The 271,774-nt window shown below is 43.4% G+C and overlaps 9 protein-coding genes, 1 non-coding gene and 1 pseudogene across 25 annotated transcripts; 2 read left to right on the top strand and 9 right to left on the bottom strand.

Moving 5' to 3' along the window:
• Positions 1 to 17,970: 17,970 nt before the first annotated feature.
• LOC123625508 lies at positions 17,971 to 18,073 on the bottom strand. Its single transcript, XR_006730526.1, has one exon. It is a non-coding gene; the product is annotated as a small nucleolar RNA U13 (small nucleolar RNA).
• Positions 18,074 to 20,315: 2,242 nt separating this feature from the next.
• On the bottom strand, positions 20,316 to 100,113 carry CFDP1 (craniofacial development protein 1). Its single transcript, XM_045533922.1, has 7 exons — positions 99,880 to 100,113; positions 97,026 to 97,143; positions 94,376 to 94,601; positions 93,924 to 94,048; positions 88,363 to 88,482; positions 31,607 to 31,765; positions 20,316 to 21,221 (listed from the first exon to the last, which is right to left on the bottom strand). Exons 1-7 carry the CDS (start codon positions 99,941 to 99,943, stop codon positions 21,131 to 21,133), a joined length of 903 nt encoding a protein of 300 aa, XP_045389878.1. The 5' UTR covers positions 99,944 to 100,113; the 3' UTR covers positions 20,316 to 21,130.
• Positions 100,114 to 108,335: 8,222 nt separating this feature from the next.
• Positions 108,336 to 121,364, bottom strand: TMEM170A (transmembrane protein 170A). 3 transcript variants are annotated; one of them, XM_045533920.1, is made up of 3 exons: positions 121,097 to 121,364; positions 111,649 to 111,750; positions 108,336 to 108,999 (listed from the first exon to the last, which is right to left on the bottom strand). In XM_045533920.1, exons 1-3 carry the CDS (start codon positions 121,227 to 121,229, stop codon positions 108,869 to 108,871), a joined length of 366 nt encoding a protein of 121 aa, XP_045389876.1. In that variant the 5' UTR covers positions 121,230 to 121,364; the 3' UTR covers positions 108,336 to 108,868. The 3 variants fall into 3 exon arrangements, with proteins under 3 accessions (XP_045389876.1, XP_045389875.1, XP_045389877.1); XM_045533919.1 differs by having other exon boundaries at positions 111,580 to 111,750; positions 121,097 to 121,343; XM_045533921.1 differs by lacking the exon at positions 121,097 to 121,364 and adding an exon at positions 120,990 to 121,044 and having other exon boundaries at positions 111,580 to 111,750.
• A 9,348-nt stretch (positions 121,365 to 130,712) lies between these two features.
• LOC123625423 (transmembrane protein 231) lies at positions 130,713 to 147,557 on the bottom strand. 2 transcript variants are annotated; one of them, XM_045533917.1, is made up of 7 exons: positions 147,325 to 147,557; positions 147,057 to 147,226; positions 137,328 to 137,456; positions 136,861 to 137,004; positions 134,834 to 134,915; positions 133,287 to 133,392; positions 130,713 to 132,458 (listed from the first exon to the last, which is right to left on the bottom strand). In XM_045533917.1, the coding sequence occupies exons 1-7, from the start codon at positions 147,461 to 147,463 to the stop codon at positions 132,278 to 132,280; spliced, it is 951 nt and encodes a 316-aa protein (XP_045389873.1). In that variant the 5' UTR covers positions 147,464 to 147,557; the 3' UTR covers positions 130,713 to 132,277. The 2 variants fall into 2 exon arrangements, with proteins under 2 accessions (XP_045389873.1, XP_045389874.1); XM_045533918.1 differs by having other exon boundaries at positions 136,861 to 136,980; positions 147,325 to 147,543.
• An 8,311-nt stretch (positions 147,558 to 155,868) lies between these two features.
• On the bottom strand, positions 155,869 to 170,020 carry LOC123625422 (carbohydrate sulfotransferase 6). 3 transcript variants are annotated; one of them, XM_045533915.1, is made up of 4 exons: positions 169,970 to 170,009; positions 169,573 to 169,742; positions 160,364 to 160,439; positions 155,869 to 159,117 (listed from the first exon to the last, which is right to left on the bottom strand). In XM_045533915.1, the coding sequence occupies exon 4, from the start codon at positions 159,098 to 159,100 to the stop codon at positions 157,907 to 157,909; it is 1,194 nt and encodes a 397-aa protein (XP_045389871.1). In that variant the 5' UTR covers positions 159,101 to 159,117; positions 160,364 to 160,439; positions 169,573 to 169,742; positions 169,970 to 170,009; the 3' UTR covers positions 155,869 to 157,906. The 3 variants fall into 3 exon arrangements, with proteins under 3 accessions (XP_045389871.1, XP_045389870.1, XP_045389872.1); XM_045533914.1 differs by having other exon boundaries at positions 169,573 to 170,020; XM_045533916.1 differs by lacking the exons at positions 169,573 to 169,742; positions 169,970 to 170,009 and adding an exon at positions 165,701 to 165,736.
• Positions 170,021 to 171,692: 1,672 nt separating this feature from the next.
• On the bottom strand, positions 171,693 to 190,967 carry TMEM231 (transmembrane protein 231). The gene is made up of 6 exons (XM_045533913.1): positions 190,739 to 190,967; positions 190,464 to 190,640; positions 178,385 to 178,506; positions 177,918 to 178,061; positions 175,543 to 175,624; positions 171,693 to 173,539 (listed from the first exon to the last, which is right to left on the bottom strand). Exons 1-6 carry the CDS (start codon positions 190,875 to 190,877, stop codon positions 173,370 to 173,372), a joined length of 834 nt encoding a protein of 277 aa, XP_045389869.1. The 5' UTR covers positions 190,878 to 190,967; the 3' UTR covers positions 171,693 to 173,369.
• On the bottom strand, positions 179,290 to 182,901 carry LOC123625420 (annotated as a pseudogene).
• Positions 190,968 to 195,736: 4,769 nt separating the features above from the next.
• Positions 195,737 to 205,470, top strand: GABARAPL2 (GABA type A receptor associated protein like 2). The gene is made up of 4 exons (XM_045533912.1): positions 195,737 to 195,897; positions 196,234 to 196,289; positions 197,443 to 197,615; positions 204,865 to 205,470. The coding sequence occupies exons 1-4, from the start codon at positions 195,864 to 195,866 to the stop codon at positions 204,953 to 204,955; spliced, it is 354 nt and encodes a 117-aa protein (XP_045389868.1). The 5' UTR covers positions 195,737 to 195,863; the 3' UTR covers positions 204,956 to 205,470.
• Positions 205,471 to 206,184: 714 nt separating this feature from the next.
• Positions 206,185 to 238,744, bottom strand: ADAT1 (adenosine deaminase tRNA specific 1). Of its 9 annotated transcripts, none has more exons than XR_006730496.1 (11): positions 237,894 to 238,242; positions 236,336 to 236,521; positions 235,972 to 236,040; positions 234,823 to 234,877; positions 234,237 to 234,367; positions 230,390 to 231,008; positions 228,685 to 228,830; positions 227,941 to 228,040; positions 222,380 to 222,466; positions 215,334 to 215,483; positions 212,783 to 214,868 (listed from the first exon to the last, which is right to left on the bottom strand). XR_006730496.1 is itself a non-coding variant. In XM_045533904.1 (11 exons), exons 3-11 carry the CDS (start codon positions 236,502 to 236,504, stop codon positions 218,232 to 218,234), a joined length of 1,509 nt encoding a protein of 502 aa, XP_045389860.1. In that variant the 5' UTR covers positions 236,505 to 236,521; positions 237,062 to 237,204; positions 238,495 to 238,744; the 3' UTR covers positions 218,170 to 218,231. The 9 variants fall into 9 exon arrangements, 8 of the variants coding, with proteins under 8 accessions (XP_045389864.1, XP_045389865.1, XP_045389862.1 ...); XM_045533904.1 differs by lacking the exons at positions 212,783 to 214,868; positions 215,334 to 215,483; positions 237,894 to 238,242 and adding exons at positions 218,170 to 218,364; positions 237,062 to 237,204; positions 238,495 to 238,744; XM_045533908.1 differs by lacking the exons at positions 212,783 to 214,868; positions 215,334 to 215,483 and adding an exon at positions 206,185 to 207,113.
• Positions 238,745 to 241,981: 3,237 nt separating this feature from the next.
• KARS1 (lysyl-tRNA synthetase 1) lies at positions 241,982 to 259,247 on the bottom strand. Of its 3 annotated transcripts, XM_045533898.1 has the most exons (15): positions 259,091 to 259,178; positions 255,935 to 256,114; positions 253,854 to 254,010; positions 252,782 to 252,947; positions 248,645 to 248,738; positions 248,092 to 248,278; positions 247,858 to 247,983; positions 246,620 to 246,739; positions 245,354 to 245,516; positions 245,077 to 245,250; positions 244,834 to 244,919; positions 244,445 to 244,530; positions 243,662 to 243,788; positions 242,829 to 242,972; positions 241,982 to 242,281 (listed from the first exon to the last, which is right to left on the bottom strand). In XM_045533898.1, exons 2-15 carry the CDS (start codon positions 256,078 to 256,080, stop codon positions 242,183 to 242,185), a joined length of 1,875 nt encoding a protein of 624 aa, XP_045389854.1. In that variant the 5' UTR covers positions 256,081 to 256,114; positions 259,091 to 259,178; the 3' UTR covers positions 241,982 to 242,182. The 3 variants fall into 3 exon arrangements, with proteins under 3 accessions (XP_045389854.1, XP_045389855.1, XP_045389856.1); XM_045533899.1 differs by lacking the exon at positions 255,935 to 256,114 and having other exon boundaries at positions 259,091 to 259,247; XM_045533900.1 differs by lacking the exons at positions 255,935 to 256,114; positions 259,091 to 259,178 and adding an exon at positions 254,510 to 254,532.
• On the top strand, positions 259,227 to 267,559 carry LOC123625417 (TERF2 interacting protein). Its single transcript, XM_045533902.1, has 3 exons — positions 259,227 to 260,036; positions 265,051 to 265,175; positions 266,348 to 267,559. Exons 1-3 carry the CDS (start codon positions 259,367 to 259,369, stop codon positions 266,741 to 266,743), a joined length of 1,191 nt encoding a protein of 396 aa, XP_045389858.1. The 5' UTR covers positions 259,227 to 259,366; the 3' UTR covers positions 266,744 to 267,559.
• Positions 267,560 to 271,774: the final 4,215 nt, after the last annotated feature.

Raw genomic sequence — 271,774 nt, 5'->3', positions numbered from 1 at the left:
CCGGCGCGGACGGGGGAGGGGCTCGGTCGGGCCGAAGGCCACGGCCCGCTGGCGGAGCCGGGTTCCGAGAACCGCTCTGCGGGCCCCAGCCGGGGGCGCCTAGAGACCCCCGACAGCCCGCGCGGCGCTGCCAGGGCGCCTCTGCCCCCACCCCCAGGGAAGAGGAGCTCCCGACACACTGGCTCCTCCTCGGGTCACCCGACGGTGGGATCCGGACTGCTTCGAGGGGGGATCCCTGCTCCCTCCCGTCTCCCGGTGACCCCACAAACGGGCTCACCCACAGCCAGGCCGGCTGGGCCGAGGACCACCCCTTCAGATGCTGGCAGACGTGCATTCGCGGACCTGAGCCTTGCTTTCCCCAAGTGAAACACCCTCAATTTCTTCAGCTGTTCTCATGTGACATGGTGCCTAAACATGGTACCTGCAACCACTGGGCACATACATGTTTGTCCTGACCCCACCCCCACCCCCTGCCAGGTAGACCTGGCTGCTGCTTCCAGGTTACATTTAATAGGCTGAGGCTCTGAGACCCCTCAGCTACCAAAAGGAAGAACCAGGGGTCTGACCACTCTGCTCTGCTGCCCAGGGAGGGCGAGTGAGCACCTAGACCAGGCTGGGTGGAGGCCAGGGCAGTGACCCTGGGGAGGAAGGACACAGCTGTTTCCATGAAGCTGGTTGGCAGCAGCCCGGGCTCATAGGGGTACCTGGGGAGCTCCGGCCCCTAGGAAATCTCTGTGTGTGTGCATGTGCCTAGGGGACAGGCTCTTCTGCCTGACGGGTGTGCTGTGCCAGGAGGCCCACGGTGACAGGATGGAGGAAGCTGACACAGGCAGCAGGCTGGCTTCCCTGGAGGCCCACGTCTGGCCCCAGCTCTCCAGACCTCAAAAGCCCCTGTCAGCAGGTCACTTATTGGAGTTTGGAAGGCTTTTGGCCTTCCTCCTCCCAGGGGTGTCCCGAGGAGGGTCCTAACTAGCCACTGGCAATGACAGGAGTGTGAGACATGCGAGAAAGGGGGCAATGGAGGCCTGCCACAAGCCCCAGGTCCCTGTCCTGACACTGATGAGGGGGTCCCCCACCCCAAGCCCAATTGAGAAGGGTTGCCCCCTTCACCCCTCGAGTGGGGTTCCCAGTTGTGCACTTCAGTGTCCCCAGCCCGGTGCTCAGCAAGGCGTTGGAGGGGGCAGGCAGGGCCACAGCCAGCAGGGGAGTCTGGACCGACAGCTGCCATCTCCTGAAAGGGCGCTCTGTGCATGTCTGGCGCACAGCCCTGCCCGTGCCCACCCTCCAGCGTCCAGCTGGCACAGGGGCTCCTGAGCTGGGAGCAGCAGCTCAGCCTGGCGCCCGCGCTCCCGGCCACACGCCCCACTGTCTCTCAGGCCCTGACGCCACCCGGGCACCCTCCGTCCCCTCCCCTGTCCTCCCCTCCACTCCAGGGCCAGGCTCCGCCTCCCCTCTGTCTCTCCCACTTTGGCGGCTCTGTCGTATGGCCCAGGGCTTCTGTCTCCTCTCCCATCTCCCCCATCTCTAGGTCCCTGGGCCAGAACGCAGTGGGCAGTAGAGGGAAAGACCCCTTCCACACCCCTGGGTGCAGGGAAGTGGGAACCCAGGGGAGGGGCGCCCCTGGGGCTGGGTCCTCGCAGCCCTTAAGCAGAAAGGCGTCACTAGCTCATCCCTTAGCACAGAGAGAGGGGCCCTGGCTAGCACCTTCCCTTACTCCAAGGCCAGGATCCTTGGGGTGCGCGCTTGGAGGCAGCCAGAGGTGCCCCACAGGGCACTGAAGGCCCTTTCCTGACTGTACCAGGTGTCTGTAAAGGCAGCTCCTCCCTCACCCGCCCTGGCCAGCAAATGATCCCAGGATGACTCACTGGGTCCTGCAGGGAACGGCCTCTGGGCTCCTCGTGCCTGGCAGTTCAGACCAGAAGCAACAGCTGGGCTGCCTAAGCAGGCGCCAGCACCCCGCCCGAGAAGGTCCTTGAGGGCTGACCAGGGCCCTCACACCCACGGGCGCTGGGTCAGACCCCAGGGAGGCAGGGGTCATTGTTGTTCCTGGCACTTCGAGGGAAAGGAATTTGGACATGGCTACAGGGTAAACCTGTGCAGAGACCAGCTTCAACCCAGCGCTCTCAACACCAAGCACTGTGTCCCCTGGGCCTTGCCATGTCTAGAGGGGCTGAGGGCTGGGAGGTGGCTCCTTCTGTCTCTGCCCACCTTGGGAACTGGGGGCTTCTCTGGCAAAGGAGCCCCTAGCCCAGGAGTGTGCAGCGAATCTTCGAAGGCGCCTTCCAGGCACTGTGTAACAATTTTACATCAGTATGGTACATTTGTCACCATTAATGAACCACTATTGACGCATCCTTATTAACTAACGCCCACACTTCATTCAGATCTCCTCATCCTTCTTCTGTTCTGGGATCCCATCCAAGGTCCCACACTGCATTTAGTTGTCCTGTCTCCTCTGGTTCCTCTGGGCTGTGCCAGTTTCTCAGAGTTTCCTTGTTTATGATGACCTTGACAGTTTTGAGGTGTCAGGTGGCCGGGGACTTTATAGGATGACTCTCCATTGGGATTTGTCTGATGTTTTTGTCAGGATTGGACTGGGGTTGTTGGTTTTGGGGAGGACAGCCGCAGAGGGACAGTGTCGTTCTCACTACATCATGTCAAGGGTACCTACTATGACATGACATCACTGTTGATGTTGACCTTGAGCACCTGGCTGAGGTGTGCCTGTCCGGTCTCTGCACCGTAAAGCTGCTCTTTCCCCTCTGCTTTCCCTGTGGTTCTCCTTGGCAGGCAGTCACTGTGTTTAGCCCATGCTTGCGGGGTGGGGAGTTTAGTCCCACCTCGTTGAGGGCGGGGCAGCTACATAAATTACTTGGAATTTCTTCTGCACTGATTTGCCTTTCACTATCAGCTCATGGGTGTTTATTTTACACTTCGGTTTATAACCCAATACTACTTTATGTATTTTGTAGCTCAAATTGTTCCTGCTTTGGCCATGGGGAGCTCTTTCGATTGGTGAATCAGATTTTTCAAGAGAATCTAGAAATCCAGACTGTGTTTTTAAAAAAATCTTTGGATCTTGAAACGTTGACTGAATGAGCCAAAGGAAATGCTTGCACCGACTCCGGGCGAATCTGGGCTCTGAAGTCAGACCGACTGGTTTTAACCCGGCCGTGCTGCTTGTGGCTAAATGCCCTTGTGTATGCAAGTTAACCTGCTTGGGCTGTTTCCTCATCTGTAAAATGGGAGACTATTCCCTGGTTCCTTGAGAGGTTTTGGTTAAATGACACAGGTAAAGTTTGGGGCACTGGACCTGGCACAGAGGCCTTGCTGATTAAATGGCAGTGACCATGGTTGCCACACACATGAGTCAGGCGTGGTTATGCCTCTTGCTCCCTATGGAAGGCAAGAACTGAGTTTGATCCTGGGAGGCCTGGAGGGTACCTTCAGGAATGTGGGTGGCTGAAGACATCCTGTGAGCTGTAGAGCGGGTGGGAACAGGAACTGCCCACCCCAAGCCTGGTTTTCAAGATGAGAGACGACGTCTACTACTCTGTAGTAACACCACATTACCAGGTACCAGATGCCCTATCTTTCTCTAAAGTGTGAAGGACTATCTCTCCCCAGGAAGGTAAGTCAGACTGGCACAGAAAGAAAGACTCAGCTTTTGTGAAGTGGATGGGGATCCCATCAGGCAGCCAGGCTGGACCCCAGGACTCAGTCCTGGTACCACCTCACACTTCCTTAAACGTGTTCAGTTTCCAACATCCTTGAGGGTGATTTCACAGTCTGATCAAGAGTGGGCCTTGGGGGCTGGGGCAGGCCACCCCCTTGTCTGTCCCCCATGCATAGAACCTTGGGTGCACTCTGCCTGGAGGAGACAGCTGGTGGCAGGGGGGATGTCCAGGACATCAGGCTGTGGGGGGCAGAGGGAGACCACTGTCCCTTAGTCAATGGGGCTTTCAAGACCCGGGGAAAGGGATGTATTAGTTTCCTGTTGCTGCTGTAACAAATCATCAGAAACTTAGAGGCTCAAAACAACACAAATTTATTACTTGACAGCTCTGGAAAACAGAAGTCCAAAATCCATTGTCAGAACTGCATTCCTTTGGGAGGCTCTAGGGGAGAATCCTTTTCCCTGCCATTTCCAGCTTGTAGAGGCCACCCACTCCTCCTGGGCTCGTGGCCCACGCATCACTCCGACCCCTGCTTGCATCCTCCATCTCCTTCTCTGCCTCCTACCCTCTTGCCTTCTGCTCATAGGGACCCTTGTGATGACATGGGGCCCGCCTGGAGAATCCAGCGAATTCTCTCCACCTCAGAGTCCTTCACTGAATCACATCTGCAAAGCACCTTTTGCCTTGTTAGGTAGCACAGTCACAGATTGCAGGGCTCAGGGGGAGGACACCTTTGGGGGCTGTTATTCAGCAGACACTGGGAGGCTCGTGCATGGCCCTCGCCGTTCTCAGGGCTGGGACCTAGTCCTGATTTCTCACGCAGACACTCACTCTTGTCCTCTGGTTGCAGACCACACCCTCTGTGGGTAAGAGAACTGATAACTCCTTGGCAGCTAGGTGGCACAGGGGAGACCCCTGAGCCCCTCCCCCACTGCCCCACTGGGTACCATGGCTGAGATTGGGCAAAATGCAGGAATCCTTTTGTTCAGTTAAGCAACATCTCCCAAGATGCGGGCAGGCCCCTCACATGGACGGACCCTTCTGACCCAGAAAATCCAGGAATTTATCCTAAAAAATGCACCCACAAATAGCCAAAGCTATACGTGCAAGGATGCTACTTGCAGCTTTTCTTATGACCGTGATGCCAACAACTTGGGACCAACTTACGTGTTCTGTAGCGGGCATCCGTTAGCTAACAAGTCGTGGAACACTCACAGCAGAATCTGGGCGGCTACCACAAACGACGGGGCAGGACATGGAACATATGTTTACAGTGTACTGAGAAGTGAGAAAAAAATAGGCTTCAAAGTAATAGGAATAGTGGAACCCTATTTTCATAAAAATTCGCATATTTATATTTATGTCGTATATTTGCACTGGGAGGATAGGCACCAAAATGTCAGCTGTGGCTCTCTTGGAGGAAGGGGTAGGATTTTTTTCTATCACTGTATAATATTTAGTGAGGGCCTTTTGGATGCCTTGTTCTGTGTGGTCCATAAGTGGGACTTTTCTCCTTGGATTAGAATTTCACAGGTTAGTTTGTTTTGGTGAGGGGGTCAGAGAATGGGTTTATTTGCTTAATTCTCTAATTTTTCTTGAATTCATTCATTCCTTGTGTAATTTTTTATAGTAAACACACTTTTTAAGTTGTAGCAAAATATACATAACATAAAACTTACCATTTTAACCCTTTTTTTTTTTTGTAGAGATCAGGGGTCTCATTATGTTGCCCAGGCCGGTCTTGAACTCCTGTGCTCAAGTGATCCTCCCTCCTCAGCCTCCCGAGTAGCTGGGACTATAGGTGCACACCACTGCACCCGGCTTAACCATTTTTAAGTGTACAATTCAGTGGCATTAAGTACATTCACAATGTTGTACAACAATCACTGTCTATTTTCAGAACATTTTCATCATCCTAAACAAAAACTTTCCATTCGTGGTTGGGCATGGTGGCAAAGGCCTGTAACCCCAGCACTTTGGGAGCCTGAGGTGGGAGGATTGCTTGAGGCCAGGAGTTCGAGACCAGCCTGTGCAACATAGCAAGACCCCATCTCTACAAAAAATTAAAAAAATTAGGCAGTCATGGTGGCACACGCCTAAAGTCCTGGCAATTTGGGAGGCTGAGGCGGGAGGATCGCTTGAGCCCAGGAGTTTGAGACTAGCCTGGGCAACTGAGTGAGACTGTGTCTCAAAAAATACACAAAAACCAAACAAAAAACCCCAAACTCATTATTCATTAAACAATAACTGCCCACCCCCTACCCCACCCCCTGGCAACTGCTTTCTGCTTTTGTCTCTATGAACTTGCTTATTCTAGGTACTTTGTATAAATGAAATCAGACATTATCTGTCCTTTTGTGCCTGGCTTATTTCACTTAGCATCATGTTTTCAAGTGTAACTCTTTTTTTAAGAACGATTTTTGAGGGAAAAATGCAGTTACCAAGTGGTAGGAGCTGCAAGCCTCCCTGGAAAGGTTCCCACGGACCCTCTGGGGGCTGGTGCGAGGGTCTTTCCCAGAGGCAGACACTGAGGGAGGCTGGGGTGGGCTGGGGGGAGCAATCAAGCCGTGAGCAGCAATGTGGAGCCACACACCCCAATCTGTGCAGCCCCCGCACCCCCCAACCAGGCAAGGGGTACAAAGGGCGGTGCTGGGGGGACCGCTGAGCTGCGGCAGACCCCCAGGCCCTCACCTCGGCTCCCAGGGCCCCGGCTGTCGGCCTCCTGGTCTTCTAGGATGTTTGCAAACACCCAGAGACCAGAGCCCCTTCCAGGAACAGGCTCCTGTCCTCGGTGACTGTGACAAGTGGAATGTCACTCTCCACTGGAAACCATCCCCAGGGCATTGTGTTTCTGAACCCAGAGATGGAGCTGCCTGCTGAATAGTATACATTCTCTAAATTATTAAAGAGCCGAAAGAGCGGCTGCCACACCGGGGTCACCGGAGCGCGTCCCCAGAGCAGCAGTTTCATGTTCTCAGCGAGGCCTGAATGCCAGGCACCCGGTCAGCTGCTCTGTGATGTCGCCGGAGGCCAAGGGCCTGCCCCGGGTGGGAGTGGGGCGCTGGGAAAATCTCGCCGCTCCCTGGGAGCGAGGCTGAGCCTGTGAAAACAGGAACTCGCTGTGGGGAGCGAGGTCTGCGCTTTGGCGAGAAGCCAGGCTCCCTGTCACCTCTGACTTCCAGTGGCAGGGCGGGGCGGGGGCTGGCCTGGGTTCTAGTCCTACCGTCCTACCGTGTGAACTTCAGCAAGGTATTTATACTCCCTGGGCATGTTTTTTCCCCATTAATAGAGCAGCAAAATATCTCACATCTCACAACTGCGGGGAGCGCCATCCCTGTTCCACCCTATGTGGGTGGCCCTGGAAGGACTCGGGTATAAGGCTGGTGTGGCACCTGGCACGCAGGAGGCGCTCAGTGGGAATCGCTGTTTGACTCGGTCTCTCCATCCTCCACCCACCAGCCCCCCGCTTCTTGCTTCTAGAACTGCCTGCGGCAGCAGATGGCCCTGCCCCTCCAAAAGGACGCCCCTGCGTTTGCCCGGGGGCTGAGCGGAGGCCGGGCTAACACAGTCGCTGGACGCTGGCCCAAGTCCTGGTCTCTTGGCTAATCGTGGGCAGTTTCTTTACATAAGGCCCTTGGGCTCAATGTTTGACAGGGATGTCTGACAGAAGGTTCTAGAAGAAGCTGTACAAACTGGCCAGACTATTTTGCATTCCCGCTAGTAATGTATGAGAATTCTAGTTGCTCTACATCCTCGCTAGTACTTGGTATTGTCCATTTTTTGTTTTCTTTTTTTCCTTTGTTATTCTCCCTCTCTCACCTGAGGAGGATGCCACTTTTGACTTTGAAAGGCTGCCTCTCAGACCATCCCTTCACCCGTCTCCACCCGCCCTGAGGTCTACAGCGGCCTCAGCCCACCCAGCTCGTCTTGGGCATCGCGTGGTCCCGCGTGGCTGAGAGCGGGGGCCAGTCCCCGTCTGCAAGCACAGAAGCCCAGCTGGCACCACCTCCCGCTCTCCGGTGCCGCAGCCTGGCCGGCCGGGAGCTGCATCTCCTCCTCCGAGGCAGTGAAGGGAAGAGCTGCCCCAAGCCCAGTCTCGTTGCTTCATGATTGTCAGGGGGCATTTCCATTCTGCAGACAGCAAAAGCGAGGCTGCGTGAAGCAGCCGAAATTGCAAAAGAGAGTGGTGCCGGGATGGATGCAGGGGGCCCTAACCCGGACTCTGTGTGTCCCAAGTCCAGACAGACCTGGAGACCCAGGGCACATGACACGCAAAGGAGGGCAACTGAGACGAGAGAGGCACGTGGTCGAGAGGAAGAGGAGCCGGAGTCAGGGAAGGTGAAGGCAGAGAGGGTGCGATCAGAGCACGGGCGTCGTGAGGCAGAGAGCAAGGCAAACGTGGACCTGCGCACCAAAGCCAGACCCACCTGGGAGCACGAGGGAAGTGACGCGAACCCCGCCTCTCAATGAGCACAACTCACTTGCCCCGAAGGCGAGAGGATAAAGTGTTCAGAGCAACTCCCAGATGAGTGTGCCGCAAAGCTGGGCTTGGGATGAATCAGGGTCACTTGGGCATGTCCCTGCCCTATCCGAATGCCTCCTCCAGACAGCGCGCTGGGCTGGCACGGCAGACGGTTCTGGAACTCAGTGACAATCCAGTCTGGTCTGTCCTCGGATGGCCATTCTTCTCCTAGTTCAGGGCAGGTCTCTACTCAGAGACAGGCAGACAGGGCTTCCTCCATGAATCTTTTCTTCTCAGGGGGTTCACACAAGCGGAGAGGAGCACACCGGCCCCGTCCGAGTGGGAGAAAACTTTCTGGGAGGTAATCAGGATTCTATTTCACGGCCTTGACAATGTGCGCCTTCCGTGACACGACTCCACTTGTAACTGTAATCTAGGAATAATCGGGGATGCAGCTGAAGACCTAAGGGCAAAGCAGTTGATCCCAGCGTTATTTATGATGATGAGTGGGTGACCAAATAGCCTGTGGGGCGACATCGGTAAACTATGGTGTGACCGCGTCATGGCAAGCTATGCAGCCCTTACTTACAACCACGTTTTCAGAGAACGTTTGAGTAAATGGGGAAATGCTCATATTATAACATTAGGTTAAAAAAAAGAACACAAGACTGCATATTCCAGTGCAGTCTGATATGATTCTGCGATAATGGAAATGTTCTTACCCACAATTTCCCATATTGTAGACACGAGTCACATGTGACTTTTTTTTTTTTTTTTTTTTTGCTAATTTCTTTCTATTTTTAGTAGAGACGGTGTCTCGCTCTTGCTCAGGCTGGTCTTGAACTCCTGAGCTGAAGTGATCCTCCCGCCTCGGCCTCCCAGAGTGTTAGGATTACAGGCGTGAGCCACCGCCCGGCCCACATGTGACTCTTGAACGCTTGAAATCTTGGCTAGCGCAATAACTGAATTTTTGATTCAATTTAATTTTTTTCTTTTTTATTGTACCCATGCAGTACTGTAGAATTTTTAATTTTAATAAATTTCAAATTTCAATAGCCACAATGTGGTGAGTGACTTCTGTATTGAATCGCACAGGTTCACTATAGTCCCAATCACGTTAAGAAAAGTTATGAAAAACATATGAAAAAAGGCTGAAAGTATTCCAAGTGCATACAGTCGTTTTCTCTGTAAGATGAGGAGATTTAAATTTTCTTTGTTTAATTTTACTGCTTTCAAATTTTCAAACAATGAACAGATTTCTTCTCTCATCAGAACAGCAGAGGTGTGTCACAGGGAAAGAGGAGAAAAGAGCTGGCAGAGCTCCGGTTTTGGCAGGAAGGGCCGGTGGGGCTCCCCTGGCTGAGCTGGCTGGGCAGGGAGGATCCGCCCTCGCAGGGCTTGTTTTGACAGGAGCGTTGTGTGTCTCGTGGTTGGGTCTCCTCTGAGCTGCAGGACAACCTCGCTGACACGCCACAGACTCGGCTTAGCCAGTGTGAGTGTGTGTGCGTGTGCACGGGTTTTACCATCTGTTGCCAACCTGGCAGCAAAGTGTTGCCTCTGCAGCTGTGTTTGTTGGGACTGGGGTGGATTTTGTCGTTTGAGTTTCTCCCTTGCTTCTCAGGCCTGACTTCAGCTGCTTCTCCAAGTTACTGACAAGTTTAGGGAGACTTCAGCCAAACCCTTTGCTGGGGCTCCAAAGACTTTGGGAAGCACGAGATAGTTCCCGAGATAGTTCCTGCAGGTGAGTGTCAGCAGAAGTCAGGGAGGGAACCTGGGCTGGCGTGCTCATTATGGCTTTGCTGGTGTGGCAGTTTAGGAATTTGAAGTATTTGAAGTGGCAAGGATAAAGGAAGATGTAATTTTCTTAAATACATAGCTGGAGGCTTTTTAATTTTTTTGCAGGTACGCAGTGGTTCTCAAACTTCGGAGTGCCTAAGAATCACCAGGTTGCTTGTTAGAAATGTAGATTCCTAGTGCTAAACCCCAGGGATTATTTAATCCACCCCCTCATTTTACAGATGCAAGAATGAAGTCCGGGAGGCAGATGGCCACAAGCTAGTCAGCAGAGTAGGGATTAGAATCCGGGTGTCCGGCCGGGCGTGGTGGCTCACGCCTGTAATCCCAGTACTTTGGGAGGCTGAGGCAGGGGGATCACTCGAGGCCAGGAGTTTGAGACTAACCTGGGCAACACAGGGAGACCTCATCTTTACCAAAAAAAAAATGGAATCTGGGTGTCCAATGTGGGTGTCTTTCACAGTATCACGCTGCCTCTCAACTTGTCTGTGGCAGTTGTTTGGCCTTAAGGGAAGAGTTAGATGAAAGTGGAGTGTGTGGTTCTTTCCAACACCAACCAATTCTCCAACGCCAACTGAATGTCCAACAATTTAATTCAACTCCGACACTACTCAGAATTAGCAAATACCCGATAGGTTAAGGGCTTCTGCCCCCATGTCAGACATCAACTGCAAATGGGATGCCCGGACTACACACACTTCTGCCCAGCTGACTACAAATTTGGGAGTTTCTACAACCCCTTCCCCCTATCAGGTTTGAGAATTTGCTAGAATAACTCATAGACTCAGGAAGTTGCTACTGCTACACTTATACGCTACTGCAGTTTATTATATCGGATATGATGAAAAAGTACACAGGGTGAGGGTCCTGAGTACAGGAGCTTCTGTCCCCCTGGACTTGGGGGTAAAACACCCTCCTGGTATGGAGCTGTGTTCACCAACCTCCCTCAACCCTGTTGTTTAAGGGTCTTCATGGAGGTTTCATTCCGTTCATTCCAATCATCACTGTGAGTGATTGGACTCAATCTCTGGCCTCCTCCCCTCCCTGACAGTTCTAACCCTCTGATCACACGGTATGTTGGTTGGTAGGTTTTTAGGTCAACCAGCCCCCATCCTGAAGCTATCTAGGGCTCCCCCTGGATAGGCCAGGATCCCTCATTTGCACACAAAAGACAGTAAATTCTAAGGGTATTAGGAGCTCTGTGCCAGAAACACAAAAGCCAAATATTTACTATTTTATTATACCACATGGAGTATTTGCAGTTTTTTGGAAAACGCCACTTGCATTGCAAAGACAAAACAGGCCTCTACAATGACGCTTATTCTTATCAGTTCTAGCCTAGTTGTCTGCAGCTGGCTCAAGGGCACACATCAGACACCGCTGGTACAGGCAGGGGTGGGGAGAGGCAGTCACTGAAGGATGGGCAGGTTTCCCTCCTCATGTCTTAGGACCCCGAACCTCAAACTCAAAGATCCAATACTGGGGCCAGACGTGCCCCACGTGTCAGTCAGGGTGCCTCTGCCTCAAACTCCAGCAGTCCTGGGCTAGGATGCAAATGTGTCGGAGGACCCAGGACAGGAGGGCTCCACCCAGCAAGACCCCACCACACCCTCAGGAGTTTTGGCTACACCTCCTGTTGAGAGAAGGCACGCACAACTGGCTCAAGGCCCAGCTGGGGCCCAAGGGCCCTGGGACAGCTCAGGATATTGGACAGAGTTTGAGGATAGGCAGCCCTATGACTCCTGCCAGAAAATCACACGGTGAGTGTAATTCAGTTTGGTATCATCAAATTTCAAGCTCATTTATCCAGGTCAGGAACCATTCATTTTGCATCCAACAAGTCGAGGCCTGTGCAGCATCCTTCTAACATATGGCCTGTTCACGTCCTGTCTCTGTGCATCTGTCAAGGCCGTGTTGTGGGGTGGGGGGGTGGAGAGGGTGACTGGGCACCATCGGCTGGGAGGGGCAATCTCACCAGGCAGCTGCACGGGGAGTGGCTCACAGCCTGGTCCAGCCCCCTTGGCTGCCCTGGGCTCCCCACACCTGCTGGCCTCCCCACACCTGCTCTGCAGAGAAAGGCGTGTGGGGGCACCTGGCAGGTCACCTATGTGAGTCACTTATCTCCTGGGAAATGTTCTAGCAGCCACCTGGGGAGACGACTCTGAAATGCCTGCTACCTAGAATGGGATGCAGAGAAAGCTCCCTGATGCCCAGCAAGCTCATCACCACGGCAACCCATCCATCCTGAACTGCTCCTCCTTTGGGCCTCTGGAAGGGAAGCTGACTGAGGCAATGCAAGCTTAAATGCTGGCTTGTCTTTCTTCTGAAAAAAGTTATCTCAGAATATTTCAGATAAATAAGAAGATATAATAGAAGCTGGGTGCAGTGGCTTACACCTATAATCTCCACACTCTGGGAGGCCAAGGCTGGAGGATCGCTTGAGGCTAGAAATTTGAGACCAGCCTAGACAACATATAGAGATCCTCATCTCTAAATAAATAAATAATGTAAGAAATATCTGTGTCCCTACCTCCCAATTTAAGATATAAAACCACACCTGTGAATGAAGCTCCTTTTTAATTCTTTTTCTGGTCATATGGCCTTCCCTATCCCTATGCTGAGCTTAGTGTTAATCACTATATATCACTATATATATGCACGTTCTGAACCAGTATATAGTATCTTTTACATGTTTAAAAATTTTTATTGGCCGGGCGTGGTGGCTCACGCCTATAATCCTAGCACTCTGGGAGGCCGAGGCGGGTGGATTGTTTGAGCTCAGGAGTTCAAGACCAGCCTGAGCAAGAGGGAGACCCCGTCTCTACAAAAAATAGAAAATAAATTATACGGACAGCTAAAAACATATATATATAAAAAATTAGCCGGGCATGGTGGTACATGCCTGTAGTCCCCGCTAATCGGGAGGCTGAGGCAGGAGGATTGCTCGAGCCCAGGAGTTTGAGGTTGCTGTGAGCTAGGCTGACGCCACGGCACTCACTCTAGCCCGGGCAACAGAGTGAGACTGTGTCTCAAAAAAAAAATAAAAAATAAAAATAAAAAAAATAAATAAAAATTTTTATTGAGGTGAGATTCACAGAACACAACACAAACCATTTTAAGGTGTATAATTAATTCAGTAGCATTTAGTGCATTCACACGGTGGGCAACCATCACCTCTGTATTTGCATATTGTTAAATTTGTACAACCGGGATCATGCAGTAAGCCTTTTGCAATTTGCTTTTTGCAAATTGCATCAATGCTGGTTACATGGCTATGTTGATGCACATGGCCCCAGTTGGTTCATTTCGCTGCTGAATCGTATGCTATTGTGTGACTTTTCACAATTGATCCATTCTCTTGGTGGGCACTGGGTCGTGAAGGCGTTTAGAACGTGCCACCCCAAAATACGCCACTCTGGCCTATTGACTATGTTGAGTTAAAGGCACTTGAAAAATAGCAGATGCAAGGACACTCTGACCTTCCTTCTTTTGCTTAAAAGCCGATGAAATTAGCATGTGAACTGTGTCTTCCCTTTTACCAAAAGGAAAGAGATGTTCTTATCACCAAGGACAGGAAGTCAAGGATGAGAGAAATCTGTACAAACAAACTTTGTTAAACTAACTCTTATCTTTTGAGTCTCTTTTCCACCCCAATTTAACTACCAAGCCTCTTTGCCTTGTCACATTTTCGCAATTTATTACTCTTTGCCCAAGTCAGCATATTAAGTGGTCAACTCTGATTCTTTGGGTCCTGGTTCTTGTAAGGACTCCCACATACATGTAAAAAATTAAAGCCTGTATGCTCTTCTCCTGTTCATCTGTCTTACGTGAGTTTAATTCTTAGGCCCAGCTGGAGACCCGAAGTGGGAAGGAGACACATTTTTCCTCCCTCCCCTACAGTGGTTTTCAGGTTTTCATAATTCCCAATACAGGTTGAGCATCCCAAATCTGAAAATCTAAAATCCAAAATGCTCCCAAATATGAAACTTTTTGAATGTTGACATGACGTTCAAAGGAAGTGCTCACTGGAGCATTCTGAATTTCAGATTTTCAGATTTGGGATGCTGAACCAGTATAATGCAAATATTCCCAACCCCCCCAAAATCCAAAATCTGAAACACTTCTGGTCCCAAGCAAGAATCCAATAAGGGATACTTAAGCTGTAATCCTGCCTCCTGTGCACCTGCTGGTGCTTCTCAAGGGTGTGCCTTTGTCACGGACCATGTCCAGCTCCAGATTTATTAGACAATTGCCAAAGTGTTCTCTGAAGTGGTTCTGATTTATACATCCATATGTGTGGCTTTCTTGGGAACAAGGAGCTAGGTGGACAATTTAATTATAGTAACTTAACACTTGGATAGTGTATTTCGTTGAATAAAATGTTGTGGGACGGGCAGAGCAGGATTACTAACTACGCTCAGCAACCTTTCGAAGGAGAGGGATCTGAGACTCAGAGAGGCTGAGCTAGGAAAATCAGAGGCAGGATGCCACCCGGTGTCTGACCCGATGGCACTCTCCTTCTGTTAGTTTCTCACCCTCATCCTCAGCGCAGGCACCTTGTACCTTATATGAGCACAGACTCAGGCAGCCTACCCATCAGCTTTCTGAGGTCACAAACAATGAAAGCTGGCTTCAGACTACGGAGGGAGGCCCTGAGAAGGGGCTTTGTGGCGCAGGCCGCTGCAGGGCCCTGGGGAGGACACTGCTGGACTTCTACATCCATTTCCTTCTAGAAGTCCACTTGCCTGTGCACAAAGATTGCATCAGGCAGTGTTTTTGGATCTAAGTTGCCTACGAGGGCATAAACAAAAGCAGCAGTAAAAGAGACTTAGCAGAAAAGGCCGAGGCGGGAAACCTGGGCACACCTGCGAGCCTGGGGAAGGTGGGGCGGTGGGAACGGCACACACTGTACCCAACTCTGAGCCTCCCACGCACCAAGTGGCTGAGGCCATCTGGGCAGAGTCCCTCCTCCTCTCACTCCCTAACCCCAGGCAGCCTCCCACAGAGGAGAGGGTAACACTCACTACACTGCTCAGCACAGAACGGCGATCACGAGTGGAGCTTACACGTGGGTGACACCTGCCACCAGGCCTGTCTGAACCAAGGCCGAAGGGCGTGTAGGGGAGGGCTTCCCGGCAGCATGCCTCCCCTGCCAGAGCGCGATTCAGACACTGCCCTGGTGTGGGCAGGATCGGGAGCTGAAGCCAGTGTGCCCACATTTTGGTGAACTCTGGTGAAAACCTTTGGCACTGGCGGTCCAGCTGCCATCCCCTTCGACTGCAAGTACCTCCTCAACCTATGATTCTTCCAGCCACTTGCCCTCAAATCTTTCCTTCCCAACATGGCACTGGGACCCAGAAGGCGATGGGAGGCTGTTTTATCTTGCTCCCTCCCACATCCTGGCTCCAGTCATGCCCCATGGATGAGCTGTTTTACTGGATGACCTCAGGCAAGTTTCCTCTTCTGAAAGATGGGCAGAGGCTCTAACTAGATAAATGTGAGGAAGCACCTGGCACATGGGACCATGCGATCATTTGTTGCTGCAGCGGAGAGGTTCTGATCCTTCCCCAGGAGCCCACCATTCTCAGACCAATTGCTGCTGTTCACTTCTAGTTTTGGTAATTAAAAAAGTCATCAGTCTTACCCAACACGCCTGAGCAATTCCAGTTCTGGGTAAGGAATGATACCAAAAAGCGGAAGACCACACTCTTGAGAGCCTGTTCTTGGCCCTTTCGGCGATGACATGCCAGACCACACAAACCACACCATGCCACGCTAACTACATCACATCACATCCTCCATCTTGTTACACCCACTGGACCACCTCTGTTCTGCTGATGCCACGAGGCAGCACAGCACCTGGAGAGCCCGTCACCTGGCCTTCCTGGTCCCTGCCCAGGTGCCAGAAGCACCATCACTCCACTCTCTCCAGTTCTCCTGCCCTTCCGCAGTGCCAGCCTGTTGGCTAATCTGCTGAACGGTTGTCATGAAGACAGGCAGGCACCGGGCTAAGCATCCGCCAGGGCTCTTAGTCCAGTTCCTCCTTACTGGCTCCAGTAAGGCACAGCTCACTCAAAATGTAGTTCTTAATGTGCCCCCTTTTGTCCCTAGAGACCTTATGCAGAGTTCCTAATTAGAGCACTGTGTTCCTCAGGAAATAGGTAAGCAGAGCACATCAAGAGGCTTGTTTTATTCTTTGACCTTATCCTGTTTTAGGGCAGCTTTTTCAGTAATGAGAAGGGACCAGATGCCCTGGAAATCCAACAGCCCATCTGGGACACGGAGAAGACAAACGACTGACAGCAAGAGCGAGGCCAGGAAACTCAACTCCCAGGGAGTCCCTGGGCTCCGCAGGAGCAGCTATGGAGGTGTCCTTGGACCATCCTTGTCAGCCACTCAGGCCCCTGCAAGGGACGAGCACGGTACAGGCAGAGGACTGCCCAACGCCTCTTCGCCTGACTCATTCTTTCCACTTCCCACTTCCCGTAAGCATTTTCCTTGACAATTCCCAACTCCTGGATAAGGGACATCATTTCCTCTGGGAGTTAGACAGATTAGCTTTCACTAAATGTGGATGTGACGAGCTAGATAAAATATTATTCACTTGTTCTTAAAAACTGTGGATGACATGGTGTCTGTATGGTTCAAATAAGACTTCAATGGAAAAGGTGACTCTTGATGGAAGACGAACACATTTTACTCAGCCCCAACAGCCAGGCTGGCCCTGGTGGCTCCCTGAGAAAGGCTAGGCATTTGCTGAGGCGGCTCAGGCTTCTGAGCGAGGTAGGAAGAGATTGGGACCGGCAGCAATGCTGGCTGAGAAGGCAGGTCCCACTGAGGGCACGGGCGGGCTCAGGCAGGAGCACAGATGCCCGAGAGGAAGGCTCAAGGGTGGCCCAGACCTTCCTCAGGTGCCCTCGAAGATGTCCACCTGCTCAGCCCACTGCCTGTTCTGCAGCCACAGCACTTAGCCCATGTGGACGGCCAGGAAGGTCTGAGAAGACTCCTGTCTCCTGGGGCCTGGTTTGCACCTATAAGAAACAGCCACTCATTTTAAGAGACCAGCTGCCAATGCCCACGGGCCCTGTCTTGCTGGCTGGTTCCTCTGTCCCGTGAATTTGATCCACAACAGCAAGGAGTGAGAAGGGGTCAGAGGAGGTAGTTCAAAGTCTGGAAAGATGAGGTGACAGAATCTGCAAAGCTTGGCTTCCAAGTTGTTAAGAGGCACAAGATCATAGAAGGTAGAGAGGACCTCCTTCCTAGACCAGGGTCCCCTCTACCATACTCTTGGCCACTGTCAGACTAGCAGGGTGGAGAAGTGGGGCTTTGGGAGGCTGCCCATCCTCTCCTAAAACAGCTTGGAGCACTTCAAAATCCTTCCTTATACAGAACTCAAATACGCCTCTCTGACAATTTTTCTTTTTTTTGGAGACAGAATCTTGCTCTGTCACCCTGGGTAGAGTGCAGTGGCATCATGATAGCTCACTGCAACCTCAAACTCCTACAGGCTGAGACTATAGGCGTTCACCACCATGCCCGGCTCATTTTTCTATTTTTAGTAGAGATACAGGGTCTTTCTCTTGCTCAGGCTGGTCTCAAACTCCTGAGCTTAAGCAATCTTCCTGCCTCAGCTTCCCAGAGTGCTATCTGTGACAATTTAAAGAACATTTTATTATGAAAAATTTGAATCTACATAAAAGTAAAGAGAATGCCATAATAAATGTAATATATTCCTCTCCCCCACAATAGGCCTATCTTGTTACATCTCTGACCCTACCCACTCCTCTGGGACAATTTTAAAGAACAAATGGAGAAAAGTCTGCTGGTCTATGACAAAGACTGAGTGTACCAGGTACCCTGGTTGGCTGATCTATTACCTACTCCTAATTTCCTCCTTCCCTGTTTTCCATGATAAACGTTGTAAATGTCAAACACTTACTTTTCCAGCCTCCCCTGCAGCTAGGGGTGGCCTGATGACCCAGCTCTGGCCAGTAATGGGATATCAATGAAAGCCTACTCTGAAGCTAGTTTTTTTCACGTCAGATGGGTAATGTGTGACGTCATAACAAGGTTTGAGAGAGGCACATCTCACACACGTGCGTGAACACCTCATCTTCATGCTCATGAACTACAAAAGCATCTGAAGCTACTTTTAAATGTCTCTGTAAGGGCCGGGCGCGGTGGCTCACGCCTGTAATCCTAGCACTCTGGGAGGCCAAGGCGGGTGGATCCCTCGGAAGTCAGGAGTTCGAGACCAGCCTGAGCAAGAGTGAGACCCCGTCTCTACTAAAAAAAATAGAAATTATCTGGCCAACTAAAATATATATAGAAAAAGTCAGCCGGGCATGGTGGCGTGTGCCTGTAGTCCCAGCTACTCGGGAGGCTGAGGCAGTAGGATCGCTTAAGCCCAGGAGTTTGAGGTTGCTGTGAGCTAGGCTGACGCCACGGCACTCACTCTAGCCCAGGCAACAGAGTGAGACTCTCTCTCAAAAAAATAAATAAATAAATAAAATAAATGTCTCTGTAAGATGATACATGTGTGTACATATATACATGTGCACACGTGTCAGCCAGAGGAAGCACTTCATCAGTGAGATGAAGTGAGGTTGATACAGGAGGCTTTTTTTTTTTTTTTGAGACAGAGCTTCACTCTGTTGCCCGGGCTAGAGTGTGTCAGCCTAGCTCACAGCAACCTCAAACTCCTGGGCTCAAGCAATCCTCCTGCCTCAGCCTCCCAAGTAGCTGGGACTACAGGCATGTATCACCACGCCTGGCTAATTTTTTTCTCTCTATATATATTTTAGCTGTCCATATAATTTCTTTCTATCTTTAGTTGAGACGGGGTCTCGCTCTTGGTCAGGCTGGTCTTGAACTCCTGAGCTCAAACAATCCGCCTGCCTCGGCCTCCCAGCGTGCTGGGATTTACAGGCATGAGCCACCTCGCCCAGCCGGTACAGGAGGCTTTTAAAGAGGTTCCATGGAGATCAAGAGGGAGACAGCTCAAGTCAAGGCAGATGGCACAGTTTAAAATGGGAAAGTGTGGGATAGCAAAGTAGGGATCTACAAACTGGGAGAGAGGGCAGCTATAACAGGAACAGTCCAAACAGCTCTGTATTCCCTGACAGGCGGCCATATCTGTCAAAAGGGACTAGACTAGAGGGGCTTTTCACAAACTCAGGGACGGGTGAGGAGGCATTGTGTGGAGGTCAGATGTGTGTAGCAAACCTACTGGGAAAAGACGTACCTTTCAGGAGACAGCAGAAGGGAACTGACCTTTCTACACAATTGTGACATTAATCTAATGCAGGGTGCAGATGGAGAAGCCTGTGTGAGGGCTGGATCCTGAACAAGACAGGCTGGGCCTAGGCACACAGTTATAATTTTTGTTGACACATTTGACTTCTTTCTCCATGCTTTGGAGCAAAGCAAAAATAGCAAACTCACATGTGGGAAGAGCCCAGCATGCTTTTGGCAGCTTTTGTCTTATCTCTTAGTCTTCAAAGGTGTGAACATTTGCTAAAAAGAAAAATCCTAACTTATTATGAACCCGGCATCATTTATTCTATAGGATTCCAGATCATTTTTCAAACAGGGAGAGGAGGCAACTCATATATTATTGAAACACTGGCTGCTGAGATGAAGAACTGTGTGAAATGAAATTCCAGAGGCACTCAGGACTCGAGAGAGAAGGCAGGGAAGCCGTCATAGCAATGGCTGTGAATGACGGGGATGCACCAGGGAGCCCGCATGGGAGACGTGCACCTCAGACCTTGGTCGGCACCTCCTGCAGGTCTGGATGTCTCACCCTAATCACAAAGCTGGCTGGTCTTAGGTTAAAGGACTTTCCTCTGTTATTCCTGTGTCTCAGTGCAGGACCGTAACTGAGACCTCACCAGCCACTTGTTGGCTGGCCTGAAATGCTCTATTACCACTTTTAGAATCCTTTATCACAGTGGATATGAACAGACAATGTCCTCAAATGTAGCTTGTAAACGACCTATCTCAGTGATGAGATCCATAACCTCATAACCGTCTAGTGTTGACAATCAGGTCTTGGGTTGCCATGAACCCTGACCACACATTAGAGGGTAGGATTGGGAGACCTGCCAGGAGCTAGTGCTCATATCCCCCAGCTCTGTCATCAGCTCACTTCACCCCCTGAGGTACTGATGTTTACAGACCATGTATATCATGCCATTTACTGACCAGAAAATGGAGGTGTAGGAAACTCCTGTGGTCAAGGTCACGTAGGCAGTATTGTCTGAGCAGGAAGTAGATCTCAGACTTTGGAACCCTACCCTCACCCAAACCTGTTCATGTACTTGGGCAACACACATACACACATGAATACACATACATGCACACACATCAGAAGCAGGCTGTGGGGTTTAATGCTTTATTGATTTGAATGGTCTCTGCTACTATTTCCCTCTTCATCAAAAATTTTTCTCTCTCCTCTTTGCTGCTCCCCAGAGAATGTCTGACTCTAAGCAGGAAGTTTGGGATTTAAATTTTCTTAGGGACTATAAAAAAGAAAGTCCTTCAGAATATTCTTTGATAAACCAAAACTTGATGAATTATTGAGGTGAGAGCACATCTCAATTTGACTTTTCTTTGGTAATAGGAAAAAGACTGAAGGAAAAAAAAATCTGCTAATTCAGCAGTAACATATCCTTATTTTCAGCCTTACATGATATCAGCAGGAATCCCATTCAGGAGAGACAGACATCAGGAGAGGAGCCTGAGCAGAATGGAGAACAAACTGCCCAGGGCGTGGTGTTCCTTTCTCACTAGAAACCCCCCTTCCCTAGGTCTCCAGGGCAGGGCTGACTGCAGAAAGAGCCTCATGGCCCCAGAAAACTCACACCCTGGCTGGTCAGCTCCCTTCACCATGGCTGGCATGTGCAGGCTGGGACTGGGAAGGGCTGGGCAGCAGAATAAAGGGCAGGTGAGTGAGGTCATCGTCTGCACCAGCCTCTCATAGGACCAGCTTTTATTTATTTATTTATTTCAGGACAAACTTTTAAAAGTAAAATGAATGAAACCATGTGAGATCAAGATACAGGCAGAACTTCAATGTAGAAAAAAAGACCTTGCCGGGAAACAGTCGATAAGAAACACTGGAAAACATTTCACAGATGCACAAGAAGCTCACATTGTAAACAGGATTAAGCTGCTCTCGATTTTGTCCGTGACATCAAGGTTTCATTTTGCTCAGCCTGAGATCTCGCTCAATTTCAAATTGCCTGTGATCCACTCGGTCTAGGAAAGCTTTCCGTTCAATGTACCTAGAAGATGAAAACAGTATTTGTCAGCAGAATCCAGTAGGAGAAACTGCCTCCCCTGCACGGTCCCATCCCACAAACCAGGTTACAGTCAGCGAGAACAGAGGAACACAGTCAGGGCCCAGAATGACCACTCGTGACTCTTTCAGTAACATTCAAACCACTCACATTGGGACTCAATGAGGATGTTTCTGGTTCAGAAGTGAAAGAAAATATATTAATAAAATGAAAAGGAAAAGGCAACAACTTATCCAAGGGGAAGTACATTAGAGGCTGGGTGGCAGGAAAATATAAATTTTTTTTTTTTTGGCCTGCCGGCTCTCTGTCTCTCAAGCGGGGAGAGGGAGAGAGAGAGAGAGAGAGAGAGGGAGGGAGGGAGGGAGGGAGGGAGGAAGGCCAGGGCAAATGTTGCAATTTTATAACAAGACTTTAAGGGAAGAAGAACGAACATGGGTTTAGTCAAGCACAGGTTCAAATCCTAGCTTGGTTACATGTTAGCTGGGCAACGCTGGACAAGGACTAAATAACTCTGAGCCTAGTTCTTCTGCACAGCAACATGGTGATGCTTTTAGCTTTTAGTTCTTTCCTTCACCTAATCTCTCCTCTCCTTGGTATCTTCCACTCAGTCTGGGGCCAGGTTGCTTCTGCTAGGATGAGAGGAGAGCCCTTTCCCTAAATTCCTCTAAGGGAATGAGATTAAGGGCCTCTGTGGCCTACAGTCCACATACAGGATCCCTTAAAAGGTAGACACTGACACTCTGCCCCCTAATCTGGGGCAGGTTCAGCAAACAAGGTGTCCCTCGTCCTCCGAGGCAGGATAGGGAGGAATCACAGGCTGAAGCAGGCGGCTGCGCTTGCCAGGAGGAGACTGGCTGCTTAAAGAGACACAGCTGCGTCTTAATGCACCTCCTTGCCATACAGTGTGCCAGGATCTGCCTGGGGGGAGGAGATCTCTGCTGCTAATTAATCTATTGAGAGAGCAAAATTGCCATTGAAAATGGGAGACATAATTGAATCTCTGCGCTAATTTTTCTTTTGTTGCACTGTGGAAAATGTGCATCTGTCATTACAAGGTCGTTACATTTATAGTGAGAATGTTACCAGGTTCAGGAACCTGTGTTCCTCTGCTGAGTTCAGGGTCTTGTTTTCCCTCCCAACAGCATCCTGGGAAGAAGTCCAGTCCATCCTACCTGTCTTCCAGCCAGGCCTGTGGCCACTAACCCTAGACCTTCCTACAGAGGGCTGGCCAGAAGCATGCAGGCTCTGAGGCCAGAGGGCTTGGAGTCTTAATTTTTGTTTTTTTTGGAGACAGTATCTCCCTATGTTACCCAGGCTAGAGTACAGTGGTATGATCACAGCTCACTGCAACCTCTAACTCTTGGGCTCAAGTGATCCTCCTGCCTCAGTTTCCCAAGTAGCAGGACGAAAGGTGTATACTGGAGTTTGAATCTTGACTTGCTGGCTGTGTGACTCTGGGCAAGGCACATAGCCTTGCCAATTCTATTTCTTTATCTGCAAAAAAATAAAGGCTAATCATACCTATTCTGAAGGGCTGTTGTGTGGATTGAAAGAAATAGTGTATACACAACGTTGGGCACAGAGCAAGTACTCAATAAAATGGTAGCTAATGCTGTCATCATCATTTTAGGAAGCCAGCTTCCACCAGAGTCCTAAGGATGTAGATGGCCCACATCCTGACATACATTATCAGCAACTAGTAACCACCACCTGGTCTGGATCAGGGGTTGAGCAGTTGTATCAAAACTGTCAATGACGCCAGAATGGCTGGAAACACAGAATGGCACAGCCTGCTCTTGGGTTGGATATACATCCTCATAGTCAGAGTTGTCAGATTTAATAAGTAAAGATATAGGATGTCCAGTTAAATTTGAATTTCAGATTTCCTGGCAGACAGGGAAGCTGTAGACACTGCAGACCCCTTTTGATTGAGAAAACAGGGGTACACCAGGATAGGTAAGTATAGACACATGACAGAACAAACTCACTTCCTGTCTACAATTGACCTCTGATTTTCCTGCTAACCAGAATTGCCTGAGGGGCCTCATCCCACCACAGCCGGTCATCCCTCCACCCCAGCCACTGGCCCTGGGTGACTCTGCTACCATGGGGACCAGTATTTTGACAGCACTGGGCTTTAAGTGCTCCTCAGAAGTGCCAGCAGAAAATACGGGTGAACCACGGCATGAGATATTGCTGGGCTGTCATTAGCCCAGGTAAAGAGGAATTTAGGGCATCTTTCAAGAGAGATCTCCCAGTGCTACCTGCCTGGGAGATCAGGTGGAGGAAAGGAGGAGGAAGTATATGGCTTTGAGCATTTGTGTCTTTCTTCCTGACTTTCCTTTAAAGAAGAGGAAGTGATACTTAAATTAGGATGCTCACCGAGCATCAGTAAAATCCTTGTAGGTTCCTAGAAGCTGTGCTGGGTCTAGCTGACCTTGAAACCATCAAGAGGAAAGCCCAGGCTGGGCACTAAATAGGCAGGTGCAGGCGGAGTTCAGGCTGAGGGAAGGCCTCAGACAGCACTGAGGGGCACATGTGCAGGATGCAACTGAATTCTCAAGGGCAACCCAGACAAAGGCCATCAAGGCAGGTCTGGCGACTTTATTCCTCCATGCACAGCCATCTGCAGCTGCTAACAGGATGCCTGTGGCAGCCTTGGTTTACTGCCAAGAGCTGACCACGAACGAAACTATTGGATATGGACTCCCCCACCACTGAGAGACAGAAAAGGTGCTAAGGATGAGAGTGGCTCTGACGTTTACTATTTGTGTGACTTTGGGCAAGGTACTTAATTTCCTGTGTCTTATTTTTTTCTTCTCTGTAAAACAGGAATAAAAATTATAATACCCCTCTGACAATAAATGAAACTCTGTGAGGAGCGCTTTGTAAACAATAAAAACAAAAATGGCTATGAGAGTTGTAATGGGGTATGTGGTTCTTGGTTCCCATTTCTGACTTGACTTCATCACTACAGAGCTCAGAACCCAGGACAACTGGAACAGAGACCAAATGCTCCTGTCACAGGAAGGGCTTGTTAGGAAGGCCATCTCCTCAAAGGTGGCCACCGAGCCTCTGGAAGTTCTGGGCACTTTAAGTGGGTCACAGTCCCAGAACAGAACTGCCCGCTGACAAGTGCACTGGAAGGCTCTTGCTCATTTTCCATCTCGGTGCTTTTCTTGCCTGTGCCCAGCCCTCCTGGGGACCCAAGCACAATTCAGCCTAGTCCACAGGGAAGCCTGGGGGCCAGGGCGGGGTGGGGTGCATCATCCCTTTCTGCTACTATTGCTTTCTGTGGCCCATTTAAGAGGCTCTTTACTTTCTTTAATAAAATATGCTAAGAACCTAAGGGATTTTCTAGTTTTTCCTTTCAGAACCAGGTTAGACACTATAGGCTCTGATAGCTTTTGAATCTTCCAACCCAAATTAGTTTTTTTTTTTTTTTGAGACAGAGACTTGCTCTGTCACTCCACCTAGAGTGCAATAGCATCATCATAGCTCACTGCAACCTCCAACTCCTGACCGCAACTAACCCTCCCACCTCAGCCTCCCAGAGTGCCAGGATTACAGGTGTGAGCCACTGAGTCTGGCTCCACTTTAATGTCACCAATTTTTCTGAGATCCAGGCTAATGAAGAGGGAGGGAGAAATGGAAGAAAAGGACAAGATAAGGGTAGAAAATGCTACAAGGGAATATGTTGGCACAGGTTGAGCATACCATATCTGAAAATATGAAATTTGAAATGCTCCAAAATCCAAAATTTTTTCAGCACTGACATAATGCTACAAGTGGAAAATTCCATGCCTGTCACCTTTGCTTTCTGCTGGTTCAATGTGCAAAAACTTTGTTTCATTATTAAAAATATCATATAGCTGGGCAAAGTGGCTCGTGCCTATAATCCCAGAACTTTGGGAGGCTGAGGCAGGAGGATTCAGAACTCAGGGAGGCTAGGAGTTCAAGACCAGCCTGGGCAACATAGCATGACCCGATCTCTACAAATAGTAAAAAAAATTAACCAGGTGTGGTGGCACACAGCTGTAGTCCCAGCAACTCGGGAGGCTGAGACAGGAGGATCACTTGAGCCCAGGATTTCAAAGTTACAGTTAGCTATGATTGCACCACTGCACTCCAGCCTAGGCAATAGAGTGAGATGCTGTCTCTGAAAAAACAAACAAAAAATTTGTATAAAATTACCTTCAGGCTGTATGTATAAGGTACACATGAAATGTAAATGAATTTTATGTTTACACTTGGGTCCCATCCCTAAGATATCACACAACGTATACAGAAATATTCCAAAATCTTAAGAAGTCCAAAACCCATTTTGGATAAGGGATACACAACTGGTATCTACTAACTGGAAACCCACCCCCCAAAAGGTCAGAGGGCTTTGAGGGTGGGAAGGCCCAGTGGTGTGCTGACCTCTCAAAGCTCAGTCATGGGGTCAGCCTGTGGCTGAACGTCGGAGGGGTCTCCAGCACACTAGTCAGGAAAAGAGTGAGCACAGAGAGGTTCAGGGAAACTAAAGCAGGCACAATAACTGAGGATTTCCCAGGGCTGCATTTTTATCATGCCGGTGCAAGCAGGGCTAGTGTTTGGTTCCCTAAGCGACCATTCAAGGAAGCACAGACATGGGATGTAAGTGGACAAGCTTCAGTTCCCAACACCACAAAGCTACGAGCCATGGAAGCAGTCCACGGCTAGAAAAAAGCTCCGGATCGATGTAAGGAGATAGGGACTTTTCTGCCTCGAGAAATGCAACTGATAGAAGCAATCTGCCCAATAATACACAACCACCCTCCCCCAGAGGATCTAACTTGCAAACATCTCAAGGGCCAGACTGGAAGGGTGGTAATTTTAATTAAGTTTCTTCTCCACTGCTTTCTTCCCATATCACTTGCAGGTTGTGCTGGTTCTGAAGAGTGACTCTTGGGGGCCGTGGAGATAAGATTCTTCAGACAAAGAAAATTATTTTTTCCGATCCCTCCTTCATGCCTCTCCAAATCACAAACATAGCTGGTTACCAATCATCGAGCTCCATGACCTTCAATTTGACTGGATAGACGTGGATTCCTTCCCCTAAGCCTGCTACCTCCACCTTGGCACTGTCAGAAAGCCATGTTGCTGATGATGAACACCACCAAGAATCCCGTGTGATTGTCTGACGGCTACAGGGAAGATGTGCTCAATGCCCGAGTGCCGTTGGCTGCCTCTGACACTGGAATGCTGCACTGGGCCCTGGAGTGTGGGGATCAGAGGAAAAGCAGCAGCTCTCTGTTGGACAGATGACTGCCCCTGGTATAGGCATTTCAGCCAGCTTTGCTGACTGAAAATGACACCTCGATGGAAACATCCTTCTGATATATTATGCCCTTCTTTTCTAGATGGTTAATTCCAATACTACCAGGCCACCAGACAAAAGCTACGACTACCTGCTAGCTAGTGGGATGGCTGTTTAGACAGAGCAATGATGCAGCACCTGCTCTGGGTTGATGACAGAGTAGGGAACAAGACCCTGCCCTTGAGGCTTACCACAGATGAACAAAACACAATATGCATCAGCTGGTAACAAGTGTGACAGAGAAAATCAAATGGGGTAATGTGACTGAGAGCTCCTGGGGTGGGGCTAACGAGAGAGTGCCATCCAAGTTGAGCCCTAGATGGCAAACCAGAGCCTCCTGGGGATGGAGCGCTACAGAGGGGTGGTGAGGCTGGAGGCAGGGCCTGGTGAACACTGATTTGAAGTGCTACTGGAGGGCTTTCAGCAGGGAAGAAATAACAGTGGTTTGCATTGTTCAGTGATCATCTCAACTGCTGGGTGGAGATTGGATGAAAGCGTATTCAGGCAGAAGCAGGGCGCAGAGCAGTCTGCGGCTTGTATTGGTGTGGTAGGAGTGGGGCTGCACACAGAGGGATGAGCTGAAATATTCTGTGACAGAACCACCAAGTGGACTTGTGGGATATGAGTGGAAAGAGAGGAAATCAAGGATGATGCCTAGTTTCTCTTTTAACAGTAGGGTGGACAGTGATGGTGCCACTTCCTGAGAAGTCTGAGGAGGGAGTCTATTTATGGAGAGAAAGCAAGTGTTCAGTTTTGGACGTTAAGTTTGATGTGCGCCTTGGACATCCAATTGGAGACGTCAACTAAAAGCTGATAGGTAAGTCTGTAACTCAGTGGAATGGCCCAGGTAAAGGACAGCTTTTTTTTTTTTTTTTCCCAGTCATCAGCAGAAAATGAGAGCTAAATCTTGAAACTAGGGTGCTTTCCTAGGGAAGAAGAAGAGATGGCTGCCCATGGCCCAGCCCTGGGACTTCCCAAGTTTAATAGCCAAGGGAAGGAAGAGAGGCCAGCCAGGGAAACTGGGAGGAGATGCCCCAAAGCTTTACTTCCCACCATTGTGGAAAATATTCTTGAAGAGTTGGCAGGAATACATCAGGAAGGGATTTAAAAGAATAAAGCATCTAGCTTTGCAGGAAGGCCTGAGACTTGGCTTGGTCAGTAATGGCAGGTGGGAGAAAGAAGAGTGGGGAGAGGACTGCGGGGGGTGGGGTTGGGGGGGAAGGAAGGGGGCTTCTATTTATAAACATGCCGGGCATTTCCCCTAATTTAATTCCCACAATAACCCTGAGAGGTATATTAAAGAGTTTCTACTTTATAGATGAAGAAACTGGGGCTAGTACCCACGGCATGGTGGTAGAGCCAAGATCTGAATGCACTTTCAATTCAGTTTACTGTAAAACATAAACATGTGTACAGAAGAGTGCATGGGATGGGCAAGGCAAATGAGTTATTTTCAAGTAAGCACCCGTATGGCCACCACCAGGTCAGAGGAAGAAGGCTGCCGGCCTCGAGAAGGCCCCCGTGTAGCTCTTCCCCCAGCACGTGCAGCCGCCTCAGGAGAGAGCTCGTTCAGGATCTATGTCCTTATTTCCGTGCTTTCCTTTCAAGTTTTTGTTTCCTTAATATTAAAGTTTAATTGTACCTATTTTTGAATTTGACATAAACAAATGGGATCATATACTCCATTTCCAAATAATTATCCAAATAACTGCAATAACAGTAGCACAAGTGCTACTGTTACTGCAATTTATCCGCATCCATTCCCTCTGTGTGAACATACCACACTTTCTCTGTTACACTGTTGATAGACATTGGGTTGTTTCCAGTTTTTAGATGTTATTTTTATTCTCACATGTGTCTTCTGGAGAACATATAACTGAATTTCTGTTGGGAATGAAGCTAGGAGTGGAATTGCTGAGTCAGAGGGAATGACTGTGCACCTTCAGTAGCTACGCCAAATGGTACATTCCAATTTAAATTGCTATACCTTCTAGATAAATTAGATGTTTTTATTATTTTGAGGAGACTGCTTCTTTATTTCTCGTAATGTCTTTGCCTTAAAGACTATTTTGTCTAATGTTAATATGGGTCCATCAGCTTTCTTTTGGTTCGTGTTTTCCTGATTTACTTTCTCTCCTATCTTTTTATTTTCAATATTTCTGTATCCCATTGTTTCAGATATATCTCTTTTAAACAGCAAATAGTTTTTTTTTTTTTTAATTCAATGTGTCAATCTCTTTTAACTGGAACATATAGTTTATTTACATTTAATGAAAGTAGTGATAAATTTCTACTCTGTTATTTTGTGCTTCCTATTTGTCCTGTTTGTTCTGTTTCTTTAACTCTCCTTTTATGTCTTCTTTTGGTTAACTAAAAAAAAAAAATCATTCCACTTTTCTCTCTCCATTACCGTGGCAGTTATACATCCCGTTTCTATTCTAGAAAGTTTATTTTATTTTATTTTTTTTGGAGACAGAGTTTCACTCCATCGCCCAGCCTTGAGATGCTCCAAATATTTCCTCAGAGTAACCTCTCCCCAGGTGATGCCTTTGTTCTTGTTGGCACCTGTGTAAGAGAAGCTGGGGCCTGACCTGTCTCTGCCCAAAGAGCCCTTACAGCTTTGGTTCTTGTGCTTTCCTCTTTTCAACAATGTGCACTAGACACACTTCTTAACAGAAATCTCCTTGCCATTACTGACATCACTTTGAAGTCACCTGTTCAGCTGTGTGTGTGTGCACTGGAAAGCAACTGGTTGTCTGGCTCTCACCTTTAATTTTTTTTTTAAGTGATGGAGGTCTCACTATGTTGCCCCAGGCTGGACTTGAACTTCTGGGTTCAAACGATTCTCCCGCCTCATCCTCCCAAATAGCTCAGACTACAAGTATTAGCCACCACTCCCAACTTACCCCTCTAGAATTTAGGTCTTGTGGTCTAGTGATTCTCAACCTTGGCTGTGCAAGAAAATCACCTAAGGAGTAAAATTTAAAGATACAGATATTTGTGACCTTTTGGTTCTAGACTCTTGATTCAGGAGCTCTGTACAAAGGTAGACTTGTCACCTGAACTTTGGAAAATTTCCCCAGGGGATTTGCATGCTCATTCAAGGTAAGAACAAGAGCTGCAGTCTCTTCCTGGCCTAGGGGTTGGGCTCCTTTAATCCACCTGCAGGAGCGAGAGACAAGGACAGTGAGTGGAGGTGTCAGGATGGGCACTGAAGAAGGGAGGTGAGAAGGGCCAAGGAAGAGCACAGAAGTCATCAGATCTGCACTGGAAAAACACAATCACATCTGTGGAATTGTCTGGCCCAGGGGTTGGGGGGAGCCTCAGACAGGAGGGAAAAGCAGAGCATAAATGTGATGTGCTATTACTTGTTCCCTAACCCAGTTATATGATTTTTCCATTGCTTGAAAAGTTCTCATTGGGCAGATGTCCTTTCTAATCTTGTTTTCTCTTCCAACCTATATTTTATTAACTCTCTTATCTTCAATAGCACCACTCCTTACTTTTATAAAACCTCTATTAACTCAAGCTGAGTAAACATTGTCCAACCCATAGAATCAATACCCAGAGAAGGAACAAACTGTAGCACACACTGGCAGTGTCACTCCTTAGGTCACTGCCTTAGGTCACTGTGTAAGAGTAGAGAACAGAGGGAGCTGTGAGTTACAGATCTGAAGCACAGTGGAGAGGTTTGGGGCAATGTCAGAGCCGCCCACTCTCTCTCTCTCTCTTTTTTAAGAGATGGGGTTTTGCTTTGTTGCTGGAATGCAGTGTTGCAATCATAGCTCACTATAGCCTGGAACTCCTGGGCTCCAGTGATCCTCCTGCCTCAGCCTCCTGAGTAGCTGGGACTACAGGTGCATGCTACCACGCCCAGCTAATTTTTGTTTTTTTTGTAGAGATGGGATCCGCTGTGCTTGCCCAGGCTGGTTTTGAACTGCTCACCTAAAGTGTTTCTCCTGCCTCGGCCTCTCAAAGGGCTGGGGTTACAGGCGTAAGCCACTTTGTCTGGCAGAGCTGCCCACTCTTGGAAAGATAACACTGACTCCTGCCTGCACTTCATCCTGGGCCTTCCCCAGCTGGCTTTGGCTCCTCCTCCCCTCTCCTGTGGCATTCCAGTTAGAAAGAATGACCTAGAAGTCTCATAGTTAAATGACCTCACAAAGTCATTTAAACTTTTTTTTTTTTTTTTTAAACATACTGGTCAGCTTCAGCTTCCAAGTTCATTCAAATCATCTTCAAGCCTAATTTAGAAATATGACCCCCCAAATAAATCCCTCACCTGTCTTTATTATAATTTAGCTAATTAACCTGAATTATTTCTACTTAATGCAAGCCTTTATGTGACAGGCATTCTATAAAGTGCTTTATGTATATTACATATATGTAAGTAATATACATATTACATATATTCTCTCATGAGATCATCACAACCACATGGTGAGGGTATCATTACTCCAATTTAAGGGGCCAAGCCTCAGAGGTGCCAGTGTGCTGCTGGGGGAAAGCTTATTGGTCAGGGGCATGGGCAAGGAACACCAGGGCTGGCTGACAGACGATGGACGTTGTATAGGCCCCACCCTGAGCCACAATGACATGAACCAAAAAAAAAAAAAAAAAATCCCATAATAACATGGCAACACCTAGCTAGGCACTTTGTTTTTGAAGCGTTTGAGCTAGTCTGGCTTCTCAGAAGGCCAAATGGTTCAGATCAGGCCAAAGCGCTACTGTGAGACAGATCCAAGCACATGAATAAGCCAGGTGACTTCCAGTTCACTGGAGCTGTCACTCAGCAAATTCAGCTTGGCAGATATGACTGGCCCGAAGAGAAGTGCCGCTCACACGCCTTTCTTTCCTTTACCACTGATGGGACTCACCCCACAAGAACAGAGCCTCACTGACAAAACAAAGCACTCACATTTTTCGTTTTACCATGAAAAGCTCCTGCTTGCTTCAACTGGGCAGTCTGTCTGCAATAAACCATTTCCAAGTTCTGAGGATTGTCAAAGGAATAGAATCTACTCCTTACCCCTCTTTCCCTCGATTATGGATAGCCAGTTCTTCACCAATCCCCTCTTCCTCCTTGAAGCTCTCCCAGTCCAATTTGGACTTCTCAAGGGTGCTCATTTTCTGCTTCTTGGTGCCAATTTTCCCCAAAAGGCTGCTCATGCCACTTGATCTTTTTAACCTAAAGAAAGAGAAAACATGAAAGACGTAGCATGTAAAAACTTTGATCTTTTAATTAATGTTTTTTCTGGTGGGGATGGGGTTCCCTGGATTGGAGCCATTTATCTTAGTGGAAGCTGTGTTAGTATCTAGGGTATTTCCTTCCTGGGGTGGAGAACATTGTAAGTGGACCAGAATTCTAATGTGCTTTTCCTGCTTAACACCTCTGACTGCTCTCCTAGCCTTCAAACAGGAAATCCTGACTTCTTCAGACCTCTGTGGGCTCTGTGTGGCAAGTCTCTGCTTGCAAGAAGTGGGAAGAGCAGCGGTGTGGTTCAGGCACGGCTTTAGAGTCACATGCCCAGGTCCAACTCCCAGCTTAACTGTGTGACTCTAGGCTACTTATTTAAGTGCACGTTCCTTGGTTTCCTAATCAATGAAGTGAATGCTTACTCACAGGCTGTGGTGTATCTTATATGCAAAGGGCTAAAACAGCACCTGGCACAGAGTGCAATAAGCATTAGCCACTCTGAGTCAGTGTCATCACTTAAGCTCTAAAGCCCCAGGGGGCCTTTTAAAAGAAATCCAACTGAACCAGTTACCAACACTGATGAGCAAGAAAGAAGTCACAGTACTGTGAAAGGGCTCTAAAATCAGTTTCCTTTCAACTCCTATGACTTGGGTCCTGGTTTTTCCCAGGAGGTGGAGAACGTTCCTTACCCCGAAAGCAGGGAATGTATGACCTGTGTTCTACTTGCTGGTGATGCTATCTATCATGGACTGTGGGAGAAATCCCATATGCCCAAATTCAAGTCTTGGCAGGTCAAGGTCAAATGTTTCTAGTCAATGTTAAATGTATGAGATAAAATAAGAAAAACAGAAAGTAGCTACTTGGTAAGAAGGTGGTATGAGGGGAAGATTCAGTCTCTTTATGAAACTAAAACAAGATACCTACCAGCATGTAGGAAGCCGGAAGTTATTTTCTGCCTCATAGAGATATGCAGGAGAGTTAAAACATTTAAATATTATGAGCTAACGTCACAAGGTCTACCAGTAACAGTACCTTTCATTGGCCTAGAATGCTTATTCAAGTGCTTGCATAGCCATCTTTTCATCTGATTCTCACGACAGCCTGTGACAGAGGAACACTGAGTCTCAGAGTTGGAAGGGGATCATCTTTGAGTTGATCTAGTATCACCCTAACCCATTTTGAAACCCCATCTCCCTGCTACACAGCATTGGTGAAGGATGACTCACCATCTGTGCCCTGAGGTGAGCCAACAGGCTCTGCTTAAATGCCTCTTCAATGACCCCTTATTGCCCTTACAATACAGTCAAACCCCTTAACTTGCCAAGTTCTTCCTGATCTTGCCATACCTACCATTATAATCTATGCTCCCAACATACAATCCTGAACTCATAGTTCACCTCTACTTGCCTCCTTCTCATTCATATAGTCTTGTCTCAGCTTAAAAACCACTTCCTGACCAGGTGCGGTGGCTCACACCTTTAATCTTACCACTTTGAGAGGCTGAGGCCAGAGGATCGATCACTTGAGGCCAGGAGTTCAAGAAGAGCCTGGGCAACACATTTAGACCCCATCTCTATAAAAAATATAAAAATTAGCACCTGTAGTCCCAGCTACTTTGGGAAGCTGAGGTGAGAGGATCACCTGAACCCAGGAGTTCGAGGCTACAGTGAGCTATGATCACACCACTGCACTCCAGCCTGGGCAACAAAGTGAGACCCCCATCTCTTAAAAAACAAACAAACAAACAAACAAACAATGAAAACAAAAACAACAACAGAACTCCACTTCCTCCAGGCAGTGCTCCTTGAGTTCTCCTCAATCTCTGGATCAGGTACCCCTAGTGGTGTTTCCATCATACTGGCTCTTTCCATTGTGTGTGTGTGGGGGGGGCGGTCACTGAGCCTTTCTCTAGATTCTGCGGACTTGCATTTCAGCTGCAGCTTCACCAGACAGTTCTGGACAAACTCAGACTCACCATCAACATCCTACCAAAAGCACACACCTAAAGGTTTCTGGCTATGGAGGCCTCCTTTGACTTTGCCTGCATGTCACAGCACTGCATGGACAAGTGGTAGGGTTCATGCCACTGGGGATACCATTAAGGGGGACAAGAGCTAGTGGCTAAGTGGCCCAGCCTCCTATCATCACACAGGCAGCTATGGGAGGTGCTCTAATGCTTCTCAGAAGTTCTGGTGGCACTGAGCCCTCATGGCCTTGAACACTTATTCTTATATTGGTTTTTCCTCTTTCCTCGTCTCATTCTTCCCAACTCCTCACTTCTGCTTCCTGGGATCACTTCTCAAATACAACTCCCTGCACTCAAAATCCTTATCTTGGGTTCTGCTTTGAGGGAAACCTAACTAAGACTTTTAGGAGAAAAATGATTTTCCTTGCATAATCTGTATCTCTGTGGATATTTAAGTTCCTGTGTCTCTAAATCTTTCTATACCATATGTATATAGTTCTGTAAACAGTGGGTGCTTGATAAAGTCAACAATGTCACCTGGATCACAGAACCAATTAGTGGAAGAAAATCAGATCTTTGTAGAATAAGAGGTGCTCAGAGCCCTTCTAAGCGGAATAATTTCCACTTTTATTCTACCATCAGCTCTCAACAGACCAAGGTTCCCCATTTTATTTGGGCAGCATCACAGGCTATGTATGCCATCTCTCCCCTCAGCCTACAGCTCTGATGGTACTCCCAGGTTAAGCCATCTTTTCAACAAATCACTTTGAAAAGTCTATAAGAAAATGATTTTTTTCTGCAGAGCAGTGAGGAAGTTTCCAGAAAAGGAAAAAAGTCATAATCCTTCTTTGCCTTGCTTACCATTAAACATCAGCAAAATGTCACCTGACGGGGTCTTGCTCTTGCTCAGGCTGGTCTCAAACTCCTGAGCTCAAGTAATCCTCCCGCCTCGGCCTCCCTGAGTGCTAGGATTACAGGTGTGAACCACCACACCTGGCCCTAAAGAGACTTTTACCAAGCTTTTCTTTCTTGCATCTTTTGTCCAGTTATCCATCAATCGGCAATACCTTCAACTCCCTCCCACCATACCTCGGCCAATGACCTATCCAATGATCTTGATACCAGACACCAAGATCTTGCACAAAAAAGATTAAGAAACTAAGAAAAGTAAAAGAGAATGTAAAATGACAAGTTGTCTTTTTCCTAAGTTCAAAGTTTACAATGATAATTTGCTAGAACTTATTCTGCTTCTTTCTAGCCCAAGAAATGTAATTTTAACAAATTTCATTGTAACTAAATGATAAACTCCACCCTGTTGAATCTGTCATAAAGATATTACGGTAACTTGTTTACTTTGTTCCATGTCCATTAGCATGGACTTGGATTGCCCAAGGGATTTATTTTGTAGCAAGAGCACTATTCTATTTGACCACCATCAGTGATGCCCTGGACCCCGGCTGTTTATTAATAGGAGACGGGAAAATAACTTGCTAAGTGAAAAGGTTGACAGGGCTCACCAACTGGTTGTGAAGGACAGTGGGAAGATCTTTCCTGATGATCTTTGCTAGTCTACAGAATAGAATTTTAGGTTTAGAAAGGAATTTACAGTCATTCATTGTATTCATCCAACATAGATTATTGAGAACTTACTGTCTACCAGACACTGTGCTCAGAACTGGGGACACAAAAATATATAAGGCATAATCTTTGGCTTTGAAGAGAAAATGTAGCAGAGGAGAGATTGATATACAGGCAAATTGGAAACATACCATGAGGACATAAAAGAGGGAATAGCTGAAGAGCTGCTTAATCCAACCTCCTTATTTTATAGATGAGTAACTAAACTAAAAAAGATTAAAAAACCTGCCCATGTTTTACAGTAGGAGACTTGGGAATAGCACTCAATGCTTTTGATGCCCAGCCTACTACTGTCTTCTTTCTCCACCTTGCTTAATATTAGAGTTGGGGGGGGAATAGATATCCTTGGAGATCCTTCCATACTTCAATTTCTATCACTGCTGATTTTGGGGAGGGGGTTATTCTTACTTCCCCTGTTGTCCTGGAGCTCACTCTATGCAGGGCCCATGTCTTACTCTTGACTCACCCACAGTATAGCCCAAAGACTTGCCCATGGTACATAATCACTGTATTTTCAATAAACTAAAGTCCCATGATTTGATAATGGACTTACCCAAATGATAGTTTTCTCATGACAAAAAGATTCAACACTACACTTGAACTGACAGACCAGAAAAGTTAGTTCCAAAAGTGGACCAGCATGGATAGGGTTAACACTTGTGTACGGAAGCACTATTGACCTTTATTCAGAACTTCAACATACTAAGCCTAGCTCAAGTCTATGCCTTCCTTCTCATAACTTGAATAACCACTAAAATGCAAATTATTTGGAGCAAAGATTCTTTGGCAGAGATACACAGTTTCCTTAGCGTTTGTCATCTGCTTACAAGGCAGGAATAGACATTTTTTTTTTTTAATTTTTAGGGACAGCCTATGTTGCCCAGGCTGGCTCAAACTCCTGGACTCAAGTGATCCTCCTGGCTCAGCCCCCGAGTGGCTGAGACTACAAGCATGTGCCACTGTGCCCAGCAGGAATGAACCTTTTTGTAGCTCACATGTGAACTATTTTCCAGAGCCATATGAGGGCCTGGACCTGGCATGGAACTCTCTGAGAAATGGGAAGAAACCTTAAGATCATCATTCCTCCTTGTCTGCTGTCTGCCTGGAACCAATGTATGCTTTCAGATATTCTGTGGATTTAGCTGAAATCCGTAAAAATGAAAAGTACAACACAAATCCCTAGGCCAATTTCACTACCCCTCTGTGTAAATCTCTAAGTAATCTCCCCAAAGCCCAAGATCAGACCACTCAAGGAAATGGACTGGAAGCCAGTGGTACATTAGGGAGCTAGTTTAAATCCCATTCACTTCTCAATACTGTACTGACAGTACTCTATGGGATACTGGGCTCAGAAAAGTGGAAAACCAGAAGACAAGTTCCAAATAATCTTAAACATCTTGTGACTTGAAAAATTGTCAGAACTCTTAAATCTATTATTGAAGATGATACAGAGCCAGCAAAAAAAGTGGGATTTATCAGCAAAAGGTGAAAAGAAAAGCTGGCAAACAGCAACAGCTTCACAGTTTTTATACAAATAGAAAATGATCTGCTACTCACTTCCAGTGTTTTTTTTTTTGTTTTTTTTTTTTTTGAGACAGAGTCTTGCTCTGTCACCCCAGCTAGAGTACAGTGGCATCATCATAGCTCATTGCAATCATAAACTCCTGCACTCATGTGATCCTCCTGCCTCAGCCTCTTGAGTAGCTGATTTTTTCTATTTTTTGTAGAGATGAGGGTCCTGCTCTTGCTCAGGCTGGCCTTGAATTCTTGACCTCAAGTGATCTTCCTGCGTGGGCCTCCCAGAGTGCTAGGATTACAGGTGTGAGCCACTGTGCCCGGCCAGTTCTATTGCTCTTATGTTAATCCAAGAATGAAGGGCACTTAAGTTTGATTTGATTTCAGCTGTTTTTACATCTTTATAACATGTATCTGAAACACACCTGATTATTCTGGTGGTAAAAGTCCTGAATTCTAATCTCTTCTGAAACAATTTATTACAAAAAGCCCTTTCCAACTCTTCCTTACAAATGTTGGTAAGCACAGAGGTCTGGCCTCTCAGTCAACTGTCAAGAAGAACTAAGTAATTCTAGTTGACTTTGGTTCTATTTAAATGAAGAGCTCTTCCTATATAAAACAACAAACATCCATTTGTAGTGAATAAGATGTTTTCCCAAAAGCAGAAGAGGTAGTACTCTTTTTTTTTTTTTTTTTGAGACAGAGTCTCACTCTGTTGTCTGGGCTAGAGTGCTGTGGCGTCAGCCTCACTCACAGCAACCTCAAACTCCTGGGCTTAAGCAATCCTCCTGCCTCAGCCTCCCGAGTAGCTGCGATTACAGGCATGCAACACCACGCCCAGCTAATTTTTTGTATATATTTTAGTTGTTTGGCTAATTTCTTTCTATTTTTAGTAGAGACGAGGTCTCAATTCTTGCTCAGGCTGGTCTGAACTCCTGAGCTCAAACGATCCACCTGCCTTGGCCTCCCAGAGTGCTAGGATTACAGGCATGAGCCACCACGCCCGGCCCTGAGGTAGTACTCTTTAACTGCAGTCTCTTGGTCTATGTTACCATCCAGTGCATTCTTTTTGAGAATGTTAACTGGGGATAGGGGCTCTCAAGTGACACTGAAATGGGCTTTCTCTCAGGGACAAGCTAATTGACCTGCTAGCAGTTTCACCACTAGCATCATCAGCAGAGTCCTAGATTGAACAGGCAAGTGGCAATGACAGAAGCCTCTCTGGCCAACAGGGAGCCACTCACCTAGATGCATGGACACTCTTCTCAAGGGCCTGGAGCCTGGTATGCATGAGGGTTAAATGATGTGACGTCAGTGGCAAAGAAAAATCTTTCTGACCTGCCAGCAGACCTCTAGGAAATGATACTTCTCAATTTCAATTCCCCTCTGTCCCACTCAAATGTGGTTTCATCTCCTTCCTTGGGAAAGAGATAGTGCCACGGCTCTTCCCGCCTCTGCTCCAGCAATTTCCTTTCTGAACCATTCCCGTGGTAAGGGACTCACGGCAAAGCAGGGAGGGGCCTCCCACCCTTTTACAGCAGTTCAGGGGTACAGGAGGTTGGGGGCTCTCCAGTAGGAAATGTTTAGTTAATGGAAACTAAGATCACGCCTAGGGAGGAGATGCTTTGCCCCTGAGGTGTAAACTACTGTTGCTTTAATTTGTATGATCAGACACAGCTGGGCAGAATAATTTATTGACCAACACAAACACACAATTTACATTTCTGAGACAGAATTTTAAAGGAATTATTAAATACACCTTCTAAGAAAGCCCATAATGACATTTTTCTTTACGTAGACTCCTGGGAGCTCAATGGAGGAAGGCACAGCTTATTTTCCAGATACTGGTTCCATATGTGCTCCCAAAAACTCATGACCACAGAGGCCAAGAAGAGCTGAGGCAGAATCAGGATATGGCACTTAAAAACCACTGACCTTTCTCAAGGAGAATTTTGCCTGGTTTTCTGCTGTAATGGTGCTAAGCCAGTGTAGTCTGTGCTGGTCCGAGGGCCAGAGCCCCATGCTCTCATGCACAACCCCCCACGCCCCGCCCCCAGATTGCTTCCATCAGGACAACACGGTTGGGCAAACAGCACATCTCTCCAACCAGCCAACAAGAGAAACAAAGCACCAGGCACAGAAGGTCAATGTGTCTCAGTGATGAGTTGTCTGGCTAATAGCTGATTAGGAGTTAGCAGTCTTTCTTAAACGTCAGCATTTTGACTTTTCTTTGACTTTCAGGTTTCTTTTTACTCCTAGGCAGGTCTCTGTCTTCACATGAAAAAAATCTAAGCGTGTCACCATAAAATAGATTTTAAGTTCTTGGACACCTCCCACGTTGAAACCCAGGTTAAAGTTTCAGGATACGGGGTATCCTTAGACCAGAAATAATTCCTTTAGTCTTATAGCATAGAGATCTCACTTAAAATGAGTCACGACTGCCCCTTTCTAGAAATGGGTAGGCACATTAACCCCAATGGCTTTAAATGAAACTCACATGAGCTGAATATATTTTGCAAAATTATTCCTCTTCCTTTCCAAGCTTCTCACTGCTACTAAATAAGCATGCTAAATTCCAAATGAGAAAGACATGGACAATGGACACAGCTGAGATTCCAGACACCTCAAGTGTCTGGAGGGGAGTGTGCTTTATGGTCCTTTCATTAGATGAGGTTAAACTGGTAAAGAAGGTCATTTTTTAGCACTTGGTGCTTTCCTACGGCCATCACTTCCAAATCTATATCTCAGTGGCATCTGTAACTTTACTTGCTCACTCAGTTGCCAGGCTACAATTCTGCTAAGCTCAACGGGCAACTTAATGAGGCTCAGACCCCAACCTGCCCTTCCCCCCTCCAAGGGCAGCTCCTCCCTCTCCTCAAGAAGCAAGGATAAACTATCACCACCATTAGCAGCTTTCCCCTTGTCATGCTGCCCCTCACAATCCAGGATTTAAAGAGCCCTTGGGAAGCAATGATCTGCATAAGAGTGATCACAAAAAGGGGTTAATTTAAGCATGAGCCCAAGATGTCACTTTGCTAAGGCAGTACCATGGATTTCAACAAACAATATTTGTTCCCACGTAGATTGGTACCAAAAGGAGAAAACTTTCTTTTTACTGCATGCAGGAAATGGTTTTCATAGATGTAAACCACAGCGGAGCCATCTGTAAACCACAATATGGTAGTTTCTCTTTCATAAAAGGAAGATTTTTACCCACAGCATCAATGACCACCAAAATTCCCATACTTCATTTCTAAAGCAAGAGGAAACAGTAAGTAGAGTCTCTTTCCTTAATCTGCCAGCCAGGGGTTGCTAAAGTAGCTTTTTCATTCAGAAATATAGATTGTCATCCAAGGTTCCTGTCATCCATCCCTACTGCTAGGTGATGGACGAACCCTTGAACAAATACAGTCTCTTTGCATTCTGGGACCCACCATCAGAGCATGTGCTCATGTGACCATGACCCACAATGGGTCATAATGGAAAATGTATGACTATGGATCATGGCCAAAAAATTAGGACTGTGCCAGGCATAGACTGTTTGAGGGAATACTAACTTAAAAAAAATCAAGTATGATCCACTAAAGGAGGGGAGACTATTCAGTTCTTTGATTTGTCCTTGTGTATCAGCCATTTGCTCTGGGAAAGTTGGTGCCACCATCTCCCTGGTGTGAGAGCAAGGCTCCCCATCTCGAAGCTGGCAGAACAGCCTGTGAGAGTCTGACTAACACATTCTCCTGGGGGACCAGGGCTTTGTGATGCCCTTCCCTTCACTGCGAGGCTCAGCTGTGTGAGCATGTTCATTGTTCTTATGGACCAAATGAAGGATAGGGGCTCACACAAGGGGACACTGATGGTCTCATCTGAATGATACGACTAAAAGGAGGGGCACTCATGCAAAGAACAGAACAAAATCCAAAACAAGACCCCAGTCACACTGAGGAAGTTTCCCTTTAAAATGAAGATAATCGGAAACAACAACCCAAATATAAGCTACTAAATTTATTTGTATTCTGAAAGATGCTTGAAAATCTGATGACCAGCCATTTCTTATTTGGAGCTAATACTTGTTGACAGCTTTTACTGGGATTTAATTCACACTGTAAAGAATCCACCCATTTAAAATGTACAACTCAGTGGTTTTTAGTATATTCATTACCATAGGCTACTTTTAGATAATTTTGCCATCCTTGCCCAAAAACTCCTCAAACACAGTGGCAGTCACTCCTTATTCCCCCCAGCTCTAGGCAACCACCAATCTAATTTCTGCCTCCACAAATTTGCCTATCTCTCAGCGAATACTTTAAACCTGCAGTCCCCAAACCCCGTGGCACCTGTCCCATGCATCACTGCCTGAGCTCTGCAACTGCCTCCCACCCCCCAATCCATGGAAAAACTGTCTTCCATGAAACCAGTCCCTGGTGTCAACAAGGCTGGGGACTGCTGCTTTAAACCATACATTTAAGATTGTATCTAAGCATTCAGAAGCAACACATCTCTCAGATGGTATCTATAACAGCCTCCTATAGGAAAACACATTTAAACTTTCCTAATTTGTTCTCTACATTGATGGTCACACATAAATTTCTTAAGGGTCAGGGGAATCAGAAATCTAGACTTTAGACAAGAATACTGCAATATCTGAGCATTGCTTGTATATTGAAGTCCTAGATATCACCAATACTATTTTGGATCTGTGTTTTTATTGCACTCAGGTATGATGACTTTGCAATCAGTGCAGAAAACCTGCCCCTGACACTTAATCATTTTTATTTACAGTCATGCGTTGCTTAAAGATGGGGCCACCTCCTGAGAAATGTATCACTGGGCGATTTCATTGTGCAAACATCATAGGGTGTACTTACACAAACCTAGGTGGAGTAGCCTACTACACACCTAGGCCATATGGCATAGCCTGTTGCTCCCAGGCTACAAACCTGTACGGCATATTACTGTATTGAATACTGCAGAAAACTGTAACTTCCAAGTTTTGTATCTCAACATGGAAAAAATACAGTGCAAACTGAGCTTCCCAAATCCAAAAATCTGAAATGCTCTAAAATCCGAAACTTTTTGAGCACTGACATGACACTCAAAGGAAATGCTCATTGGAGCATTTCAGATCTTAGATTTCCAGATTTGGGCTGCTTAACTGGTACGTATAATGCAAACATTCCAAAATCCTCCTCCCATCCCAATTTCCCGTATCTGTTACTTCTGTGGGGAATCTGCAGCCTTCTGATTTTAAGATTGTTCTTTTTTAAGCACCAAAGGAAGCAAGAAAAGCTTCATCTTTCTCTGCTGCACCCCTTTTAATAAAAGGATTTGCTCTGTAAAATTTGGATACAGTCAAAAGACCGCACTTAAGAACCTACAAGGCCACATGTGGCCTTAAGGCTGCAGGTTACCCACACCTGGATGAATAAAGCTTGCAGAACTGGAAGCTGCTCTGCGTGGATCAGTGAGTGGTGAGTGAATTATTAGGACATTACTGTACACTACTGCAGACTTTATAAACACTGTATGCTTAGGCTATACATTTATAATTTTTTTCTTTCTTCAATAATAAACTAACCTTAGCTTACTGTAACTTTTTAATAAACTTTTTAATCTTTTAAAACTTTTTGGCCAGGTACGGTGGCTCATGCCTATAATCCTAGCACTCTGGGAGGCCAAGGCGGGAAGATCTCTTGAGGTCAAGAGTTCCGAGACCAGCCTGACCAAGAGTGAGACCCTGTCTCTACTAAAAATAGTAAAAAAAATTAGCCAGGTATGGTGGTATGCACCTGTAGTCCCAGCTACTTGGGAGGCTGAGGCAAGTGGATCGCGTGAACCCAGGAGTTTGAGGTTGTTATGAGCTAGGCTTACGCCAGGGCACTCTAGCCTGGGCGACAGCGTGAGACTGTCTCAAAAAAAAAAGAAGAAGAAAACTATTACACAGGAAGTGTAGTAGAGCATGAGTTCAAGATGGGGAAGGCTGCAGGGAGGGAAGGGAAGGTGTTTTGAGAGTTGAAGGGTGAGAAGCAATTTGCCAGGGGTACAAGGTGGGATAGGGATAGCCAATAGCCTCTGCGCAGTATGTGAATCCACTTAGCACAATCTTGGCACACAGTAGATAATCAATACTTCCTGTCGTCCCGATTCTCATCTTCTTATATCTTTGAAAAGATGCTCTCTAGAATCCAGAAAGAAATTTTAAGAATTGCTGCTGGTAGGAAAAATTAGTGGATCTGGTACTTAGGAGCTGCTTGTTCTATCTTTCTCTGAGGCTAAGTCATCTCCAGCAGCAAAGTGTATTTTCACTTTTGGCTTATTTTTCCCCCACAAACTTTTGATTTTGAGAAATTTCAAACCAAGAAAAGCTGATCCTCTTTAATCTTGAACAGTTTCCTGGCCTGTAGAATGGCCTGCAATTTGGACTTGTCCGATTGTTAACTTCAGCTTCTTGGAAGGCATCTGGGAGTCTTCAGAACACGATCCTTGGGCTTTTCTTCATCTATGCTCACTCTCATGGTGAATTCATCCAGTCCCAAGGATTAAACTCTATTTCTATGCCTATGACCCCTAAATGTCTTATCTTTAGCCCAGATCTCTCTCCCTAACTCCAGCCTTATAGATCCAGCTGCCCTGGATACCCGTTAGACCTGCTCCACCCACAGCCTTCCATATCTTAGTTGAGGGCAACATTTGCCTGGTAATCAACCCTCTGACCTCTCCTACTACCACCCCTCGCTCACTCCACCTTGGTGATGCGTCCACCATAGAGGCTTGGCCTGAAGCCACTCCTTCTGCCCAGACTTCTCCCTTCCTAGATATCCTTTGGTTAACTTCCTGACCTCCCTCAAGTCTCTGGTCAAATCTCCATTTCCCAATGAAACTTACCCTGACCATGCTACTTAATACTGCAACCTTCCCCTTCACTGCACACTCCTGATCACCCTGCCTTTCTCAGATTTTCTTTTCTCCATTGCGCTTAGCATTTTCTAACATACCTCATAATTTATTTATTATGTTTATTGTTTTACTCTCTATATCCCTGCTGGAATGGGAACCCCACAAGGGCTGGAACCAATGTCTGTTGCTCACTGATATAACCCAGCACCTGGCATGGTGCCTGGCACCTGGTAGGCACTCAATAAATATGTATTAAAAGAACGTATAAACCTTGGGAAACCATATCAAGCTCACAACTTATAAATTCCAGTGAGTGAAATCTGTTAATGTAACAACTCTCAACATTGGCTAATCTCTTAGTTGCTATCCATCCTTAGCTAGGCTTTCTATAGGGGAACTAAGTACTTCAGAGCAAACACAGGAAAAACATTTGTTCATGCAAAAGATGACAGACATTCTTGAATGGCTGTTAGTAGCCTGGAATTTGTCCTAGGCTGGCATAGACACCATCCCATGAGAGCTTGCAGAATACTCAACAATCTTGTCATAAACTGTAATCTGAAGTATGGGGTTAAGATATCTTAACTGATACACGAACAAGGGGCAGAATTCAGGAGAATGCTGGATGATTGTTTTTCTTTGCTTTTTTTTGTTTTGTTTTTTGGTCCATGGTAACAATTTTTTAAATAACAGAAGTGATTTTTGAATTCATTTTATGTGAAAATGGAGCTCTATAACAACCAGGTCAGGAGATGTACTGAAAGATTTTTCTGTGTGTGGCAAATGAGTTTTTCCCCTTGTCATTGCTACATTGCTGCTTTTGTTTGGTTCTGGAGGGCTAGTTTTAAAGTCATATATACTAATATGTTATGAACCAGAAGCAATGCCTCAGTCTAGTCTGGAAGATAAACACCAACATTGGATGGATATAACTGGAGCAATTAGCTCACTCACTACTCAGCCAGCTGAACAAACTCCTCGTCAGAATCTGCCAGAAAGAATTATTCAGGTGTACAAGTTTGCTATAGGCAGGAAGCTGAGCTGCAGGTAGGATCACCCCTCCCCCTCTTGCTATAACATCCAGCCATGCCAAGGTGGGAGAATTAAGTGGCTACTAACTTTCTCTCTTGTTTAGTGGGAATCTGAGCTGGTGTGCACAGTGAACAGGTAAGGTGGCCAGCAGCACCTATAAAAAGATGTGAAAGGGAATTAGTGCTTCTCACTGCTAGGGATCTTGGTGGCTAGTGAGAACCCCAGGCATAAAAAGATGATCTTAAAAACTTCCAAAGAGAGAGGGGGAAAAAATGAAGCCATACACACAGATTCAAGATTTCCAAACAGCTTGAGGCTTCTCAGCAGCACTGGAAGCTGGAAGACTGACAGTGTAGCAATGTCCTCACAAAGCTGAAGGAAAAGCATTTTCCACCCATAACACTACAGCCAGCAAAATCACTAATAAAATATGAAGGGCAAACAAAGTCATTTTCAGACGTGCAGTTTCAAAAATTTATCTCCCATAAACCTTTTCCTCAGGAAATTATTGGAGGATGAAGTCTATCAAAATAGGGAAACAAACGAGGGAGACAAGGGATCCAAGAAACAGGAGAGCTCCACAAAGAGGAATAAAAGGCAGTCCCAGAATAACAGCTGCACAGAAACCCAAGAGAACAAAGAGCCCAGACTTGAGTAGGAGGACAGAAGACTCCAGAAGGGATGTCAGGAGGAGGAAGATGGGATTATTGATTATAGAATGTAGAATATTGTATAGAACATAGAATATACAATACAGTAGAATACAGTAGAAAACAGTATTCAGGGGGATTTTACAGCTTTGTTGGAGAGCTTGGGAAAAAATTTGTAATGGGGATATAGAAAACCAACTAACTGAATATACATATGTGAGCACAACAAGAAATATAACTATAGTCAACATCTGGCTCAGTCGTGAACAACACAAACACAGTGATAATTAGGTCAACACCAAATTATAATGTAATTGAATTGGAAGAATGGAAAGAGAATTGGGATGCTGAAGCACAGGGTGTGGTACTAGTGTGTCAAATCCTCTTCTTTTAAAACAGGAGTTAGTGCTTCTTAAAAACTAGAATGAAGAGGAAGTTAATAAATAACATCTAAAATTGATATATCAAGAAACAGCAGGCCAGGTGCAGTGGCTCATGCCTGTAATCCTAGCACTCTGGGAGGCCGAGGCAGGAGGATTGCTAGAGGTCAGGAGTTCGAGACCAGCCTGAGCAAGAGTGAGACCCCGTCTCTACTAAAAATAGAAAGAAATTAGCTGGACAAGTAAAAATATATAGAAAAAATCAGCTGGTCATGGTATGCATGTCTGTAGTCCCAGCTACTCGGGAGGCTGAGGTAGAAGGATTGCCTGAGCCCAGGAGTTTGAGGTTGCTCTGAGCTAGGCTGACTCCACGGCACTCTAGCCTGGGCAACAGAGTGAGACTCTGTCTCAAAAAAAAAAAAAAAAAAAAAAAAAAAGAAACAGCAGTTTACTAAGTATCATGTTTTAAAATATGGACAAAAATACCAGAAGAAATAGGTAATAGTTTAAAGTGATTGACCCTGGAAAAGAGGACTCAGGATTGGGTCAAGCATTTTGACTTTTCAAACTGTGCACCATATGATTTTGATTTAAAAAGGAGTCACTTATAACCAACTTGGGTTAATACTTTTTTTTTTTTTTTTGGAGACAAGAGTCTTGCTCTGTCACCCTGGGTAGAGTGTAGTAGCATCATTATAGCTCACTGCAACCTCAAACTCAGAGGTTCAATCAATTCTCCTGCCTCAGCCTCCCGAGTAGCTAGGACTACAGGTACATGCCATGATGCCCGGCTAATTTTTCTATTTTTAGTACAGATGGGGTCTCACTCTTGTTCAGGCTGATCTCTAACTCCTGAGCTCAAGTGATCTTCCTGCCTCGGCCTCCCAGAGTGCTCGGATTACAGGCGTAAGTCACTGTGTCTGGCCTCAGAATGTCTTATATTGCTACTCTGTGCTAGCAACCATGCTGATGCCAGCGATACAAAGAGTAGGCATGGTTCCTGTTCCTGAGAAGCTGTGGCCCCTGACAGTGCCTGACAAATACCAAGAATAAAGTCCTCTTTCCTGCTTCTCCCTCAAATACCTGTTATATATTTTAGTGTTTCTCAGTACTAAGAACTACCTGCTTTGGAATCCCCAGAGGCTATGAAAAATGCAAACTCTACGGCCCCTTCCCAGACCCCCTGAATCAGACTCCCATGGAGCAGAGCCCTGGGATTTGCATTTCACTAGGGGCACACTAAGGTTTGAGGGCCATTGTTTTAGAGCAAGTTCCTGATGTTTCCCAGCGAAGCAAATTACCACGTAAACAACTACACAAATATCATGGCTTGGAGATAAACTGAAACGGGCAAGGCCATGGACTCAGTTTGGGCCTAGTCATTAAGCCAGCAAGAGACTAGTTTTCAAAAACAATACAGGTCCTTTAGGATAGAGGTGAGGTTAGAATGGGGTAGTCTTTCTTCTACATCTGGTTTTAAACTTTCCTCATTAGGCAAAATCACTCAGCTTACTGCTTTCTCCATTGGAAAAGCTGATGAGATGATTGAAATAATGAAAAGAATAAAAAGCTAGAACACTCTTCCAGAACCTAATATAAAAGGTTTTGCAGAATCATATTTATTTCTCAGCAGACTCTGTACGCTGCAAACTAGAATATGAAGAATTTATAACTCTCGTAAGACAAGAATCCCCTTATTTTACTAATAATCAAGTTCCACTGTCCATCCCTAAGTACACTGAGTCCAAGTAGCACAATTTGCTATTATTCTGAAGACTGCCTCTCAGGCAGACAAGCCAGTCCTTATGACAAAATGAAGCAAATTCCAGTTATTAAAAAAAACACAAAGTGGGCCTTATTCACCAGAGCTACTTCAATGGGCAATGGGACTTATTTCACAGCTATTCAGGACAGGCCTCCTCTGCCACAAGGCACTGCTTCATCTGCCCTGTGGAGGCATCAAGCACTGATGGCCAGGAACTTAGAAGGAGAAATCAAAGGAGCAGCACCGCCTGCCTTTGCACCTGCCCTGAACCAATGGGGACCACACGCAATTTGTGTTCCCCTGCCCCCATCAGGACTCATGCACTGACAGCGGGGGAGATGGGTGAGCAGCCTCTGGCTCAATCACATCCTAGGCTCCTCCCCTACCTCCCAAATTTTTTGGCACAAAAACTTACCTACAGTGAAATGCACAGATTAAAGGTACTATTTATCTTTTAACAGTTTTAGCAAATGCACACCCTGTGTACTCACGCCCATAGTCAAAATATATTATAGAACATTTCCATCAACCCGGAAAGTTCCCTTCCCAGTCAATTCCCCACCTACCAGTAATGACTATTCAGACCTCTATCATTATAGATTAGTCTTGCCTTGTTTTGAACTTTATATAGATGGAATAATATGGTATTTATTCTTCTGTGTCTGGTTTCTTTCATGCAGCACAATTTTTTTGAGGTTTATGCATGTGTACAGCGGTTTGTTCCTTGTTATTGCCACACTTTGTTTACCCATTCTCCTACTGATGGGCACCTGGGCTGCTTCCAGTTTTACACTATTGTGAGTAAAACATGCTTGTATAAGGTTTTTTCTAGACATATGTTTTCATTTCTTTTGAATGAAAATCTAGAAATAGAATTGTTGAGACACAGAGTAGGTTTATGCTTAATTTTACTAAAAAATGCTAAACAGTTTTCCAAAGTTATGAACTCAATTTATACCCCTACCAGCAATGTATTAGAGTTCTGGCTGTTCTAAATCCTCACCAACATTTGGAATTATATATCTGCTTCTTTTTAGTCTTTTCAGGGAGCATGAACTAGATTTAGAGTGATGGTAATTTGCATTTCCCTGATGTCTAATAATGATAAAACACTTTTTTTATAAGCTTATTTGTGTATCTTCTTTTGTGAGATGTCTGTCAAACTTTTAGCCATTTAAAAATTAGGTTTTCTGTCTTCTTATTGAGCCACAGTTCTATATACAATATATAAAAATATAAATATTTTAGATATATATTTGGCAATTATTTCTTTTCTGCTTGTGGCTTGCCTACTCACATTCTTAATGTGTTTTGATGGGCAAAATGGGTATCTGCATGGCCATGGGGTCAAGAAAATGGGAAAAAAGTAGTAATGTTACAGATTTCAAGAAACAAAAGGACAGGCATTTCTTCTTTAAACTATTTCCTTTTAGAAGTCAATTAATTCTGCATCTTAGCAAATGCAGAACCATTATATTCATCCCACTGCCTAAGCACAGGTTAAATTTTAAAAAGACAAAAATCTTTGATGGCTGTCCCCTTCAGATATAGGCTGTGTCAGTGTACATCCCAGGAAAGGCTTTGTCAAATGAGAATTAGGAATGGAAATCCTGAAACGCCACCAAGATTGTCATCAAACCAGAAAGTTGGGTTTTTGTTTTTTAAATAGAGGGAGGGAAGTAAAAAAAAATGAGGAAGGGAAGTCTTTAAAGCTTTTCATACCACATTCTGGTTATTAATACAGCCCATTCCTTTTTTCACTCTCTCCACAAGCGGATTCAAAAATAAGGAAGGAAGTGATAGTGGTTAGAGCAAGGCGTGAAGATGCCAAGACTTCTGGGCTGCACTCCTAATTCCTCTGCTGTGTGGGCTGCCCCCACCCTGGATAAATCACTCCTTCACATTTTCTACTTCAGTGACTGAGACACAGAGAGACCAATTTAACTCTGAGTGGCTGTGAGCTTTATTAATCATTAATGCTCTGCAAGAGCCTCTGTGGAACAGAGGTATTGAAATATCAGTTACCTCCCGATCATCCGGAAAGGCCAATCATCACCAGCCCCACCCCCACGCACGCATCCATGACGTGCCTTCTCCTTGTAGCACCTTACCCACTGCAGCTGTGCAAAGGCTTGCCTTCCCCCCCATAATTAATTAATTCCAATAAAACCCTTTAAAACAACAAAAACGGGTGAAAAGGACCAGAAAAGAGGATGGTAATGAGGATGATAAAACTGTTATAGCAATCCCCCTGTCCAGAGAATCCTGACAGCTCAAAATGGTCGAGAACACCTGCACTTCCCTGGGATGCAAGCCCCAGAAATAGGCTGCTCCATGGCCAGGAGCCCTGGAGCCAAAGCCGCCATCAGCTGGAGGCAATGTGGAGGGTGGAGGAGGTCTCCATCAGAATGAAAGAGCAAACAAAGGAGAAAAGGTCATGCAAAGCACAGTAAGTCTCTTGCCTCTCTGTGGCGTCATCATAGCTCACTGCAACCTCAAACTCATGGGCTCAAATGATCCCCCTGCCTCAGCCTCCTGAGTGTCTGGGACTACAGGCGTGAGCCACCATGCCTGGCTAATTTTTCTATTTTTAGTAGAGACGGGGTCTCACTCTTGCTCAGGCTGATCTCGAACTCCTGACCTCAATTGATCCTCCTGCCTCGGCCTCCCAGAGTGCTAGGATTACAGGCGTGAGCCACTGCGCCTGCCTCTGCTGGGCTTTTTTTTTTTTTTTTTTTTTGCTCATCAATGTTTCTTTTGTTGCCCTTTTTCATTTTTCTGGACAACATTCCTCTGGTAATTCTATAAAATAGGGATCTTAAAGTGAGAAGCTGAGTTCTTGCATACCTGAACAATGTCTTCATTTGCCCTTAATATCTGGTGGATAGCTTCCCTGGGTATGGACTCTCAGGTTCTACACTATTTTCTCTCGGAACTACGAACATGTCACTTCATCACCTTCTTGCATCCAGTGTTGCCAGAAGGCTCTGAAGCCAGCTTGATTCTTGCTCCTTCACAGGCTGGACTGTTTTCTCTCTGACAGCCTTTAGCACTTCCCCTTATTCTTAGTGTTCTGAAGCTTTCATTATATGTATAAAATGTGAGTCTTAACTCATAAATTCATACTGGGCACTCAGTGGGCCCTTTCATTTTAAGAATTCTTACTTTTCTTCCATTCTGGGAAATTTTCTCCCATTATTCGTTGGTATTTGCTCCCCTCTCCATTTTTTCAATCTTCTCCCAGAACTCATATTGGATGCACACTGGAACTTCTGAAATGACCGTCCTTATTGTATTTACTTTTCTGTCACCTTTCTGTCTTATTTTATATTCTAGGAAAATTCTTTGGCTCTTTCTTTCTTGCTCACTAACTCCCTTTAGGTTGTATCCGTTCTGGTATTCAGCCCTTTTAGTAAGGTTGTAGCTAAACAATCATATTTTATTTCCAAGGTCTAGGAAATAAAATTAATTCTTTCCTGTAATAGTCTGTTCTTATTTCATGAGTGTGGTATTCTCTTTTTATCCGTTTCAGGATATAAATTCACTTCCCTTTAAAATCCCCTTTATGTTCTATTTACTTGGATCCTCCAATGTTAGCTTTTCTTTTTTTTTTTTTTTTTGAGACAGAGTCTCAGTCTGTTGCCCGGGCTAGAGTGCCATGGCGTCAGCTCAGCTCACAGCAACCTCAAACTCCTGGGCTCAAGCGATCCTACTGCCTCAGCCTCCCAAGCAGCTGGGACTACAGGAATGCGCCACCATGCCCAGCTAATTTTTTCCATATAGATTTTTAGCTGTCTAGCTAATTTCTTTCTATTTTTAGTAGAGACGGGGTCTCACTCTTGCTCAGGCTGGCCTCAAACTCCTGACCTCAAGTGATCCTCCTGCCTCGGCCTCCCAGAGTGCTAGGATTACAGGCGTGAGTCACCACACCCGGCCCAATGTTAGCTTTTCAATTTCTTGAGCTTGGAGCTTCTCCTTTCTGACATTGGCTTCCTCTAATGTTTGATGACTCTCACTTACGTGCTTCCTTACGTGATGTTTTGGATCCCCGATGTGCAAACGCGAAGTCTTCCATTCACCACAATCAGTCTCTGCTGGTCATAGGGGAGGGGCAGGACATGCAGGGCCTTCAGATCCTGACTTCCACCTTTAATCTGATTCCATCTGCCTTTGGTTCTTTAGGAATTCCTCAGATTTCTAGGCTACTCAGGACACTGCTTCCAGCATTGTTAAGGACATGTATCTTTCTCATATACTTAGGGATTTAGTGCATACGTGTGGTAGTATGTGTTCAGTCTGCCATCTTGAGGCACCTTAGCAGGGACTATTTAGCACTAACCAGGAAGAAGATATTCTATTTTTTATTTTATTTTTTTCTGGGGAGATGCAGCCTTCAGTATAAAACAAAGGTGCATTCCCAGAAAGTGTTTTAGATAGGAACCTCTAATATCAATTACCCAAAAGATACATGCCTTACTGTGGAGGACAAAGACTTCTTAAAAATTTCCAAATGGTGTCTGGAGAAGATATCTCAAGATGATCAGGCCATTCTCTTTGCTTTGCTTACCAAACAAATCGTCCTGTTACTTTTTATGATTTTCGGGTTTTGGTTTTTATGATTTTCTAGTACAGGTTTTGGGATGCCCCAATAGGACAAACTGTTCTAGTTACTAAAACAGTAATTTTAAGTTAATATACAAGCATTTGGGTTTTCTAAAACAAATGTAACACCAGCCTTATGACTGTCCTTCATCAGAATCTAATCAACTGATAAAAATCACATTTCTAGAACTGTAAAGCCTCAGCTTTGATACTTTAACAGAGGTAGCGACAAAAACCCTGGGGACACTTCCAAATTATGGAACATCACCAACAATCATTTGCTAAGAAGAAAAAATAATTTGGGAGAAGAAGTACTTAATTTCTGGTTACTCAAATATAACCTGATTTAAAGGAGACTATTCCTTCTCTAGTAAACTATAGACATGAATCTGCCTCCTTTAGTAAGTTGCTTGGTTAATAATGGTTGCTTACAGAAGTAAAAATACCCACCCCGAGATGTTTACATAAAACTCAAACCACTTATGTTGCTCTACTCAAAAAACAGTTTCTTGTCAGAGTAAAGGGTGGGCAAATTCTTCATAATATGTCATTGCCTTGCGGTAAAGGGAACAAATAAAAAACAGTTTTATTAAGGTTCCACAACAAGATAAACCTTTTTTGAATGAAATTTCTTTCTACAAATGAAGTTGAAGTTCAAACAAAAAAATTTAAGAAATAGAAGCCCCTTGGTAGACTCTCCACGTCTCTGCCACACAGGTTCTTTTCTTCTCATTTGCGAAGTAAGAAAGAGTTAACTCATAAATTAGAGGAATGTTGTTTCAGCTCTACAGAAAGCTTTTAAGGATAGGGTCAATCCAATGACCAGATTCTTCATTAACTCATTAACAAGACAGGTCAATATGGCCTCAGGGTTCATTTATCTGCAGGAAAACATCAGCTGGTAAAGGCTGGTTGTTTCCTGCACATCTCAAAATTCAGAGTGGAGAAGTAGAGTCCATTGTGAGTCTGTTTCCTGACTTGGAAGAAAAGAAAATATTTTCATGATGACTATTCTTTTCTCAGGCTGGTGTTACATTTGGCCCCAAGGCATAATAACGGGCAAGCACAGGGCTTCTACTCCCAGAACACTTTCTAATGCTTTTTTGTTCTCCAGTTAATTATGTTCTAATGATGCTGTATGTACTTCATTGGGTTTTACTGACAAGGCACCAGTTTTTAAATGAATTTTTATGTAAATGTTAATAGCTGTAAATTAGGCAAGTTTCAGCAGTATCTGCCTGCCTCTCCACCCGCACCACGTACCATCAGCTACAATTCTCCTTGACGGCTGCTGTTCTTGAACCTACTGTTCCTAGTCCAAAGTAGGAATCAAAGCTATTAATAACCCTATGGAAACTCAACTGGTTTTGCTATAATGTTCAGAAAGGCTTTCTTTTGTAACGTTGCATCTGGCATCACCTTGAGGACGAAAGCTATGAAAGACTGGGCAATCATTGTGGTGTCAGGAGAAGACTGGTAGTTTCCATCCAGAATAAGGGATTGGCTAGATTAGCAGGGAGCTTAAAGCAAAACTCCAAGGTAAACCTCTCAGTGGGGGATTATAAATGGAGCTGCTGTGTATTTGGCAATGCTCTGGCAATTATGCCACGGAAAGGCTTTCTTGGCCTTTCTGCAAATAGCAAAAGGTTTCAGTAGGGTACAGAAAAGAAAATAAAAAAACATGTGACCCAGCAATGCTGAAACACTTTCCAGAGTCCCAGCCACAACATTTCAGGGGTGCCCTAGCTGTTTTGTTCCTTTTCCCCTTCTTGCTTTTTGCATCTGCCACCATTTCTAAGACGCTCTTTCTATCTTTCTCAGCTTACTGCTTTTCTGAAGCAGCCAGGTAAGGAGATAGTGTCATTCCATGGAAAAATAACTCTGCCTAGCGGCTAGAGCAATCAAAAGATCTAGGTCCTTCCTTAGCCTCGGAGCTTCATTTCCCTGTCAAAGAAGTGGGTCCTTGTGGTCTCCTCTTCTAAAACCTCAGTGCCATTTTGCTGATTCCTAGTATTTGTACAGGACACACATTCCAAATTAAGCACTTCACACATGTACCTCATGTTCCTGAACATCACAAGCAATACCATGGAGACTTCCAGTTCCCACCACATTGCCAAAAATCTATTGTCAGGATCAATTTGTGGCATCTGCTATGCCAGTGGTTTTATAACCCTCTGTAATATCAGAGTTTACGTTTTACCATAAGATGTAGAGAAAACTGGTATTTTCTAATTATTATTGCTGGAAATATCTAGGATGCATTGTTTTGAAAAATTGCTACTCACTATAGTCACAAATCCTTGTTGGCACTTCTATTTTCACTGGTATCCTTCCCCATTTTCTAGAAATAAAAAGTTAGTAGAATGGGAACTTACATGTCTAAAACTGTGCTATGTCTCAGATTCACAATAACTTTGGCAAAGGAGATTGTTTTCTTTACCAGCTGACTCATTAACAGAAAGACTATAAAAGTCTGTTTAATTGGAACAAGAGGGGCAGGTAGTAAGGTCACTGCTGGCTCATCATTTCCCATCACCAGTGGTAGCTAACACTGAACGGTGGAGTAAGAGTTCTGCCTGGCGCTTGCACATCTGCACACTTGTGTTGTATCTGCACATGAGAGCAGGAAAGCCACCCTTTTTCTAGGCTCTTACTTGGAAGAAGAAGAAAAAATATTTTGAGGTTAGGTGGCTGGGTTAAGAGTCAGGAATCATCTTGCCTTTGGAAGAATCACAGGGCAGTGATACTCAACCTTGGGCAATTTTGCCCTTAGGAAACATTTGGCACTGTCTGGAGAAATTTTTGGTTGTCACAATTTGGGGAGAGGGAGAGTTATTACAGGCATCTAGTGGGTAGAGGCTGCGGATGCTGCTAAACATTCTTTAACATACAGGACAAAGAACTATCCAGCCCGAATGTTAGTGGTGCCAAGGTTGAGAAGCCCTGCCCTGGGTGAAATGACACCCCCTCTATCCAATAGGGGTAACTCTGCAGATCTGCTGCAATGAGGACAGCAGTCTCCCTGATAAAGCACTCTGAGCTCCTTGGAAGGAGAACACTAGATTTAAGGAAACAGCTAGATTTAAGGTCAGACCCATTAGTGAACATAACTGGTAAGTACCAATTTCTGGTTGTTCTTGGTGACAGAGACTTGCTAAATCCTCTGAAAAATGGAAAAATTCCCTGAGCTAAACTGAAAGATTCTACTGCATGACACTAAGCATTTTTAAAAACCAGCCAGCAGGCCAGGCGCGGTGGCTCACGCCTGTAATCCTAGCACTCTGGGAGGCCGAGGCGGGTGGATGGTTTGAGCTCAGGAGTTCGAAACCAGCCTGAGCAAGAGCAAGACCCCGTCTATACTAAAAATGGAAAGAAATTAGCTAGACAACTAAAAATATATATAGAAAAAACTAGCCAGGCATGGTGGCGGATGCCTGTAGTCCCAGCTACTCGGGAGGCTGAGGCAGAAGGATTGCTTGAGCCCAGGAGTTTGAGGTTGCTGTGAGCTAGGCTGATGCCACGGCACTCTAGCCCAGGCAACAGAATGAGATTCTGTCTCAAAAAAAACAAAAACAAAAAACCAAAACCAGTCAGCAAAAACTCCTTTACATTTTACCTGGTTAGAGAACAAAATGCTGGTGCACTAGATAGCCAGGTTTCTCTGCATGTACATGCTCTCTCCTGTTCAATAGCAGTTCCTTTGTTGAGGTTTCTACCTCTGAGCAGCCTTCAAGGGATCTGGGACCAGCCTGGTATGGTTTCCTTACACTAAATGTGCTGGACTCCATTTTTCTCCAGCAAACAAGGTGCTGCTCCACATCATGTAGATGAGGAACAAATGCTAATGGAACTGTTCCAGTATGGAAAGGAATTTTAAAGAAAATATATGTACACAACAAAACAGTTCCCACAGTCGTTGGGGGGCTGAGGATGGGGGTGGTGTGCAAGGACCCAAGGCACACAGGGAAGCCTGGGAGGGAGTTCATGACTTCATCACTAGTTCCATTATTTTAAAAGCTTCCAAAAAGAAACTAAGCATTAAGCTTCAGAACTTCCTTAGCTAGTAAACTAAAAATCGTCAGTATCCTAACACTGACTAACCCTCATCTATTCCCTGCCATACCACTGTAAATCAGTTAACCAACACAAGATCAGCTCATGCAAAGTTGATTTCCTAACAAGGCAAAGAAAAGGAAATAATTCAACAGATGATTTGATAGTTGAGTAGACTGGGCAATAGATAAGCATGCAATATGTTATGCCAAAATTTTAAAAGGTGTTTGTTTATAACATTTTAACAATCTCTAATAGGAAAAAGTTTTCTCCTCATCCTCAAATTAAAGCAGCATGAACAATTTTAGAGGTCTTATTTAATGCAATTATAGCATGACAGTGGGCTGTAATAAACCATAGTTACTTAAAAACCAGTGGCCCAATTGCTTGGCTGCTGGAAGAAACTAAGCAACCTTTGGCAACAGGACACAAATTCTGAAGTTGATGAAAAGCTTGCTGTCAGCATATACAGGCTTTTGGGGACTATGCATGTTTTCTTATTGCTATACACAAACATACAAAGGAATCAGAGTGATGGTTGTACAACACTGTGAATGTAATAAATGCCACTAAATAGCACACTTTAAAATGGTTGATTTTATGTTACGTGTGTTTCATTACAGTAAGAAAACAAACAAATCAGGAGTCAAATCACTTTAATTACTTCAGAAAATAAAATTATGGGAAGTATGCCCACTAAAAAAAGTATCTATAAAATAGTACAATTCATGACCAAACAACCTCCTTATAGTCCATATTCAGGTGTTTTATAGTAGAAGTGTATTCACATGAGAAAAACCAAAAAAGAAGAAAAGGTGAATCAGAGATTACTCAAAGCTGTGAGGGAGTTTGGTAATAGGAGATCAGGATAATTTGTTTTCCTATTGTTATTGGTTTGAGGTAGACCAATGTGGAAGCTGGATTACAATGAATGTAAATGAATGAACTTTAAAATCTTGGAAAAGCTGTTGCTCTTTTCAAGGGACATCATATTTGGTCCTAAGTTGGTGTTCAGCTGCTGCAAGACCTGGTCATATAATCACTGACTAAACTAAAGCTGCATCAGGGGGCATAATCAAGGTCTTCTAGTGATGAGGTCTGAAGGCTTCCAGGTCTCTACTAAAGAAGGAACCTGAATGTCCATAAAGTAGAACTGGATGGTAGTGTGCGCAACATGGAGCAATGGCTCAAATGTAAATGTTGAGTACACAAAATACATCTCTCATGAGGCCTTCAATGTGCTTAGACTTTGCTGGATACTCAGCGCTACTAGTACACATCCAGTGTTAATAGTAGAAAGGTTGTGAGATTATGTCCTGGATTTTGACATAAAAGCTGCAAGTGAATGTAAATGACATTCCTGTAAATGACCAGCAATGTCAATTTGCCAAAGTTCTCTAGGGGAAAAGTCTACTGCAGTAGTGCAAGATGGACAGACAGGATGAAGGAAGCAACATCAAACTAAGTTTTAGATAATCTACACTGAATATGCTTTGATTTTCCAAGATGGCTCTAAAAACTTCTATTTGATAAAAAGTCAGCACTCCCTGTAAAAGACTGCTATGCCATCCAAACTCTGGAAATAACCCTTTCCCATTCCTCTGAGGCAGTATTTTGCTGCCTAATCAAGACTTGGAAATCCACTCAGTCAACAGGACTTGCCCACTCGACCCCTGAAAAATGATTCTGCTTTCCTTGGGAAAATGCAGATGGCCTCATCTGTCTTTCCATGCTACAGTAAGTAGTTGGTGCTACAATACATTCTGGGACCTCAAGTTCAGCAACAAGAGTCAACATTTCCTTATTAATACCAATGGAAAACTGATCTAAAGCGACCTTAAAAATGGAAAAACAGGCTGGGTGCCGTGGTTCATGCCTGTAATCCTAGCACTTTGGGAGGCTGAAGTCACTTGAGGCCAGGAGTCAAGCCCAGCTTGAGCAACATAGTGATACCCCATCTCTAAAAAAAAGAAAAAAAAATTTGTAGTCAAGCATGGTGCTGTGCACTTGTAGTCCCAGCTACTCAGGAGGCTGAGGCAGGAGGATCACCTCAGTCCAGGAGTTTCAGGATGCAGTCAGCTATGATGATGCCAGTGCACTCTAGCCTGGGTGAGAGAGTGAGACCGTGTCTCACACACGAACAAACAAACAAAACGTAATAAAAAGATCAATTTAAGGGAAAAAAAAAGAAACTTTAAAGTAGAGAAACCTGGCAGACTCCACCTTAACTAAATGATCAGAGTTAACACCATCAGTAATATGTTGATATATATGTGATAAGAAGGCCATGTCACCCCTCTGGTAATCTTCCCAGACATCCATAATCCCCGGCTAATCATAAGAAATCATGAGGCAAACGCAAATGGAGAGACATTCTACAAAATATCTGACCAATACTCTTCAAAGGTGCTAAAGTCATGAAAAATAAAGACTGAGAAACTGTCACAGATTGAAGGGGACTAAGGAGACATGATAACTGTAATACCTCTCCCTAATTTCAATATTGTTGTGTCTCAGTGAATAAGGAAACCAAAGGAGAGGGAAAGAGACAAGGAAATGGCCAGTTGGAGCAGTCAGAACACACACAACACTGATAGATTAAGTTCCCTGTCTTATATGGGCATAGTTTGTGGTGGCCCAAAACAATTACAATACTAACATCAAAGATCATTGATCACGGATCACTAGAAGAGATAAAATAATAAGGAAAAAGTTTGAAATACTTTGGTAATCACCAAAATGTGACGCAGAGACACAAAGTGAACACGTGCTGTTGGAAAAATGCCATCAGTAGGCTTGCTTGATGCAGAGTTGCCCCAAACCTTTAATTTGTAAAAAAACCCACAATGTCTATGAAACACAATGAAGTCCAATAAAACAAGATATGCCTGTATATGGCAACTCTTGGTATCATTTTAGCAACTTTTCTGAAATAATAATCTATTCAGATTATTCAATATAAAATTTGAAAGTTTTAAATTTTAAAATCTTAATAATAAAAATTTAAAATCTAAAACAAAAACTCTTAAGAATGAAGCAATAAACATTTAGAAAAATATTACATATAAAATGAGGTAGGAAAAGCATTTGTGCAACTGAGATGCAAGTTAAATTATCTGCTTTTCCTCCGTGGAATACCATTTTTACTTGAAAGAATGACTGGCAGATAAACTACTGTAATTCATACTTGAGTATTTGGCAGACATTTTCTCATTTCTCGAAAACAAATGAATTAAGTCTGTCACTTCAAGAACAACTGACAGTATCTGTTGACAATGATAAATTCTGAGCTTTAGAATTATGGAAAACTTGTATCTACCACTGTGAGCTGGACAGGTTCCCTGTACTTAAAAGACTTTTCTGACGAGACTGGCAGTGATATTAATGAATGTGACTTGTTGATATTGTCTAATGAAAGTAGTCAACATTGGAAGATCTGTATAAACCAGTGAACCAGCATTTTCTAAATGATTAACGTATGGTGCTATAAATCATGCATATTGGTAAAGAGTCATTCAAAGTACAAATCAGACCAAAGAATTTTAATGTAACAGTACAAAAAGTTTATTGATACAGTTTAGATTCTACGTTGCAACTGAACTTTAAGATACTACCACTGTTCACATTTTGGTGTAATATCATACAAGGATAACCAAAATGATCAAAACAGCTATTAAAATATTCCTTCCTTTTCCAACTACACATCTGTGTGAGGCTAAATTTTCTTCATCTAATTTAACCAAAACAACCTATCAAAATAGGCTGACTGGAGAAGCAGATATGAGACTCCACCTGTCTTCTATTTAAGCTGGACATTAAAGAAATTTACAAAAACCACAATGCTACTCCTCTAATTTTTTAAAGTATAATTACTTATTTATTTTGTTAACATGTAATGGGTTTATTGGAAGTGAACTGCTAAATATTTTAAACTTTTCTCAATTTTAATTTCTTATACCATAAATACTATAAACAACAACACTCAATAATTTTGAAGAGTATAAAGAGGTCCCAAGAACAAAAAGTTCAAAAACTGCCAATTGAGGGTAATGTGCACACAAGATTCTTTTCTCCAATAAGAAAAGAAGCCAGATTCTTACTAGCAGGGAATAATTCACACCACCAGTTCCAAAACAGCAAAGCTCTGCACACGCTGTGAAATGGATTAAATGTTGAATTTTTAGTTGGTCTGTGCACTGATTTTTTTCCCCCAAAGATTCTTAAAAAGGTAAAAAAAAAAAAAAAAAGACAAAACAATTACCAAAAACCCATGCCTTGTATTTGCCAAATGATTAAACCAATCTTTCTTGAGACTCCAATGCAGTCACAACCTGTAAACAGTTGCCTGGTTATCACCACTGAGTACTAACTGCTAGTGCTCACCTCCTATCAGAGTCCATCTTTTGTTTCAGGGATAATAGCCCTAAGTAAATTTGGAGACATATTCAGGACCACTAAAAATATTAATAATTGGTTTTGAATTCAGAAGAAAAGGATAACAACCTTTAGCCCAACAGGGATGTGCTTCACTGTCTCCTTGACCAAACCCAAGTTTTCTGAGTGCCAGTGTTTTATAAGTACCATCTACAGTTTTCAGTGTTTTGTTTATTGTGCTATCAAACCTCACATTTGCATTGCTAATGGCTATGATCTGCTGAGAGACAACAGTCTTCTACCTGGCTGAATCATGTATACTTTCTACCTTTTAAAATGCCAATCTCCCAATAGAGCTTGAATACCTGTCTTGTGACTTACCCACATATATCTCTTATCACATCAAACAAAAGATGGCTTCTAGAAGGACGCCACTTCAGAAAGTAAACACAAGAGTCCTTCTACTACAATACAGCTTTATTTCAGACTTGTGGACTCTAGGGTGGAAGGTGGGGAAGAGCTGGAGGCATCTCAAAAGAGAGTAAGCCATCTAATTAAGTCTCTAGCCCTGACCAGATGTTCACTCAGACAGCTGGGTAGTGAATAAAGTTCCTTGGAGCCAAAGTAGTACGACAGATTCTAAATCCTGGCGGTAGATGAATAAAAGCCCTAGGGTAAACAGCTGAATAATTTTTGTGGGACTGGCAGATAAGGAAAGCATAAACCAATTTTCTTTTAAGATCAATTTACACATGTAGAATTAAACTCATCTATGAAATGTATCAGTAGCATGAACAAATTAGGTTGTGTATAACTAGGGCCCATGAAACCCTTATCAGTTACCAAGGTGTCACTGAGGCCTCAAGGCCCCTGGATTATCCTGTCCATTAAGATTTAAATAAAATTGGTTCAATCTACCATTTCATTTTTGGGAAAACATGCAATCCATTCACTCTCTCTGGATAGTCTCAGTGTCTTTATTGCTTCCAGCTTCAATTTTTTTGGTTCTGATGAATTCCTAACCCCTGCTCTCTGACTCATTTTTAGCACACACTGTCTATACATACATTGCTCAATATGTTGGGGCCTCATGACTTGATTATGCCACCAATGCAAAGCCGTAGGCCATATCAAACTTTTACAGAAAGGCAGCGGAGAGATCTCAACCCAGCACAGTAAACGACTCAGAGTTCAAGTAGAATAGAAAATTAGCCATTTCTCTTTTGAGGAGTCCCTGAGAATTTCTCACTGGCTAAGTCTTCCCCTGAAGGTTGTAGAATGCCAAGAACGCTCCCAAATTGTATGTCAAATTTATATAATGCATATATATAATTTTTTTCTAGGAGGTAGATCCATAATTTTCATCAGATAGTCAAAGACCTCCCTCAAGATCCAAGAAAGGTTACGATCTACTTTATATATAGATAAACAAAGTGCACTCTAATAGTAAAAAAAATTTTACATTGGAAGAACTCAAGTTAGAAATGACTTCCAAAATTCTAAATGGTTTCTTACAGACAACCTTTTGAAAGCTCTTATTAGTAGAGCGTTCCCTGACTGCCCCAGGTTAGGTGCTTTGATCTCTAGCTTTCACAAACACCATGTGCACACCTTTATTACTGCATTGTAGCACTGCCTATAATTCCTGTCTCCCTACTAGATAATCCAATTAGTGATGGGGAAATGCAAATTAAAACTCTAGGATATACCATTTCACACCCATGACACTGACAACACTGCCAATAGCAATCCTGCCAACACAGCAAGGATTGGAGCAAGAGGAACTCTCATCTGTTGCTAGACTGGTTCAACTACTTTGAAAAACAAATTGAAATAGTCTTCCTAGGTTAGCATTTAAACATACTGTAGACCCAGCAAATTCATTCTTTATGTAGTTTTTCAAACTGTTGGTTGTATGCCAATAGGCCCCAAAACAATTTAGTGGGTCACAGCCAGTATTTTAATGAAATAGAATGGAATAGTGTTTGTTACATTTTTACCTCATTACATGTAAGTATTGCATTTTGCCTTACTATATGTAAGTATAATAAAATTTTTGTTTCAGTCGTTTGTGTAGGTTAGTGTGTGTACATGTACTGTAGTCATGATGAAAATATATTTCATGGGCAGAGGGCAAGAGGAGAGCAGAGGGAGTACCTTCTGCTTTAAAAAACAAACAAACAAATGAAAATATATTTCTTACTATGGGGCTATGTAAAAACACCTCATAAAAATAGCAACCTGGAGAAACTCCTACAAGGAAACGTGTACATAGCAATAATTTTCCAACAGGAAAAAACTAGAAAATGTATGGGAAAACATAAAAACTATGGCATATTCATACAATGGAATATAATAAAGCAGTAAATATATGAACAAACTACTGCATCAACATGGATCTCAAAATAATGCTGTGAAATAAGTCACAGAAAAATACATACTGTAAGATGGAACTTATTTCAAAATTTTTTTTTTCAACACACAATAGAACTGCCAAGGCACCTGTACCCTCCATAAATATACTGCAACACACGAACATGTTTTCTACTTGTCTGGTTTCTTTTTGAATTTCTCAATGTCCTGTTTCCTCTTGGGTTCCCCTCGTTTCCTTGTATTTGTTTTCGTAACTTTTGTTATTTCTTTGCACTCTTCCTTCTCCTATTCTGCAGTATGCAATTATGGCATGGGCTGGAAGCATGGCCTAAGAAAAACAAGGAAAAGAGCCTATCTCGACCCATAATTCCCATACCTACAGGAAGTCATTTGCACACATGAAGAAACTCAGAAAAACCCAAGAATTCAATGAAATTATTTGTTCCCTGAGGTGCTTATGCCACCATCAAACACTTGTTAGTTCCTAGATTGTATGATCTACATAAATTACTTAATAAGGTTGTCAGATGGGACAGTCCTGGGTCAGTACTGTCATCTCCTGTTTCTACTTGTCCATCCTACAGGCCTTAAGGACAGGCAAAAATACCCTTCATAATAAGAATCAAATCTCCACACAGACCAATGGTCTTGCTCTCCGCTTTGGGTAGAGAGGTAGTGCCAGGCTGTAGCTCCAGGAGTGCTGATAACAACACTGTACTGAAAGATCAGAAGAGTGGAATTTAAAATACAGCATATTCCTCTTTTGAAGAGTCAATCTCCTATCTTCTTTCTAGGCAAGGCAATCCAATGTTATGGATTATTCTACACAGTACCAACCTTTTTTTTTTTTCCTTTTTTTTTTAGAGACAGAGTTTCACTCTGTTGCCCGGGCTAGAGTGCTGTGGCATCAGCCCAGTTCACAGCAACCTCAAACTCCTGGGCTCAAGCGATCCTCCTGCCTCAGCCTCCCAAGTAGCTAGAACTACAGGCATGTGCTACCATGCCCGGCTAATTTTTTCTATATATTTTTAGTTGTCTGGTTAATTTGTTTCTATTTTTCAGTAGAGACAGGGTCTTGCTCTTGCTCAGGCTGGTCTCGAACTCGTAACCTTGAGCGATCCTCCCATCTCGGCCTCCCAGAATACTAGGATTATAGGCGTGAGCCACTGCGCCTGGCCCACAGTATCAACCTTTAAAATTTTATTCTTAAATGTGTAATTATATTTGACTTTTAAAAATACCATTATAAGACTTCTTATAATGAAATCCTCAGGTAAAAAAAGAGAGTAGGTGTGCTGACTTTTGGTTTGGAAAATATGCTCACCATAGCTCAAGAAAACATGTAACACAATAATGAAGGCAATTTCAACCTACAACACAAGCTGTAAGCTAAGGTACCTTCCAGAAGACTACTCTGCTCTTTATTCCTTCACTTATAAATAAACCTAAGTTAAAGTTCTATTTCCTAAGAGGGAAAAGAATTGCTTTACTATGAAACTGTAGTTCACTGTGGCCCCTCTTACTAATGACAACACATCTTCTGCCCCACAGGATTGTTTTATATAGAACAGACACTAATTCTTTTTTTAAACAATGGTATCACATGGAACCAGAGGCCAGGGCAGAAGGCCTCTGAAAGGACCAATGGCTGCAGTTTTTAAACAATGCTATCACATGGAACCAGAGGCCAGGGCAGAAGGCCTCTGAAAGGACCAATGGCTGCAGCAATAGCTCCAGCTGAGGTTTTTTTTTTTTTTACTATGGCAGTGGCAGATCTAGTGGAAATGGAGGGTGTTGTACCTTTTAAGCATTCTGTTGGCTCTGAAATCCAGACACTTTCCTTCTGACAACGCAGTGCCATGAGAGCTGAAAATACTGACAGAGTCACCACAGGGAAACAGGTGTCAGCATTTGGACAAACTTCATTCAGGCACAGGGATGTGTATAATGGCCTTTATCCAGGCAATGGAGTCAGGTTTGACAAGTCCAGTAAGGTTTTAAAAAATAGCTTATTTTGTTTATCTAGAGAAAAATATAACAAGCCAAAGAATGAGAAGGGAATCTTTAAAATAGTGTGAGCACAAAAATAACCATTTTGTGATCCCCTTTTGTGACACTCACCTCCTAAATTGCTTATTAATACTTATTGCTCACCTAGTGCACAATCTATGGGGAACCAGAACAAATGCAGGAAGCATTTTACCCATGCAAAAAAGGGTGTTTGGGGAACACATCTGTCTTCTGGCAACTGTCCAGAACTGCTAAGCACTGACAAATGGGAAATTGATAGCAGTTCCCCAAAGATCCTCATTCATTCATTCAATAAATATTTACTAACAAACTATTATGAACCAAGAACTGAATTGGAATAGTGAACAAACAGATTTGAATCATGCCCTCAGGGAGCTAACAGTCTAGTGGGGAGAAAAGAGGTGAAACATATATACACACACACACAAATACCATGCAATTACAAATTGAGGTAAAAGAAAAGAATGAGGGGATATGAAAGTTCATGCCAGTGGGACCCTAATGGAGACTGCAGAGGTGTCTCCTGAGGTTCTTGTCCCCTCTAAATGCATGTGTCTGAAATAAAATAATGTTTTTTTAAATCTGTTACTTTAAGCACCTTTCTGCCAGGAGAAAGATAAGGGCTTTAGTTAATAATTCACCTTTTAAAAAATGGTAATATACAAAGCAAAATATTCTAAAGTTACTTGAAAATAAGCCCCCATTTTACTCTCTGCTGTCTTTCAGATGCCAAATTCCCCCTCCCCTGAGACAAACACTATTGTTAGTTGCTTAAGTATCCTTCCAGAGACACACTAAACCCACAGTTCTCAACATGTGGTACCGGGACTCCAAAGAGACTTGAGACCTTCTCAGGGAGTCAGAAAGGTTAAAACTATTTTCAACACTAAGACATTATATATTATATGCCCTTTTCTCTTACAAGTGTACAGTGAAGTCTTCCAAAGATTACAAGATAGGTGATGGTACTATCACTCTCATCACTAATGATACCTGTGAATCAGATAGAGTCCAGCTATATTCTAAGACAGATATTAAAGAGATTTGTAAAAATGTACAACAATGCCACTCTTCTCACAAAATTCTTTTGTTTTGGAAAACGTATTTGTTTTTCACACAAATATGCTATTTATGTCAACATGCAATGAGTTTACCATTGTTATTTGAAAATAAGTTAATAAATGTTTTAAGGTGGGCATGGTGGCTCACGCCTGTAATCCTAGAACTCTGGGAGGCCAAGGCAGGAGGACTGCTTGAGCTCAGGAGTTCGAGACCAGACTGAGCAAAAGTAAGACCCCATCTCTACTAAAAATACAAAAATTAGCTGGGTATCATGGCGCACACCTGTAGTACCAGCTACTCAGAAGGCTGAGGTTTGAGCCCAGGAGTTTGCGGTTGCAATGAGCTACGGTGACTCCACTGCTCTCTACCCAGAGCAACAGAGGGAGACTCTGTCTCGGGGTGGGGATATATATATATATACATACACATATATACACACACATATACATATAGATCGATATAGATATAAATAAAAATAAATAAATGTTTTAAATTTCTCAGTTTCTCACTCTGTTACCCTGGCTAGAGTGCTGTGGCATCAGCCTAGCTCACAGCAACCTCAGACTCCTGGGCTCAAGCAGTCCTCCTGCCTCAGCCTCCCCAGTAGCTGGACTATAGGCACATGCCACAATGCCCAGCTAATTTTATCTAGTTTTAGTAGAGATGGGGTCTCGCTCTTGCTCAGGCTGGTCTTGAACTCCAGAGCTCAAGCAATTCTCCTGCCTCGCCCTCCCAGAGTGCTAGGATTATAGCCATGAGGTACCACGCCCAGTCTAATTTTTCTATTTTATGTGGAGATGGGGTCTTGTTCTTGCTCAGGCTGGTCTCAAACTCCTGGCCTCAAGCACTCCTCCTGCCTTGGCTTCTCAAAGTGCTAGGACTGCAGGCGTGAGCCACCATCCCTGGCCCAAAGTAAAACATTTTAAGTAATGTCGGTTGAATAATGTATAACTTCATAACTGATAATTTCTCTCCCTCTCTCATTCTATGTATGTTGATCAAATACTGGCTAACATCTTAAGTAAATGAAACTGTGGACATTAAAAACTAGTGACATCGGCCGGGCGCGGTGGCTCACGCCTGTAATCCTAGCACTCTGGGAGGCTGAGGCAGGTTGATTGCTTGAGGTCAGGAGTTCGAGACCAGCCTGGGCAAGAGTGAGACCTCGTCTCTACTAAAAATAGAAAGAAATTATCTGGCCAACTAAAAATATATATAGAAAAAATTAGCTGGGCATGGTGGCGCATGCCTGTAGTCCCAGTTACTCGGGAGGCTGAGGCAGTAGGATCACTTAAGCCCAGGACTTTGAGGTTGCTGTGAGCTAGGCTGATGCCACGGCACTCACTCTAGCCTGGGCAACAGAGCGAGACTCTGTCTCAAAAAAAAAAACAAAACAAAAAACTAGAGACATCAAAGCAAAGTAAGAAACTTGAACAAGATTTCTATAAGTTCAAAATTTTTTGAAACTAGTATCTCCATTTTTAAATCCTATGGTTAAGTTTCCTCTGTAGTTGGAAAGTTCCCATTAGCTAACTCAGGCTCTTTTCTAAACACAGGTTCATTTATATATTTTAATACATAAAAACATTCCGATAGTCTAAAATTCACAGAAAGAACCTCTGTTTCTGAATCTTCCCTCTCAAGGTATTTTGTTACATATTAGGATGAGCAGAGAAAAGAGTAAGTGTAATTTCAGACAGGGAGTATTCTCTAACTGAAAGGTTTCATTTAGTAGGAAGAGGACGAAAACATTGATTAAATATATACAGGGTTTTAACAGTTTTAAGTTTCATTTATTTGTTAATTCTGCTCCCTAGTTCCCCTGATCATTTTATAATTTCCTTGTCCTAACATAAACTAGAAAGTGAATAATGTTATTTAAGGGGATGAAGAGGAAAATTACTAATTTTTATTGAGCGCTTCGGTGTCAGGAACTGTATTCAGACATTTTATCTGTTTTCATTCACAAAACAGCTCTATGATGTAGGAATTATGATCCCTATTTCACAGCTGAAAGAATTAAGCAAAAACTAAGATTTAAACCAGGCAAGTCTGTTTAAGTTAAAAGCATATATAATTATACTTTACCTACTTCCAAAGAAGGAGCCAGAATATTCATGATAGCATTCTCTTCCTTCTACTGTAAAATATAAGAGGCCCAAAATAATAGCTATAAGAAGGGTTTTAATCTGAAGAGTTTGACACAGATGGCTGGGCGTGGTGGCTCACACCTGTAATCACAGCACTTTGGGAGGCCCAGGCAGGAGGATCACTTAAGGCCAGAAGTTTGAGACCAGCCTTAGCAAGAACAAGACCCCTTCTCTACAAAAAATAGAAAAATTAGCCGAGTGTCATGGTACAATGACACCGGTGAACTCTAGCCAGGGTGACAGAGCAAGACTTTTATCTCCAAAAAAAAAAAAAAGAGTTTGACACAGAGCTAATAATCCTCAAATAATCAAAAAGAAAAACTCAACACAATCTAATGTTAACAAAATTCAGATGTATATGGTTTTCATATCTGTTCATGAATAACTCAACACTGGGCAGCAGAAACACACCCACAATTTCAAGACTCTAGCCAGGATTGCCAACCAGCCTCAATAAAATGTCAACTTGCTGCCAAAGAATCCAGATCAGCAGAACTTTCCATTTCTCTAAGGAAGCAATACATAGTTGCCTACAAAATGGTTCTAGAATCCAACCAGAACCAGAAATTAAAAACAAAAAACAGATTAAGCTCTGGGCATCAAATATATTCTTTAAGAAAGAATCAATAGAAAACCTAAGCGAGACACTCTTATTATGCCTCAATCCAGGATTTAAGGTCTGGAAGCCAAACTACTTTTTCAACTGCTTGCAAAGTTCATTCAACTTTTCCTTCCAGGTTTTGTTTCATGGAAGAAAAACAAAACCATCCTCTTTGACAAAACAGAATATTAACTTTTTCTCCTGGCATTGCTGTCACCACATATTTAAAAGAAAACACACACACACACAAACACACACCCTTCAAATGCCTGTTTGAATCCTAAGTAAACCAGAACATGTGTCAAGGAGGGAAAAACAAAAGCCTCAGCAAGGAACATTTTAGTTTCAAAGTTCTAAAGGCAAAACTGCTAACTGAAAAGAGAAATTCACTTTATCAACTATAAAAGAAAGAAAAAAGTTCATGACCTTGGGGTTTTAAAGGAGTTCCCAGGCATGGAATCAGATCATAGACTTAATTCCTGGTGTAGGAACTGAAACAGCTCTGGCCTGGAGATAAAATGGTGCTGATTTGCTCGACGCACCTATGCTGGAGCAGCTGCTCCCCATCTGTCCACTCTCCCTCCTTCCTCTAAAAGCTACTTCAAGGTCTGGGTTTATCCAGTTACATGTGTTAATTGAAAAGAGGGCACATTTCCCCGGCCATGTTTATGGAAATAACATGATGACCCATTTCATCACTTTCACAAACAGACATTAAATTGGCCAAAATATATTTAAATAATCTCATCTCATTCATTCTGGCTAATGCTTACAGGTTTGTTCTGAGACTTTTCCCCCACAAAATGACTGGCCTTATCCCAAGTTTTAGAAATATTAGGAAACTTTTTGCACTAAAAAAGAAAATAGTTGGAGAAGAGGGAGGCTTTTCAAAAGAATTTTCACATGGTGGGCATTATAAACACCTCTAAGCTGAGACACAGAACACTGGGTTCTTTTTCCCTGTAGCCCCTTATCCTGCTTAAACTCACTATGTAACCGATCTTGAACAAAAGAGAAGTACAGTCTGAATTCCAGCTGGAGAAATACTCTGTATTCGAAGGGTTTGCTCCCCTATAAGACTGTACTGTGACTACAGATATGAAGCCATTTTGTCCTTTACAAGGGAAGCCTTGACTTCCTCTACACAGTTCACTCATTCTAGCTGTAATAACGATTTCTACTTGAGAAGAAAACTCTAATATGAATTTTATTACCTTCGTAAACATGAAGCAGTCTCTACAAACACACTGTTTATCAGAGAGAAAATGGGAAATAACCTAAATTCCCTACAGGGAATTGGTTTTGTAAATTATGGAACATTCAAAATAGCACACTGTGCAGCCATTAACAAGAATCAGATAAATCCATATGCACTATCAGGAAGTATGTTAGTGTGTATATATTTTCGTGTTGTTAAACAAAAAAAGACAAACTTTAGGAAAATAGGCTTTGATGACTCCATTTATGCAAATAAAAACAAAAACTCCCTTTTATATGCAAAAAAGAATCTCATACACACATCCATATACACAGATTACTAAATGCTTACAGAAAGGTCTAGAAAGGAGCTATCCAATGAAAATACAATGGGAGCCACATATACAACTAAAAATTTATAGTAGCCATATTAAAAAATATGAAATGAAACAAATTATTTTTAATCCATTATTTAACTCAGTATTTCTAAAATGTTACTGTTTCAATAATGTAATTGATATAAAACCTATAAACTGTCCATATATGAAAATTAATTCAAAGTGGATCAAAAACCTAAACATAAAAGCCAGAGCCATTTAAAAAAACTAAGAGAAATCTTCTCAACCTTAGGATAGGCAGATTTCTTAGACATTACACAAAAAGCACTAACCACAAAAGAAAAAAAAAAGACAAACTGAACTTCATCAAAATTAAAAATTTCTGCTCATGTAAATACACCATAAAAAAAAAAGAACAGGTAAGATAAAGACAGGAAAAAATTCACAGCATGTATATTCAACAAGGTATTCGTAGCCAGAATATACAAAGAACTCCTACAAATCAACAACAGAATAACCCAATAAAAATGGGCAAGACTAGAAGAGTCACTTTACAAAAGATGCATAAATGGGAAAATAAGCACATGAAAAGATGTCATCATCGTTAGTTTTCAGAGCAATGTAGACTAAAACTTCACACTCACCAAAATAAAAGATACTGACAATACCAAACGTGCGTAAGGATACAGACTAAGTGGAACCCTCACACACCACTGGCAGGAAAATAAAATAGCACAACCATACTGGAGAACTGTTGGGCCGGGGTTTTTTTGTTTTGTTTTTTGAGACAGAGTCTTGCTCTGTTGCCCGGGCTAGAGTGCCATGGTGTCAGCCTAGCTCACAGCAACCTCAAACTCCTGGGCTCAAGTAATCTTCCTGCCTCAGCCTCCCGAGTAGCTGGGACTATAGGTGTGTGCCACCATGCCAGGCTAATTTTTTCTATTTTCAGTTGCCTGGCTAATTTCTTTCTATTTTTAGTAGAGACGGGGGTCTTGCTCTTATTCAGGCTGGTCTCAAACTCCTGACTTCAAGCAATCCTCCCACCTCGGCCTCCCAGAGTGCTAGGATTACAGGTGTGAGCCACTACCTGGCCTGGAAGTTTGTTAAAACATTAAACACACATCTAGCCTATGAGCTAGTAATTCCATTCCTAGGTAGTTATGTACCCAAGAGAAATAAAAACATATGCCTTCAAAAAGAACTGGCAACAACCCACATGTTCATCAACAGGATGGATGTATAAACTGTGGTATATTCATAAAATGGAAATAAAACGGAATGAATGACTGATATACACAGCAACATGGATGAGTCTCAAAAACATTATGTTGAGTGAAAGAAACCAGACACAAAATGTCAAACAATGTTTGACTTGATTTACATGAAGTTCTGGAATAGGCAAAACTAACCTATCATAATAAAAATCAGTAGTTACTGGGACAGAGGGTATAGGGCAGAACCTACTGGAAAGGGGCATGAGGAAACTTTCTGGGGTGATAGACTCATACTGTATGAGTGGTGGCTACATGGATATACACAACTGTCAAAACATATTTAACACTTAAGGCTTCTGTGATAACTAACCTACCTCCTGTCATGGAACTCAAATGCTATGGGAACCAAAAAGCAGTATTTAACGAGTGCTGTTTGATACATGATGAGTAGGATGAAGATTGAAAAATACTGAAATTTGGAATATGGAGAGTATCATTAAAATGCTCTCCATCATACTTCTACTGCTATATTGTGAGTCCACATAAATCTCTTCAATTTATTTTGCTAAAACAATTAAGACGATACCCTTGTCTCTCTGAAATCTTTTTTTATTTATAGCTCACCCTTTTCTTGAATATTTCCAATGAATATTTACATAACAAAGCTTTCCAGCTAACGTAACAACAGAAAAAAGAAAAAAAAAAGGTGGCAAGAAACTAAGTTATGAGAGAAAATATAAAAAAAAAATTTGTGTTCAAATACAGTCTAGTCAATATATTAATTGTTCCAAAGGAAGAAAAACATGAAGCCACTAAATATGCTCATAACTGAAAGTCAGGGAAATCATTCAAAAAGGCCAACAGTTTACTCCCCACCTACCCTGGTTCACTCAGTTCTATTAATACTTTTTTTTCCAAGGCAGTAAAAGCTGTAAGAAAATCCTCCAAAGCAACAAATAGGTAGTCACCCCAAATTGCCTTAGCAATAAACAAGACATCATGCCAAGTGGCAGAATGTTTAGCTCACATCCCTGTAATGTCCCCTATATCTATTCCATCTACTCCATCCAGCAACTTTGCTAGTGGTCACCAGCCACAGCCTGAACACTTTAGTAATGGAGCACATCATACATCAAAATCCCTTAGATACATTTTAACCTGGGCACCTAGGCTAAATGGTACAAAACAACCAAAAGGGTTTCCTGTTATCCATAAGGGAACCCAAAGTCACATGCAGGAAAGGCTGAGGGAATGCCATGTGCTTCCTGACTAGGAAACAAGGCTTCTAGGCACACAGCAGGGCTTTTGCACACTCTGACAGGGATGTGTGTTGTGAAATGTATTACTGTGGAAACAATACTTCAAGTCAACCTGAAATAAAGAAATAGCAGGAATTGCAAAATAGGCCTTGTGGAATGAGTAAAGAACTTCTAACATGTCCATGCTTGAACTACGGCATGATTAAGCTGAAATAAAATGTCATTCCAAGCATATAATAGACATTACAGTCTGTTTCCGGGGTCAGTTTCTTGCTGAACACAAGCTGTGGAAGCAAAACTACCCTGCTTTTAAAGCTAAGACTGACAGGAGAATATACACAACCAAAAGAATAAGAATTAAATCTCCACAGATCAAAGTTTACCCATGACTTTTTTAAAACGGTGATCATTAATAAAAGCTATTCATTTACTCATTAATTCAAATACTTATAAATTATTTACCACGCAACAGACTGAACACACAAAGGAAAGACAAGCTCTATGCCCTCAAGCTCACAGTGTAGTGGTGGTGACCAACATGTAAACTGACAAGTACCATATAGTAAGTACTAGAATGAAGGTTATTAAACAAATGCAGTTGGAAAGGAGTATTAGCTAGAGTTTTTAGATGCAAGACACAGACACTGAATGGCTAATGTAGACAGAAAAGGAATTTATTTAAAAGACATGATGGTGCATGCCTATAATCCCAGCACTCTGGGAAGCCCAGGCAGGAGGAGCACTTGAGTTTGAGACCAGCCTGAGTAAGAGTGAGACACTGTCTCTACTAAAAATAGAAAATTTAGCCAGGCATGGTGGCAAACGCCTGTATTTCCTGCTACTTGGGCAACTGAGGGAGGAGGACTGCTTAAGCCCAGGAGTTTGAGGTTGCCGTGAGCTATGATAATGCCACTGCACTCTAGCCAGGGCAACAGAGCAAGACTGTGTTTAAAAAAAAAAAAAAAAATCTGAAAGAGTTAAAATCATGAAGAGCACATGCCCCAACAATAATGCAATAAAACTAGAAAGCAATAACAGAAAGACAACAGAACCCCCTTCAACACTTGAAAATGAAACAATACACTTCTTAATAATGCATGGGTCAAAGAGAAAGTCTCAAGGGAAATAAAAAAATACATAATGAACAGAATGAAAATGAGAACACAGGTATTAAAATGTGTGGGACACAACTAAAGCAGTGCAGGGGGGAAATTTATAGTACTAAATAATACACTATAACAAGGAAAAGTCTCAAATCAACAATCTAAGCTTCTAATTCAAGAACCTCGTAAAAGAAGAGCAATACATATGCAAAGCAAACAAAAGCAAGGAAATAATTATGAGTTGAGGTCAATGAAATTAAAAACAAAGACAACAAAGAAAAAGGAACGAAACAAAGAGCCGGTCCTTTGAAAAAATCAATAAAATTGATAAATCTTTAGAAAGGCTGACCAGAAAAAAAAGAAGATGTAAACTATGATTAACAGGAATAAAACAGGATAGCACTACAGACATCAAAAGGATAAGAGAATGCCATGAAGAATCCTACCCAAATAAATTTGACAACTTAGACAAAATGGGTCAATTCCTCAAAAAACACAAACCACTATAACATACCCAATATGAAATATATAATTCGAAGAGCCCTCTGTTAAAGAAACAGACTGTGCCGTCTAAAAACTCCCCAAAATGAAATTGCTAGATTAATGGTTGCCAGAGGTTAAACAGCGGGTAGGTGGAAAGTGTTTGCAGCTATAAAAGAACAATATGAGGGATTCTGGTAGAGATGGAAATGTTCTGCATCTTGCCTGTATCAATGTCAATATCCCAGTTATCTTATAGGATGGCACCAGAGGGGGAAGGTGGGTCAAGGGCACAAGGAATCTCTGTGTATTATTTTAAATGATTGCATGTAAGCTTACAATCTCTCAAAATAATAGGTTTAGTTTTTTTAAAAGGGACATTCACAAAATCCAAGAGGATTTAAGAACCAAATTCAGAGACCAAAACAAGGTCCCAATCACACCACAGACCTGGGTTGGTGAGGACACTGCTGCTGTGGTTGCCATGCATGAGCTGCAGCCAGCACCCTCAAGCAGGCCCAAGAGCATTCTTGGTGTTCTTGCCTCTGCCTCACTAGCCCCGAACTCAATGTCCTGGGCAGATGTCTGATTTCATGAAGCTGAGGTTCGTGACTGAAAACAATCTGCAAAGGAGCTGAAAATCAAGGGTTTTGAATTTTCAGCTTCTTGCCTCCCACCAAGGGTGGCATCTATGAGGTTTCTTGAAGATTTCTAAGGGGTCAGATGCCAGACAGACAAAATGAAGGTCCATAATAATGGAGGTAGGGGGCAAAGATTTTCATGACACACGTTAAGATGAAGCCAAAATGGGCTACAAATAGACTGATATGGATGTTGAGGAGTTTTGAACATTCATGATGTTTTAGAGATCATATAGGAAAATACTCCTAAGGCCAGATGCAGTGACTCACGTCTGTAATCCCAGCACTTTGAGAGGCCAAGGGGGAGGATTCCTTGAGGCCAGGAGTTCCAGACCAACCTGAGCAACATAGCAAGACCCTGTCTCTGCAAAAAATGCAAAATTTAGCCTGGTGTGGTGGTACGCACCTGTAGTCTCAGCTACTCAGGAGGCTGAGGCAGAAGGATCACTTGTGCCCAGGAGTTTGAGGTTGTGATGCCACTGCACTCTACCTTGGGCGACAGAGCAAGACTCTGCCTCAAAAAAAAAAAAAAAAAAAAAAAAAAAAAATCCTAGATATTTTGTTATTGAACAACAGGAGAAAAGCAACAGAAATTTAAGATATGAAGTATTTTAATGATGAAAATCAATAGGTCTTGGATAGAAGCAGCTCCTCCTAACTGCTATAAAAGATAAGTTATCAAATGTATTTTTAAAGAGTATTGGGTATTACTTCCTATGCTTAGAATAGTCAGAAAGAAATGTTTCCTTTAACTTACTTCGAATTCATCAAATGTAACGAACGACTCTACCAGTTGCTGGAAAACATGAAAAAAAGCAACATAGGTTTTCTACCCTTCAAGAGGTCACAATCAACTTACATTTTACGCAAGATGGCTGTTTAAGATAACCCACACATTTTCCAGATAAAGACCTAGAAATGCTAGATAAAATATACCAAAAAGTATTTTCAATGTATAGCTAAACTCATAAGAAAGAAGGGCAACCCTGGGGACTAGAATCAAAGAAGGACCTGAAAACCACAGTAGCAGCACATGAGCTGACATAGTGGCTACAGGGGGTTGTGGGAAGACAGTTTCAGTAACTTCCAGGTCTGGGTTTTGTTTGCTACTTAACAAGAATGGTCTTGGGCTTATAGAAGGTAGAGAACTAGAACTAAGACCTTGATTGAAGTGGAAACTCTCTGCATTTTCAATGAAAGGATGGAGTAGGGAAAAAAATAACAGCCTAGAGAGCAGACAAGAAAGCTTATCTCTGCTTAGGTTGTCAGGGACTGGAAAAAGTTTCTCCTGAGAATTGGAACCCTGGGCCTAAATTCCCTTAACAGTCCAGAGAGCAGACAAGAAAGCTCATCTCTGCTTAGGTTGTCGAGGATAGAAAAAGTCTCTCCTAAGAATTGAAACCTTAGGCCTGCAACTCACATGGATTTAGGTTTCAAAATTATAATTTCAATTATAATACCTGAATGTTCTAGGAACTCCAAACCAAGAAATTACCATAAAAATTGGCCCAAGCCAGGGCATTTAGAAGAAGCAAATTTAACCCCACTTTTGAAAATTACAACTTAATCCCAGGTCATATAAGATTACTCCACAGATAAAAACCTTGCTAAAGAGTAAAAAATACAAAAGGAAAAATCTACCATAAGAGTCAACAAATCAAGAGCAGCTTCAGAACCCAAGAACTTCTGATAAAAGAACTATCAGATAGAAATATTAATTATAAAATGATTATAAATATAAAAGAAACTCTCAAAACCATAAGAATAGGATCGTATGGAAAATTCAAGAATCGGCATATTTGAAAACAAACCAAATAGAATTTCTAAAAATGAAAAACTTTACTCCCTGAAATTAAATACAATGGACAGGTTAAAATAGATTAGACAGAGTCGAAGAAAAAATAAAGAACTAGAACACAGAAAATAAAGAAAAGAAAAAAGAAAGCAACTCAGAAAAATAATGAGATGGAAAATATCAAAGAGAAGTTAAGTGATATGGAGGACAGAATAAGAACTGAAGGCTGGGCGTAATCCTAGCATTCTGGGAGGCCGAGGCGGGAGGATCGCTCAAGGTCAGGAGTTCGAGACCAGCCTGAGCAAGAGCAAGACCCCATCTCTACTAAAAATAGAAAGAAATTAGCTGGACAGCTAAAAATATATATATAGAAAAAAAATTAGCCAGGCATGGTGGCACATGCCTGTAGTCCCAGCTACTCGGGAGGCTGAGGCAGAAGGATTGCTTAAATCCAGGAGTTTGAGGTTGCTGTGATCTAGGCTGATGCAACAGCACTCTAGCCCAGGCAACAGAGCGAGATTCTGTCTCAAAAAAAAAAAAGAATTGACATTGCCTAATAGGAGTTCCAAGAGATAATAAAATGCAAGAGAGGCAATATTGAAAAGATAATATCTAAGAATTTTCCAGAACTGATAAAGCCATGAATCCTTGTATTTCAGAAACAAAACTAAATCCACACCATTGACATTGTATTAAAACTGCAGAAATCTAAAGATGATGAGATCTCAAAAGAACTTTTACTCTTTGTAAATCATGGATAAGAAAGACTAAAATAACTATACTTCACAGTCAAATATTTAACAGGCCACTGATGAAACAGGAGTGCAAAGAGAAGGGGTATACCTGACAGCATCTACCAGGGAAAACTGTGGGAGAACAGAGGCCAGGCTTAAAGAATGGGCAAGATTCCAACAGACGGAGAGAGATGGGTCAACCAGGGTAAGGGAGAGAACAGCTTGAACAAAGCTGACAGAGGAGAATATAGGTCAGAGAGTCCTTTCTGGATGTCAAATAGAGCAATGTAGAAAAAAGTGAAGTTGGGTAGAGAAACTATAGAGTTCTCTAATACCAGGATAAAGACTTTGAACTTAATAGTAAACAATGAGGATAAAATTTTTGAGCATGTGACATGATTTAGGCTCAATCTTTGTCAAATTACCCTAGCAGCGGCAAGTAGAGTGGAGAGAGGAAGAGTGACTATAGGCTTTTAAGTAAACTTAGGAAATGATTACAATAGTCTAAGCCTTTCAAAAGACTTTAGAAAATATTCTGACTACATAGAGACAGATGCTTCAGAATGTAAGGCCCAGAAAAAAAGTATAGGTAGTGAAGATGAAATGGGTGTGTGTGAATGAATACTTGGAGACATTTTGAAGGTAGAATTAAAGACTTACTGAATTGGCCAGTTGTGGGTGGGGGCCAGAAAAAAGAAAGGGAAGAACTAAAGATGAAACTGAGGTTGGGGCCCAAGGAACTGAGGGAATAGTGGTGGTACATTCCCTCTCCCCCGGCCTGCCGAAATAGGCAGTTTGGCCCAGGAGACGAGAACACCAGATTGGAAAGAAGCCTTAGAGTCTAGTCCAGGCTTGCTCTCTTTGGCAAGCGACTTAACTTCACAGGCTGGGTTACTTTGGTTCTGTAACATGGGAGATTTTAGAGAAAATAAGTTGAATATTAGACCAATTGTGGAGTTCAGGGGATTCAGAATAAATTTCTAGGGAGCAGTGAGAACATGGGTCTGGAGCTCAGGAAAAAGGCAGTAGTGAATGGACAGAGTGGAGAGAGAACCACCAGCATAGAATAGACGGTTAAAGCTGTAAAGAGTAGGTAATATTATTACATGCATAAAGAGAAAAAGCCCGTGAATCTTGGGAAAACCCTAAACAAATACAGAAAAGACAGTAGTAGAAAGCTTAGAGGCATACCAGTCTTATCATGAAGGGGTATCCTGAGATAGTCTATCATAATTAGATGACATACTATATTAGCAGAGAGGAGTTGTGTCCCATTTTCCATTGCCAACTTATTTCCTCAGTGATCAATACAATGTAAAGAAAATAAAAGCCTTTGTCAAAGACCTTCCCTCCTATGCCTGGGAAACACTGATCCTTTGCTTTCATTATGGTGTTAAAAGTCCTACTTCAAAGGGAAGTATTTTTAAAAAATATTCTAGTTTTATAAAGATAGAGACTTCATAATCTAAGCCTTCACACAGCTGAAATTCTGTTTGGCTCAGGCTTCCAGGATGCTGTAAACACAGAGTTGACCCAAGTTAGCCCAATAGGAAAGCTGGCTTCACCACATCAAGACTGAGAAATTGAGGTCAGACTGGTCCAACACAGGCTAAATCGGAATGACTTTCTGAAATGGTATCAAAAGCTTGGATTTAGCTAGCCCACAGCATAACACAGAAACATGCTTGGGAAACAGACGTGATACTTGTGGTTACCGTTCTAAAGCAAACTTTTCCTCCAATCTTTGCTTTGAAGCTAGTTACAGTATATAAGAGATCAAGATCAAGAGCATTTTGTACATGGTATTCCTTAGATCTTTCTAATTCTCACTTCTGGTCCAAACAAGTCATGTCACATTCTATCAGATCATGGAAAAATTCTTCTTTTGTTTCCACCTCCTACAAGCACATCATTTCACAAGCAGCCAGGACTTCAGGATCTCAGTTTAAAGCAGAAACCAACACAAAGCACAAGTTTTTCCTGTTCATCGTCAAATTAGCAATGACTGAAATTGCACCGCATTTCAAATTCAAGGATATGTTCATAATCAAAAGGCTGTGTTTTTATGGTCTTAAGCATCCAGAATTACTAGGTCTAAAGATGAATGTTTGTTTATGATCTTCCATTTTCTCAATGATATGGAAATATTAGCCTAGTTTTAAATTATTTCAGCTTCAATTTATCACAAGTTCCCTTGAGTAAAGGGTTTTGGCAAGAATCCAGGGCTAAGTAACTGAATATAGTAAGTGCTGGACTTTAGAACAGCCTGATTTTCAATCCCTGACTAAAATAATTAGAACACAGCTGCTCAGCCACTCCCAAAAGACAAATCCCCCAAACCAAATTAAAATATTTATCTAATATGAATCTTTCTGTATAATCATAAACATCCACGAAATGGCAGCAAGTTGCCTTTATCAGAACCTTGATCAGAACATAAAAATCACTGGTTGCTATGCTTAGGACGAATGACATTCTTCACTGACACTAAAACATTTTGGAATAGTAACTTCCAACACAAAGGACCTAAGAGAGAAGTAACACACAACATTTTCAAAGGATCAATAATATACAGTCCCTAAATTGGCTCACAATTTCTCTCCGTGTTTACAAAATTCAGATTTTTCACTTGAACTTTTTTTTACTTGAGTTTAAAAACATATAATTTACCATCTTTACCATTTTGAAGTGTAGAGCTCAGTGGTAATAAATACATTTATATTCTCTCCCACTTCATCCCTCCTCTCCTTCTTGGCCTCTGATAACCACCAATCTACTATCTTCATGGGATCCACTTTTTTAGCTCCCACATATTAGTGCAACCATGCAATATTTGTCTTTCTGTGCTTAGCTTATTTTGCTTTAACATAATGAACTCTTAAATGGTTGAGAATTAATTAACTTTGATGATATGATATAGACTACCCAGAGGTAATATGCAAACCTTAATTTATTCATTCTATAACATCTGACAAATGCACAAAAATGTAACATTAACTTGATGAAAAGTCCATTTTTGGTAAAGATTTTCAAAGTTTTAAGGGAAATTTAAGCCACAACTCAAACCATCAGGTTATGAAGATCCAGTTAAAGTAACGATCATGGAGAAAACCCTGATGAAAATGTACTGCTAATAATGTGCAGAAATGAATTCAAATTGGTATCACTTAGTTAGCAGCATCTATTAGAATTTAAGATGCACATACTCAATGACCCAGCAATCTCACTTCTAAGAATCTGTCCTCCAGAACATAAAAAATGTATGTGTAAAGATTATCACAGAATTATTCATAACTGTAAAATGTGGAAAACTAAGTGTTCATCAGTAAGAGAATGGATACTCAAATCATGGAATATTCACAAAATGGAGTACCATGTAGGCATAAAAAATAAACCTTTATACTGAACCTGGAAGATGCCCAAGATAGACTGTTAAGTAAAAATATAAATTACAGACCAACACAGACACTGTAAATCCATTTTTGTCTTAAAGTGTATATATGAATACAACATACTAACATAGCACAGGGAAGGATCTGTACAAACCTGATAATCCGTTAATAACTATCAGCCTCTGGGGATGGGAATAAAGGATCAGGCATGAAGAAAGGAACTTTCACTGCCTTCTTTCTAAAAAAATTTAAGTGGTGAAACTAGATGCCATTTTTACTTGTCATTTTTAAAACCCCAAAACAACCAAAAAGATTTTGCATTTCAGGGAAAAAGAGATGCAAAAATGAGAGAAGAAAAATCATCTTTCACTCTCTAAGCACAATGGTAGAGTTGAAAACAAAGCAAATTCTAATACAAGAAAAATGTAGAAACTGCAGAGTACACAGAAATCTCATACCAAGAAACTAATCTAATTAGGCAAAGAAAAATGTATAGAACTCATATCCCCAATCTTAAGAATGCTTCAAGTTCCTGGGATCTTGCCAAAGAGAAGCTGTCTTTTCAGGAGAAATTCTGCCCTCTAATGTACACTAAAAGAAGTTCAAGCCCATGAAGCAATAATAAATTGCTGTTATAAAGTTAACCAAAATATTTTCACTTCATTCCTAGAGCATCATAATTATCTACTTAAAGGTCTTCAAATCTTTGTTCCCAAATCAATTTCTATTATACTGAGTAAATGTTATGGCTGTCACACTTCAGGTACCTATTCTATTCTTCCCCATACACCCAAGAAGCACCTAAAGCACTTAACTCCTTTTTCACACCAAGAGAAATTCAGCATGACCACGGGTACAGGAATAAAACAAATTAAAATTTTATAATAAAATTTATAAAAGTTTATAATACAGATAGACATCTGGCTCTCAAAATCATAGATTTTTGAAACTGGCTAGCATTATAATTCAAGGCTAAGAGCAAAGAAAAAAGGTTGCTCTGTGTAGTAAAGTTTATATTATAGAATTTTCTAGGAAAACTGGAATTTGCTTAACTCTGGGCCACCTTGAAAACCACTAGGCATATTTCCTAGGTTCACAGTATTTGCTGTAGGTATTCAATCCAAACTCACACAGGTACTCCATCCTGGTGACCACAAATGAAAAAAGTTCTCATTTTGAAAGCTTTTCTATGTTTGGAATCTCATTTAGATGCTCACACTGGCAGGGACTGATTTAAATGGCAACAATCTCCCCTTTCCTGCCATGAATATCACCAGTCTTTCCAGCCATACTTCTCTCAGTTACTAGCTTGACCTGGAACAGAATCTTTGAATCAAGAATGTGAATGAAATTACCTTTAAGAGATTCAAAATATTCCAACTATTCATGGTGAAATCCTTAAAGAATTGTTTTCCTTACTAAATTTCAAATCTATTTACTTTGTACCTGCAATACCTGTAGAGGTATATTTTAAAAACAATAATAAGTTAAAACCAAATGAAGCAGGGTATTAGGCAGCCACTGAAGAACATGAAGGTGAAAGTCAGGTATAGGATGTTCTTGCTCCAACATAAAGTATATCATTCTGGAACTGATATGTAAGATAACAGCAGTACACAAGAGCTGCCCAGACAGGAAGACTGCTGCACAAATAAAAAGTTCCTGGGGACTGGTCAAATACACTGAATACTGGCAAAGCATAATGGTCAGCATTACTGTCTTTTCAGCCTTTAGTCCGGGTCTTGTATCTTCATTATGGCAATGTGAGGAATTCTGCATCTTCTACTTTTGGGGCAAACACTGCTAAACTTATATCACCCATGATGTTGTCTGAGACTCAACAATACGGTCTTTTTTTTTTTTTTTTTTATTCAACAGACCAAGAAGACAAAACAAACACTACATGGGAAAATAAATGATGTCTTTCACCCTTATGTTATATTGCCTTAGGTCATTCCCAGTCTATAAGGAAGCAGCAAAACAGTAGACTCTTAATTAAACAAGTCAATACCTATGGATGAGACTGTAAGTTTCTTTTTTTAGAGACGGCCTCACACTGTCTCCCAGGCTGGAGTGCAGTGGCACAATCCTCGCTTGCTGCAACCTCCAACTGCCAGGCTCAAGTGATCCTTCTGCCTCAGCCTCCCAAGTGGTTAGGACTACAGGAATGTACCACTACACCCAGGTAATTTTTTGCAGAGACAGGGTCTTGCTATTGTTGTCCAAGCTGTTCTCAAACTCCTGGCCTCAAGTGAGCCTCCTGCCTCAGCCTCCCAAAGTGTTAGGATTATGGGCCTGAGCCACCGTACCTGGCCAGATTATAAAATTTTAATGAGACTAATGGTAGCCCACTGCAGGAACAAAGTAAGTAGTAGATGTTGGGTTGAAAGTAAGCAGTGTGGGGATGAAGCATGGCCAGCTGGATACAAGTAGCTAACGGTATTGGCAGTGAGGACTGGGGGCTGAGGGAAGAGCTGGATCAAAGGCTTGGAATGACAAGAACATGGGAATTGAGACACATTAAACTCTGTGCTTTTTACTACCATATGTAAAGAGAGTACTTTTTGTAGTCTGATTCCTGCCTCTAATTAAAATTGGGCTTACTCCATTCCGAAAACATAAACTTTGGCTTTTTATAGCCTAAGCAGTGTGCTATTTTAAACATGTGGAGGAAATGCATTTTCAGTTACAAACATTTGCTCCTCTAAATCTGTTCTTATTTCTAAATCTGTGCTTATCTTAGCAAAAGATGTGGGACAGGATGTTTTACTCTCCTGCTCTGGTTTTCCTGTATTGCTTAAATCTGTTTAGAGAAAAGGAAAATAAACAAATAAAGTGCTTCTGCTGGAGAATTTCTATAAACTGAAGCAGCTCCCAGAATGAAAAAAAGTCTGTGGGAAAAAATTTTTACTGCATTAAGATAATTTTAATATGTTAGATTATTCCAGTAAATTCTTCCCTTGAAAAGACTTTCTAGATCCTGCGTGTGGAATCTGCAGCAGATACTAATGTTTGCACTGGTAAAATGTGCCCACTCAGCCAACCTGGATCAGCTGAATTCCTTTTGGCTCTGTCTTTTCCCAAGCACAATTATAATTGTAAACTTTTTTGAGATGCATCTCAGAAAAATGAGCATACCAACCTGGAAGGACATTGTGGATTTATTAAGAAATTCAGCCGGGCGCGGTGGCTCACGCCTGTAATCCTAGCTCTGGGAGGCCGAGGCGGGTGGATCGCTCGAGGTCAGGAGTTCGAGACCAGCCTGAGCAAGAGTGAGACCCCGTCTCTACTAAAAATAGAAAGAAATTATCTGGCCAACTAAAAAATATATATACAAAAAAAATTAGCCGGGCATGGTGGCTCATGCCTGTAGTCCCAGCTACTAGGGAGGCTGAGGCAGTAGGATCGCTTAAGCCCAGGAGTTTGAGGTTGCTGTGAGCTAGGCTGATGCCACGGCACTCACTCTAGCCCGGGCAACAAAGTGACACTCTGTCTCAAAACAAAAAAAAAAAAAAACAAAAAAAAAAAAAAAAAAAAAAAAAAAGAAATTCAAAGGCTGGGAGCAGTGACTCACGCCTGTAATCCTAGCACTCTGGGAGGCTGAGGCAGGTGGATCGCTCGAGCTCAGGAGTTTGAGACCAGCCTGCGCAAGAGCGAGACCCTGTCTCTACTAAAAATAGAAAGAAATTATCTGGCCAACTAAAAATATATGTAGAAAAAATTAGCCGGGCATGGTGGCACATGCCTGTAGTCCCAGCTACCTGGGAGGCTGAGGCAGTAGGATTGCTTAAGCCCAGGAGTTTGAAGTTGCTGTGAGCTAGGCTGACGCCACGGCACTCACTCTAGCCCGGGCAACAGAGCGAGACTCTGTCTCAAAAAAAAAAAAAAGAAATTCAAGTTACACTGTGTCATAATTAAACGTGTACATTTTCATGTACAAGCCTGGGTTCCTTTTACTCAAACACTTGGCAGACATATCCTTGTAATCTGGTTATGTTCCATTAGAGCTTTGAAAAAAACTGATTTTGGTCACTTTATCCCCTTTATAAGGGAGTCAGAAGTTCACTAATCTACTGAAAAATATTTCATTTGAAGAGTTCCCGGGAACAGCTCCCGGTTGGCCCCTCCCTCTATACCCTTCTCCATGCTGCTCTCTGCTCCAGGAGCTGCCCTGTATACACAGCCTGATGAAGACTCTCCTTAAAATAAACTTTAGTCAGACTCCTCTGAGCCCTCTTCTCAACCAAGCCTTGACACTGGTCCTGTCCTTGCTAGGCCTGCGTAGCCGTGTTTTAGCAAGAATTCTGCTAAGTCAGTTTAGAGAGAAACCCCTACCCTTGATGTCTGAACTCCCTAGCCTGCCTTTAGCAAGAATGAGAATCCTATTTAGTCGGTTTAGCAAGAATCCCCCTACCTTTGATGTCTCCTCTTAGCAATTTTCCATCCACTGACACCCCACCCCCATTCTGCCATAAATCTGCAGTTGTCTTTGCTGTATTTGGAGTTGAGCTCCCTCTTTCTCCCCTACAGAGAATCTTGAAACCTATCGCAATAGTCTTGAATAAAGTCTTCCTCACTGTTTTAAAAAGCATCGGAATAATTTTTTCTTTAATAAGCCTCAGTGTGCAATGGAGTGCCCTGACAAGAGACTGGAGGGAGGGAGGAGAGGGGAATCTGGGTTATTTATTCCAGTGGCTTCCCCCTGGGGGGTGGGTCAATTGCTCAACTGAAGGTCTGTCAGCTCCTGTCAGGAGGTCCATTTCACACAATCCTCTGTTGTCCACTGCCACCAACTGCCCCCTTCTTGCCCCTGCAGGCCTAGGGCTGGTAATGGAGTGTCATTATTACTAGCCCAGGGACGTTGAACTATTCCTATCCCTGTGGTTTTCCATCACTTTGTGAGTTATTAAATTCTCCTCAAAGTATCCTAATTTGAGGATGTCATCTGTTTCCTGGTGGGTATCCCTAATACAGATATCATCTGAGCAGATTTCTTATTCTAGAAAGGCTATAAGCTCTAAGAAAGAAGGGCATGGATATAGCAAGCAGAGAGATTTCCATGAGTGACTTAGTGACTTAAATGAGCTTTGTTAAGCTGCCAGTTCTCCTCCCTCTAGTTATTTTTATAATTCAGTAACAGAGAGTATTTTCTGAAACATACAGTTTCTAAATATCAATAGGGATTATTTTAAGAAAAAATATCCAAGGAAGCTGGAAGTAAATGTGCTAGTTGAAATTAACCATGCTAGAAACCTAAGGTAGAAGAGCTTCTTTGCCTTTATTTCCATCTGGTATTTATATTCAGTGGTAACTTCCACAGTAATACTTTTAATAAATGCAAGAAATACTGTTTAATAATACCAAATACAAACATGGCAATTCACGTTATAGCCTGCTGAAGGCTAATTCGATAGAGCGTAGAATAGTCTACAGCAGTATTGGTCAAATTCGGGTTGTAGTAGATAGTGAAATCAATTCAGTGGGTCATAACGTTTTATAAAATGATACATGCTATATACAATAATGTAAAATAGAAAATTACAGTATATTTGTATAATCCTCACTAGAAATATAGTTTATTTTGTCACCCAATATATCAATAAGTAAAATAAAAATTTTATGACATAGGCTGGCATGGTGGCTCAACGCCTATAATCCTAACACTTTGGGAGGCTGAGGTGGGAGGATTGCTTGAGGCCAGGAGCTTGAGGCTGCAGTGAGCTATGACTACACCACTGTATTCCAGCCCTGGGTGATAGAGCAAGACCTTGTTCTCAAAAATAAGTAAATAAATAAATAAAACAAAACAAAATTTATGAAACAATATTTACTCTTACTACATGGAATGTATTCTGATATTTTCTTTGAACTGATGATTGCAAACCACAGCTTGAAAAGTGCTGGCCTAGAGTATTAACAGGGCCAGGTCTGGAGAGCTCTGTTCATATTTCCACAAAGCTTTGCTCCTTCTTCATCTGCTTTTATGTCATTTCCACAGTGGTGGCAAGAAGTCAAATCCTTTTCCTTCTTAAGTTTCTGTGTAACTACTACATGACTTCTGCCACCCAGTAGCTTCATTGGAAGAGAAATACCCTTAATCTAAAGAAGATAAAGATATAGCAGATACAAATGTAGCCCTGTCCACATCTCCTGGCATTCACTGCCATGACTCATGCTAAGAGGAGCATCTCACTGCAAGTACCTGCAGCTCACAGCCTGAGGATGGCGGGCAGGGAATGTATGGAAGCCAATGTCAGATGGGTGCTGGACGTCACCCCTTGCTGTGCTCTTCCCAGTTGCTCTGAGTTCCCTAGCAGGACTGAGTACCAGCTACCACTAGCAGTCACCTGCTTAATAACTCACGCTTTATCGGCTTCCTTCCTCCCTTTTGCCTCCCTATTGGGGCTTCCTGGAATCACCTCTCACATAAGTGACTTGCACTGAAACCTTTGTCTCAGGGTCTGCTCCTAGGTAAATGCAACCTAAGAGAGCACACCACCGTAACACAGTGTTGTTTAGAGTCAAGGCTGCAAAAGTGAGGGAACTCACACACTGATATGAAAATCAAAGCTTTTAAAAAAAATGTAAAACAAACAAAATTTTACTATACATAGCAATGAAAGTGAACAGGCACAATCTCTGACTAAAGCTTCAGAAAAGCCAGTTTAGGAGATCTGTTCTACCCCAAACACCTAGGGACAAGAATAATACAGAACTCCTCAGTCAGCTGGTGCTCTGGGCTACCCACAGGATAGAGTCCATGTTCACTTTCCAGTGGGCTACAATCCTAGCCTTCTCTTATGTATTGTGATGCTTTACTTCTTACATTTAAGAAGAAAGGAATTTTTACTTCTTTCAAAGAGAAAGAATTCTAGTCTTTAGCTGAAAACAACTTAAGTCTGAAAAATATGAAGGGAAAAAAACTATTAACTGCCTGACAAAATGTTATGAAAATTATCTGTAAATCACCTTTGACCTTTTTATGTTACTTTGAGGTCATGGGGAATGGGATTAAGTCCTCAACCCAAATCTTCATTAAAAGTTCTGATGAACTGCTGATATTTCCATTCAAAAATTATTATTTTTAAATGTAAAATTTACAAGTTCAGCTCTGTGGTCAACACTGTAAACTAGGACTTTTTCCAGGCTGGAATCAAACGAGAAAGCTATGGTTAGTTTTCCTTTGCACCTTCCATTTGGTAAACATTTCAGCAAAGTCAGAGCAGTAGCATAATTCCCTGTCTCAGGGAAGGAGTCATGGGAGCTGCAGCTAAAGCAGGTCCCTGCACTGAAAACAGCTTTTCCAATGCACCAAGTACACTTAAGACTGAGATTCAAATACTCACCCTGACCCAGCAGGGAGGGATGGCAGAGCTGAAGGGACACTGGCCTCTGGTTTTTCTTTCTCATTTTGTTTGAGGAAGGATTTGGCTTCTTTAGATGTAGCATCCACTTCCTTAGTTACCCTGTGCCAAGGAAAGAGACATCAAGTTTACAAGAGGACTAAAGAGGGAGAAACAAACTCTAAGGCATTTACCTTTGAAAGGAAAATGTCCTTTGAGCTTTCAATAAATTCTCGCTGCTGTGCTTTAAGATTAAAGTTTATTATAACAATTTTACATAAAGACATTTTCCCTGACTAAAATGAACAAATGAAATAACAATGTATATAAATTTTATCTCCCTAAAACCTCCCCCCATGAGTCAGCATGAAACACATGCCAGCAGTCACTGCTGAATCTCAGTCCACGGTGGGTTACTGAAGTGAAGGCTGAAAAAGGTCCTCACACCGTACCTCACATATAGATTAGCACTCAGACTTAAAGGTCCCATAAAAGTTGAGATGCAGAGAAAAACACTGGCATTATCTCAAGGAGAAAAGCAACAGTATGAACAACTGAAAAATACTCTGCAGAAGGCTCCTAGAATAACTCAAAGATGAAACAGAATCCCTTAAAACTGGCTAAATTAGCACTAATCTGGGAATGGAAGAAAGCAACATGACTAAGAATCCTATCTAATTTCAAATGTGAAAAAATTACCCTCATTAAAACTGACTCCTAAAGGATTAAATAAGGATATTTATGGTCCCTGAAATTTCAGATACAGAGAGGAAGAGAAATACCCAATGCCTGCCTAGGCTTGCCAGGTCAACAAAAACATCTGAGGAATGTTGTTTAAATTCTATCAGTAGGAGGATCTAAGGTTATGGTCACTGTATTATGAGTGTTCAACCAGGTCATCCAGAAAAAGATTGGCCAAGAATGACAGGTAAATCCTATAAATTCCATCCTTAAGGAATGTAAGTCTCTATCCACCTTCTGGCCCTCCTTCTACAACAAATATTCTTTGAGTCATCTTACACTCATCTTATGTTTCTCCACTTACCACTGTGTCATGCATACAAGTGGCATAGAATAAGAGTTTAGGAAGTTTTGTATTAAGAATCTTCACTGTGAAAGGCTGCCAAGTTAATCTCGAAAGGCAGCTTTTTAAAATAAACTGTTACTCCCCTGCTCACATTATGATGGCTCAGTGTTACTCAGAGAATCAAATATAAACTGCTGAACCTCACATTCAAGGCCCTCTGAAGTCTGGTCCTACTATACATCAGGCTCAATGTGTGTTTCTCTACTCTCCCAAATGGACCTCTCAAAAATAAGAGTAAAAACTTAAACGATTAGAATATCACTCAGTAATATTCTCTCTTTCTCTGTTGACCAACAAAGAAGATATTTCCCTACCCCACTGATGCTGAGCTTGGGTGTACGAGTTGCTTCAAAGGCCAATGAGATATTGGCTGACATGAGAGGAACAGAAACTTTACACATGCTTGTGCTGTTCTACCTGCTCCCTTGAATTGCTCCTTTGCATCATAAGAAGAATGCGCCTCAAGTAGTTGCTGGTCCAAGATGGTAGAAGGACACATGGTGCAAACCTGAACCCAACATGCAGCTTAGAGCCGAGCCAAGCCTAGATCAGCTGAATCCCAGATACCTAGAGGCAGGCACATGAGTAACAAATAAATGTTTATTGTTGCATACCACTGAGGTTTGGAATGCGTGCTACATAGCATTACTGTAGCAACAGTGGACTGACAACACATTTATATTTCATGAGTGAGAAAACGGAAATCTAAGGGGTTAAGTGACTTATTCAAGACTATCCGGAGATTAAGCAGCAGTGCTACAGAGAACCCTGTAAGCAGATAATATTTTCCAAAGATAGATGCCACAAATTTGCCATCCCTACAAGTTCTTCCAGAATCCTGACACTACCCCAGTAAAAGAGGAGTCTGTGTCACCATCCCTTGAAACTGAGTGGCCCTTTGTGGCTGCCTCAACTCACAGAGTTCTGTCAAAGTGGCAGGACATAACTTCTGAGGCTAGCTGATAAAAGGTGATTGAGCTACCACCTGGCTCGCTCTCTCTTAAGAATGCACCTTTGGAACTCAAAGTTACCACACAAGAAGTCTGGGCTACTCTGAAGCCACTATGTGGGAGAGACCATATACGATGACTACACAGAGAGGCGCCTATTCCAACTCCCAGGTATTTGAGTCTTCCTAGCCCTGGTGTCAGACATGGGAGTAATGGCTCCAGACTTATCTACTGTCTGACCAGAGCTGTACAAGGGAGCCTGAGCAAGACTTGCCCAGCTGAGCCCAGCCACTCCTAGAACTATAAGAAATGATAAAAAAACAATTGTTTTTTTAAGCCACTAAATTTGGGGGTGATTTCTTAACACTGTTATATAGATAACCAAAATAAACCCACATCCAAATCTCAGGCTTATGGAGAGTCCCAGGGCACTAGACTAGAAAGAGTTCCTTTAAATCTCCTTGCTCTAGGTAGAATCTGGGGCAGCCCAGAAATGGCTAATGAAGAACAAGTGGACTTATACATTATGGTCTGAACACATGCTTTATTCTCCACTCCTACTAAAACCCTACCAAACAGAGGCAAATAAATTAAAAAAGACAAAACTACACAAGGATAATAAGAAGAAGTGTAATGAAAAAGAGATGCCAATGCCAATCAAATTTTCTCAAAGTAGACAAGCAGTAATTGGCTCTGGGTTTGGTTTTCCCTGATCTTCCTCATAGTCATGTGGAATGGCCAACAATAATCAAGCCAACCTGTTTTACAGCACCCTAGAAGGCCCATTAAATCGAGGTACCAGGAACCTTTGAAGGTACAGAAGAGGAGTCAGGCTGAAACCAGCTGAAAGTTTGCATCAGGAGCAACAAGGCCCCAGATCCCCTTCAGCACCTCAAACCACAGGCTACACTCCACTCCAACCCAGCAGAACCCATTGCTCTGGGGAGAAATGAAAACTACAGAAGTTCCAGACTCACAAAAGGCAGATCTGAAGTCCATTCTGAAAACAGAGGAATTAAATGAAAATCCATTTATTCACTTTTCCCTGGCCATACCACCTCTGATACACAAGAGGGAACACTGACAGGAAAAGTCCTATTTTTTGCAATAGTTAATTCAAGTGTTCTCAGAAGAAATTCCATTTTAACTTCATTTTCACTTACTCAGAAGTTCCTGAAAACTCTTTATTTGGGCAGAAACTTTCCGTGACTGGCCTTTTCCTAAAGGTGATTCATTTAGGAAAGTCTGAGCTAACTGATTCAGCTGGTTCTGTGATAGGGAAGGATAAAAAATACTATTTTCCCTCATTCCCCAAGGTTAACAAGCTATGCATTTTTCAAGTGGGGAAAAAACCAAAATGGCAAAAATCCAAAATTTAACAACTAAAATATAGTTAGAAAAACTAAAAGACTAACTGTGTGCTAACAGTACCTTATACTTATACTTTCTCACATTTTTAAAAGATGTAGTAATACTCTTAACTTGATATAAAGACAAAAAAGAAAAATCAGAATTATGACATCAAGAGATTAAAAGATATGTTCAAATCTATATACCAAATTTGTATCTGGTTATCAATGAAAATTAAGATCTAAGTTCCCTCAGGAAAATTTCTTGTAATACCTAAATTTAAGTATAAATAATCTAAGTTAAAAAAAATCCTGCCAATATGCCAATTATTAACAATATTTGCATTTTCTTTAGGGGGAGGGAGTTACGGAGCACCTTTACTTGTTATGTTACACATGTTACATATTTCTGTAACATAATTTTTAAAAGTAATAAGCATGTATTACTTCTAAATATAAATATTTATATTACATATTCAAATTTTATGATTATATATTTGAATATTATATAAATGCAAAATATATTTGTGATAATATGTAATTTATAGAAAAAGTGCTTCCATATTCCACTTCTGTTTTGTTTTTGATACACACATGGTGCTGCCCTCTTCTGACAAAAAAATGAAAACAGCAGACTGCCTGAATATTCATCAAGTATTGTACTTAAAATTACCATCCATTTACTTTAGAAAATGAAATAGGAAATGTGTGGCAGACAACTATATTAGTATTTATAAACAAAATTTAATTTGATTGGAAATTTAATGATTTCTCATAGAAAAAGCAATTGACTAGCTTTTCTATTCTCTATGTGCAGCCACTGGTAAAGTTATAAATAAATCTTCTTTAGATATTCTACATGACAGATGGAGAATTCAAGCCAAGAAAAAGTTTAACAAATTTTTAAACCTATATTCCTAATGGTACATTAATAATATACTTTCTCTTTCTTTTTTAATAATATACTTTCTCTTTTCTCACAGCAACCTCAAACTCCTGGGCTTAAGCGATCCTACTGCCTCAGCCTCCCAAATAGCTGGGACTACAGGCATGCACCACCATGCCCGGCTAATTTTTTCTATGTACATTTTAGTTGGCCAGATAATTTCTTTCTATTTTTAGTAGAGACAGGGTCTCACTCTTGCTCAGGTTGGTCTCGAACTCCTGACCTCAAGCGATCCACCCACCTCTGCCTCCCAGAGTGCTAGAATATTATCAAGGAAAACAAATGTGACCACCTATAAAATTACTGATTGGCATTTCATCTGTTCTCATTTAGCTCTAAATTGGAGATCTGCTGTTTCACATAATAAAACTGAAATAAATGGGGAAGAAGAAATTCTAGGCATGTGGCTCTTACCCAGAACAGCTAGGAGGTTAAATTGGTCAAGGATAAACTGGCATTAAGCCCGTATTGTTTTGCTAAATTATAGTAAACAAACCTCATGAATCAATTTAAAAAATATTAAGGAAATAATATTGGAACCAAATTTCTCTCCTACTAATTTCAATTCTTATCTGATTTTCAGAGTCTTCACTGGAGCTCATATTTCATAGTCAAAAAAAGTAATAAAGGGAGAAATGGGCTGGGTGTCGTGGCTCATGCTCGTAATCCTAGCACTTTGGGAGGCTGAGGTGGGAGGATCACTTGAGGTCAGGAGTTTGAGACCAGCCTGAGCAAAGGTGAGACCTCGACTCTACAAAAAAATAGAAAAATCAGCCGCACGTTGTGGCGGTCGCCTGTAGTTCCACTACTCAGGAGGTTGAGGCAGGGGGGATTGCTTCTTGAACACAGGAGTTTGAGGTTGCAGCAAGCTATGACAATGATATTGCGCTCTAGCCAGACAACAGAGCAAGACCCTATCTAAAAAAAAAAAAAGAGCGAGAAATGACTTATCCAAGTCACAAAACAGTAATCAGCAAGTGGAACCAAATACTTAACTCTTACATGTCTTTGCTTCTGTCCAGCTGACCACTTCATAAAACTCAACTACATTATCACATGTGAGAAGACCTTTTTCATGTTCCCTGATCATTTATAGAGTCACAGTTTTGAGTTCAAATATCTCTACCAAAATATTATGATAGGCTGGAATGAGGATAGTTAATACCACTTATTAATATAAAGATGCTCATTTTTAAAACACTAGTTTTCGAAGTTTGTGAAGGTTTCCTTACCTCACTTCTTCACCAGCAAAATCAAATACTTTGGTGATTTTAACTTTTTCTGTTTCTTTAGGTTTCTCTAGCTCTTCTGTTTTGACCAACTTACTTGAACTTGTCTCTTCAGTCTCCTCTCCTGTCTATGAAAAAAAGGAAGAAGTATAATCAGTTTCATCAAAGGATGAAACCTAAACGAACCATCTAAACATGCTGTTTATGGCTGTTCTTAAATATTTCATCTTTAACCAGGTAAAGACCAATTGGAAATTTATTTGATTAGAAAGGCTTATTTTCCTACTATAGGGAATGCTTTCCTTTTCATTTAGTAGAGTTACTATCAAAAGGCATCTAATCTGATTTCTGCTGTAAGTTTCAAATCTCAGTTTGTAAATTAAAAAAAAAAAAAGGTCTATCTGGAGAACTTAGAGTATTTCTAGAGAGGCATTCATCTCAATCTCTCAACTTACCTTAACTTCTGTAGTTGGGGGCACTTTTGATTTTGGTCCCACGTCATTGAGGAAGCTAGCCCAGAGTTCATCCTCCTTCTTTTTCCTTGCATCCTCTGATCCAATTCCTTTTTCTTGCTCTGCAGTTTCATCGTCCTCCTCACTGCTACTCCCTTCAGATTCTGCATTGGAATCCTCCTCTTCCTCCTCTTCTATTAATAACAAGAGGCCACCTTGTTTTTTCTTCCTATTCATCAATAGTCACAAGGAAAAGGAAAGACAAGACAGACAATGCAAAACGATTCCAGTGACCCCTTTCTCAACTCCAAATATAATCTTGCAAACCTGAGAAAAATTTTAAATCTGGGACTACTGATTTAACATACTGGGGGGAGTAGGAGAGGTAAACTGAGATTCTGGAGAAGAAAAAAAGAATTGAACTCTGTTAGCATCCTCGGTCACTTAGAATCAAAATGCAGTGTTTTCCGTCTAAATCAGGTGCAGCTGTTTTCACCAAGAAAACACCCAAAATCACCTCACAGAATTAATCTGCCCAGAAAATACGTTCTTAGAACATATGACATCTGCCAGATATTTTTTTTCTTTTTTCTTTTCCCTGTCCTGAAATGATGTAAGCAATGCCAGATATTTTTTGACCTTTTTTTTTTTGAGACAGAGTCTTACCCTGTTGCCCGGGCTGGAGTGCCATGGCATTAGCCTAGCTTACAGCAAATTCCTAAGCTCAAGCGATCCTCCTGCCTCAGCCTCCCGAGTAGCTGGGACTACAGGCATGCACCACCACGCCTGGTTAATTTTTTCTATTTTTAGTAGAGATGGGGTCTTATGCTTGCTCAGGCTGGGCTCAAACTCCTGACTCAGGCGATCCTCCCGCCTAAGCCTCCCAGAGTGCTAGGATTACAGGCATGACCCACTACGCCTGGCCTTGGAGAACAAGTTATATTGAGAAGAGCCACAAATTTATTTGCACTATTTCTTCCAAGAGTTCTCAGGAAAGAAAATATGAACGTTTCATCCCACTTTCTGAAGAGATAAAAGCTGGAATACAGAAAAACTCAAGGATATAAGAAGTGAGCCCAAGACTTGTAAGAGTAAGTGCTTCTGACACCAGTGGTCCCCAACCTTTTTTGCACCAGGGACCGGTTTCATGGAAGACAATTTTTCCACAGATGGGGGGTGAGGGATGGAGAGGGGTTGGTTTTGGGATGATTCAAGTGCATTACATTTATTGTGCAAAACTCTCTGCTAATGATGATCTGTATTTGCAGCTTCTCCAATGTTAGCACCATTGCCTTGGCTCTACCTCAGATCATCAGGCATTAGATTCTCATAAGGAGCATGAAAGCTAGATCTCTCACATGCACAGTTTACAGTAGAGTTTGCACTCCCATGAGAATCTAATTCCAGTGATGATGTGACAGGAGGCAGAGCTTATGCAGTGATGTGAGCAATGGAGAGCAGCTGTAAATACAGGTGAAACTTCACTGCCTCACCTTCTGCTCACCTGCTGTGCGGCCCAGCTCCTAACAGGCCACCAACTACTACTGGTCTGCAGCCCTAGGGTTTGGCGACCACAGTCTTAAGACTATTTTGACTTCAGGGGAATCATCTAATATGTAAAATTCTTTTTTTCCGTTTCATAAACTGTAATTTGCTTTTTGTTTCAATGCCCATGAAGACAGAAACACCAACCAAAGTGAAGTGAAAGACTTCTACGAAAGCCTTTATCTGAGTTAAATAATCTGGCAGAATTTTCACAATTTTTGGTGGGAGTATAATTCCATACTAGGCCTATGGAAGGCAATTTGCTCATATCTATTTTTTAAAAACTACATATAATCTTACAAACAATTCTACTTCTACAAATTTCACTTAATGTTTACACAAACATAAACAAAGAATATTCACTGCAGTCTTGTTTGTTGTTGTAAAGACTAGGTACAATCCATACATCCTTCAATATGGGAATGCTTAAATAAAGTAAGGCCTATTCACATAACATAATACTATGCAGTCACTCAAAAGTGACTGCATCTAAATACATCTAAGTGCACTGCCATGGTACCATTTCCAAGATGTGAAATAATGAAAGTGAGAAATGATATGCAGAGTATCCTACTATTTGTACCTTTCTTTTTTTTTTTTTTTTTAAAGACGAGGTCTCATTATGTTGCCCATGTTGGCCTTGAACTCCTGGGCTCAAGTGATCCTCCTGCCTCAGCTTTCTGAGTAGCTAGGATTACAGGCACATACTACTGAGCCTGGCTATTTGTATTTGTTCTTTTTAAAGAGGGTAGGAAACATATACATATATGCTTGTATACCCAAAGAGTATCTCTGGTAACATAGTTTTTCAGAGGCAAAAGCAATAAGGTTTAGAACAGGGTACACTTTTTTCCTAGTAATTGATTTTTTTGCTTTACCCATGTACACGTTACCTACTAAAATTTATTTTCAATTAAATCTCAGAAATTTTTAATGCTTGCCAGAGACCAGGAATTTAATCTTAAAATATCAACAAATATTTCCCTCAAGGCGAAAAGGATTTAGAAACCCTGGCAGTAAGAAATCTATCATCAGATTAGCAATCTTAGCAATCAGGATGGTTGTGACAGCAGCCTCTGACTTCTAAGGGCCCTGAGGGAAGCATCACCTGGCTGGAATGCTCTGAGCCTTTCTCTTTTTCCCTTTGGTTTTCTGTGTCTGCTCTTCACCATCCACTTCATCTTCCTTCACTAATTCATTTACATCATCTTCACTATACTCTCCACCTGAAATCACATAATAAGGTGGTCAGATAGGAATAAAGGCTTCACATCAAGATGATACATTTTCATTAAGAATAAAGGCTTTTACATCAAGAAGAGACATTTTCATTAAGAAAAAAGTCTAATATGTTCCCCTATTCTTCACCTAACTAAAACATCATTTCCTTAGGAAAGTTTCCTTGCCCCTGAAGATTACACTAAGTTCTATTGTCTAGGCTTCCACGGCAGTCCATATCTCCCCTCCATAACTCGTCCTACTTATATGTAATGTTTGCAATTTCTGCTATGATCTATCCTCTATGAGGACAAGAACCCTGATTGTCTTGATTTATAAGTAGTTGATGAATGAATGAATAGAAATTCCAATTCTTCTAATACACTTCTCAAAGAAAAAAACTGATGCTCCACCTCATCTTGAGTATTTTTCAAAGCTAATCAAGAGACCCTGGATTGTCAACAAAAGAGCTTTAGAAAAATATCTAAAGATTCCGGTTAAATATAGCAGAAAGAACAAACATGTCTGTGTCCTATCTTCAGACATGGACACTCAAGGGTCCTCAACAAAAGAGTGTTGCCTGGATGCCCACTCTTACCACACTCTGGGCACCAGTCAATAAACCGATCCTGCCCACACAGAGAATCAACTATCTTTTTTTTTTCTCTTTTACTTCATATATATTTTCATTTGAAATATATGTACCAAAAAGCACACACATCTAATCCAGAGCTAAATGAAATGAAATACAATGAACATGCTTGCATAACCAGGACCCAGATTGAGAAACAGCACATGACCAGCACCCTAGAAAGCCCTTTGTGTTCCCTTCAGTCACTCATCACTGCCCCACTCCAAAGGGAACCACCATTCTGGCTTATGACACCACAGATGAGTTATGTATGTTTCTGAACTTTAGACAAACAGAAGCATACAGGATGTACTCTTTTGTGTCTGGCTTCTTTCACTCAACACTATGTTGGGGAGAGTCATCCATATTGTTGCATGTAGTTTATTCATCCTCATTCCTAAACAGTATTTAATTGTATGACCATACCACAATTCCTCCAGAAGTTATTAGAGATTTTTTTCTAATTTTGGTGGAACACATTCAGAAAGACAACATGAGATCCAAGAAACAGGGAATCCAATACATAAAAGAGATAAAGGGAAAATCCAGACTGGTGAGGATGGAAGATCCTGGATTTAAAACTAGAACCGTCATAGAATGTAACCAAGCCAAAGTGGAGAAGGTCAGAAGGCAAAGATGGACTTTCAGAAGATGAAAGTAAAAACCTAATTAATCTAACTATTTTGGGAAAAGATTTAGACAATTCTCAAAATTTACAGTCATATTAGTAAGTACACAGAAAGCTAAGCAACAACAAAAAATTACAATTATTAACTCTGGAAAAAACAACTAGTACAGGAAAAGCAATCACAGTGTACCACATGGTTCAGATGTGAGCATGGTGTTCCCACGGTCATTAAAAAAAGTAAACACTGAATACAGATCTAACTAAAATTACACATACGTACAATGGCAGACTAGGGTTTTGGGGAGGCCCTGAATGTGGAAGTGTATGTGTGTGTTGAGGGGTGAAGGAAATGAGGTCAAGGGGTATTAAAAAAGAGATCCACCACGCATAGGTTAAGTCAACAGACAACAGAAATACAAGAAATTGAAAAATTGGAAAGCAGTTTCCTCTGTGGAGGATCGAACAGGGATGAGGGGTGATGTCAACTGGTAGTTTTCCAAACAAGCCTTTCGAAATACTTGATTATGTTTAAGTACATGCATGCAAAACTTTGATTAAAATGAAAACAAGTTTTCAAATGATCACTCTCTGATTGGCAGCGTTAAGACTAAAAAGTTGGTGGGCAGAGAGAGGGTCAGTGAAACCAGTTAGGAAGCTATAGAAAATCCCAGCAAAGGATAATGGTAGCTGTGAATGAAACGGTAGCAGTGAGACTGGTGAGCAAGTGGCCAAAAGTAATTTTCCACGTAGACACAACAGAAATTATTGAATGGATGGAAGACAGAGAATGAGGACGACTCCTGGGAGAGATTGGTTTTTTGGGGGGGGAGGGCGGGATGAAAGGGTTTGTTTTTCTCCTGAGCAATTCAGTGGGTAGACACACTTAACGAGATGGATGCGTCTGGAGAAGGAGCAGGATGGGGAAGGGACAGGTCTGGGTGATAAGATTCACTTTGGCCCCATTCGGTTTGAGGTATCAATGCAAAAAGTTCTCAGAGAAAAGCAACAGGTAGACGTTGCAAAGGGCCTAAATGAATCATCATGCGAACTTTCTAACAATGTTTACTTTCTAACAACCAGGTAGAAAGTGGACAGATCTTGCACTTGGTGGTACAGCTAGCAACTCCTCTGAAAAAACCTCCAACGCTCAGACTAGCTTCCAGAAGATTTCTCAAGCAGCAGTGTCGCCCGGGGACTGACCGACACCGTCCCCGGAGACAGGGCCGCGTTCACGTGCCGGTTCCCGCGCTCCAAGAGGGGGGCGGCGGTCGAAGTCGGCCGACGCGGAGCGGCTGCACGGAACGTTCCCACGCACACGTTTCTGGCCAAGGTGGCCAAGGATGCGCGGCCTGAGGGCCGGGACATTCGACCAGGTGCCACGGGGGCCACCCGGGCCACCGGGCCGACGTCCGCGGAGGCCAGGCGCGCCTCACGTCAGGCGTAGGGCGGGGCAATCTGCCTCTCGCCTCAGGCGGCATTGCTCACCCGACGGCACGTAGTCCTCGTCCTCCTCTGAGGTGGAGAAGTCTTCAGAGTCGAATTCCTCCATGTCGCTGCCGCTGCGCGCCAGCCAACCCAGCCCGTAGCAGCAGCCCGCAACAGCAAGGGTCTAAGGAGACACCATAGAGGTGGGGCGGCGGCGGCGGCGGCGGCGGCAGCTAGGGCGGCCCCCCACAGTGTTTTGCACATGCGCAGGGAGTGCTACGTGGTCGAAATACGACACTTCCGGCCGATGCCTCAGGCCGATTCTCCTGTGGCGGTCTCTGGAGCGCAGCCCCGCCCTGGAGCGGTGCATGCTGGAACTTGTAGTCTTCGGCGTTACCTCACGGCCTTGATTTAGAAACTGTGCTTAAATAAAATTGCGTATCTGTGGAAATACGTCGACCTTCATTATTCATGGATTCGTGTCTTCAAGTTCACTTGCTCGCTAAAATTTATTTGTAACCCCCAAATCGATAATCGGAGTACTTTCTGGGCTTACTCCCGGGCATGCGCAGAGGGTGAAAATTTAGAGCGGGCAGAGGCGCCTGTTCCCAGCTGGGGGATGAAGCTCCGCCTTCTGTTTGCAGCTCTCAGGCTAGAAACTAGAGTCCTTTTCGCAGTCCATTTAGTGACACTTTTCTTTGCATTTTTCTGCTTTTTGTTGGTGATTTTAGTGTTTAAAATGGCCCCCAAGCGTAGTGCTGAAGTGCTGTCTAGTGTTCCTAAGCGCAAGACTGTGATGTGCCTTATGGAGAAAATACGCGTGTTAGATAAGCTCCGTGCAGGCCTGAGTTACAGTGCTGTTGGCCGGGAGCTCAATGTCAACGAATCGACAATCCGGTACATCAAGAAAAAGGAAAAGGAAATTCGCCGATCTGTACGTGAGGCCGCCCCGGAAAGTCCGAAAGTGACATCTATAGTGCGCGATGAAGCTATGGAAAAGATGGAAAAGCGGCTAAATTTGTGGATTCATGAGATGACGACCGATAAAAAAAACATAGTGGACAGCATTGTTGTGAGACTGAAAGCCAAAGAAATTTACGGTCACGTTACCCAGGGTCAGAGAAACGTTAAGCCCTTCTCTGCGAGTGCTGGCTGGCTTGCACGTTTCAAAAGGCGATATGGAGTGAAAAATGTTAAACTAGCAGGTGAGGCAAGTTCTGCGGATCAGGAGGCTGCGGAAGAATTTAAAAAATGCTTGCTAAGTGTTATACAGGAAAAGGGTTATGTGGGAGAGCAGGTTTTCAATGCTGATGAGACTGGTTTATTTTACAAGGATGTTGGCAAACGAACCTTTATAATGCAAATGGCCTCCAAAGCCCCTGGCTTTAAATCATGCCAAGACCGTGCAACCTTGCTATTGTGCACCAATGCCAAGGGCGACTTTAAATGTAAACCCCTAATGGTGTACAGAGCCCAAAATCCACAAGCACTTAAAGGGAAAAACCTGAACCATCTGCCAGTCCACTGGAGGTGAAACAGAAAAGCATGGTTGATGTCTGATTGGTTCCACAACTGCTTCATCCCAGAAGTTGAACACTACCTCCAGGGCAGAAACCTTGCCTTCACAGTTTTATTAATTCTGGATAATGCTCCAGTCCATTGCCGCGAAGAACTCGAAAATGCACACACCAACGTAGACGTTCTTTTTATGCCCCCAAACACTGCCGCTGTCATCCAGCCCCTCCATCAGGGCATACTAAAAGCTTTCAAGGCTCACTACACGAGGGAGCTTTACACAAAGGCCTGTGAGGCTCTCAAGGCCAACAAGGAAACCACCATGATGGACTATTGGAAGTCAGTCACTATATGCAACGTTATTGATTATGTTGGCACAACCTGGGACAGCATCAAGCAGGCTGCCATTAATAGCTGTTGGGAAAATGTTTGGCCTGACTGTGTGGACAACTTCGAAGGCTTTGAAGGTGTTACAGAAAATATAAAGAACACTGTCAAAAACATAATGCATATCGCACAGCAAATAAGTGGAGAGGGCTTTGAGGACATGAAGGAAGAAGATGTGGAGGAGATTTTGGCAGAGAAGACCATAGAACCAACCAACGAAGACCTGGACGAGATGGCAAAACAAGGTGTTGGGGTCAGTGATGACGAAGATGGCAATGGAAGTCAGACTAAGTCTTCAAGAATCGTCCCTCTCACAGCAGCCAAAATATCAGAATGGAATTCTACCTTGGAAAAAATTTTTAATGACATGGAAGAGTGTGACCCCATGCTTGACCACAGCCTCAAATTTAAGCACCTAGCCTCCACTGCGTTTGCCCCTTACACCGAGATGCTTAAAGATTTGAAGCAGAAAGCCAAGCAGACAAGGCCGATGCAATTTTTCAAGTCATTTGGGGAGGGAAAATTGCCCTCTCCGTCCACAAGTGGTGAAAGCCAGACTCCTAAGGTAGAATTGCCAGATGTTGGCATGCCATCCTCTTCCTCCTCTACAGAATAAATTCCACCAACCTCTCCCTTTGTTTTGGGGGGCAAGCCAAGGTGGAGAGGTTTAACCACACTGTGCACTGGCCCCTCACATCCTGCAGCTCCATCAACCGTAAGATTTTAGTTAATGTTTTTATAAAACTTTAAATGCTCAATCTTTAATTTTTTCACTTTATTTGTATTACTACACAAAATACAGTATGAGTTCACAATAGTGTGTGTTTGCTGTGAGAACTGTACAGTATGTCAGTGTTTTCTGTTATGTACTATATGTCTGTGCTGTGTGTATGACAGTGGAAAAGTAGTTCAATCTCAGTACACTACAGTACATTACACCAAAATGCTGTCATTGAACTTTTGTTTTATTGTAAATACTGCAAATAATTATTTCTAGGAAACATATATTAAATGTCTTTGAACAGAAATACACATAAAACAAAGTTATGTATTGATCAGCTGACAAAAATGCTTTGACCAGAGGCTCACAGGAACCTAACCCTGTAATTTTCCCAGGTGCAATGGTTCAGTATTTGCTAATTCAGTGTTCTTGACAACTTTATAGACATAACTACTGTGAATAACAAGAATTGACTGTATTCCAGAATGCAGACATCCAGATGAACTTTTCCTTCAAGTTAAATGATGTAGAAGTGCCACATATAATCTTTACCATTTTTTAGATTAAGTCACTGTAATCATAATCTGGTTATAAGAGTCAATAACTAGAAGCAAATTCAGATGAGACATCAAATGAGTACCATGTTATGTGTTCATATTCAGTACATATGTGAGTTTTTTTCAGCTGGAAGTTGTTCCTTATTGATACTCTGGACTAGACTGAGTCTGTGTCACCAGTCCTGGAGTTATCTAAGTCATGGAATAGATGAGACATATCTGTGATTAAAAGGACATTACAGTGGCTGTATACCAGCAAACTTTTAAAAATAGCCTTATTGAGATACAATTCACACACCATAAAATTTACCCATGTACATTCATAGACTTGTGCCATCACCAAATCATTTTTAGAACATTTTCATTGCCTCTTACCCATTAGTACTGTCCCGTTTCTCGCTAGTCACCAGCCACTCTAGATTTGCCTATTCTTGACACTTATTTCATGTAAATGGAATCAGACAATATGTAGTCTTTTTTGACTGGCCTCTTTCACTTAGAATGACATTTTCAAAGTTCATCTCTCTTCGGTATAGCCTAGAAGTGGAATTGCTGGGTCATATAGTTACTCTGATTTACCTTTTGAGGAACTACCAAACTGTTTTCCAAGCAGGTGCACCATTTTATATTCTCACCAGCAGTGTACAAGGGTTCCAATTTCTCCACACCCTCGCCAACACCCTTTTTTGATTCTAGCCATGCTTGTGGGTGTGAAGTGGCCCCTCACTGTATTTTTGATTCGAACTTCCCTGATGACTGATGAAGTTAAGCTTCTTTTCATGTCCTAACTGGCCATTGTATATGTTCTTTGGAGAAATATCTTTTCGAACTCTTTGCCCATTTTTAAACTGGGTTGTCTTTTTATTGTTGATTTTTAAGTTCTTTATATATTCTGGGTACTAGTCCCTTATAAAATATACAACTCTTCTAATCTTTGTAAAAAGAATGAGAAATTTATTAAAAATATAAAATAGAAAAAAATGACTCAAAAATATTTCCTCCTAGTTTGTGTGGTGTCGTTGCAATTTCTTGATGGCGTTCTTTGAAGCCTAAGTTTTTTAAATTTTGATGAAGTTCAATTTATTTTTCTCTTGTCCCTTGTGATTTTGGGGTTGTATCTAAGAAAGCTTTGCCTAAGCTAAGATTATAAAATTTACTGTTTTCTTGTAAGAGTTTTATAGTTTTAGTTCTTACATTTAGGTTTATAATCTATTTAAGCAGACTTTTCTTACAGTAGAGTAATAGAAAAGTAGATATGAAATTTGGACCCAGTAATTGGAAGTTACTATTCTTGGCCTCATTTTCCTTGGACAGTGTAAACAGACCCTTTTGCCCCATCACTGGGGTAGGTCTGGGTAAAAAGATTCCTTGGTGTTCTCCAGCAGACCCTCCCCTCCAGCACCTCACTTCTCCTGGCACTGCAAGCTATTGTTCAGATTCACAACTATAAAGGTTCTGACCACTTTAAGGTAACCAGAGTGGAAACTGTTTTCCAATAGTTAAGATAAAAAGAAGTGGTGGCTAACAGGCCAAATCCAGCTTAAAATCATGTATTGTTTGACCAAAAAGTGGTTTTACAGGAATTTAAATTAGTTGCAGCATTTAAAAATGGAGACTTCAAATAGTAATCTAGATTTCCAGCTTCTCTTGAAAAATGAAAATCTGACATTGGGCTCATAATCCCACAAAGCAGAATCAGGTGGGAGCCAAGTCACAGCTGGCCCCTTTAGACAGGGCTCTCCAGTTGGCCACAGTACCAATCCCTCCAACCCCTTATAAGATTCCTGGCCATTATTCTGTTGTTTTGGCAATAATTTTAGAGGTCCTCCCTGTCAAACTCAGCACCTTTAGCCCCTCATCTTCCATAGGCTCTTTCCACTTTCCAATCCTGGATTACCTCTTTGGAAACTGAAAGTTCCTCCCTTATTGGGTCTCAGATACATATACAATCTTGGGGGCTTCTGGCTGAACTCTGCATGTTATCTTTCTGGGGTGCTAGAAATGTTCTGTCTCTTCATCTGAGTAGTACTCATGTCAGTATACATACATAAAAATTCATCAAGCTATACATCTAAGATTTGTGAACTTTATGTTAAACTTCAATAAAAAAAATTTAGAGAGAAAAAATGGATGGGCAGTCTCCTGCCAGACATTCATTGTATGTGTCTGCCATGTCTGGAACTGCAGCAGTCATCTTGTGACCAAGAGATCAACGACCCAAATTAGATAATCCAATATGATGAAAATGGCAGAACAGAAAGAGGTTTATGATGTCACTGAGGATATTAAATTAACTAAACTTGAAGATTCTCTTCAATGTGGACTTACTCTTGAAATAATGTTTCATATACTATATCAGCATTCAGTCATCCCCATGTGGAAGCATACGAAAGCTTCTTGACGGCAATACATGGGACACAAAATGGAGTTAGTAAGAGTCAAGTTCACATGTAAATAGTTTAATCACATCTTTAAACAAGAATTTTACCATAAATTAGTAAGAAGTTGAGCATAAAAGAAATACAGTTAAACACATGTTAAATACTAAGTTATTAAAAAAAACAAAAACTGAAGTTTGACAACTTAATTACAAAAGATTAAACTCATTGGCCACTGAAAAAGAAATACAAATCCAACTCACAGAATTGAAAGGAATTCTTTATTGATAAACATTTATACTAGAATTAGAAATGTCAGTAGAAAAATAAAATTTAAATAATTTTCTATTATACAAATATTTGATCATTTGGACTGTAGCAGTTAGTAAGTAAAATAACCTAATACAAAAAGTTAAGCTGATTTTAGTCACAACCAGCCATCCAGAGTGCACAAAGAGAAATGCAAGTACACAAAACTTTCTGCATGTGGACTGCTGATGGCACTAGGGCTTCACATTCCAGGAAGTGGTTACTCAGGGAAGGTTGGTGTGTACTGCAGTGTAATAAGAACTTAATTCAAACCAGAGCAGTCAGAAAGGACATTGGAGTCAAAAGCCAACATACAACCTAAAGAAATAAGGAAGGATTTAAAGGTAGTATTTGCATAAACTTTTTCTCACTAGTTTAAACATTTTGTAAGCAGTAATATTTTGTTGCAAAAAAATTAAGTTAATAGCACAGAGAGATCTTTTTCTTGGACTATTCATTACACTTTTGTATATGAACTTAAGTTTTTATAAAATGCTTTCAACCCAAAACCCCGTCTTAAAGAATCAAGAAATCAGTTTCATGGTAGGGGGCTGCCTCCCTCCCTTTCACTTAAAAAAAAAAAAAGGAAAAGTAGAAGCATAGCTGGGGGAGGGGTGGTTGCATATGTCTCTAAGAAAATCAGTTGGCAAAAATTCTCAAAAAACTATATGAGGTAAAATAAAATGTTCAACACAATTGCCAATATTCTTCCATCTAAGCAACAACCCCTAAATAATTCTATACTTGAGACATAAAAATGAAAATCAAAGTGGAATAGACATTCTTTATCATTCAAATAGTTTCTTCCTGAAAACATTTCAAGCTACAGAGCTCCATCTATATAAAGTCTGTATACATTTATTCACAGGAAAATGCATCATCACATACTGGGATAGATGAAACATTCAATAATTTGAAGATGTTCTAAAGAAAAATAACCTAACATTTTAATCATAGATCAGTATGTTCAAAAATTACTATTCACCAAATGTTGGTCCACATGTTTGGTTTGTGAAATTATATCCAAAAGAATGTTTTAGGTGAGAATTCTTATAAGAGGCATCCTTCAATAGAAAGGATCAAAATTATTTCCCATAATAAAAGATACAACTTTCCCAGATTTCTTCAACCGAAGAGACACTTTTCAAAATTGTAGCTTCTTAAGCTGAAAACTAGAATCTTTAAAATTTTGCTTAGAAAATACTGGACCCAGTGGCTTGCACCTATAGTCCCAGCTACTCGGGAGACTGAGGTGGGAGGATCACTTGAGGCCAGTAGTTTCAAGACCAGTTTGGGCAACATAGTGAGACCCTGTCTCAAAAAAATTTTTTTTAAATTTGTTTTGAAGAAAGATTTGAGCTTCTTTTTGGGGAATTAATAAAAACATATGGCTGCATTCCAACTTTACTTATAATTCCCCACCCAGCCTGAGTATATGTTACTATAATTTTGATAAGTGGCCTATTTAGTCAAAAGAAACTGTCCTATTAATTTTTGCGATCCCTTTGTAATGTTTTTCTATGATTTCCCCTGGCAAATTGGTCCTCCTGGAAATTTTTAATCAGAAGCCAGCGTGCATATTGCTTTAAATGGAATAGATATGTTCATGTGCATAAGCCTTCATTAGGTATTAGCCTTAACCTCACAATAAAAGCAGTCCTTTAAAAATGTCAGATTTAATTACCAGAAACTATTTTGAAAATAGATAATGGAAACAAGAACCACACTGATTGTATTCCATATAGAACGGTTTAGGTGGTAAGGATCAAGTTAAAGACTTAATTTTTGCAATCTTTTCCTTTTTGAAGGTCACAGTTTTCAGGCCTTTTAATGAAAAAGACAGATGACAATAAAAATTAAAATAGTTAAAACTACATTTTAAAAAATTCTTGATATTTAATTCTCTTTAAGGATATGAATTCTTTTGAATAAAAACACAAAGGGGAGAGTCGGAGCATATCTGAAAATTAAACTTTAGGCACTTTCTGGGAGTTGATACCCAATACTGTAAATAAAAGTGGGCTAGTTACCACTAGGTAAACATATTGAGACTAAGAAATCAATAACCACTAACTCTAGTTTTAGATGCATTTGTACAATTTTTCAACAGTCACTAATAAACCCAAGTCACTGAGAAAAACTATAACAGTATGTTTAAAGTATCTTATTTGTGCCTCAATGTCCAAAAAGTATCTTAACCAATCTCGCTTAAAGTGTCCAACTCAAGCTATTTAATAGGCTATGTATGAGTCCAATTAACCTAAATAAAATTAATAGAATTAAAAGTGATAGGAAAAGGTGGTACAGAAATTCTTTAAAAAAACCTCAGCCGGGAGTACTTGCTCATGCCTGCAATTTCAACACCTTGGGAGGCCAAGATGGGAGGATCTCTTGAGGCCAGGAGTTCAAGACCACCCTGGGCAACATAGTGAGACCCCATCTATAGAAAAAATTTAAAATAAGTCACAATTAGCTAGCTTATTTTGATAAAATATACAAAATAATAAATTCACATTTCTTAAAATATATCAAATAATCAGAGGTCAAGATAGTTATCCAGAAAATGTCACATTATTCAGTGTTAGCTACTTTTTCTTTAAACAGTAGAAATCAAAGCCACTACTTGAGTTATACTTCAATTTTTTTCCTTGTTTTATTTCACCAAATTTGTTTTCGAAGCTATACTTAACGGAAACCTACTTGGCACTTCATGTCATGAAGATGTAGCAAAAAAAAGTTTGCCAAATTTTAATCAAGATTAGAACAACTAGGATGTTAGTACATACTCTGTTCATTTGAAATAAACAAGTATCTTCCATAGTTTCTCTGAAATATGCAACATTGCCTTACTTCACAGAATACTGTTAATTTCAGTGCAAGGGATGCCAACCCAGAGGCACTGTTGACCTGGCTTGGGTAAAGGTGCGTGTGTAAAACTGCTTCAATTAAAGATCTACAAAAAAGAAATCCAAGAAACTCGTTTTGTTTTGGTTGAGAATGATGAGTCCACAAACATCTTCAATTTCAGGAGCTTCAAACTAAGGAAAGGGCTGAGATGTCCTTCATGTTCCTGTTCATCCAAGTTGATTCCATTTGAAGAACTAAGAAAACACTACACTCCATAATGTATTCTTTTTGAGAATTCTATAAAACGTAGGTTCATCTCAGCATAAGAGTATATGCTATAGAGTAGCTAAAATCCGTAAAAAGGAGACCACCACTACACAAAATGTCTGTCCAGTGCCTAAGGTGAGGGCTTCAAATGGTATCATTTCCTTCCCAGCGGCTCGGTAAACTCCAGCAATTGCTGCACCTGATTCAAAATTTAAGGGTGTTGAGGAAACAAACAAAAAACCCAACAAGGTTAACAAAATCACAAAAATGCAGCACTTAAAATTCTACTACAAGCATAACAAAATATTCCAAACTTATATACATTAAAATTAATTTTATTTTCCCTATTTTATCTGCTAATTAGGTTTTAAGAATTTGTTATATAGTTTGCGGATCACTGATAAGTACTTTTAGATGCTGACTCCTTAAAACTAAGAATCTCTTAGATTTACTGAATAATCTGAAATAAAATAATTTGGAAGTCATAATCAAAACCACAAAGACAGACATTCCCAACGTGACCTAATTATGAACTCAACACATCTCTTCATTCCCCTGCCATTTAGCCCCATGCCTAGCATTTAACAGGTACCAATACATTCTTAGCAACAGATGACAAAGAATCTTTCCAGTTAGACTGAGCAAGAAATGTTTTAGGCCACTGGGAATCCCTGCTCCACCTTCTATTAATAGTATACTCAGAGTTCCCTTCAAGAAATGCATGGAGGAGGAGAGAGTAGAGGGGTGGGAAAAGGAAAAGAGAAGGACTCTCAGCCATAAAGTTGTTATTAATTCAAAGGGTGAGAAGGAAGAGATACTCAGGGATTCCTTTCTGTTTCTCATGTCACTGATTGTTTTAATTGTTAGTCACTAGGACTTCCTATAAATTAAGAAATCAAAACAAAAACACCTGTATCTTCATCTTCCCAGATACCCATCTGAGTTCCTGCAGGGACTCAGCATTGAATCAACAAAGTCAACATTTCATTAGTTTGAAAAGAACAGATCCAGATTTCCCAGACGACCCTCCCCCCAAAATGCTCCAAACAAAATCCTCCTTGGTCACAGCATGTTCATTCATTCAAGTATTTATTTGCAGAACACTTCCGTGTCATATAAGGTGTGATCCCTATTCTCAGGGTACTCAGAATCTAGCTGGAGACATAAGACAGAAACAGATTTTCAATAATACAAGAAAATACATAGTGTCTCAATGACATGTCTACACATTTTATAAATGTGATATGAAGGTATGTTAACATATTTTAACAAGAAGAAAGAACAGTATTTAACTAATACCTGAACTGGTTGCCTTGAACATTTGTGATTTAAAATGCCCATGTCCAGTGGCAATGCATACATTCTTTATTACTGACATTTGAAAGGCACATGTTTCACTGGGCCCCTCTGAAATTTAACTACCCAAAAAGAGAGGGTTGGGTAGAAAGATGCTTAAAGAACTTGAACTGGGCCTTAAAGTGAGATTTCGATGATGAAGCAGGGAAGAAAGGAAAAAGTGTATCAGAGGGAGCAGCAAAATGGAAATGGAACAGACTCTATTCCTAGGGCCTTAAAGATGGAAACGAACATAGCATTTATTACAGAATCACTGTGTGCCAGGTATTCCATTAAGTACTTTATATGCACATCACCTCATTTAATCACCATGCAAGTGTATGAGGTGGGTAGTGGTATCCTTATTTTACTGAGGGACAAACTGAGACAGGCCACAGGGGCCAAAAATCCAGTACAGAAACTGGAGCAAAGGCTCTCTAGAGGAGCAGTAGGTGATACAGTGAGAACACAGAGAAACTAGGCCACTTCCTCACAAGAAGAAAAAAAAAAAAACCCAAAAAACTCAAGTCAAAGAGACAGAGGAAAATTTCTGCTTGAAGCTGAAAGTATAAATTCACAGTGATAAAAATAAAGTTACAAACTAGTAGGAATATTACATTTCTATACTAAAACAGTATATTTATAGTTACATGTATACCTAAAAAAAAGCATACACACCAAAATGCAAATTGTGGTTATTTATTATTTAGGGATGGGAAAATGGAGGATTTTAAATTTTGTTTACTTAAAATTTCTGATTTCTATGTATATATTCAAGAATGAGTCTAAAAGTGATTTAAACTTATTCTCATCCCTGTAATTATGTGCTGCGACAAGAGCTAAAGCCAAAACAGAAACAAAACAAACCCCTCAAAAACAGGTTTAAAAATAATTTATGATATCATGTTATTCCAATTCTTATTCAGAAAGTCCTAAGGGGGAAAAAAAAACCCAGAACACAAATCAGGTACTTTTGTAAGCAAGAATTCTTGTCATTAGAATTAGTCTTCTATCCTCAACGTAACCACATCTGAATGAGTGAAAGTATTTATTTGCAGAACACTTCTGTTTTATAAGGTGTGATCCCTATTCTCAAGGTACTCAGAATTCATCAACCATCTAGCAATGCCACCAGCCAGGTGACAGCCGATCAGAAAGATGAAGTAACTTCCAAACAGACAAATATTTGCTTTTCCTAGTGGCCTGTCTCATAACATGGCTTCCCTAAAGCCACAGAAATAAACTCTGACAAAGGATTTCAGAGAGGTTAGCCAAATAATAGGGGTTTAGGGTAAGAAAAAAACTAAAACATAAAAAAATAGGACTCAGGGTTAAAAGCCACTCTTTTCTTCATCCCACTCAGATATGTTTCTAAAATGGGTATTGAAATTAACTGACTTGTCATATCAAACGTTTTTGACTGGTATTTTAATGTCTAACATACTTGTCAAGATTCCAGCAGTAATTGGTCCCACGATGCCCATCAACAGGATGCTTACAGACATGAACCTACCATATTTGTGATGTCTGAGGGTGAAGAGGGCCAGTAATCCAGCAGGGACGTGAAAGAAGAGAGAAGACACCAGTGCCCACAGGAACACACCATACCACATCTCTATGAGGAAAGACAAAGGTTGCAAATCAGTGCCTTTCCCAACTCAATCATTGCAAACTGGGACTCATACCCAGTTATTTCATTTTCAAAACCATTAGTTGCAGTGTAAGTTAATCAGTCAAATACCCAAATGTTGAAGGTTTAAGAAGGTTCAACAAACTACCACTCACAAGCCACCAACTGTTTTTGTACATAAACATTCCTTTGAACTCATGCCCCTTCCCTAAGTATTGTTTATGACTGTTTTCCAGCTACAAAGGCAAAGCTGGTAACAATGACACAGACCACATGGCCCACAAAGCCTAAAACATTGACTGTCCAGCCCTTAACAGAAAAAGTTGGCCAACATCTGACAAGCTACCCGTACCTTCAAACTGAAAAGGTTCACCTACATTTTAAAACTGCCCTAAATAATTTCCCTCCCATAAGAAGCACAAGACTAAGTATCAATTAATAGAGTTCTATGCAATCCATGCCTGTTGATCATTCCTTTTTGATTATTCAGTCTTCTCAAATGCAAAGCTATATAATTCTCTATTCATTCAACTACCATTTTAAAGATAATGCAGTAAACAACAAGGCATCACCTCCTATTAGGATTATCAAACTCTTTAAGATTGTGAAATAAATATCAGAAAATACGATTCACTGGAAGACAAATGGCAGGTAAGTGCAAGACAGGTCAGAATTATATGGCTCCTGTAAAACCTCTAATCACTCTTAAGGGGTCTGAAATACAGGAAAAATTAAAGTATGTGATCATCAACTATGTATAAAAAAACTATGCATGAGGGACCCTAGAAAATATAAAGAAAACAATACCACCCTGCTTGCAATTGACTTTACAATTTGGCAAATAGTAGATACGGCATGTTTCCCCAAATGAACCGAAGGCAAGGATTCAGGATCCTCAAAAAGCTCTCTAGCTACCTACCCATATGGAGAGAATGAAGGTGACACGTTAGATAAAACCCATTGTCTATTCATAGCTAGAGGCAAGTAAGTGGCAGGTGATTTACAGACCAGTGAACAGCTTAGTTCTTCAGGGTAACTTTTGTTGTGGGGACTGCACTGTGCATTGTGGAAGGTGGAGAGGCATTCCTGGCCAGGAGCACTCCTCCCCACCTGTGTCAACCAAAGTATCTCCAGCCATTGTCAAATGGCCCCAGGGGGGCAAAGCCACCCTGATTAAAAGCTACTGGCTTGACTGAAGGGTAGAGGGTTTACAAGAGCAATGGCAGTTAAAGCTACAAATGTCTTTACACATTTCTGGGGGCTTTGAACACCAGACTAAGAACTTCAACATGAAAGCTGTGAAAGTGCCATTGAAGGTTGTGAGCAGTAAAGGGTTGTCAGGACATTATTCTGCAGGCCCCAGCTCACACTCCCAGTTGGAATACAAACTGGAAAACCACCTTTTTGCAGGGTAGTTGGAAAGTCAAATGTGCATATCTTTTGCTACAGCTACACTTCCAGGAATAGGAATACATCCTACAGGAATACACACATAGGCAGGAATGGAGGAAACAAGAGGTTCCCTGCAGCACTGTCTGTACTAGCAAAAACTGGAAGCCACCTGCATGGCTATCACTGCAGGACTTGGAAAACATGCTCTGCGTACCTACATAACGGACCATTACACAGCCACATAAAAATATGACACAGATGTACACATACTGATGGGGTAACATGCCCAAGTCACATTATAAAGTAACAAAAGCAAGTTGCAGAATAGCATGTAGTAGAATAAGATCCTCTTTGTTGAGAAAACAAAACAAACAACATAAACAAACGTGCATGTATAAAAAAGTCTGGACATGTTTGTTTATTTAATAAATATTCACTATGCAAACAGGTGCTTTTTCTAAGCGCTTTACAAATACTAACTCATTCAATCCTCAGAACAACTCTGAAGCACATACTATTAACATACCTGCTCACGGATGAGACACACAACCACAGGGAGGTTAAGAAACTTGCCTGAGCCTAAGCAGCCAGCCCTCATCCAATATGCCACCTTGTGGTGTATATTCAATTATAAATTCAATTATATCTTGGTAGTGGGGTGGATGGCAATTCACTTTTTACTTTCTAGAAAAAACAAAGCTTTGTTTTAAGAAGAACTGCTCAGGAAGTTTGATCTGTTTGGTATGAACAATTAAAGACAGACCAGTTAGGGGCCTCAATGGTATTGGGGAGATGGCAGGGTGGGGAACAGGTGCTTTTCTGGAAGTTCTAATTGCACTGTAGGCACGCTGTTGTGGGTGTAGTTTCTTCCCAGCTCAATTACAACAGTTTTATGGAAGGTTTTTAATCAGGTTACACAGACTTCTTAATCTTGATGGGGGGCTGAGACCAAATCCCCTCAAGCCACCCTGGAATTGTCACAGATGACAGCCCAAATTCTTTCTGCATTTTGAGTCAAATGAAGCTTCAATTAATACCATATTCTGAATATCCCTAATTAGGGGGCCTAGGTGTTGTTTTGAATGAATGGTTCTTAGTGAAAGCATCAAGGATGCCCCATATAGGGCTCAACGCTTATTTATAACAAATGACTGAGAGTGTATTGGCACTTTTGATGTGGTGAAAAACTATTCGATAGCTACAAAAGGCTTCAAACCATTTCTAAAATTTTCTGCTGAACAAGATATAACTCAAGGATAATGTTATAATACTGTTGAAACTGGTCTATTTTGTTTGAAAGTTTGAGCTACTTTCAAAGCAAATTCTGTTAAAACCAAGCTTAAATCACATAATATAGAATATAAAATGATTATATACTAATGCCTGGGAGGATCACTTGAATCCAGGAGTTTGAGGTTGCTGTGAGCTATGATCACGGCACTGCACTCTAGCCCATGCTATAGAGCAAGACCCTGTGTGAATAAAAAATACTAATGCCTCAAGTTTAAAAAATTAAATGTATATTTGTATATAAATATAAAAATATATGTAAAATATATACACACACACTAATGCCCTTCCTCCAACAGAGAAAAAAGTGACCTTTCCAATCAATAGTGTCAATCACAAACTGAGGGCAGGATTCTCCATCCTCAGTGTTTCAGGCCCCCACTTCTTCGGCAACAAATCTATGTCCTACTGCAGCTTCCTTCCCAGCCTGTCATTAGGCCAGGAGCTATTCCTGCCTTCCACTGCCCAGGAGACTTGGCCCTCCCTTGTTGGCAGCAGCTCCAAAGGCTGCACTGTCCGAGTACTGCTCCTGCCTAATAAGTAGGCACCTGCCAGAGCTCTGGTGCCCACACATGCCTCCTGCCTGAGCAGCCATTGTTGGACCCTGGCTCAGCCTGGCCTCCCACCTAAGGTCCCCTGTACACCACCCACTGCCAGCTGGTCCCCAAGCCAACAGCATGACACCATGCAATTCTCTTCCAAAGCAGAAGCACCATCTTTAATCCCAGAGCTCTCACCAACCACTCCCCAAATCACTCTGACACTGACCACCCTAACACCTAGCCTGCAGAAAGTTCTATGATGGCACCAGGAATCCACTGCCCCAAACTGGACAAATGGGATACGGATACAAACCTGCCTCCAAGAATTTAGAGCAGTCACCACGTGGCTGCTGTCTGTCACCACTGACCTGAGAGCACCTCTGGGCCCCTGCTGTCCAGAGCCTCTCTGCTGGAGCTCCCTTGTTGTAGAGATAAGCACTGCGTTCTGCAGCAGCCCGAGGCACTGCTGGCACCTGGCTTCCCACCTGCTACCTCAGAACCATGGGTGCAGTGATCTGCTAGAAACACACTAAGCTGGTAACTTCCAGAAAGGTGGATCTGAACACACATGTGCCACCCAACTGCTAAGGGCTGAACTGTGTGCCCCCCAAATTCCTATGTTAAATCCGATAGAACTGTGGTGTTGTAAGAGGAAAAGATCTCACTCTCTTCATGTCTCTCTCTCTGACATGTTGGGACTTAGCAAGAAGGCAGCCACCTGTAAGGCAGGAAGAGGCCTTCAGCAGAACCGACCACGCCAGCACCCTGATCTCAGACTTCTAGACTCCAAAACTTCTTAAACACAGTTGTTTAAGACAATTAGTCTGTGGTATTGCATTATGGCAGCCCAAGCTGAGACAGCAAGGCTCACCAGCCCTGAATTCCTCAGGAGCACAGCACCTGCCCGAGGAGGCCTGCTAGGAGACCCAGATACGTCTCGATTTTCCTGAAAGCTTAAAGGCCATTTTGCAAATGGGACCTGGCTTAGCAGGCTGGCACCTCCCTGAGGTTTTGAGAAGGGGAGCCACACTGCACCCCACAACCCTGAGCCACATCCATTAGCTCTTTCAGTGCCTGCATATTTTATGTAGCACCACTTAAGTCACTTGGGGCGGGGGGGGGGGGGGGGGGGGGAGGCTTCATTATATTAAATGAGTAGTGTAGTTTATAAAAACACTTTTAGATGGATGGGATTATTACAGTACTCTAACAGAAAAGGCAAACTTGGATCTATAAAACCCTTTTTGAAAACAAAGTGATTTCTCTTTAATCTACTGCACCTTAATATATCATCTATTTAATAGCTATTTATCGATCATCGTATGGCACTTTTCATTTCTCTGGCTCAGCACACTATCAAAAATCTTTGTCTACATAGCTTACAGTATTTCCTTGTTCACTACTTCAGATCAAGTGCATTATCTCAGCTTTGTTTACTTTGTGAGCTAAAGGCACGACCTTCTCTATGGTGAAGTATAAGTCAGATAATTAACCCCTAACACATGTTATTAGGGAACTGAGAATAAGCACAGTGGTAGAATGAGCTCCAAAGATGTTCACATCCTCATCCCCCAAACCTGTGAATACGTAACCTTTGTAACCTTAACTGATGAAAGGGACTGTGTGGACATGATTAAATTAAGGACCGTGCAATGGTGTTAATAGAGTATTCTGGATTTTCCAGGTGGGTGTACTGTAATCACAAGGGTCCTTGTAAGAGGGAGTCAGGAGGTCAGAGTCACAGAGATGTGAAGATGTCATACTGCTGACTTTCAACAAGAGAAGGGGGCCATGTGCCAAGGAATGCAGGTGGCCTCTACAAGCTGGAAAAGGTATGGAAATAAATTCTTCCTAGAGCCTCCAGAAGGAACCCAGCCTTGCTGACACCTTGGTTTTAACCCAGGGAGACCCATTTCTGACTTCCAGAACTGTAAGATGATAAAATCTGTGTTGTTTTAAGCTGCTAAGTTTGTAATAATTAATTACAGTAGCAACAGCCAACTAATACAAATATTCAGAATTTATTCATTCATCAAATATTTACAGAGCTCAAGAGCTCATTCTATATGCCAGGAATGTCAGTGAAAAACAAAAAGACTAAAGACCCTGCCCTCAAAGAGCTTATTTCTTTAGGAATATATTTTCACACACACCCTGCAGTAAAGGAGAAAACCCACAGGGCAGAATCCTCTAGGTGATTCTGTATTAACAAAAGGGGTTTACAATGGTAACCTCTACAGGTGAGTCTCCTCATTTCTGAGTACAGGCTCAAGACCAATCTGGCCCCAACCAGCAGGAATGGAAGGACCCTGAACCAGATGGGCAGTGTGAAGCTTAGCACTGAGCCATCCTTTCAGCTGGGCCCACTCCAACCTTGCCTTACAGTCAAACCACCAGGTAAACACAACCGGTTCTCTGAAGCCAGGGTTCCAAGTAGACCACATCAGTCACCCTGGGGATTGGAGTCCTACCTAGTCCTGAAACTCCATACTCGAGCTGGGCTGCCTTGATGCCAATCACCCACTGGCCTGCAGCTCTGCACAGTCCACTGGGAGACTCCTCTCTTGCCAAACCCCAATGACCCACCAGGAGATCCAACTGTCCCCTCCACTCCTCCTTAACAATGATGACATGCCCATTGAGACTACCAACTGTACTCCGGCACCTCTCTCCAGATACTACAGCCTGCCTGCCTTCTCCTCCCTGGTTTTTGAGTGTGACCCTGGCCTGCCTCACCCCCATGGTCGCTGGGTCTTACCTGGCCAGACCCTGTCTGTCCTGATCTGGCCTCCCATCTATTCTCCACATAAAGCCAGGAAGTCAGTACTATTGGGTATGGGGTTTCTTGTCAGAGTGATAAAATATTCTCAAATTGATAGTGATTACTGTGGCATTTATAAATCCAAAAACCACTGGACTGTACACTTTTTAAAAATGTGAGATCATCCCTCTGCTCAACACCCTCCAATACAGCCCTCCAGGATCTGACCTCCTTCCCTTCTCTCCCCTTTGCCCACATATTCCATCCAGGCACCCAGGCCTCCTTTATGTTTCTTCAACAAGCTTCTGTTCCAGGGCCTCTGAATCTGCGGCTCCCTGGCCTAGAAAGCTCTTGCTCTTCCCCTTAATAGCTGAGTGGCTTGTTCCTCACTTCGGTGAGATTTCTGCTCCAATATCATCATCAAGGGTCTCCTGATAACCTTATGGAAAACAGCATCCCCCGCACCACACAGGCCCTGCCACTTACTAGGCCTCTCACCCTGACACCCAGGTTTACAAAAAAGAAAGAGAGGTTTCCTCTCTTTCCCCATTAGCAAGAAAGCTCCACAAGGAAGGGCTGTTCTTTTGTTCACTATGGCATCTTTACCTAGTATCTAGAAAACAACAGGCACACAATCAACAGAGTAAATATTTGCTGAGTGAATGAATAAATGACAGGTCCAAGTGAGACTCATTCTTGATTCCAGAAACTAGGACAATGAAAACATTATTGCATTTTAGTTTAATTATCACAAAATGCACTCTGAAGTTGATTTAGTGAAATCCATATCTTCAGAAAAATCAGTGGCATTCCTGATATAAGAAAAAAACCTGCTTTTCTTGGTATTCCCATTTGTTAAAAATAACAACAAAAGAAATCTGAACAATTGGAATAAAAAGGGCTAGGCAGATGTCTAAATGGCTAAATTGCAAATGAAGGTAAAAAAAATCAATTCAATCCTTCCTGGTAGAGATAAATATTTCAAATATTTCGCAGCAATGATTCTGCCACAATGAGTTGGCATAAAAGGCAAGTAACCTTTTCTCTGAGGCTAAAATACCAACTATGCCAGATTCAGGACAATGAATGGAATTCCTGCTAAGCAGGCTTTGGTTCCTCAAATAGGATCAAACTTCATTATACCCATCATTCTAGATAAGGAGGACACACAGCAGGGCCATTATGTGTTTACCACCAAAATCTGATGCACTTGAGGTCAGGGGCTATGGCTCACATCTGATTATACCCCCAGCCCCGAGCCTGCACTTAGCCAAGTGTACACTTACTGAATGAATAACCCTTGGTGTTCACCCTCAAGTTACATGTCCATAGAAGTAACCATAAACTGAAGTACATATTGCAGTTTAATATTTTCAGAACAATTTCTGAAAGCAAAACCTATCACAGCAACAGATTCTCTACTATGACATATTAAAACTATCATCCCAAATCCATTTATCTCAACCTTTTCTTAAAGAAAGAAAAAAGAACTAATAAAAAGCTAGTAAGATTGAACAGAATGTTCCTTTCCAAAGTATCATGATACATATGCCTCTTAATTAAGAGATGATTCCGGTACCCTTACAATGAAGAATTATAGTAGACACCATCTTCACCAAATGATCAAACTTAGCATTATCAGTTAAAATACAAATTGACCTTAAAAGTCTCTTGATGTGATATAGTGACAAGACGACTTTACCTACATACGTAGCATTCTGGCCAAAATGTTTAATCTGAAACTAATCATGAAACAAATCAGATGATCCTAGATTGTAAAACATTCTATGAAACAATTAGCATGGACTCTTCAAAAATGTCACTCTCAGGCTGGGTGCAGTGGCTCACACCTATAATTCCAGCACTTTGGGAGGCCAGAAGATCACTTTAGGCCAGGAGTTGGAGACTAGCCTGGGCAGCATGGCAAGACCCCATCACTATAGGACATAAGAAAAATTAGGTGGGTATGACTATGTGGGCCTGTAGTCAGAGCTACTCAGGGGACTGAGGCAAGACGATCCTCTGAGCCCAGGAGTTCCAGGCTGCAGTGAGCTATAATTGTGTCACTGCACTCCAGTCAGGGTGACAGAGCAAAACCCTGTCTTTAAAAAAAAAAAAAAAAGTCAACCTTAAGAAACTGAAACAAAGGACAAAGAACTGTTCTAGATTAAAGGAGACTAAACTTAGAACTTAGCGCAATGTGTGAACCTTGATTAGATCATGGAATTTAAAAGGAAGAAAACTATTTGGACAACTAGGGAAATTTAAATAACTCCTGTCCACTAGTTAACATTCTACTGATGTTAAATTTCATGGATGTGATATGGTCTTGTGGACTTGTCCAGGAAAATCCCTAGGTAAGTAATACACAGAACTCCCAGGTGTCCACTGAACGGCACATGGTAGTCGCTGCTCAGGGATCAGAAATCACTGATGTCTGTTTAGGACTGTGGTCAGTAATCCCAACCTCCTTCCCTCTGCTTTGTCTCAGGGCTCCCTTCTCTGGCTGGTTAGAAAGACATCAGTCAGCTCTGCCGGGCAGCCCCACCTCCCCCTTCCACAGCCATAGATAGGCCTCGTCTTCTTGCCTTTAATGGCCCAACACAAATTTAACTATGCCTTCTCTTCAAAGCCTTTTTATCAATGTTCCCAGATGAAGTAATTTCTCCTCCCTTCAATTTTCTGAGCACGGGGAGTTCTTCCTTCTATTACAACTCTGTAAAATCCTTCTACCAGGTCCAGGTGAAACTCCAGTGGGGGTAGCAAGAGTTAAAAAGAAGCTGTGTCAAAAATCTTGAGCAAGCGAGTGGGAAACTCGGCAACAGGTCTCCGAAAATGATTCCTAGAAAGAGAAGCTGGTGGAGAGGGTGGATTTGGACAGAGGTACCAAAGGGAGTGAGATCTGACAGCCCCTCTGCCAGGCCAGGACGCCCCGAGCCGAGTTCCCCTCCCACAGGAGGAACCAAACAGGGCAGGGACGACCGCCTTCCGGGCTCAGTCGGGTGAAAGTCCGCACTTGGGACGCTAGGAAAATTCAAAGGACAAGGCCAGCTCGGGGGAGGGGTACAGAGGGCGGCCGAGCTCCCTGCAGCCGCCGGGTCCACCCGAGGCCGCCCCCTCCGACCTCGCCCCCAGCGCGGGCTTGGGGTGGCTCGGCCTCAGGAGATGACCGGGGAGGGAGGGGAAGGCACTCTCGGGCGAGCGAGCGGGAACCTCCCCAAGATCCGAAAGGCGCCCACCTGAACGGTCGGCAAAGCCCCAGCCGGCGTTTGGGAACCAGCTGCGCCCCCCAGCCCCGGCGAAGCAGCGGCGGCGGGGCGCGCAGTGCGCAGGCGCGGCGCCGTACCTGGAAAGGAGCAGAGAGAAGTGGAGTTGGGGCACAGGGTCCCGTTGCCCACCCGCGGCACGAGCTTCAGGCTGAGGATTTGCTGCACGAGCCCGGCCGAACCACCGCTGCCGCCGCTCCCCTCGCGCTCCATCCCGCCGCCATTCACCACAGAGACGTGAGGAACGACCGTTCGAACTGCAGCAGAGGCCCGCTCCCGCCCCTTCGCTGCCTCAGCGTCCCCTCTAGCCCTGGCCCTCTTCTTCCTCCCAACGGCGCTGCCAAGTGATGGTTCCGTCCTCCAATCACAGGGCGCCGCGGACGTAAGAGGCGGGGCCAAGGGTGTTCCCGCCCCTGACGTTCCGTACGGCTTGCAGACACCCATGGCCGTGGGCACGCCCCCTACTGGAGAAATCTCTCCGTCTCCAGCAGAGCGCGGTCTACTCGGCCCTTCTCTGCGGCGCCACCTATAGGAAAGTAGGGAATGACATGCGCCCCACCAGGACAGACAGAGGTGTAGATTTAAAACCGATCTGGCAAAGCAGCGACCACGATGGATTTGTAACGTTGTTTTAGCTAAGACTGGACCCCCAGTATTCATGAAACTTTCGTGAAAGGAACAAGAAAGTTCTCTATTTAAAACTGACGGTAGAAAGATCCCACTCAAAGGTTGATGTGGGACCAGGATGGGAAGAAAACTACGTATATATAGTCTCTATAGGGTGGTACTAGTTTTAAATAAAATAAAAAATTTAAAGACGTTTCAGTTCAATGCAGCAAAACTGGATCGCACATTTTTCTCTCCCATTCTGTAATGGAAGGAGATCCTGTAAAAATGAAAGCAGGAAAATAATAAAAAGGAATAAGCTAATGTTTAGTCCATTTGTGCTGCCATAACAAAATACCTGACATAGGGAAATTTATAAATAACAGAAATTTATTTTCTCACGTTTCTGGAGGATTGAAGGTCCAAGATCAAGGCATCGGCAGCTTCTGTGTCTGGTGAGGACTGGTTCCTCACAGACAGCAGCACCATCTAGTGTCCTCACAAGGCCGAAGAAAGTGAACTGACTTCATCAAGCCTTTTTATAAGGGTCCTAATACCATCCATGAGGGCTCTGCCCTCCTGACTTAATCCTCTCCTAAAGGCCCCACCACTTAATATTATCACATGGGCCATTAAGCTTCACCACATGAATTTGGGGGAACACATTCAGACCATAGCAGCTAATCCAGTAGAGTTCTGAAAGGGATGTTATCAAGGATAAGTGATTCCCACAAAGTTCCAGGAGATGGAGAGGCTTTTGAGGAATAATAATAAGTATTCATTGGACCTTTTTCTATGTGTCACCAAGCCAAATGCTAGCTATGCATTACCTTAGGAACCCAAACAACTCAGTGAAGTTATTATTTTTAATTCCCATTTCACAGGTGAAATTGATATTTAAAAGCGATAAAATAATTTGGCTAAGGTCACAAAATTAATAGGTGGCCAAGATGGGATGTGAACCTAGGTATTGTTTCCACAGCCTAGTGGTTGACTTTTACACCATGTTTTGGAGAAGGGAGCCATAACCCAGAAGGAAGGCAGGAAGGAGAAGGAACCCTCCAGAGGCTGGGAGGGGGATAAGGAGGGAGGCAGGACACAGAGGGATCTACTAAGACTGGAGCTATGGAGCAGAGTAGCTCTGCCAGTTCCTCCTCTCTTACTCCATCCCCTGCCCCACCCACAAGTAGAACAGGCTGGACAGATATTCCAGATGACCCTGGATAAAACAGAAAATTTAGGAAAAGATAAATAATTTTTCTTAATTAGCATACTCAAAGGGTCTCAAGAAGATGCTGTATTCATAAAACCAAAACATGATGCTATGAAAAATGAACAGAGAACAAGAAAGAGCTCTTAGAAATTAAAGATACAACTAGGTGTGGTGGCTCTGGGAAGCTGAGGTTGGAGGATTGCTTGAGGTCAGGATTTGGAGACCAGCCTCAGCAAGAGTGAGACACCCCCCCTACCCTCTGTCTGTACTAAAAATAGAAAAAATTAGCGGGGCGTGATGGTGCCCGCCTGTAGTCTCAGCTACTCAGAAGGCTGAGGCAGGAGGATCACTTGAGCCCAGGAGTTTGAGGTTGCTGTGAGCTAGACTGATGCTACTGCACTCTAGCCAGGGCAACAGAGCCAGACTGTGTCCCCGCCCCACCCCACCACCCAAAAAGAAAAGAAGTTAAAAATATGCACTTCCAGATTTTACAATGTGATAGATGAATTAAAATAAACTCGAGGACATCAACTTTAGAGGCCAATACAAAATGGAAGAGTAGAGGACTAACTAATACGTGTTTCAGGAAAAAATAACAGAAAAAAGAGCAAGAAAGAAACGTCTGAAATACAGATGAGTCAGAGCAGAAAAGAAACATGTGCTTATTAAGTACCTAAGAGAATGAATGAGGAAAAAAAATACTTTAATCAGGCCAGTCACGGTGGCTTATGACTGTAATCTCAGGGTTTTGGGAGACTGAAGCAGGAGAATTTCTTGAGCCCAGGAGCTCAAGGCTACAGTGAGGAATGACTGTGCCACTGTACTCCAGCCTGAGCAACAGAGAGACACCCTGTCTCTCAAAAAAGGAAAAACAAAAACAGAAAACACCCAAACACTTTAATCATCCTCGTGAAATTTCATAATCAAGAATAAAGAACACACATTAAAATGATGAATTTTATGATATGTAATTATATCTCAATTTAAAAATATTGAAAAAAATGCTTAATGAAAGAAACCAGCCACAATGACTACATGTTGTCCAATCCCATTTATATGAAATGTCCAGAAATAGCAGGATTTTAGAGACAGAAAGGAGATTAAGAGTTGCCTGTAGGTGGAGGATGAGAATGAGGAGTGACTGCAAACTGGCCTTGGGGTGATGGAAATGTTTTAAAACTAGATTGTGGTGATGGTTGCGCTACTCTGAAAATGTATTTAAATCTTTGACGTGTATACTTAAAACACACGAATTTATGGCATATAAATCACACATTTTTAAAACTTTTAAAAAAATGATCAATAGGCTCCAAAAATTTCTGTTTAGGTTAATTAGAGTATCTGAAATATCATTTTAAACATTAACAACTATAACAGTCATCTTGGCTTTCCACTCTTTTAAACATAACTTTCACATCTGTTTCATTCTTCAATTTAGGAATAAAAAACACAAGACTTTAAAAATGGCTCAGGGATTTAGTAAGTCAGTAAAGCTAAAACTTTTTGTCATGTTAGTTGAAATGGAAAGATCTTCTGTGATTTACAGATATTTTCCAGTAGATCTAGACGACTTGTTGGCATTTCAGATTCTGTAGAACTTTTTTTGGGCATGTGACAGAGTGATTAGTGCTGACCGCATTTTTCCATAATCGTGCTACGTCCAAGGCTGGCCCTGGAAGTAGATGGTGTTGCTCTACCAGAAAAAGAAACAAAGAGAAAGAAAAAGGGAGAAGGAGAGGGTAGAAATAGGAAATCTCTAAAACACTTCCAGAATGAAACTAGGTCACCTACAAAGAAATGAGAATCATGAATCGGTTCAGCAGCCAAGTGAAGGAGGCTGGATGGCAGTGCACACCAATATCTTCAATATTTTCAGGGAAAAAGCTTTTTTGAAAGCTTAAATTCAAAAGAATTGTGGAGCTGGGCATGGTGGCTCATGCCTGTATTGCCAGCCACTCGGGATGCTGAGTTGGGAGGATCCTTTGAGGCCAGGAGTTGGAGACTGCAGGGAGCTATAATCACAATACTGCACTCTAGCCTGGGAGACAGAGGAAGATCCCCTCTCAGAAAAAAAAGTGTTATGTGCAAAATACATAATATTTTCCTTTTAACTTAAGAACATTAGCAAGACTCTTGATTAGAGTTCCCCCTTAAAGCCTTTGTTTGGGAATCTTTTTTTTTTTAGAGACAGAGTTTTGCTCTGTTGCCCAGGCTAGAGTGCCGTAATGTCAGCCTAGCTCACAGCAACCTCAAACTCCTGGGCTCAAGTGATCCTTCTGCCTCAGCCTCCCAAGTAGCTGGAACTATAGGCATGAGCCACCACGCCAGGCTAATTTTTCTATTTTTAGTAGAGATGGGGTTTCACTCTTGCTCAGGCTGGTCTCAAACTCCTGACCTCAAGTGATCCTCCAGTCTCAGCCTCCCAGAGTGCTAGGATAACAGGCGTGAGCCATCAAGCTTGGCCTATTCTGGAGTTCTAAGCTAACACTTCGAGTTACTTTTGTTCATGTTCCTCTCACATGATGTGTGCTGCACGCATTAATAAACTGTTTCCCTAGTGAATCTGTCTTTTTGTTACAGAGCCTGTCTTAGTGTGCCTTGCGCTGCTATGACACACCACCACAGACTGGGCAATTTATAATGAACAGAAATGTATCGGCTCACAGTTCTGGAGGCTGGGAAGCCCACGGCCCAGGAGCCAGCCTCTGGCAAGGGCTTTCTTGCTGCGTCCCAGTGTGGCTGAAGGCAGCACATGGTGGAAGGGCAAAGAGAGGGTGAGAGAGACAGAAAGAGGGCTAAGCTAGTTCATTGATAGGGCACCACTCCCCCGATAACCAATTCACTCCTGCAGTAACGGCATTCCTTCCTTCATGAGGGCAAAGTCCTCATGGCCTAATCACACCTCAGTAGGCCCCACCTTCCAACACTGTTGCACTGGGGATCAAGTTTCCAACATGTGAACTTTGGGGGACACATTCAAACCATAGCAGAGCCCCAGCTGAAAGCCCAAGATGTCTAAAGGTAAAGTTTTGCCTCCCCTACAAGGCCTAGGCTCGAACCTGGCACCCTGGGACTTGTGGCACATTCTACTAGCCAACGCAAGTCAGGACCACCCCAGATTCAGAGGTGGGGAAATGAGGCTACAATAACGGCTCCTGTATCCACACGAGCTGTAGTCATGGAGCAAAAAGTGTGGACACGGCAGCCATTATGATAGCCTCGCTACAGCTATCCCCACACCAACACACAGGTCTCTGCCCCATCACAGCATTGGACAGTCCCCAGTGATAAAACCTCCCGTGTTGTGACTTCGTCCTAACAGTGACCAGGCATATGTGATCAGTAACACTAGTATCTGCCTCCCTGAGTCACAAGCCTTGGCTTTATTGTCCCCAGTCAGCCAGGCCACCCTCTGTCTTTGTCCTGAAACCTGATCTGGGCTCACCTGAGGCTTTCCTGGAGCGCCCCATGCGCAGGGAAGTGTGGGGGGGGGGGTGGCTGTAGGGACTACAGGGAGGAAGGAGGCCAGCAGCAGGGTGTCCAGTGCCCCAGGCAACTGCCCACCACACCCCTCAGTGTTGTGGTCATTGAGATATATGTGGCCCACTGCCAAGAGGGCTTTGCAGGCTGTAAACTCTAACCTGTATCACATAGGTAAATTTTTGTTTATTACTGTAAGTAGGATCTTTTCTGTGAGGATAAATCAAAGGTTTACCTTATCTGGGCAGGGCGATGAGGGTGTGTGGCTCCTGGGAGGTAGGGTAGAGAGAGGCTAGTGGGAGACCACAAGATAGGAGGCATCCAGTCTGATTTCTCACTAAAGATGCAGGGGAATGTAAATATCAATGGCTTTGATGGAGTATGGCTCCAGGGGTAAGGAGCGAATGGACTCCAGGCTGCGTGTTTGTGTGTGTATGTGTGTGTGTGTGTGTATGTGTGTGTGTGTGCGTGCGCGCGATGAGCAGTCTTTGGCAGGGCTGGGGCGCTCCTCTCATGTGCTGCAGACGCATCCTAAGGGAGGAGAGAGTTAAGGGGAAAACAGGGAAACAAATGCAGTTTGACAGAATTTATTTGAGCATAGAAATAATACATGAGTTGGGCAGCACCTTGAACTAGTAAAGCTTCAGTGTGCTCCACCAACAATGTAGGCAGGCGGTATTTACATACAGAGAAAGAAGTGACACACAGAGACAGCTCATTGGGTACAGCTCAGCCATACACTTGTATGGATGTTGTGTGAGCAGTTGGCAGCCCGTGATTGCCTGAAGCTTGGCTGCTGTGATTGGTTGAGACTCAGTGATTTGTTAGTGGACGACACTCTCAGGTTGCATTACAGTTTGTTTAAATGCTAAGTTAGGTTGTAACTAATATCTAGTTTACTAAGTATGGGGGGAGCTTTCCCCGGGCTAGAGTGCTGTGGCGTCAGCCTCGCTCACAGCAGCCTCAAACTCCTGGGCTCAAGCGATCCTCCTGCCTCAGCCTCCCGAGTAGCTGGGACTACAGGCATGCACCACTATGCCCGGCTAATTTTTTCTATATATTTTTAGTTGTCCAGATTTCTTTCTTTCTATTTGTTTTAGTAGAGATGGGGTCTCGCTCTTGCTCAGGCTGGTCTCCAACTCCTGACCTCAAGCAATCCTCCTGCCTCAGCCTCCCAGAGTGGTAGGATTACAGGTGAGAGCCACCGCGCCTGGCCGCTTTAGGCAAAATTTAATTCAGTTTAACAATTCCTACCTTTTGGTCAGCTGACCAAAACCTTGGGTACTGAGACTACTTTATGTCACCATCATCATGGACTTGTTTGTTCTCGTTATGGAATTCACAGCCTCACTTTCCTTATATGATTCTTTATACTTCCTGTATGTTGTAAAAAAATTCTACCCCTAATGAGACCATTTGATCCACAGCGGTGGTTGTATAGAAGTCTTTAAGACTGCTGAAGGGAGAAAACAAATCAGGGAGACTTACGCTGGTTATGGGGAGAATAATGGCAAAAACCTGAAGTATCCTCCTCAACGGGCGTGGCCACAGACTGAATGGATTGAATCAAACAATTCAAATTTCAGGCAATATGGTTCAGCAGTATTTGAGTCCAATTGGTCACAGTATTTGTTCAGGGCATGTTGGGGATTAAGGACCATAGTTGGCTGTAAAATGGCCTGATTTGAAGAGGCAATAGCTTTAAAGGGCTATCAGAGAGATATCAGAGAACTTCACCCAGCAATGTGGGCAAGCAGTAATTAAAGACAAAAAGGAAGTGACAAAAGAAATAGCCTGATTGCTTACTGCTCAGCGGTTGCCTTATTGGGATATTTCTGGTCAGGTTGCAGCCTGTGGTTGGCTGAAAGCCTGCTGCTACAGCTGGAGCAGACTCCTTCTTACAAGAATATAAACTCAGGTTAGGTTGAACTTTCTTTCATGTTAAATAAGGTTACGATTCACTGTATCAGAGGCATTTTAGGCCAAATTTAACTTAATTTAACAGAATGTACTCTCTGTGCCCAGAGGAAGTGGGGACGAGGGTCACTTTCCATGGAGAGTGCGTCTGGTAAGAACTCAGCTCCTACAGAGAACTCACACAAGAGCTAGGAGAGAAAGAAATGGAGTTTGGGGACTCAGTCATTTCCTACTTGAGGGCAGGACCCCGCACTCCCGGCCCCTAGTAGGGACCTGCGTCCGGGTTCCCCTGGCCCACTCTCCACGGTGAACGTGCCTCCGGTGCGTGGCGATCGCCACAACTGGGGCCTCTGCCAGTCCCTGACCCACCGGCCACGCCTCAGGGGACAGGCGCTGGTCGAGGGCGGGCCCACGAGGGCTCAGGTAAGGGAGGGCACAGGTGGATTCTCTGGCTGTGGGAAGCTCATCCTTTGACTGAGGATGTGGGAGGCGATGGGAGTCCCTGCTGTTCTCACTAACTGACCAAAAACGTTGTCTCCCCTCCAATTCCCAGAGAAGGGAGGCTCTGGGGGGACAAAGGTCCTTGTAAAGGAAATCGAATCTCAATCTTGCCCCTGTTCTATCGGGGGGGCATCCTTGCAGTGAAGTGATTTGTAATCCACACCTGGTCCCAAGCCTCAGCCCTAACCAAACCCAGGCACCTTGATGCCCCCCGGACAGGCGGCTGCCTTCCCGTGCAGTGGCCCAGCTGGGAGGGGCTGAGAGATCAGGTGGCCCTGAGGAGCTGGACCTGCAGCTGTCCCCTCCCTGCCCTAGCCCAAACCCAGAGGAGACACAGGCTTGTTGCAGGTCAGGGTAAATACAGGATACATTTCAACAAAGAAAACAGTTTTTTTTCCCTTACATTTAACAGGGCAGAGCCCAGACATCTGAAAAGGATAGAGCATTCTGACCTCTTGTAATCCGTGGGGATCTCAAACAAGAAGTCCCTGCAGCCGGTGTGGAGATTAGGGGTCTTTCCTGGATGTGGTTTGCCAAGATGAGTTAAGATCTTCAGCCATGGTCATAGGTTTTTGAATCAGTAATTCCTTTCTAGGATCTATTTTAAGGAAATAAACCAGCAACAAGGATTTACACACAAGGGTCATAGAAGTGTTGTTCATGATACTAAAAAGATTAGAAAGATGTGTACCAGAAGGGCAACCATAATAACTTCTGGGTAGTGGATTTGCAGACAATTATTATTTTCTTTAGGTTTTTATGTAATTTACACATTTATCTCAATAGACAATTACAACTTACCTGGTCAGAAAGATCAAAACCTCTTTTATAAAGCACATGCATGAAGACAAGGAGATGTGGGGATGGGGTGGGTAGGGAAGAAGGAGAGAGAGGTAAAAGTAAATAAAAAAGTCCATGCTTGATGCCTGTAACCCAGGCTACTGGGGACGCTGAGTGGGAGGTTCCCTTGAGTCTAGGAGACCAACCTGTGCAATATAGGGAGAACTTGTCTCTAGAAAACATAAGAGGCCAGGTATGGTGGCTCACACCTGCAATCCTAGCACTTTGGGAGGCAGAAGTGGGAAGATTGCTTGAGGCCAGGATTGTGAGTCCAGCCTGAGCAAGACCTGTCTCTAAAAAAAATAGAAAAATTAGCTGGGGGTGGTGGCATGCCTGTAGTCCCAGCTACTCAGGAGGATCAACTGAGCCTAGAAGTTTGAGGTTGCAGTGAGTTATGATGATGCTACTGCATTCAGTTGCGCTCAGGGAACTGAGAGAGATCCTGTCTTAAAATAAAAACAAAAAAACTAATAAGAAAAAAAATTAGCAGGGCATGGTTGCTCCAGCCTGTAGTCCCAGCTTCTCGGGAGGCTGAGGCAAGAGGATGGCTTGAGCCCAGGAGTCTGAGGCTGCAGTGAGCTATAACCTCTCCACTGCACTCCAATGGGTGATACAGTGAGACCTCCATCTCTATATAACAAAAAACAATTATTTTATGGAGCTTACATGGTGGGGCCTAAGTGGGACATTAGGGAGTCTCACCTTATTTAAGCACAAACTGGAATAATCATTGGCAAAATTAGGGACCTCCTCTCCCACAGTAATTATTTCAAACTCTGGTTAGTTCAGTTGATAAAAATTCTGTATATTTCTTGCCATTTTTCATGTTGTAACTACGCAGTTTGCTTCATTTCAGAAGCTACCAACATTTGGTTTGTAAATAACTTGGTATTTACCAGACACAGGTAATTGCCCAGCCCCCGTTTTCCACATGGCATGTGGATTCCACAGAAAACTCATTCACATTGGGTTGGGCCAGGGGACTTTCCCCAAAGAGCTAATAAAAGCTCCAAGGTCTCTGGGCAGAGCCTTGGCAAAGCAAGGCTGCTGGTGAGTAACTGGGAGAAGTGTGCGTAGCCTCTGTCCTCCCCATTCTTCCCCCCTCCAAATCCTTCCCCTTTAAAAAGCAATATGCAACCTTCCATTTTGAACCTTTTAATTAGAAGTTTACAAAACATCATGGGCTCTTTATACACCTTTTGAATTAGAATAATTTAATAAAATGCAAAGTTATGTTTATTCATATCCTTAGCCATCTTTCCTTTATCTCATTACCTTTTGGGGATTTAAACCATAAATCATTTTTCATTTAAACAACAAGAAAAAACTGTAAGCATATAAACAGACTAGGAGAAAGGCGTGTGCATGTGGTATCAGGGAATTTTTCTGTTTCAATACTTTAAAATAGCTTTGTTTCCAAAACTTTTATTTTGGTCAGCCTGAAAGAAAGATGCTTTAGAAATAACAATTGATCTGCCAGGTAAACTGAGGCACACACTAAGGGATGTGTTTGTGAATGGGGCTGAACACTCCGTCTCTGAGTGCCAGCTCCTGCAGACACTTGCGTGGCCACGAGGGTAATCTGGCTGGACTGCTTGTCATTCTCCTAACGGCTGGGCTGGACGGGACTGCCCAGGGTAGCATCCTCTTTACTCCCTCACTGCTTCTTGTCTCTCTCCCAAAGCTGTCCACTCTGATGGGCAACCTGATCCTTAGACAAGGGAAATGCAAGTCTCTGGGCTTCCCACTAGCCCTGCAGATAAACTTGTGGTTGTCAGGCAGTGGGAGCCAATACCAACAACTCCTCTGTCACCCTGTCCTTTTCAGTTAGGGGGAGGCGGTCAAGGAGGAGCAGTGGCAAGTGTCCAGGCTGCTGGGTGAGGGCCAGAGAGAACCTGTTGTTACAGTCCTACTTCCCCCATCGCTGCTGAAGGGGGTTCCTAGTGAAACAGCACTTGCGACTTCAGCCTGCCATTCCAGGGGCACAGACACAGGGCAAAAGGCAGGGCAACGACAGCCACAGTAGGGCAGGGATAGAGGGCTGTTCAGCCCAGCTGATGACAGATGACTGTTAGAGCGAGGGCAGGTGGATGGTCCCAGGGCCCTTCAGTCACTCACCCGCATAAGCAAGCTTGAGTGGCCCTAATACTTGTGCCCAGTCCCTCCACAGCTCCAGTTAAAGACCTCAGTTGTGGAAAGCAAAGCTCTGAGTGGGAAACAGAGAATCCCAGGAGTGGAAAGCGCTAGTGATTTACATATTTGTCACAAGAGCCCTGAAAAGAGTAAAAAGTGGTTCACAACAGGGTGAAGAAACATACCGTGTGTTTCTCCATTCAAGAGAGGAAAAGTCTTTGCTTGATCAGAGATGGGACTCTTTCCAACATGTCTGAACTAACCATAATTTTCTCCTGAAATTCAAGGCCAAGGCAGGAAAACAAAAAAAAACAAAACCCAAAGGCAAATTATGGCTCTGAGGACCCCTCAGGCCTTTCTATAAATTACTCCCTGATGGCTTTGTAGGTGCTTAGAACACATGGAAGTTTTGTAGAGCAAAATTGGAAATAATTGTTTTTGTGTCTGAGGGGAAAAACACTTAAGCCCACAGGTGTCCGCTGGGCTCCTGCAGAAATGTCGTATGGTGGCAGTTCTCAGAAGACAACAGTGAGGTAGCCTTGTTCCTGCTGAGTCTTCAGAAATGGTCTTCTTAGGATAAGTGCTCCTTATACACTTCTCCACGGGGCATTGCGTTTGCAGGGATTGTGGTCACCACCTGATTCTGAAACACGAATATCTTGATTCTTTCAAACACCCAGAGGAAGATGAGCAGGATACTGACATACTGGACCCAGGCGAACTTGATCATCTCCCAGAATCCTGGTTGATAAGTACAGACAGTTAAGGAGTCACACACCACATGTTGTAAGCGTGAAAAGAAAATCCAAGATGGAGATAGTCATGTCTGAATTACCTGAAAAGAAGCGAGGAGGGCATGAGGAGTTGGACCTCGGTCACATACATACCTAGGTGCAATGTGACCTGTTGACCTTGGCCAAATTGTAAAACCAGTTGTATGTGATTAGGACTGTATATACTGGACCTGAGCACCAGCCTCCTGGAGAGACAGCTACGATGAACTATATTCATCATCAACTAGAGGCATCCTACGCTGGCAACCAGCTCTCATCAATCATGTACTGTGCTGAAACCTTCCACAGGTGTCAACTCACAGCAGCCCTCATAAACCCCTGCCTATCCTCACCCGGATGGCGCACAAGTTAGCCGCTTGCTAGATTCGTGTCTCCTGAATTACAATTTCTGTGACCCCTACTGAAACATCTTCTCTTTCGTTTGCTTCTCTGCAATGTTGATTTTATTTCTTACTGCTTGACATAGACAAAGTTAAACCAAGATTTAGGTCACACAGGAAATGGCAAGAAAGTTTCAAACACTCTTGAGATAAAAGGGATAATATATCATTAAGACATAAATACAAAGGTTTCTGAGCTAGAACAACTGTTCAGAAAGAAATACGAACAAGAAACGAATTTTCTTTCCTTTAGGAACAACAGACAGACACAGTCATTTGTGTGGAGTTACAACACCATAGTGATCTCCAATCTAAGGCTTCCCATATCTGTTCCTACATGGGACAACTGAGGAATAATCACTTTTTGGAAACCAAGCTACCATTAACTCTTTCATGTAAAGGATATGAAATGACTTCCACAGGGTATCGGATGACAGCATTAATCACAAAGGGGGCTTCAGCGGCCCTGCCCACCAGCCAGATGGGGTTGGGGTCATCCAGGACGGTGGTGACTGCAACACAATCATTAACCATTAATTGGGACGGTCCTTTACCCTGCCAGGGGAGGGCTATAAAGATGCTTTAATTCCTGTGGGAAGCCTGAGCTTGTGAACTGAAAGAAATCATTCAGAAGGAAAGAGAAATTACTTGTGCAAAGCTGACCACACATTATTTGTTAAAATACTTCCAGAAATACTTATGTTAAAACCTTTGTCAGAGTACTTACATTAATGATTGTCAAAAAGTTAGAAACAGTTTCTTCTACATGTACTGAAAGAATACTATGCTGCCACTAAAAATAATATCAGGTTGGGTGCGGTGGCTCATGCCTATAATCCTAGCATTCTGGGAGGCGGAGGCGGGAGGTCAGGAGTTCGAGACCAGCCTGAGCAAGAGCGAGACCCCCGTCTCTACTAAAAAATAGAAAGAAATTATCTGGACCACTAAAAATATATAGGAAAAATTAGCCGGCCATGGTGGTGCATGCCTGTTGTCCCAGCTACTCAGGAGGCTGAGGCAGGAGGATTGCTTGAGCTCAGGAGTTTGAGGTTGCTGTGAGCTAGGCTGACGCCACGGCACTCTAGCCCGGGCAACAGAGTGAGACTCTGTCTCAAAAAAAAAAAAAAATCAGAACTTTGTAGCTGTGTGAGGAAATGTGTATGTTACACAGTTAAATAAATAAAAATAATTTGAATCCAAAAGTGTTTCCATACTACAATAGCTATATAAAAAGTAGTACATATGGATAAAGAGTGAAAGGAATAACAACAAAAAAAATGGATTTGTAGGTCAATGTTTTTTAGTTTTGTTTTAAAATTTCCTCTATTATTGCAATAATGCTGGTAGTATATTACACAAAATCAGTAAGCAATACTGGAATTGCAGTCCTCCCCCTCCCGAAATGTCTGTGAGTACTATCCATGAGGTCTGGTTACCAAGTAACACCCTAGATGTCTTTAGAGAAAACTTCTGACCATCGACCAGGCAAACATGTTGAGTCAAGCACACGCAATGATGGCCCAAGAGCCTCGTGCTGTAAGGAATGAACACGCTCTGCTCTGCCTTCCAGTAGGAAGCTTGGGCACTTCCGTCCTCCTGCTAGACTGCCGATGTGGCTCAGTCACTCACATTCTCCATTTCTCTCTGGCAGAAAACTCAAGTAGGCTTGTATTTTTACAAAAGGAAACTCATCAAGCCAGGGGTGGGATAAATATGGCAATTAATCATCACTAACCTGCTGGCCCACAGGAGGGGTGGGGGAGGGCTGTGGCCGGTCTAGAGATCAGGACAGAAGGGACAGATCCTAGGTAGTCTGTCTGCTCCCACCACCGAGCATTCGCTGGTTCTGACACTTTGATCATGACAAGGGTTCCAGTTCTTTTTGTCTCCGTTGCCCCCACAAACCTGGAAAGTCCTTGGGCCGTAGCTGAAAGTCCCCAACTCCCGACTCACCATTCCTTTCCTGGTAGGCAGCAACAATGTGAGTGAGGTCATAGTCACGGGCAAAAGGGCTGGTCCCGTTGATCACAGACACCTGGACACGGCAGGCGGATGTGGTGTGAGCACCGAAGAGGCTTCTCCTCCCTTCTCTCCTCTGTCTACCCTCCTGCCCACCCAGGCTGCGGCCACAGACCACCCTCTTCATCTTGGTGGCCTGTTCCATGAGCAGTGAACTTTTCTTCAAGGACAAATAAACTCTCCTGTGACAATTTAAGTCCCTTTACTGTCAGTCTTTCCTTCTGTGGGTATGGAAAGAAGGGTCAATATCCACCTCTCACAGGTTTTAATACTATTTATAAAATACCCCTCTCTGCTCCAATGGGAGAAATAGTTCCTTTAATTTTTTTTAACAGACCATATTTCCAACTCCTTTGTCTTTTTCTTGCTCTTCTCTGATGCTGTCTAATGTCTTTATCTCTTAAAATTAGAAATGGAAATAGATAAAATGCATATAGTAAGCATATAATCCCTTAAAGAAGGAAATAGTTTCTTGCCCTATAATTTCATATTCCTGTTAAATTAATCTGATATATAAATGTTCAAGTAAAAAGATCCAGTGATAAGGTTATACATTAGGTGTATCTATAAAAAGTGCCATATTAAATTTTTATGACTGCCTCACTTTATAACAGATATTTATTATAGCTAGAGTGACCCTAGAGCTCAGTTTATACGTAACAGTCCTGGTTTATGGCTGTAATAACTGATAATCTTTCTTTGACTTTAAAGGTATCTCAGCCCAACTTACATGGTCTCCTTTGTGATAAAATAAAGTTTAGGAATGAGTCATTAGGTGCCTGAATTCTGGATCCACAGAGACAGTTCCTGGCTGTGTTACTTTCAAGCTTTGTGCCTTTGGGAAAATTAATCAATCCCAGTTTCCTCCTCTGCAACAGGAGAGTTCATTCTTTCAAAAAATCTCTCTAAGAGCTTATCAAGAGCCAGGCACTGTTTTAGGCACTGGCGTGATGGTATACAAGATGGCAGCGCTGTTAGTGCTGAGGGAGACAACAAATAAACCAAAAACATACCTTTAGTATGTCAGGCAGTGGTAGGAAAAGTCAGTCTGGGTGAGGGAAAATGGAGGGAGGGGAGCGCGTTTTAGAAAGAAGGGTCACGGAAGGACTGTGCTCAGGGACACTGCAACAGGGACATGAATGGAAGGGTCCAATAAGCAACGTGGATCCCTGGCAGAGGGAACAGCAAGCACAAAAGCACTGAGGTGGGAGGTGCTCCCTGGGTTGGAGAGAGAGCAAAAGGCCAGGGTGGCTGGAATGGAGCCAGGGGGACAGTGATAGGATAGTGGTTGGAGAGCGGGGAAATGACAAGTGTAGGCAAATCAGAGATTGCTCTGATGATGAAATGAGATGATACATGTAAACCACTTCATTCAGGGCTGGTGTATTACCTATTCAATAAAGTATCGTTATTATTAGGATTATTTTGATCAGGGTTTCACTCTGTTGCCCAGGCTAGAGTACAGTGGCACAGTCATAGCTCACTGCAACCTCAAATTCCTGGGTTAATGGGATCCTCTTGCCTCAGCCTCCTGAGTGGCTAGGACTACAGGGGTATGTCACCATGCCTGGATAATTTTTTTATTTTTTGTAAAGACAGGTCTTCCTACGTTGCTCAGGCTAACTGGTATTATTTGTGAAATCTTTTACATCATCATTTTACACGATCACTTGGAATAATCATGTGCGTATGGAAGACAGTGTGTGTGTGTTGTTTCCCTAAAAGCAGAAAACAATTTAGTTCTGTGACTAAAATAGATTATTTTCTCTTTCTTTCTAGGAGTAAATACAGGTGTACTGTCTTCATATTTTGAAAGAATTCATGGGAAGAATTCCTCGGAAGCCCTCTTCCGAGCCACTTACAGAGAAATGCTGTTTCTGCCTTTCATTCCCCTCTTCAAAGAACTTGATAAATGGTGACATAACGAAACAAAGAAGCTGGACAACAAGAAGCATCCTTACGTTGTATCGCACATCTAGGCCACCATAGCTTAGCGGCTGCCTCTGCTGCAGCCTCAGGTCTCCATTCACGTGTAACTGGGACCCGGGAACGGCAAAGGAGGACTGGAGAAACGCCATGCTCTGCATCACAAATGTCGACATCCTCTGAAATCGGCACAAGGGGAGACAATACCAACTGCCGACAGACATGAAGGTCTCTGGGCTCTAGGAGCCACCAGTCTTGGCTGAAGCCCGACAGGCCCTGGTGTAGCCATGCAGGAAGCCTCTGCCCAGAACCCTCTGAGCTGTTGATAGCCCATGTAAATTAATATGACCCCAGTGGAAAACATTCGACTGGGCTAAGTGACATCCCACACTACACCCCAGGAGAGTCTGCGACAGTGTGGGTCTTCCTAGCAATCAGAAGGAGGGCTCTATTCTGTTAAAAGACAAAGGGAGAGGACGGCCTCCCTAAGGGCCTGACTCACGTGCAGTTGGTAGGAGAACGTCAGGATGAGCTGCACACCAAGAACATGCTCCGTAGACTGCAGGGGAAGCTCCAGTTTAAAGTGCAGCCTGTCCATTTTCCCATCCTGGTTCCTGTCTTCTTCTCTCGTCTAGGGAACACAAAGAGGGCCAGTGGTCCTGGTCCTTAATAGGTCTGGGAAGAATCCACCTCACTTCTGAAGTTGGTCAACAGTAACATATAGCAACGAAGGAGCTGGAAAACAAGAAGCACCCTCACATTGTACATCCTCGTCTCTATATACACGATGACCCACTGCCCCGCCTCACACAGGCATTACCTCCCTCACCAAAGGAGAGAGAAAAATAAGCAGGTGTAAGTGCATCAATATTAGGGAAAAAGACAGTGTGCATGGCCCCTGAACTCCACAGCTGTATGTCTGAAATGAGCACTGGTTGAAATAAGGGGAACTTAAAGTGGCAACAATGAGAGAAAACACCTGGATAACATTTGTCTCTTTCAGTTGTCTCGTTTGCTCTGGTTTGTTTGTACTGGTGTTTTCTCTTTTGCTTTGTTATAAACATGCTTGGATTTGTACAGAAAATTTAAATAGCGTATCAATATCATCTTCTACTTCTTTACAAGGTAACCTTTTAAAATAGAAAAAAACATAATACCAATCAACATGCATTCTCCAAACAAACTCAACAGAAAATCACCAAGCTCTATTTATACATTCTTAAACCACAAGTGTCTTTGCCGCAGATTCTTGATGTTGGACCTCATCCATCATTCATGTCAGGACTTTAAAGCCTCGTGCATCTTTTAGTACCAATCAATAAAATGAAAAAGGAAGCTAAGTAAAATCAGCAAAGCAACAAATCAGATATTTGATAAATTATGCAGAAGAAAGTCAGGAAACCAGGCAGAGATCTGAGGATGTAAAAAGACAAATTGCAGCTTAGGGAGCGTACGGCGACAGCATACGTAGGCATACGAAATGACTAGCAGGAAAGGACGGTTACTGAAATGTGATCACTGCTGACAAGATTCTTCCACATAACTCTGGATCTTGTTCTACAACTGATCCTTTTTCACCGTAGGTTCCCATAGGACTCTACTACGGTATAGCAGCTTTCCCACCTGAATCCCCCATCCACGAGTTCATTTTGCTTTCCACCATTGCCATTACATGAGGAAGAGACTTTTTATCCTATTTCAGGCTAATAAGGTTGTTGGAGATGGAGAAATCTCAGTTTTCAGAACCTTTCAATCATTTTTTTCTGTTTAGGCAGTAACATCCTTACCCTGGGCCTTGCTTTAGAGAAACCTACCCTCCTCCTTCTGTTGGACTCCATTCCCTCTGTCCTGTTCCATCAGCTTCCCAGGTGCTGGGGAAGGATATTTGCTACCGGGACTGATGATTAAGTTTTGGAAGTAATTATGTGCTAGGAATTATGACTAGGATATACGAGAGGCGGCCTTCTCTTCCTGTGAATTTTCTTCAGCTGGTATATGGGAACACTTGGAACACAATGTTTAGTTAACTCTCTGTAACGCACCGTGCCTTCTGGATCTTTAGGATTATACAGGAAGCAAAGATCAATTTCTCAACTATCCTCTTGTAAGAGCATATTGACCAGGAGAGAATTTCCAGAAGAATCTAGAGTCTGACACAGTGTTAGAAAAAGACAATCTCATTTCCCTTCATGTTTACAATAAATGTAAAGCCTGAGTAGGCAGAACAGGTACTATCCCCATGGTACAGATGAGAAAATCAAGGTGCAGGGAGGTTAGTGCATTTATCAGAGGTACAGCTGGTGGTGGTGAAGACAGGATTTGAAATCATGTCTTTGACTTCAAATCTGGTCCTCTCTCTGGGACTAAAATGTCCAGACTTAAAAAACAATGCAAAGAGAAGATGTTGGGTAGAAGAAATCTTCTTGCAAAAAGGCAGCGTGTTAAGTCTGTACAGTTGCTTGTGTGCACGCTTTATTCCAAGCACGGAGAGGACAGAGATCTGGCACAGCACCAGCTAGAGTGTCTACTTGGTAAATTGACTCATTCATCTGTCAAGTACTTTTTGAGGCGCTACTGTGCCAGGCACTATTTCAAGTAATGGGACTATAATGCCAAACAAATTAGGAAAAGTCCCCACCCTAACGCAGCTCACATTCCCAGCTGACAAAGTAGAAAATAAATCAACAAATAAACAAGTAACAACATGAAATAGGAGTAAGTGCCATAAAGAGAAATGAAACAGGCTAAAATTAGAGAATGATGAGGGTAGAATTTAAAAGAATTTTTTACAGAAACTATTCAGGATGACCTGACTTGTTGGAGACCAGATGAAGCGAGGTGATGAGGCGCGGAGTGTCGGGGAAGAGTGAGCCAGGCCAACCACGTGCACATGCCTTGGGTGACTGCGGGGCCAGTGTGCTGGGCAGAGGGGTGAGAAGGACAACAGGGCCGACAGAGCCTCTGGGAGAATCGATGACGCAAACGGTGTGTCTGTCACATACCACCTGTGACCAAGCTAGACTCCCACCCCACAGGGCTGTCAAAGGTTGGCTACATGTTAGCACTTTGAACATTGATGAAATCAAGTATTTAATTCCATTTAGTTCAAAATAAGCTTAACACATGTACAACAGCTATAAAGGCAGGAATTCAAAGAGCTACCACTTCTTTAACACAAATTCTAGGTCAATATCTAAAAATCCAACTTAGAGAATTCACGAATCACACCACCTCCTTATTTCTATGAGGTATATGTATGATTTGGAACAATTTTTATATCCATTGAATGTCCCATCTGATCCCTCTGCATATCCCAGGAGAGAGGCAGGTACTAGCATGCCCTGTATAGAGATAGATAAATTGAGGCTGAAAGAGCATAAAGAACCCAAAGACAGAATTGGGAGTAGAACCCAGGTTTGCTGACTGTTGACTCAGAGCTCCTTCCATAATAGCTCATAAGAACCCTAATTTCAAACATTTCTGATGGTTAAAGTAGGATAACCCTTTACAGGTATACAGGAAATCACCACTAATGAAGTAGATAGAAAAGTGCACTGCAGTCCACCTGTATCAATCAAGGTCCGGTCACAAAAAGAGAAATGAAAATAGTTATTTTAACAGGGAGAATTTAATACAGGGAGTAATCAGTCCCAGTGGTATCAGAGGACTGACGAGGCACAAAGGGAATGCTGCAGAACACAGAGCGAGTAACTGCAGGGAGCAGCTCCCACACCCAGCCCTAGAGGAGAGAGGGAAGGGGTTGGGATTGTTAGAACCTAGAGGCTTGAAGGAGACAGAAGCCCCAAGGAGCTGGGACTCGGACCTCAAGAAGGAGCACTGCCCAGCTGGTGCCAGGACCTCCAGAGCTGGGAGGAGGGGAACCTGTAGGGCTGGAGGAAAGAGAGAGGGTCTTACTCCCTCTTTGCTTCTTGTCCCTGTTTGTGTCACCTTGCTTGTGGTTCTTCACTCTGGCAACTGGCTGCAGTTTCTGCCCACTCCTAGAACAAGGCTCATCATGCCTCCTGCTGGCGGAACCTAATAAGGAGCCAGCAGGCAGAGGAGCAGGTGGTTTCCAGCATCAGCACCAGCATCAGGAAGCGGAGCACAGGGGGGAAGGTTGGTAGTTGGCACAACACGTCATAACCAGCACACCTGACTGTCCCAGCTGTTGTGAATTTAAGGTGTGCCATTGTTTCCAGTCTCCTGACTTACAATATTTTTCCCATTTGGAATTCCACAGTATCTGATGGTTTGTTTGAATTTTGTTTGGTTCCTGTTTTGTTTTCATACCTTTTATTCTTTCGAGTCAGACTCTTATATTAAAAGTTAATTTCCTGGGTTATACCAGTGTCCACTTCGCCATATACTTGTTTGTCATCACTGGGTGCTCCATTTTTTCTCTTTATGTTGAAAATACACTTTGGCATCAGTCTTTGGATGTCCATCGAAGTAGGGACTGCCACTTCATGGTGCCTAGACTTATCAAATCCTTGCTACCTGTTTTAATTATCTAAGACACCATTGAATATAAAATCAACCGTTATTTCATATACCAGTAAGAATGCAAAAATACTCCCAATTAAACTATGACATGATGTTTTCTAACCACTTATTTATTTTATACTTATTGAAAGAGGTTTTAGATTTAAACATATCTATGCCAGATATCATGCTAGTTTACTTAGAATAATATGAGCAAAATAAATTGTTCTACGATTCTTAAAACTTCTTTACAACCTCATTCTTTTGAATAACACCTTAACTTAGTCAACGATGTCCACACTTTTCCATGCAATTTTGTCCTTTGTACCATCAGGCATGTTGGTGATATAGCATTTAAAAGAACAATCTATATAAGAAATTAACACCCATTGGTGTTAAAAGCAAGCTTTTAAATTATGTAGAGCTTTCTTATTTGTAAATGCCACTTGAACTTCCCCTGACAGGCTCTCTATTTGATTCTCAGAGGCTATAACAATGTTTTATTGCCAGGCAGGGTGGCACATGCCTATAGTCCAGGGCAGGAGGATCAACTGAGCCCAGCAGTTCGAGTCCAACCTGAGCAACATGTGAGACCCTGTCTGTTAAAAAAAATAAAAGTTTAAAATATTTTTAAAAAGATGTTTTATTACTGTTTCCGGGGTTTTGTTTCAAGTTGCTGATGCCCCTTCTGCAAGTTTTGATGGTGGCACTTTTGTCTGCACGTGGGTAGACAGTGACAATGACGGCAAGCCTGCCTCCTGGCCCATAGCTAACGCAAGGCAATGCGCTCTGATTTCAGAGATGAAATCAGACACAAGGTACTCTCCACTCGTGCTCTGGTATCCTTCTATAGCCGTCAGCTCCCATATTCTCTGGGTCCACACATGCCTTAAAGAGCCACATCAGGCTCACTGAGGGAAAAGGTCACTCTGTTTTCTTCTTCCCTTGTGAAAAACAACAAAACAGACTTTTAAAGCATTAAAAACACAGGAACTTCAGAGACACTGTCAAAGGTGAGCCGACCAAAGCAGAAGCAGGCCATTTGTGACTTCTGCAGTATTTCTCCAAATTAGCAACAGCGTAGCCACCTCCCAGCGTTTGTTTAAAACTTGATCCCAAACCACTGCTTCCTTTGCTTCAAGGACGATTTCCTGGACAGGTTGACGCTACTTTGGCTTTATGTTCAGAATTAGAAAATAAAAGTATTTTGTTACAATAAGGGTTAAGATTTTAAGCTCTGGCATAGGAAGCACTGAGTTCCAATCCAGACTCTGTTCAGTTGAAAGCTAAGGCAAATTATACCATTTCTCTGAGTCTGTTTCTTCATCTTTAAAAGGGGGGTATGACCTCCACCTCACAGGGTTGCCACAGGGATTAAGCAGATAATGTAGTTTTAAAAACTCAATAGCTAACACTTCCCAAATGATTATTACAGGCCAAGTACTATGTAAAGGACATTTAAAAGTATAATGATAACATGTTTATCATATGCCTATTATGGCTTGTGTAGCTGTCTCCTACATGCATTTCTGCATACTGACACAGGATGCACATACCATAAAATCCAGCTTTTAAAAAATGTAATTCAGTAGATTTTAACACATACAAAGTTGCACACTAATACTCACCACTATTTAATGCCAATTCAGAACATTTGTAAGATCCCCAAAAGAAACCCCACATCCATTAGTGGTCATTCCCCTTATATCTCCCCCATGTTCTTCCTCAAGCCCGGGCAACCCCTTATCTCCTTTCTGTCTCAATAGATTTGTCTATTTTGGAATTTTCACATAAATGGAAACATAGAACATGCGCTGATTTGTGACTGGATTCTTTCAGCTAACAAAATGTTTTCACCGTTCATTCGTATTGTAGCATATATCTTGACTCCATTTTTTAAGGCTGAATAATATTCTACCGTGTGGATATATAACACTTTGTTTATCCATTCATCTGTAGATGGATATTTGGGTTATTTCCATATTTTTGGTATTATGAATAATGCTGCAATGAACATTTGTGCACAAGTTTTTGTGCAGATATATGTCTTCAATTCTCTTGGGTATACACCTAGGAGTGGAAATGCTGGGTCATGGGTAACTCTATGTTTAACTTTTTAATGAACTGCCAAATGGTTTTCCAAAGTGGCTGCACCATTTTATATACTTAATTTCTTTAAAATTTCTATTGATTTTTTTTTTAGATAGGCCCTTCCTAAATTAGGGCCTTTTCAAAATAGTTGTCATTACCATTTAAAAATCTTGTATTATGTTAATTAATAGCACAAAATTTAAAAGTTACAAAAGGGTATACAGTAAAAAAATTTCTCTCCTACCCAAATCTCAGCCAATTATGTCCTTCCTCAGGAGCAACTGATGTTGTCAGTTTCTTCTGTAGCCTCCCAGAGACATCCAAAGGGGACAAACATATATATGTGTGTGTGTATACACACAATCGTTTTGTTATTATTTTCTATTATTTTCATAGAAATGGAAGCATATTACACATAACTTTTTTTTACATGTATTTCTCTTTAAGATGGTTCCACATCAGTATCTGCAGATACACCTCATTACAAAAGAATAGCTATGTAACATTCCACTGGGCAGATATCTCACAATTTCTCTGAGTCTCCTATTGATTTGTAGGTTGTTTGCAATATTTGCTGTTACAATGCTGCAAGGAGTAAAGTTTTACATGTGCCATTTCACAGGTGTGTATAAACCTTACTAGAAGCAGCAGCAGCAGGCACATGGATTTGTACTTTTGATAAATATGAAGCCAAATGTCTTTTGGATTGCAGTTGGGGTCTTTTCTTCCTTTGTGTATTCCAATTCATGTTTTGGTATCTCATGATTTTAAACAATTCCCAAGCCAAGAGTTCAGCCAGGAAGGAAGCAAATCATTTACTGAGGAAGACTGAAGATGATAAGGTCATAAATTACTTGGAGCCATTGGTCTAGAATGAAGGGCAGGGAAAAGACTAAGTAAAAGGAGCTTGTGTTTTGTGTTTTATGGAATAGTTTAAACTTATCCAGTATTAAAAAGAATTAATGGTCTTGGCACCATAAAAGCACAGGGTAGTCTTTGCTGGGAACCCACACACAAGAAGCAGGGAGAGGCGAGTGCAGTGCTCTGGAGAGAGTGGTTTCTGGTTATAGAGACAAGAGGCTAACCACCAGTCCAACTGGGGAGTCCCCCACTTAAGGTGAATGAACAAGTAAAAGGAATGAATGAATGAAACATAATGTTATATCCTTGTTTTCATTATTATTTCTTAGACTCAAATAACCAGAAGCATATGCCAGAAAGGAATATATAAATACAAAGATTTTTCTAACAAAAAATCACAACACAGAATGCTAAAGTAAAACTTACAAGTTAATTTTTTGTGATTAGAATGAAAAAAACCTTTGTTTTCACTTTGGAAAGGAAATATGCGAACATGGAACTCAAGAAGCGCAGTGGGTATTCAGTGTAAAGTTAAATCAATCTTGACGGTAGCCTCTCATCCACTCTTCTCCAGAGGCATTATATTCTCAAATAAGAATAAAAACAGGCAATGTGTAATGATTAGTGAGGAACAATTGAAAGACATGTGTATTCTATTCTGGTTCTATTTCTAAAATCAATTTAAAAGACCAGATCATTTAAAGCAGTGGTCCCCAATCTTTTATGGCACCAGGGACCAGTGTCATGGAACAATTTTTCCACCAAGGGGGTGATGAGGGGTGGGTCGGGGTGGGGATGGTTTTGGGATGATTCAAGCATATTACATTTATTGTGCAGTCAAACCTCTCTGGCAATGATAATCTGTATTTGCAGCTGCTCCCCAGCACTAGCCTCACTGCCTCAGCTCCACCTCAGATCATCAGGCATTAGATTCTCATAAGGAGCGTGCAACCTAAATCCTTTGAGTGCACAGTTTACAGTAGGATTCTATGCTCCTGTGAGAATCTAATGACGCTGCTGATCTGACAGGAGGAGGAGGTTATGTGGTGATGCCAGCCATAGGGAGCAGCTGTAAATAAAGATGAAGCTTCTATTGCTGGCCTCCCACACACCTCCTGCAGTGTGGCCTGGATCCTAACAGGCCATGGACCAGTACCAGGCCTTGGCAGGGGGGCTGGGGACAGCAGATTTAAAGAATCAAAGAATTCAATGATGCTACAGAAAATATCCAGCTTCCATGGCACATATTTTTATCTCATTTACTTGATAATTTTGAAATGTATCTCAAGGTCTTTAAACACTATTTCCATTGCTACTTTTCAGTTTCTCACTTTTAGGCATTCTCTACTCACTTCCCACAAGATGCTGACTTAGCATTTTCTTCCACCTCCAGCCCCGTCACACCCATGCACACCTTTTTCATCCCCCAAATAGAGTTAAACTCTGTTTTGGTCAGTCGATATTCCATGTTCACATAATTAAAACCATATAAATCCTATTCACAACTCTGATTACTTTTTCTTTCTCACTTTTACTTACTTTTTGTTTCCTGGTGGCTCATAATTATTTTATTTGCTTCCTCAGTTTTCTATGTACTTATACAATTTCAACAAACAATTTCTATTCTAGTTCCTTACAATTTGATATTTAAATGTATAAAATTTAGTTAAAATCTTGTTTATTGAAATATTATCCCTACTAGTAAAAAAGCAAATCAAATATCCACCAACAGGGAATTGATTAAATACATTACAGTTGTCCTATATCATGAAACACTTTGCAAACCTCAAAAAGAATAAGGTTGGTCAACAAGTATTGATACATGTACCAAACTGAGACTTTACTTTTCTGTCATTATATATACCTAAACCTCTAATATCTTATAATGTGCATGTACTTTTGTAATCAGAATAAAGGAAAATTTAAAAAGTACTGAGACAAAAATAATCTGAATTATATTCTGCTCGTAGTTATTCATATGATCAGTCAGATTTTTAAATATTGTATTGTATTTAGTTTTTGTTGGGAAAAGTCTGATTTTTTTTTCCCAGCTACACAAGTTTGTCATGTAGGCCAATCATCTCAGCGATGTCTGAAGAGATTCAATTCTGGAAAACGGAAAATCAGAACTTCTGAAATAAATGTTTTCAGAAAATGAGTGCAGAGGGGTGACTGACCATAAAGGAAGCACTCGCTTATCCTGAACCGAATACTAAATTTCAGACGGCGAAATGCCTCACTTTCATCCCGGGCAGCCGCAGGGTGGCCCAGCATCTAATGAGAGCAGCCCAGGGAGGCGCGCCTCGGCCAGAGCACACCCTGGAGGTCGCTTAACCCGGCAGCGCCTCGGTTCCAGGGGTCAACTCTGCACGAAAATGTCCGCCCTTTCCTGTTCTCCAGGGTCGGGATGTAGAAACGCAGCGACACGGTCGGGGGTGTCGACTTGGACAGCGCTCGGCCTCCAAGGCTCCTCAAGGGACTTCTCGTAACCCCCTTCCGTGAGGCCAGAACCACGGACGCGAGGCGGGGCAGGGGCAGGCCGTCCCCAGACTCCCGGACTCTGTCGGGACACACACGCGGACAGCAAGGCTAACTTTCCCGGGGTGTGAACGCCTGGGCGAAGGGGACTAAAACAACACGTCTACTCCCGGGACATTAAGCGCATGCGCAGGCCAGAGAGCCCGTGTCCACAGCCTCCGCGGGGCCGGAGGCCTCAGGGTCCGCGCTCCCCGGCCGGGCCGCTCGCCGCGCTCCACCACCCCCCGCCCCCGCTCCGCCCCGGGCGGGAACCACGCACCGACACGAGCGGGACGCGCAGGCGATCCCCCTGCAGCCGGTTGAAGGCGGGAAACGTGCTCCAGGCGAGGACCCCGCCGCGCTCGGGTCCCAGCAGGGCCACGAGCAGCGCCTGGTGCTGGAAGCGCACGGTCGGCTGCTCCTCGTAGCTGCTCCGCTTCAGCCAAAAGCCTGAGTCAAGGAGGGCGGTGGGGACGCGGTCAGGACGGCCGGCCCGGGCCGAGCGGGCCGCGGGGAGCTGTGGGGCGCGCCGGCCGCGGCGGGCTCACCGTGGCTCCGGAAGGCCACCAGCAGCGGCGGGATGTAGGTGAGCGCGGCGGCCAGCAGCAGGAAGAGCGCGGCTTTGGAGCAGAGCCCCGCGCGGTAGCCGCGCTCGACCGGGTGGGAGAAGAGCTCGTGGAGCGCCATGAGCGCCGCGCGCAGCCAGCCCGCCCGCCGGGCCCCTCAGCGACTCGAGACGTACGGGCAACTTTGGCTTCGGTTGGTTGCCATCGCCGTGGTCTCCACGGCAACCGGCGGCGCAGGCAAAGGGACCAATCGCAAGGACGGGAGCTTTGGCGGGGCGGGGCTAAGGCGGCGGCGCGCGCCAGTGGACCGAGGCCCTCGCTTGATGCGCGCGTCTCCTTGAAGGCTGAGTGGTCATGTAATAGGATGTTTCCGTGGACCTGAGTCGTAGCCATCGTCTGTGTTAACATTTGTGTAAAATAAGATTTCATAGAAGTTGACTTGTAAGTAAATACCTGCTTCTGTGTCACCTGTTAGCCCCCAATTTGGTCCATGCGAGTCCCATGGCCCTGGGCTAAGACCACAGCCAGGTTCCTTTGCCTCCATGTTTTCTGTTGCTTCCACGATGCTCCACGGCAGGACGGCCGCGGGAACGGAAGAACACGAATCCCCAGGCTCTCGGAGGGATAGAGGTGAATCACCACATAGCGCTCTCGGACGTCTCTTGTTACACTGTATTGGGTACAAGCTAGGCTACGGGTTTTAGGGGAAGCTATGGTCGTCCCCAAAGATAACATTGGCTTATCACTTAATTGAAGGCTTTGGCCGAGGCGGGATAATCGCTTGAGCCCAAGAGTTGGAGACCAGCCTGGGACACAGTGAGACCTTATCTCTATAAAAGAAAAAAGAAATTAGCCGAGTGTGGGGACACGTGCCTGTAGACCCAGATACTCCGGAGGCTGAGGCTAGGAGCTAGGAGACTAGCTTGAGCAGCTTGAGCCTAGGAGTTTTAGGTTGCAGTGAGCTATGATGTCGCCACTGCACTCAAGTCCAGGCAACAACAGAGCCACACCCCGTCCAAAAAAAAAAAAAAAAAAGTGAAGGCCTTTTCTTCCCCCTAGATCAATATGGCAGAGGATTTTCTTTTTAAAAACTGTGTTCTGTAGCAATGTTCTGCATCAAAATGTTCTGAATGATGACAGCGCGGTGTTAGAGTGTGAGGTTTATGCTCAAAGTGGAGTCCGGTCATTGATGCCCCTACTTTAGAGGCAACGTTAGTAGGGCTATTAGATGAAGAGAACAGCTGAGATCCTAACAACACAGACAACACAACACAGACAGAGAGAAAGGTCAAGACCTGCTCATGTGAGGAAACTATCCCATGGTTCTCCCAAGACAACAATTAATGTCATTAGCCATAAAATGCTTTTGACATATCATTGGGTCCAGTACTAGACATTCTTGCTTTAAAACTTTTCTGGGATGGCAACATAGCTCTTAAATACAGCAATTGTTTGGCTTAAACCTATGGTATGATTCTGACACTATATTGTGTCTATACTTTAAGTGGATGACTTTCATTTATTTAAATAAAATAAGGGCATTCAAGAATAGATGAATCTAGTGTTGACTCCTGTGGGTTAATGTCTCTTAAGGAAGGGGGTGTTTTCCTCCCAAGCTCCTTCTTTCAACAGAAGCAAACAGATACTGTAGCTAAGTTGCTGCTGAAACATGGTGACTGATAAGAATTTAGGTGTATGAAGTGCTTCAGACTTCTGTGAGATGCCATGAGCAAAAGTATTTAGTAATAATGGATAATAATATTTACTCTTCACTCCCTTGATTTGTAGAAGCTAGTTTTTGTGGTTTTATTTCAATTTTTGAGAGAACATTTACTTTTTAAAAAATGCCATGGTACTATGTATATCATGTTATTTTCATACATTCATGACTGAGTACTGACTTCTCAGTTTCCATTTCCATAATGTTCTTGTATTTCATATAATACAATTTACCTCCAAGGATGAAAAGAGTCATTTTCTTAAAAAGTATGTATCTTAATTGTGTCCCTCTCCTTTAGAAGAGCTCCTGTTTAAGGTCTCTTGAATCAGCTTAGAACTCCTGAATGTCTTCAAGGCTTTCCAACATGTCTTTTACCTTGGCACTTAACTATATTACTTCTCAATTCCCTCTTCCAACCCCAGCCTTCGTTTTTATCTGGAAAGGAAAGTTTACACTTTGAAAAATGTACTCTTCTCTCTGCATCAGAAGATTCACATTCTCTGTGAATTCTTTCTTGTTAATTCTCACTTGGCTTCGTGCTGGTCCTTCAGTATCCATGTTCACACAGCTCTCCAAAGTTGGGAACTCATTCTCTGTGCTTTATAGATCTGTTAATGTTTAATTGCATATATTCATTATCCCATTTCTCCTTCTGACTCACCTCTTCAACTAACTTCCCCCTCAAGGAAGGCATCCGGTGTTCTTAGAACATTCAATAGCTACAGACAATGACCCCATAGGTAAAGGTGATGTGTATGATCAGTGCAGATGAGATAAGCCAATCAGAATGGTGAACTGGAAAAAGACACTGATAAAGTAGGGAAGGACAGAAGACAGAAAGACAGTGCACATCCCTGAGACCATCAGGAGATGTGCGGGGTGAGCAGTGGATCTTTCCCCTGACAAGTGTGCTGAACTCTTCCACATGCAATGTGATATACATGACCTTGGACTAGGACACAATGACCAGCTCTGTAAAGGGAAGCATGGGATTCAAGTCCAATTTGCAACTTCCTTCGTCAGATTCACAAGCACATAACAGGGTTTGTGTGCCCAATTAAGTGCATATATTCCTGTTACATGTTCACCAGCTCAGAAACAGAGATGACTCAGACCAGACTGCCTTGATGACTCTGTTTGGATTCACTGATATGAGATGGAGAGCAATCTTCATTCTTTGAAGTTTAATTCTATTTGTGAAACAGATATTTTCATAATTTCACTCACTGTCTAGCTAATCTCATCCAGTGCAATAGCTTTAAAGACTTCTCTGACTTTGAGACTCATTCACCTGGTCTACATCTTCATTTAGATGTGTCTCTTGGGCATCTCAGACTTAATATTTTAAGACCAAACTCTTGATGATGGCACCGCGCCCTATTTCAGTAAACGGCAATTTCATCCTTACAAAAACCTTGACTTTGACCTGTCTCTCACATATCACATCCGATCTATCAGTGATTTTTACCAACTCTACCTTCAAAGTGTATTCAGAATACAACTGCTTCCCACCACCTCCACAGATACTGTCTTGGCCTAAGCCAACATCATCTTTCTCCGGGAGTATCACAATAGCCTCTTAACCATTTCTTGGCTTCTGCCGTCACCCTATAGTCTATTAAGCTAGCATGATCATTTAAAAATGAAGTCAGATTGTAGTACACCCAGACTGACTTCTCATCTCATTCCAAATAAAATCCAAAGTTCTACACATGGAATGCAAGGCTCAACATTGTTTTTGTTCTAGATCTCTTTGAACTTCTAACACACTCCGCCCTTGTTCATTCAGCTCCCAAAACAGGGAATTTCTTCCTGTTCCTAAAATATGCCAACCACTCTAATTAGCATTTCATCCCACAATCACTCTCTAGTCACCTATCCTGTCTTATTTTTCTACACAGCACCTATTATTACCTGAAATATTTATTTTTTGTCTTGTCCCAGTGAATGCAAACACCCTAAGATCAGGGGTGTTATCTGTCTTGTTTATTGTTTTTCCCCAGCGCCTGGAACGGTGCCTTTGTATGTAACAACACTAATTTCTAAGCATGAAATTCAAAGAATTGTTCACTTTATCAAAAACAAAAACCCATTCTAGTTGCTCAGACACACATACTTAAAACAACAAAAATACTTTTAGAATGAAGCTAGGTTGCCCAGCATCAATCAGGAATTTCAAATGTAGGAAATGATGACGACAAATGTCGAGACATACAGCCCTTATAGGTGCATCAGAATCATGAGTACATGGCTGGGTTTATGTGCCCAATTAAGTCATATTCTCCCTAAAAGTTCATCAGCTCATAAACAGGTGGTGACCCAGACCAGACTGTTTTGATTACTCTACTTGGAAGAAAGGAATTAACATCACCAACTGGAGAACTTCAAGGCATCTACTGAGGTAGGTGACACATATGCATATCTGGGCAGCCCAGTTTCTCTGGTCTTACCTCCATGGGAGAAAATAATTAGCTGGAAGGACTTCCTACCTGGTGAAAATCTCTCACTGGCCAATCCATTCCACTGCAGCAAGGCTTTTGCTCTAGTTTTGGAGGAACATGCTCTGAAGAGTCATTCACGGAATAAGGTGTTGCTCTGTGAGGACGTGTCTGTATTGTGAAAGAATCACTGGGAGAAGGTGATGCTTAAATCCAAGTCAATTAACTTGTGAGGGGAGGGGGTTAACCCCTTTGACTTTAGCAGGGGGTCATAACCTTTGTCCTAAAGAAATAGCCCAGCTGATCTACTGGTGCACAGAGGGCATGTGGGGGAGGAACAGACTCCAGCCCCTGCTGGATTGAGTGTGTGATGATAGAGATCATTCAGTAGAGAGCGCTGGGAGAACTGACTACCTGAAAAAATAAAGAGACCCAACCCCATCTCACGCTGGTCAGCACCGTTAATTCCATGAGATTATAGATCCAAACGTGAAACACTAACTACTAAAGCATTGGAAGCAAATGTGAAGACCACTTTTGTAATTTTGAGGAGGACAAAGTCTTTGGAACAAGACACAAAATCCAGAAAGTGGAAGATAAGGTTTCATGTTCCACAGCATGATAGAGTATGGTGAGGTGGTAATTTGATTCACAGGTATATCCATATGTTTAAACTAATCAAATTCTACATTTTTAATATGTGTAGATATAGTATGTCAATTACATCTCAACAAAGCTGTCTTTTTTTTTTAAAGAAGCCTTAGGAAAAACACCATAAAGTAGGTTAAAAATTAGATGACAGACAAGGAGAAAGTATTTGCAACACAAATGACACAGCATAATCAAGAGAAGGACCAGGAACTCCACAGAAAAATGAGCAAAGGCCTTGAACAAAGAAAAAGGAATGTGGTTGATGAATGAGCAGGAAAAGATGCTCGGCTGGCCCAGAAATGAAAGAAATGCAGATTACAACACCCCTAAATGACATTTTTCACCAATTAGTTAGGTAAAAAATGAAAATGACTGATTTAACCCTGTACAGATGGATGCGGCATATAGGGACTTGGTAGGAGTGGGTGACAAAGACACCTTGAAGCCAAACCCTAAAGCTGGTGGGGAAGCTGGAATATGGGGACACAGGGTCTGTGTCAGCCATGAGAGGCTGACACACTGCTGATGTAGAAAACATAATATTTTCTTGATTATAAAATAACAACAAAGACAAGACACATCATTGATGTTATTACAGCTTCTTGAATAGTTGATGGGTTCTATGCACCAGAAAGGTAACAGGAAACATTTTCCCTTGTGCACCCACCACGCCCTCTCATACTTTGCTTGTCCCCTCCTGAACTCCCACCCCCACAGCAGAGGCAGCAAGCATGCTTGACGTTGACTGTTGGTCACTGCTGGGCCTACATGCTTCCCAGCTGCATCATGGGGCCTACAGGTAAAGGCTGGGGGCGTCATTCGAGCCCCATCAGCAGAGAGACATGGCCTGGGCTCCGGTGGAAAGGTGGGAGCTACAGGCCGCCAGGAACGCCCCAGCCTCCGCCGTACCCATTAGGCGATGCTACCTAACTAACCACCCCAAATTCAAATGATTTCAACAGAGTAAGCATTTTTATTGCTCCAAAGTCTAGGACTTGGCTGGGCAGTTCTGGTCTTAGCTGGTCTCGCTCCTGTGCCTTCACAGGTCCTCCTGTCTAGGGGTGGAGTCAGTTTCCCCACCTCTGAGTCTGGGCTGCCCTGGGACCTGCTTGGCCAGTAGAGTGGAGCACAAGTGGCGGATACTGGACAGCTGGTGGGTTGGGAAGGGGCTGGGCAGTCTACGATGGCCTTGACCGGGATAACTGGACTCTCCTCCACACGGTCCCTGTTGTCCGGCAGGCTGGCCTGGGCTTGTTCCCACGGCAGGGGCAGAGGTCCGCAGTAGAGGACAAGCACACGGGTTCTCTTCAGGTTGAGGGAAGCAGAACACGTCGTCCCAAATATGCCTCTGACATAACTATTAATAGCTGAAGGCAACGAAGCAGCAGGAAACACAGAAAAACCTCTGTTTACCTCCCCACTTTTCTGCCTAAGGCAGGATGTAAACTCTCCTTCACTACAAACAACGCTAAACTCTTCTCAGCTAGAAATGGCACCTAGCAAACCTCACTCCATTAGTTTCCTCTCATATATTTACCTCCCCACAATTTCCTGCCTTTGGAACCCTGTAACTGCTTTGCTTGGTCCTGTCATTTCTCTACAAATTTATTTTTCTTTTTGAAGATTCTGGAGTTCTAAGCTAACACTTCGAGTTACTTATGTTGAGGTCTCTCTCACATGATGTGTGCTGCACGCATTAATAAACTGTTTCTCTAGTGAATCTTTTTGTTACAGAGCCTGTCTTAGTGTGCCTTGCGCTGCTATGACACACCACCACAGACTGGGCAATTTATAATGAACAGAAATGTATCGGCTCACAGTTCTGGAGGCTGGGAAGCCCACGGCCCAGGAGCCCGCATCTGGAAAGGGCTTTTTTGCTGCGTCCCAGTGTGGCTGAAGGCAGCACATGGTGGAAGGGCAAAGAGAGGGTGAGAGGGACAGAAAGAGGCTAAGCCAGTTCATCCATAGGGCACCACTCCCCCGGTAACCAATCCACTCCTGCAGTTGCAGTAACGGCATTCCTTCCTTCATGAGGGCAAAGTCCTCATGGCCTAATCACACCTCAGTAGGCCCCACCTTCCAACACTGTTGCATTGGGGATCAAGTTTCCAACATGTGAACTTTGGGGTACACATTCAAACCATAGCAGAGCCCCAGCTGAAGGCCCAAGATGTCTAAAGGTAAAGTTTTGCCTCCCCTACAAGGCCTAGGCTCGAACCTGGCACCCTGGGACTTGTGGCACATTCTACCAGCCAACGCAAGTCAGGACCACCCCAGATTCAGAGGTGGGGAAATGAGGCTACAATAATGGCTCCTGTATCCACACGAGCTGTAGTCATGGAGCAAAAAGTATGGATACGGCAGCCATTATGGCAGCCTTGGTACAGCTATCCCCACACCAACACACAGGTCTCTGCCCCATCACAGCGTTGGACAGTCCCCAGCAATAAAACTTCCCTGTTGTGACTACACCCTAACAGTGACCAGGCATGTGTGATCAGCAACACAAATATCTGCCTCCCTGAGTCACCAGCCTTGGCTTTATTGTTCCTAGTCAGTCAGGCCACCCTCTGTCTTTGTCCTGAAACCTGATCTGGGCTCACTGGAGGATTTACTGGAGTGCCCCATGTGCAGGGTGCAAATCTGGGAGCCGGCCATCTGTGTCCTGATGTCTTAGGAGTCAGGGAAGAATGGATGAGTCATAGAGCAAACGACGTGGAAACAAAGAGGCTGTTAATCCCAACCCTTGATACAATTCATGACCCAAGCAGGGGCGGATGTGACTTGTGGGATGCCCCTGTCAGGTGGGCTCTGACCCCATCCAAGCCCTCCCAGACCCCACCAGGCATCAGCATCTCCCTGTACTGAGTTTGGGGCAGTATGAGCCTCTTGCTCATCCTTTGTTGCCTGAACATACCACGCTGGCTGTCTGTTCCTAGGCTGACTCCCCCACTTGGCAGTAGACTCTCTCCAGGCAGTGACTGCAGGTTGCTTTTATCCCCAGTGCCCAGGAGCAGGGTGTGGGTGGGGGCTGTATGGAATGCAGAGAGGAAGAAGGCCCGCAGCAGGGGCCCAATGCCCCAGCCAACTGCCCACCACACCCCTCAACATTGTGGTCCTCGAGATGGTGGTAGCCCATTGCAAGACCCCTAGAGAAACATGTCATTGTCAGAGCTAGATGATCTTGCCCTATAAGCCTGTGATGGGGTCCTTCGTCATGGGCCATCTCCATCCCAAGTGTGGTTTACTGTTGGGACCATGGGTACTGAAGTCAAATCTTAGCCCGTGTAGCAATATATGTGACCCAAGCTTTTCTGCTATGGTCTGAATATTTTTGTCCCCTAAATCCCCAAATCCTTATGTTGAAATCCTAACCCCCAATCTGATGGTATTGGGAGGTGATTAGATCATGAGAGTGGAGCCTTCAAAAATGGGATTACCATCCTCATAAAAAGGCCCCAAGAGAGCTGCCTCACTCCTTCCCCATGGGAGGACACAGCTAGAGGGCACCCTCTGTGAGGAAGGGGTTCCTCATCAGACCCCACTGGTGCCTGGATCTTCGATTTCCCAGTCTCCAGACCTGTGAGAAATAAATTTCTGTTGTTTATTAGTTACTCAGTCGAAAGTATTTTGTTATAGTCCAAGCACTATGGCTCACACCTGTAATCCCAGCACTTTGGGAGGCCCATGTGGGAGGGTCACTTGAGGCCAAGAGTTCATGGCCAGCCTGGGCAACATACTCAACCCCAGTTTGAGGCTGCAGTAAGCTCTGATCGTGCTACTGCACTCCAGAGTGGAGGACAGAATAAGACCCCATATCTTAAAAAAAAAAATAAAGTATTTTTGTTACAATGGCTTGAATCGACTAACACCTTCTAAGCTGCAGAATACCCAATGATAAATCTGTGGTTTAAAATACCTTCCCCTTGTCATATCAGCAGGGAAAGATCCATGTTTTCTGTGGATTGAAGCTTCTAAAATGGGAAGGAGTCTCCAACTGGCTTCAGCTTCAAAGTCAATATACCCGTGCTCACTTCAAGTAAAGTAGAAAATGCCAGATCCTCCTTGCCCTGTCAGCTTCCTTGTGAGGATGTCAGTTCACAACCCAGGTCCTACCAATCTAAGCCCACACCCAGGCTGAGAGTCCAAAGCTAGTGGCCACATCCCTCCTGGCAACTGATGGCAACTGATCATGAAGGCAGCTCCCTCATTTCAGAGATAAAAAGGTCAGAAGTTCTGGTGGCCACCGTCTCAGTCCGAGACCAGTTCTGTGCCCCAGTGTAATTGCGTTGACTTGTGTGGCCTCAGATCTGCTTCCTTGTCCTTCCCAGAGGTTCTGTGAGCTTTTCTTTTAAACACGTACTGAGTAACTCTTGGCTCCCATTTCCTGAGCTCAGGACTAAGCCCTCCGCACATCCAGTACCCCTTCCATGAGCCCCTCTGTGGCCAGAGCCAGGTGGGGTGGCCTGCAGGCAGGAGTCTCACTCTGCTCTCCTCCAGGGCCTGGCCCGGAAGTCCCAAGGAAGACAGAAGCAGCCCAGAGCCTTTCCTCTTCCAACCTCCTGGTGAGCCTGCCTAGCTGCGTTCACCCCATGACCGGCCCCACCTGCCTTCCAGGCAGCAATTAGGCTGCCAACCTCCAGCTCTGGCACCGCTGTGCCCGGCTTGCTGCCCTGCCCCCCTCAGCCCTGTCTCCCCCGACCTTTCCTCCCCACTGCCTTCCTTCTGGCTCATCCAGCATGATAAGCTCTGTGCCCAGAATTTACAGCCTCCTGTATCCCCCAGCCATGTCCCTTGCCATGACTCTGCCTGCTGTTCCCTAAAGTAAAGAAAACGGGAAAATCTGACCCTTCTTCATCCAGGACATAGGTCACTGCACACCTGATTCACGCTCCTCTCCCCAGTGGAATGTGAGAGCAAAATCTCTCTCCTCCCTTCATCCCCCTTCTCACTGGGTGACCTTGGACAAGTCCCTTCACTTCTGAGTTCGCTTTTCAAACTTTGCAGGCTGTAAACTCTAATCTGTATCACACAGGTAAATTACTATGTTCATTTCTGTAGGTAGGATCTTTCCCTTTGTCGGGAGGAATCAAAGGTTCACCTGACCTGGGCAGGGTGATGAGGGGTGCTCCTGAGAGGTGGGTAGGGACAAGCCAGTGGGAGACCACAAGACCACAAGGTGTCTTGTCTGGTTTCTCACTGAAGACACAGGGGAATATAACGGCCAATGGCTTTGATGGAGTGTGACGCCAAAGTCATACGGAGAAGAGAGTCCAGGCTCTGTGTGTGTGTGTGTGTGTGTGTGTGTGTGTGTGTGTGTGTATGTGAGAGAGAGAGAGAGAGAGAGATGTACAGACTTCAGTGCCCTTTAACTCACAGCCAGGGCTGGGGAATCCCTCTCAGCTGCTGCAGGGTGGATTCCAGCCGAGAGAGTTAAGAGGAAAGAAAGCGCTTGACTGGGAGCCAAGCCATCTGAATTTTCTCCCTGTGCTCAAAGGAAGTGGGGGGCAAGATTTTCACTTACCGTGAAGAGAGACCTGATGGGAATTCGGCTCATAGAGAGGACTGAAAAGAAAGCCAAGAACCGGGAGAGAAAGAAACATGGAGTCTGGGACTGAGTCCTTTCCCACTTCAGGGGAGGACCCCGCACTCCCAGTTCCTAGTAGGGGAAGGACCTGCTTCCCTGTGTGCCCCACCCCCTCTGCACCAGGCACTCGACTCCCAGGCCCCAAAATTGCCTCAACTAGGGCCTAGACTAAGGGACCCTGTGTGAGCTGGTGGACGACGCCCAGCTGAAGCTGCTGGGGCCGCGTGGCAGCACCAGATCCAGGGCCAGGTCGCGCTGCTCGACCTCAGAGGACACCGGCCTGTAGCCCAGCAGCTGCAGCGCCCCGGCGCACAGCTCCTGCACGCGGCGGATCTTGGCGAAGGGCAGCGCGTGGCGCCAGGCCTGGGAGACGTTGAGCGCGTTCCTGGACGAGGTCTGGAAGGCTTCGCGGCGCGCGCCAGGCCCGGTACCGTGCGTGATGTTGTGGATCCAGGCCTCGAGCTGCGGCGTGAGGCTGAGGCCGGCGAAGGCATAGAGCGCACGGATCTCGGCCAGCGGCTCCCGCGCCAGGTCCTCGAAGCGCACCAGGCGGTAGCGGCCGCGCAGGAAGGGCGGCGGCTTGAGCGCGGCGGCCTCGGCGATGCGCACGTGGCTGCGGCACACCTCGTGCACCACCCGCAGGCCGGGGTCGGCCTCCACCCACGTGCCGTTGGTGCCCAGCACGATGCCGTTGTCGCGCGCCAGAGCCTTGACTGTCTGCTCGCGGGAGCGCAGCACGGCCCGCGGGTCGCGCACCAGGTGCACGATGCGCAGGTTGAGCGCGGGGTCGCGCAGCAGCGGGTAGAGCACCTGCAGGTTGAAGAAGCGCACCTCCTTGAGCACCACGTGGCTGTAGGAGCGGCAGGCCTCCTGCGCCAGGCCGAAGGGCCGGCGCGCGCACAGCGGCTTGCACACGGCCTCGCTGCTGATGGCGCCGCGGGGGAAGGCGCTGCAGGCGGGTGGCGAGCACAGCGCGCGGCTCACCGCCCACTGGAAGAGGTCGGAGAGGTTGTGGCTGCGGCGCCAGGGCATGTAGGCGTCGAACACGTCCATGTCGCACAGGAAGACGGAGCGTACCAGGTCGCGCACGGCCATGTGTAGCGCGGAAGCGCTGCCGTGCGACAGGGCGGCCCACACGTGCCAAGCGGGCTCCATCAGATAGAAGACATCGGGGTGCTGGCTGAAGAGCTGGCCCACGAAGGACGAGCCCGAGCGCCACGAGGACAGCACCAGCACGTGCACTCGCTCCTCGCTGCCTGATGGCGATGATGGCCCTGGTCGGGAGACCAGAAAGAGCAGGAGGCAGGTCTGTGCCAGCAGGAGTGCGGTCACCGCCGAGTTGGACACACGCGGTAGCCACATGCCTCCAGCCCGGGGGCCTTCGGGAGAAGAGTGCAGTGGTTAGGAACCTTAGTCCCTACACCCATCCTGTGCCCCAACCACTGCCCAGTGCCCCCAGGGAGCAGGGGTCTCCAAAGACCATGACAATCTCAGTCTAGGGCTCTTCTGGAATGCGAAGTTAAGACATAAGCCATGCCAGGCGCGGTGGCTCACGCCTGTAACCCTAGCACTTTGGGAGGCCGAGGCAGGCGGATTGCTTGAGCTCAGGAGTTCAAGACCAACCTGAGCAAGAGCAAGACGCCCCTCTCTCTACTAAAAATAGAAAGAAATTATCTGGACAACTAAAAATATATAGAAAAAATTAGCCGGGCATGGTGGCGCATGCCTGTACTCCCTGCTACTCAGGAGGCTGAGGCAGAAGGATCGCTTGAGCCCAGGAGTTTGAGGTTGCTGTGAGCTAGGCTGACGCCACGGCACTCTAGCCTGGGCAACACAGTGAGACCCTGCCTCAAATAAATAAATAAATAAATAAATAAATAAATAAATAAATAAAAAAGACATAAGCCATGATCTAGTCTATGCTGAGAGCAAATGTCCAGTTGCAGAATAGTGTCAACATCTACCTATGTATCTACCTACCAATTATTGTCTGTGATCTGCAAAGGGAAATATTATTTTTCATACTGAATTCTTATATTTTGCTTAAGAATTCCTCTTAGGGAGACACTTTGAGGTTGTTGAGATAAATGGCTTGATGGGCACAGTGGTGGAATTAAGAGCTCACTGAGGTTGAATTCTGGCTCTGTCACTTCCTAGCCTGTGATCATGGACCGAACACTTAATTGCTTTGTGACTCGGTTTACCCATCTGTAGAAGAGGGATAATACTGGTACTGGGCTCACAGGATTTGGGGGAACACGGGGACAGGAGGGAGCATGGAGTAACACCCATAGCTGAGGACCTGCATTTCTACATGGTGTGCTTCTACATGCTACGATTTTTTGTAAACAAGCAGGTACAACTTTAGTTATTAAAAATAAGCAAATTTAGGCCTATGCAAGAATATTTTTTTAAACAGCAAAGACATGAAATGGACAAAGAACACCAACAGTTGCCATCACCCATCAGGAGTGAAGTGCTGAAGGCAGCGTGGACTCCAGAGTGGGGGTGTCCTCCAGGAGCCCTGGCAGTTTGCAAGGAGACCTGTCGAGAGGAGCTCGGATGGAGTCAGGGAAGCGGAGAGGTGAGGACAAAGTCCTGCCCCAGCCTGCTGAGGGAACTCACCCCTGTCCAGGCCTCCTGGGAGAGCGGCCCACGCTGATCACAAATCCACTGCAGTAATCTGGAGGTCTCTCAGCACCTGCAGTAACAGGAGGGAGATGGGGTCAGACCCGCAGACAGAGACCGCTGCACATACAGAAAACTCCACAGAGGTGGGAGCAGAGCTGCCCTCCCCTGGCCTGACCTGAGCGCTTTTCCAAATGGCTGTGAACTGATGGCCTCTCCTGCTGGTTGGAGGAGACAGGGCTGGTTGAGAGTCACAACGCTGTCACTTAGGAGCTAAGAGACCTGGGACAAGTGACTTAACGTCTCCAAGGCTCAATTTCCTCCTCTGTAAAATGAGGGTTGCAACATTAAACCTCAGCGTGGTTGTGAGGAATGCTGCTGCCAACACCTAGAGGAGAGGGCTTGGTAAAGTGTCACACACACGGCCACGTCACTGTGACTGTTAGTGTTGAGCTATGACTGGAGAGGAGGAAGCCTCTCCCCCTGGGAGGTCTCTGCCCAATGAGACCCCTTGAGGTCACCTATGCTTCGAATCCCACCATGTTCCAGGCCAACCTCTAGCCTCCAACCACCGCTGGGCCAGTTAGTGGATCTTCAGAATGTTATACATGTCCCCTGGGTGGAAGGAACACTGAGCCCAGCTCCCCAGTCCCAGGATCCTGAGTGTTCTTCTCTTTGCACCTGTTGCTTCTGCAATGATCTCAAGTCAGGGTGATTTAGGAAGGCAAAGGCCTGGAAGTTTCTTCTTTGCTTTTGCAACATTTGCTGCCCAGCTAACCCCCTCTGCTGTCCACGTCACCACAGAGAGAAGCCAGGGTCTAACTAGTGAACGGATCCCATCTCTGCTTCTTCCCCTCATTCGGAGGGAGCGGCAGGAGGGGTGGAGTATGCCCCACAGCTCTGTCTCCTTCTGACACCAGAGCTGCTTCCTGGACCCCATGCCCAGGCCTGGAAAACCTGGGACACGGAGAGTAGCCACCCATCTTCTCTGCACGTGTCGTCTGTGCTCCTTGAGTACTGGCTGATGGATCGTGGGCTCCCCTGAGAACGCGGGGCCAGAGGGGAGGGAACTCACATTTGCTGACGTACATTACCACAAGTCCTAGATGCTTCAAGCCCACTGGATGATTTAACTCAACAGCTCCTGAGGTGGGCATGATGATGCCAGTTTTTCAGGTGAAGGACTCAAGCTTGGAGAGACAGCAAGACAGCTGGAACCCAGCCCAGGACTCCTGTTTCTAAGCCCCTGGCACTTCCAATCCCAGGCTTTGGGCCTCTCCCTCCCCTGATCCCTCCCTGCAGAGGGCAGGACCTTACTGCTTTGGCCCAAGCACAGCTGCCCTGGCCAGCCCAGCCTTGGCCTGGGTAGGAAGGATCTTTACTGTAGGCCAAGGTGTTTTCTACCTGTGTTCCAAGAAAGCCAAATGTCTTCGTAAGTGACTCACACACTATAGGAACTGCTATCTGATCCCATTATTGGAACCTGAGAACTAGGAAGGAGACTGAAACACTGTGTGCCACAAAGGTATCCGGAAAACCCCTTCTACCTGGGAGGTTTCTGTTACCTAGCCTCGTGTTCAGCATACCAGACAACTGCCCAAGGGTTCAAAGTTAGGAATAACACGTCAGGCAGGCACTGTGATACGTACTTACTTTTGTCTTCATGTTTTAACTTCATCCTGCTAAGTCCCTAGGAGGTAGAAATGAATATCTCTGTGTGTTTTAATTGCGGCAGAGCGGCTCAGAGTCAGGAACACTCAGCTAGTGAGGGGCAGGGCAGGGGTTTAAGTCCAAGAGCCAGAGCCCCAGTGTAGGGCTCTGTGGTGGGTCCCACTCCCAAGCCTGGGTGCAGTGAAGTCTCCATCCTGGGAAGCCTCTCCCCTTCCCCTCTAAAGTCCTCCCTTTTGTGATTCTTTTCTGGGTGTACATATTTATTATATGTTTAGTTTTTGGAAAAGGTAACACTTAGAGGTCTCCTGAAATTCTGAAAGTCCCGATGAGGGTATCACGTTTTATTTGTGGAGGGGGCAGGAAATAGCTGGGTAATAGACACTTCATGATAAACCTCTTTAGCAGCTTTTGAGTTTTGGCTCATATGAACATAGTACTTATTTAGAAACAACTAAATTAAAACCTCTATAAATGTACATGGCTTAAGCAGTCAGATAATTATGACAAGTCATTTTCTTGCTCCAGAATCCTACTTCCTAGAGGCAGCTGCTTTCAGAACTGTTGTTTCTTCTGCTAATTACCTTATTAATTAAAAAAACTTAGATTGTTACTGTTAAAATGTACTATTTATGTCATTTTTCTATTAAGTACAATGAAAGATAGGGATTTATGTTCTATACACACACAAGCATGCACTCAGTCAGATACATAGACAAATTTCTTCTCTTAGTCTCTCAGTAGAATTTTTTGTTAAATCACTACCCAAAATTTACATTATATGACTTTATAAAACAGCTCACAGCTGAAGCACAAAATGTGCTGACTGTACACATCCTTTCTTGTGAACCTGTTTGTTTTCCCTGGAGTTAGATATTGTAATAGAAGGGCTTAAAGATAAAATTGAGAAAATGTAAAAAATATAAATAGAACCAAAAAAAAGATAGATAAAATATGGAAAATAGAGAAAAGACATTAAAGGAAGAGATTCAATCCAGGAGGTCCAATGCCCATGGTCCCTATCCTGGTGGAGTTGCCAATGCAGTTGGGAACATTAAAGACACACCTATGTGATGGTCAGGGGACCAGATGGTGGTCCCAGTGAATGGCCCAAACATCGGCTATGGCAGGGTCATGCTAGTCCTGGCATGCAGACCCCTCTCCTGGATTCTGGCAAAATCCTCCACCCGGAGCCCTCCAGTCTGTCTCATACTGTGCCACCAGAGCTGGCCACACCATGCATCTGATCATGCCAGTCTACTCAGCAACCTGCAGCACTCCCACCTCACTTCCCAAATCCTGTGCTTCAGGTATCATCAGGGTTCATCAAACAGGCTCCAGGCTCCCCTGCCCCTCTGCTGTGAGTGCCCAGCCCTGACTCCCGTCAGAGTCACCTCAGCCTCCTCTCCAGGTGTCTCATTTGTGCCTCTCAGCCGTGCGTGACTCTCTGCCTCCCCTTCTTGGCTGTGACCAACTTAGAGCTTGGGATTGTGGGTTTTTTGCAGGTGGGTGTCTGTTATCAATATCCATGGTGGGGCTTGGCACCGCACAGGTGTGCTGGACCTGGTTGGTTGTGTCCACACCGTCCCTGTTTTCCCTTCTGATAACAGCCTCTAGATTGTCCCTGGGGAACCACCCCTCACCCACTCAAAGTGCACATGTGGATGGATGGGGCTGATCTACCGCCCCCTGGTTCCTGAGGGACATGTGTCCCAAGACAGGCTCATCTACACATTCCACACACTCACCCCTCCACCCCCCACGACACACAGAATGGGACTTAGGAATGGGACATCTGCCCAAGTCCAATCCCAGCATTTCTGCCACCCTCCAGGGAAGAGGGAAACTGCCTGGCCATAAAGCCAGCACAGAAGAGAACTCAGCGGAGAAGGAAAGACAGAGTGTTGGTGAGCAGCTGGCAGCATCACCTAAGCATCTGGACCCAGCCGTGCAGGGCCTCTTGGTTAGGAAAAGTATTCTGTTTTTGTTTAACCCAGTGTGAGTTGAGTTTCACTCACTTATACCCAATAGTTCTGGTTAGACAGTGGATACCCTCGAAGGGGTGAGGTGGGGTAGACCTGGAAAGGTGTGTGGGCAGAGCTGCTGGGGGCCTGGTTGTGTTTGTCCTGGAGGGTGCCAATGACTGGATGTGCTCAGTCTGTGCAATTTCATGAAGCTGTACTGTCATGCTCTGCGCTCTTTTCTGACGCAGAGCATACTTCAATAAAAAATTATGAATCCTGACTGAATGAGACAGTAACTGTCATGTCAAGGAATGTCCCATCCAAAAATCAATCAATCAATCAATGAATAAAATAGAAGCTAATATGATGACAATAAATAAAAAATAACAATAAAAAAGAGAATGTCCCAAAACCAAATGAGTTGATGACATTAATAAATATTTGCTGAATTAAAATCAGATACTCTGTGATCCAAACCCGAAAGGAATAATTCCCCACTTATCCCACATTTCTTTCTGCTGAGTACCTTAATGTTACAGTATCTTCTACACACGCCTTACCACTGCTTGGCCTGAGGGGTACTGGAAGGGGTTATTGTTATGCCCCATTGGCAGATGGGACGGTGAGATGCAGGGAAGGGATGGCTGCTATAGCAGGGTGGGAGCTGGAGCCCAGGAGTCCTGCCTCTCTGGGCTGCTCTCACTTCTAGCCAGGCTCTGCCCACCCTCAGCTCAGGAGCTCCCTTGTCACCAGCCTCTCCCAGCCCTGGCTTAGAATCTAAAGGAATGAAATGCAATACTAGGTACAAATCCCAGGCTCAGATTTCTTTCAGTTTGGAGTCAGTTGGAGGCCATCCCTGTTCTAGAATGCCTGACAAAGGCTGGAGAAAGCAGATTCCCAACGAGGGGTCTGTGGGCTCTAGTCGTCATGGGCCACTACTGGGGAAAAGAGCTCTAATGGAGCCCAGGGCGTTTGGTAGGTACAAGGCTGACAAGCAGGAGAGAAGACGAGGAAAATAGAAAAGGAAAGGAGAGAAAGAAATAAAGCAGGGAGGGAGGGAAGAAGGAAGATGAATGTGTACGGTGGGGCACGAACAAGGAACACAGTAAATACTGTCTTTTGAGGGCTTCCTATGTCCCAAGCCTTTTCCATCCATTTTCTGACTTAATCCTTTCAACAGCCCTACAAGTTAGACCTGATGATCATCTGTATTTTATAAATAAGTAAAGGAGGCTACAAGGATGTAGGGACTTGATGAAAGAATTCACACAGCAAATGAGTCAGAATCTGAACTACGTCAGTCTAACTTTAGAGCTGTTAATCACATAGTGTCAAGTTAAACCACAAGTATGGGGCTGGGCATGGTGGCTCCTGCCCTTTAATCCCAGCACTTTGGGAGGCCAAGGCAGGTGGATCCCTTGAGGCCAAGAGTTCAAGAGTAGCCTGGGCAACATAGTGAGACACAGCCTCTACAAAAAATTTTTAAAAATTAGTGGGATATGGTGGTGAGTGCCTATAGTCCCAGCTGCTTGGGAGGCTGAGGCAGGAGGATCACTTGGGCCCAAGATTTTGAGGCTGCAGTGAAGTATGATTGCACCATTGCACTTCACCCTGGGCAACAGAGCAAGGTGTTGGCTTCCATAAAAACAAAACAAAACAAACAAACAAAAAAACCAAGAAACACGCAAGTATCAAAACTTACATATAGGCCAGGTGTGGTGGCTCACGCCTGTAATCCTAGCACTCTGGGAGGCCGAGGCAGGAGGATTGCTCGAGATCAGAAGTTCGAGACCAGCCTGAGCAAGAGTGAGACCCCGTCTCTACTAAGAATAGAAAGAAATGATTTAGACAGCTAAAAATATATATGGAAAAAAATTAGGCAGGCATGGTGGCACATACCTGTAGTCCTAGCTACTTGGGAGGCTGAGGCAGAAGAATTGCTTGAGCCTGGGAGTTTGAGGTTGCTGTGAGCTAGGCTGATGCCATGGCACTCACTCTAGCCCAGGCAACAGAGCAAGACTCTGTCTTAAAAAAAAAAAAAAACAACTTACATATGCATATACATATACTGTATGATATCAATTGTATTAAAATATTAGAATATGAAAGGACACCAACAGATGGAAAAAATAGGTGTAAATCATATATACGGAATGGGACTTATACTCAGAATATATAAAGAGCTCTTACAACTAGAAAAAAATCCCAGAAGAACTTAATTTAAAAATGGGCAAAGAGTTTGAGAAAATATTTTTTTCAAACAACATATACAAATGTCCAATAAGTGTATGAATAGAATAGTACATTGCTCATCTCTAGGGACATGCACATGAAAACCACAAGGACGTAATTTCCTATCTACTAGCATGGCTATAATAAAAAAGACAGTTAATAATAAAAGAGGATAACAAGTGCTAGTGAGAAGGTGGAGACGTGGGAACGCTCATATTGCTGGTAGGAACGTAAATGACATGGTTGTTGTGGAAAACACTTTGGCAGTTTCTCAAAAGGTTAAATATAGAATTACCATATGATGCAGCGCATCCACTCCCGAATTACCCAAGAGAACTGAAAACATATGTCCACACAAAAACTTCTCTGTGAGTTTTCAAAGCAGCATTATTCACAATAGCCAAAAAGTAGAAATATCCCATATAGTTCATGAATTGATGAATGGATAAACGAAATGTGGTGTATCCACACGAGAGGATATTTCCAACAAGAAAAAGGAATGAAGTACTGATACCTACAATGTTCAACATGGAAAAGCATTGTAGTGACTGATGTGCAACACTGAATATACTAAAACTAGTGAACTGCACACATTAAAAGCATCAACTTTAATGTATGTGAATTATGTACCAATAAAGCTGTTATTAAAAGATAACAGACATGTGGAGAAGGAAGTGTTGAAGGATGCGTGCTGAAGATCAGTGTTTGTTTTTTATGACTAGGTTACGGGTCGTTTTTTTTCATATTGGTGCTTTGCTGCATCCTCCGGATAGTCTACAATAGACTTTTATTACTATGGAAATTGTAAAATTGGTTATTGTTAGTTGGTTAAAGAGGGCATCAGTGGATTTTGTCTGTCTCCAGCATTCTTGCAGGGAGAGAGGTGCCTGCAAATCCATCTCCCAGATGACCTGAGTACCCAGTAGGCTAGAGAGGGCCAGGGGCATGGATGGAGAACTACCTCCCCCATGCAGTGAGAGGTGTCAAAGCCCCAAAGCTGACTCAGCCTCAGGACTGTGTGCTGGGCCAGGTTGTGGCAGAAGACAAGCCTGGCCCCCAAGCTCTGGCCACATCTGCCATCTCTCTGCCAGTCCTGATGATGCAGCTGCCTGGCATCCACCAGAGGCAGGGGGCTGCAGTTGCACAGCCCAGATGCTAATGGAGGAAACAGATCTGCCTTCAAGAATCCACGGGGAAATGAATTCTAATTAGTCTGGGAAAGGAGCCTCAAGTCTCCCAGTCTCAGAGCTGCCCTGGGGCATTTTGGAGCAGATGAGTAGATATGAACACATAAATCTCTTTCCCTGGCTTTGGAGATCCTCAAAGTACACATCGCACAGCACCTAATTTAGTCTAAATCAGAGAGCCTTGTGACTGGAGGACCCTGAAGTTTTGAGGCTCCCCACCTCTTCTCTGCAGCAACACACACAGGTATGGGGTGGGATTGTGCATTTAGCACATTCTCCTGTGTTGTCCTGGTATTGACAGAGCCCTCTTATTACACAGATAATCTGGAATGTTCCCTGGTTAATTCTGTTAACCTTTTATATTCATTATTTTTAAAAAGTAAATCATTGTTACAAGCCAATGACATAAAAAGAAAAACAAAGAGACTATGTTAGAAGAAAAGGACTCAAAACATATAACAGCTAAATGCATTATGTGGACCATGTTTGGATTTGGATTCAAACAAACCAACTTCAAGAAGATATCTTACAACTAATCAGAGAAATTTTGATATAGACTATTATGTCATATTGAGAAATTATTGTTAATGCTGTTATTGCAACTCCAAATGCTCTTCTTCATGCCTTTTGGTACCTGCTTCCTCCTACTACACTAGAAGAAGGACCCTGTCTGTCTCATTAGAGGGAGGTGGCTATAGAGCATCATAGTTGAGTGTGAACCACAGTTGATCATTTATTATGTGATCTTGGGTAACTTACTTATTCACCCTGTGCTGGCTTAATTTTAAAAAATACACAAAATGAGTGATATAACATAACCCGATTCAAGGATTGAATGAATTGGTATTTCCAAAGCAGAACAATGTCTGGCACATAGCACACCTACAAGTGTTTGTGCAGGAATCCTTGAAATCCTGGGTCACAATTATATTCTATGAATGCAAGGGAAAGTCTTTGCATAAGGAAAACCCAAGGACAACAGCCCGACCACACTCAGGCGGCCCTTGTCCCCAGCAGCAGAGCCCTGACAAGCACAGGCAGGGCCACACAAGCACCTACACAGCAAAAGACAGTGGAGGATCACAGCTCCTGAAGCCAGTCTGGGATCAAATTCTGTCTCTACTACCACTGAGCTGTGTGACTTTGAGCAAGTCACTCTCAGGCTCCCTGTGCCTCAGTTGACTCCTCTGGAGAAGGAGCCAGAACAGCACCCGGCACGCAGGCTAGAGATGAGCACAGCCAGGGCTCACCCAGCAGCACACTGTTCTCAGGGCCCCAGCACTTGACCCCATTGCTCACGGCTTCAGGTCAGCCAAGTCCTCTCTGCTCTTCAGGCCTCAGTTTTCCCTTCCTCAAAAATGGGAATCTTGGCTGGGCGAAGCGGCTTATGCCTGTAATCTTAGCACTCTGGGAGGCCGAGGCAGGAGGACTGCTTGAGTTTAGGAGTTCAAGACCAGCCTGAGCAAGAACAAGACCCCGTCTCTACTAAAAATAGAAAGATTAGCTGGGCTCCATGGCAGGCACCTGTAGTCCCAGCTACTCAGGAGGCTGAGGCAAGAGGATCGCTTGAGCCCATGAGTTTGATGTGCAGTGAACTATACCACAACAGCACTGCACTCTACCCAAGGCCCCAGAGGGAGACTGTCTCAAAAAAAAAAAAAAAAAAAAAGGCAATCTTGTCTTACTTGCCTCCCATTTAAGAGGGAAAAGAAAGGAAAGTCACCATTAGCCAGGCACCTATCCGGAGTCCCAAGAGCGGCCTATCCTGTTGCCATAAGTGGTGGTGCACAGCTCCATTTCAGCTGGGTGTGGTTCCAAATTTACTCTCCAAGCTACTTTTTCTCAAGAGTTCTGGGGGAAAAGCCCTTGGGGAGCTTTTTAAAGTCAGGTACTTTGAAACTCAAGATTCAAGAGATAAGGGACCCCCAACAGCGACTGCGTGTGCAGCTGAAGCCCCAGCCACACACTTTCCAACCTGTGCTTGCAGCCGGGATGCCTTTTCCATGCTGCTGATGGAAAATCCACCCTCAGCTCTTCCCGCCAACACCGACCCCAGCTGCAGGATCAAGGAGCCTCCCCAGTTGTGCCACTGGCCAGGCCCCCAGCCCGCCTGAGAGTGGGGACATCCCGCGTGGAGAACGGCGAACCAACGTACCCCAAAGCTTGGCGTCTCCGCCTGACCTGGCGCGACAGGGAGGAAGACACCTCTCTCCCGGGCCTCAGCGAAGCCTCCCAGGCGTCTGTTCCAAGTTCCACAGCAGAGCCAGCTCGTTCTCTTCACTGGGCGAGTCCGCAGGGGCTGATTTGCTCCTTGGGGTCCTGAAACTATTGCAGGGCACGAGGTGACAGCGAGGAGGGGGCTCTAGGAGGCATGGACAGGAGAGTCAGGGTGTCCCGAGCTACTGGAGAAGGCGGAATGAATCTTCAAACAGGCCAGCGTCTCAGAAGGGGATGTTGGGGGTGGGGGTGTCTTGGAGCTACGACGACAAGTAAGGACCCGAGCGCAGGGACCCCCTCCCGTGCCCGGCACGGTGCCCTGCGTCTTGCACTACCTGTGCGGCCGCCAGTGGCGCACGGCGCTGCCCCGCGCTGCCTGCCCCAGCACAGACAATGAGGAGCTTTCAGACGTGGCCGCGGTCCCGGCCGGCGGGCAGGAGCCAGGGCGGGGGGAGGGAAGGAAGGAGCCGCTTGGCCCCCAGCTCCCGCTACCCTCCCCATCCCCGAGCCAGGGGCCACGCCTCAGGGGAGGGGCGCTGGGCGAGGGCGGGCCCAGGAGGGCTCTGCTAAGGGAGGGCACAGGTGGGCTCCCGGGCGGAGGGGCTCACTGTTTGGCAGAGGATGTGGGAGGCGCTGGCAGTCACCACTCATCCCACTAACTGACCAAAGAAGTTGTCTCCCCCTCCAATCCCCAGAGAAGGGAGGCTCTAGGAGGACAAAGGCCCTTGTGAAGGAAATCAAAGCTGAATCTTGCCCCTGTTCACTCTGTGGAGCATCCTTGCAGTGAAATAATTTGCAATCCACACCTGGTCCCAAGCCCCCCATCCTCAGCCCTCACCAAATCCAGGTACCTTGATGCCAGGGGGACCCACGTTGCCTCCCAGTGCAGTAGCCAAGCTGGGAGGTGGGGAGAGACCAAGAGGCCTTGAGGAGCTGAAACTACAGCTGACCCCTCCTCCTGTCCCCTCCCTGTCCTAGCCCAAACCCAGAGGCACAGGCTTGATAGCAGCTTAGGATAAATACAGGATATAGTTCAACAAATAAAACAGTTTTTCCCCCTTACATTTAAGAGGGCAGAGCCCAGGCATCTGAAAAGGATAGAGCATTCTGACCTTTTGTAATCCGTGAGGATCTCAAACAGGTAGTGGCTGTTGGGCTGCTGGGTGAAGAAATTAGCACTGTCTTTCCAGGATGTGGTTTGGCAGGATGAATTAAGATCTTTAACAAAGGTCACAAGCTTTTTGAATTGGTAACTCCTTTTTAAAATCTTAAAGGAATAAGTCAGCAACAAGGATTTACATACAAGTGTCACAGAAATGTCCTTCATGATACTAAAAAAATTGGAAAGAACACAAACGATTAGAAAGATGTGTACCAGAAGGCCAACCATAGTAACTTTTGGGTATTGGATTTGCAGACAATTTTTTTCTTTAGGTTTTCCTTAGTTTTACATAATTTACACATGTTTACCAACAGGCCTTTAGAACTTACCTGGTCAGAAAACTACAAAATCTCCTTTACAAAGGATGGGGGGGAGGGGGGTGGGCAGCAGAATAATATGAAAGAAAAAGGAAAGAAAACAATTCCTTTATGGACCTAACATAATGGGACCTAAGTGGAACATTAACGGCATCACCTGATTTAAGTAGAAATTGGACTAATCATTTAGTAAAATTAAGTAAATTTCTCAAACCCTGACTTGGCTCAGTTGATATAATCCTATATATTCCTCACCATTTTTCATGTTGTAACTATGGTGTTTGATTCCGGTCAGAAGCTACCAACACCTGATATGTAAAAGATGTGATATTCACCAGACACGCTTGTAATTTTCCAGCCTGTCTTCCACATGGCATGTAGACTCCACTGAAAACTCATTTACTTGGGGTTGGGCCAGAGGATGTTTGCCAAAGAGCTAACAAAAACTCCACGGTCTTTGGGCAGAGCCTTGGCAAAGCAAGGCTGCTGGTGAGTAACTTGGAGAAGTGTGCGCAGACTCTGCCCTCCCCATTTTTCCCCCCCTCCAAATCCTTCCCTTTTGAAAAGCAACATGAAACCTCCCATTCTGAACATTTTAATTAGACATTTACAAAACATCATGGTTTCTTTATACACATTTTGCATTAGATAATTTAATAAAATACAAAGCCATGTTTATACATATCTTTAGCCATTCCATATCTCATTACCTTTTGGGGATTTAAACCACAAACCATTTTTCATTTAAATCACAGAAAGAAAATTTAAGCGTATAAACAGTTCTAGGGGAAAAGGCATGTGTATATGTGGTGTCAATGTCAGGGAATTTTTGTCCTTGAATACTTCAAAATAGCTTTCTATCCAAAACTCTTATTTTGGTCAGCCTGAAAGAAAAGGTGCTTTGGAAATAAGAACTGATCTCCAAGGTAAACTGAGGCACACACTGTGTTTCTGAATGGGCATGAACCACGGATCACAGGGGCTATGTCCTTCCAGTGTCAACGACATCCTTGAGATTACAAAGAAGGTCCCTCTGTCCTTGGGGGAGACTGCACGTGTCCTCAGGAGGAGAATGGGGCTGAACACTCTGTCTCTGAGTGCCAGCTCCTGCAGACACTTGCGTGGCCACGAGGGTAATCTGGCTGGACTGCTTGTCATTCTCCTAACGGCCGGGCTGGACGGGACTGCCCAGGGTAGCATCCTCTTTACTCCCTCACTGCTTCTTGTCTCTCTCCCAAAGCTGTCCACTCTGATGGGCAACCTGATCCTTAGACAAGGGAAATACAAGTCTCTGGGCTTCCCACTAGCCCTGCAGATAAACTTGTGGTTGTCAGGCAGTGGGAGCCAATACCAACAACTCCTCTGTCACCCTGTCCTTTTCAGTTAGGGGGAGGCTGTCAAGGAGGAGCAGTGGCAAGTGTCCAGGCTGCTGGGTGAGGGCCAGAGAGAACCTGTTGTTACAGTCCTACTTCCCCCATCGCTGCTGAAGGGGGTTCCTAGTGAAACAGCACTTGCGACTTCAGCCTGCCATTCCAGGGGCACAGACACAGGGCAAAAGGCAGGGCAACGACAGCCACAGTAGGGCAGGGATAGAGGGCTGTTCAGCCCAGCTGATGACAGATGACTGTTAGAGCGAGGGCAGGTGGATGGTCCCAGGGCCCTTCAGTCACTCACCCGCATGAGTAAGCTTGAGTGGCCCTAATACTTGTGCCCAGTCCCTCCACAGCTCCAGTTAAAGACCTCAGTTGTGGAAAGCAAAGCTCTGAGTGGGAAACAGAGAATCCCAGGAGTGGAAAGCGCTAGTGATTTACATATTTGTCACAAGAACCTTGAAAAGAGTAAAAAGTGGTTCACAACAGGGAGAAGAAATACACGCTGTGTTTCTCAGTTCCAGAGAGGAAAAGTCTTTGCTTGAGCAGAGATGGGACTCTTTCCAACATGTCTGAACTAACCATAATTTTCTCCTGAAATTCAAGGCTAAGGCAGGAAAAAAAAAAACAAAACCAAAGGCAAATTATGGCTCCGAGGACCCCTCAGACCTTTCTATAAATTACTTCCTGATGGCTTTGTAGGTACTTAGAACACATGGAATTTGTGCAGAGCAAAATTGGGAAGAACTGTTTTTGTGTCTCAGGGAAAAAACACTGAAGCCCACAGGTGTCCACTGGGCTCCTGCAGAAATATTGTAAGATGGCAATTCTCAGAAGACAACAGTGAGGTAGCCTTGTTCCTGCTGAGTCTTCAGAAATGATCTTCTTAGGGTAAGTGTTCCTTATACACTTCTCCACAGGGCATTGCATTTGCAAGGATTGTGGTCACCACCTGATGTTGAAACATGAATATCTTGATTCTTTCAAACACCCAGAGGAAGATGAGCAGGATACTGACATACTGGACCCAGGTGAACTTTATCATCTCCCAGAATCCTGGTTGATAAGTACAGACAGTTAAGGAGTCACACACCACATGTTGTAAGTCAAAATAAATCAAGGTTTAGGTCAGGCAGGAAATGGCAAGAATGTTTCAAATACCCTTAAGAAAAAAGGGACAATAAAAGATTATTAAGACAATAAATATGGATGATTCTGACTTCAAAGAATTGCTAGGAATTATGAACAGGAAATGAATTTTTTTCCTGTATAAACAGCAGACAGATACAGTCATTTGTGTGGTGTTGTAACACTGTACCAATTTCCAATCTAAGGCTTCCCACATCTAGTCCTACTTCGGACAACTGAGGAATTCTCCTTTCTTTTTGGAAATTGAGCTATCACTGTTTAACAGAATGTATATAAATTAACTTCTATAGGGTATTGAATGATGGTGTCAGGAATGGAGCTTCATGGGCCCTGCTGACCAGTAGGATGGTGTTGGGGTCATTCCGGATGGTGGTAACTGCAATACAATCATTAACCATTAATCTAGGAGAAGGATGGTCCTTTAGTTAAAAATATTGAGGGGCACAAATACTCCTTTATTCTTGCAAGATATTCTGCACTTTGGAACGGAAAGAAGTTATTCAAAAGTATAGAGAAATAGCATGTGTAAAGTTGTTTATACATTATTTGTTAAAATGTTTATCAAAATAGTTATGTTAAAATATGTCAAATAATCGAGGGTGGGCACGGTGGCTCAAACCTATTACCCTAGCACTTTGGGAATATAAGATGGGAGGGCTGCTTGAGGCCAGGAGTTTGACACCAGCATATAGGGACAGTGAGACCCTGTCTCTATAAAAAATTTAAAAATTACTGGGTGTGGTGGTACACCCCTATAGTCCCAGCTACTGGGAATGCTGAGGTGGGAGGATTGCTTGAGCCCAGGAGCTTGAGATTTCAGTGAGCTGGGATGACAGCACTGTACTCTAGCCCAGGCAACAGAGTGAGACCTTCTCTCAAAAAATAAATAAATAATTTGGATCCCAAAGTGATTCTACACCATGATAATACCTGTAGTAAAAAATCCACATAAGAATAAAGGATGAAAAGAATAAAGAAGAAAATGTTGATTTGTTGGTTAGTGTTTTTAGTTTTGTTGTAAAATTTCCTCTATTATTGCAATAATGCTGTTAGCGTATTACATAAAATCAGTAAACAACACTGGAATTGCAGTCCTCCCCCTCCTGAAATGTCTGTGTATACTATCCATGTTGTCTGGTTGCCAAGTAACACCTATTTGTTTTTCTTTTTGAGACACAGTCTCCCTACAGTGCCCTGGTGTCAGCCTCGCTCACAGCAACTTCAAACTCCTGGGCTCAAGAGATCGTCCTCCCTCAGCTTCCCGAGTAGCTGGGACTACAGGCACTCATCACCATGCCTGGCTAATTTTTTTGTTTCTATTTTTAGTTGCCTGCTAACTTTTTCTATTTTTAGTAGAGACAGGGTCTTGCTCTTGCTCTGGCTGGTCTCGAACTTCTGAACTCAAGTGATTCTTCCACCTTGGCCTCCCAGAGTGCTAGGATTACAGGTGTGCAAGTAACATTTTAGATGCCTTTGGAGAAACCTCTGACCATTGACTAGACAAATGTGCTGAGTCAAGCAATGACGGCCCAAGAGCCTCGCGCTGTAAGGAATGAACACGCTCTGCTCTGCCTTCCAGTAGGAAGCTTGGGCACTTCCGTCCTCCTGCTGGACTGCCGATGTGGCTCAGTCACTCACATTCTCCATTTCTCTCTGGCAGAAAACTCAAGTAGGCTTGTATTTTTACAAAAGGAAACTCATCAAGCCAGGGGTGGGGGAGGGCTGTGGCAGGTCTAGAGATCAGGACAGAAGGGACAGATCCTGGGTAGTCTGTCTGCTCCCATCACCGAGCATTTGCTGGTTCTGACATTTTGATCACGACAAGGGTTCCAGTTCTTTTTGTCTCCGTTGCCCCCACAAACCTGGAAAGTCCTTGGGCCGTGGCTGAAAGTCCCCAACCCCCGACTCACCATTTCTTTCCTGGTAGGCAGCAACAATGTGGGTGAGGTCATAGTCACGGGCAAAAGGGCTGCTCCCGTTGGTCACGGACACCTGGACACGGCAGGAGGACGTGGTGTGAGCACCGAAGAGGCTTCTCCTCCCTTCTCTCCTCTGTCTACCCTCCTGCCCACCCAGGCTGCGGCCACAGACCACCCTCTTCATCTTGGTGGCCTGTTCCACGAGCAGTGAACTTTTCTTCAAGGACAAATAAACTCTCCTGTGACAATTTAAGTCCCTTTACTCTCAGTCTTTCCTTCTGTGGGGATGGAAACAAGGGTCAATATCTACCTTTCCCACGTTTTAAAACTATGTATAAAGTACCCCTTTCCATTCCAATGGGAGAAATAGTTCCTTTAATTTTTGTACTAAACTGTGTTTCCAACTGCTTTGTCATTTCCTTAACCTTCTCTAAATGCTAACTTATTTCTTTTAAATGTAGAAATGGAGATAGATAAAATGCAAATAGTAAGCATATGATCCCTTAAAGAAGGAAATGATTTCTTGTCCTATAATATCATATTCCTATTAATCTGAAATATAAATAAAAGTAGCAACGATGAGTTTACACATTTTATATGTGTATACAATAAAAAGTGCCATATTAAGTTTATTCTTATGGTCCCCCTCACTTTATAACTTACAGGGATTGGAGCTAGGGTGGCCATAAATCCCAGTTTATATGAAACAGTCCTGGTTTATGGCTGTAATAACTGATAACATCCCTCTTTCACTTTCTTTTTTTTTTTTGAGACAGAGTCTCACTCTGTTGCCCGGGCTAGAGTGCCATGGTGTCAGCCTAGCTCACAGCAACCTCAAACTCCTGGGCTCAAGTGATCCTCCTGCCTCAGCCTCCCGAGTACCTGGGACCACAGGCATGCACCACCATGCCCGGCTAATTTTTCTCTCTCTATATATTTTTAGCTGTCCATATAATTTCTTTCTATTTTTAGTAGAGACGGGGTCTTGCTCTTGCTCAGGCTCGTCTCAAACTGCTGACCTTGCACAATCCACCCGCCTCGGCCTCCCAGAGTGCTAGGATTACAGGCGTGAGCCACTGCACCCGGCCCCTCCTTCACTTTCAAAAGTAGCTTGGCCCAAATTATATGGTCCCTCTTGTGGTAAAATAAAGGTTTGGAACAAGTGATTGGATGCATGCCTTCTGGACTCAAGAGGAACAGTTGCTGGCTGCTACTCTGAAGCTTTTGGTCTTTGGGAAAGTTAATTAATCCCTGTGAGCCCCCATTTCGTTCTGGCAACATGAGAGTTCATTCTTTGAAAAAAATCTCTCTAAGAGCTTACCAAGTGCCAGGCACTGTTTTAGGCACTGGGGTGATGGTATACAAGATGGCAGCGCTGTTAGTGCTGAGGGAGACAACAAATAAACCAAAAACATACCTTTAGTATGTCAGGCAGTGGTAGGAAAAGTCAGTCTGGGTGAGGGAAGATGGAGGGAGGGGAACGCTTTTTAGAAAGAAGGGTCACGGAAGGACTGTGCTCAGGGACACTGCAACAGGGACATGAATGGAAGGGTCCAATAAGCAATGTGGATCCCTGGCAGAGGGAACAGCAAGCACAAAAGCACTGAGGTGGGAGGTGCTCCCTGGGTTGGAGAGAGAGCAAAAGGCCAGGGTGGCTGGAATGGAGCCAGGGGGACAGTGATAGGATCTGTGGCTGGAGAGTGGGGAAATGACAAGTGTAGGCAAATCAGAGATTGCTCTGATGATGAAATGAGATGATACATGTAAACCACTTCATTCAGGGCTTGTGTGTTACCTGTTCAATAAAATATCATTATTATGATTATTTTGATCAGGGTTTCACTCTGTTGCCCAGGCTAGAGTACAGTGGCACAGTCATAGCTCACTGCAACCTCAAATTCCTGGGTTAATGGGATCCTCTTGCCTCAGCCTCCTGAGTGGCTAGGACTACAGGGGTATGTCACCATGCCTGGATAATTTTTTTTTATTTTTGTAAAGACAGGTCTTCCTACGTTGCTCAGGCTAACTGGTATTATTTGTGAAATCTTTTACATCATCATTTTACACCATCACTTGGAATAATCACGTGCGTATGGAAGACAGTGTGTGTGTGTGTTGTTTCCCTAAAAGCAGAAAACAATTTAGTTCTGTGACAAAAATAGATTATTTTCTCTTTCCTTCTAGGAGTAAATACAGGTGTACCGTCTCCATATTTTGAAAGAATTCATGGCAAGAATTCCTCAGAAGCCCTCTTCTGAGCCACTTACAGAGAAATGCTGTTTCTGCCTTTTATTCCCCTCTCCAAAGAACTTGATAAACAGTGACATAAAGAAACAAAGAAGCTGGACAACAAGAAGCATCCTTACGTTGTATTGCACATCTAGGCCACCATAGCTTAGCGGCTGCCTCTGCTGCAGCCTCAGGTCTCCATTCACGTGTAACTGGGACCCGGGAACGGCAAAGGAGGACTGGAGAAACGCCATGCTCTGCATCACAAACGTCGACATCCTCTGAAATCGGCACAAGGAGAGACAATACCAACTGCCGACAGACATGAAGGTCTCTGGGCTCTAGGAGTCACCAGTCTTGGCTGAAGCCTGACAAGCCCTGGTGTAGCCATGCAGGAAGCCTCTGCCCAGAACCCTCTGAGCTGCTGATAGCCCATGTAAATTAATATGACCCCAGTGGAAAACATTCGACTGGGCTAAGTGAAATCCCACACTACACCCCAGGAGAGTCTGCGACAGTGTGGGTCTTCCTAGCAATCAGAAGGAGGGCTCTATTCTGTTAAAAGACAAAGGGAGAGGACGGCCTCCCTAAGGGCCTGACTCACCTGCAGTTGGTAGGAGAACATCAGGATGAGCTGCACACCAAGAACATGCTCCGTAGACTGCAGGGGAAGCTCCAGTTTAAAATGCAGCCTGTCCCTTTTCCCATCCTGGTTCCTGTCTTCTTCTCTCATCTCGGGAACACAGAGGGCCAGTGGTCCTGGTCCTTAATAGGTCTGGGAAGAATCCACATCACTTCTGTGCATACTCAATGAACCATTGTTCTGCCATACATAGGCATTATTTCCTTCACCAGGAGAAAGAAACATAAACAAGTGTAATTGCATGATTATTGGGGAAAAAGACTATGCGTGGCCCCTGAACTTCATATTTTTACCTCTCAAATGATCACTGGTCAAAATGAATGTGAACTTAAATTGGCAATAACAACAAACATCTGGATAACATTTATCTCTTTCAGTGGTCTCATTTGATCTGGTTTGTTTGTACTAGTGTTTTCTTTCTTTCTTTGTTATAAAGATGCTTGGATTTGTACAGAAAATTTAAATGGCACATACAATTGTCTTCTACTTCTTTGTAAGGGAACTTTTTATTTTTTTTATTTTTTTTATTTTTTTGAGACAGAGTCTCACTTTGTTGCCCGGGCTAGAGTGAGTGCCGTGGCATCAGCCTAGCTCACAGCAACCTCAGACTCCTGGGCTTAAGCGATCCTACTGCCTCAGCCTCCCGAGTAGCTGGGACTACAGGCATGAGCCACCATGCCCGGCTAATTTTTTTTTGTATATATATTTTAGTTGGCCAGATAATTTCTTTCTATTTTTTTTGGTAGAGACGGGGTCTCACTCTTGCTCAGGCTGGTCTCGAACTCCTGAGCTCGAGCGATCCACCCGCCTCGGCCTCCCAGAGCTAGGATTACAGGCGTGAGCCACCGCGCCCGGCCATGGGGAACTTTTTAAAACAGAAAAAAACTAATTCTAATCATTGTGCATTCCCCAAACTCAACAGAAAATCACCAAGCTCTATTTATACATTCTTAAACCACAGTGTCTTTGCTGCAGATTCTTGACGTTGGACCTCATCCATCATTCATGTCAGGACTTTAAAGCCTTGTGCATCTTTTAGTACCAATCAATAAAATGAAAAAGGAAGCTAAGTAAAATCGGCAAAGCAGTAAACCACAGATATTTCATAAATTGTGGACAGGAAAGTAAGGAAACCAGGCATAGATCTGAGGATGGAAAAAGACAAACTACAGCTTAGGCAGCGTACAGCGACAGCGTATGTAGGCATATGAAATGACTAGCAGGAAAGGACAGCCACTGAAATGTGATCACTGCTGACATGATTCCTCCACACAACCCTGGATCTTGTTCTACAACTGATCCTTTTTCACCGTAGGTTCCCATAGGACTCTACCATGGTATAGCTGCTTTCCCACCTGAATCCCCCATCCACGGGTTCATTTTGCTTTCCACCATTGCCATTACGTGAGGAAGAGACTTTTTTGTTCTGTTTCAGGCTAATAAGTTCATTGGGGATGAAGAAATCTCAGTTTTCAGAACCCTTCAATCATTTCTTTCCCCCCAGACAATAATGTCCTTATCCTAGGCTGTGTGTTACAGAAACCTACCCTCCTCCTCCTTCTGTTGGACACTATTCTCTCTGTCCTGTTCCATCAGCTTCCCAGGTAGAGAGGTGGGGTATCCACTACCAGGACTGATGATCAAGTTTCTCAGGCAATTATATACTAGGAATTATGACTAGGAGAGAGGAGGCCTTGTCTTCCTGTGAACTTTCTTCAGTTGGTATCTGGGAAGACTTGGAACACAATGTTAACTCTGTGTAATGGATCCGAGCCTTCTGGATATTTAGAGGATCTTTTCAATTATCCTCTTGAGAGAAGATATTGACCAGGAGAGAATTTCCAGTATTCAGAAAACGACACAGTGTGGGAGGGAGACAAATTCATTTCATTTTTTCTTTACAATAAATGTAAGCCTTAGGTAGGCAGAACAAGTGTTATCCCCATTGCATAAGTGAGAACATCAAAGTGCAGGGAGGTTAGGGCATTTATCAAATGGTGAACAAAAGATTTGAGATCAAGTCTTTGCCTTCAAATCTTGTCCTCTTTCTAGTACTAAAGTGTCCAGACTTTCAAAAATAATTCAAAGAAAAGATGTGGGTAGGAGAAATCTTCTTGCAAAAAGGCAATGTCAAGGATATAAGTCTGTATATTTGGTTGTGTGCATACTTCAAGTTCACAGAGAGGAGAGATCTGGCAGAGCATCACAAAGAGTGTCTACTTGTTAAATTGGCTCACTAATCTGTCAAGTACTTTTTGAGGTCCTGCTTTGTGCCAGGCCGTATTTCACATGGTAGGAATATGAAAGTAAACAAAATAAACAAAGTCCCCATTGTAACAGAACTTACATTACCAGCAGAGAAGGCAAAAAATAAATCAATTTACAAATAAACATGCAACAATATCAAAGTGCTAAGTGCCATAAAGAAAAATGAAGAAGGCTAAAATCAGAGAAAGATGAGTGTGGAATTTAATAGAAATGTTTACAGAAAATATTTGGTACAACTGGATCTTTTCTTTTTCATTGTCCATAACAAGACAGCATTTTATTTTTATTGATGTGGATGAAGTACAATTTATTTAGCAAACTCAGCAAGAATTGTTAAAGGGGCAAAAATGTACACTTAACTAAAAAAGCAGAAAAGAAAATAAAAACACAAAATCTAAAAAGTAAATATATGTTCTGGGCCAGCACAGTAGTATCAAAATACACATCTACATCAAGTCCTAAAATCTTACAGGAAACGACCCTTCCTTATCAGAGATGCATATCTAAATATAATAGCTTACTAAGATCTTCTTGGGAGTAGGCCAAAAAGAGAAAACGCCACATGAAAAAAAAGTTTCTCTTCCCTAGACAATTTTTTCCTGAAGCTGAATTTGAAGGGAGAGAGGGAGCCTACAGGCCAAGGACATCTGTCTTCCTCGTCATGTTCATTGACATTGTTGTCGCTGTCCTCCCTCACCTAGGACACCAGGGTGCCCACCCTGGAGCCACTGTACTGAGACACATGGAGCTTATAGCTGCTGTGCACTACTGGTCAGGTCGCTGGTAGAAAGCCTCGTGCTGTTGGATGTGGAACCTGTCATCGTAATGAGGAATACACCACCAATTGATCCCTGATCCATTCTGTCACATACAGTTCCAGACATTTTAGTACCAAGATTCTTGTCATTTTAAGGTCTTCAGGGGAGCAGCTCCTGTGACTTCAGGCCGAAAGCCATACCCATCTGCTTTAGCACTTCTATGTCATTGTGGATTGCAAATGTGTTGTAAAAATTAAATACTCAAAGTTGTTGGAAATGCTGCAGTCAGTGATGACGTTCTTGCTGGTGTTGATAATGACAAAAGGGTGGGTGGATGATCAGGTTGGGTGGGGGTGGCCGGCTGGCGTGCTGCTCCACCTGGTGGTTTCTCTGCACCAGGCTCTTGAAGGCAATTTCCTGGAGAATAAGTCCTTGAAGTTGAGACTGTTCCTCTTTTATTCTTTTTTTCTTTTTGAGACAGAGTCTCACCCTGTTGCCCAGGGCTAGAGTGCTGTGGCATCAGCTTAGCTCACAGCGACCTCAAACTCTTGGGCTCAAGTGATCCTCTTGCCTCAACCTCCTGAGTAGCTGGGACTACAGGCATGTGCCACCACGCCCTGCTAATATTTTCTATACATATTTTTAGCTGTCCGGTTAATTTCTTTCTATTTTTTAGTAGAGATGGGGTCTTGCTCTTGCTCAGGCTGGTCTTGAACTCCTGACCTCAAGTGATCCTCCCACCTTGGCCTCCCTGAGTGCTAGGATTACAGGCATGAGCCACCTCGCCTGGCCTGTTCTTTTATTCTTTGAAGTCTTCTCTGTTTCTCCGCCTCTAAATTCTGACACTCCTGAACCAAGCTGGTGGGCAGATCAATCCATTTGATTCCCTTCTGCTTGGAGATCATGTTCATGGCCATTAGCACATTTAAGGCATCCTAAATTCGTCATCTTATGTTTTTCTGGGCACAAGCTGACTCATTTGATAAAATATGGTTAGTGGCAGCACTGAACTCTGTGACCAACTCATCTGCCACTTTGTTACAAGAATTGGTTCTTTTCCGCTGCACCTTCTTGCAGACCTTCATGGAGAAGTGCTGCAGGCCCTTGCCATTCTTCACTCCTTTCCTGTTGCATTTCCTGGCAAACCAAGGTACAGAGTCAGAAGGCTAGTTCTAAGAGACAAGGTGAGCGTTGGGGGTGTGTGGCTGTCCTAGCACGACAGTATGTGATGCCGCAGGTCTCTGGGGCATACCAATTACCACATACAGGGCAAAGTTGACATTGGACTCACTGAAGGTTTTTGGCAAGAGCTGCTTACCAGGCAGGTTTACCGTGGAAGGGTGACTAGCTACTAAGGTCACCACATCTTTTGTAGGACTAAGATTTTAGGGCCATTAGTTCTCCATTGGCTTTAATAAGAATGGCATTTTTTGCCATGTTACCAGATTTGGGAAATGGATGCCATAAATGTTCACCCTCCAGAGGAAAAAAAATCCTTTTTCCTGGGCTGAACCTGACTTGTTGAAAACCTGAATGAATTGAGGTGATGAGGCACAGGAGTGCCGGGGGAAGAGTGAGCCAGACCCACTATGTACACTGGGTGCCTGCAGGGCTGGTGCCACTGGGCAGAGTGAGGGACAAGAGAGCCACAGAGAACTGACAATGCAAACGGTACATCTCCCACAAAGGACCCATCACCAAGCCAGACTCTCACCCCACGGGCAGTCAAGGTTGGCATGTTACCACTTGGTTCACTGATGAAATCAATCATTTAATTCTGTCTAGTTCAAAGTAAGCTTAATACATGTACAACAGCTATAAAGGAAGGCATTCAAAGAGCTACTACTTCTTTAACACAAATTCTAGGTCAATATCTAAAATCCAATTGGTGCCTGGCTAAGCAAATTCACGAATCACACCACTACCTTATTTGTATGAGGTCTATGTACAATTTGGAACAATTTTTACATCCACTGATTGTCTGATCTGATCGCTCCGCATATCACAGGAGAAAGACAGGTAGTATCCTGCCCTGTATAAAGACAGATAAATTGAGGCTGAGAGAGTGTATGAAAACCAATGACAAAACTAGGACTAGAACCCTGGTTTGCTGGCTCTTCATTCAGAGCTCCTGATGAGAACCCTAATTTCCAAGATTTTGGGTGGTTAAAGGAAGATAACCTTTTACAGATATAAAGGAAATCAACATTAATGTATTAGACAGAAAAATGCACTTCAGTCCACCTGTATCAATCAGGGTCCCATCAGGAAAACAAAATCTACAACAGTTTTTTTAATATAGGGAGAATTTAATACAGGGAGTAATCGGTCCCAATGGTATTAGAGGACTGATGAGGCACAAAGGGAACGCTGCAGAACACAGAGCAAGTAACCGCAGGGAGCAGCTCCCACACCCAGCCCTAGAGGAGAGAGGGAAGGGGTTGGGATTATTAGAATCTAGAGGCTTGAAGGAGACAGAGGCCCCAAGGAGCTGGGACTCAGACCTCAAGAAGGAGCACTGCCCAGCTGGTGCCAGGACCTCCAGAGTTGGGAGGAGGGGAACCTGTAGGGCTGGAGGAAAGAGAGAGGGTCTTACTCCCTCTTTGCTTCTTGTCCCTGTTTGTGTCACCTTGCCTGTGGTTCTTCACTCTGGCAACTGGCTGCAGTTTCTGCCCACTCCTAGAACAAGGCTCATCATGCCTCCTGCTGGCGGAACCTAACAAGGAGCCAGCAGGCAGAGGAGCAGGTGGTTTCCAGCATCAGCACCAGCATCAGGAAGCGGAGCAGGGGGGAAGGTTGGTAGCTGGCACAACGCGTCATAACCAGCACACCTGACTGTCCCAGCTGCTGTGAATTTAAGATGTGCCATTGTTTCCAGTCTCTTGACTTACAATATTTTTCCCAGTAGGGATTCCACAGTATCTGATGGTTTGTTTGAATTTTGTTTGGTTCCTGTCTTGTTTTCATACCTTTCATTCTTTCGAGTCAGACTCCTGTACTAAAGGTTAATTTCCTGGGTTATACCAGTGTCCACTTCACCATACACTTGTCATCACTGGGTGCTCCATTTTTTCTCTTTATGTTGAAAATATACTTTGGCATCAGTCTTAGGATGTCCATCAAAGTAGGGACTCCTACTTGATGGTGCCTAGACTCATCAAATCCTTGCTACCTGTTTTTAATGATCTAAGACACCATCGAATATAAAATCAACTGTTATTTCATATACCAGTAAGAATGGAAAAATACTCCCAATTAAACTATGACACAATGTTTTCTAACCACTTATTATGAGCAAAATAAATTGTTCTAGGATTCTTAAAACTTCTTTACAACCTCATTCTTTTGAATAACACCTTAACTTAGTCAATGATGTCCATACTTTTCCATGCAATTTTGTCCTTTGTACCATCAGGCGTGTTGGTGATATACCATTTAAAAGAACAATCCATATAAGAAATTAACACCCACTGGTGTTAAAAGCAAGCTTTCAAATTATGTAGACCTTTCTTATTTGTAAATGCTTCTTGAACTTCCCCTGGTAGGTTCTCTATTTGATTCTCAGGGGCTACAACAATGTTTTATTGCCAGGCAGGGTGACGCATGCCTATAGTCCAGGGCAGAAGGATCAACTGAGCCCAGCAGTTTGAGTCCAACCTGAGCAACATGTGAGACCCTGTCTCACATGGTTTTGATGGTGGCACTTTTGTCTACAGTGAGAACGACACCAAGCCTGCCTCCTGGCCCACAGCTAACACAAGACAACGTGCTCTGATTTCAGAGATGAGAAAAAAAACAGGTGTCTTAGGCACAAGGTACTCTCCACTCGTGCTCTGGTATCCTTCTATAGCCGTCAGCTCCCATATTCTCTGGGTCCACACATGCCTTAAAGAGCCACATCAGGCTCACTGAGGGAAAAGGTCACTCTGTTTTCTTCTTCCCTTGTGAAAAACAACAAAATAGACTTTTAAAGCATTAAAAACACAGGGACTTCAGAGACGCTGTCAAAGGTAAGCCGACCAAAGCAGAAGCAAGGCCATTTGTGACTTCTGCAGTATTTCTCCAAATTAGCAACAGCGTAGCCACCTCCCAGCGTTTGTTTAAAACTTGATCCCAAACCACTGCTTCCTTTGTTTCAAGGACAATTTCCCGGACAGGTTGACGCTACTTTGGCTTTATGTTCAGAATTAGAAAACAAAAGTATTTTCTTACAATAAGGGTTAAGATTTTAAGCTGTGGCACCGGAAGCACTGAGTTCCAATCCAGACTCTGTTCAGTTGAAAGCTAAGGCAAATTATACCATTTCTCTGAGTCTGTCTCTTCATCTTTAAAAGGTGTATGACCTCCACCTCACAGGGTTGCCACAGGCATTAAGGACATAATACAGTTTTAGAAACTTAATAGCTAACACTTCCCAAGAGATTATTATAGGCCAAGTACTATGTAAAGCTGTGGTCCTCCAATTCACAACTCTGGGGCTGGTGAGCTCCCCAATACACCCCAATCCGTGGAAAAATTGTCTTCCGTGAAACCAGTCCCTGGTGCCAAAAAGGTTAGGGATTGCTGATGTAAAGGACATTTAAAAGCATAATGATAAAATGCTTATTATATGCCTGAGGCATAGTAAATCAATAATATTTACTACTATGGCTTGTATGGATATCACCGGGCCATCTCTTATATGCATTTTTGCATATTGTAATGGGATTCACATGCTATAAAATCCACCCTTTCAAATAATACTATTCAGCAAATTTTAGTATATGCAAAGTTATGCAACCATCACTACTATCTAATGCCAATTTCAGAACGTTTGTATCATCCCCAAAAGAGACCCCATATCCATAGCAGTCACTTCCCACTTATCTCCCCATCCCCTTGCACAAGCCCCGGCAGCCCCTCATCAACTTTCTGTGTCAATAGATTTGCCTGTTCTGGACATTTCACATAAATGGAAAATAGTATATGCACTGGTTTGCGGCTGGATTCTTTCAGCTAGCATAATGTTTTTAGGGTTCATTCGTATTGTAGCACATACCTTAACTACATTTCTTTTTAAGGCTGAATAATATTCCACTGTATTGACATATCACACTTTGTTTACCCACTCAACTGTTGTAGGACACTTGAGTTATTCAGATTCTTTTGCTATTATGAATACTGCTGCTATGAACATTTGTGTACAGGTTTTTGTGTAGATTTATGTCTTCAATTCTCTTGGGTATACATGTAGGAGTGGAAATGCTGGGTTATATGGTAACTTTATGTTTAATTTTTTGATGAACTGCCAAATGGTTTTCCAAAGTGGCTGTACCATTTTATGTACTTACTTTCTTTAATATTTTTATTACTTTTTATTTTTTTTAAATGGGCACTTTCTAACTTTTTCCTTTCAAAACTGTTGTCAGTTACATTTAAAAGTCTTAAATATGTATTATATTAGTTATTGGTACAAAATTAAAAAGTTACAAAAGGCTATATAGTAAAGAAGTTTCTTTCCTACCCTAATTTCAGCCAATTATGTCTCTCCCTAGAGGGAATTAATGTCATTTTCTTTTGTAGCCTTCCAGAGATATCCAAAGGGAAAAAAATAATATGTGTGTGTGTATACATACAGTCTTTTTGTTATTGTTTTCTATTATTTTCATACAAAATGGAAGCATACTACACACAATTTATCTTTTTTATAGCATCAATTTCTCTTGAAGATGGTTCCACATCAGCATCTGCAGATACACCTCATTACAAAAGAATAGCTATGTAACATTCCACTGGGCAGATATCTCACAATTTCTCCGAGTCTCCTATTGATTTGTAGGTTGTTTGCCATATTTGCTGTTACAAGGCTGCAAGGAGCAAAGTTTTACATATGCCATTTCACATGTGTGTACAAACCTTAGGATACCTTACTAGAAGCAGCAGCAAAGGCACATGGATTTGTAATTTTGATAAATGTTGGACCCAAGTGTCTTTTGGATTGCAGTTGAGGTCTTTTCCTCCATTGTGTATTCAATTCATGTTTTGGTATCTCATGATTTTAAACAATTCCCAAGCCAAGAGTTCAGCCAGGAAGGAAGCAAATCATTTACTGAGGAAGACTGAAGATGATAAGGTCATAAATTACTTAGAGCTATTGGTCTAGAATGAAGGGGGGGGCGGAAACGACTAAGAAAGGGGAGCTTCTGTTTTGTGCTTTACTGAACAGTTTAAAATTATGCAATATTAAAGAGAATTAATGGTCTGGGCATCATAAAAGTAGGAGGTAGGCCTGGCGCGGTGGCTCATGGCTGTAATCCTAGCACTCTGGGAGGCCAAGGCGGGTGGATCGTTTGAGCTCAGGAGTTGGAGACCAGCCTGAGCAAGAGTGAGACCCCCACTCCCCGCCCGTCTCTACAAAAAAAAAAAAAAAAAAGAAAGAAAGGAATCATATGGACAACTAAAAATATATATAGAAAAAATTAGCCAGGGATGGTGGCACATGCCTGTAGTCTCAGCTACTCAGGAGGCTGAGGCAGGAGGATTGCTTGAGCCCAGAAGTTTGAGGTTGCTGTGAGCTAGGCTGATGCCATGGCACTCTACTCTAGCCCAGGCAAGAGAGTGAGACTCTGTCTCAAAAAAAAAAAAAAAAGTAGGAGGTAGTCTTTACTTGGAACCCACACACCAAAAGCAGGGGGAGGCGAGTGCAGTGCTCTGGAGAGAGTAGTTTCTGGTTACAGAGATAAGAGGCTAACCACCAGTCCAACTGGGGAGTCCCCTACTTGAGGTGAATGAGCAAGTAAAAAGAACCAATGAATAAAACCTAATGTTATATTCTTGTTTTCATTATTATAATATTTCTTAGATTCAAATAACCAGAGAGGATAGAAAGGAATATATAATACAAACAAACAAAAAAACTTCTACCAAAAATTCACGACACAGAATGCTAAAGTAAAACTAACAAGTTAATATTTTGGGTTTGAAATGAAACAAAAAACAAAAACTCTATTGCTTTCACTTTTGGAAAAGAAATATACGAACATGGAACACAAGAAGCACAAGTGGGTATACAGTGTAAAGTTAGGTCAATCTTGACAGAGGCCTCTCATCTAGTCAATCTTCTCCAGAGGCATTATATTCTCAAATGAGACTAAAAATAGGCAGCATGTAATAATAAATAGTAACAACTGAAAGACATGTGTCTTCTATTCCAGTTCTATTTTTAAAATCAATTTAAAAGGTGGGACCATTTAAAGAATCAAAGAATTCAATGATGCTACAGAAAGCATCCAAGTTCCATGGCAAATATTTTTATCTCATTTACTTGATAATTTAGAAATGTATCTCCATATCTTTAAATAATATTTGCATTGGTACTTCTCAATTTCTCAGTATTAGGCATTCTCTCTTCACTTCTCACAAGGAAAGATGAAGATTTAGCATTTTCTCCCCTAATTCTCAGCCCCTATAAAATACAGGCACATCATTCTCATCCCCTCAATAAAGTTAAACTTTCATTTCAATCAGACAATATAATATGTTCACATAATTAAAACTATTCAAATCCTATTCACAACTCTGATTACATTTCCTTTCTCACTTTTTCTTACTTTTTATTTTCTGGTGGCTAATGATTATTTTATTTGCTTGCTTAGTTTTCTATGTACTTTTTACAATTTCAACGAACAGCTTCTATTCCAGTTCCTCACAATTTGATGTTTGAAAGCATAAAATTTAGTCAAAATCTTGTTCATTGAAATATTACCCCTAATAGTGAAAAAGTCAAAGCAAATCAAATATCCACCAACAGGGAACTATTCAAATACATTACAGTCGTCCTATATCATGAAATGCTTTGCAGGCCTCAAAAAGAATAAGGTTGATCAAGTATTGATCCATGTACCAAACTGAGCCTTTATTTTGCTGTCATTATGTATACCTACAACTCCAGTATCTCATAATGAGCATGTATTTTTGTAATCAGAAAAAATAAGAAAATTTTAAAAGTACTGAGAGAAAAATAACCTGAATAATATTTTGCTCGTGGTTATTCATATGATCAGATTTTTTTTTTTTTTTTTTGAGACAGAGTCTCACTCTGTTGCCCAGGCAAGAGTGCTGTGGTGTCAGCCTAGCTCACAGCAACCTCAAACTCCTGGGCTCAAGCGATCCTCCTGCCTCGGCCTCCCAGAGTGCTAGGATTACAGGCATGGGCCACCACGCCCGGTCCCAATCAGATTTTTAAATGTTGTATTTTATTTAGTTGTTGGGGAAAAGTCTGATTTTTTTTTTCCAGCTACACAAGTTTGTCATGTAGGCCAATCATCTCAGCGATGTCTGAAGAGATTCAATTCTGGAAAACGGAAAATCAGAACTTCTGAAATAAATGTTTTCAGAAAATGAGTGCAGAGGGGTGACTGGCTGTAAAGGAAGCACTCGCTTATCCTGAACCGAATACTAAATTTCAGACGGCGAAATGCCTCACTTTCATCCCGGGCAGCCGCAGGGTGGCCCAGCATCTAATGAGAGCAGCCCAGGGAGGCGCGTCTCGGCCAGAGCACACCCTGGAGGTCGCTTAACCCGGCAGCGCCTCGGTTCCAGGGGTCAACTCTGCACGAAAATGTCCGCCCTTTCCTGTTCTCCAGGGTCGGGATGTAGAAACGCAGCGACACGGTCGGGGGTGTCGACTTGGACAGCGCTCGGCCTCCAAGGCTCCTCAAGGGACTTCTCGTAACCCCCTTCCGTGAGGCCAGAACCACGGACGCGAGGCGGGGCAGGGGCAGGCCGTCCCCAGACTCCCGGACTCTGTCGGGACACACACGCGGACAGCAAGGCTAACTTTCCCGGGGTGTGAACGCCTGGGCGAAGGGGACTAAAACAACACGTCTACTCCCGGGACATTAAGCGCATGCGCAGGCCAGAGAGCCCGTGTCCACAGCCTCCGCGGGGCCGGAGGCCTCAGGGTCCGCGCTCCCCGGCCGGGCCGCTCGCCGCGCTCCACCACCCCCCGCCCCCGCTCCGCCCCGGGCGGGAACCACGCACCGACACGAGCGGGACGCGCAGGCGATCCCCCTGCAGCCGGTTGAAGGCGGGAAACGTGCTCCAGGCGAGGACCCCGCTGCGCTCGGGTCCCAGCAGGGCCACGAGCAGCGCCTGGTGCTGGAAGCGCACGGTCGGCTGCTCCTCGTAGCTGCTCCGCTTCAGCCAAAAGCCTGAGTCAAGGAGGGCGGTGGGGACGCGGTCAGGACGGCCGGCCCGGGCCGAGCGGGCCGCGGGGAGCTGTGGGGCGCGCCGGCCGCGGCGGGCTCACCGTGGCTCCGGAAGGCCACCAGCAGCGGCGGGATGTAGGTGAGCGCGGCGGCCAGCAGCAGGAAGAGCGCGGCTTTGGAGCAGAGCCCCGCGCGGTAGCCGCGCTCGACCGGGTGGGAGAAGAGCTCGTGGAGCGCCATGAGCGCCGCGCGCAGCCAGCCCGCCCGCCGGGCCCCTCAGCGACTCGAGACGTACGGGCAACTTTGGCTTCGGTTGGTTGCCATCGCCGTGGTCTCCACGGCAACCGGCGGCGCAGGCAAAGGGACCAATCGCAAGGACGGGAGCTTTGGCGGGGCGGGGCTAAGGCGGCGGCGCGCGCCAGTGGACCGAGGCCCTCGCTTAATGCGCGCGTCTCCTTGAAGGCTGAGTGGTCATGTAATAGGATGTTTCCGTGGACCTGAGTCGTAGCCATCGTCTGTGTTAACATTTGTGTAAAATAAGATTTCATAGAAGTTGACTTGTAAGTAAATACCTGCTTCTGTGTCACCTGTTAGCCCCCAATTTGGTTCATGCGAGTCCCATGGTCCTGGGCTAAGACCACAGCCAGGTTCCTTTGCCTCCATGTTTTCTGTTGCTTCCACGATGCTCCACGGCAGGACGGCCGCGGGAACGGAAGAACACGAATCCCCAGGCTCTCGGAGGGCTAGAGGTGAATCACCACATAGCGCTCTCGGACGTCCCTTGTTACACTGTATTGGGTACAAGCTAGGCTACGGGTTTTAGGGGAAGGTATGGTCGTCCCCAGAGATAACACTGGTTTATCACTTAATTGAAGGCTTTGGCTGGCGCGGTGGCTCACCCCTGTAATTCAAGCGCTTTGGGAGGCTGAGGCGGGAATAAACGCTTGAGCGTGTAAGTGTTTGAGACCAGCCTGGGCAACATAATGAGACCCTACCTCTACAAAAGATAAAGGAAATTATCAGAACAGAGAGAGAGAGAGAGAGAGATATGAAAAATTGGCCAGGTGTGGTGGTATGTGCCTGTAGTCCCAGCTACTCAGGAGGCTGAGGCAGGAGAATAGCATGAGCCTAGGAGTTAAAGGTTGTAGTGAGCTATGATGCCACTGCACTCCAGTCTGGGTGTCAGAGCAAGACCCTGTCTTACAAAAGCAAACAAACAAACAAAATCGAATGCTTTTTCTCCCTCCTAAACCAATATTTTGAACATGGCAGAAGGATTTTCTCCTTTTAGAATACTGTCTACAGTCAAGTTCCTCATCAAAAAGCCCTGAAGGATCACATTGCAGTGTTAGAGTGTGAGGTTTGTGCTCAAAGTGGAGTCTGGTCGTTGATGCTCCTACTTTGGAGGTAACCTAGAAGGGGCTTTTAGATGAAGAGAACAGCTGAGATCCTAACAACACAGACAACAGACCACAGACAGAGAGAAAGGTCAAGATCTGCCCATGTGAGAAAATGATCGCAGGGTCCTTATCACCACAGTTGAAGATGACAATTAATGTCATCAGCTATAAAATGCTTTTGACACGTCATCAGGTCCAGTCCTACTCATTCTTGCTTTAAAGCTTTTCTGGGATGGCAACATAGCTCTTAAATACAGCAATTGTTAGGGTTAAATCTATGGTACCATTCTGATGTTACATTGTATGTATGCTTTAAGGGGATAACTTTCATTTATTTAAATAATCACTAAAATGAGGGTATTCTAGAATAAATGAGTCCAGTATTGACTCCTGTGAGTGACTCTCCCTTGAGGAAGGAGGTGTTTACCTCCAAAACTCCTTTTTTCAACAGCAACAAACATACTGTACCTAAGTAACTGCTGAAACAAGGTGACTGCTAAGAATTTAGGTGCATGAAGTGCTTCAGACTTACCTAGAATGCCTTGAGCTTTGCAAAAATATTTAGCAATAATGGATAGTAATATTTACTCTTTGTTTCCATGATTTGTAGACGCTAGTCCTTGTGGTTTTATTTCAATTCTTTTAGAGAGAATACTAGACCTTTTAAAAATGCTAAGGATCTGTGTATATCATGTTATTTTCATACATCCATGACTGAGAACTGACTTCTCAGTTTCTATTTCCATAATGTTCTTGTGTTTCATACAGTTTACGTCTAAGGAGAGAAAGAGTCATTCTCTTAGAACTACACATTTTAATAGTATTCCTCTGCTTTAGAAGAGCTCCTATTCAGGTTCTCTGGAATCAGCTTAGAACTCCTGAATGTCTTCAAGGCTTTCCAACATGTCTTTTACCTTGGCTTTTATCTATATTGCTTCCCAGTTCCCTCTTAAAACCCCATCCTTCATTTTGATCTGGAAGGGAAACTTCACCTTGTGAAATATGTACCCTTCTCTCTTCATCAGAAGATTCACATTGTCTGTGAAGTCTTTCTTGTTAATTCTCACTTGACTTTGTGGTGGTCCCTGTTGCCCTAGCCATCCCTCAGTATCCATGTTTACACAGCTCTCCAAAGTTTGAAACTCATTCTCTGGGCTTTATGGATTTGTTAATGTGTAACTGCATATATTCATTATCTTATTTCTCCTTTTGACTCATGTCCTTAACTATCTACCCCCTCAAGGAAGACATCCAGTGTTCTCAGAACACTCAATAGCTAAAGACAATGAAGAAGGTGATGCATATGATCAAGGCCAATGAGACAAGCCAATTAGAATGGTGAACTGGAAAAAGACACCAAAAAAGTAGGTAAAGGATCGAAGACAGAAAGACAGTGCACATCACTGTGACCGTCAGGAGACGTGCCTGTGAGTGTGTGAGCAGTGGATCTTCCCCCTGGGAAGTGTATTAAGCTCTTCCACGTGCCAGGTGATAAAAACCTGCCTTGGACTAGGACACAATGATCAGCTCTGTAAGTGGAAGCAGGGGACTTGAGTCCACTTTCTAACTTCTTCACTGATTCACTGACTATGAGATGTTGAACTACCATCTTCATTCTTCAGTGTTTAATTCTCTTTGTGAAATAGACATTTTTACTCACTGTCTAGCTAATCTCATCCAGCTCAATAGCTTTAAAGACTTCTCTGACTTTGCGACTCATGAAGCCATTCACCTATTCTCCATCTTCATTTGGATGTGTCTCTTTGGCATCTCAGACTTAATATTCTAAAACCAAACTCTTGATTTTTACTCCCCAAGATGGCACCACCCCATTTCAGTAAATGTCAGTAGCATCCTTACAAAAACCTCGACTTTGACCTGTCCTTCACATCTCACATCCAATGTATCAGCAATTTTTATCAGCTCTACCTTCAAAATATATGCAGAATACAACTGCTTCCCACCACCTCCATACACGTCACCTTGGCCTAAGCTAACATCGTCTTTCACCAGGATTATCACAATAACCTATTTCTGGGCTTCCACCCTCACCCCCTACAGTCTACTAAGCTAGCATGATCACTTAAAAAGGAAAGTCAGATTGTGTTACACCTCTGCTTAGAACCCCACACTGACTTCTCATCTCATTCTAAATAAAATCTAAAGTTCTTCACATAGCATTCAAAGCTCAATACTGTTTTTGTTCAAGATCTTTTTGAACTTATAATACACTCCTGCCCTTATTTGTTTAGTTCCCGCCATAGGGAGTTCCTTCATGTTCCTAGAATATGCCAACCTCTTTAATGAGCATTTCATCCCACAATCACTCTCTAGTCACCCACCCTGCCTTATTTTTCTAAACAGCACCTATTAGTATCTGACATATTTATTTTTTGTCTTGTCCCAGCAGAATGCAAACATCATGAGAGTAGGGGTGTTTTCTGTCTTGTTCACTGTGTTTCTGCAGCATCTAGAATGGTCCTCCTGTTTGCAACAACACTGATTTCTAAGCATGAAATTCAAAGAATTTTTCACTTTATCAAAAACAAAAACCTATTCTGGTTGCTCAGGCACACAATCTTAAAATAACAAAAATACTTTTAGAATGAAGCTAGGTTGCACGGCATTGATCAGGAATTTCAACTATAGGAAATGATGAATGACAACATCCAAACATACCGGCCTTATAGGTGCATCAGAATCACAAGCACGTGGCAGGTTTCATGTGCCCAATTAAGTGAATATTCTCATTACGTGTTCACCAGCTCATAAACAGATGGTGACTCAGACCAGACTGCTCTTTGATCACTCTGCTTGGAAGAAAGGAATTAACATCACCGATTGGAGAATTTCAAGGAAGGCATCTGCTGAGGCAGGTGACACACACAGCCCAGGCTGTGATTGCTAAACCTCTCCCATTGGCAAATAAGTAAACTCATCTCATGACCAGCTCTCAGGGGAATTCTCTGAACCTGCTAGTCACCTGTAACTCCTCTGCCAGACAAGGTTAAGGGTTTTCTTTATGATTAGTGATGTTACAGTCCTCAGATGCATATTTGTATTTCTTAAATATTTATTCAAATATTTATTCATGATCAAAGGAAGGAAATGGGATTTGTTTAAATTCAATTTCTAGGTCCAAGGCCGCCTATTACGGCTGTCCCTAATACTGGACCTCCTGTTGTCATCAGTACCGCTCCCCACACAGTCCCCTCAAACACCCCACCCCCAATGTTGAGCCCCCAATCTATCACCACTCCAAACAACAGTCCCCGAGCTGTCAGCGCCCTAAACAGCCCCTTTGCCATAGCCAACCACTAGAGACCCCTCTTCTGTCATACACACCCCCAAATACCGTTCTTGTCACCAGTGCCCCAATCCGACTTCCCCTAGAACAGCTCTCCACAAGATCACTGAACTATCAGCCACACACCCAAACAGCCCTCTGTAAGAGCCCTATACTACCAGCCCGTCACCAGCACCGCCGAGGCCCCACTCCTGTCACCAGTTCCCCGAGCACTCCATCCCAGGGTCGCCAATATGTCTTATAGACGTGTCTTATTGAGCGTCTTCATCTCCCCAGCCCGCATAGCTCCTCAGGGTGGTCCTCCAGCTCCGCCCCTTTACGTGCGTCCCCGCCCCTCGGCGCGTGGTCTTGGGCGAATGTCGCCGGAAGCCCCGCCCTCGGCGGGTTGCTAAGCTCCCGCAGCCGGAAGTCCCGCCTGTCGTGTAGTCGCCGCCGCTTGCTCCGCTGTCGTTGTTGTTGTGGTCGGTGCGCTGAGCTCCGCGGCTCCGAGAGCCGGTCCGTCCCCTTCCCGCCGCCGCCATGAAGTGGATGTTCAAGGAGGACCACTCGCTGGGTGAGCGCTCGGCTGCCGGCCTGGCCGCGGGGGGTCGGGGTGGCGGGTGGGTCCCCTCCCCCACTTGAGTCGCCCTGGGCCGGGCCGGGTCGGGCGGGGCGGATGCCACTTTCTGCGCTCGGGTCGCCGAGGCCCTGGCGCTTTGGGCGGCTTCCCAGCGACCCCAAGCCGCCCTCCGCGGGCCTTTTCGGGAGCTAGAGGACAGAGGACCGCGGCCGCGGGGACACCGCCACTAGGGCCTGGGGTGTGCGCAGGGCTCAGGGGGAGGAGGCCTGGGAGCCCAGGAGCCGACCGGTGGGCAGGTGCGGCCGTCAGCCCGGTGTATTTCTCCCACAGAACACAGATGTGTGGAATCCTCGAAGATCCGAGCGAAATATCCCGACCGGGTTCCGGTGAGTGTTTGGACTCTCCACCTCCTCACCCCGCTGTCACCTCAGTCGTTTAGGACCTGTGATAGGGGTCCTAGGCCATTCAACAGTTGACAAGTTGAGGTTCCAGTCTCAGTTACAGTAGAGGGGCCAGACTGAGCTGGGGACGCTCGGGGCGTGAGGGGCTCGGGCTGGTGCTGTTCAGGGTGCGTTAGTGCTGAATCTCCCGATCTAGGCCAGCGAGCTGTCTGCAGCCTCAGGGCTCCCTCGCCAATTATGTAAGGGACGGTGTTCTAGGACAGGGCAACAGGTCATCGCCACTTTTGGGAATGGTGGTGGAGGGAGACTATCATTTTGGGCTTGGAAGTCTTAAAGAGGTACGTTAGTCTCAGGGCATTCATCTTTTACTTTGAGCCTCCATCTTTCCCTAACTTCTAGTTTCCTGTCCTCACCCTGAGCTTGTCATCCTTGCCTGACCAAAAAAACATGAGAAGCTGCTGAAAACCCCTTCTGCCATGGTTTCCCCTTTATCAGTAATAAATATGATCCCGTAGTTTTTCCATGGTGGGGGAGATAGTTTTTTTTAACCCTTATTGATTTATTTTAAAGGACATCAAGGCCTGGTATTGTAGTTCTTTGCTTGTGAAACAGTTCCTTTGGGGAAGGACTGGAGGGACAAATTTGAAGCCTATTCAGAGAGAAGCAACAGGCCAAATGACGAGCTGGGTTCTTGGCTGGCTGGGATTGCCAGGCATTCCCAGTAGCCCATCCATTCTTGTCTCCCGTGTTCCTTGGGATCTTAATTCTTGGTAGTGCGAAGGTGGATCCATGCTGGGGTCCTGGAGTAACAGGCTATAGATGAAACTCTCACCAGATATTCTCAAGTCTGCCCAGATAAAATGTTGAAAAGCTTAAGTAAGGGCTGTGTTTCTCTTGTGAATCAGGGATGAGAGATATAATTGACCACAGAAGAGCACTTAACCATTTCCCTATAACACATTTATATCAACTCTTAACCTCCAGAGTGTGTGGTTTATTAAGCCTGGGACATATTTTCTTATGCTATGCCTTTCCTATCCACCTCCTTGCCCACCCTTCTGTTCATCAGCTCCCTGATAATGTGAGGCCAGATGCTCACTTTAGGAAATCCAGTTCTGACCTCTCTTTACTTTCCCAGGTGATTGTGGAAAAGGTCTCAGGCTCTCAGATTGTTGACATCGACAAACGGAAGTACTTGGTTCCGTCTGATATCACTGTGGCTCAGTTCATGTGGATCATCAGGAAAAGGATCCAGCTTCCTTCTGAAAAGGCCATCTTCCTGTTTGTGGATAAGACAGTCCCACAGTCCAGGTGAGAGGTATTTACTAGATGGGCCCTCTGGTATTAGATATCCGCTTGGCTGCTTGTAGAACTCAAAACTTTAGAAACCTGAAAACTTCTAGGGGTCCTGACTGAAAATCTAGATTTTGTGCTCCCACATCAGGAGCTCCGGGGAAGTAAGAAACGGTTGCAATACATGGGAGTGCACTTTGGATTAAGGAAATAGAACCAGGCCTGGACCTTGAGAAAAAAATGATGAAATCCAGCCTCAGTCCCCCAGAATCCTTTAAAACAGTTGAAGACTGACATACGCTTAAGGTGTAGGTAGAACTGAGACCCAAAATGCTCTTTCTCCAAGTAATCCATGAAATCCTGTCACTGTCCACCAGGAGCTTGTGGGCCTTGCTGAGGCTCTGCTCCAGTTAATCATCCTACTAGCTTGCTCAGTCAGCTCTTTGCCATTGTGAGAGTCTGTAGCTGCCTGATATTCAAGCCTGATAAAGTGGCTGCTGTACAGTAAAGGGCCCTGAGGTCTCTTTCCAGATTTATACTGCCCTTGGTGCCACCTGCTTTGACTGTCAGACTGTTTTGCTGCCTGGAAGAAATCTTTGGGACTATAACTTGGGTCCTGAATCTAGGCAGAGGCATTTTGAATACCTCTTTTTTGTGTATTTTACAGCCCAGCTTTAGTCCCCTGTGGAAAAGGAAAATGAACCGGCTCTGTCTAAAGCCCTGGTCAGTCCTTTCCCGTTTCTGACTGGGTACTTCTAAGCCCTGAGCCAGATTCTGGCCTGCCTCTCTCCCCCCAGCGTGAGTTCCTGGCCACATCTTAGTGACCCAAACTAGGTTTCGTTACTCCCAAAAGTAATACTTCTGAAAGCTAAGGTTTTCAGAAGCCCTAGAAACTAGCCCAGTGTTGCCAAAATATGTTCATGTTGAAAATCCTTGAAAGCTCTGGAAGAGGTCTAAGCTAAATTCCAGACCTTATTTCTATTAAAGGTGGAAGACTCTGGCTGTTTTTGGTCTGATTTCCTCTTTCCCAGTGTCCACCACCTCCACTTCCTCATGTTTGGTAGATAGACGGGGCAGGGGAGAAATGGAAGCCAGTGTTCAGCCTGAGGAGACAGGCCAGGGCCTGCCAACTGGGTGCCATTGTCTGGTTGAGCTGTAGCTCTGGAGGCTGTGGTATTGCCAGAGGCAATCTTGTCACTTGTGGGTTCTTCTAGCCTTCCTTCGCAGACCTCTGGGCAGTGTGTTGCTGGGTGCACACTTAACTAGGAGAGGAAGTTCTGGGCATCCATGGTCACTCTCGGCTTCCTTTAAGATGGTGGGGGAGGTCAATCTTCCTTCATACCACCTGCAACTTCTGCAGAGCCTTGGTGACCCTGTGTTTCCTCCTTCCTGGAGGTGGCAGCTTAGTGGGAGGAAGTAGGTGACTAGGATCTATGGCATTGAGTTTATTTTCCTCAATTTTAATCCTCAGGTACTTTTTGGTGGAAATGAAGCAGCTTTTTTGAGACATTAAGATTACGGTGATGGCTCCACAGTAATCTATCAATTAAAATGGCTATAGGTCTTACCAACTGCCCCCTCCCCGGTTATCCCCGAGATATAAATAGGATTGGAAATGAATGACTCTCAGGGCTGCTTCAGGGTCATTTTCTCTCCAAGTCCCATTTGCTTTTCCAGTCTGGTGAGAATACCCCCTGAAGCAGATTATGCCAGTGACTCAAGTCAGGATTTTAGGACAAAGTAACCAGGAACCCAAATCCTGACCCTTCAGGATTTAGTCACCAGTCAGGGCCCTTCTGCCCAGGCCCTCAGCACTTTTAGCCCTAGTTGATGACTTCTCACCCTACACTTGATGCATCTGTTCTTTGTTCATTTTGGGGTTTTATTCTTAAAAACAAATTTGTTTGTAAACAAAAGAGGCATGTGACATCATAGGGCTTTATGCAAGGGCTAATCACCTCATAGCAGCACAAACAAAAGTGCCACAGGGTCTCCTTCCTAAAGCTGGTGTGACTCAGCTTCACCGTCTCTTCCCCAAGGCAGTTTAGCAGCCTCTTCCTCAGCTTAAGCATTGGGAGCCTCCCTTAACCTTCACCCAGTGTTTGCCGGTCTCAAAGAGTAGCTGGGGAAATCAGAGTAGAGAAAGGGTGAATCCAAGCAGTCAGGAGCCCTCTCCCCACCCGCCTTAACTCACAGGTCTCCACAAAGATCAGTTACGCCTGAGGCTAAACAGGAGTGACTTCAGTTATTTCTGCCTTGGAGCAGAACACAGGCAATCACCACAGTGTCATGGTTATTAGTGCAGAGTAGTTAGTATAAAATAGTGATTCTAGAAATAGAGACAGAGGCAAGTCCCTACTTTCAGTTCTTGTTTGAAAAAAGGGGCGAACCTCAACTGCCTTTTCCCATTTAGCATTGGAAAGTTGAATTTTCTGCTTAGGTGCCTGCGTCAACAATCATGCTAAAAACAGAAGGGGAACTATGCCTTGGTGCAGGCAGAACTTGAGAAAGAACATCAGCGTACAGGTTTCCCCGTCATGGCCTGAGCAGGAACCCAGACCTGGCAGTGCTCCTTGTTTAGAACACAGACAAGAGGTAATCCCCTGTTTAAAACAGAAACAGGAGTATATTATTAAATAAAATATCTCTAAGATGTTATAATTTGACATTGGGAAACCTGTACTGTTTAGGATTATGGTGTTTAGTTGCTTCTGGATCTTAAAGGGGTCTTAAGTAAAAAAAAAAAAGTTTTGTCTTATTATTCCAATCATCCTTTTTTTAAGAAATGTGTTTAAATTAGCACTTTTGATCATTTCTGGGTAAATACCACTTTAAGAGCAGAGTTTGTTTTCATAAGAAAAACCTGATAAAAAGAAACAACCATAGTTAATTTTTATATTTAGAATCTTGGAGAGTCTTCAGGGGCTTATTAACTTTCACCTGGAGTCCAGAACCTCTCCAGGATCCACAGGAGTGGCCATTGTCCTCCCACCTCACCCGTCCATCCCCACAGCCCTCCTATTCCCGCCCTCCAGATAAATCCAGGTCCAGTGGAAGCACATGAGCTCCAGAGCAGATGGGTGGCCAGGTGTGCTCATCAGTCCAGCCAATTCCTGAGTCAGGCTAGGTTCCACAGCCTCCATGACCTGCCCTTGGTTGGGGGCAAGGGCAGCTTCTACAGGAATTGGGTATCCACACAGTTGTGCATAAGCCTCCCCAGTTTACAAGGCTGTTGAGGAGCATAAAACTAATATTTGCCCTCAGCAGCATGGCTGTTCCTGGATGCGACCCTCCTGAAACTTGCCTTTATTGTTGTTAGTTTCTCCACTGGAGAAGTGGTTTTACCTGAATCTGTGTGACCCTGGATGGAGGGGTTGGGGACAGGGTTTTAGGGGGCAGTTTAGTTCTGTTTCACTCAGTACTTTGGGGTACCGCTTCAGCTGAGATTGGCTCCATGGCTTGAATCTGCCATGGCGTTTGACATTTTTTTTTCCTTGTCATACTCAGAGCTTGGAAGGAGGCAGTGCCTCTGGAATCCGGAGCAGCTTCCTTCTCAGATGAGTGTATCTGGTACTTGATGCCATGGAGGTGTGCATTAGTATAAGGGACTGGAAGCTATTTTTGGGTGTGTTCTACAGCCACCTCCCAGTAACAGGCAGGAAGCCTTGGGGTTGCAAAGCTGCTCTCGAGTTGTCAGGACACCGAGCAAGCCCGTGCAGCTTAGCTGGGCGGATGCACAGAGCTACCTGTGTGCTTCAGGATCCCCAGACATTGCCCAGTGCCGTATAGCTCAGGCCTCTGAACTGAGAGGGAAGCTCATCTTCTCGGGGGTTTGTGGAATGCGTCCTAAACTGACACACCGGCCTTCTATTAGACTGCCTGCTGACGGGGGGCGGGGGGATGGTCACATTTTGCCTCCTGCACTTCTACTTAAATATCCTTTTAATGGGGATTTTAAAACGTTAAGAATTAAGGTTTTTAACTCTATTTGTGGCCCAGCTCTTTTTGGCTCCAGGCCACGTTATTCTGACTCTGCATGTATGCAGTCTGATCTTTAAGTGCTATTTTCAAATCATTGGGCTGTACAGATGTGCCAGTCTTGTTTCATGGCACCCAGTGAAGTCTCAAAATCAGGCAAGTGTTCAGCATTGGGCATTGTCACTTACCAAGTTCCTTGCCCAAGGGCTGTCCCTACTGCAAGGATGCTGTGCTGCTGCTAAGTAAAGTTTTCTCCCGAGGCTGCATGACAGAAAAGGAGAGGACTCCTCCTTTTCTGTGTAGGACTCTAAGTCATTAGGCACAGCCATCTGTTGTTAGATTACAGAGTCTGAAGGAAAGGGCCCTAAGACTTCGCTACTTAGCTTGTGATGCAGAGATTGGCAGCAGTAACCTTACCTTGGAGCTTGATGTCCAGGTAATCGGTAGGAACACTTGCATGGGAAGCGCTAAGATCTCCGCAAATGGTACAAGGGCTCTAATATTTTAAAGTCTTTAGAACAGGTCTAGCTGTCTAGTCACTTGGAGGCAGCACAGCTTGGTGGTAAGAATCTCTCCTTGCTTTGTAACCTGGGTGAATTATTTAGCCCCTCTGTGCCTCAGTTTTCTTGTCTATAAACTATGGATTGTGATAGTACCTACCTCGTAAGATTGTTGTGAGGATAAAAAGAGTTAATGTATGTAATGTACTTAGAACAGTGCTTGACATATAAGTGTTGCTATTATAATTAGGATTTTTATCATCAGCCTCTATAGCTGCTAGGGCGCTACTTAAATATACTGATAAACCCAAGTTTTGGTTAAAAGACAACGGAATCTAAAGCCAGAAAGGAATGGAAGCCACATGATGGTGGCCCCTACCCTGCCAAAAGTCAGGGCTCCGAGTCTCAGAGCCTGCCTCCACCGGTAGTGGTCCAGGGGTCATTGCTCACCATGGGCAGCATGCAGAGAGCCTGGGTTGGGCCACTGGTATTTATGAAACTCCTCCAGCATTTCTAATTTAGCAGTGGGATTTTGAGTCATTGCTAGGAAAGGAGCAGAACTTAGGCTGTCAGATGGAACCAAACTTGACATAGGCATAAAAGGGTGGTTATCTTTAAATTGCACACAATGCCTAAACTCATTTGGTAATGGCAGGTGGGGACCAGGTGTCATCAAGGTCACCTTGGATACTTGAACCAAGTGGGGTAAAGAGAGTTGTGGCAATAGCTGTAGTTGTTTTCCCATTAGCCTTATTCTGAGGAGTCTCAGATAAAAGTGGGGTTTCTCTCTGGGCTTTCCCAACCATTAGGGTAAATCTTCTTGGGAGACTCAGCCACATGGTCAAGCCCTTCTGCTAGTTGCTGGCTTTTCACTCCACTTCCTAGCTTGTCACTCTACTTCCTAATGACATGATTCTTAAAGATGAGGCCACCCCGCAAACCGCCCCCCCGCCTCCAAAAAAAAGGACAAGCATCTCTCTTCTCAACCTAGCTGCACATGGAATCATCTTAGGCATTTAAAAACATACTGATGCCTGGGTGCCACCTCCAGAGATTCTGATTTAATTGGCCTGGGGTGGGGCTTGGGCATGGAGGTGTTTTTAAAGCTCCCCAGTGATTCTGATATGCAGCCAAGGTTGAGACCCACTGCTGTCGGGGTTCCTCCCTCTACCCACTGCCCAAGTCCTCACGTGTTCTAGGACAGTTCTGTCAATAAAAATGGCATGTGAGCCACATTTGTAATTTTAAAATTTTCTAGTAGTCACCTAAAAGTAAAAACAGGTGAAAGTAATTTTCATATATTTTATTTAATCCAGCATATCCAAAATTTTATTTCAACATGTAATCAAAATTGAGATATTTTACTTTCATACTAAGTCTGAAATCTTGTTTGTGTTTTATACATACAGCACATCCCAATTCAGATGAGCCATATTTCAAGTGCTGTGTGTGTAGCTAGTGGCTACTGTGTTGGACAGCAGCAACGTAAAGTACTTCAATCGTAGAAGCAGTTTCTGCCAAACAGTGCCATTCCAGGCAGTTCTTATTTTACAATTTCCAGGTTAAGAGATCCTTGCAGGGAGTGCTGTTTTTATTGTTATTAATACAAGATGCTGGTGACAGGCCATCTCAAAGTCATACTCATCCACCCCCAGACTATTACTTAATAATTCTACCTACCCACACAGCCATCAGAGCTAAGCTTGCAAATGGGGCAGGAAGAATAGGAAAGAAGAAGACTCCCCCTTTACAAATGTGGCCTGCATCCCTGTTTACATGGAGTTCCCATTCTGCCGACCAGGAACAAAACAGCAGGGTAGGGCCCTGGACCCCTTTCTCCCCCACTGGCCCTTGGTTTACTGAGTCCAGTATTTAAGCAGCTGTTGTGACCTGTCAGGGCCAGTGACTTCAGATGTCTCAACCTGAGCATCTTTCTGCTGGTTCTGGTTGACCCTGGGCTTAGCACATGTTGTTACTTCCTGCTCATCTCCAATAGTACAGCCACAGGTCAGAGCTTGCGACGGGGTTGCAGGTGTTACTAGTCTTACTCTGGAGTCGGGACAACTCAGTTTCATGGCAGAGGACCTGATTAGGTCTCCTCCACTGCAGTCTGTTTTACAGCTTAGGGAAAGCCAGCTTTCCTACCTACACATGTTTAGTTTGAGACATAGCTATTTCTGGAGGCTTCTTTGGATCCCAGATACAATGAGAGCTTTTTGCATTACATATGAGGAAAATAACTTCTCTTTGATGAAGCTGATACAGATCTCTCGGGGGGACAGGGGTTTTGGTCCAGGAGCTTCCACAAGAGTGAACCCACTTGTACCTATCATGTTAAGTCCAAACTATAAATCTTCAAATAAACCAGCATGAAGGAGATGAGAGCCCAGTGTACTCTTACTTACCAGGATCCTTCACCCACTCAGGGATGGGCCTCTTAGGTTTGTCATTTTGCTTAGTTTTTTCCCTTGCCCTTGGCATTTAATAGGTATTCATGTGTTGAACAGCCAGAGCCCACTCAAGAAGAAGCTGGCTTCTTTAGGGGGTTTACCTGTTGTGAAGATGTCAAACGGCCTTGCCTTCTGGGAGACCTAATTTATCTCAAGCTTTTCATGGTTCCATTTCTCTTCTGTAAAATAGGATTATAGGTGCACAGCAGGTACTGATACTTGAATTATTTTTTACTACCTACCACCAAGGGTCAAGTTCCTTATCCTCAGGCCATCTTTTCTTCTTCTGACACTTGGACTTTCAATTTTCAATGATGTTTTTTGTTTTTCTCTTTGAAGCCTAACTATGGGACAGCTTTACGAGAAGGAAAAAGATGAAGATGGATTCTTGTATGTGGCCTACAGCGGAGAGAACACTTTCGGCTTCTGAGGGCCATTGCTGGGCTAGGTGCACTGTTCCTGCTTGTGTATCTTGTAAATAGCTGGCCATTTTCAGTTGTTATACCAGAGCCTCTCCACAAAGACCTATTAGTGCGTTTGTAACTGGATTTATTTCTTAATATATTGGAAGGTTTTGTTTCCTTAGACTAGTAAATCATCATACAGAGTTTTATTTTGAGTTTTTCCTTTTGTGCACTATCTTCATGGCTATCCCCTCCAGGGAACTTGTTCTTCTGGAAATCATATTTAATGAAGATATTTCCATATCAAAGTGAGGTAGCCGCGGTATCAAAGTGAAAGAGAAGGAAATGATGCATTTATTCTGGATTATGTTTGAAGTGTTAGAAGGCTAAGTATTAAAAGCATCCAAATTAAATCCTTAGCAATCAGAACACTTGCTTCACTAGATTTTGCCAACTGCCAATCATGTTGGACTGAGCTAATCTGTTCCTCTTTCTGAAACTATTAAAGTAAATAACAATAAAACTTCCTCTTATAAAGGCACTGCAGTGTGACCATGTCCTTTATTCACCTTCATTTGGGTGGGTCAGAGAAGTGGCCACTGGATCTGTGAGGCTAGGAGGAGGGCTTGTGGAGGTCATGGCAGCACAGCCTGGGGCAGGGAGCAGTGGGTGGTGTCCTAAGGAAGGACCTATTTTTTTAATGGTTAACATATTCACATGGTTCAGATATCAGGACGGTATAAAAAGGTATATATTGAGAAGTTTTGCTCCCAACACTGTTTTCTGACCATCTCTGCCCTTTATGGGAAACTACTTTTACTGGCTTCTTTTTAGTATTGATTTTTAGAAGGATAATTAGATTTGAACACATATCCTTATTTTCTTTTTCTTATACAAAGAAAACATACATACTTTTATATACATTGCTTTTTAAAATTAATATTATATCCTAGCAGTCTTTCTATGTCAGTTCTGTGCCTATATCCTATTCTATGTACCTGTATTCTTTTTTTTGAGACAGTCTCACTCTGTTGCCCGGCCTAGAGTGCCATGGCGTCAGCCTAGCTCACAGCAACCTCAAACTCCTGGGCTCAAGCAATCCTCCTGCCTCAGCCTCCCAAGTAGTTGGGATTACAGGCATGCGTCACCATGCCCAGCTAATTTTTTCTATATATATTTTGGCCAGATAATTTCTATTTTTAGTAGAGACGGGGGGGTCTCACTCTTGCTCAGGCTGGTCTCGAACTCCTGACCTTGAGCGATCCTCCTGTCTCGGCCTCCCAGAGTGCTAGGATTACAGGCATGAGCCACCGCGCCCAGCCTGTAACTGTATTCTTTAAGATGCTACTTTTTAATCCCTTCTTCCTAAAAACCAAGATGAGATCTTTCCAGGCCCATGAATCTCATTCACAAATTAGTACAGATGGATAGGTTTGCCGGGACACAAGTGCAAATTTTCTATTGGTTTATCTTTAGGTTTATCTTTACCAAATTATATAAGCAGCCCATGAAAGTTCCCTACTGATGACAGCTTCCCACTGGGATCAGAGGAAACATTCTTGTCATAAGCATCTTGTTGGGTCTTTCCCAAACTTGACGCAATAAAATCAATGTTCCTCTTTGTTAATAATAGTGTCACTATTAGCAAGTAGAAACTGATCTCAGAGTGAGCAAGGTAAAGGGAAGGAACAAGTTCTGTGTTACTAAGGAAACTTGTTTGCAGTCACATAACACCTATTTCAAACTGGCCTAAGCAATAAAAAGGCAATTTATTATTTCAGTTATTATAGGGGTGATTTACTGGTTCGAGGTGTAGCCAGAATCAGGGATCAAATAATAACATCAAAAACTCTTTTCATCTCTTGGTTTTGTTTTCCTCTGTGTTTGACTTCATTCTCAGGCAGATTCCCTCGATGTGATGGCAAAGATGGCTCCATCTCTGGAGTTGCTCCAGTGCAAGAAAGAGCATCTCTTCCAAGAGGACTAACAAAAGTCCCTGAGAGGACTCTAGTCTCGTTTGGACTACGAAACAGCTCCACTTGGGGCAGGGACTGGTGGGAAGGAATGGTGAATTTCTTCTTTTTTCTATTTTAAAGAAATAGAAGAGGGGTGGCTTTCTGAAGGCATTTTGATCTGTTTCTGTTGCACAATCACAAACCCACAGATGCAACTGAAAAGACATAGCTAGAAAGAATAAAACCAAAAGGCAGGTGTCACCAAAGCTGATTATGGTGTTTTTTCTTTTAAGTAATTTATAGTTAGCATTTATTGAGCCACCTTCTGGATACCAGATGGATTATATATCACAATCTCCAAAAAGCCCCCATAAGGTAGGTAGTATAGTTTCACAGCCATACAGCTACCAAATGGCAGAACCAAGACATCAAAATTGAGATTTAAGAAGAAAGACATGGTTGGCAAAGTCTAATCATTTCATGATTCTTTTTTACTTCTATTTACAACGTTCCTGGGAGGACTCTGGCCTTGCTTGGACTACCAAACAGCCCTGCTTGAGGCAGGGACTAATGGGAAGGAAAAGTGAACCTCACCTTAACCATATAAATAGAACAGGATTATACAGAATCCTATAAAATGTAGGAATCCTACAGAATGGGATTATACTGTGCTGGACACTGGGAGACAAGTATGAGTAAAACACTATTACCCCATCTTCTTGGAGCTTACAGTTTGGTGTAGACCCACACACAAATAATTACAAAGCAAGGCTTTAAGTGCAGTAGTAGGAAGCACGGACAGAGGAGGAGGGAGTAGCTATTAGCTGCAAAACAAACCATTGAAGAAAGCAGCCTTATTTGGAATATCAATCAATAAAAGTGGATTTGTGAATCTTGCCTTTAGAATGTAGCATCATCTCAGTGAAGGTTTTAAAAGTTGAAAAAAATAGTATCCCCTCCCAACCCTAGTCTTTGAAGACACTAGAATTTGTAAGATTTTACAGGTGAATTTCATCAAACTATATAAGGAACCCCTTAAACTATTTCAAAGATTCAAAATGGGATAATCACAAATTCATTTTTAGACTTATAAAATCTCAATTTTAAAACTTTATAAAGACAGTATAAGAGAAAAAAATTATAGATTGATCCCATCAACATAGAAAAATCATAAATAATAGCGAATAAAATTCATCAGTTTTAAATAAATAATGACTAGGTAGAGCTTAGTCTAAGAATGGGTTATATAGTTCATCATTATATCTATTAATAAAATATCCCACCCTGACAATTAAAGGAGAAAAACTATATGATCATCTCATAGATTAAGAAAAAGCACCTTGGCTGGGTGCAGTGGTTCACACATGTAGTCCTAGCACTTTGGGAGGCTGAGGCAGGAGGACTGCTTGAGGCCAGGAGTCTGAGATCAGCCTGGGCAACATAGTAAGGGACATAGTAAGAGACAGGTCTCTATGAAATAAAAAAGAATGAAAAAGAAAAAGCACCTGAAACAGTTCATAATTTTTTTTTTTAAAAAACCTCTTGGCAAATTAAGTACAGAAAGGCACTTCCTTAACTTGATAAAAGGAATTCAGTTTTTAAAAAGACTATGGCAGATATGCATATTATTATTTATTATATAAGGCCATGATAAATAAGGCAGTGTGGTATTGATATTGGGATAGACAAATAACACAAATGGAACAGAACTCAAAACCCAGAAATAGATCTGTGTATAAAACATATTAGAGGTGGTGTAACAAATCAGTAGGGAAATGAACCAGTCAACAAATATAAACAGCTGTATGGTAAAATTTTAGACCCATTCCCATTAAAAACAGGAACAAAAAGGAAGTCTGAAGGATGAACTTTATGGAATGTGAATTATATCTCAATAAAGCTGTTAAAAAGACTGCTATCACTACTTCTACTCAACATTATTCTGGCAGTAAAATCAATGCAATATGAGAGGAAAAGTAAATGAGCGGTATAACAATTTAAAAGAAAAACTATTAATATATACAATGATTGTCTACACAGAAAAATTCAACAGAATCTCTAACAATTGGAACAAACAAGAAAGCTAAGCATAATTGCTGGATACCGATCAATTATAGACATTGGTGTTTTTATATTCTAGTTATAAGAGGGAATAGGATAAAAAGATTTCATTCTCAATAGAAGCAAATCTGTAGGCACTTAGGAGTAAATTTGACATAAATATGCAAGACCTTTGTGGAGAAAATGCCAAAACATTACTGAAGGATATAAAAGGACCTAAATAAAAGGAGAGATATACCAATATACCATAAAGAGATCCTCAGGCCGCCTTTGTGGTTGGTAAACCCTGGTGTACAAGCCTGCCTCATCCCCTCCATGTGGCCATAGTGTGTTTCAGCCACTGGTGCAAAATTAAGATGCATTAGCACTTGTTACATAGGTTCTTGGTTTGTCGATGATGATGAAAATACCCAATATTGTAAAGCTGGGTCATTCTCAAAGGAGAGCACGTGGCTGCCTCCATTTCTCACTTCCTCTTCCCTCCTCAGCTCAGGAGAGGCTGGCTTTCATCCCATCGACTTCCCTGCCCCTGCATTTGCTGGAGTTACCAAAATAACCTTGTCCCCCAATGGATACTTTTTTTTTTAAAGCACTTGCCTTCTTTGCATTTCTTTTAACATATTCTACACTTTAAATTACTCTCTCCAAGGAGAAACTGGCTTTCTCCTGATTTTCCTCTGGCCTCTCTCAGTCACACTCATTCCTATGCTTTCCTACCTGCTCCTCAACTCCCCATCTCCCCAGGGTTCCCTCCTCACCAGAGCGGGTCTCCTCTTCTCATGCTGCACATTCTCTGCAGATGATTTCATCCTAACCCATGTCTTCAATGGTCTCCTATGAATAGATGACTCTGAGAATCTTTATCTCCATCTCATCTTTCTCTCCTGAGCACCAAATCAGTCCCTTTAATTGTCTACTGTAGGCCCTTATCCTGCAGTATCACAAAAATCTCAAGCTCTGAAACAGCATATCTCCTGCCTACATCTTCTGATTCCCTCTAAGACCAGCTCCTCTTCCTGGTCCCCTTGCCCAAGACCTGGCACTCCATCTTGTCACCCATGTGATAAACTGGGAGTCATCACCAACCACTCCCTCACCCTCATCTACCACCTGCACTCAGTCATACCCTCTGTCTATTTCTTAAGTCAGCCCCCTCCCTATGGCTCTTCAAACCCCTTATTGTCTGGGCCTCATCATTTCTTTTCAATTACTACAGTGATCCCCCAACAGCGGTCTCTTGCCACCATCCCTACCTCTGCATCCCTACCTCTGTCTTCCTTGCTACAGAGAGTAATCTTCCTAAAATGTAATTTCCATACCGTCACCTCTTTCCCCAAATCTCTGAAGTGCTGAGTCACCAGGATACGACCTTTCTCCTTCACAGGGCATACGAAGTCCTCCCTGCTATGACCCACGGGCCCTCTTCAGCTGTGTCCCCAGCCTCTCCCCTGCTCTGCCAGCCCAGCCATGCTGGGCTCTAGCCTTTGCATATGATGTTTCTCTACCGCAAATATCCTTCCCTCAAACCTCTCCCCATATACACCCCATTTCTTTTTGCTTGGTAACTCCTAATTCTTCCCCTTTGCCACTCTGCTCCTAAGAACTCTGTGCCCTCCTCCAGATTGGCTGGGTATTAGACATCTAACATAGCTGTCTTCATGCTGTGCTGTTGCACCATGAAGTCACTTGCCACCTGAGGACCATTCCTGTGTTTGTGTGAGGCCTGACACATGCATGGTGTTCAGGATGTATATGACTGGTCTTACCTGGAACCAAGAACCTATGTAACAAGTGCTAATGCATCTTAATTTTGCACCAGTGGCTGAAACAAACTATGGCCACATGGAGGGGATGAGGCAGGCTTGTACACCAGGGTTTACCAACCACAAAGGCGGCCTGAGGATCTCTTTTAAGGAGAATTTGGAAGGAGGCAATATAAATGTTTTTATTCTCAAAAGACTCACTCTTCATTAGAATAAATGGTAGAAAGCTTTACAAAGCGAAACTAATTCTCCTTTTCATCTTTATTTCTTAGTGAGAAAAAAAAATCCTGGTGGCTGACACTGAGGGAGCAGGAGCAAAGCCACAAAAGTTAGGTAGGAGGATCTATATATACCTCTGTGATCAACAGCCTTGCTCCTTCGCCTCAGCCCCTGGAGACAGGCTGTTGCTTCCAGATGTGGGATGGAGTCGTGCAGGCAAACAGATGTGCAAAGGCCTGGCGCGAGGCAGCAGTCTCCACAAACATTTGCCCAATAGGCTTCTCCTAAGGACAATCTCTTATGTTTATTAGCAAACGCTCTGGAAATAGGGACTAGCAAATTGCAAAGAGTTACTTATGAGCTGAAGTGGCAGACATAGGTAGGCTGCAATGTCCTCTGTGCTAGTCACCGCGTGAGTGGTAGACAGGCCTTCTAATACCTGTGATGTACATTATCTCATTTCATCCCCACAACCCCACTGCCAGGCGGGTGGCGGTGCCCTCATTTCAAAGGTGAGGGCACTGACTTGTTGAGAATGTAGTTACCTACCCAAGATCACATAACCAGAACATCCTGAAGCACAATTCAAACTCAGGATTATATGCCAAAACTCACCTTTGTTCTGTTAGACTAGATGGTAAGAATTAAAGGCTTGCATTTGAAAATGTGGTCCACAGACAAGTATGTAAAAATCCAATTTTTTTTGTTTCTCCTGAAAAAAATTCTTAAGATCTGGCAACAATCAGCTGGGACAGAGAAAATGGCTTCTCTTTGGATAAGGAATATACTTTTCCGTTTACTCCACCTGCCTTCTTTAAGTTTTCTACTCCTGAAAATATTTGGGTTTGCGACCACTACACCATAGTTTATATGCCATCATTTATTTTAGAAAATAATTCCTTCAAAGTATATGCAAGCAAAATACTAACCCATGTGGACCCTTGTCTTTGTCTGGGCTGCTATAACAAAATACTATAGACTGGGTAGCTAATAAACAATAGAAATTCCTTTCTCATGGTTCTGGAAACTGGGAAGTCCAAGATCAGGTGCCAATTTGGTGTCTGGTGAGAGCCTGATTCCTTGTTCACTGACAACCATCTTTGCACTGTGACCCCACCCCCCCACATGGCAGAAAAGGTGAAGCATCTTTCTGGAATCTCTCTTATATAAGGACACTAATCTAATTCATGAGGGCTCTGCTGTTAAGACCCAGTCACCTCCCAAAGACCTAATCACTTCCCAAAGACTTCACCTCCTAATACCATCGTATTAGGAGTTAGGATTTCAAAGTATGAATTTTTGGGGGGACACAAACATTCAAGACCACAGCAGCTCTCATCTTTCTTTCTTTCTTTTTTTTTTTTCAGCCTAACAGAACAGGTATGGCTCTCATCTTTCATGAACGAGAGCTGGGCAGTACCATCTGCCTGCTTTAGCAGAGGTGAATGAGCACTGTCACTGGCTCTGGTTTAGACTGCACTGCTACTCCATTGCCCCAATGCCGTCTTCTCCACTGCCAGCTGCTTTCTCAGCCCAGCAGTTACTGACACGCTAGGATAGAGGGCCATTCACAGTGGCACCGGATAAATTGAGGAACAAAAGTACAGCACGAGAACACCAGCTGAAAAGGCATTCACTGGCGGTCAAAATAGCTCACAAGAGGCAGCAATGAAAAAGGAAATTGATGAAACCCTGGGTGGGGAGGGTATATACTTATATATTTGGGGGAGGTGCAGAATTCTGAAACGAGCTCTTTTCTTTCTCTAAATTAACAAAAATCTATTTTTCATGTCTGTACTTTATTTTTTACTATTATTCATTTTTTAGAAATATTATTTTTTAAACCATCGTGACCTGAGACATTTTTTAGTTTTTATATTTTTTTGTCCTTTTCACCAAATTCTAACAGAGACAAATCAATTAACAAAATTTAATTCAAAGCAAACAGGGCGAACTAGGTTGAGTGTGCCTCTCCTGTTGGGTAAAAGGTGGACTGTCCACAGTGTCATTTCCCAGAGATTTCCTGAGAGGCTGCACATAAAGGTCTTGTTGTCTAACTGAAGAAAGATGCTGGGAATGAGTTCTGTGATCCTGCTCTGTTGTCAGGTTGGTTTCACCACCAAGGAGCCCACTGTACCTCTCCCATGGAGACACTGCTGGGTTTCAATGTGCTTTTTATTCTCTTGGCTGCCTGAGCAAATGGCCGTCAGTGTTTCCATTGTGAGCTGTTCCCCTTCGGGAGCTGAGCCCAAGTTCAGGGGACATGTGCTCAAGACCAACATTTGGCAGACTGGGTCCCCACTTGGAGTGACTTTCCACCTCTGCCTCTCCTCCCATAGAGAGACTCCTTCCTGCATCTGGACATGGAAAGGCAGTGCCCAACAGGCTTAGCTCTAAAAGCTGATTCCTAGCTCTGCTGGCTCGCATGATAAGCGGCAAAACAATCCACACCTAAATTCAGAGCCCAGGTTACTAGATTAAGACAAAAATTATTTCCATCCCTCCCTTGTCACCAACATGACCGAGGCCATATGTACTCACAGCATCAATGGGCATAGTTTCCTGGAGAAAATTTCTCTTTGCATTATCTACCCAAGTAAGAATTTTTGAGAAATCCTACCTTACGGTTAAAAAACTTGAGCATCCTAATTATGGGGACCTCATTTTGTAGAACAGATGCAAAGCTGTAAGTCAGAGATTAAAAACCTCCCCCCCAACACACACAGGAAGTTAGTGGCAGAGTTGGTACTAGAAGGCAAGTACTTGAATATCCAGACCCAAGTTTATTCTACCATACCAAGTAATTAATAAGGACAGTTTTGTTTTACATTTTTAAATCGAAGTATACATAAAGTGTGCAGATCTTAAGTGTAGACCTTAATAAATTTTGACAAATGTTTGCACCCATGTAATCAACACACCAATCAAAACATAGAATGTTTCCATCATCAGAGAATCCTCTTATGCTTCTTTCCACTCAATCCCCTGCTCCCCCATGCCCCCCACACCAGGCAACAGTCACTGCTCTGATTTCTATCTCCTTTGACTCATTTTTGGGGGCCCCAGTTTTAAGAAATAAAAATTGAATTCACATGACTTTGCCTGCAGCCCTGAAGTGTCTCTTTGCAGAGTTTCCCTCCTACTTTTGGACCACAGGCACTACACATTTATGATTTGCTTTGTGCTATAAGTGTTCTTTCTATTAAAAAAAAAAAGATTTGCTTTGGATCCATCTAAACAGCCTTATAGGAAGTCTCAGCCGCAGTATAGACACATTTAGGTGTAAAGGGATCCACGTTCATAGGATGTGAAGGCCAGTATGATTCCCTAATATGGGGTATAAAAATAACTCTTCTTTTTGGAAAATAAAGGTGCTTTCTCTAAAATATCTGCCTCCTTGGCTCTTTTGGCATCCAATCATTCCTTCAGGATAGCTGCCTATGGAAAGAATTGCTTAAGCCCTTGAAAGTAAGCATATACATATTATCTTTCTAGCTGGAAGCTGTTTCCTAGTTTCAATAACCTTTCTGTTGCAGGGGACTCATTCTAACAGCTCCTCTGGCTTTCCCAGATGCCATGGTGGGATGGCAGTGGCAGCTGTAAAGATAACACTGTCCTAAGCCATTTCACTAACCAGGAAGGAGTCTGGATTTTGGAAGTTGGAAAATTTTGGCTAAGCCTTGCTCAGAACATTGTCTTAAAGCCACAAAAAAAAAAAAAAAAAAAAAAATGTTGCTAAGGTACGGAGTGGAGGCGTCTTTCCACCAGCCACAGACGCCACCCAATCAGACGGCCTGCGCTGCTTCCCAGTGGAGGCCCTGGCAGCCAGGCTGGGTCATTTTCTCCACGGCAGCTCCGTCTCCCAGACAGTGAGCTCATGCTTGGCGAGGATGAACTCCATAACACAAGGCATTTATCCCATGCTTCTGAGGCAGAAATGACTACATAAAATACATAGACAACAATTTAAATCAAGCCAAGTTTTAAAAATTATAAAAATATAAATTTTGCAGTCATAATATTAGAACTCATTTATGAATACAGAATAAGCGACAATGCTGAAAGTGTAAACTTCCCCAAGAGAGACAAATTCCAGAATATGTTTGTTAGTAAAGAGGGAATTCTGTGGAATTATGGGCTTAGCTGCCTAAAGCATGTTGTGAGATTCCCTCCTCCCTGGACAACATCACTTCTGAGTGTTTTTTGGTATATTTCTACAGTGTTTTTCCAGCCTCTATTCTGAACTTTAAATTTGAGAATGTTTTTTACATGTAGGGGTTTTTTTGGGTGCAAATTTGACAAGTTTACCATAAAATTTTGGAATAAAAAGATATTACTCCCTTACATTCTCATATAAATCTTTATCCTTTAAAACAAAATCTCACAGAAGAAAGAGATGTACAAACCTCTGTAGATAAAAGCCCCTGCCAGTCCAGGTATCCTAATTGCTGTCATAATGTGAGATTTCGGGTCAGGCAAGAGAAACTTGGATTAAAGCAGAATATTGGAGAGCCTGGATTTCAGGTAGTGGTGTTTTTGTCTTTCTTTCTTTCCTGCTATATAAAAGGATTTTTTATGGGAAAAAAATTCAAAGGATAACTTATTATGACACATGTATTACTTCTGTAATTAAAAAAACATTTAAGTACATATAGTCACACAAAAACTTGTATATGATGGCAGGGTACAGTGGCTCATGCTTGTAATCTCAGCACTTTGGGAGGCTGAGGTAGAAGGCTCACTTGAGGCTAGGCATTCAAGACTAACCTGGGCAACATAGGGAGACCCTGTCTCTACAAAAAATTTTAAAAATTAACCAGGTGTGATGATGTGTGCCTCTGGTCCTAGCTACTTGGGAGGATGAGGCGTGAGGACTGCTGGAGCCCAGGAGTTCCAGGCTGCAGTGAGCTATGATTGTGCCACTGTACTCCAGTCCGGGAGACAGAGCAATACCCTGAATCAAAAAAATAAATTAATAAAAAACTTGTACATGAAATGTTCACTTGCAACACTACTCACAAGAACCAAAAAGAGAAAACAACCCAAATGTCCATTAACTGATGACTAGATAAACATGTATATCCACACAAATATTATTTTTATTCCATAAAAAGGAATAAAGTACTAATTCATGCTAAAACATGATAATCTTGAAAACATTTTTATGTAAAGTAAAAGAAGCCATTCACAAAAGACCATATACTATATGAATCCATGCACATATGTTCAGAACTGGCAAATCTATAGACGCAAAATAGAATACTGGTTGCCCTAGGGCTAGGGGTGTGGAGGAGAAATGGTAACTGACTGCTAATGGGTACTGAACTGTGTTGAATTGTGTCCCCCAAAATTTCATGTCCACCTAGAACCTCAGAATGTGACCTTATTTGGAAATAGGGTGCTTGCAGATATAGTTAAGATGAGATCAGGCCAGGTGCGGTAGCTCATGCCTGTAATCCTAGCACTCTGGGAGGCTGAGGCAGGCGGATTGTTTGAGCTCAGGAGTTCTAGACCAGTCTGAGCAAGAGCGAGACTCCGTCTCTACTAAAAATAGGAAGAAATTATATGGACAGCTAAAAATATATATAGAAAAATTAGCCAGGCATGGTAGCGCATGCCTATAGTCCCAGCTACTCAGGAGGCTGAGGCAAGAGGATTGCTTGAGCCCAGGAGTTTGAGGTTGCTGTGAGCTAGGCTGATGCCATGGCACTATAGCCAAGGCAAAAGAGTGAGACTCTGTCTCAAAAAAAAAAAAAAACAGATGGGATCAGACTGGATCAGGATGGGCCTAAATCCAATAACTGGGGTCCTTAGAAGGCCATGTGAAGACACAGAGAGACACACAGGGAAGAAGGCCATGTGAAGACAGAGGTAGAAACTGCAGTGAGCTACAAGCCAAGGACTGCCAGGAGCCACCAGAAGCTAACGAGAAGGCAGGGAAGGATTCTTCCCTAGAGCTTTTAGAGGAAGCATAAGCCCCATCAACAACTTGATTTTGGACGTCAGCGTCCAGAACTGGGAGGGAATAAATTGCTGTTGTTTTAACCCACCCAGCTTATGGTACTTTGTTAAATAGCCCTAGGAAACAAATAGCACAAAATTCCTTTGGGATGAAAATATTCTAAAACTAAAGGCTACACAACTCTATGGATATAATAAAATTATATACTTTAAGTGGATGAATTATTTAATATATGGTTATGTGAACTGTATTTCAATAAAGTTCTTACTAAAAAATATTTAAAGCTATAAAATGCTGAAGAACTGACAGGAAGCTTACTTTTTTTAGTCAATTGTTCAAGGTATGAACAAGTTGAGAGTTACATATTAGATATATTTACTTAATCTATTTATTTGTTAGAGATGCGGGTCTCCCTACGTTGTCCAGGCTGGACTTGGAGTTAAAACAAGATCGTTTGCTAGGTCTATTAGGGCCTTTCAGCTTTCTGGGCAGAACTCTCTTCGTTGAAAGTCAGAAAACTAACTCAAATAGGCTTAATCAGAACAATAATATTAATAGGAATTTGTCCCACATATTGAAGTCTAGGGTAGGCACTGGCTTTGGGCATCCAAACAGTGTCATTGGATCTTTGATTCTCTTCCCTGTTTCCTTCTTTGTTGCCTTTGTTCTCAGCTGGCTGTCTCTTTGTGGTGGGAAAAGATGGCCTTTGGCAGTTCCAACATTACACGGCCCTTACAGCTCTGCATCAAAAGAGAGAATCTTTCCTAATAGCTCTGAGAACAATTCCAGGATTGTCCAGGGCTGGCTCACAGACTCATTCCTGAAGCCAGAGAGTAAGATTAGCTTCAACCAAGTCCGATAGATAGAGCAGGATCACCGAAAAATGGAAAAAGGATGGCTTCCCAAAGGAAGAAAGGCTGGGAATACAAAATATATTTTCACTGTGCCAGGCAAAGTTGTAAAGCTTGCAGAGATTAAACATCATTCATCTCAATAAATATTTGCTGAATTAATGTAGGAATGCATAAAACAGAACTGCTGCAGAGTGCTTCAAACTCTAATCTCATATTTTAGAGAAGCAATAAAACACAACTGAAGTCAGATACTAAGGTCATTAGTAAGATATCACTTTAGGAGAGAGCTACTTCAATCAAGTATAGATTGCTCTATGTTCCAGATCCGGTACTACATAAAAGAGATGCAGTGCTCTGAGAGAAGGCTTTTTCCACGCCCCAATTTAGCCTAAGACTTGTCTGGCTAGGGAGACAAGAAGGAAGAAGGAAGAAGGTGGTTTAATATGAAGGGTCCTGTTACCAGCAAACAATTCAAAAACATTTCCTTCTCATTTAAACTGGTGATAATCTGGTGAGTTTCTGATCCAGGATGCAAATGCCTGCTTCCGAAGTGTGCTCCAGGCTTCCTGGTAAGCAGATGCAGCCTCCTTGTACTCCTGGTAGGTAACCAGCTTCTGCACCCTAATGCACACACCAGCAAACACACGGGTTCTCACTCAACAGCTCACCCCTGGGGCCAGCCAGACACCTGAGCAAGCAACTGGACAAATTTACAACAAGAGACTTAGAAACAGAAGGATTTTAGTATGCTTTTGTGAAAGCTGATGATACAAATTAGGTTATTCTTGTTACAGCCAACTAAAACAGAGTTCAGAAGCTAGGGTAAAAAACACTCAGGGCACAAAACATTGTTCCAAGAATGTCATTCTCTGCCAGCCTGGCTGCTGAAACTGCCTGCTATAACCTGAAATCAGTTTTACCTAATAGCTACTGAAACAACCTGCTGTACCTCCAGATATACCCACTGCTGTCACTTAGCAATCGGAACTTGCCAGCTCCCCAAAACTTTACTAATGTCGATTAAGCTTACTTGAAGAGCAACGCATAACGTTTCTGTTTTAATAAAACCTCTGACCTTCTCTTTGTTCTGCAGACATATTGAAGACCACCCTGGTCTATGTGTATGCCCCCAACTGAATTCTTATATTCCGAATAAAATGTTAAATTTAGAAATGTGTCCTGGCCAGGTAATCCTAGCACTCTAGGAGGCTGAGGTGGGAGATCGCTTGAGGTCAGGAGTTTGAGACCAGCCTCAGCAAGTGCAAGACCCTGTCTCTACTAAAAATAGAAAGAAATGAGCTGGACAACTAAAAATAGAAAAAATTAGCCAGGTGTGGTGGTGCACAGCTGTAGTCCCAGCTACTCAGGAAGCTGAGGCAGTAGCATCGCTTCAGTCCAAGGGTTTGAGGTTGCTGTGAGCTAGGCTGACATCACAGCATTCTAGCCCGGGCAACAGAGTGAGACTCTGTCTCAAAAAAAGTTTTCTACGGGTCTGTAATGTCCACCAGAAGATGTAGCCATTAGAAAGTTCTTGGCTGTATTTTTCCTAACCAACAAAGAATTTTCCATCTTTTCCATATGCTCCTGGCTAAATATTGCCAGCCAACACCCCTTTACAAATCCCTTCATCTCTGACTGCTGAAGAATGGCTGACATGCTGAGTAATATTTGTGATACTCATATCCAGTTAAAAGATTTTCTTCTGACAAAGATTCTTCTTTGACCAAACTTGAGGCAAGCTCCTGAGGCCACTCTGATTAGGCCCCGACCTTGGGCTGTCTGTCGTTGGCTTGCTTAGTCGAGTTTTAGCAAGAATCCTGCTGAGTAAGTTTAGCAAAAAATCCCAGACCCTTGGTGTCTGATTATCATAAATATCTGATCAAATTTCTCACCCAGCCCCTTGATAGCTTATCACCCTAGCCTTGATGTTTTCTCTTAGTAGTTTTCCATCCACTCACCCTGCCCGTGCTCCTTGGCTACAAATCTCCACTTGTACCTATATTTGGAGTTGAGCCCAGTCTCTTTCCCCTACTGCAAAACCCCACTATAGTAATCCCTCTTGAGTAGTCTTCTTTACCATCTTTAACAAGTGTCTAAATAATTTTTTCTTTAGCACTTCTGAAGCCCACACATCTCAGCTGTAGAATAAATGTTTATCAAATAAAAATAGTAGCTACAAAGAGTTGCACATGGTGGCATGCACCTGTAGTCCCAGCTATTCAGGAAGCTCACTTGAGCCCAGGAATCTGAGTCCAGCCCGGAAAACACAGAAAGACCCTGTCTCTTAAAAAAAAAGTAGATACCAGTTATCAAAAACCCTACTATAAATGAGGCCCTGGGTCAAATGCTTTGTATTTCTCTTAACCTTCTCAGCTATCTCGTGACACAGTTAATGTAACTATTCCCATCTAATAGGTGAAGAAATTGAGATACATGTCTTACTGGTTCACTTTTATCCTGTTTCTACCATTTTGTTCTTTGCCAAGACCTTAGGAGATCCAAGTTATTTTTTAGCTCACCTCAGCAAAGGGAAAAGCTGTTTCTTATCACAAACATCGATTTCAGTTGTTTGATCAATTTCCTACAGCTTTTTGTTAGTTAAGGAATGGAATCCAAACACATGACAATGTTAAACTTTACCTGAGCCCTGTGCTCCTGGGAAACTGCTATGGTTAAGAAATCTTCATCTTACCGTTTTGTGTTCTGGGAAACGGCTCAGTGCAAAGAACTACCACCCTTCCCTCTATGACTAAGACTCAGGGATGCCTCCCTTGTTCATCTGTGACGAGGCCAGACACAGACACTCTGAATTCTCCTTCTTTGTCTCACAATGATTAGCTAAACTATTTGTACCCACTGACCAATCTGCACAAACTACCTGCTAATGTGACCAAACATTAGTTAAGCTTCTCTCCTTCCCCCAAACCCCGGGACTTTGATCCCCGCTCAACCCCAGCCAGCATCAGGATGTGTAACAACCTCTTCTTAACAGCCCCTCCTGAGAATCTGCTGACCACAAACAAAGACGTTTCCTGCTCAACTATCCCATCATGCCACCTGCTCATCCAAGTCCCTCATTCCTGGTTCTTTCCAGCCTGTTTCCCCCTCCCTATAAAAGAGCATTCCCTTCTGCCTGCCCTTTGAGGGGCTCACAGACTGTGGATGGAGGGTCCTCCCTGTTGCAATAGTCCTCCTATCCCTATTGGAAGAGTTCCCTTTCTCTTATCGCAACAATCCTTTTGAATAAAGTCTCTCCTTACCTAAATCCAGATTTGTTTTTATTAGACACACAGAATATATAGAAACCCAGCTAGTTCCAGTTTGGTTCATTTTTTCCAGGTAAGAAGCAAGCAAACTGACCACAGATGACTGGAGGGCATCAATACTGACTTCAGTATGCATCATGGTGATTAACAAGTGGCCAGCCGCTTCATACAGAAGTTTCTTAGCTTCCTTATTGTTGTATATTGAAGAATTTGCCTGGTTTTTGTTCCCATTTCCTGGCAGGGAGCCTCTAAACCCTTGGAATTTCCTAAGTGACAGCGTGTCTTTGTTATTCACGATAGACCCCTCTAACCACACCTAAGTTTATTATGCTGACTCAAGGTGGGTGCCTGAGATAGTTTCAGGATGATGCTGGCCATTGCTGGCCATGTGATTAGAGGGTTAGGGCTTTGAGCCACCTGATATTAGTCTGACCTCTTGGAAGAGAATGAGGTCGGAGATTGAGTTCAATCATATCACTTGGCCAATGATTCAATAAATCTTGCTATGTAATGAAATCCCAATAAAAACTCTGGACACTGATGTCTGAGTGAGATTTCTTATTGGTGATACACAGTGATGTGCAAGGAGAGTGGTGCATGATGGGGACATGGAAGCTCTGCCTTTGGGACCCTCCCATATCTTGTCGTATGTGTCTTTTCTTTTTAGCTAACCCTAATCTGTGTCCTTTATAATAAAACTTGAATTGCAACTATCGGGCTTTCCCAAGTTCTGAGAGATGTTGTAGTGAATTATCGGACACGAAGGGGTAGTAGAAACCCCCAATTTGTAGCCAGTTGGTCAGAAGTACAGGAGGCTTGGGGACCTCCTAAACTCACAGCTGGTGTCTTAAGTGAGGGCAGTTTTGTGGGGACTGTGCCCACAACCTGTGAAATTTAACCTAACTCTAGGTAGTTAGTGTCAAAATTCACTCCACCCACCCACTTGTTCCAGGTAGTGATTTTAAGTTCTCTACATTCCTGTTTGTTTGGAGAGCAATTTAAATCACAGAGCTTTAAGTTCAAAAGAAGGAAGAGAGTAACATTCCTTACAGAATATATTGCTCTGCAAGTGCTCTCATTTCCATAATGCTCTCTATCTAGGGGTGGAATCAAAGGGGGGACTGGAATAGGCCAAGCCCCAATTCTGTCCTTAGTCTTTTATAACTTTGTACCACCAAATGACCCATCCTCTGCATCTGAGGTCACACATGTATCTGCAAATAGGGCTGTGGGGATAGAAGAGCTCATGGTCAATAAGTGCCCACTGGCTTGCTGAACCATCACTCCTGCCAAAGCTTCCTGCCATTCATAGGCCAGAATCAACGCAGAAGTCTTCCTAAATACAAAAAAACATGGGTCAAGAGCATCACCTGAGGGAGTCTGGCCACCGGTCCTCTGCAATACTGCTCAGAAGCTTCTGGAATGATCTAAAGAGCTCCACTTTGCTGATTCGGGATCTGTTTGGGAAAAAAAGGCAAAGATGATTTATTAAGTGTGTACTATGTACCAGGCCCCTAATAAAGAAACCAGGCTTCACATGGTGTTTAGAGTTGAATGTGCCAGAGCCCCCATTTTCACCTGTATTTGGCAAGGAGAACATCTAGACCTGGATGTCTGATCAGGCTGAGGTACCAAAATGAATCTCATCTTAAGAAACATCATCACTGGTGGAATCATTAAAGTGACAAGCTGAAATGGGTGCACTGAAGTATAAATACTAAATCTTGCCCCAGGCTACCTATAAGACACTTCTGGCTACCCCCTTTCAAGGGAGCCGGCCCCCATGGGTAATACTGTTCATGAGAAATAAAAAGCTTTGTTTCAGACTTGAGTGCTGTTCCTGTAGTAAACAACTGTAGTTATAAAGTCCACTTGGATGAGGCCCCTGAGGCAGAATCTTCAGACTCTCCCTGTGGGCTTCATGGGCCTTTGGAGGCCAAGCCTTTGCTCCCAAACAACCAACTGCTGGATGGAGGCCATGGTTTGGAATACTTGAGGAAGTGAGTGTTGGTTCTTTATGAGCCCAGCGAGGCCTTCTTGGTTTCTGTTCATCCATGTCAGGAGTGGCCCTAATAGTACGGGCTGCCTTCTTTTCCCTCTTGTACACAATTCGTGAGCTACATCTAGAAATCAGGAAATGCTGTGCGTGCCAACAAGTCTCATCTTTACAGACCATACCTTGCATCATCCTAGCAAATCGTATCCTCAGCTTGGACACAGTGGCTATAACTGGTATATATGAGACAGGAAATGGTATGGTCTACCAAAAAGCTCCCTTACCTGGCTGGGACCTAGCCTACGTCAGGAATCACTGCCTAAAGGGGAACCTTGAGCGCTCACACACTGCTCTCTGTAAGTCTTAATTGTGCTGGAGTGGCTGCTGGCACTCAAGAACATAAAGCTGCTTTAACATGAAAACAAAGCAAAAACTAATGGAACATTCATGAACAGATTAAAGAAGAAAAATAATATAATTATGAGAAAAATATATGAAGAAAAAGCATTTGGTAGAATTCAACACCCTTTGAGTAATTTAAAACCTTTTAGCAAACTAGAACTAGGGAAGATAGTATTTAAATTCATAAAGGGTATCTATAAAGAACCTACAGCAAATGTATGTCCTTAAAATCAGGAGTAAGACAAGGGCACTTATCATTGCTTTCATTCAACATTACACAGAAGCTTCTGGCAAGATAAAAAAAAAGAAAAAGGAGTAAGGATTGAAAAACAAAAACCAAGTCATTACTTGCACATGATTATGATATTGTCAGTTTTAGTCAGCACAGTAAGACAAGAAAAAGAAATACAAGCAATTGAGGATTGGAAAGGAAGAAACACCACAGTAGTCCCTTCAACAACATGGATTTAAACTGCATGGGAGCACTTATACGTGGATTTTCTCCCACAGCAGCCACCCCTGAGACAGCAAGACCAACCCCTCCTCTTCCTCTTCAGCCTACTCAATGTGAAGATGACGTGGATGAAGACCTTTATGATGATCTACTTCCATTTAATGAATAGCAAATATATTTTCTCTTCCTTATGATTTTCTTTCTTTCTTTTTTTTTTTTTTGTGACAGAGTCTCACTGTGTTGCCCGGGCTAGAGTGCTGTGGTGTCAGCCTAGCTCACAGCAACCTCAAACGCCTGGGCTCAAGTGTTCCTCCTGCCTCAGCCTCCCGAGTAGCTGAGATTACAGGCGTGTACCACCACGCCTGGCTAATTTTTCTATTTTTAGTAGAGACGGGGGTCTCACTCTTGCTCAGGCTGGTCTCGAACTCCTGAGCTCGAGTGATTCTCCCGCCTCGGCCTCCCAGACAGAGTGCTAGGATTACAGGTGTGAGCCACAGCACCCAGCCCCTTATCTTCTTAATATCATTTTTTCTCCAGCTTACTTTATTGTAAGAATACATATATGGCACAGATAACATATAAAATATATATTAATCAACTGTTTATCTTATTGGTAAGGCTTATGGTCAACAGTGGGCTACTGGAAGTTAAGTTTTTGAGAAGCCAAAAGTTACATGCAAATTTTTGACTGGACTTGTCCCAAGTCACCCAGATAACTGGAGAGAGAGCTAGGGTTAGAACATGAGGCACTCCCAATCACACAGATAACACTGACATATAGAGACAAACTGGACAATAGCACTATAGGAATTTGGAGAAAAGAAAATTTTAAACCAGCAGACAGTGGTAGTAAAGCTGGGCTTTTAAGGCAAAAGAGGGTTTGGATTCATAGCAAAGAAAAGCATTTCAGTTCTGAGCAACCCAGCAAACAGAAGCCACTGTCAGCCAGGGCGTGGGGTGGGCAGTATGAGGAGCTGCGAGGTTGCAACTGACAACAGAGACAGCTCAGCAGGCAACACCTGGTCTCTGTCCCTCATGACCTGCTCTGCTCATGTATTGTGGTCTGTGGGTGAGAGTTGGTTTCCCGAGAAGTGCAAAAGATGAACTGAAACTAGGGAGGCTCTTAGGGAAAAACTGGTTCAAAAATTTGTGCCCCCAACAATTTTGTAAATATTACTCAATTCAACAGCCTAGGCTGCCATGAGATAGGCAGGGTCTGCTGTCCAGGCCGTTTGAACCCTGGCAGTTATCAGCTATGAAGAAGAAAACCTTTTTCAAAAAAATTCTAAGATAGATGTGAATTTTGTTATTGTTTGTTTTGAGGCATGCAAATACACATGTCAAAAAAAAGGAAACAAATCCATCTGTAAACTTTCATTACAAATACAACTTTTTATAAGGGCATGATAAAGAAATGGAAAGGCAACTTAGAGTAAAAACCTATAAACTATGGGAGTGGTACAACAGTCACAGTGGTGGCAGCTCAATCCAGACTGAGATGGAAACAAATGCCTTTGGTGGAGAAGCCACTCCCCTGAAGCCCCTCCTACCCCTGGGCCATTCTAGACCACCTCTAGCTGACAGGAAGGGAAAAGCGGGGTGAGGAGATTGGCCAAGCATATAGAAAGAGACACACCCATAAGACAGATGCATGAACCTTCTGAGATAAACCCTGAGTCTCTCATGTCCAGCAGCTCACACGCTCTGCACTTCAGTAAAAGCCAAACTGAAGATGCAAAGTCCTGTTTCCAGGTGCCCTTTTTGCCAGTCCAATCACTGATGAGTTTCATAAATGATTCTTGAGTTCCAACCCTGACCTACTAAACCAGAAATCCCCAGTGGTGAAACCCAAGAAAGTATTCTTTTAAAAATCTCCCCAGGGGAAACAATAGTCTTTCAAAAAAATGGTGCTGGGACAACTGTATATCCTATACACATGCAAAAGAATGAAGTTGGACTTCTTCCTCATACTGCATAGAAAAATTAACTCAAAACGGATCAAAGTCTTAAACATAAGAGCTAAAAGTATAAAATTATTAGAAGAAAATATAGAGTAAATCTTTGTGACCTTGGATTAGGCAATGGTTTCTTAGGTACAACACCAAAAGCACAACCAACCAAAGGGGAAAAAAAAATGCAAAAATTTTACTTCCTCAAAATTTAAAACTTTTGTGCTTTAAAGCTATGGTCCCCAAGCCCCTGGGCCACAGACTGATACCAGTCTGTGGCCAGTTAGGAACCTAGGAACTGGGCCACACATCAGGAGGTGAGCAGTGGGGCTAGGGAGTGAGCTTCATATCTATTTACAGCCACTCCCCATCACTCACATCACCACCTGAGCTCTGCCTCCTGTCAGATCAGCAGGGGCATTAGATTCTCATAGGAATGTGAACCCTACTATAAACTGTGCATGTGAGGGGATCTAGGTTCCGAACTCCTTATGAGAATCTAATGCCTGATGATCTGAGGTGGAGTTAAGGTGGTGATGCTAGTGCTGGGGAGTGGCTGCAAATACAGATTATCACTAGCAGAGAGGTTTGACTACATAATAAATCAGTTGCTTGCAGACTCATATCAAAAGCCTATCAGTGAGTGGCAAGTGACAATGTAATAATAATTGAAATGAAGTGCACAATAAATGTAGTGCACTTGAATCATCCCAAAACCATCTCCCCCCTAGCCCAGTCCACGGAAAAACTGTCTTCCATGAAACTGGTCCCTGGTGCCAAAAAGGTTGGGGACCGCTGCTTTAAAGGACATTATCAAAAAGTGAAAAGGCAACCCATAGAACTGGAGAAAATATCTGCAAATCATATCTGATAAAGGACTAGTACCCAGAATATATAAAGGAATCTCGCTACTCAACAATAAAAAGACAAGTATACCAATTAACAAAATGAGCAAGGGACTTGAATACGTATTTCTTCAAAGTAGACAGATAAATGGTTAATAAGTACATAAAATGATGCTCAACATCATTAGGGAAATGAAAATCAAAATCACAATGAGATACCATTTCACACCCACTAGAACGGCTACAATAAAAAAAAGTGTTTAAAGGATGCAGGGTAATTGGAACTCTCATATATTGCTGATGGAATGTAAATGGCATAATTGCTATAGAAAACAGTTCAGCAGTTCCTCAAAAACTTAAACATAGGGTTACGATATGACCTAGCAATTCCATTCCTAGGTATACCCAAGAAAATAGAAAACATATGTCTACTCAAAAACTTGTATATGAATGTTCATAGTAGCACTATTGATAACAGCCAAAAAGTGAAAGCAATCCGAATATCCATCCACAAATGACATAATTTGGATATCTGTCCCCTCCAAACCTCATGTTGAAGTCTAATCCCCAATGTTGGAGGTGGGAGGTATCTGGATCTTGGGGGTGGATTCCTCATGAATGGCTTGGTGCTCTCCCTGAGGTAATGAGTGAGTTTTCACTCCATTAGTTCACCAAAAAGCTGGTTGTTCAAGAGCCTGAGCACCTCCTCCTCTTTCTTGCTCCCTTTTCTTGTCATGTGACATACCTTGCTCTGCCTCTGCCTACTGCTGAGTAAAAGCTTCCTAAGGCCCTCACCAGAAGCAAATGCTGGTGCCATGTACTTGTACAGCCTACAGAACTGTGAACAAAATAAACCTCTTTTCTTTATAAATTACCCAGTCTCAGGTATTCCTTTATAGTAACACAAAATGGATTAAGACAACAAATGAATAAACAAAATGTGGTATATCCACACAATGGAATATTATTTAAGCCATGAAGGTAGTACCACATGCTACATCATGGATGTACCTCCAACATAGTATGCTAAGTGAAAGAAGCTGGATACAAAAGGTCACATACTATATGATTCCAATTATATCAACTGTCCAGAATAGACAAATCCATGGATAAAGTAAATTAAGTAAATTAGGGGTTTCCAGGAGCTGAAGAGAGAGGGAGGAGTGCATAGTAACTGCTAATGAATACCGGTTTTCTTTTTCGGGGGATAAAAACGTTCTGGAATTAGATAGCAGTAAGGTGTCAGTTCACTACCGCCATTTCCTCCTGACCCAATATGCCGTACCTTGCCTGAAGGCTTCCAATTCCTTTCTTTGTTGTTCCCTGTGGAAAGCCATTGGCAGTAACATCCAATGGCTGCTCAGGAACTGCACTCCAGCTGATGGCTATGAAAAGAAAATATTCTAGGGTTAAAACTGTTCAGTTTCCTGTGAATACTACATGCATGTTACTTTATTTATATTTTTGTCTCAGGGGCGGAGTCTTACTATATTGCCCAGGCTACATTCAAACTCCTGGGCTCAAGCAATCTTCTGCCTCCACCTCTTGAATAGCTGAGATTACAGGCATGCACCACCACACCCACGTCAGAAGTATTTTAATAAAAATATTTCTCTGACTCTACAGACCCATAAGAGCTGGATATTATGTCAGAGACAATGACTGCCACTTGGATACTTGGCCTCCAGGGTACAGGGTACAACAGTATAAAGTGGTTCATAATTCATTATAATAGTTAACAATTATTGAGCAATTATTATATGATGGATACAGAATTTCTCACTTAATCTTCATAGTGACCCTGATAAATGATATTCTTTTAATCTTAAGAAACTGAGGCCAAGAGAGGATAAGTAACTTGCCAAGGGTCACACAGAACATAAACCTGACCCAGTATGGGTGTCTCCAATGCCCACATTATTGACCACTTGGTGGGAAGTTGCCTTCCTAGGCTTGGAGGATGCAGACTCTCCCAGGCCACTCTCAGGGGAGAAGTTACTCCAGGACAAGTCTAACCTGGATCTCTTACCTGCCCCACAAGGAACGAGTCGGCCTGAGCTGTCAGCCCTTTTTGCCTGTACTGCACAGCGGCTGTGTTCAAACAGTAAATCAGACTGCTGTATTTTCAGTTCTTGAACTCCAAAGCCCTTGGGTAAAGCCGATACATTCTGACACCTACATGTGAGTGAAAATGCATTCAGTTTAGGCACATGCCTAAAGAAAAACAGTATTTAGGATTGTGGACATCATCACCCCTGAGCCTTAGTGGGATTCAAAGGCCTTAGAAAGTGTGTGGATTTGTTTTTTTCTTTATTCATTGAGCAGGAACAGCATCTAGATTGTAAGAACCTTATGGCTGGAGGAAGATTCCTCCCCATCACTAAGAATCAAGACTACACGCTTCTGTGACATCAGTAACACCAAACTCCATTCCTCACACAGGTCTTGAGAAACATGAAAACTTTAAACAGAAACATTAACTTGGTGGCACCTGCTTCCTAAAGAATCCTTCAAATACATCAAAACCCAAAATCATCCTATAACATAAAATCTTTGTTTCTTTCTCTTGTATCTTTTAAAAAAATATCTTTATGGGGACATAGTTCACATACCATAAAATTCACCCATTTAAAGTGTATAATTCAATGGTATTTAGTATATTCACAGAATTGCACAACCATCACCACAATGTAATTTCAGAACATTTTCATTACCCCAAAAAGAAACCTTGCACCCATTAGCAGTCAGTCTCCATCCCCTTCTCTAGCCAACAGTAACCACTAAGCTACTATCTGTTCTTATTGATTTGCCTATTCTGGATATTCCACGTAAATGAAAACATACAATATGTGGCTTCTTTAACCTACAAGGATGTTTTCAAGGTTCATTCACGTTGTAGCATGTGTCAGTACTCCAGTCTTTTCTATGGCTGACTCATATCCCATTGTACAGACATATCACACTGTGTTCATCTATCCATCCACTGATGGACATCTGTCTCACTTTTTGGATATCCTGAATAATGCTGCTATGCAACATCTGTGTACAAGTTTTTGTGCATCATTTCTCCTGGATCTGTACCTAGGAGTGGACTTACTGGCTCATACTTTGGGGCTGCACATGTGACACCAGCCCACGATGCTTCCCCTGGCCATGGCTTTGCCCTGCTCTCATTCACAGCATCAGGTTTGGCTGCCTCCTTTAGGGAGACCACACTTGAGTGAGTAGCCTTTGTGTTTTTAAAACTTAAAACTAATGTTTAGGGGCTTAAAAAATTATAATAGCAACATATGTACACTGTAGAAAAATTAGAAAATATAGTAATAACAAAGAAGATAAAACTACCCATAATACAACTCAGAGATAACTATTATTAATACCTTGGTGTACATTCTCCTATAATTTCTATGTGTATATGTACTTTAACACCAAAATGAGCTCATTTTATCTTCTAAACTGCTCTTAAGTGTTATGAACATGTTTCCACATTAAATATTCATCAGTATCATTTAAAAAAACACTTATAATTTCCTATTGCTGGGCATTTCAAGTGTTCCTTTTTCTTTTCTTAAATTACTATACACAAAGCTAAATGTTTGAATACTTTCTTAATTATTTCCTTAGAAAAAATTCTTAGAAGAACTGCTGGATCAAAGGTATGGAGATTTTTAAGGCTCTTTGGACATACTCTCAGACTGCCTCTGGGAATGACTGTTCCAATTCAACCCTCTCACCTCTCAATCAGTGCTCTCTGCATGGCCTCCTGGCTGTATGGGCACTTCCCAATGACTACAGCTGTCAGGTAGATGGGCTCTTCCAGGAAGTGTGTCAACAGTGCCCCTTGGCATCCAAGGACATTCCATCGGGCCACCTTGTCACTGCAGGACATGGAGCGAGTCCTATCTCCCCGGCCTGGCTTTACTCGGAGTAGCCCCACCTGGTGATATGCAGCACCGGGCTGCCCTGAGTCTCCAGCTTCTCCAGGCACACACTTGGCTCCGGTTCTATGAACGTCCACCACTTTGGCACCACCGAGGGCTATTCTGGTGACAGAGGCCAGTCCCTCTACAGTGAGGTTTGAACTGCTGACATCCGGTGGGATTCGGCCACTTTCCTGTTTGCCAAAACTCTGATGGTCAGCCGCACCGTTGGCAACCTCCCTGGCAGGAGTTCCAAGCTCAAGCCTCATCTTTTTGGTTACAGGACTGTCAAGGTCTTCACATTTCTTTTTATTTTCAGGAGCTTCCAAGTTACTACTGGCTTCTACTGATGGGTTGTTGGCCCAATCTCTGCTGACAGGACAGCAAGGCTGATCTTCAAACTCAAGCATTGGAATGATGGAGGCATCCCCACCTGCAAGAGGATAAACCCCTTAAACACATGGTTCTCAAAGTGAGGCTCCTGGACCAGCCACAGTGGCATCTCCTGGGAACTCATCAGAAATGCAAACTCTTGTGACCCATAGTAGACCTGCTCAATCACAAACTCTGGAAGTAAAGCCCAGCAGTCTGTGTTTTGACGAACTCTCCAGGTGACTGTGATGCAAGCTCAAGTTTGAGAACTACTGCCTTAAGCAAAGATCAATCTATTCCCCCAGCTGACCTGAGATGAATTAAGATCACGGGCCCAAATTTCCCTAATAAGAATCCTCTGGAGCTCTTGTTTAAGACTCCGTGCCCAGATCCAGTGAGTTGGAATTTCCAGAGGAAAAGGGTCTAGAAAACTAAATAGTTTAACAAAGGTCCCAGGTAATTCTTATTACTAGGAAGCTTTGGAAATACTAGTTTAGACCAGGGTTTCTCAACCACTGCACTAATGACAGTTTAGACCAGATAATTCTTTTTTTTTTTTAATAGAGATGAGGTTTTGTTCTTGCTCAGGCTGGTCTCGAACTCCTGATCTCAAGCAATTCTCCTGCCTCGGCCTTCCAGAGTGCTACGATTACAGGCATGAGCCACCATGCCCAGCCCTAGACCAGATAATTCTTTGCTGTGGGGGCTGTTCCGCATATTATAGTACATTTAGCAGTATCCCTGGTCTCTACCCACTAGATGTCAATAATACCCCCTACTTTGATAATCAAAATGCCTTCAGATGTTGCCAAATGTCTCCTGGCAAATAAAACTGTCCCTAGTTGAGAACCACTGGTTTAGAATGAGCAAGGCTTCCCAAGTGCATTTTGTGGAATGTTATTCCATAAGATACCTTGGAAAACAAAAAGTAGATGGTTTGTTTCATAGTTAAATAAATTTGGCATTGCTTAAAATGTCCCCATCTTGAGTATTTTATGATGCATAGCCCTAAAGACTAGTATAAATTACATAGCTAAACTAATGCTTCCCTGTACTAGTTTAGCAATTTCTGATCTACTCTGTGCTTATAACAAACCAAAGAAAACCAGAGGTCAGTAAAAAGCACAGCTCTCCTTTGAGAAGAGAGTCATTTCTTCAAACACTAACCTAATGTGTGTTGCTTTTCTAAAGTGCGTAAATAATACATCTGTAATCTTTATAACCTAAGAGTGGGAAGGGCAAGAGATATGGAAGTGGGAACGCTGCTAGAAAGGCTGGCTGGCTGACTTCCAGAGACCTCACAAGGTGACAGCAACTTTGGAGAATTCACCAGGGTCCACCTCCCACTCTGCAGGCTCAGAGATATGATCTTGACAGAATGCCTGAACTTGAGAGGTGGACTCATGCTAGTAACTCACAAGAAAGAGTATGAAATAGCTAACCCAGGCACTAAGTTATTAATAATGAAAAGTAAATGCCAAAGGAATCAGAGAGTCACATTCTCTAGGTAGCATTCTTTCTGCAGATAAACCATGGGAGACATTGCATTTTACAAGATTACCAGCACAATTTCCAGAAGATTTTAGGATGAATGGAGGGTTGCCAACTTTTTATTCCATCAAGTAAGATCTTCAAAAATTCAAATTACCATCATTAAAAAAAAAAAAAAGAAAATCTCATAATCTTTACATTGAAAGAAATTAGTTTTGAAAAACTCATGAGTCTTGATTTTTCTCATTTCTTCATGGACTCTTCTCACAGATCAGCACCCATCTGTGGACCACTGATTTATGGAGTCTGATTAGTCCACCAGACTATCTGTGATCCCTGGATGCATCTGTCTCCACAATAAGGCAACGCCTGTCACTGGGATTACCCAGACCCTGGCTACTCAAAGTGTGGTCCACAGACCAGCACCTCTAGCATCCCCTGGGAGTTGGTTAGAAATGCAGAATCTCAGGCCCCACTCCAGACCTACTGAATCTGAAATGTGCATTTTAAGAAGCTCCCTAGGTGATTCATGTGCATATTATAGTTTGAGAAGCACTGACTGGGAAACATCCTCTGGCCCTTGGACCAGGGCACCACTGCTAAGAATGGAGCATGAATATGCCCTGCCTACCTCTGTCTGTCATTTCTCTGGTCTTTAACTCTTAGCCAATTCTTTTCCTATATTCATTCTTTCTTAAGCTGTATCAATATTTTTAATTTGAGTTACAATCAAATCTTGACAGCTATTCTGTTTCTTTGTGGTGATTACCTACCTTTTCTCTAGTTGCATGTGTTAAAGTTTAATAATCAGAGGACAATCTGATATCTTTATTTCAAAGTTTTCAGGGTAAGGAAATTTTGCTGCCATCTGAGTTGTCTACAAAAGATAGGAATTATTTTTAATTTTCAAATAAATTGAAAAACAGACCATAGAAATGACCCCTTAGGCTAGGACTGGTCTTCCTGCTTTAGGCAACCACAGCACCTGACAACCCTCTTATAACTCAACAAAATTTACCCTAAACACGACTGCCAACATTGACTCTATGGGGTAAGCAATGTGCTAGTCTTATTCACTGTTATATAATCAGTAAGTCATATTGTGGCTGACAAGTAGTAGAAAACATCTCTTCTGGCCTGGCTCGGGGGCTCATGCCTGTAATCTTAGCACTCGGGGAGGCCGAGGCGGGAGGATCGCTTGAGGTCAGGAGTTCGAGACCAGCCTCAGCGAGATGCTGTCTCTATTAAAAATAGAAAAAATTAGCCGGGCATGGTGGTGCATGCCTATAGTGCCAGCTACTTGGGAGGCTGAGGCAGGAGGATTGCTTAAGCCCAGGAGTTTGAGGTTGCTGTGAGCTAGGCTGATGCCACAGCACGCTAGCCTGGGCAAGACTCTGTCTCAAAAAAAAAAAAAAAAAAAAAAAAAAAACAGAAAAAAAAGAAAATATCTGTTCAATGAATGAATGAAAGAAATGAATTTTAGGGTAAGTTACTATAGTAGGACTTTGGACTTCTAAGCCCCATTGTTGGTTTCACATCTTGTGGGTTTTCAGCCTTAAACTTCTTAATCCTAATTCTGACAACTGAGTAACAGCACGAGTGAGACTATGCTCCGCCCTCTGCCTTCCCCTTAATAGAGAAGTGACTAGGTACACCAGTCTGTCCATAAAACGGCACTGTCAACAGTTGTAGCTACACTTCAGCCAGAGGTGCTTTTTTTGAGAAAAATATCTATATATAAGACAAACATAAAGAAATAGTCCATGTAACGATAATCTAAAGGCTTGAATATACTTACAGGGTGTATGGCTGGAGAAAAACACAAAGAAGAGGTCTGATTTGAGTTTCCACAGCCCTCTTTGTGTTCCTGGGACAAAGATACTGTCCTCTTTCAGGGTGGCTGCCAACTGGAGCTGATGGAGAAGGTACCTAAGGGTTCCAAGAGGTTATCAGAATGAACAACCAATCTCTGTGGTAAAGACAAAGATTCTGGTTCAGTGACTACTAAGAAAGAGTTATGGTGGACTAATGGGATTGGCAGTAATTTAGAATTATGAGAATCATCTAGACCAGTGAGTCTCAAAGTGTGGTCCCTGAAGCAACATCACCTAGGAATTTGTTAGAAATCTAACTTCTCAGGCCCCACCTGGATCTGCTAAATCAGAATCTCTGCAGATGGGCCCAGCAATCTGGGTTTTAACAAGTCCTCCAGGTGACTCTGATGCACACTCAAGTTTGAGAACCACTTATTTAGACCACAGTGCATTCAAAGTGTAGTTCACAGACTGACATAACTGTATCACCTGGGAACTTATTAGAAATGCAAATTCTGGGGCCTGTGCCCCAGACCTGCTGAATCAGACTCTCTGGGGATGTGGCTTTACCTTTGGAAACTCCTCCTGGCTATGACCTCAGCATGGCTATCATTGAGGATGTCTCCTGTGGCAAAGAGAGGACAGCAGATAAAGATTTATGGAAACTGGAGAGGCCATTGTTCCTAGAAGCAGAACCCCAGACCCAGGATGGGTACCGTAGCTCCTACAGGGCTTTGTCAGAACGTATCACAATCATTAATCATAATGTATTTACAGCAAGATTTCTCAACTCAGCACTGTAGACACTTTAGGACAGAAAATTCTTTGTTGTGGGGGTCTTCCCTGTACATTGTAGGCTGTTTTGCAGCTTTCCTGGCCTCTACCCACGAGATGCCAGTAGCACCCCTCTCCCAGTTGTGACAACTAAAAATGTTTCCAGATATTGCCAAATGTCCCCCGGGGTACAAAATTGCCCCCAGTTGAGAATCACTGATTTATAGAAAAATCTTTATCTGGAGGACAGGAGTCCAGATCTTTTGTACCCTGATATAATACTTGTGCTCATGGCAATACAATTCCATCCATGGTGGTCCTGGAACAGTTTCTTCACATACAGGAGGCAAGGCTAGGAGGATGGGGGAAGCAAACTCAAAGAAGAACCTGCTAACTGGAAGCAGAAGGTAAGGATCTCAGATCTCTAAGTTGCCAAAAGCACCACTTAATTCAAGGTTGCTTGCTGGGGCTTCAGAAGCTTGATACTCAAGCTGTATCCTCTACCTGCTTTAGAGCCCTTAAGCCTTCCAGACCTAATATGGAATACTTAAGCCCAGGGAACCTGTGGTTAAGAGGATGAAAATACTGGCTAGCTTTTAGTTTACTCAGAAAGTATGTTCTGAGCTGGGCATTGTGGCTCACACCTGCAATCCCAGCAACTAGGGAGGCTGAGGCAAGAGGATCTTTTGAACTCAGGGGTTCCAGGCTGCAGTGAGTTATGATTGTGCCTGGGCCTCAGAGTGAGACCCCATTTCAAAAAAAAAAGCATGTTGTAAATGAATACTCTCCTTTACTGTCCTTCTAAGTAGAGTGATGGTAAGTAGAAAACGAAAGGTCACCCATCTCAACCGATATGGCCCCTTTTCCCAGACAAGGAGAGTAAAGGTTAACATGGACACTGGTTTCCAAAGCTAAATCTTTGCTTAGACCCCCACCCATGCTTACCGCTCTTCCTCATTTTGGACTGGCCTATGCATTTCGTTCCTGTTCCCATTGAGACAACTTCCTTTGTCACTGAGGAGAAAAAGAGAAATCATTAAGGGGGCTCTCAGAGGCTGAATGTTCCCAAGCGCTGAGTTTAAATCTGCACACTCTTCCAGAGGATTCCCGCAGGTCAACTCGAGAGGACTGTGGTACCTGCACGGCAGTCTCCCACCACCAGAGGTACTGCGCCACCTGGTGGAAAGCGAGGAAATGTCTAACATCTTAGTTCACATCCTGGTCATGACTGTGCCTGCCAAGTACAGCAGCGTACAATTCTTCCATCTCCGACAGGAAAGAGGAGTGTTCCAAGAAGAAAAAGTCTCACCTTGCACTGGCTTATCAGGAGTGTTGCAGGCCTGGACAACTGGAGATTGTATCTTTACCACGGCTGCCAATAATGTCCACTCACGGTTTGGCTCAGGTTTCCCCTGCTTAGGCAGCCTGATGCCATAGTGCTCGTAGCACAGTTGAGCAATCTCATTTGCGGTCCACATGGTCTGGTGTTGAGGCCCTGGTCAAAAACCACAACCATGAGAAGTAGAGAAAGGAGAAGCAGTTCACAATGCCACAGCTTTGTACCAGTGCTTTCAAAGGCTTTCAAATGTTGCCTGTGTTCAGACTGAGGTTTCTCTACCTGGAACATTTTATGGATCATTTTCTCCTACTATTTCCCTGTCTCTGTTTCATCATTAATAAAAGATCAAAGAAACCCCAAATCCCACCAAACCCAGAAGACACTCTATTTCTTCAAGTTGATTTTTAAAAAATTTAGATATCTGACATATTTCTAATGAATCTGAATCTCTTACTCAACACAAAAACATATAAGAGGGAAGAGTCCTCTCTATTTCAATTTGCATTTGGAAACAGTATGTAAAGTGCTGCAGTCCTCACCTGCAGCCCCTCACCATACAAGGCTTATCTTTCTGGACAGATGTTCTTCTTTCTGTCCTCTTTTTCAGGCATTTTATTTTTCCCTCCTTTGCCCCAAAGCAGAGTAGTTCTCTACCGCCCTCTAGTGTTAATAAAGCCCCAGTGAGAGAATCCTCACCAGTCAAGTGTTCTCACTGGAGTTGTGCTTCAGGAGGTGGGCTTTGCATTCGTCCTTGCTGCGTTCTAATTTCAGCTTTGCCACAAATTAACTGTGTGATACTGGATAGATGACTTAACCTTTCTGTGTCTCAGTTTCCTAATCTGTTAAAATAGAGACAATAATAGTATCTAACCTATTGGAGTTATTGTGAGGATTAAATAAATAATATTTATAAAAAGCAATTGCTACAATATTGAGCATAACAAATGCCAACTGTGATTAATATTACATTTAATGATTTTCCTGGTTAATTTGCCTTGAGCTACTTAGAGGTGGGGGGTGTGAAGCATGGGGACGGAGAGGGAGGATTATAATGAGCGTATAAAGCCATGAATAAAAAACCATTAAGCAAACCAGGCCTGAAAGAGGCCTAGGATACTCTGCTGGAAACTCTTCTATTCTTGGCTCTATCAGTGCTCACTAGATACATCCTGACCTCATTTGGACTCAATTATATGAAAAGCTTGTTAGTAGGTGAGATCATATGGTGATGAACATAACTAAGCATTGTAGAACAAAACCAAAAAACAACAAAAAGGCTTTCCTGAGCCCCAATTCATGTAGCTTCTGAAAGATATTTCTACAATGAGCGCCCCCTGCACTGCAATGTGTAGGCCTGTTAATATAGTAAATGGTAATGGTAAATCAGACCATAGTGATTTAAGACAAAAATCTGGCAGGAACTGACAGAAACTGTGACTTTAAAGTCAGAGAACCAGCAGAAATCTTGTATCACCTGGAACAAAGTAAAGCATGGGAGATTCCCAGAATCTTTGTTGGAAAGACTCACCTCTCATTTCCAGAGAGGGATCACAAGGCATATTTCATGAAGGCAGTTACCCTGCTATCAACTTGAAATTAAACCAGAGGCGCATATCACAAACTATAATTGCTAAGGAGGGTAAAACTTGCCAGAAGAAACGATGACTCCCTAAGAGGAAGCAGCCCAGAACGACATAATGTCCTCTCAGGTAGCTGAGCATACACAGTCTTCGAAATGAATAAATGTTTTGATATACTGGGTCCCTTATAATTCAAGCCTTCACCCCCTCCTAGATCTTGAAAAACTTCTTGAAGAACTTCTTCATATGAAATAACAGTTAAACAGGCATGTCTGTGCCCACAAGACCACATCTTATAACAGTCGCAACAAGCTGAAGAAACCACTTTCTTTTCAAGGAAAAGTTAAGTCAGCTGTGGAGGGAGAAAAGGCTTTAGGGATGCTCGGAGGAGCGGAGGCCCACTTTATCTGGCCCCTTTCCTAAATACTTCTGAAATCAGTGCCCCTTCTCGGCCTGGGGTGGGGTCCGGATTCCGCCAGTTACAGGGCGGGAGGCGCTAGGCAAGACACTGAGGCCGTGGAGTAGGGACAATGTGGGCGCCTGACTCACTAGGTCATTCGGCATGCCGCTGCGAGGCCGCCCGCCCCGTGCTCGCCCGCTTCAAGAGCTCGTCACGCCGCGGCTGTTGACATTTCCAGACGTGAAGCGGCACTTTCCCACGTGACACGCGTCCGGGAAGACACGGTCCTCTTCCCACGCAAGGCCCACTCCGCAAAGTCAGACCCGAGGCACCTAACCCAGTGGTCCCTTGGCCGCGCTACCCCAACACCTTGCCGACCCTCCACTCCCACTTCCGCGACGCGCGCCTCCCTGAGAGGAAACTGAACGCGAGCTGAGGCGGACGTGACGTCACAAAGCGACTGCTCCTCCCAGGTCCCGCCCCCAGGGCGCGCAATGCACGCTGGCCCTTGTAGTCCTTCGGGCGCGGAGCCCGACCGCTATACCTGCGCTTGGAGTCCCGCAGCCTCGGGCGGCGCGCTTAGCAACGCGAGAAACAGGTAGGTGGGGGCAGCCTGCCGGGTTAGATATGGCTTCAAATAGAATGATGTATCCTGGAGTCCTGGTCTGAATTTCTGTCTAAAACAGCGCTATTCAGTATAAATATAATTCGAACCATTTATGTAATTTAAAATTTTCTAGTTGCTACATTTAAAAAGTCAAATAGGTAAAATTAATCTTAGTCATGTTTCATATAACCCTTATATCCAAAATAGTACCGTTTCAACGTGTAGTCAATATTTTTTTAAAAATTGAGATATTTTACCCTGTTTTTCGTACTAAATCTGGTGTGTATTTTAACATTTACAATACATCTCTATTCGGACCAGCCACATCTCAGGTGCTCAATAGCCACATGTAGCTAAAGTGGCTACTGTAGCGGACCGCCCGGGTCTAAAGGCTTCAGATTGCCAGAAATGGATAGGATAGCTGTCTGGATAGTTCAGGAACCTTGACTTCTCAAGCGTATGCCTCAATTGCTAAAGATGAGAGAATTCACTTTTCTTCTTGTTAGCCCCCAAAAGTTAGAGACAGTAGTGCAATTTTCTTGACCCCCTCCTTCCCTCTAGTGCCAAGGAAAAGGGCCACAGCTCTCCTCCGTAGCTAAGGACCCTGCTCCACATTCCTCTCCAACATCTTTAATCTGCAACTGGCTCCCACTTCTGTCTTTGAAGAAACAGATCCTGGCAGTAGGGTGGGGATCATCTTCTATGGGTCTTTATCTCAGGGATTGGTATTACCACCTATCTCCTTGAATAAACTAAAAAGTGAGTTACCCTCTTTGTTATTTCCCTTCCCTTAATCCCCACAATACAATGTTACTAAATCCAATTAATCTTACTTCCTGTTTCTTGAATCCACCCACTTTACTTCCATGACAATAATCTAGTGCAAGCCACTGTTATCTCTGTTAGATTGATAATCCCTGAACTTTCACTTTTTCTTACCTAACTCCAATTCATTTTCCACAGAGCTGCCAGACTAATCTTTTCAACCACAAACGTCCTATCACCCCAGTGCTTAAATACTTCAGTGGCTTCCCAGCACTCTTATTTAATACAGACAAAATCCCACAGTAGGGCTCACACTACACCAGCCCCTTCCTGTCTCACCTTGTGACATATTTCTTTGGGTTTCTGTTCTCTATCTAGTGTCACTGGCCTCCGTTCCCCTTCCTACCACAGGGCCTTTGCACTTGTTGCCATACCATGGAAAGCCCTCCTCACTTTTATAGAGCTAACGTCCTCAGGGAAATCTTCCCTAAGGCAGTCCATAATATTAATAATTTCTCAATACCCCATGGACCCCTCCCCCTTTCAAAGCATTTACCACAGCTGCCATTTTATACAATTTTGGGGGGATGAATTGTTAAATATGAGCCCTCAACCGTTTGAGAATGAGGACTTTATGATCCTTCTATCCCTTCTAGCTTACATACTGTCATATTTCCTGCCAAGCCCTACATACAAGTTGCCTACTGTTGCTGCAGTTCTTTTCTATCTCCAGCCTCCTTAAGGCCAGATAGCTATCTTCTGCCTCCAGCCATCTACTAAACACTAGTCATTCATGACTCATCAATCCTTGCAGGCCTTTCCAATGGTCTGCGCTGACAGAGTTGCCTCAAGTCCAGTCCCTTACCTGGTCTTGACCCTTCACCCTCTCCCTTGGTGAGATGATTGCTTCCATTTTGCTCAATACCACCTTGCTGAGAATGTGCCATATGGAAGTATTTCCTCTGAAATACCACCTGGTCATCTACTGCTTAAACACCAGCAAGGGTGGAAGAGATGCTCAGTATTCCCTGAAGTTTGCAGTTAGGTTTCTGAACACTTAGATTGTTTTACCAGCTATGGAAGTAGAAACCTGCTCTGTGAAAGTACACTGGCAGCTCCCAAACTGGATGCTTGCAGAGGTTTTGCTGAGGTGCAAAAGACAAGTCCTTTGTCATGTGACTCATCTGAAAAAACATCTTCCCAGCTGTCTCCCTGTGTCTGGGAGTATAGGCTCCATTTTAATAGCAAGCCCTTAGCCACATTCTTGTCACATTCTTAGTCCTGCTGAATTGAACTGAAAATAATGAGCAAACTTCAGACTCACTATTCAACATTCTACTATTTCCATCTAGCTGTCGAACAGGCCTGTCAAATTTAATATGTCCAAAACCAAACTTCCAACCTTCCCTCTCAAACCTGTACTTCCTTTTCCCCATCTCAGTAAATGGCAATTCTTTTCTACCTGTTCAGGCCCAAATCCTTGAAATCATTTTTGGCATCTTTTTCTCACAACCCATATTCCATCAACAAGTTCTGCTGCCCTCAGGAACAAGGCAAAGTCCACTTGTAACCATTTCCACTGCTACCACTGAAGTCCCAGCCATCATCTCTCCTCAGTCGATGGCAACAGCCCAACTGGTCTCTCTGCTTCACTCTTGCCTTCCACAGGTGAACTAGAATAATCCTTGAAAAACACTCCTCTGCTCAAGACCCTCCTGTGGCTTCCCATCTCCCTCATAAAATACATACTTTTCCACGTGGCTTTCAGGGGCCTGTGTGATCTGGCCTCTCACGGACCTCTCTGGTCATACTGGACCCTCTGCCACTCCTTAAAAACTCAGTCCTCTAGTCTGGATTGTCTTTTCCTGCAGCTCTCCCGGGTTACTATCTCCTGATCTTTACTTAAATGCCACCTAGCAGAGGTCCTCCTGATCACCATATTTAAAATAGCACTGACTCCTCTACCTCTAAACTAGCATCTGTTCCCTTGCCCTCCTCCATTTTTCTTATGTACTATCAACAGAAAGAATTTGGGTTTACTTGTTTCTCGTTTGTCTACTTCTCATCCTCACCCCAAAGAAAGAATATAAGTTCTAAGAAAGCGAGGACTTGGTTTTTGTTCATTGCTGTGTCCTCAATCCCTTAGAACCATATCTGGCACAGAGAAGACATTAATAATATAAATTTGTTGAATGAATTAAGATGGTAGAATCCTAAACATTCATTAGGTCAGCAATCTGGGGAAAAAGTTGATATTCCAAAGGTACAGAGAAAAGACAAATGGTTTATTTGGTAACAAGGAATAAAAAGAAATTCTTAATTCCTCTTTTCTCTTCTGGTGGCTGAACGGTGGTAGTCAAATGGATTCCCTTGCAAGAATTCCCACACAAGAATTCCCTTGCAAACCTTCATCTTTTTGCAGAAATGCAAAGTTGCCTGTTCATGTGACTTGCTATCATTATTTTCTAGACAGAAGTGCCAAATGTTGTGCTTTCTGGTGTATCAGTGGTTGCTGTATTCTCCTTCTTATCTTCAGGTTTCATGGCAGGAAACAAAAGTACTTCCTACAGGAGATAAAAACATATTGTAAAGCTAAGACGCACCCTTAACATTTGTTCACAGCTATCCATTCATCCCTTTTGCCTCTATTATTAGAGGCAAAATCCAGAGCTGTGTATACCCCAAGACAGACATGTTCTTTCATTTCAGCTTAGTCCCTCTCATTTACAGATGATGGAAAAGACAAATGTACAGCACTGCCTAGAGCACCATGCCAAAAGGTTGAAAAATACAGGTTCTATTAAAATTGGATTTCTTCATCTACAAAAATGGGATAACAAGTTTCCACACCTCAGAGGGCTGACTTAAGTTAAATGAGATAATACATGTAGAGGGCTTAGCGCTTCCCTGGATTCTCAAGGAAAGCAAACATTTAGTATTCCTCCTGCCTCAGGTCAGATAAAAACCAAAATCCTGTAAGGTCAGACGCTCTGCCCCTATTCCTGTGGAGTGGCATGTTCCTCCGTTTATTTTATTGTCCAGGCCCACCATGCCCTGCCTCTGACACAGTGGCACTTCTTCAGGGCAGGCGCTGAGGATGCTGTTATGTACCTTGATGTTATTGGAGTCTGTGAGAAACATGGCGACACGGTCGATGCCCATGCCCCAGCCAGCTGTGGGGGGCAGCCCATATTCCAGGGCAGTACAGAAGTTTTCATCTATGAACATGGCCTCATCATCACCGGCAGCCTTGGCCTAGAAGAGGAAAGGAAACCAAAAGGTGACATTCTTCCAGGACATTTCAGCATTTGAGTGAACACATTAAAACGTGCTCCTGATACTCAGGATTTGCTAGGAATTGATTTCCCAGAAACTCCAAGATGGAGCTATTTCTTTCAAAGACCTGGAGGTCAAGACTGATGGAATCTATCTTAGAACACATACAAATTTCTTGGAAATAAAACGTTTCCACTGCTTGGGATTCTGGGATTCTAGTGAGACTAATTCTCAGAGCCTCTGTGAGGATTCCCAAGATCTCTGTCCCATTTACTGAAACCACCCATCAGTGGCAGTGATAGCTACAGGCCACCTGTGGGGCTTTGTCTTCTTCATTCATCTGCCTCTCATCCCCAAGCCACCTCAATAAATGTACAGTCTAAGAAAAATGATGTTGTCAGGCAAATGTATTTCCAAGACAAGTGTCATCCTCCTCATACAAATAATCATAACTAAGTTCCTCCTAAGTATTACAGAGTCAAAACCAGTCAAAGTCTACATATTGAAATGTGACCTCTAGCCTATGGCTTTATCCTTCATTTCTGAAGTCACCAAGAACATATACATTGACACGGACCAGGGTTAAGTCTGCTACTTCTTGGTAAGTTGGCACTGATGAAACTGGCACTGATGAAACAGGTGCTTTTGCTCACGCTCTCCTTCCTCACCTTGGCCTGGTCTTCAAAAAGCTGCCGCTGCCGCATGGGATCATTCAGCTCAGTGTAGGCATTGCATATTTCTTTCTTCATGACAAATAGCTCAAAGCGCTCAGTCAGACCCTTTTTAGAGCGGTGCCTGGGGACAGGAGATCAAAGAGGAGGCTGAATATACAGGCCCTTAATAATCAAACATCTGATACAAGAATTCTTAAATTCTAGTGTACTCAAAAGTGTTATTAGTTGCAACCTGAGGCCTGCATGCATTCTCAGCACCAAATAATTTGGTACAATAGTGAGGAGGGTGAGAGACCAGGAAGATTTAATTATCTTCCTAACAAGCCAGTGTGGCAGACTGTGACATTGAAGCACACCTCCTGCATCTAAGCCCTTCCGTAGTCCCTCCCACATGGACTCTGGGCTGGTAATGTGACTTTGTCTGGCCAATGGGATAGCAGCAGAGTCTTGATACATGTCTGCACCTTGAGGCTTATTCTTTCAGAATACTTCCCCTTAGAATCCAAATGCCATGTTGAAAGGAAGCTCAGGCTATGCTGCCAGAGAGGCCATAGGAAGAGGCTCTGGAGGACAAGATTTCATGTGGATGAGAACCAAAGTGCCCTGGCAGAATCTCCAGTTGAAATAAGCCACTTGAGTTATTCTAGACAACACCACCGAGGACAAAGACCACCCACCCAACCAACAAAATCTTGAAAATAAATTATCGTTTAACATTACTAAGTTTTGGGGTCGTTATGCAGCAATAGGTAACTGAAACAGCATGCTTCACCTTACCATTTAGCCAGAGGGCTCATTATCTGCGGGTGATCACAGATGAATGTAGGATTGATGCAAGTCACTTCCAGGAACTCCCCAACAAGCTTAATAAGAAAGCAAAGCAGAGTTAGAAATCACTTCTGAATAATATTTTGATCAACCCAGTACAGAGACAGCTCCCACTGAGATGGGTTTATCCTATAGCTTTTCAAAGGCTGGAAAGGATAAACTGAGATAAAACAAACTATCTTGCACAAAGCTCAAAGTTTGTTAATTCTCTTGTTCCTCTCTTTAGGGTTTCCTTGTGAAGCTGTAGAAATGAATTCTCCCCAGGGGGGTTCACTTTCGCAGGGAGTAGGGCCTGGCCAGCACTAGATGAGGACATCGAGAAGGGCACGGCCTCTCACCTTATCAAGGAGCCTGGCTGTGGTTCGAGGTGGAGGGCATTCAACAGCTTTTGCCACACAGATATCATCAAGAATTTGGCGAGTTTCTGTGATACAAATGTACAAGTTAGGACAGAAGACATCACACTAGCACAGTAAAAATGTATATAAAGAGAACAGTCTGGGAAATTCTAGCTCTGACCCAATCAAATTCAGAGCTAAACAGGAAGGAGGGCCATAAAATGCAGTAGTGTGTCACTTTACCTTCAGTTTCAAAGAGGTCAGTGTCTGGCAGCTTCACCCCCACAGCTTTCTCAAGCTCTTCTACCATGCTAATTCTCCGGAAGGGTGGGGTGAAGTCGATAATGTAGGCTTGACCCTCCAGCCCATCTGGGTGGTAGGTGACCTTGTAACCACCTGTAATATGCTTCACCATCCCTGGAAGAGAAACTTGCCATTTAAAGAGGACGAAGCCCAGGACGCCCTCCTCTGAAAGCAGCACACCAGCCCCCAGACAAGTGTGAAAGAGAGCAGGAGTCACCTGAAACCAACTTCTCTGTGATTTCCATGAGATCGTGATAGTCTGCATAGGCCATGTAGAACTCACAGGTGGTGAACTCAGGATTGTGAGTCAAATCAATTCCTTCATTCCGGAACTGGCGTCCAATTTCATAAACCCGGTCAATGCCACCAACCACTAGCATCTAACAAACAACACATGGCCTTGGTCATGGCAGCTAATCTTGTCTTATACAACTCTGGAAAGCTTCTGTCTGCAAAAGCCATAACTTGGTTTTCACAGCTTAGGTGTGCTCTTACGTTTCTACTATAAAGGCCCACTACCCTGCTCTCTTTAAGATAGTTTACTGGGGCCAGGCGTGGTGGCTCACACCTGTAATCCTAGCACTCTGGGAGGCCGAGGTGGGCGGATCATTTGAGCTCAGGAGTTCGAGACCAGCCTGAGCAAGAGCGAGACCCTGTCTCTATCAAAACAATAGAAAGAAATGATCTGGACAACTAAAAACATATATATAAAGAAAAAATTAGCCAGGCATGGTGGCGCATGCCTGTAGTCCCAGCTACTCGGGAGGCTAAGGCAGGAGGATTGCTTGGGCCCAGGAGTTTGAGGTCGCTGTGAGCTAGGCTGACACCACGGCACTCTAGCCCAAGCAACAGAGTGAGACTCTGTCTCCAAAAAAAAAAAAAAAAAAAAAAAAAAAATAGTTTACTGGATGCTCCATGAGAACAGCCCAGTGATGACTCAGAATCGTTCCTAGTTGTGTGGTCTCTAAGCCTGATTCTCTGATCCTCCTGGAGATTAGATTCTGAACTTCCCTATATAGCTGAATATTTTTTCTTTTGCTTAAACTATTTATAACAGGTTCTGTTGTCTACAACTAAGAATCTTGAATGACAATCTTCAATATTTATTTTGGTAATTTGAAAATACATTTTTATAGTGATTTAAAGATATTTATTTAAAACTTCCAGAGAGAGATTAGGCTCTTTTCTACCAAAGACTAAAATCAGATCTAATCCAAGGAAGACTAAAACCTGAAAAATTTTAGGAGAACCAAAGTAGGTCTGGAGTACCTATACACTTGGAAAGACAATCCCTTTGCCTTCTGCCCCACTATGCTCTATTGATCTTGTAGAGAATTTTAGAAATTCACAAACCTGACAAATTAGAATACCCTCCAGGCTGTTTACCCTCACTGTTCCTCTTATTTCTGACTGTACCTGTCTAGCCAATAGTTTTCCAGCCTTCTGCTTCTTTAAGGGAATGGAGTGCTTTATTATTGACTACCTTATGGTAGAGTTCTGGAGCAATTCTCATATATAAGTTCATGTCCAGCTCATTGTGATAAGTGATGAAAGGCCTGGCCACAGCTCCCCCTGGGATGATGTTCATCATGGGAGTTTCAATCTAAAAAAGACAGACATAAATATTTAGTCCTCAGACAACCGGAGGCACTTTGCATCTAATATAGTCTAAACCCGTTACATCTGTAAGTAAACGATAAGTTCAACAGTAATGTGCAAGTGCTTGACAAAAAAGGATAGCTTGATTTTTCTAGAACAGTGCCTCCAACTTCTATTGATACCAAATACCATTAACATAGTACCATAAACTTTCATAAGCCGTAAATGGTAATATATGTGGATACAACCTTTCTAGAGTCCAATTTGAAGTATTTATTAAAAACTTAACTGCCTGTGTCTTTTGACTTTGTTATTCTACATCTAGAAATCCATTCCACAGAAACACCTGCACATGTGCATATTAACATTTATTATAGAAGAAAATCAGAAACAATCTAAACTATAAATAAGGGAAACAAATAAATTATGCAGCAATAAGAAGGAACATATAGCTGTATTTCTTTCTATCTATGTATCTATCTCATAGAAATCTATCTATCTATCTAATCTATCTCATAGAAAGGGCTCCAGAATATGTTAAGTGGGTAAAAAAAAGCAGGCCCATCATAATACATAGTGACCTCATTTATATTTAAAGCAAAAACCCTTCCAAACATTTATACATGTGTACTATGTCTGCAACATGCATGTGCATGTATGTATATATGCATAGTAAATGATGGGGAAGGACACATATCAAACTCAAGTTTAGGGAGGGAAGTTAGTTGGGAGAAGTGAAAGGGTACTTTCAGTTTTTCTTCTATTTATGTCCTTATTGCTGGAATTTGTTTTATAGTACTTGCACTTGTCTTTCTTATACAATTAAAAAACATTTTTTAATGCTGTAACACAGAAAAATGATTTGATAACATATTGAATATGGGATTATTAGCACGTGGATGACCCTATATCTCACCCATTATCTTAGAAGTCGGGTCCTGGCTTCCTAATCAGGGCACTAAGTAAACAAGGTAGAACAAAGATACTAGGAAGAAAGGGGACATTCTCATTAAGCCTGAAGGATACTGACACAGGATATGCCTGGGAAAAGGAAGGGAAGGGATAGTAAGAGGCAAGCACAACAAGGCAGCTCATCACGTCAGTTCGGAAACTCTCCCTTACCTCTAGGAATCCCAGCTCATCCAAGAAACTTCGTATATATGTGATGATCTTAGAGCGGATGATAAATTTCTGCCTCACAAAGTCATTCAGGATCAAGTCCAAGTATCTCTGACGATACCTTGTTTCCTAAACCAAAAGCAGCACTTAGAAATCACTGATATCTTTGATTTGGTGATACGATAAAACAAATGAAATGCATCTTTGTGCCACAGCCAGGAGGCCATGAGAGCTTACCTTATCTTTGAGGCCAAAGTGAAGATGAGGTAACATATGCAAGCAAGGCGACAGCAGCGTGATCTCGTAGGGAATGATGCTCAGCTCACCCTTCTTAGTTTTCCCAGGATTCCCCTGAACTCCAATGATGTCTCCCCGTCGAAGTTTATTATTAATATGAGTAAATTCTTCTTCGGATTTATAATTTCTGAGTGAAAAGGAAATGTAATTTAGCATACACTAGTTCAAATTAATACTGAACACTGCTTTACTCTGGAACCCTCACTCAACTGTTAGTACCTAGTTAATGTGGGCCCAAGAAGAATCTCAGTTTCAGGGGCCACTGTTAAAAAAAAAAATGGCTTTTATTTTACTATCATACAACTTGAGAGCAGTCATTACTTTCCAGGTAACTAGATGGCCTTTAATCTTCTTCTCAGCCATACCCAACCATGTCCCACTCCCTCTTACTCTAACTTTAAACACTAATGGGAAAGTAAAACCACATCAGCCTCTGTTCCTGTGTCACTCAAAGCCACCCTAGAATAATCCGTAACTGGATATTTCAATATACCTGGAATTGGCCATGACTTGCAACTTGACCCCTTCTCCTCGAAGGTCATAGAAGATGAGCTTTCCCCCAGAAGCTCTTTTGGCATGGATCCTACCTACAGAAAGAAAAGCAAAAATACTGACTGACAGAACCAGAGCCAGTTCATGATATTAGTGCCAAAAAATCTCTCTGTAGTTTTTGTCAGGGAAGAACATAAACCAAAACAATCTGATTTTAGCTTGAGGTCTAAGCCCTGCCCTTTTTTTTTCAAGACAATGATCCCCATCCAAACTAGTTAAAGATGTGCAAGAAGATCTGGCTTTAAAGATGTTCACTGGATGCCTGGAAGTTGGCCACGCTGGTGGCAGCAGAGTTTCTGGATCTTTCTGAACCCTCACATAAAAATATAAAGCACAACTATACAGGCAAAGCCAAAAACCCATGGACAAAATTTACAACAAAATTATGTGGCAAGGTATTTCCAAGAACCCCCCAATAGAAGCAATGGGGCCAATGACCAAGAGCCACAGCATCTCCATGTGGGGAAAAAGCAGTAGGGATGAAAGGGGCATCTGACAGACCTGAAAATTGGAGAAACTCCATTTAGCCAAAGGTATCCACTGGAAAACGTGAGCATTTCCCTCCAGGGTAACTGGAAGATAACAGCTAAAATGGGGGTGGGGAGGGAGATGTGCCCATTTCCATACAGTTGAGGGCTGCATTAAGGTCTAAAGGGGATGGAGTAGTGTAGTCCCCAGAAAACTCTAAACTTAATAGAACGATTCCCTTTTAGGACAAGGCCATACAAACATAAACAGCACAAGGAAAACAGTGAGAAAGGAAGGAGAAAGGCGACCAAAACTGAGGAAGGGTTAGAGAGTGTGGAAATCTTGGAAAGCAGCTGCTGTATTTCTGAATACTTCACAAAAACAACCAAAGAGGGAGTTACATGAAATTGAAAACGCTATCTAAACGCACTTAAGAAAGCCATGCTAAGAAAAACAAATTCTAACTTACTGTTCCACAATAAACTAAAAGACATTACAAAAATGACACAAAACAATAGCTACAAATAAAATAAAATATCTAGGAATAAACTTACCCAAAGAAAGTGAAAGATCTCTATAACGAAAGCTATAAAACACCAATGAAAGAAATTGAAGAGGACACACAAAAAAATGGAAAGATAGTCCATGCTTATGGATTAGAAGAATCAATGTTAAAATGTCCACACCATTCAAAGCAACCTACAGATTTAATGCAATCCTCATCAAAATACCAATGACATGTAACCTAACCCCCCGTAATATGCTGAAATTAAAAAAAAAAAACACCAATGACATTCTTCACAGAAGTAGAAAAAATATACATATGGAACCACAAAAGACCCAGAATAGTGAAAGCCATCCTGAGCAAAAAGAACAAAACTGGAGGAATCACATTACCTGACTTCAAATTATGCTACAGAGCTGTAGTAACCAAAGCAGCATGGCAGTGGCATAAAAACAAATAGACCAAGGGAGCAGAATAGAGAACCCAGAAATAAATCCACACATCTATAGTGAACTTATCTTCAACAAAGGTGTCAAGAACATACAGTGGGGAAAGGACAGTTTCTTCAATAACTAGTGCAGGGAAAACTGGATATCCATATGCGGGAGAATACAACTAGACCCTTTTCTCTTGCCATATACAAAAACCAAATCAAAATGGATTAAAGATTTAAATATAAGACCTGAAACTATGAAACTACTAGAAGAAAACATTGGGGAAATGCTTCAGAACATAAGGACTTCTTGAGTAACATTCCCAAAGCACAGGCAACCAAAGCAAAATTGGAGAAATGGGATCACATCAAGCTAAAAAGCTTCTGTACAGCAAAGGAAACAATCAACAAAGTGAAGAGACAACCCACAGAATGGGAAAAAATATTTGCAAACTACCCATCCGACAAGGAATTAATAACTAGAATATATTAAAAACTCCAATAACTCAATAGGAAAAACATCAAATAATCTGATTAAAAAATGGACACAGGATCTGAAAAGACATTTCTCAAAAGAAGACATACAAATGGTCAACAGGTATATGAAAAAATGCTCAACATCATTAGTCATTAGAGAAATGCAAGTCTAAACTATAATGAGGTATCATCTCACCCCAGTTAAAATGGCTTTTATCAAAACGACAGCCAATAATGAATGCTGGTGAGGATGTGGAGAAAGGGGAATTCTAATACACTGTTGGTGGGAATATAAATTAGTGCAACCACTACGGAGAAAAGTATGGAGATTCCTCAAAAAACTGAAAATACAACTACTATTTGATTCAGCAATCCCACTGCTGGGTATATATCCAAAGGAGGGGAATTTGGTATATCATAAAGGTACTTGCACTCTCATGTTTACTGCAACACTATTCACAGTAGCCAAGGTTTAGAATCAACCTAAGTGTCCATTAATGGATGAATGCACAAAGAAATCATGGTACCCATACCAATGGAATATTACAGAACCACAAAAATGAATGAAAATCTGCCATTTGCAACAACATGGATACAACTGGAGAACATCATGTTAAGTGAAATAAGCCAAGCACAAAAAGACAAATCTTGCATTTTCTCACTCATATGTGGGAGTTAAATATTAAAGACAATTGATCTCATGGAGACAGAGTATAAAATAATGGTTACCAGAGGCTGGGAAGGGTGCCAGGGAGGGGAGGATAAAGTGGGACAGTTAATGGGTAGAAAAATATAGTTACATAGAATGAACGATATTTGATAGCACCACAAAGTGACTATTATCAACAATAAGGTAGAGTAAAAATTCATTTCTGAAATGAAGACTAAACTAGAAGGAAACAAGAGTGACTAAATACAACAAATAATGCCTTAGAGTGAAAAGGAGAATAAAATTTTAAAATCGAAGTATAAAGAAAGATAAAAAGGATTTGAGAAAGTAGCAATCATTGACAAGAATCAAAAGTCCAATATACAGATAAAAGGAGTTCCAAAAGAAATTCAATCAATACAAAAAATTATATTCTAGAAAAATTTTCTAAAATAAAAAGTATTTAAAAATACACATTTAAAGGGTACACCGTGTACCTGAGAATACTGAACCAGAATGACTAACATCAAAATATATTTTAGTACAATTACTGTACTAAAGTAACTAGTAATTTAGTAAAATTACTGGACTAAAGAATTCCAGAAAAAGAAGTCTTTTGGGCATTGGGGTGTTGTCAGGGCTTCTCCCTGGGTGGTAGGATTACGGATAATTAAACTTTTCTCTCCTTGCTTCTTTGACTGTTCTAAATTATCTACAACTAATAGTTTTATTATTATTATTGGGTGGGGGGAGGCAAGGAAAAAATGTGAATTAATTTTTTTAATTAAGGAAAAGAAGATTCTACACAAGATACTATTAATTCCAAAACAGCAATGTTTTCTAGAAATACCATCTCTGTGCCAAAGCATTCTCAGGTCAAAGACTGAAATCCTTAAAAGCCTGGGGCCATGGTTCCTACTGATAAAGTCCTTATAAAGGACTGTGAACTAGCAACAGCTTCAGGACAGGAGTCCCCCTCAGAGAACAGCGCTTTCTCTGTAGCATTACTTCATCTGGAACGTAAGTCTATCCCTCAGGGCTGCTCTACTTCTTTTTGTGAGTAGATATAATAGTACTGTGTCCCTAGTAAAGTAGCGTCAGATATAGGTCACTTGGCTGGGTACAGTGGCTTATGCCTGTAATCCTAGCACTCTGGGAGGCTGAGGCAGGAGGATTGCTTGAGGTCAGGGGTTTGAGACCAGCCTGAGCAAGAGTGATACACCCATATCTACTAAAAATAGAAAAAAAATTAGCCAGACAACTAAAAAAATAGAAAAAACTAGCTGGGCATGGTGGTGCATGCCTGTAGTCCCAGCTACTCTGGAGGCTGAGGCAGGAGGATCACTTGAGCCCCGGAGTTTGAGGTCGCTGTGAGCTAGGCTGATGCCACGACACTCTAGACCAGGCAACAGAGACTCTGTCTCAAGGGAAAAAAAAAAAAGAATGTAGGCTACTTGAGAGCAAGACCAACCCAGATCTTCCTCTGTGCTACTGAAGAGCTTCACCTGCTGTGGGAGCTCAGCAAACTGCTAGGGAGTCTTCCTACCTGCCACCTTTAAGGTGATGTCAGTCAGGTGGTCCCCAGGCTGCAGGTGACTATATTCTTGGATGAAGTCAGTAAGCGAGATGTCTACATGGAACTTGTGTGGGTACGGGTCTTCCCCATTGACCTTCAGTTGATGGATTGCTTGACTGCGGATCTTGTAGTATTGCTATTAAAAAAAAAAAAGAAAAAGCCCTTGAGAAGACCAAGGGCCTATCTAGCAGAGCACTAACCTGCCTGAGAGTGGGCCCAATCGACTGAGGTTTTCTTTAATCAAGCCCTCTGTACCCTTGAAATCACAGGATTGACTATGGAGTGAGACTTGTAGTTAAAATATGCAGGGTGACCAAACTCACAGCTGCAAATGATGGCCAGAATTGCAAAATACAAGAGTCGACAAAAAGAAAAATCATAGTTCTGCCTAAAATAAGTTTAATCAATACAGGTGGCCTTGTTACTACTTTTGTGGACCACATCTCCATGGTAAGTCACTTATCTTCCTAAATATTGTCTTACCCCCGGCCACACATCAGACTTTTCCCCAAGGCAGACCCATGGGGCCTAGAGAATATAAATAAGGAATATTCTCTAGCAGGGGTCAGCAAACTTTTTTCTGATGCAACTTGTCAACTCTGCTGTTGTCTAGAAAAAGCAGCCTTAGATATATGTAAACATATGAGCATGGCTACATCCCAGTACAATTTTATTTACAAAACCAGGGAGGGGAGGATGAAGTGGGGGAGTGGAGATGAAAATTTGGCCTATGGAATGTAGTTTGCCAACCCCAGTCTAAAGTAAACCCTAGTCCATCTTCTGGGAGATAGTTTATCTGGAGCCTCTATAAGGCCCAGCTAGTTCCAAGGAAGATCAATTCACTTAGGAGTACTGGATTCTGCCAAATGCTTGTTGGGGGGTGATATAAAAAATACTCGGCCTGTGCCTTTAACCAGATGCAGTGGCAGACCCTCCCTTATCCACTGGCAGTGACCCAGGGCCCAGTGGTCCCTAGGAATTGCCATAAGCTTCATCAGAAATTTTCTTGTGCGCAGCCATGCCAGTGGCCCAGGGGACTCACATTTGGGTCCAGGCTCTCCTCCTCGACACCCACACCATTGTCAGTGTGGTTGGTGGCAGCAGCAGTGGCCTGGCTTTGCTGTTTCTCACTGAGCTCCTTCTGCTTGGCCTCCTTTTCTGCCACCTTCTTCTCAGCTTTCAGGCGTCTCTTTAGCTCACTGTTGGGAAGATGAAAATGTTCAATGTGGCAGCTGCCTGAAGAGCCCCCTACTATGTTCTGTCTCATAGCCACTATCAAAAATACGAAAAGCCTGGGGGAGATGCCCTTGCTCATTTCTACACCCCTAATTTCACACCCCCAACTCTAGTCTCTTAGTCATGAAACTCTATACATGAAAGAGACAATGGAAAAAGTATGTGAAAAGATGTGAAAGATCATTCTTAGTCTTTGCTTTCCAGTCTCAGGTCCTTGGCATCAGGTCCCAACTAAAACCAAATGTACCACAATAAAGAATATCCTAAATATTAGTTTACATTTAGAAAAGGAAAAAAAGTCTTCTAGAAAATTAGCAGGATAGGCTTTTCTTTTTTTTCTCAGTAACTTAGGAGGTGAAAGAATAGGCTTTTCTTAAGCTAACTACGTTAGGGAATTAACTAGATTACGGACTGAATCTTAGTTGTTTGGTATCTCCTATAGAAAATAAAGTTCTACAGTACCAGATCTAACATGTGACAAGGCAACATCTCCTGCTGTCTGCCACCTCTCTCTGCCCATCCCTGAAGAGTGAGTTAGGCCACGGGTGGGGAAAGCTGGCTCTTCAGAGCTCAAGGAGACACCCCACAGATAATCTCTTCAAGAATCGTTCTTAGCATTGGTGTCACTTTGCCCAGTGGAGCCTGAGTTTGGGAACAGAGTACAAAGCAGCATAATATAGGTGATAAAATACCATCATCATAGTCAGACTGCCTGGGACTAACTTCTGACATGTCTATCAATTATGTAACCTTGGGCAAGTGACTTAACTTCACCCCATCTGTAAAATGGAAACAGACACCCCCCCACCAGTTGCTGCTGTTGTGAGGATTGAGATAATGTTTGTAAAGGGATGACCAGGGCGTTTAATTAGCACTTAAATGTGAACTATTCTAGGTATGCCTCACTATCTTAACCCTTCACTCTCTGCACCTAGGACAGAAACAATACAGATTTGAATATATTTCTAGTTAAATTCCTTGCTATCCAAACTCTTGATACTTGTTACCTGAAACTCAAAAATCAAAGCAATGTGGACAACTCAGTATTCCTTATGATCTGAACTTGCTATCCGAACCCAGAAACAAAACAGATTTGGGTAAAGAGGGATAACCTCATTATTCAAAGAGAATTTATGGATCATTCTTTCAAACCACTGATGATAATCAAATATTCTACAACAGTGAACCATGTCAAAAGATCCCAAGTCATGCTTGTATACTGTCTGGCTTCAGGGAATATCCTTCATTTGCAATACAAGCTTAGAATAACTAAAAAAAAAAAAAAAGTTGGATATTTTAATCTCTCATTTTTTAAGTAAGAAAAACTGATTCTGATGGTTTCAAAGACAGCGATTCTTCCTAGATATAATCTGTCCTATAAAAGCTGTAAAGACAATCTTACCAAAACAGTGTGCTAGGCCTATCATACTGTAATTCGGTTGGTGGATATCTAAGCTAAGCTCTCTAGTTCTTCCTAGAATTAACATATACCTGTTTTCCATTCAACTAAGTGTTCCTCTTAAATAAAACCCATTCTAAGGACAATCCACAAAGGTCCTAGGGATAGCACTAAGACTAGAAATCAAATTAATCTCAAGAACAAACAAAACCCAGAAAGACAGAAATGGGAAAATAATTGGCATTAGAAATTCTTTATTCAAACAAGGGTTTTGTTCTCAGCACTGTTCTAGAACAAGATCCACAAGTCATCTCAAGGCACTAAGGAGAGAGGATTTGAATTTATTAAAAAGAAAATGAGAAAGGACTATTGGTTTTGGTAGTAGGGCTTGTTTCCTTAGCAACAAGTCCAATGACTTAACAGATAATAAACCAAGGAAGGAAAGGATTTTTGCTCCCAGAGCAATAAAGAAGGTAATGGGCACCAACCTTCTTTTATCAGAAAGTGGCGTGTCCTTTTGAAGCGCTGTGAAAGGAGCAAGTTGACCCAGTCGAAGTTCCCTCTGACCCCACTCTGCCCAGGAGGTTTGGCGCAGGGACCCCCTAATAAGCCTTATAGCAGCTTGCGTCAACATGGCAGAACACCCTGGAACTAATGATTACCACCACCTAGCAGGAAAACAGAGATGCGGTGTCAGATGGGAAGGATAGTATACATAAACCCAACCAGCTCTCTTATGGGTTGGGGAAGGGGGGCTGTGTTTGTACTATGTTTTAGTGTCCAATTTATCTTAATACTCTCTTAACTGACAGCAACCCTGTAACATCCACTGTTTTACAACTGTAACTGACAATGTCCTCAGTCCTTGGTCACTATGGAAAAAGTGCACATCTAGAGTCAAAAGTCAACAGCAAGTCAATCAACAGCTTAAAGGTAGGAATGATCACAACATTCTAGAGCATGGGAGACAGGATGTGAGGCAGTTTCTGAAGCCCCTGAAAGGTGGTTTCTCTCTTGGAGATGAAATACCTGGCCAAAAGATGGCAATGGGAAACATACAAAATAGGAAGAAACTATCACTATCAACTGCAAACCCTAGGAAAAATTAAAAGCAAGTCACACTAAAACACCTCTGACTCAAAGACAGGACTTGTTTGGTATTCTAAGAACAAAGAGGAAAGGAGAGTTTCAGGAAGGGGTCAAAGACTACATTATGTTTATACATTATTAACAGTGAAAAGCAACAGAATTGCAGGGAACATGCCCTTTACTGTATTCAAATAAATTTGAGGACATTTCACTTGGGAATATGTCGTTTGTGCAGGCAACACATCTGTTTTTAAACTTGGGGACAACACTTGGCATTAAATGGTGCTCATTAAAGATTTCAGGCCAAGGGAGTTTTAAGAAAAACTCAATAGAAGGAAATGTTCATAAAAAACTTATTTTATCCCATGGTCAGTGGAGGAACATACATCAACAACAGATTTCTATTGACAATGTGAGGTAGTACAGTGCAGTTATAAAGAGCATGGGCTGTGGAGTTATGGACTTGATTGTAGATCTCTGCTCTAGTGCTTTGAATCAGTGCTAGACCACACTTTAGGAATGCACATGTTAGCAATACATTTACTTACCCAGGGCCTCAGTTTATTAATTTGAAAAATGGATATTAATTCTTCTCTTGCAAAGCTATTATTGAGGTTAGACAGAAAGCTTGTAGAGATCTGGCATTGTGCCTGGCATATAAAAGCTGTTCAAAAAAGTAGCAGCTGTATTTAATCTTAGAAAAGTCAGTAGAAAGGAATTAACCAGTTTTCTCAATTTACCTTAAAATCTCAGTGTGAAGTGGAAACCTTAATTTCATCTGTGACTTACAGTAGTAAAATCCAACTCACTGTAATTTGATTATCATAGATGGTTTAAAAGAATGAACTGAACTTTAGGACTGTAAATCAGAAATGTTGAGTTCAATTCAATTTGATGTGACAGATCAAAGTCCAGTCAATTTTCCCTAAGAAGTATAAAACCAAGTTCCAAACATTTATGGAAATCTATCAGAACACTCTAATAAAGGACAACATATAAGGCTGCTATCAAACCATAAATTTGGACATTTCATGTATCATTTTTCTAAAATATTTGAAGCATAAAGTCAGAAACACAAAAGGAAACATCAGTTATTATCCACTGAGTGCCTATGCTAGGGACAGGTGCAGGATGGCAGTGCTAACCACAGGATAAGAGGAGGGGGACAAAAATGAGGAGGCTAATGAGCATCTAGAACCAAACCCATAGCAGCAGGGACTTCACGTTAGGGACTTCTCTGGGCCAGGAGCATGGGCAGAAACTAGGAGCTCATGTCAAAGGTAACCTTTTCTCCATTAACGTACATTAGCATAGTAAAAATCACACCCACCAGCACCATGACAGTTTACAAATGTCATGCAAGCCCTGGAAGTTATCCTTTAAGGATAAAATTGGGGAGGGCCCTTAGCTCTAAGAACTCTTCACCTTTTACCCAGAAAAATAATGAATATTCCACCCACCAATTAGCATATCATAAGGTATAGACATAAAAGTGTGGTAAGACCCCAGCATCTTCTCCACTAGGGAGAAAGAACCATTTCCCCTCAGGAAATGTTACTTTCACTTGCTATTCTAAGCTGAAAAGCCTGCAATAAAAGCTCCTTGTGTGGAAGTGTTGTCTATCATCACTCTGTGGCACGGGCCCTGCCTGAGAATTTCACAAACCAGGAGCCAAAGAACCTGGACAACCCCCCTCAAAAATCAACCCTGACACCTAGAGCAATTCCGTCAGAGTTCAGCAAGAGGAGTAAGCCCTAATGCACTAAGGCAGCCATTGTATATAGCATAACTTCTCCCCTATGCCTCTGGAACGGTACTAATTATGTACCATCTTCCTAGCACTGAGAAAAACCTCAAATAAATCATTGCCTGTGTTCTATTGTTTAAATGAGTTATCCCAACGAGAATATAAGACATAGCCACATAAAGGGCGGTGAATCTTGACTTACGTATGTCAAACTACAAACCCAAGGGTTTGGGATGGTTAACAAAGATACCAGGCTGAATGAAATCGTGTCTACTGTTAGAGATTGATCAGTCAACACTCACAGATGCTTTGGATAACCCCTATGGGTAGGTGCACGACAGTTTCAGAACTGATCCCTTTTAATACATAACGTTCAAAATGACCTTACTGAGGCCAAGAAAAATAACAAGGTTTTTCTGAAAAGCCAGGGTATTTAACATTTCTCCAACCTCCTCATTGGCTCAATAAAAGAACGCATTTCTCAGAAGAAAAGCAGTAAGTTTCGCTTTCCTTTCCTGACGCCGTTCAGTTTTCCTACTAGCTTCTCCTCCCCATTCTCTTACTCTAGGAGTATAATAGCGGGTGCCCCGTCAGTGCCAGCTGGGAGGTGGGAGCCGGGAGCCAGAGGCCCCGGGGCATCCCAGGAGTAGGTAGTTTCCTGGGCGGAGTGGCTCCGTCCCAGCATGTGCGTACTCACGAGAGCCGGCAGGAAGGCCCCTCGCACAGCCGCCTCAGCGGGAACCTCGAGGCGCTTCCCAGCCCGGACTTTTATGCCACAAAGGTTTTAATGATTCGCGGCGACACTTACTTCTTGCTCAGTTTCGGTTCGCCACCATCCACTTTCACCTCGGCCCCCTGCACCGCCGCCATCTTCCAGGAGGGCCTGACCCCCTAAGTGAAGGGAGTAGCACGTTAATTTCCAGGTCGGAGTTCGAAGCCCCGCCTCTTCCGGGCTAGCGAGCGGTGGGCGCTCCTGGCGCGCTGCGACTGCTGTTGCGCAGGCGCACTGGTCGGTGTCTGTGGCTAGAGTTCCGTGTGTCAGGCGTTCGTTGCGGGGCTGCTCTTCTGGTGCCTGGCGTCAGAAATGGCGGAGGCGATGGATTTGGGAAAAGACCCCAACGGACCCACCCATTCCTCAACTCTGTTCGTGAGGGAGGACGGCAGCTCCATGTCCTTCTACGTGCGGCCCAGCCCGGCCAAGCGCCGGCTCTCGACGCTCATCCTGCACGGCGGCGGCACCCTGTGCCGTGTGCAGGAGCCCGGGGCCGTGCTGCTGGCCCAGCCCGGGGAGGCGTTGGCCGAGGCCTCGGGGGACTTCATCTCCACGCAGTACATCCTGGACTGCGTGGAGCGCAACGAGAAGCTCGAGCTGGAAGCCTATCGGCTGGGCCAGTCCTCGGCGGCCGACAAGGCCCCAGAGACAAAGCCCGGGGCTCTGGCCGAGGGCGCCGCGGAGCCCGAGCCGCAGCCGATCGCTGGGCGGATCGCCTTCACGGACGCGGACGACGTGGCCATCCTGACCTACGTGAAGGAGAATGCCCGCTCGCCCAGCTCCGTCACCGGCAATGCCTTGTGGAAAACAATGGAGAAAAGCTCGCTTACGCAGCACTCGTGGCAGTCCCTGAAGGACCGCTACCTGAAGCACCTGCGGGGCCAGGAGCATAAGTACCTGTTGGGGGACGCCCCGGTGAGCCCCTCCTCCCAGAAACTCAAGCGGAAGGCTGAGCAAGACCCGGAGGCTGCCGATAGCGGGGGTGAGGCCTGCTGCTGCGCGCGTGCGGGTCCTGGTGGGACACTTGTGCGGTGGCGGCGGGGACATGTTTTCCTCTGTGTCCGGCGTCCATTTCGGCTTCTTAGGAAGCATCGCTCGGCCCCGCCCCCTTTGACATCCGGGTAAATTTGCACCATCTTTTCTCTTGCTGTCTCGTATTTTTTTTTTTTTTTTTTTTTTTTTTTTTGAGACAGAGTGTCACTTTGTTGCCCGGGCTAGAGTGAGTGCCGTGGCATCAGCCTAGCTCACAGCAACCTCAAACTCCTGGGCTTAAGCGATCCTACTGCCTCAGCCTCCCTAGTAGCTGGGACTACAGGCATGAGCCACCATGCCCGGCTAATTTTTGTGTATATATATATTTTTTAGTTGGCCAGATAATTTCTTTGTATTTTTAGTAGAGACGGGGTCTCACTCCTGCTCAGGCTGGTCCCGAACTCCTGACCTCGAGCGATCCACCCGCCTCGGCCTCCCAGAGCTAGGATTACAGGCGTGAGCCACCGCGCCCGGCCTGTCTCGTATTTTTAATTTACTCTCCCGGTAACTAGGATATTGACACGCTTCTGTATTCAGAAGGTACAAAAAGAGTGTATAGAAAATGCTCTCACACCCTTTCTGCCCACCGGCTACCCACTTTTCTTACCCATAGGCAACAGGGTAACCGGTTTCTTGTCTTGTTTATCTTTTCAGGGAGAGTGTAGAGACTTGTTTTATAAAAAGATTTGTCTTATGTTCGGGTAGATTCATTGTAAGCCGTTTAAAGTCGTGCAATACCTGTTTTCATGCTTTGGCTTAATCGTCTACGTATTCACGTAAGAAGGTTCTCATCAGTTGGAAAGTGTCTTGCTGGTCTTGCTTACGTCAATTGAGTTTTTAACGCAGTTAATATGAGAGTTGGGATTCAGTACGGTTAAGACACTTAAAATGTCTTACCTTTGATGCAACTGGTATTGACAGCTTAAACTGACAGGCCCTTTGGTTTAAAGAGGCATGCTCCCCTCGCCCTTTCCTTTTTTTCCCCTAACTTATGTGGCTATTCCATTTAACAGTTGAAGTCTGGGGAGGTAAAAATCTACTTGTCCTGTTCAGTATGCTTAGTAGAAATTTTGTTTTTGGTAAAAGTGACATTTAAGATTCATTCATTCAACAGATAATTGAGTGCCAGAAACTGCTGTCCTGCTGGGATATAACAATAAATAAAAGTCCCTGCGGTCATGGAGTTTAACATGCTAGCTGGGCAGTGGTAAGTGCTGTAGAGAAAAATCAATTAGGGAAACGGTTGGGGAGGAGGTTGTTTTTTATAGGATGATAAGGGAAGCTCACTCTGATAAGCTGATGTTTAAGGGGAGACCAAAGTAAAGAGCAACCCAGGTGTATATGTGGGGAAGAGTGTTCCAGGCAGAGGGCAAAGGCCCTGAGGTGCGAGTATGGCTAGTGTGTTCTTGGAGCCTCAGAGAACAGTGTGGCTGGAATGGAGTAAGCAAGAGGAAGGGAGGATTATAGCAGATAACGTTAGGGCTATGTGTATGGGTGATGTAATCATGTAGGACCTTGCTTTTAAATCAGTGATGCTGGGACTACTGGCAAGCCATTTGGAACTTGGGACAAAATTAAGCTTGGATTCACTCTACCCATCAAAGTAGTGTTTTGATGATCAGATATTTAAATATAAACATTAAAATATTTGATTACTTAAAAATTAAAAATTTCTCATGATAAATGAAGTCAGAGGGCAAACTGGAAAAATATTTTCAATGGATTGGAATAGACTTAGATTCCTTACTGTCCAAAGAACTGTCAGAAGTCAGTAAGTAAAAAGAAAACTAATAGAAAAATGGGCAAAGGAAATGGAACAAAAAGTTCCCAGAAGAGGAAATAAATAAATGGCCAATAAACAAATGCAGTAATATTCTGTTATTAAATAAAAGTAAATCAAACCTGGAGCAGAGGATCAGTATAAGCCATGCTTGGACTTCTCGCCCATGGAAAGTGTAAGATAATAAATATGTGTGTTGGAGTTGTTTTTTAAAAAAGTAAATCAGAGCAAGGAAAAGTATTTTGTCTATAAGATTGACAAAGATTAACATAGTGGATAATATCCAAAGTTAGGTATAGGAAAATGAGTACACTCCCACATTTTTGATAGAAATTGATACCATTTCTTTGGGGGACATTTTGACAATATCTGACAACATTTAAGATGTATTTTTCCTTGCTGAGCGCGGTGGCTCATGCCTGTAATCCTAGCACTCTGGGAGGCCGAGGCGGGTGCATTGATTGAGCTCAGGAGTTCAAGACCAGCCTGAGCAAGAGTGAGACCTCGTCTCTACTAAAAATAGAAAGAAATTATATGGACAACTAAAAATATATACAGAAAAAATTAACCGGGCATGGTGGTGCATGCCTGTAGTCCCAGCTACTCGGGAGGCTGAGGCAGGAGGATCGCTTGAGCCCAGGAGTTTGAGGTTGCTGTGAGCTAGGCTGACGCCACGGCACTCTAACCTTGGCAACAGAGTGAGACTCTGTCTCAAAAACAAACAAACAAACAAACAAAAAAATAAATGTATATTCCCTTAAATGTGGCAGTATTGCTCCTAGGAATTTATCCTGTAGATACAGTGAGAGTACAAAAGGGTACATAATGGAAAGTCAGTCTCCTTGCTACATATCCCTTCCCCTGGTTCCTTTCCTAGAGGCAACCACTGTTATCATTCTTTGTCTGACGTGGATCCTCTTTGCTCACAGTAATACTAGCATACTAGACATCAGTTCTGCAGTTTACTTTTTTTTTTTAACTTAATGATTTATTTTGAAGTCTTTGTGTTTCTGCACATAGCTTTGCATCATTCTTTTCTCATTGATTGCCTGGTATTCCATTATGTGAATGAACCATAATTTGTTTACTTTTTATTATGGAAAAGTCAAACATTTACAAAGATGAGAATAGTATAATGAATTACACTGCATGTCACCATCACCCAGCTCCACCTGATGATTATAGTTCATGGCCAGTTTTTTTCATCTATACCTTTCATCCTGTCTTCTTGGATTATTTTGAAGCAAATGCCAGGTATCATATTTTGTTTATTTTAGCATGTATCTCTAAAAGATAAGGCTTCTTTTTTCAGTTTATGTTAAAAATTATATCCAGTAAAATTGACCCTTTTTGGTATACAATTTTATTTTTTTATTATGTTAAAATATACATAAGAGAATTTACCATTTTAACTGTTTTTTTAAGTGTTCAGTTCGGTAGCATTAAGTACATTCACATTGTTGTGCAGCCATCACCACCATTCATCTTCAAAACTTACTCATTTCCAGGCCTGGCGCAGTGGCTCACGCCTGTAATCCTAGCACTCTGGGAGGCCGAGGCGGGTGGATCGCTCGAGGTCAGGAGTTCGAGACCAGCCTGAGCAAGAGCGAGACCCCCGTCTCTACTAAAAATAGAAAGAAATTATCTGGCCAACTAAAATATATATAGAAAAAATTAGCCGGGTATGGTGGCGCATGCCTGTAGTCCCAGCTACTCCGGAGGCTGAGGCAGTAGGGTCGCTTGAGCTCAGGAGTTTGAGGTTGCTGTGAGCTAGGCTGTCGCCACGGCACTCACTCTAGCCAGGGCAACAAAGTGACACTGTGTCTCAAAAAAAAAAAAAAAACAAACAAAAACTTACTCATTTCCAAAACTGAAACTCCATACCCGTTAAACACTAACTCCCCATTGCTCCTTCCCCCTAGCTCCTGGCAACCAGCTTTCTACTTTCTCTCTCTGTGAATTTAAGGTCTTCAGGTGGCTCATATAAGTGGAATCATATTTGTCATTTTGCATCTGGCTTATTTCACTTAGCATAGTATCTTCCAGGTTCATCCATGTTGTAGCACATGTCATAATTTCATTCCTTTTTAAGAAGGAATAGTCCATCGTATGTGTACACATTTTGTTTATTCATTCTTCTATCAGTGGGCATTTGGGTTGTCTCTGTCTTTTGTCTGTTGTGAGTAACGCTGCCGTGAACATGGGTATACTATCTGAGACCCTGCTTTCAATTCTTTTACGTATATGCCTAGAAGTGCAGTTGATGGATCACATAATTTTATGTTTAATTTTTTGAGTAACTGCCATACTGTTTTCCAGTTATATATGTTTTAACATAAGTAGATTTGTGTAACCACCACCAAAATGAGGATACAGAACAGGTCCATCACAAAAAACTCCCTCTTGATGCCCATTTGTAGTAAATTTTAATAAGTAGGAAAGGAGTAGAATTAAATCCTCAGAGAATAAAATGTAAGAGGGAAACAGGAGAATGTTTACATTTAGGAGACCCCTCCTTTATTAGACGGTGTATGGTGGATTGTGGAGCACCACCCAGGTCTATCTTTAGCTGCTAGGAGAGCTGCCTTGCCCTATCTTAGGGCTGCCAGCATCCAGTAACCAAAATGTGTGGCTTTACAAAGGCTCTGCTCCTTTGACCCAGCTTGGTCAACTCTGAAGGGCATTCCCAGCACCAGAGTTCCTTGTGGTTTTGGCTGAGACTTATAGCTCGTGCTCTTCCACAACTCAACTTCTCTCTCTGCCCACTCCTGCTTTTCATCTCTGCCAAGAGTGTTTTCCCAAGAGCACTCCCTAATAAACTCTTTAAGTGTTAATCTCCATCTCAGAATCTGCTTCCTAGAGAACCCTGTTTATGACACATTTTTGTTAATCTGCAAAACCTGTAAATACAAAGCAAAAAATGAATTAAGCTTGAAGAGCATTTTTTATACACCAGAACCTAGGAATATTATCAGTATTTGGATAGTACTTTTCAGAAGTGTAGAAATTATTGAACATGTATATCTTATGCTTTTCGTACCCTTCCGAATCAAAAACAGATATCTTCTAATAGAAAGGAAAGTACAGGCTCACTCCTGGCCCAGATCGCACACAGCATGCTCTATGTTTTTTGGTTTATGTAAAAGAGGCTAATGCTAGTCTGTGTTGTTCTTCTCTGTAATAGAACCACAGAATAAGAGAACTCCAGATTTGCCCGAAGAAGAGTATGTGAAGGAAGAGATCAAGGAGAATGAAGCAGCAGTGAAAAAGATGCTTGTAGAAGCAACCCGGGAGTTTGAGGAGGTTGTGGTATGTTAACTAGATTTATTCATATTTTTTCCTCTACCTTCGTTCTTCTCCTTGAAACTGGTTATCCCCTCCACCCATTTCATGCACCTGAGGCCCAGGAAGGTAAGAGAGAAGTTCAAGATGGAAGAAGGCAGAAAGTGGGACTGATCTGGGCTTCAGGCATGTTGCCCTGAAGCTTTGCTTCATAAACCTTTTAGTTTTTGGCAAGACAACTTGAGAGGGAAAGGGAGAAAAATTGGGCAGAATAGAGGCAGTTATATATAAACAATATAGGCCGGGCGCATTGGCTCACGCCTGTAATCCTAGCACTCTGGGAGGCTGAGGTGGGAGGATTGCTTGAGGTCAGGAGTTCAAGAAAGGCAGGAGCCATAAAATAATGATGATGAATAATTTTTTTAAAAGTCAAAATTATATGTATGTATCTTCTCCAAGAAAAAGAATCTTATAAGTTAACTTTTCTTATTAACCAAAAGAAAAATGGTTAGACTTCAGGCTAAAAGAGCGAAATAAGGACTGTTGCACGCTGTAGTCTGTGTTTTGTTTTATTATTTGATATTTGGTTCATTTTCCATAAACTTCAGACACTCTTCAACAGCTCTCAAACATGGCCTACATAGGTCTCTTTTCATATAGCATGCTTTGTGTTGTGCCTAAATGTAGTATAGCTTGGAAGCCCTAATATATTCATATGGCAATTTTTTTGAGTACTTATTGTGTATAGGCATCTGAAGGCACTAGAGATGGAGTGATTAGCAAAACATATGATTCCTGCCCTTATGGAACTTACAATCTGGGGGTAAAGTCAAACATTTAACAAACCTAATAAACACGTGTACATACATATACATATGTACTTTCCATATTCAGTGTAGCTTCTTATATTCTGTTGGAATCCCATAGTCAATTATGCATACATATACACATAAGCACACACATATATATATACACACCCCCACCTATACACACACTCACCCCACCCTCCCACATGCACACCCATATTTATACACATACTTGTATTCACACACATCCAACACGAATAAACATGAGAAAGAACAAAGCGTATTTGAAACTGAAGGAAATCCAGTGTGATTGGAATGCACAGGGTAAGGGGGTGGTAGTTGGAAGAGATAAGATAGTGCAAGAGTTTAAGTCTTACTCATCATTTTCTCTAGGTGGATGAGAGCCCTGATTTTGAAATACATATAACAATGTGTGATGATGATCCACCCACACCTGAGGAAGACTCAGAAACGCAGCCTGATGAGGAAGAAGAAGAAGAAAAAGCTTCTCCACCAGAGGTGGGAGCTGCCATTAAGATCATCCGGCAGTTAATGGAAAAGTTTAACTTGGATCTATCAACAGTTACACAGGCCTTCCTAAAAAATAGTGGTGAGCTGGAGGCTACTTCCTCCTTTTTAGCATCTGGTCAGAGGGCTGATGGATACCCCATTTGGTCCCGGCAGGATGACATAGATTTGCAAAAAGATGATGAGGATACCAGAAATGCATTGGTCAAAAAATTTGGTGCTCAGAATGTAGCTCGGAGGATTGAATTTCGAAAGAAATAATTATAGTAAGATGATGAGGGAGAAATAATTGTGCCAGGTGAGGCGGTAAAAAATAAATTGTGACCGTTGAACTTTAGGGAGTACTTACATTGGACCTGAGACTTGTCTACTGATCAATGTTGCTGTTGCCGTATGAGTCCTAGATTTTGTAGGCAAGCAGAGTTGTGTAGGAGGATAAAAAGAAAAGAAATCGGATATATTTAGCACCATCCCTGCAAGTATCAACGTGTTTATGAAAGGAAAATCTAAACCAGAAGGGTTGGTCCACATAGTTGTAATCCTTTGTTGGAATGGAGCCCTTGCTATATTGGTGACAGGAGTTAGTGACAGAGTCAAAGGAGGAAAATTAAGAGGCATAGGTCTGTTCAGGCAGGATAAATAATCTATCCTTTGGCAGAAGCTTGTCTATAGATTGTGATAGGTTCCAAGTCAAGATTCTAGAAATATGAAAAGGTTTAACTACAAGGCCTTGAGCATGAATTCTCAAACCCTTGCCTCTTGCCCAGTGAGCTGATTTCTAGACTGCTTTGAAAATCCCATATTCATTTTGCTAATGTAATATTTGGGGACCCTGCTCCTTGGCTGTTCTTTGAGCACTTCTCAGTCAAGTCTGTAGCATGTGTTTCTTTACCTACCACTCAGTTTTGTTTAAAACACACAACCCTAGAGAGTCTTGAGAATAATCTTACTCCATTAATGTTAATGTGTTTTTATTGAGGATAGTTTTGTGCTAAGGATTGTGTTAGATTTAGTTAGTGGATTGATTCCACTTTGTTATGTTTTCATTATTGAAAATAAATATAACTTTGTATTTGAGTCTGATCAACAAGTGTCATCTTTGATTCTATACACAGAACCTTTTAGATATAAAAGCCATAAAGGAACTAACATTTGGCTATGGTTATTAGAACCAATAAAGTAGTTCCATTTTAGATCTAATAGGCCATTAGAAAGATGCTCCCTATTCTGGATGAAGCAATGAGAAGATTTGCATCAAGGACTATGAAAAGTGGCAAAATAAGGTGAAGTACTGAGAGCTGAAGGGGAAAGAAACCAGTCAGGAACCAGCAGGTGTGTAGGAGCAGGTATCAGTGCCCCAACCCAATATTCCCGGGACACTCACCATTCCAGCACATGCCACCAACAGGAGTCCTGCTGTAACCACCTGCTTGAGGGTTTCTTTGCTTGAAGTGCTATGGAGTTAATGCCCCTGGCCTATGAAACTAGCAAGAGAATAAAATATCTTCCCAAACATGGAGACACCACATGTTCTTTGTGGAAGTTAAGTAGCCAAGGATCACCCTGGAGCCCACCCCACACTCTGTGACTCCAGACCCCTGGAATCAAATCCATTAGCAACAATCATCCTTAATGGAAAATATTTTCCTCCCAAAATGTAGAACAAAAATGACATAAAAACTCAAAACTAAGAGATAATAAGAGCAATCTTTAATGCCTCATACTTCACCTATGCCCTAACTGTCATTGGTACTAAGACAGTCAGCCATATTATTTACACTGATTCATTACCATAGAACGCAACAAAATTTAGCATATCACTGTTCCTACTACATCCCTCCTCATCAAAAAAAGTAAATAAACACCACACAAAATATCAACTTACCCCAAATAGAAGCAATAATTGATGAGGGATTCTACTGTACTATTACTACACTAACCCAGGATATTTTAATCCTCTTCCTATCTATTTACAAAATATCCTCACAGAGTTCTGGATGCATTATAAACATTGTTGCATTAGATCCCTCTTTTTTTTTTTTTTAAGATATAAAAGTAAAATGTATTTTATCGTCTTAGAGAAGAGAGAAAGCTAGCTTCCTCTTCTTGAGGTAGTTCAAAGTTTAAACACAGAAGATTTACCTATTTTTCTACACTACCATTGTGGGGCAATTACCATAAAAGGCCTACAAGCTAAATCCTCATCCCCATTCTCGGACTATGATCGTTTTTTTCCCCCCATATAGAACAAACTAACAACTGGAAACAGGAGAAGAAAAGTCATATAAAAATTTAAAAGGCAAACCATCTGTAAGTATCATCACGCAAAGCGTGTGGCAAACTGTCCGAAGCTGCCTCACACTGCCGCCGTTGCCCTCCCTCAGGTCAGCTTCAGAGGTGCAGAGACAGTGGCTGACGCCTGTTGTAGGCAGGCCAAGGAGACCTCAGGGATGTCCGCTGGCTTTTTGTGCTGCACACCGGTGTCCTCCAGCACCTGCTGCCAAGGCAGCTTTGTCAAGTGCGTCTGGACCCGCACATCTTTCCGCTGTAATTCATTCCTTAGTTGTGAGACATCCTCTTTGATAAATTGTTCTCGACAGATAACCGCAATCTTTTTGTAGGAAAAACCATTCTGTCTTGCAATATCTAGAAATTTCTGGATACACTGATCAACACCAGTTCCAGTTTCTTCATGATCAGTGTCATTGATGCAGTCCTGACTCACCAGAGAAGCAGAACCAGCCTCAAGAGATGTCCATCAAAGACCAGCAGAACCAGCCTCTGTCGTCCATCAAAGTACTGTTAGACAGTTTCAGAGTGCCTGGCACTGCCCAAAGAAGCAAATCCTGGCTGGGAGTCCCGGCGGAGGTGGTGGAGGCCCAGTGGCTGCCCAGAGAACATACTGGCTAGTGGAGCTGTCAAGTCCAGAATCAGCTCCTGCCTTTAATACCTGTAAGATGTATGGAGGCCAGGCTGGTGCTGTTACAATGCCCTTCAGTCAGCTTCTTCGGTGGGGCTGGCTGCTGGGAGACAGCTGAGCCGTGGCAGGACATGCTCCATGTCCTGGGGATACTGCTTAGGTCTGTGGAGTTGAGAGCTTTACCATAGCAGCCATTACACCTCCCACCAAAAGCAGCTGCTGTGGGGCTCCTTGTATTCCTGTACTTCTTTTTGCACATCTTGTCTCTGAAGGGAACAGTGCCTGGAGCAGGGGTTGGGCAAGACTCCCTTCTTCTGAAGAAAAAATTACTTGGGCCTTTGCCTTGGGCTTCTGTATGGGTGACTGTGGACTATAGGACTATGCCTATGGCTTTCTGAAACTTAGTACTACTTCCTGGACCTGCATCCTTGGTCCCTCTCAAGCCAAAGCTGCTGCATTTGAGCCCTGGGTTGATCTGAAGTGCCTTGGTGCACGTCTTGCCCCAGAGACAGCAGCGGTGGCTGCTGCATTGGAGCCCTGGGTTGATCTGAAGTGCCTTGGTGCACGTCTTGCCCCAGAGACAGCAGCGGTGGCTGCTGCATTGGAGTCCTGGGTTGATCTGAAGTGCCTTGGTGCACGTCTTGCCCCAGAGACAGCAGCGGTGGCTGCTGCATTGGAGCCCTGGGTTGATCTGAAGCGCCTTGGTGCACGTCTTGCCCCAGAGACAGCAGCAGTGGCTGCTGCATTCGAGCCCTGGGTTGATCTGAAGCGCCTTGATGCACGTCTTGCCGCAGAGACAGCAGCGGTGGCTGCTGCATTGGAGCCCTGGGTTGATCTGAAGCCCCTGGGTGCACGTCTTGCCCCAGAGACAGCAGTGGTGGCTGCTGCATTCGAGCCCTGGGTTGATCTGAAGCGCCTTGATGCACGTCTTGCCGCAGAGACAGCAGCGGTGGCTGCTGCATTCGAGCCCTGGGTTGATCTGAAGCCCCTGGGTGCACGTCTTGCCCCAGAGACAGCAGCGGTGGCTGCTGCATTGGAGCCCTGGGTTGATCTGAAGCCCCTGGGTGCACGTCTTGCCCCAGAGACAGCAGCAGTGGCTGCTGCATTCGAGCCCTGGGTTGATCTGAAGCTCCTTGGTGCACGTCTTGCCCCAGAGACAGCAGCGGTGGCTGCTGCATTCGAGCCCTGGGTTGATCTGAAGCCCCTGGGTGCACGTCTTGCCCCAGAGACAGCAGCGGTGGCTGCTGCATTCGAGCCCTGGGTTGATCTGAAGCTCCTTGGTGCACGTCTTGCCCCAGAGACAGCAGCGGTGGCTGCTGCATTCGAGCCTTGGGTTGCCTCTCTTGATAATTCTGAGGCTGTTGGTGCTGCTTCAGGTGATATTGCCAATCATTCTGCTGCTGTCCTGAATGGAAAAATCTTGCATGCTGGCTTTCCCTGGTCTCGGTACTTTTTCTGACAAAATAAGGCACAGAAGATACAGGAGAAAGAAGGTATGTTACTGAGCTGTAGCTTGGAGAATGCCCATTTCCTGTGTTACCTTGATCCTCCAAAACACCACCTTGTTGGTTTTTAGGGCGTAGGCCCAGACAGGAGCAACTGGAGCCCGCTCGTTGACTGGGAACCCCCTGTTTCTCCAGAGAGGAGGAGCCAGCTCTACCCATCAGAACCTTCTGGGCACAGGAGAGGCTCTGCTTGGTGTCATAGTTGGGAGCGGCAGCCTGGGTATCCTGGAGGGTTAAAAGTGGACGGGCTTGGACTTGGAAATTATGTTGTTTCCACGTAACAAATATTCTGCGTCTCTCCTCAGGTGGAAGTCTGGCTCTGTTATTCTGGAACCAGTTCTAAACGGAAAAAGATAATATTGTTTTATCAAATCGACTTATATGCTTATATTCCTCAATGCATTTCCTTAATGTAGGAGGATTTTCTTTATATATATATATATATATATGTATTTTTTTTTTTTACTATTTTTTAAAGGCTGGTCAAGTGAAGCAGTGGAAGTGGAGAAGGAACAAAGGAATCTGTAACTAACTGGTTGTGATCAGTTAGTTGTAAATACCACTGCACTTGGACCAGCCAACGTAGGAGGTATTTTCTATTTAATTCTCTTCCCAGCAGAGTCCCTGACTTGCCTTCTTCCATTAAGTAGGGCATGTAAAACACAAAGGCCTGCAGGACTGCACATGTGATTACAGAGGTCGTGCACTGCATATTTTTAGAACCATAACCTCCTGCACTGGACATAGTGACTCTATGGTTTACATGCAAACTAAGAATCTCTCCCTAACCTGTTTATGACCCATTTGCAGTCTTCTTTTGCTTATTCACCAGGAGACCCAATTTGTACTACAGACTAGGCTCTCAGC

This window comes from Lemur catta, chromosome 20 (assembly GCF_020740605.2).
Source record: "Lemur catta isolate mLemCat1 chromosome 20, mLemCat1.pri, whole genome shotgun sequence".
NCBI classification, from domain to species: domain Eukaryota; kingdom Metazoa; phylum Chordata; class Mammalia; order Primates; family Lemuridae; genus Lemur; species Lemur catta.
The sequence above is the reverse complement of the archived record's forward strand: the minus strand, read 5'-3'. Positions and strand labels throughout refer to the sequence as shown.

What these genes read in the sequence shown, in the direction of transcription:
- CFDP1 (XM_045533922.1), bottom strand. Translation starts at nt 99,943, where the DNA reads ATGGAGGAATTCGACTCTGAAGACTTCTCCACCTCAGAGGAGGACGAG. An exon ending in GCTCAGAGCATTCCAGCCAG is followed by an intron (nt 94,602 to 97,025) that starts GTGATGCTTCCC and finishes ATTGATGAATAG; the next exon opens with GAAGAAAAAACAAGGTGGCC. An exon ending in CATAATCGAGGGAAAGAGGG is followed by an intron (nt 21,222 to 31,606) that starts GTAAGGAGTAGA and finishes TTCATCTTCTAG; the next exon opens with GTACATTGAACGGAAAGCTT.
- TMEM170A (XM_045533919.1), bottom strand. Translation starts at nt 121,229, where the DNA reads ATGGAGCGCGAGGGGAGCGGCGGCAGCGGTGGTTCGGCCGGGCTCGTG. An exon ending in TTCTCTCTGCTCCTTTCCAG is followed by an intron (nt 111,751 to 121,096) that starts GTACGGCGCCGC and finishes CTTTCCTCATAG; the next exon opens with AGATGTGGTATGGTGTGTTC. An exon ending in TACTGCTGGAATCTTGACAA is followed by an intron (nt 109,000 to 111,579) that starts GTATGTTAGACA and finishes ATTTTGAATCAG; the next exon opens with GTGCAGCAATTGCTGGAGTT.
- LOC123625423 (XM_045533917.1), bottom strand. Translation starts at nt 147,463, where the DNA reads ATGGCGCTCCACGAGCTCTTCTCCCACCCGGTCGAGCGCGGCTACCGC. An exon ending in GCCTAGATGTGCGATACAAC is followed by an intron (nt 134,916 to 136,860) that starts GTAAGGATGCTT and finishes TGCCGTGTCCAG; the next exon opens with GTGTCTGTGATCAACGGGAC. An exon ending in TACCCTGTGGAAGTCATTTC is followed by an intron (nt 132,459 to 133,286) that starts ATATCCTTTACA and finishes AACTGTCTGTAC; the next exon opens with TTATCAACCAGGATTCTGGG.
- LOC123625422 (XM_045533914.1), bottom strand. Translation starts at nt 159,100, where the DNA reads ATGTGGCTACCGCGTGTGTCCAACTCGGCGGTGACCGCACTCCTGCTG.
- TMEM231 (XM_045533913.1), bottom strand. Translation starts at nt 190,877, where the DNA reads ATGGCGCTCCACGAGCTCTTCTCCCACCCGGTCGAGCGCGGCTACCGC. An exon ending in GGTGGCCTTCCGGAGCCACG is followed by an intron (nt 190,641 to 190,738) that starts GTGAGCCCGCCG and finishes TCCTTGACTCAG; the next exon opens with GCTTTTGGCTGAAGCGGAGC. An exon ending in GCCTAGATGTGCAATACAAC is followed by an intron (nt 175,625 to 177,917) that starts GTAAGGATGCTT and finishes TGCCGTGTCCAG; the next exon opens with GTGTCCGTGACCAACGGGAG.
- GABARAPL2 (XM_045533912.1), top strand. Translation starts at nt 195,864, where the DNA reads ATGAAGTGGATGTTCAAGGAGGACCACTCGCTGG. An exon ending in CAAGGAGGACCACTCGCTGG is followed by an intron (nt 195,898 to 196,233) that starts GTGAGCGCTCGG and finishes TTTCTCCCACAG; the next exon opens with AACACAGATGTGTGGAATCC. An exon ending in AATATCCCGACCGGGTTCCG is followed by an intron (nt 196,290 to 197,442) that starts GTGAGTGTTTGG and finishes TTACTTTCCCAG; the next exon opens with GTGATTGTGGAAAAGGTCTC.
- ADAT1 (XM_045533903.1), bottom strand. Translation starts at nt 237,924, where the DNA reads ATGCCTTGTGATCCCTCTCTGGAAATGAGAG. An exon ending in TTTCTCCAGCCATACACCCT is followed by an intron (nt 231,009 to 234,236) that starts GTAAGTATATTC and finishes ATCCTCTTGCAG; the next exon opens with GTGGGGATGCCTCCATCATT. An exon ending in CGGTGGCCAGACTCCCTCAG is followed by an intron (nt 218,365 to 222,379) that starts GTGATGCTCTTG and finishes TGTGTGCATTAG; the next exon opens with GGTGCAGAAGCTGGTTACCT.
- KARS1 (XM_045533898.1), bottom strand. Translation starts at nt 256,080, where the DNA reads ATGTTGACGCAAGCTGCTATAAGGCTTATTAGGGGGTCCCTGCGCCAA. An exon ending in CACAGAGAAGTTGGTTTCAG is followed by an intron (nt 245,251 to 245,353) that starts GTGACTCCTGCT and finishes TTTCTCTTCCAG; the next exon opens with GGATGGTGAAGCATATTACA. An exon ending in ATGAGCCCTCTGGCTAAATG is followed by an intron (nt 243,789 to 244,444) that starts GTAAGGTGAAGC and finishes TCCTGTCCCCAG; the next exon opens with GCACCGCTCTAAAAAGGGTC.
- LOC123625417 (XM_045533902.1), top strand. Translation starts at nt 259,367, where the DNA reads ATGGCGGAGGCGATGGATTTGGGAAAAGACCCCAACGGACCCACCCAT. An exon ending in GGAGGCTGCCGATAGCGGGG is followed by an intron (nt 260,037 to 265,050) that starts GTGAGGCCTGCT and finishes TCTCTGTAATAG; the next exon opens with AACCACAGAATAAGAGAACT. An exon ending in GGGAGTTTGAGGAGGTTGTG is followed by an intron (nt 265,176 to 266,347) that starts GTATGTTAACTA and finishes CATTTTCTCTAG; the next exon opens with GTGGATGAGAGCCCTGATTT.